Source organism: Mirounga leonina, unplaced genomic scaffold, assembly GCF_011800145.1.
Source record: "Mirounga leonina isolate KUSES-001 unplaced genomic scaffold, KU_Mleo_1.0 Mir_204, whole genome shotgun sequence".
NCBI classification, from domain to species: domain Eukaryota; kingdom Metazoa; phylum Chordata; class Mammalia; order Carnivora; family Phocidae; genus Mirounga; species Mirounga leonina.
In genome coordinates, this window is record NW_023270513.1 from 14368732 (window position 1) to 14657089 (window position 288358).

Genomic DNA, 288358 nt, shown 5'->3' on the forward strand with positions numbered 1-288358 from the left:
GGGTTTCCCTTTCTCTACATCCTCACCAACACCTGTTTCCTGAGTTGCTAAGTTTACCCATTCTGACCAGAGTAAGGTGGTATCTCATCGCATTTTGGTTTATATTTCCCTGATAATGAGTGATGTTGAGCATTTTTTCATGTTTTGTAGCCATTTGTATGTCTTTGGAGAAATATCTGTTCATGCCTTCTGCCCATTTCTCAACGGAATTATTTCTGTTTTGGGTGTTGAGTTTGATAAGTTCTTTATAGATTTTGGATAAAAACCCTTTATCTGATATGTCATTGGTAAATAACTTCTACCATTTCATAGGTTGCCTTTTAGTTTTGTTGATTGCTTCCTTCACTGTGCAGATGAATTTTACCTTGAAGTCTCAATAGCTCATTTTTGCTTTTCTTTTCCTAGGCTCAAGAGACTTCTATGGTAAGACGCTGCTGCAGCCAAGGTCAAAGAGGTTACTACCTGTGTTCTCCTCTAGGATTTTGGTGACTTCCTATCTCAAATTTAGGTCTTTCATCCATTTTGAATTTATTTTGGAGTATGGTGTAAGAAAGTGGTCCAGTTTCATTCTTCTGCAAGCTGCTGTCCAGGTTTCCCAACATCATTTGTTGAAGAGATGGTCTTTTTCTATTGGATATTCTTTCCTGTTTTGTCAAAGATAAATTGACCATATAGTTGTGGGTCCATTTCTGGGATTTCTATAATGATCCATGGATCTACGTGTCTGTTTTTGTGCCAGTACCATACTGTCTTGGTGATTACAGCTTTGTAATACAGCTTGAAGTCTTGTGGAAGGATTGTGATGCCTCCCACTTTGCTTTTCTTTTTCAACATTACTTTGGGTATTCAGGTCTTTTCTTGTTCCATACAAATTTTAGGATTGTTTGCTCTAGCTCTGAAAAATGCTCGTGTTATTTTCATCAGGATTGTGTTGAACATGTAGATTGATTTGGGTAGTATAGACATTTTAAAAATATTTGTTCTTCCAATCCATGAGCATGGAATGTTTTTCCATTTCTTTGTGTCCTCTTCAGTTTCATTCACAAGTGTTCTATAGTTTTCAGCATACAGATTTTTGACATCTTTGGTTAAATTTATTCCTAGGTATCTTATGATTTTAGGTGCAATTGTAAATGGGATCAATTCCTTGATTTCTCTTTCTGCTGCTTCATTATTAGTGTATAGAAATGCAACAGATTTCTGTAAGTAGATTTTATATCCTGTTACTTTGCTGAATTAAGGTATCAGGTCTAGCAATTTTTTGGGTGGAGTCTTTTGGATTTTCCTTTTTTTAACTTTAATTCAGTTAGCCAACATCTAAAACATCATTAGTTTCTGATGTAGAGATCAGTAATTCATCAGTTGCATATAATACCCAGGGCTCATCACATCACGTCCCTTCCTTAATGCCTGTCACCCAAGTACCCCATCCACCCACCCACCTCCCCTCCAGCGACCCCCAGTTTCTTTCCCATAGTTAAGAGTCTCTCATGGTTTGTCTCCCTCTCTGATTTCTTCCCATTCTGTTATTCCCTCCCTTTCCCTATGATCCTCTGTACTGTTTCTTATATTCCTCATATGAGTGAAGCATTATGATAATTATCTTTCTCTGATTGACTTATTTTGCTCAGCATAATACCCACCAGTTCCATCCATGTCGATGTAAAAGGTAAGATTTCATTCTTTCTGAGGGCTGAGTTATATTCCATTGTGTGTGTGTATATATATATATATATATATCACATCTTCTTTATCCATTCATCTGTTGATGGACATCACAGCTCTCTTTATAGTTTGGTAATTGTGGACAATGCTGCTATAAACATTGGGATGCAGGTGTCCCTTTGGATCACTACATTTGTATCTTTTTGGTAAATACCTACTAGTGCGATTGCTGGGTCATAGGGTAACTCTATTTTTAGCTTCTTGAGGAACCTCCATACTGTTTTCCAGAATGGCTATACCAGCTTGTATTCCCACCCAAAATGTAAGAGGGTTCTCTTTTCTCTGCATCCTTACTAATATTTGTTGTTTCCTGACTTCTTAATTATAGCCATTTTGACTGGTGTGTGGTGGTATCTGATTGTGGTTTTGATTTGTATTTCCCTGATGCCAGGTGATGTTGAGCATTTCTTCATGTATCTGTTGGCCATTTGTATGTCTTCTTTGGAGAAGTGTCTGTTCATGTCTTCTGCCCATTTCTTGACTGGATTATTTGTTTAGGGGTGTTGAGTTTAAGTTCCTTATAGATATTGGATACTAGCCCTTTATCTGATATGTCATCTGCAAATATCTTTTCCCATTCCATAGTTACCTTTTAGTTCTCTCTTGACTGTTTTCTTTGCTGTGTAAAAGCTTTTGCTTTTGATGAATTGCCAATAGTTCATATTTGCTTTTGTTTCCCTTGCCCTTGGAGATGTGTCTAGCAAGAAGTTGCTGTGGTTGAGGTCGAAGAGGTTGCTGCTTGTGTTCTCCTCTAGGATTTTGATGGATTCCTGTCTCACCTTCAGCTATTTCATTGATTTTGAGTTTATCTTTGTGTATGGTATAAAAACATGGTCCACTTTCATTCTTCTACATGTGGCTGTCCAATTTTCCCAGCACCATTTATTGAAGAGACTGTCCTTTTCCCACTGGATATTCTTTCCTGCTTTGTCGAATATTAATTGATCATGGAGTTGAGGGTCCACTTCCGGTTTCTCTATTCTGTTCCATTAATCTATATGTCTGTTTTTGTGCCGGTACCATATTGTCTTGATGATCACAGCTTTGTAATATAGATTGAAGTCAGGCATTGTGGTGCCCCCAACTTTGCTTTGCTTTTTCCAACATTCCTCTGGCTACTTGGGGTCTTTTCTGGTTCCATACAAATTTTAGGATTATTTGTTCTAGCTCTCTGAAAAATGTTGATGGTATTTTGATAGGGATTGCTTTGAATGTGTAGATTGCTCTGGGTAGCATAAACATTTTCAAAATATTTATTCTTCTAAATCATGAGCATGGAATGTTTTTCCCTTTTTGGTGTCTTCCTAAATTTCTTCCATAAGAGTTCTGTAGTTTTTAGAGTACAGATCCTTTGCTTCTTTGGTTACATTTATTACTAGGTATCTTATGCTTTTTGGTGCAATTGCAAATGGGATTGATTCCTTAATTTCTCTTTCTTCTGTCTCATTGTTAGTGTATAGAAATGCAACTGATTTCTGTGCATTGATTTTGTATCTTGCCACATTGCTTAATTCCTGTATGAGTTCTAGCAATTTTGGGGTGGAGTCTTTTGGATTTTCCACATAAAGTATCATGTCATCTGTGAAAAGAGGGAGTTTGACTTCTTTGCCCATTTGAATGGATTTTATTTCTTTTTGTTGTCTGATTGCTGAGGCTAGGACTTCTAGTACTACCTTGAACAACAGTAGTGAGAGTGGACATCCCTATTGTGTTCCTGACCTTAGGGGAAAAGCTCTCAGGTTTTTCCCATTGAGAATGACATTTGTTGTGAGCTTTTCGTAGATGGCTTTTATAATGTTGAGGTATGTTCTCTCTATCCCTACACTGTGGAGAGTTTTAATCCAGAAAGGATGCTGCATTTTGTCAAATGTTTTTTCTGCATCAATTGAGAGGATCATATGGTTCTTGTCCTTTCTTTTGTTAATGTGATGTATCATGTTGATTGATTTGTGAATGTTGAACCACCCTTGTAACCCAGGAATAAATCCCACTTGGTTGTGGTGAATAATCCTTTTAATGTGCTGTTCAATCCTATTGGCTAGGATCTTGTTGAGAAATTTGACATCCATGTTCATCAGGATATTAGTCTGTGATTCTTCTTTTTGGTGGGGTCTTTGTCTTGTTTGGGGATCAAGGCAATGCTGGCCTCATAGAATGAGTTTAGAGGTTTTTCTTCCATTTCTATTTTTTGAAAGAGTTTCAGAAGAATAGGTATTAGTTCTTCCTTAAATGTTTGGTAGAATTCTCCTGGGAAGTCATCTGGCCCTGGGTTCCTGTGTGTTGGGAGATTTTTGATTACTGCTTCAATTTCCTTTCTGGTTATGGATCTGTTCAGGTTTTCTCTTTCTTCCTCTTTCAGTTTTGGTAGTTTATATGTTTCTAGGAATGCATCCATTTCTTTCAGATTGCCTAATTTTTTGACATAGAGTTGCTCATAATATATTTTTATAATCGTATTTCTTCAGTGTTGGCTGTGATCTCTCCTCTTTCATTTATGATTTTATTAATTTGGGTCCTTTCTCTTTTCTCTTTGATAAGTCTGGCTAGAGGTTTATGGATCTTATTAATTCTTTCAAAGAATGAGCTCCTAGTTTTGTTAACCTCTTCTACTGTTCTTTTCATTTCTATTTCATTGATTTCTGCTCTAATCTTTATTATTTCTCTTCTCCTGCTTGGTTTAGGCTTTGTTTGCTGTTCTCTCTCCATCTCCTTTAGGTGTATGGTTAGGTTGTGTATTTGAGACTTTTCTGGTTTCGTGAGAAAGGCTTGTTATATGTACTTGCCTCTGAGGACCACCTTTGCTGTATCCCAAATGTTATGAACAGTTGAGTTTTCATTTTCATTTGTTTCCATGAATTTTTTAAATCTTCTTTAATTTCTTGTTTGACCCATTCATTCTTTGGTAGGATGCACTTTAACCTCCAAGTATTTGAGTTCCTTCCAAATTTTCTCTTGTGATTGAATTCACGTTTCAGAGCACTGTGGTCTGGAAATATGCAAGGAATAATCCCAATCTTTTGGTACCCTTTGAGACCAGATTTGTGACCCAGTATGTGATCTATCCTGGAGAATGTTCCAGGTGCACTTGAGAAGAATGTGTATTCTGTTGCTTTAGGATAGAAAGTTCTGTATATATCTGGGAAGTCCATCTGGTCCAGTGTGTCTCTCAAATCTACTCTTTCCTTGTTGATTTTTTGCTTAGATGACCTGTCCATTGTTGTGAGTGGGGTGTTAAATACTATTATTGTATTATTATCAGTGTGTTTCTTTAATTTTATTATTAATTGGCTTATATAATTGGCTGCTCCCAAGGTAGGAGCATAAATATTTATAATTGTTAGATCTTCTTTAAGTATGATATAGTGTCATTCTACATCCCTTAGTACAGTCTTTGGTTTAAAATCTAATTTGTCTGATATGAGAATTGTTACCCCAGCTTCCTTTTGTTGACTTTCAGTATGATAAATGGTTCTCCACCCCCTAGAGCCGGAGTTTTACAGTTCTGTGTGATCTGTAAACTTGGTATTAGTTTGATGTTCCTGCTTGTCTTCTTGGGGAGGGTCCTGTTGCACTGATTCTCAGGTGTTTTTGCCTGGGTGGAGTTTCACTGCCCCTTGCCAGGGGGCCAGGTTCAGTGTAACCTGCTTGGGGTTGCTCTATGTGGCTTTTGTTCCCTGAAGGCTTTGCATGCCACTTTAGAGGATGGAAAATAAATAAATCAAAATGGCTGCACCCTGATCTCCAGCCCTGGAGCTGAACAATCGTAGTCCCCACTCTTCAGTGCACCCTCAGGGAAAAGCAACCAATCACTTTTGTGTGCGCCAAGCTCTGCAGACTTCTGCAGTGTGCACCTGTGCCAATCCCCCCGGCATAAAGGGGGGCAGTCTCACCGTGGTTCTGCCCCTTGTTGGGCCCCTGCTCTTGGAGTAATGGCTGGATCTGTGCACACCTGCAACACTCCTCCTGGGGGATGGAGGAGGGTCTCACAGTGTTTCCTCCACTTGCTAGGTTGCTGCTTGGAGAACAGTCACCTGATCATGCCTTGGTTTATGTTTATGGCAACCCCTAGTTTAGAGCCCATTCCTGGGCTTGTTGATTATAGCCGGCTTTCCTGCTCCCATGCTTGGGAGCTCTGCTGCACTAGGAACCCCTGCTCTTCTGTGACCCTGGGGATCCTGAGGCCACACTGTACCACCTAGGATTGTGCCCACTTCAACACCTGAGCACCTTTCAGGCAAAGACATCCCTCACCAGAGCAGACTTCTAAAAGTTCTGATTGTGTGCTCTGCTGCTATATCACTTTCCAATAGCTGGCTTACAGAGGCTCCCTCCTCCTGTGTTTTATCTTCCTATATCTTCTCTGCACTTCCTACCTTGCAATAAGTGCTCGCTTTTCTATTTGTAGAATTGTGACAATCCTTTTCTTAGACCTCATGTTGAATTCACAGGTGTTCAGGATGATTTGATAGACATCTAGCTGAATTCAAGTTGTTGTTGTTTGATTGCTGAGGCTAGGACTTCCAGTACTGTGTTAAATCAAAGTGGTGAGAGTGTACCTCCCTGTCTTGTTCCTGACCATAGAGGGAAATTTCTCAATGTTTCCCACCTGAGGATGATATTAGCTGTGATGACATTAGGTTTTTCATATATGGCCTTTATGATGTTGAGGTATGTTCACTCTATCCTTACATGCTTGAGGGTTTTAATCATGAAAGGATGTTGTACTTTGTCAAATGTTTTTTCTGCATCTACTGAGAGGATCATATGGTCTTTATGCTTTCTTTTATTAATGTATCTGGGTCAAACATGCATCAGTGCCAGCACAGTGAGACCCTCACCCAGAAGACCAGCACAGGTCCATGCCACATGAGGTCCTTTTGGAGTTTTAAAAGTCAGCAGGCAGTGGCCCTCTTCCCAAGAAGACCAGCACAAACCCCCATACACACCACGTCTACCAACTATAGAGTTCTGCAAGGCTTCAGTTCTAGTGAAAATAGCATGAGTTCTCACTTAACAAGCAGACCAGGGGACACCTAGTTAAAACTCATCACACTGTGACCAAGGTCCAAACACTGCCTAGTGTGGACAAGGAGACCCTCTTCAGACAAACGACCTGAGGGACAGGGAAGCCAAAACACAGCAGCAGCAGATTGCACACAGCACACACCATGACTCTCCTCAGGTGTTTCAGAGCACCAGCTCTGGAATGTCATATGACCTCTTCCTGATAAAGCCATTACTCTCAGGAGCAGAAAACATAACAGGTTTTTGTAACACAGAGAAGAAGATGGAGGCCTAGACAAAATGCCAAGACAGAGGAATTCATCCCAAAAGAAAGAAAAAGAAAAGGTTACAGCCAAAGATCTAATCAAAACAGTTATAAGTAATATGTCTGATGGACAACTTAAAACAATAATCATAAGGATACTAGCTGAGCTAGAGAAAAGCATGGGGGATATCAAGGAGACCCTCACTGAAGAGATAAGAGTTAAAAACCAATCAGTCAGAAATTAAATATGAAATAACTGAGATTTGAAACTAACTGGATGTAATGAACACAAGGATGGAAGAAGCAGAGGAACAAATAAGTGATGTAGAAGATAAATAATGCCAAAAAATGAATCTGAACAAAAGAAAGAATGAAGAATGATGGATTACAAGATTAGACTTAGGGAACTCAGTGACTCCAACAAACATAATAACATTCATATCATAGGAGTCCCAGAAGAAGAAGAGAGAGAAAGAGGAGAGAAGGTTTTTTGATGAAGTTATACCTGAAAATTCCCCTTATCTGGAGAGAGAAAGAGACATCCAGATCCAGAAGGTACAGAGAATTCTCATCAAAATCAACAAAAGCAGGTCAACAACAATTCACACTGTAGTTAAATTTGCAAAACACAGTTCTAACACTGGCCAGAGCACAGGGGCATGGGATTTGGAGCAAAGCAGGCTAAACAATGTCTGGGTTAGCTCTGCTCAGCAAATGTCTTTGCACCTATGCTGAGGGGTGCAAGAGGAAAATGGTGCATGTTGGTTCTTCTGTCTCTAGAGAGGCAGTGCTCTATCTCCTAGATGTACTCCAATAAGAGGGAACAGTCTCTTCCCATATGCCTTAGGTGATCCTCAGATTGTGCTGTCTGCTCCAAGGCTGCTCATGTGCTTTCTTTCCAGGAGTAGGGCAGTGCCCTCAGGACTCTATTCCAGCCAAGGCCATCGACCTCTAAAACTCCTATCTTTGAGCCCCACTGGTTGCAAAAACTTATGAAAATCAGCCCATCTTGATTTCCCAGCCAATGGCTTTGGGGAATTGTTCTTTTCGTGCATATCCCTGTGCATTCCAGTCTTTCTTGTCCCTCTCTGTGACAAGGGCTTCCTCCCCTCTGTAATACCCATGATCCATGATCCGTTTCTCCCCCAGACCATGTCTCTGTACTTCTTACCTTCTTTGATGTGGCCTCTCCTCTCCCTCTAGTTGTGCAGTTTGTTCTATCACTCCTTGGGTTGTTTTCTTGGGTATTCAGAATGTTTGGTAGCTACCTAGCTGTGTTCCAGGGATGCGTCAAGCCTAGGGTCCTCCTACTAGGCCACTAACTTAGCCTCCCAAAAGATGAACAATTCTGTGCATTTTCTATTCACCTTTGCTTTGCATCTTCTGGTTCTTGCTCACAGTGGGATCTCAGTAAATATTTGTTGAATACTGTTTAATTGTCTATATTTACTACTAGGTATAGCCAATCAATCATCCATCCATTCAACAACATTTACTAGAGATACAGCACTGAACATGATAGACAATATATCTATCTTTTTAAAGCTTTTGTTCTAGTGGAAAAGACAAAAAATATTCAATATATAATTTACGGAGTGATAAAGTGCCATGAGGAAGGCTGGAAACTCCTTGAGAGCAGGGGCAGTGTCAGATTCATCTTATTTCACCATAATGTCAATAAATTCATGTTGTTGATGGTTTTGAAAGGTTTCCAATTTAATAAAAAATGAATTAGTAACAATACCTTACTTTTTATTGCATTTAGCAATTTTAAAGGATTTTTAAGACTTTTCTGATTTGGTACTCGCAACATACCTGTGGACTAGATAGAATGGTTAGTGTTCCCATTTTATAGATGAGGCAGATAAGGCCCAGGAAGCTTCTTTATTCAATGTTTAAAAGTGGTTCCCTCTTGGTCGTTCATTCATTTAAGAAATATTTATTGATAGCCTACTCCATGAGAAAGATATAAAGCTAAATAAGGCATGTTTCTAAGGAGTTTCTGATTAAGAGGGAGAAAGATATATTAGCAATAACCCAAGGCAATATGAACTCAGTGCACTAGGAAAGGTATCAACATGGCACTCTGGTAGTTCAGAGGAGGAGAATCAGATAAAGTTTTAAGAAGTAGTTGAACATTTAATCCAGGTCTGAATTTTCCCTCATTTATAATAGCAGTGTGGAGATTATCTCAGATAAATTCCCACTGAGAGAAATGGCCCTGCTATTTTTGTCTCACACATTATATAAGGCATAACTATAAAGCCATAGGACTGATTTCTTCATGTGGCCCATTATAATAAAATGTGTAGCTTTTCAAAATTATTACTTTGAAGGGAGCTCCACTCATTTGTACAATCCCAATACTTTTTAGTAAATTAACACCTCTTTTTTGGGTAAAGGTGAACTATGCTTAACAAGAGTGTTATCCCTGATATGGTTGAACCATATACTATGAGCTAAAAGGGCATACAATGGTAGCATTGTAGCGCTGTAATATAATCTTCTATATCTTATCAACTTAAAGAAAAAGGTAGAGGGGGTTGGGGGCTGAACTGCTATGACACAGTCACTTTCAGACTCCTGAGAACTTTGTGAGTATGATAAAGTTCTTGTGTTCCCAGACACAAGAGATCAATATAATAACATTTGGAATCAGATTTCATTAAAAAATGAAATTTCATAACTACAATGTGAGACTACAAGATAAAGAATCTAAATGAGCTACACCACCATTTTAGACTATGGCTTAGATCACAAAGGAAGTCACTTGATTATAATAGTCTTGGTGCATAATGTAAAAAAATATAAATATAAATATTGTTGTTTCACAGCAAAATCCAGATTGGCAAAATTTCCTAAACTTCTCAAACTGTCTGAAACAAAACACTATGATTTTTTAAAACCAGTCTTTATTTTTGGTGCAAGTGTAAATGGGATTGTTTTTTTAATTTCTCTTTCTGCTACTTCATTATTAGTGTATATAAGTGCAACAGATTTCTGTATATTAATTTTACAACCTGTGACTTTTACTGAATTCACTTATCAAGTCTAGTAGTGGTTTTTGTGTGTGTGTGTGTGTTTTTTTTTTTTTTTTTTTTTTGGTGTAGTCTTTAGGGCTTTCTATACATAGTATCATGTCATCTACAAACAGTGAAAGTTTTACTACTTTTTTATTGATCTGGATACCTTTTCTTTCTTTATGTTGTCTGACTGCTATGGCTAGGATTTCCAGTACTATGCTGAATAAAAGTGATGAGTGGACATCCTTGTCTTGTTCTTGATCTTAGAGGAAAAGCTCTTATTTTTTCACCAGTGAATCTGATGTTAGGCATGGATTTTTCATATATGGCCTTCTTTATGTTAAGGTATGTTCCCTCTAAACCTACATTTTGTTTTTGTTTTTTTTTATGAATGGATGTTGTACTTTGTCAATGCTCTTTATGCGTTTATTGAAATGATCATACGGTTTTTATTCTTTCTTTTGTTGATGTGATGTATCATTTTGATTGATTTGCAAATTTTTTGCATCCCAGGAATAAATCCCACTTGGTCATGGTGAATGATTTTTTTTAATGTATTGTTGGATGCAGTTTGCTAGTATTTTATTGAGGACTTTTGCATCTATGTTCATCAGAGTCATTAGCCTATATTCTCTTTTTTTGTAGTGTCTTTACCTGGTTTTGGTATTAAGGTAAGGCTGGCTTCATACAATGAATTAGATTCTTCCCTTCCTTCTTAGTTTTTAGAATAGTTTGGGAAGAATAGGTATTAATTCTTCTTTAAATGTTTGGTAGAATTCACCTGTGAATCCATCTGGTCCTATACCTATTTGTTGGGAGTATTTTGACTGATTCCATTTCATTGGTAGTAATTGGTCTGTTCAAATTTTCTATTTCTTCCTGATTCAGTTCTGGGAGTTCATACATTCCTAGGAATTTATCCATTTCTTCTAGGTTGTTCAATTTGTTGGCATATAATTTTTCATAATATTCTCTTGTAATCTTTTGCATTTCTGTGGTGTTGGTTTTTATCTCTCCTCTTTTATTCCTGATTTTATTCATTTAACTCCTCTCTCTCTCTCCAATCTCTCTCTCTCTCTCACCCCCCTCCCCCGTAATGAGTCTGGCTGAAGCTTTATAAGTTTTATTGATCTTCTCAAAGAGCCAGCTCCTGGTTTAATTGATATGTTCTATGGATTTTTTTAGTCTCTATTTCATTTCTTTCTGCTCTATTGTTTATTTCCTTAATTCTACTGGATTTGGGTTTTCTTCTTTTTCTAGTTCCTTTAGGTGTAAGGTTAGGTTGTTTATTTGAGGGTTTTTTTTTCCTTGAGGTAGGTCTGTATTGTTAAGATCTTTCTTCTTAAAACAGCCTTTGCTGCCTCCCAAAGATTTGGGGCCAGTGTGTTTTCATTTTTATTTGTCTTCATATATATTTTTTTTAAATTTCTTCTTTGATTTCTTGGTTGACTCATTCATTGTTTATATTTATTGCAACATTAGTTACAGTAGCTAAGATATGGAAACAACACAATTGTCTATCCACAAATGAATGGATAAAGAATAGGTGGCATGTGTATATATATAGTGGAATATTAGCCATAAAAAAGAATGAGAACTTGTCATTTGCAACAACATGGATGGATCTAGAGGGTATAATGCTAAGTGAAATAAGTCAGTCAATGAAAGAAAAATACCATTTGATTTCACGCATATGTGGAATTTAAGAAACAAAACAAATTAACAAATAAAGAAGAGACAAACAAAAATCAGGCTCTTAGATATAGAGAACAGACTGGTGGTTGCCAGAGGGAAGGTCAGTGGGGAGATGGATGAAATAGGTGAAGGAGATTAATAGTATACTTTTTTGTGATGAGCAGTGAGTAATCCCTAGAATTGCTGAATATGTTGTATACCTGAAACTAATATAACACTATATGATAATTATACTTACATTAAAACATAAATAAATAATAATAGAAATCAGCCATATTATTTAAAGAAAATTGGAATTGCATTCCAACTTGATTCAAAAAATTATTACTCAAGTACCTATTGGTTTATGCAATATGAGATCTTTCACACCTAAAAATGATATTCATTTTATTTTTAAAGTTTTGGATAGCTTACTAGTATAGGTGAAAAAAACATTACTGGTGTAGAAGTATTAAGTAACTTGCAGCCAAAGTATAGCAACTTTATCATTGTGAGGGTAAATAAATAACATCATTTGTTTTAAACCATATGAGACTCTTGACTCGGAAACAAACTGAGGGTTGTGGAAAGGAAAGTGGATGGGGGGATGGGGTAACTGGGTGATGGGAATTAAAGAGGGCACGTGATATGATGAGCACTGGGTGTTATATTCAACTAATGAATCATTGAACATTATATCAAAAACTAATGTACTTACCTTAGCTAATTGAATTTAAATTTTAAAAAATCTAGGGTAAGAAGTATAGTTTTTATGTAAATCATATACTTATTAATTCTCTACAACAGATGTATTTTAATCAGTGGAATTTTTGCTTTTTTTCTCATATAAATTTTAAAAATTCTCCCTTTAAGCCTAAATGTAACTGAGAGTAAAATACCTTGGTGACAAATGATTACAGAGGAATGCTCTCAATATATTATTAAGAAAAAAAGCAGGGCATATAAAAGCATATTCAGTATAATCCCAATTTTGCTGAATATATGTAATATGCAGAAGAAATGACTGGAGTGAAATATACTAAGATGTTAACAACGATTATTATTGGGATTTGGGGATTGCAAGTGGTTCTGTTTTTCTTTATAATGTGTTTTCTAGAATGTTTAAAATGAACATATATTACTTTTGTAATATAATACACATAAGAAATGTAAAAAAAACTAGTCTAAAAGGTTGTGAAAAACATTATTCAATCTTATAGGCATACTCATCCATTGACTGTTCCTTAAATAGATTTATAATAATTCTCATTTATTTTTATAAAATCAAAGGATTTCTCCACCTTAACTCAATGTTTTTGCAGACTGAGAAAGACTTGGGTCATTTGAAGTGCATGTTTGTATGTGATTTCTCTCCTTGAAACATTCTTGAAAATTTATGAACTGGGAAGAAAAATTGCTGATGTGCTATTTGAAACTCACCCCCTGCACTCTCCCGTTAGTTAAGTAACATGAAGAGTTTTAATTGGTTTAAGATTTTGACAAAAAAGGCTTGGGCATATTTTACCCAAAACAGAACCACTTGTTCTACTGGTGTCAAAGAGAGCCAGAGTTAGATGTAACACTGTCACTTAAAAAAATTGCTATGAAATAACAATTCTTTGTTTATACTGTGACAATTTACTTTCTGGTTTTACCATTTAAATATCCTATCCTGGACAAAACCTTTATGTATTACAGAATATTCACTCTATTACATTGACATTGGAGTAATTCTTTCTTAAGTAAAGTTAAAGATGACATACTTGGCAGCTTGGAAGTTAACCAAATTTTCACTTGAGCATTCCCTGTTCTCCCTTCTCTCACCCTTAATACCTTATTATTCTCCACATTTTGGGGGTCTTTTTATCAGAACCTTATTTGGGGGAGGAAAAAAATTACCTTTAAAAAAGGAACAATGCTTTAAACACAAAGACTTATGGGGCACCTGGGTGGCTCAGTCGGTTAAGCATCTGACTTTTAATTTCAGCTCATGTTAGGATCTCAGAGTCGTAAGCTAGAGCCCTGCACTGGGGTCCCCATTGAGTGTGTAGCCTGCTTAAGATTCTCTCTCCTTCTCCCTCTGCCCTTTTCCCCCAATTCTTGTGCTCTCTCTCTCTCAAAAAATAAAAACACAAAGACTTAGAAATATAAACATTAAAAGAAAGAAATAGATGTCTATTAGTTGGAAATCATTTATTGCCTCTATAAAAATTTAAATAAAAACCCTATAAAAGATCACATTACAGTGATGTGGTTTTAAGGTGGTAATATATTTCAGAGGTAGTATCAGTAAAATGGGATGCAGGATCACTTAAAGGAATTACTTAACAAGTTAACACAAAATAAAATTTCAATGCAGAGCAATATACTCAGTATAAACTTTAACAGAACAATCATAATTATATTTTCATGAAAATATTATTTTATTCTCTTTCCCTCTTAACAAATCTGATTTTAATAATGGTTTGTTTGGGGCAATAGTATGCTGATTAGTAGTCTCACAATTAGTAGTCTCACAATTAGTAAGATCCTCCCTTATATCATCACAAAGTATAGCTTGATATGATGAATATGATAGTGTTGTCTGCCAAGAATAACACCAACTTCAAAGATAAACATTTACTCATCTTTTAGATACTATAGCACTCATAGCTCCCTTAAAAGGCTAATATATCAGAATTTGTCATTTTTAGGACCTGAATGAAAATCTAATATATTTTTAAAAATAGACAATATTCCTGCTATACCATCACTACAATGTGGAGGAAGGACAGGAGTTAAATTTTTCAGAATTTCTCCTAAAAATGATCATAAACTATCAGACTAAAATGAAGAAACTATTCCTTGGAAATGGGCTGAATCTCCTCTCCTCCCCCAAAACATAAAGCAATAAAGTTTAATTTAAAGCCTAGAATTCTTTTAAATACACCACTTATGCTTTATTGGATAAACTTAAAGATGGCTGACTGTGAAAGTGCCTTAAAATAGATGCTTCTGCCTTTGGGGAAATGGCCTCTTTGACATTTCTTGAAGTCTTGGTAGTATACAGAGCACAGGATGTGATTGGTTTGTAGCTTTTTCATCTCCAACAATAACATTTTTATCATGATCACAATGGTAGCATAGAAGTCCTAAAGTTGATACCTGACCTTACAACAAAACATCCCCAGTTTCCATGAAAAAAACAATTTTCTTTTTTTAAAAAAGATTTTATTTATTTGAGAGAGAGAGACAGAGAGAGAGAGAAAGAGCATGAGCAGGGGGAAGGGGCAGAAGGAGAAGCAGACTCCCTGCTGAGCAGGGATCCTGATGCTGAGCTCCGTCCCAGGACCCTAAAAACATGACCTGAGCCAAAGGCAGCTGCTTAACAGACTGAGCCACCCAGGTGCCCTCCCAAAAGACCAATTTTCTTTTAACATTTTCCTTCAAAATGTACCTTCATGTTGTTTTTTAATACACATTTTAAGGTGAGTGCCCTTAGATAAACATTTGTTACTTAGAAACTGGTTGGATATCCTAAGCTGAAAGCAGATATCAAAGTGTAGTTAAAAGGAAAAAAAAAAAAGAAAAGCTTTGTCACCTTGATATCTGTTTTTGTGAGAGATGTTTCAGATAGTATGATCTGTTTTAGTGTGTCAAAGCCATAAAGAAAGAAACATTAGTTGTTTTTCTCTCCCCAGTCATGAAGATGTCACAAAAGCAGCCAAACTGGTATCTTTTCTGCTTTAAGATGTCTCAAAAAAATTCCAACATATATTTGTAAAAATATATATTTTCTTCATAATAAACTTTTAATACTTGCCTTTGGCATCTTTTAAAAAATCTGCAGTGCTTAATTTAATTCTGTCAATTATTATTTTTGGATACAGCTATTTCTTTTGGTCCCTGGTACAGAACAACTACATTTCATTTTAAAAATGTTTTAATTTTAATGATAATAAAAGAAATAACTGGTGTTGAAACACAAATGCCAAAACAAAAGGATTCCTACGTGTTCTGTTTCTATTTTAACAGAACTTTAAATAGGAACAAAGAAATCATCTATGCATCTTCTCAAAATTGTAGATGAGGATTTTTTCTAGGAATCACACCTAACAGAATCTTTAAATCTATTAAAATTTCTACTTAAATAATTTTTATTAGTATCTCTGAGAAAGTGAAAAGACATAATTCGTTTTGAAGTTTATGGCTTGCTGAGGAGTAGAAATCCAATGACCCTATAGCAGAAGCTCAATGAATATTTTTTGATTTGGTGACTAATTGCTGAAGTGTGACAAATACTATCCATAAAGTTGAAAGATGTAGGAGAGAATTATCTATCCTTACTTGGTGACAAGAACCAAAATAAGAAAGAGCTTAAATTGAAGCAGAAGAAATTGCAGTTTAAAGATAAACTCAATGAATAGAAAGGAGCTCCTAGGAGAGACTTGAAAGCCTGGAATTTGTTCATTCTACCTTATGAAATGGTTTCTACATTTGCTGTGTATAGTAGGGACTCTTTATTTCATGGAGGGATTGGTGTGACTGATAAATTTAATCCCAATGCCTGTCTTTTACTCAGAACTTTTTCTGAATGGAATTTTACTTGTCAGCAAGGAGTACTAAACAGTATTTGAAAAGAGCCATATGGGTTTCAGCTAAAAGGGATCATACCTAACCATTGAAATATTTCTGTTAACAAAAGAACCATAGCAGTGGCATGGCAACAATCATAAACAATAGTTGATAAAATGAAGGATTATCAATGAACCTTACCTATTTATGTATGTGGGGAGGGGACATTTCAAGGTCAAAGATATACATGACTGCCTATTTGCATTCATAAATTGGTATCTTTGAATTCCAAGATCAAAATTGGTTTTACTTGCAAATTACAAAAATATGTGACATACAAACTTGATGGCCAAAAGAGCCATCTAGTTGGGGCACCTGGCTCAGTCAGTTAAGCATCTTACTCTTGATTTCAGCTCAGGTCATGATCTCAAGGTTGTAAGATTGAGTCCCACATAGAGCTCCATGTTGGGCATGGAGCCTGCTTAAGATTCTCTCTCTCCCTCTGCCCCTCCCCCACCTCTCCCTCTCCCTCTCTAAAAAAAAAAAAAAAAAAAGAGCCATCTAGCTACTTGATTAATCTTTTAAGAATAGATAGTAATTTAACCATGCAACACACAAATACATGATGCTGTGTGCTCAGGGAGAAACTAAGAAACTGGCATTTTCCCTTCTATGGGCTTTGGTAATACCATCTGGTACCCCAGAAGGAATGGTCTGCAAAAAATTGTCTACAGTGTGTAGCCATCTGGTACCTACTAATAGAACAACTCGGTAGCATGCCCATTTTAGGAGTGTACTCACAGAAAAGTGTCCAGGAAATTCAGAGGACTGTGATTTACAACCATAGTAGTATATAATTCTTTTTGGGTATTATCCTTGGCTGATGGCTCTGTACAAGCCTCACATGAGAATGAGGGAAAACTTGTGGCAAAACTGAGTGACTAGATTAGAAAAGAAGACTCTGCCTTACCTTGACTTCCTGTTTCATAAAATGTAAGAATTGAAAAAATATTATGAAGATAGTGATAAATGTGTAATATTTGTGCAACAATTCATCTAACTCAGTTACACAAATTTATTAGTAGAATGTGTATCTACTATTAAGAATCCCTATTAAGACTAATCTTTTACAACTTTTTGTTTCTGTACACTTAATGATTTATTTGATTTCATGTTGGTGAATTACTTTTCCATAGTGCTTTCCCCCTCCCCCCAAATATTTGGATTAGAAAATGGAAGAATACCAACAATTTACAACTATATACCAGTGATCACTTCAATTTTCAATCATTAGCTTAAATCAAATTCTCATAGGAATTGGAAAATAAATCCCAGGATTCATTCAGGTAAAATCACTTTTAAAGTTTTGTTTTCAAATTTCAGTCCACTTTCCTGAGTAAAAGTGTATATGAATGATAGGAAAAGGAGAGAGAATAAAGACGTAATGGCTACAAAACAAAACTAACCAAGCTTTAGTAACTTGATAAGTAATGTTGAAATACCTTTATTTTTGTGTCTCTGGTCAAAACTATTACTAAAACTAAGATTCTTCTAAAAACCAAACAAAAATCTTTCAGAAATTAGGCATTATGCATTTCATAGATAAACTGCTAAAAATTAAATACAAATTTCCCCCAGAGTTTTATCAGTTTGGAAATATTTCTCAAATGCTGTTTTTAAATTTCATGTACATTTTTGCACTGTAGCCATTATATCTTATCCATTCTTCACAGAATATGTCAGTTTCAATAATATGTTTTCCAACTGAGGAATTTTGAGGCAACAGAATGCAGTTATCTTGAAATGCACACCTGTTAGGCAGCCAAAAGGCTGTATGTATTATATAACCCCCTCAAATCACAAACTGTCTGAGGCATTTTTCTCTGATAAAGAAGACACACTGAATGAGGTATCATCAGGCTCCGGTGAGGCATGATTGAAATCCATCTCTTCTAATTCAGGAGGTAAATCTGACAGCAGCGCCTGAGTCAGAAAAATCAATTTTTTAGAATTAGTATGTGGACAGGTTTTTTTTTTCCAATTTTATGGTAATAGTTGTTCTCTCTTGTCAATTTATTTTCATGGACTTAAAGAATGAAACATTTCTCTCCAGTACCTTATATAATAGCTTACATAAAAGAAAAATTCTTCATACACTATTAAGGAAGTAACAAAATACTAGATCTTGAGAGTGTGGATTATGTAGAGTCAAACCCTAGGCAAATGGGAAATCAGGAAGGAAAGGAACAGCTATTCTGAACCAAGTGCTTTGAAGTATTTGAGAAAAGTGATGATCATACTAGTTTTTAAGTGTTCACTGATCACTGCTAAAGGGCTTTACAACTATATTCCTTATTAAAATGCTCCTGCCCACTTATGGTGTCCTTTAGAGAAAAACACATTTCACAAGACTATTTTGAACTTCAGTGAGAGAAAGAACTTACCAATTAGGGAAAAAGCTCAGTTATTCTACTTTAGACTAAACATTAGCAACTTGAAAATTCCAAGTAACTTTATTTCTTGTCTTAGACTATGCCCGTTTCTATAGATGGCCGAGCATCCACCAGGGCACAGTTGAACAGTGAATCTAGCTGTGAAATTATGTATGTAGGGGGCTGATCATTTCTCTGTTGGAGTAAATAGGATAAGCTAAGAGTTATGAACTAAGCTTTGTCATGGAAAAATTGTTTCATCTGGAATTGTAGAACATGCATCCATACAAGAGAAATAAATGATTAATAAAGTTTTATGTGGGTGACAATCCTGATGCCCACTTGACCATAAAAAATACTGTGAACTAAATGATTGATTTGATGCTTCCAATATTAAAAATAATGTATCATATCTGGGCATTTTTAGACAGAATTACTTGTAGTGTGGGCTTTTGGTGCAGTGGTAAATAAGGGCCAAAGGAACAGGGACAAATGCAAGCTTGTCACTACTGAATTAAGGAACAGAAAGACAGGGCATGTTAGAACTTATGAAATGTGTTGTTGAAATAAGACAGTATTTTATTCTCTTTATTAAAATAAATGACATCTGTACATTTGTCTTATGGCAGAGAGACAAGATTAGAAACTTCCTTTTTGTCAATCTGCATAAGGAAAGACTAACTCCTGTCTGATGCAAAAGTTATTTATTTTATACTATTAAATAGCTCATGACCTTCTTGCTGAAATTTGGAGAATTTACAAAGCAGTCATCTACTGGTTCTATATGCTTTCTAAGGTATTAGGTTGCAGTGATAGGACACAGAGCCATTTTCTTCTAGAATAGTTGTTTATCACTAATCCAGTCAAGGTGAAACAAAGCCTTTGCTGATATTGGCTGATCTTAGTTTATGAGAAATACATCCCTGGATTTAGTTCACTTTGCAACTGTGAAGAAGCCATACTAAAAAAGGCAAAGTCCTCCAACTCACATTCATTGAACATGTGCTTAGAGTATTAGAAAGTCAAGTAAATGAACAGAATTAATGACATTATAAATTCTAGTGGGGATACCTTCAAGTCAAAAGAGCATTATTTATTTTTTTGTAATTGCATTTCATGTAGCTGACTGACTATATATAAGGCAACAAATAAGGCACTACTAATGCATGAGGTTCACTTCAAAATTTTTTTTTTAATATCTTACTGGATTGCCACATTGGCACACTGAACAAATCTATGGATTATGACAATTGCTAGAGTTGCCTTTTACATAGATACTGAAGTAAACACATAACTTTCTTTTTTACTATAGGTTCTTCATCAGTCTATCTTCAGAGACTGATCGAGTGCCACTATTATCAAAAGATGAAAGCAATTCCCAAATATACCATCTGTCTTTATAACCCTTATTCTAAGCCCTGGGGTATGAATGCCAAGTTCCATAATGTTAATCATTCTTATCCTCCTTGCAAAGTGAAGAAATTTAAGTTCAAGAAAAGCAATTGACCTGGATGGGATCACACAGTGAATTATCAGGGGAAGAAAGACACTAACTAATTATAGTACAGTGCTGGCAACACTATTTTTATTTAAAAATGGCTATTAATTAAAAAAAACTTTGGGTAATCTAATATTTCAATCAGAGAGTGTCATATATTTTTTAAAGCCTGGACTGCTCCATTGGGGAAAAATATGCTGTGAACCACTTACGTCACTCAGCTTACCCAAACCAAAATTAATGGGAAAAAATTAAGATTTTTTAAAATAAGAAATCAATGATATAATGATTTTCTTTTATTAGGTAGAATAAAAATTGCTTTATTCTATAAATAAACCTCTAAGTATCTCATAATGTAAAGATTAGTAACTTAAGAGATCACCTTAATAATTTTTGTAAACTACTATCAGTGTCTTCTATATTTAGACATCTATTATACCTGATCTCAACTATAAAAATCAGTAGTTTCTATTTGGGTGCTGATTATATGGGCTATGAATTTCAGTACAATTTTTGTATGATTTTCTCCTTTTTTATGGACAATGTTTTGTCATATCTTAGTTCATCAGTCTTCTATCAGAGGAAATGTATAAACAGGAGAAAAGTAAAATATACAATAGTTACTTTTCTTATTTGTAGTGGTCTTAGGGAAAGACCCAAGCCAAGGGATGAGGTCAGAATTAGAAAACAAAATGCAGTCTGTGTGCTGTTCCTAGATATCAAGACACATAGACAGTTGTTGCTAGTTACCTGGCCATGTAACTCTGAACTCAAAACCATGCTATAACTTTTGGGACCAGGACCACACTCCAAGTTATTTCTATGGTCGAACCTAATTTTTTTACAGTTATTTAAAATTTACAGTACCCTCGGAACCATGTTTAAGACTGCCACTTTATTCATTTAAAATTAATAGTTTACATTCCTAAAAAGCAAACACACTTTCAATATGCCATGGAATATGAATAACTAACATAATACAGCAACATGCTTAAATAAAGCTGGCAAAGCTAACTGAAGACTACTGTCTTGGAATGTCTGTATGTGTGAGGCATGGGAAGAGCAAACTTTAGAAAACCAGACACATACTGTACATGCTGGTTTGAATCTCATGAGTAAATTCTTTTCTTTTAAAAGAGAATTGTGGGATGCTAAGACTCTTCTTTTTCCCTGGAGATATCTGGGACTAGCTACATATGAGTAGTCTTGCTTGGACATGAGGGATGAATTTTTGTACAGTATGCTTGAGATTCCTTGCTGAATAAAAACCTACAAGAATGCTTCCAAATTAACTGTTACCTGTGTGACATGTTATTCACTGAATGTCTCAAGAAATCGACACAATAGTATACAACTCAGAAGCGAATTTGGTATCATTTAGTATTGAATGTAACATTAATAAAAATGAGACAGAACATGTAATTTGGGAGGAATTTGTAAATAAAAAATCCATAGTGACAAACAAAAGACAGCTTTGGGGTAAAGGAACCAAACATTCTAGTTAAATTGGGAAAAGTAAATGATGCACTGTGGTCACAAAGAATTTCACAAAGTAACTTCATATTTCTTTGTGATAAGCAACATATTTTGAAATAGAAGGTATTCAAATATTTGTGAAATCTAGTGGGGTCTGGAGGGTAACTGAAATCCAGAAGAGAGGCAAATGCCTCACCTCTTTATTTTTTTTTGAGTTCCAATAAAACTTTATTTACAAAAACACACATCAAGTTGGATTTGGCCCATAAGCCATAGTTCCCTGAACTCTGCACCAGAATATTTTATTCACAAAGGATTCCAAAATGTGTGCCTCTCCAGTTAGGGTAGCCCAGGCTCTACAAAAACTGAGAATTTCTTTAAAATTTTTAAAATAATTTTCCCTACTTAAGTCTAGCCTGAAATTAACAAAGTATGTTAATCAGTTTTTTTGATTTTCCACTAATGCAGCACACAAATATCTGAATATCTGTTCTTAAAAATACTGTGCAAAAAAGGTTATAAAGTAACAAATCCTTCCTTGAGGCCAGGCAGGAATGAAGTATAAAAATAAAAAAAATATTAAGAACTCAAGTGTGACATGTCATTCACCATGATACATTACAGCTTACTATTCTCTTCTGGCACCTACCTGCTGTTGTTCCTTATCATCAGCTTTCATAGCTAGTATCAAGCTTCTGACAAATGTCTTAAGTTTAAAGTATTTTTGTTTTTGAATCTCTAGCTCATTTTCAATGAATCTGACTTCTTCATTCTGAAGGAGAAAAGATCAAACAGTACAGTTACCCTATGCAAACCTAGGACTATACATGTTTGATGCACAATAAAATTCTAAAAAGCAATCAAATTAGGATAATAAAGAAGATGTGGTACATATACACAATGGAATATTATTACTCAGCCATCAGAAAGGATGAATACCCACCATTTGCATCGGCATGGATAGAACTGGAGGGGATTATGCTAAGTAAAATAAGTCAAGCAGAGAAAGAGAATTATCATATGGTTTCACTCATATGTGGAACATAAGGAGTAGAGTGGAGGACCACAGGGGAAGGGAGGGAAAACTGAATGGGAAGAAATCAGAGAGGGAAACAAACCATAAGAGACTCTGGACTCCAGGAAAAAAACTGAGGGTTACAGAAGGGAGGGGGTGGGGGGATGGGGTAGCCGAGTGATGGGTATTAAGGAAGGCACGTGTTTTGATGAGCACTGGGTGTTATAAGCAACTAATGAATCGTTGAACACTACAAAAAAAAAAAAAGATAACATTTTGGCATAAGGAATATAAAACACAGAAGAAAATTACCCTGTTACTCAAAGGCTACCTTTTAAGCAAATCACCAACTGAAAATAATTTGCAAGGCCAAAAATATAATCACATAAATTCCAGTAAGAGAAACTCAAGAAACAGTTTCCTTTTGGAAAGAATCTTCTAAATGCTAATTAAAACTAATTAGCATTTAGATTAGGGTTAAGAATAGACAAAGCCCAATTAACCCCAATTTAGAGCAACAGCAGATGCAGTAATGCTGAATGTACCATTCACAAAGCCAAATACTGAGAACTAAAAAGGTTATTTTGTACCAAGGAGGGACTAAAATTATTACTGTCTTAAGTAGTTTTTTGAGCTCCCTGCCTTTATGTAGGAGTCTGTTATTCAGAAAATATCTCCTAATGTGCCACTGTGTACCACTGATTTGAGACACAGTCTCTTTTCACTATTTTTGATAGTTTGGTAGGAAAAGAACAATATCCTAAGATTTGGAGGGATTTTAATGCCAGGTCTACTGATAGCTGTGTAAATTTGGGCAGGCCAATCAAGCTCTCTGTGATTCTATTTACTCATCAGTGAAATGGATATAATACTAGTAATCTTTAGCAATTCTAGGTTTGAGGGTTATAAGGCTCAAATAAGATAATGGTCACAAAAGTGTTCTGAATAGATTTACTATTAAAGTTACAGTAATCAAGAAGTTATAGTATTGACAAAGGGTGGACATATAGATCAATGGAACAGAAAAGAGTCCAGAATAAGATAGATGATAGATAGATAGATAGATAGATAGATGATAGATGATAGATAGATAGATAGATAGATAGATAGATAGATAGATAGATGATAGATAGATAATAGATGATAGTTGATTTTCTTAAAATTTGCTGAGGTAATTCAACAGACAAAGAAAAAGTAATCTTCCAAAAAATAGTGGTTGAACAAATGTAAATCCATATTACAAAAGATTATCAACTCTTACATCATATACAAAATTTAGCAAGAAATTTATAAAACCTAAAACCATAAAACTAGAGGAAAACAGGAGAAATTTTTTGTGTCCTTGGGTTAGGCTATTTCTCAACAGGCACAAAAAGCATGAAACTTAAAACACTTCATTAAAATTAAAACAAAAAAACTCTTTGCTCTTCAAAAGACACTTCTAAGAAAATAAAAACATGAGCTACATATTGGGAGAAAATAATTACAAATCACATATCTGATAAAATACTTGTATTCACAATACATAAAGAATGCTTACAACACAGTTTTAGGACCACCAACAGAACAAAAACAGGAAAAATATTTGAATACACCCTTCATCAAAGAAGACATGTGAATGACCAATAAATATGTGAAAAAATGCTTAATATCATTTGTCATTAAGGAAATGCAAATTAAACCCCCAGTGAGATATTACCACTAACATACTACAATATCCAAAGTTAAAAAGACTGACAATAGCTAGTGCTGGTGAGAATGTGGAGCAATTAGAAGCATTGCTGGTGGGATTATAAAACAGTACAGACACTTTGGAAAATGTTTTGGCAGTTTCTTATAAAATCAAACATAACAATCTTTCTTACCATCTGACTCAGCAATCTTACTCTTAAGTATTTACCCAAGAGAAATGAAAACATGTGTCTACAAAAAGACATACATGAATATTCATAGCAACTTTATTCATAATAGCCCAAAACTAAAAACCACACAAATGTTCATCAGCAGATAAACAAATCTTGGTCTTGTTTACACAACTATGTCCACTTGTCAAAACTCATCTAACTATATAAAGAGTTGAACTTTATTGTATGGAAATTATATATAAAAAATTTGATTTAAATTGTTAGCTAGCCCTCTTGCAAAAAAAAAAAAAAACATAAAAATGTTAAAAATAAGCTATGAGTATTCTCTGTAGCTGGAGAACTGGTCTCAAAAAGCATAGCAGGACCTTAACAGTATATGTTCAAAGAGCTGATTAAGAGACATTAAAATTAGTTAATTCTATGGTAGTTCTTATTGTTTCAATTGAGAGGATACAGTTATATTAATCACAGTCAATCTGTGAACTGCATCAATTATTTTATCAGCTCAGTTTAGAACTTATTTTACCTAATAAAACTGCTTCCTTTTCAGACCATTTAATATCAAATGCATCATCTGCAAATGATTATTTAAGCTAAATTCCTTATCCACAGGCACCCTGCAGCAATTTAAATTACAAGTAAGCATTATAATAAAATTTAACATGCTTCTGCCATATTATGTTTGACTAACTCTAAATTTGTTTTTTTAGTGTTCATTGTCAGAGCAGTAGTATTAGTAAAGTGCTGACCCAGAAGTCTTTTCAAATACAAGAATTGTAGTGTCTCCTTTGAATGCATAGTCTTAATGAGCTGCACTCACAGTCCAGTAGAAAACATTTTTAAAATATTAACTTACATTTCCAGAAATCACAAATCACCTTTTGGTATACAGATCTCTGTTTTCTCATGCAAATATTTCTTCTACTCAGTATTTATGCAATGTTTGAAAAACATAAACAGCTTTAAGATAATTTAATAGTCTAAGTATTTTCTTCTTGGAGCTTCTTTTTGCAAACCTGTGAAACACTTCCTAGATTACAGTCAGAAGTTTATGTATATGTTAGAGATTTTCCTAAGTAAGTGTTGTGTTTGTGAGAGGAACTAGTAAGATAACATCAGTCACTGAATTGCACAAAACAAGATCTAGCTCAATTTTCTTGTTACAATCTCCCCTACGTTCCTAGTAAGCTTTGTCAATTCTTCTCCAAGATGATTGTAGGGAGCATTCAAGGCTTCATGTGGACTGGAGCTCTGATATCTGAGCAGGTAATCAATGGCTGCCCAAACTGAGGTGTTATTTTATGCTATAGCTACTCATAACTCAGGGATTGAGCTCACCAACTTGTCTCATAAGTATTTTGGGTTAGTCAAAACTCCTAGCAATGTGGATTTCTAGCAATATATATCAATCAGAAAACCCACTATGCACAAACTGAGTATTGCATACTTATAATTATCGAATGCACATAAGAAACCATTCTTTCATTTTGTTACAATGAATCCTAAGAATGAGAGACTGTTTAATTCAATATGGGAGAAAAATTATAGTGATTCAGCTTCTAATCTTAATTGATTTTATATAAATGAGCATTTGCATACTACTATTCAAAGTTTTTCCAAGGATAAGTAAACTAACTTCACTCATGCTGGAACTAGATACTGGAAACCTATATGTTGGAAACTAGACCAGGTAACACATAGATGAATAAGATAAATCTCTGCTTTCAAGAAGCTTATGATGAATATACTTAAGAAACCAACAAAGTGATTTTGATCCCAAAACAAGGAACACTAGCATGTGTATGCAAGAAAGAGAACAAAACTGTTCTCTGAAAAAAGATTGAATTTCAAAACTGAGAAGCTGTTTTAAGTCAACATCCTGAAATCAGCAATGAGAACTGGTATATGAGGTTTGATTTACCCTTAATTTCTTTTTTTTTTTTTTCTGGGAGAAAATAGTTTTCAATCTAACTAATCTCCAACAAATCAATAAGGAAAAGATATTAACACATTAGAAAATTATGCAAAATACTTGAAAAGTTACTTCACAAAGATTATACAAAAAGCCAGTATCATAATTAAAAATTTAGGTGTATTAAATACCAGGAAAATGAAAATTAAAACCACAATACAATAATATTTCACATGAACCAGAAAGGCTAACATGCAAAAATCAGACAGTACTACTCAAGGAGAGTAATAAAATTCCCATTCACTGATGTTGGAAGTATAAAATTGGGAATTCCATTAAAGTTGAACATTTTTACATATTTCCCTTATGATCCAGCAATTTCATATGCATATGTGTGGAAATGTATATATATTTACACATATATATGTTGTATATGATATTACTGTTTTCTACACAATTCTTATTATTAAAGTAAAATTGACATACAATGTTATATTGGTTTCAGGTATACAAAATATTGATTTGAAAAGTTTTTCAATGCTCATGACAATAAGTGTAGTCACCATACAATGTTACTACAATATTATTGAAAAATCCCTATGTTGTACTTCTGTACTCTGCAACTTATTTATTGTATAATTGGAAGCTTGTACCTCTTAATTCCCTTCATCTATTTTGCTCATTCCCCCACCCACCTCCCCTCTGGCAACCACCACTTTGTTCTCTGTATTTAAGTGTCTGTTTATTTTATTTGTTCATTTTTTTCCCCTAAATTCCGTGTATAAGTGAAACCATATGGTATTCAACTTTCTCTGCTGGATTCATTTCAATTAGTGTGATAGCCTCTAGGTCCATTCATGTGGTTGCAAGTGGCAAAATCTTACTCTTTTTTTATGGCAAAGTAATACACATACACCACAAACACATAAACACAAACACACACAAAAATTATTTCTTCTTTACCCATTCACCTATCCATGGACAGTTTGGAAGACTGTATGTTTCTAGGAACTTATTCATTTCTCTAGGTTGTCAGATTTGTTGGCATATAATTTTTCATAATATTCTCTCTTAATTCTTCATATTTCTGTGGTGTCACTTGCTATTTCTCCCACCTCATTTTATTTATTTGAGTCATCTCTCTTTTTTCTTGATGAGTCTGGATAGAGGTTTATCAATTTTAACTTTTCAAAGAACCAGCTCTTGGTATCATTGATCTTCTCTATTATATTTTTTAGTCTCTATTTTATTTATTCTTGCTCTAATATTTATTATTTCCTTCCTTCTACCAGCTTCAGACTTTGTTCTTCTTTTTCTGGTTACTTTAGGTATAAGGCTTGGTTGTTTATTTGAGATTTTTCTTGTTTCTTGAGGTAGGCCTGTATTGCTATATAAACTTCACTCTTAAAACTGTTTTTGCTGCATCTTAAAGATTTTGGACTGTTGTGTTTTTATTTTCATTTGTCGCTGTTTATTTTTTAATTACCTTTGATTTCTTCATTGACCCATTGGTTGTTCAGTAGCATGTTGTTTAGCCTCCATGTGCTTGTGTTTTTTCCAGTTTTTTTCCCCTGTGATTGATTTCTAGTTTCATACCATTGTTGTTAATATCATGCTTGATATTATTTTAATCCTTTAAAATTTATTAAGACTTCTTTTATGGCCTAATATATGACCTATCCTGGAGAATGTGCCATGCACACTTGAAAAGATTGTGTGTTCCTCTGCTTTTGTATAGAATGTTCTGGAAATGACCATCAGGTTTATCTGGAGTACATGCCATTCAAAGCCAGTTTCCTTGTTGATTTTCTGTCTGGATGATCTATCTATTGATGCAAGTGGGGTGTTAAAGTCCTCTGCTATTGTTGTATCACTGTCAATTTCTCCTTTTATGTCTGTTAATATTTGCTTTATGTATTTTGGTGCTATGTTGGTTGCATAAATATTTACAATAGTTATACCCTCTTGTTGGATTGTCCCCTTTATCATTATGTACTGTCCTTTGTCTTTTGTTACAGTCTTTGTTTTAAAGCCTATTTTGTCTGATATAAGTAGTGCTACCCCAGCTTTCTCTTTTGCTTCCATTGGCATGGTAAATGTTCTTCTATTCCTTCACTTTCAATCTGCATGTGCCTTTAGGTCTGAAGTAAGTGTCTTGTAGTCATCATATAGATGGATCTTGCTTTTTTATCCATTCGGTCACCCTATGCTTTTTGATTGGAGCATTTGGTCCATTTACCGTTAGAGTATGTATTAATGGGTATGTACTTATTGCCATTTTAAAAAATTGTTTTCTGGTTTTTTGGTAGTTCTCTGTTCCATTCTTCTCTTGTTTACTTCCTTTATGTTTTGATGGCTTTCTTTAGTGTTATTTTATTTTCCCTTCCCTTTACTTTTTGTTTGTTGTAATTTTTTGACTTGAGGTTACCATTGCATTCATATATTAAATTTTATATGTATAGCAGTCTATAATAAGTTGATGGTCGCTGAAGTTTGAACACATTCTAAAAGCACTAAATTGTTACTCCCTCCTCCATGTTTTACGTATATGATGTCATATTTTACATCTTATTTTGTGTATCCATTAACTAATTATTTTAGGCACAACTGATTTTACTACTTTTGTGTTTTAACCTCCATACTGGCTTTATAAGTGACTAATCTTCTGCCTTTCACTAAATGTTTGTTTTTCCTGTGAAATTCTTTCCTTTCTTAATTTTCTTACTTCTAGTCATGGCCTTCTCTTTCCACTCAAAAAATTTCCCTTATCATTACTTGTAAAATTGGTTTAGTGGTGATGAATTCCTTTAACTTCTTTTGTCTGGGAAACTCTTTCTCTCCCCTTCAATTCTGAATAATAATTTTGCTGGGTAGGTTATCCTAAATCGTATGTTTTTTTTTTTTTTTTCCTTTTATCACTTTGAATATATCATGCCAATCCCTTCTGGCCTGCAGTGTTTCTGTTGAAAAATTAGCTGCTAGCCTTATGGGGTTTCCCTTGTCTGTAACTGTTTTCTTTTGTTGCTTTTAAATTCTCTCTTCATCATTACATTTAGCCATTTTAATTATTATGTGTCTTGCTGTGGACCTCCTTGGGTTCATCTTGTTGGGACTCTTTTTACTTCTTGCACTGGATTTCTGTTTCCTTCCCAAGGTTAGGGAATTTTCCAGCTATTATTTTTTTCAAATAAATTTTTTTGCCCCTTTCTCTATCTCTTCTCCTTCTGGGATTTCTATAATGTGAATATTATTATGCTTGATAGTGTTGCATTGTTTTATTAATCTATTCTCTTTCATTATTCCTTTTGCTTTTTGCTGTTCAGATTGGTTACTCCCCATTATCCTGTCTTCCAGATTGCTAATCCATTTTTCTGCATTCTCTAATCTGCTGTTGATTCCCTCTAATGTATTTTTCATGTCAGCTATTGAATTCTTCAGTTCTGACTCATTCTTTTATATTCTCTCTTTTTGGAGGTTCTCACAGGGTTTATCCACTCTTTTCTCAAGTCTAGTGAGTATCTTTATGACCATTACTTTGGACTCTTTATCAGCCATATTGCTTATCTTTGTTTCATTTTGCTCTTTTACTGTGATTTTGTCTTTCATTTGGGGTGTATTCCTCTGTCTCCTCTTTTTGTCTAACTCTCTGTGTTTGTTTCTATGTATTAGGTAAGTCAGTACATCTTCTGATCTTGAAAATGGTGGCATTGTGTAGAAGAGGTCCTGTGGTACCCTATAGTGCAGTGTCCCCATGTCACCAGAACCAGGTGCCCCACAGGTGTCCCCTGTGTGAGCTGTCTGTACCCTTCTCTTGTGGCTGAGCCATAGTTACCTTCAGCCCAGATATCTGCAATGGCCCACTTCACCCTCTGTGAACACACTTTTGAGAGTCCTGGCTGAGGCCTGGTAAGACTGGTTGGTGGGTGAGGTCATTATACATCCTAGCAGTGTGCTATTAGCCTCTCTGCCAAAACTGCACAGAAGTGCAGGGCTCAGTCCTATACATGCAGTTAAAAGGTCTAACTAAAGGAACTGTGGGTGCCTGGTGTGTGAGTTTGTTACCCCTTCCCCAGGACTGGAGTTACTTTGGAGTGGCACTGGTCTGGGCCTAAGCTGCATAACAGGTGTGGAAAGGCAGGAGAAGCTTTGGAAGTTGTGCCTACCATCGCAGGTAGGTTGGGTGTAGTTGGTCCACAGGGGAATTCCAGGGTAAAGCACTTGGTGCTGGCAAGGAAGATGGAGAGTATTAGAAATGGTTCTTTTAAGCCTCTGGCAATTTACACTGGGGGAGGGAAAGAAATATGTGACAGCTTGCACTTCCGTTCTTGTAGAAATTTGCAGATACTTGTCCTCCGAGCACATGTTCTAAGATTACTCAATAAATCTCTTTCATGTATAACCCATTCACTTTTCAAACTGCTGTTTCTGTGGGCTCATTTATATTAGTAATATGCTGGCTGTTTAAGGGTAGGTACTCGGTTTCCCATCAACCTCCAGCTTTCCTGGCATTAAACTTACTGATTTGTAAAGTTCCCAGAATTAAAGACTGCTGGTTTTCAAAGTCAGACATTATGAGGACTTGTCTTCCCATTGTGTGTCTCCAGTGCCAACAGGGCCCTGTGTGGGGTCTGAGTCTCTCACTTTTCTATTGTTGTGATGTCCCACTTGTTTGTGTTTAGTCACACAGGAAGTTTGGTTCCCAACTGCATCTCTGCCCCTCTTACCCTTTTCAATGTGGCTTTCCCTCTAAGACTGGCTGTGGAATGTCTCTTCTGCTAATGTTCATGTTGTTTTCAGAGTTAGTTGCCTAGATGTAGTGTTGCCTAGGTGTGTCTGTGGGAAGAAGTGAGCTCAGGAGTCTCCTAGTCTGCGACTGTCTCTCTTTTACTAATTTGTCCTGACTTTAGAACTAAGGCAATACAACTCACATTTGAGGTGAAGTATTTTTAATGATTATGAAAAAATATATTTCTATATAGGTGCTAATTTTTTAGAGTTAAAGGAAATAAATCTATGTAGGATGGTGATGTGTTGTCAAAGACATTCCTGATAGGATAGTTAAGGACTCCTTGTTACCACAGCATTTACCACAGTGGAAAACACAGGATCATTAAATATCCTATAGAGTTCAATTAAAATGTTAATCAGCATTTTTGGGATTGGATACTTTACCCTACCCTGGTCTTTAGCTCCAAACCTTCTCAAGTGGCACTCCAGAAGGGTAAGGTTCTGGAAAGTATCCTTTATTCTGAGCCCAACCCCCATTGATCTTTTTGAGAGTGCTAAGTGGAGAATACTTAACAGCTGTGCGATCCAGTCCTTGCCTCTGTAGTTTCCATAACGTGTGCCAAGTGGCACAGAGCCCTTTTAAACCTGAACTGGGCATTTAGAAATATTTTATGACCATATAGGAGAGATTAGAATGATCTCTTGTAGTTCAGAAATAACAACCTTATCATTTTATTAGTTGGAAATACAGTTTAAATACAGGATTATACTGTGCTCTTTGAGCATTTATCAAATAAATTTCAAAAGATAATTGTCTTATGTTTACAATATTCAATATTATAAAGTCTGACATGTTATAAACACTTAAGAAACAATCTGTTGAATGACATAACTTTCAATTATAGTGAAATTGAAAAGATTTTTGAGAAAATGACAGCTATTGTCTTTTCTGATTGTTATTTTCTGTTAACATTTTAAGATTATTAGTCTCTGCTTTGAACACTTAACGATATTCCAAGAAAAGGGCTTTTGTGTATGGATAGAATGATTGTTTGGCCAAAATTTCAGAAGGCCCAAAGTTATCTAGTATGATAGGATATTGATTAACAAAGGATAACAATTACATATCTATGCAGAAAACAAATAGTGATATAGAGTGATAGCTCATGTCAAAATTTAATAAAATAAAGTTATGTATGCACACTCTCAAAGTAAGCCTTTCAGTTTAGGTACCAGTGACTTTAAGAAAAGATCATCTCTCTTTATATTCATTTGGTATTTGCTTTGGGAATTGTTTTTAAACTTCTAAGACAGGTTTCCTAAAAAATGGTCTTCAGAAGTTGCAATTGAAGATAAAATTAACAAGGGCCACTGAGAAAAAAAAATCTCCCCTTTACCACCATTTAAAAATAAACATTAGCTTTAAAGCCACTGTCATAAATTTCACATTAACCACCACTATGTCCTGCCTCACCTTGATGTACACTATCAATACTTACTCCCATTCAGCAAGCTCGTTGCTTGAAACAATAACCACTAAAGCAGCCAGAATTAAAGTGTCCATATCCTGACTGATATCCAAGTGCCTGAGAAAGTCAATAGGGAGCCCCACTTTAACTTATCAAATAAAACTGAAAGTGAAATAAGCTAGTACATAGGCACTGTAAAAGTCTGCCTCATTTAGTACCTTCTCTTAATGAATTCAGTATTTGAAATTACTTTCACCTTATAATCCAAGAGAGAATTCACTTGTTCAACTTCAGAATTACTTATCATGTCACTTTCTTCATCATCAATAATTTCTATTTTCTGTAACACAAGTAGAGAAATTTTCATAAATATATATCTGATCATCATCACTACACCCAGCAGTGTATAGAACATAAACATTCAATGTTTAGTTTTAATGATGGGGTTATCTAGTCTAGGTTATCCAGAATAAACTCTGATACCTGACTGGTTCTTCATTGTTATATCCAGTTTGTGTCTGAGCCACATTTAACTACCTTTAATTGATGACAGCTTATTAAATAGAAAATTATTATAATATTATTTAAAATAGAAAAAAATCTCTTTCACAATATTTCTGAAAAAATAGGCATTTGAATTCTGTTTAAATAGTGCCCTCCAGTGACAGGAAACTCACTTCCTGTGAGAGTAGTCTTTTTAATGCTAACCATAACTGCTTTGTTGCAAGGGTTTTTGTTTGTTTGTTTGTTTGTTTCGTTTTTTAATTACCATGTACTTCCTTACAACTTTTAATGTAAAATATCAACATGTGACATGCATTCCAAAGTCAACTACAGTTTTTTAAGTCACTTATTTAATGCACTCCATTAGCTAGACATTGAAAGCAGACATTTATGGTGTAATAATAAAAATAAACTAGTGATTTTCTTCCTTCACTGGACAGTAAGAAGGGAGAGAGAGATAGAGAGAGATGTTAAACTGTCATTAGATTTAGAATTAAGGTGCAACATAGTTTGTACAGTATTTTGCACACAGTAGGTACTAATTAAATATCTGTCAAAAGAGTGAACAAAACAGCTTACTGCTGATGTGAAGAATGACCAGTAAACTCCAACCATGGGAGTAAGGAAAGTTCTCTAATCATGAAACATAATTTTTTTAAAAAGCAAAACCAAAACCAAAATCAGTTCTAAATATTTGAGCACTGGTGTTGTATGGAAGTGTTGTATCACTATATTGTACTCCCAAAACTAATATTATACTGTATGTTAATTCATTGGAATTTGAATAACAATTTTTAAAAAGTCCCAAACATACCTGGAATGATATGTTGTACGGAACTGTTGAATCACTATATTGTACACCCAAAACTAATATTATACTGTATGTTAATTCATTGGAATTTTTTTATTATGTTATGATAATCACCATACATTACATCATTAGTTTTTGATGTAGTGTTCCATGATTCATTGTTTGCGTATAACACCCAGTGCTCCATTCAGTACGTGCCCTCTTTAATACCCATCACCAGGCTAACCCATCCCCCCACCCCCCTCCCCTCTAGAACCTTCAGTTTGTTTCTCAGAGTCCATGGTCTCTCATGGTTCATCTCCCCCTCGATTCCCCCTCTTCATTTTTCCGTTCCTGCTATCTTTTTTTTTAAAACATATAATGTATTATTGGAATTTGAATAACAATTTTTAAAAAGTCCCAAACATACCTGGAATGATCATACTTAGTACATTGCCTATGAGGATATGTAACCATAACAGGGTGTGTGACCTGTAGGTTTCTGAGTCAAGATGATAGTTGCAATGAAATTGTTTTCTACTCCTTACTGGAGATGAATCTAATTTTTTTTATTATTAAAATTACTATAAACTTGGGGTTTAATCATGTCAGTTTTCACCAGACCCGATTTGATACTTTTTAAAACATTTTTTAGATTCTCTGTTTGGATCAGTTCTGGGGAAAAGGAGATAAGTAATCCAGGGAAAAAAGCACCAAAGGCCACTCTATATAAATCAGCCTTAAATGTTTTGTGATTTGCCATTTATGAATAATTGGGGGTACTCAAAAGTTATAGGGAGAGGAGATGGGCCTTTGGAGGTTTGAAGTCCTGTCTCTAAAAATGAATTGTTTTTTTCAAAAATTAGGTGCCTAAGTGACTTAGGTCATCCCATGCCATTATTTCATTTATTTCCAAATGTCTGCTGAGGGGAGATCCAATGCAGAGAAATTCAGACTAAAAATGAGCATGTGTTTACAGAAAAAAAAAAAAAGATTTTAATTTGTAAATAATTGTCTATAACTTGTTTAGTATAATTCAAATCTAGAGCAGAGGAGATTATTATTTCATGGAATTTAAGAATATTAACACAACTAATTGTGGAAATAATTATTACTAGCTATCTAATGAAAACATTACATCAAAATCAAAGTTTGTTTTCCTATATGCCTATTGAGTTGTGTTAGTAGGGTCAAACATCTGTTGAAATCAGGACTGAAATCAATAAGATATAATCCTAAACTATATTCTGCATGTGGAAAATACTGTTATAAATTGTTGATGCTTAACAAATAAGAGCAAAACTGTATTTTATGTGTTCAACTTTTATTAAGGAGATGTGGCAGAATTATAGTGTCATATAAATAATGTTTATAATGGAAGCCAGAGTAAATGAAGTTACACTCATTTTGTAACAGAAAAATCCATTATAGGGATTTTCTTTAAAGATTGTAATCAAGCAAAAATCACTGATTTGAAAGAAATAACAAAATGGCATTTGCCTTTATGTTTGACTTTAATACTATCTTGATTTCTGTATTACTTGATGGAGTCAGGATACAAACAGATGCTGCTAAAACAGCTGCTTGGAGAATATTTCTATATACCAATAATGTTAACATTTTCACAAAGCCCAGTTTAATCCACATATAGTCTGTCTCTGCCTGTTATTCAGTCTTTTAATATTGTCTTTCCTCCATCAGTGCAATTTTTAAGAAGACTAAGAGAGTTTAATTCAACTAGAAAGAAGGAAATGTTCCAAACATAGAGATAGGTATGGTCTGAACAGAGAACTCTGAATCAGGACTCCTTAGATACAGTCCTAGAACTAACAAAGGCTTCTTTCATTATGGCATTCTAACCTCAGTCTTAATTCTTCCATATGTTAAATGAAAAGAAATCTGCCCTTTGCTAAATATGTTAAAGAAAAATAGCATATGTATAAAATGTCTATATGTAGTAAGCATTAGATTTTTATATTTGCAAATCTCTTCAGTCAAAAAAATTTGAGGCACAAATGACAGTGCTTTAAATTTCATTTCTTAAACCCTCAAAGATATATAATTTCATGGATGACAGCTTTGTTTTGGCTTGTGAAGTGGCGCAGGATTTAATTATGGTAACACCGATATTATTACCAACTGGAAACATATCCTTTAAATCCATCATGTAGGAAAGAATCTATCATGAAGAAAGAATTTCAAAATGTACGTACCACATTATCTGCAGATACTGCATGATGGTCCTCCTCCTTATGAGCCCTTGCCTCATTTGGAACTTCACTGGACTCCTCTATGGAAAAAATAAAAGGCTATGATTTCATTTTTAATTCCTCAAAACTTCATTGAGAATGCTTTTCTCAAGATCACTTAAATAATTATTTTAAAAAGACTGTGCTGCTCAGTCAGTTAAGCATCTGCCTTCAGCTCAGGTCATGATCCCAGGGTCCTGGGATTCAGCCTCGCATTGGTCTCCCTGCTTAGCGGGGAGCCTGCTTCTCCCTCTTCCTCTGCTTGTTTCCCTGCTTGTGCTCTCTAGCTCTCTGTCAAATAAATAAGTAAATTTTTTTAAATTTTTTTCTCCCTTCTTTAGGCACAGTCATGTCATTGACATTATTTAGATAAACATTAGTTGAAGTTCTCAGCCTCTTGGTAGCTCTGATGTTTTATTTCACCATAGAAAGCAGAACAAAGGGGTGCCTGGATGGCTCAGTCAGTTAAGTGTCTGCCTTCGGTTCAGGTCATGATCTCAGTGAGTCGGCTTCTCCCTCTCCCTCTGTGAGCTCTCTCACCACTCTCTCAAATAAATAAATAAAAATCTTAAGAAAAAAGAAACAGAACAAAAATATTTATCAGTCCTCCTAAGATTTTTCCAGATCTATTCCTTCCCATGGAAAGATATATAGAGGTGCCCAATATGAGCATGGAGCATTAACAGGAAAAGAAAAAGTGGCTGATTGAGGAACTCACATGAGGACATAGAGAATTAGGTTTAAGATATACAGCAAACTTTACCAGAATTTTAATGTGAAGTCTACCATAAATTTAATTAATTTATTTATCGAGTTAGTGATTTTCAAGTTTTTATTTAAATTCCAGTTAGTTAAGATACAACGTAATATTAAGTTCAGGTGTATAATAGTGATTCAACATTTCCATACAACACCTACTGCTTACCACAAGTGTACTCCTTAAACCCCATCATCTATTCCACCCATCTTCCCAACCTCCCTACTTGTAACCATCAGTTTGTTCTCTATAGTTAAGAATCTGTTTCTTAGCTTGCCTCTTTCCAGTTTTTTATTCCCTTTGCTTATTTGTTTTGTTCCTTAAATTCCACATATGACTGATCATATGGTATTTGTCTTTCTCTGACTGACTTATTTTGCTTAGCATAATACTTTCTAGCTCCATCCATGTCATTGCAAATGGTAAAATTTCACTTTATTTTATGACTGAATAATAATCCATTGTATATGTATATACCACATCTTTATCCATTTATCTATCAATAGATACCTGGGCTGCTTCCATAGTTTGGCTATTATAAATAATGTTGCAATAAATGTAGGGGTGCATGTATCTTTTCAAATTAGTGTTTTTGTATTTTTTGGGTGAATACCTACTAGTGCCATTACTGGATTGTAGGGTAGTACAATTTTAATTTTTTTGAGAAACTCCCATACTGTTTTCCACAGTGGCTGATCAGTTTGCATTCCTACCAACAGTGCACAAGGTTCATTTTTCTTCATATCATTCCCAGGACTCGTTTCTTGTGTTTTTTTTTATTTCAGCCATTCTGACAGGTGTGAGGTGATATCTCATTGTAGTTTTGACTTGCATTTCCCTGATGATGAGTGATGTTGAGCATCTTTTCATGTGTTTGTTAGCCATCTGTATGTCTTCACTGGAAAAATGTCAATTCACCTCTTCTGCCCATTTTTAATTGGGTTATTCATTTTTGGGGTATTTATCTTCTGCCATTCCATAGGGTGCCTTTTAGTTTTGTTGATTGTTTCCTTCACTGTGCAGAAACTTTTTATTTTGATGAAGGACCAATAATTTATTTTTGCTTTTGTTTCCCTTGCCTCAGGAGACATATCTAGAAAGAGGTTACTACAGCCAATGTCAAAGAAATTACTGCCTGTGTTACCTTCTAGGATTTTTATGGTTTCAGGTCTCACATTTAGGTCTTTCATCCATTTTGAATTTATTTTGTGTATGTTGTGTTTTGCATGTAGTTGTCCAGTTTTCCCACCATTTGTAGAAGAGACTTTTTCCCATTGGATATTCTTTCCTGCTTTGTCAAATATTAATTGGCATATAGTTGTGGATTCATTTCTGGGTTTTCTATTCTATTCTATTGGTCTATGTGTCTATTTCTGTGCCAATACAACACCATCTTAATCATTACAGCTTTGTAATATAGTCCAGAATTTGATGCCTCCAGCTTTGCTTTTCTTTTTCAGGATTTCTTTGGCTATAGTAATCTTTTGTAGTTCTATACAAATTTTAGGATTGTTTATTCTAGCTCTGTGAAAAATGTTGTTGGTATTTTGGTAAGGACTGCATTAAATATGTAGAGTGTTTGGGTTGTATAGACATTTTAACAATATTTTTTCTTCAGTCTATGAGCATGGAATATTTTTCCATTTCTTTGTGTCGTTTTCAATTTCTTACATAAGTGTTCTATAGTTTTCAGAGAACAGATCTTTTACCTCTTTGGTTAGGTTTATTCCTAGGTATCTCATGGTTTTTGGAGCAATTGTACATAGGATTAATTCCTTGATTTCTTTTTCTGCTGTTTCTTTAATGGTGTATAGAAATGCAACAGAAACATGTCTTTCTCTGATTGACTTATTTCGCTCAGCATAATACCCTCCAGTTCCATCCACGTTGTTGCAAATGGCAAGATTTCATTCCTTTTGATGGCTGCATAATATTCCATTGTATATAAATACCACATCTTTTTTATCCATTCATCTGTCGATGGACATCTTGGCTCCTTCCATAGTTTAGCTATTGTGGACATTGCTGCTATAAACATCAGGGTGTACGTACCCTTCAGATCCTTAAATTTGTATCTTTGGGGTAAATACCCAGTAGTGCAATTGCTGAAACAAACTGAGGGTTGCTGGAGTGGTGGGGGGTGGGAGGGATGGGGTGGCTGGGTGATAGACATTGGGAAGGGTATTGCTATGGTGAGTGCTATGAATTGTGTAAGACTCTTGAATCACAGACCTATACCTCTGAAACAAATCATACATTATATGTTAAAAAAAGAAGAGAGTAGGAAGGAAAAATGAAGGGGGAGGAAATCGGAGGGGGAGACGAACCATGAGAGACTATGGACTCTGAGAAACAAACTGAGGGTTCTAGAGGGGTAGGGTAGGGGATGGTTAGCCTGGTGATGGGTATTAAAGAGGGCACATATTGAATGGAGCACTGGGTGTTATACGCAAACAATGAATCATGGAACACTACATCAAAAACTAGTAATGTAATGTATGGTGATTAACATAACATAAGAAAATTAAATTTAAAAAAAAAGAAATGCAACAGATTTCTGTATGTTGATTTTGTGTCCTGCAACTTTACTGAATTCCTTTACCAGTTTTAGCAGTTTTTTTTGGAGTCTTTTGGGTTTTCTACATAGAATATCATGTCATCTGCAAAGAGTCAAAGTGTGACTTCTTCCTTGCCAATTTGGATTCCTTTTATTTCTTTTGTTTTCTGATTGCTATGGCTAGGACTTCCAGCACTATGTTAAATAACAGTAGTGAAAGTGGACATCTCTATCTTGTTCCTAACTGTAGAGAAAAAGCTCTCAGTTTTTCCCACTGAGGATGGCATTAACTGTGGATTTCTCATATATGGTTTTTATTATGTTGAGGTATGTTCCCTCTCCACCTACTTTGTTGAGGGTTTTTATCATGAATGGATGTTGTATTTTGTCAAATGCTTTTGTTACCTCTATTGAACACCATAAATTCAATTAATTTTTAAATAAAAAAAATGATTCCTAGATGGATGAGACTTTATTCATTATTTAGACATTTCAATTCACAGGAATTTCAAGTCCTATGTAATCAGCAACTAAATTAAATGAAGGGGAGGTTAACAGGTTTAGCTGCAGAGCTGATATTGGTACTAATGCTGTCAGAATAGAGGTTACAGTGCTCATCAATAAGATCATTACTGGTATCATTCCTTTTAGGTTTGCCTTATATTTCTGTTCTTACTTTCTCATAACTATACACATTTCTGCTTTACTGGCAAAATATACATGCAGGGTTTGATTATTTTATTAGATGTAAATAAAAACTGTTTTGAAGATTTCTAAAATAAAAAGGTATGAAGTGATAGCTTCCACATTACTGCAAATTGGAAAGCTAAACACAGTCATTGTGTCTGCTTATTCCTCAGGAAAAGCAGCTCTGCAAATTGGAAAATAAATAAGTAAAATTATTATCAGCAAACTCTAGAGGGCACTCTATATGGTAACCATACACTTAAACTGAGTAACCATGCAGAACTCTATTTTATATGCACACCCACGTAACAGATACAGTTGAAAAGAATCTTTGCTATAAAATTTAAAATTACAGATGTTAATTGTTCTCATACTTTAAACAGTTTGATTCTCGGGATAGTAAAAAGTCCTTAAAATTGCTCATCCATGCATATATTTTAGTAGACACAGAACTTTACATTAAAGAGCTGAGTCATCTATTACTTTTGCTAGAGTTTGCAGTTGTATGAGGGGTGAAGCCAGGTAGCTTTATTACATCTCCTTTCTCTTCACTTCCCCACAGAGAAAGGAAAAAGAAATGGGAAAAGTGAAAGTGAGAGATAGAAGGTGGAAGTTAGAGGTTAAGTTGGAAGCTTTGTATCAGGGAAGTACCTGTTCTCTCAGAAAGGAAGAAATGAAACTAAAACTGCTAAAAGATCAACAACACTTTTTGGTGATTTTTGGCTAAACTTGCCTTTTACTGTATTTTAAAAATATAACGCTTCTTTTAGCTTGTAGAGCTTTTTCTAGAAAAATTTAACACAATTTTTAATTGATTTTTACATGTAAAATATAAGTCCTTCTTTAAAGATATTTTTCTTAGACATTTAGAAGACTAATTTTCTTGAATCAACAGCTATATTATAAAGGACTGAATTTCAAGTTGTTAGATTTTTGAAATAGTATGGGCAGCTACTCTGATTATTTGGTCTCTATATCTCTCAGATGTAATTAATGGAAATCTCAAAGTAAACACACATTCAACTACATTTTCATAACTGAAAGAGAATATGGTTAGCATACCTTAAAGTTATGATATTAGTCTAGGCCACATGATACAATTCACTTAATCATCACAAAAGGATCACACAGTTAAATCAATCAGATTAGCATTCTCCATCAGCAAAATGAGGAAGAAAATAGTACAGAACTCATTGGAAATAGTACCAAAAAAGGCTCTTTTTGTACCTTTTATGCTTTTCTGTTCCAACTTCTGATAAGAATGAAAAGGTTATTATGCAGCTGTCAAAAATAAGCCTGAGAGGAATAAGACTGAGAGGAATTCTAGGCAATCTCACTTCCCATCAAGTGTTTTTTGATTCATATATTAAATTCTCTCTCTCCTTTTCTCATAGGTCTTGATTACTATGCCAGCTGTCTAGAGAACATACTATTAAATGCCAGTGTAGGAGCAGTGGTCCATTAACAACCTTAAAATTAACTCACTTTTTTCCCATTAACTACTTATTTTTTTTAAATCCCCTTTTAGATGGGGAAGTGGAAGTCATAGATTGAAACTTCCCTTTAGGGGTTTATGTAATTTACTTTAATCAGAGTATTTAATAGCTCTCCCACCTACCCAACCCATAGAAACACACAAATCCCCATTATCTTCCAATTAGCTGCCAGCCATCATTCTCTAAAGGTCCATTCATAAATCACTGAAAATATTCAAGTATTCCCAGGCACATACAATTTAGTAAATACTAATAGAAGACAAAAATGGTTTAATGGACCAATTAGATTATAAACAAGGGATTTGGAAATGATGCAATAGCCTTTCTTTTTTTCCTGCTTCACAGTTTTCCTGTACACTAAATTCTGTGTTATCATCCTCATCAATACCAACAGCAAATGTTGGTAAAGGCAGAGAGAGAGAGACAAAGGGAGGGAGGGAAGAGAGAGAGAAGGAAAGAGAGAGAGGAAACACTTGAATATTCACACAACTTTTTTAACACTGGTATTAAAATATATGGCCCTGGCAATGCTGAGAGCTTTTATATCCTTTCCATTACTCAACCTAGTGCAATCTGCTTGCCTCCACCTTGCAACACACATTGTTTTTTGAAAGAATCCCTTAAGCACCCAGTTCAGTGGGTTCTCATTCTTTTTTTAAAAATTTTATTTTCATTTTCCTGCTTTATTAAGGTATAATTGGTGTAAACAAAGTGCACATAATTAATGTATATTTGGTGAGTTTGAACATATGAATACACTCATGTTACCATCACCACAATACAGATAATAAACATATCCATGACCTCCAAAAGTTTTCTTTTGTCCCTTTTTTTGTGTTAAGAACACAATATGATTTATCCTCTTAACAAGTTTTTAAAGTCTATAACCCCTTATTGCCAACTATAGGAACTAACAGTTATATTATAGTTGTGTAATTGTAACTTTATACTCATTGAACAACTCCTCATATCCCTGTCCCTCATCCTCTTTTACCATTATATTGTCTACTTACATACCTTTGACCATTTTAGATGCCTCATATGAGAGAAATTTCTATTCAACATCCAAAAGATGACCAAGATAATGACATTTCTTTCTTCTGAAATTTCTCTTTCCTTGCTTTTAGTAATAACATAACATTCTCATTCTCCTATATCTGAATATTCTTTTGATGGCTCCCTTTTCACTTCTAGCTCCCAAATCTGGATATTTCTCAACACACAGCTCTTATACATCTTTCTTTCTTGTTTTCCATTTTCTCACTTAACTAAATATTCTATTTCTATGGCTAGACATTATTTTTTTTGGCGTCGATGTGGGTGGCTCCTATATTTCTTGTCATGTCTTAACTCCTCTTCTGAGTTTCAGACCCATATTATCCATGAGTCTCCTGAACAGCTCTACATGGATGTCCTGATGTCATCTAAAACTTAACACATGCAAAACTGAATTTATCTTTCCACACTTTATTATCCTTTTAATGCAGTGTCAATAAAAAAATCTTAAAATGATTTTGGGGGAGAGAGATTGGCGAAAGGTATGACTAAGCAATTCTAAAGTTAATCTAGAAGAATCTGTGCTACAAGAGCTAAGAAGAGTAATCAGAGCACTACCAGATATTTAGATATTTTATGAAGCCACAGTTATAAACAATCAGATCAATGTAACATAATATGAAATCCAAAATATATATGTATACATATATGTGTGTATGTATATAATACTCGATAAAAAGCTACAATTAAACTCACTGGAAAAAAAATGCTGGATTATTTAACAAATATTGTAAAGGCAACTGGTCAACCATTTGGAAAAATAAAATTAGGTATTTTCCTCACACATCTTAAAGTAAAATAAATTCTAGGCAGAATAAATGCCAAGTTGTAAAAATGAAACCATAACAATATAAGAAGCAAATATAGGGGTATGTTAACACAATTGTGATACAATAAAGGACTTTGTAATCATGACACCAAAGTCAGAAATCATAAAGAAAAGGATTGATATATTTGGCAACAGAAATACTACAAGCAAGAGTTCTGACATCCATAATCAAATTTAAAAGGCAAAAATTAAACTGGAAAATATATTGTTAATATTCTGGTCAGTAAAATAAACAAAACGGGTCAGTGCAAGAACCTTTCTCTTTCTCTCAGATACAAAAAGACTATATATTGTATAATTCCTTTTATATGAAATATTCAGAAAATACAAGTTTATATTGTCAGAAAGTAGATATGTGGTTGCCTGGGTTTGGATGTGGGAATGAGGGTTGATTACAAGCTCAAATAAATATTTTGAAGTGATGAAAATATTCTAAAGCTGTACTTTAGTGATGGTGATAATCCACAACTCTATAAAATTTACTAAAAATTATTGAATTCTACATTGACAGATGAATTTTATGATATGTAAATTAAACTCAATACAAGTGTTCATTGAAAAAGTACATGTCATTATTTTAATTCTCATTGCTCTCATGAGCAATGTTATAAAGATGATCCAGTCTATTTCCCTTAGTTTACAGATGTGGAACTAAAGCCCCATGAATTAAATGTTTTGCCTGAAGTCAAATAATCATCTAGTGGAAGATCTAGGACTTTCACCCAGGTTGCCTATTACCCTGGTGTTAATCATATTATACCATACCCTCTTTTATTACAAAACATTTATAATGTTCTAACCTAAATTGATTAGAATTTCAATAAAATAAAAAACAATCATACTTAATTATAATTATGGATTGTTACAATGACCAACATTTCTAAATGTGAGATATCATTATTGTGGTAGATAAGTGTTGTGATGACTCAGTGAGACTCTTTAGGGGTAGGCATTAAAAATAAAAAAGATAAGACAATGGGTGTTGGTGAGGATATAGACGAAATGGAATTTCTTGTCCACCATTGGTCAGAATGCAAATCGGTACAGCCATTTTGGAAAACAGTATGGGGGTTCCTCAAAAACTTAAAGATAGAACTTCTTTGTAATCTGGTAATCCCTCTTCTGGATATATAAACAAAAGAAATAAAATTAGTACCTCAAAGAGATATTTGTGCTCCCACATTTCTTGCAGCATTACATAGAATAGCCAAAATATGGAAGCAACCTAAGTATCTGTTGACAGATAAATGGATAAAGAAATTGAGAAATATATATATATATCTCCTATATATAGGAATATATATGTAAAGAAATATATGTAAATATATAAAAACCTATATACATATATATAGAAATTTATTCAGTCTTAAATAAGGAGATCCTGCCATTTGCAATGACATGGATGAACCTGGAAGACATTATGTTAGATGAAATTAGCCAAGCACAGAACTAAAAATACTGCATGATCTCACTTACATGTGGACTCTTAAAAAGTCAAATAGAAGCAGAGAACAGAATGATAGTTACCATGGTGGGGAGGTCAGGAAAATGGGGGAATTTAGTCAAAGGATACAAATTTGCAATTACATAGGATGGATAAGTCTAGAGATCTAATGTCCAGCATGATTATTACAGTTAAGAATTCTATATAGCGTACTAGCAATTTGCTAAGAGAGTAGATTTCAGGTGCTCTCATCATATACATAAATGGTAACTGTGAGGAGATGGATATGTTAGTTAGTTTTACTGTAGTAATCATTTCATTATGTGTGTGTATATATATAAAAATACAATCAAAATAAATCAATTTCTTTTCAAATGTTTAAACAAATGTTTTGAAGACTTTAGATTTGAAATGCAATTAGCTGAAAAGCAAGTTAAAATCCATCAAATTTACAAAAGCTAGTATTAGAAAGTGCAGCATATGAAATACCTTGAGAGCTTCCTTCAGACAAACAGATGGATACTTCATCATTTCTTTCATTATCTTCTCCTACTTCAGGACCAGCTTCTTCTCTTGATGTGAGTGCAGACAAAGAACCAGACTCAGGCTGCTCAGAAAAATCAGCAGGGCCTCCTCTTGGAGGCGGAACTTCAATCCCCATTAAACGATATTTCCTTCTTCGATTCCCAATCCAAGTCTTATAAGAGAAATACAAAAAGAATTTTTGTAAACATAGAACTTTTAGCATTTCTGGCCATTAAAATAATAAATGGATGCTGCATAAAATATGATTAAAAATAAATAAGTACCTAAAATAATAAATTTTAATTATTAGTTAATATGCAAAAATTAAGATAATTATGCTTTTACTTTTAAATATATTATTAGCCGAAAGATGACATTTGTCTAAATATTCAGACTTTAAAGCAACATGTAGTCCATCACAGAACACTTTTTTTAGACTCCTTTTTCTTTTTTGAAATTGCTCATTTTATTAATTTGATATAGTATAATGTGTCAAAATATCCAATACAATGTTGAATAAAGGACTAATAAAAATTTATAAGCAGACGTTTATGCTTATGAAGCAAACATAATTCAAACAGGACAACCTTGAGAGGAAATGAAACAAAATATATTTAAATTTTTGGTAAATAATAATTAAATAACAATGTTAATTTTTTAAAAAGCATTTCTCTTAAATGATTATGTCTTTTTTAATTAGTTAAAAATACATAAATTTTTGTTTTTGGTTTTGTTTTTGTTTTTCTGTAGAAATAACCCACCAAATCTTTCAAACAAAACACAAATTGATTCTTTTCCTAAAGGGACCAGACATGTAACTAGAGATCTTATCCCATATCCAATCTTGCTTCCATGGTGAAAATGTAGCTTCTATTAACTTTCACTCTTTAATGGTTACTTGGGTATTTCAAGTATTCTAAAATTTCATTTCATTTGATTCAGAACCAATTTTTAAAATGTTTTATATTAAAATAGTTTTAGAGGCATAGAAGTTTCAAAGGTAGATCTCCTTCACTCAGTTTTCTCCGATTTATGTTTTGCATAATTATATCGCAATAATTAAAACAAGAAATTGATATTGCACAGTATGTATGTACACTTCTATGTTCCTTTATCACATGATTCTTCTTCCTCTTTTATCTACCATTCCCAACCCCTGGCAACCATTAATCTGTTTTCCACTTCTATAATTGTGTCATTTCAAAAATGTTATATAAATGAAGTCATAAAGCATGTGACTTTTTTGAAGTTGGCTTTTTTTACTCAGTATAATTTTCTGAAGATTTTTCAAGTGGCATGTATCAATTGTCCATTCCTTTTTATTGTTAAGTTGTATTCCATGATATTTATGTACTTTTTTCCCATTTATTTGCAGTGTTTGTCTAATCATTCATTCATCAAAGGGCACTTAGGTTGTTTTAATGTTGGAGGCCTTAAAGCTTCTATGAACAGTCAGTCATGAACAGGTCTTTGTGCAGATATAAGTTTTCATTTCTCTAGAATAAAGGTTCAAGAATCCAAATGCTTGGATGTATGGTAATTATACATTTAGTTTTATAAAAAACTGTCAAATTGTTTCCAGAAAAATTGTCCATTTTACATTTTTACCAGCAATGTATGAAAAATCCAGTTTCCTGGCATTCTTGCCAGCATCTGGTATTCTCAATAATGAAAAAATTGGCTGTTCTCATTCATGCATGCAGTGATAGATCATTGAGTTCTTAATTTGATTTCCCAAAGGCTAGTTGTTGAAAATCTTTTCATGTGCTTATTTGCCATCCATATACTCTCTTCAGTGAAATGTTTCTTCATGCATTTTGCTCATTTTCTAATTGACTTTTTAAAAATGTTGAGTTTTAAGAATTCTTTATATATTCTAGATATGAGTTATTGTCAGATATGTGGTTTTTAAATATTTTCTCCCAGTCTGTAGCTTTTATTTTCCTCATCTGCATCTTTTGCAAAAAAAAAAAAAAAAAAGGTTTTAATTTTTATGAAGTCTAAGCTATTGTTTCTTTTTTTTTTTATGGATTGTGCTTTTAGTGTCATTTCTAAAAATACTTCACCAAGCCCTAGGTCCTGAAGATTATCGCCTATCTTTTCTTCTAAACTTTTTTATAGTTTTTATTTTTTACATTTAAATCTATGATCCATTTTGAATTCATTTTTTTATAAGGTGTGAGATTTAGATCAAAGTTCATTTCTGTTCTCTATGGATATCAAAGAGTTCCAGAACCATTTTTTGAAAAGACTTTCTCCATTGAATTGCTTTTGCATCTTTGTCAAAAATCAACTAAGCTGTCCATGCTTGTGCAGGGTTATTTCTGGGTTCTTTAATATTTCACTGATCTCTAGATGTATCTTCCTGTAAATTCCACATAGTCTTGATTACAGTAGCTACATAATAAGTCTTGAAATTAGATAGGTGGATTTCTTCCACTTCATTCTTTTTTTTTTCCTAGAATTATTTTAACTATACTAGCATATTTCCTTTCCATATAAATCTTAGCATTTTCTGGTCTACATCAACTAAAAATTTTATTGAGACTTTTATAAGAATTATGTTAAACCTTCATATTAATCTTGGAGGAATTTACATTTTTACTATGTTGAGTCTGCCAATCCATGAACACAAATGTCTTCCCATTTATTTAAAACTTCTTTGATTTATTTCATCAATGTTTTATAATTTTCAGCATAAAAGCCCTATACATGTTTTGTTAGTTTTGTTAGATTTACAGCAATTGATTTTTTCAGTGATTGAAAATAATATTATATATTTAATTTCAGTTTCAATATGTTAATTTTTACTGTATAAACACACAAGTGGTTTTTGTATGTTGATCTTGTATCGAGAGACCTTGTTAGATTCACTTATTGGTTATGAGACTATTTTTGTAGTTTCCTTAGGATTGCCAACACAGGCAATTGTATGTTACTTTTATTTCCTTTTCTTGTTTCATTGCATTAGCTAGAACTTCCAGTACAAATTGAATAAAGGTGGTCAAAGTGGACATCTTGTTTTGTTCTTGACCTCAGGGGGAAAGCATTCTATATTTCACCATTAGTTGATGCTAACTGTAGGTTTGGGCACTTGTAGATTTCTTTTTTGGGGTCAATTTTTAAGGATGATTTCAATTTCTTTAATAGTTATTCAAATCATCTATTTCATATCTGGTGATTTGTGATATTTTGCACTTTTTCAGGAATTGATCCATCTCATCTAAATTGTCAAATTTGTCCACACAGAGTTGTTTGAAATAGTCTCTTTTATCCTTTTTCTGTCTGTAAATTCTGTAGAAATATCCCCTCACTCATTCCTAATATTACTAATTTCTGTGTCTTCTTTCTTTTTTCTTTGTCATTCTTGCTAGATGTTTGTCAATTTCACTGATCTTTTCAATGTACTCACTTATTATTTTATTGATTTTCCAATTTGTATTTATTTTTACCTCCTGACCACCTTTACTCATTTCTCCCATCTTCCAATTCCCCCTCGCCACTGCATCTGGCAAACACCAATCTGTTCTCTTTATCTATTAATTTTAAAAAGCCACACACAGGGGCATCTGGGTGGCTCAGATGGTTAAGCATCTGCCTTTGGCTCAGGTCATGATCCCAGGGTCCTGGGATGGAGTCCCGCATTGGGCTCCTTGCTCAGCAGGGAGTCTGCTTCTCCCTCTCCCTCTGCCTCTCCCCCTGCTTGTTCTCTCTCTGTCTCTCTTGCAAATGAATAAATAAAATCTTTAAAACACACACACACACACACACACATACACACACAACAGAAAAGGTTTTGATCAGAGTTCCAAGATGGCAGTGTAGTAGGGGGACCCTGAATTTGCCTCAACCTTGGAATACAACTAGATCAACCTCCAACTATTTTGAACAATCAGGAAGAAGACCGGAGGAGTATGGAAACATTATGCACAGTTGGAGTGAGAGAATTTGGCAGAAGCGGGGTTCAGAGCTCTGAATTGGGGGATTAGGAAACTGCATGGCTGGGAAGGGGAGGAAGCTGGGTTCACAGAGCAAAGTCAGGAAGAGGGAGAAAGTTGGAAAGAGTACAGTGGTTTATGAACACACAATAAGCCATGGCAAGTGGATCCCTGAGGTATTCAGGGAGAGATTGATCCCCTTCCTAGAGGGCATTTGGAGGAGCATATTTGTCCTTTCCAAAGACAAAGGGACAGCAGGGGAGCCTTGAGAGGAGCTCAACAGCAGGGTCAGAGAGGAGCACAGAGGGGAGAAAACCTCTTAACTTTTCAGTGTGAACCCCAATAGGCTTAAACCTCTGTGCGTGTGCCAAAGAACTGCTGTTCTGGGACTGACTGAGCAGAGCACAGAGACTGGAGCAGAACATGGATAACCTGCCTGCCATTTTTGCTGTATGCCACAACAGATTCAAGCTTCTGCAGTGACTTTTCTGGGACAAAGGGGAGTAGGGGATGGAGTCAAGTGCAAATGGCTGATAAACTGGCTCCAGCTTTCTGCTGAGTGTTACAATAAACTCTAGCCTCTGCACACACACTGGGTGATAGCTTTTCAGGGACAGGATGGTTCTGGGCATGCCCTGAGCCTCCCCTCCCAGGGACAAGAGTAGGCACACACATCAACAGGCCCTTTAAAACTTTAAGATTTGAATCCCAGCCACTGGCCATAGATAAAATACAGGAGATGTGTGGCTTTGGGTGTACCAATGACTCAGACACAGACAGGTTAGGGCAGGGAACTGAGGAGGTCCTGGGTCACAGGAGATTGCTTGCTTTTCTAAGAGGGCCTCCTGAGCAGCAGCTGCCAGGAACTCTGTTCCCCAGGGACAAGAGGATGAGGTGAGGCCACAGTCTACCTCCTATACAACCCTTCCCTCCTCCTGCCCACCAGCACAAACTCCAGAGAGAAACACAGTACCCCTAGTGAAGGCCACAGTCTCCTACACTAAACCCTGGTCCCCTGACCTGGCAGGAGCATTTTTAGGAGGGCAAGTCAGATTGTGAGCCAGAACAGCAGGCCTCTCCCTCAGAAGACCAACAAAAACCCCCGAATCTACCAAGTCTACTGATTAAAGGAAGCTCCAAAACCTCAGCTTCCAGCTTAACTTCACAAACAAATCAAAACATAACTACTTAAAGGACCAAACACTCCCCACTACAAGCAAGTAGGAACTCTGTAGAGGGAGGACCAGTAGGAAAGAACAGCCAAAACACAACAGAAGAGTGTATACAGCATATACTGGAATCACTTCCTGAAGATATCGTTGTTGTTCTTGATATTATTATTGTGCTTCTGCTGGTTTTTTTTTTCTTTTTGTTTTCTTTCTTTCTTTCCCTCTTTTTCTGACAAAATGACTAGAAGGAGAAATTCAAAAGAAAGGAAACAACCAGATTTAGTTCTCCCTGCCACAGATTTAATCAATATGGATAAGTAAGATGCTAGAACTAGAATTCAGAACAACCGTTATAAAGATACAAGCTGGGCTTGAAAAAAGCATAAAAGATGCTAAAGAATCTCTTACTGCAGATATAAAAGAACTAAAATCTTATCAGGCTGAAAGTAAAAATGCTTTCACTGAGATGCAGTAAAAATGGAGGCTTTAACTGCTAGGGTAAATGAGGCAGAAGAAAGAGTCAGTAAAATAGAAGAGAAAATGATGGACAGTAAGGAAACTGAGGAAAAGAGAGAAAAATAACTACTGGATCCAAGAGGGGAGGCTTTGAGACATTAGTGACACCATAAAGGGCAATAACATTACAATAATTGGGGTCCCAGAAGATGAGGAAAGAGTGAGAGGGGGCAAAAGGTTTATCTGAACAAATTATAGCTGACGACTTCCCTAACCTCGGGAAGGAAACAAGCATTCAATTCCAGGAGGCACAGAGAACCCCCCTCAAAATCAATAAAAATAGGTCAATACCCCACATATAATAGTGAAGCTTGCAAATTTCAGAGATAAAGAGAAAATCTTGAAAGCAGCTCCAGACAAGAGGTCCTTAATCTACAAAGGTAGAAACATAAGGCTGGAAGCAGACGTGTCCCCAGAGACCTAGCAGGGCAAAAAGGACTGGCATGATATATTCAACATGCTAAATGAGAAAAATATGCGTCCAAAAATACTTTACCAGCAAAGGTGTCATTCAGAATGGAAAGACAGATAAAGAGCTTCCAGAGAAAACAGAAAATAAAAGAATTTGTGATCACTAAACCAACTCTGGGAGAAATATTAAAACAATCCTTTGAGTGAAGAGAGAGCCCAAAAGTAACAAAGACCAAAAAGGAGCAGAGACAATCTACAGAAACAGGTATCTTACAGTTACTACAATGGCACCAAATTCATATCTTTCAATAATTACTCTGAATGTAAACAGACTAAAGGATCTAATCAAAAGATACAGGATATCAGATTGGATAAGATAAGAAAACCCATTGATATGCTGTCTACAAGAGACTCATTTTAGATACAAGGACACCTCCAGATTGTTTGTGAGGGGGTGGGAAACAATTTATCATGCTAAAGGACATAAAAAGGTAGGACAAAAGATGGTGGAGGAGTAGGGGACCATATTTCAACTGGTCCCCTGAATTTATCTGGATATCTACCAAACTATTCTGAACACCCACGAAATCAGCCTGAGATATAAGAATATATACCTGGATATCTACAAACAGAATATATCCGATGGCCTAAAGGTATGAAGCAAGGAGCGGTGGTTCTGCATGCAGATATTGGAAGATAAACAGAAGGGGGAGGGAAATGCCAAAAGCTGGTGCTGGGAAGGTGATATAACACCAGAGCACAAAAGAGTTCTGTACTGGGCACCAGGCACAGACTCACAGACTGGTAGTGGCAGGGAAAAGACTTTAGTGCAGCCCCCAAACAGGATCTAGGGGTGGCTCGTGGTTTTAGAAGCACAAAGGGCAGAGACATGCCTGGCCCTGGGTTCCACCACTGGGAGTATTGCTATGGGTACACAACTGGGGAGGCTGTGGTTTTTAGCAGTGCAGACAGAAATGGAGACAGTATGGCCTGGAGAGCTCAGTGAAGAGCAGACTGCAATTTCTCCATTCTGAGACAGAGGTTTGGATGCAGTCATTTCTGCTCTGACTCTTGGAAGAGATGCGGAAAGCCACCATGGAAAGCCACCAGAAAACAAAAGCCCCCCCCCCCAAAAAAAATGGTTTTCACTGAGCCCACCCCCCTACAGGGGGCAGAGTTGCCTGAGTAAAGCATGGCAGGCCCCTGCCCCAGAAGACAGGCTGGAAGAACAAGAGGCCAACAACACTAAGGTCCCTATAAAACAGGTGCATTTTGCTTGGGTCATGATTAATACTTTGGACTCTGTACATTCCCTAAACCACACCCCAACAGAATGACTAATAGGAGGAACACCCAACAAAGAATCAGAGACTGTGGCCTCTGCCATAGACCTAATGGATATGGATATAAGCAAGATGTCAGAAATAGACTTCAGAGTAACAATATGAAGTCGATATCTAGGCTTGAGAAAAATACTACCAACAATATAGAATCTCTAAAGGCAGAAATGAGATCTAATCAGGCCAAACTTAAAAATGCTATGAATGAAATGCAGTCTCAACTGGATACTCTGACTGCCAGGGTAAATGAGGCAGAAAAACGAATTAGGGAGCTAGAAGATAAGATGATAGAAAAGAAAGAAACTAAGGAGGCCTAGGAAAAACAGATTAAAGACCAAGAGATCAGACTGAGAAATTAATGATGCCATGAAATGTTCCAATGTCAGAATTATTGGGATCCCTGAGGGGGTGGAGAGAGAGAGAAGTCTAGAAGGTATATTTGAGCAAATCATAGCTGAGAACTTCCCTAATGTGGGGAAGGAAACAAACATTCATGTCCAAGAGGCAGAGAGGACCCCTCTCAAGATCAATGAGAACAGACCAAATGCCACAACATATAATAGTAAAATTCACAAATCTTAGATCCAAGGAAACAATCCTGAAAGTGGCTGAGGGAAGAGATTTCTTATGTACAGAGGGAGGAACATCAGAATAACTTCAGACCTGTTGACAGAGACCTGGCAGGCCAGAAGGGGATGGCAAAACATATTCAGGGCACTAAATGAGAAGAACATGAAGCCAAGGATACTATATCCAGCAAGGCTGTCATTCAGAATGGATGGAAAGACAGGGAGCTTCCAAGAGCAGCAGAAACTGAAGAATATGTGACCATCAAGCTGGTCCTGCAAGAAATATTAAGGGGGAGGGGGTCTATAAAAGAAGAAAGACCCCAAGAGTGATATAGAACAGAAATTTACAGAGACAATCTATAGAAACAAGGACTTCACAGGCAACATGATGCAATCAGAAATAAAAAAATAAAAGGCATTCAAAGTGACAAAGAAGAAGTTAAACTCTCACTTTTCACAAATAACATGATAGTTTATGTGGAAAACCCAAAGGCTCCACCCCAAAATTCCTAGAACTCATACCGGAATTTAGCAATGTGCAGGATATAAAATCAATGCACAGAAATCAGTTGCATTTCTATACACTAACAATGAGACAGAAGAAAGAGAAATTAAGGAATCCATCCCATTTACAACTGCACCAAAAACCATAAAATACCTAGGAATAAACCTAACCAAAGAGGTAAAGGATTTCTACTCTAGAAACTACAGAACACTTATGAAAGAAATTGAGGAAGTCACCCAGAAATGGAAAAACATTCCATACTCATGGATTGGAAGAATAAATATTGTTAAAATGTCTATGCTACCCAGAGCAACCTACACATTCAAATCAATCCTTATCATAATACCATCAACATCTTTCACAGAGCTGGAACAAACAATCCTAAAATTTCTATGGAACCAAAAAATACCCCCAAATAGTCAGAGGAATGTTGAAAAAGAAAATCAAAGCTGGTGGCATCACAATGCCAGACTTAAAGCTATATTACAGAGTTATAATGATCAAGACAGTATGGTTCTGGCAAAAAAAAAAAAAAAAGACACATAGATCAATGATACAGAATAAAGAACCTAGAAATGGACCCTCACCTCTAGGGTGAACTAATTTTTGACACAGCAGGACAGAATATCTAATGGAAAAAGGACAGTAGCTTCAACAAATGGTGTTGGGAAAATTGTACATCCACATGTAGAAGAATGAAACTTGACCATTCACTTACACCATAAATAAAAATAAACTCAAAATAGATGAAAGACCTAATTGTGAGACAGGTATCCACCAAAATCCTAGAGAAGAACACAGGCAGCAACCTCTTTGATCTCAACTGCAGCAACTTCTTGCAAAACACATCTCTAAAGGCTGGAAATAAAAGCAAAAATGAACTATGGGCACTTCATCTAGATTAAAACTTTTCCACAGCAAAGGAAATAGTAAAAAAAAAAAACCAAACAAACAAAAAACTAAAAGGCAACCTACGAAATGGGAGAAAATACTTGCAAATGACATATCAGATAAAGGGCTAGTATCTAAGATCTATAAGGATCTTATCAAACTCAACACCTAAAAAGCAAAGAACCCAGTCAAGAAATGGGAAGAAGACAAGAAAAGAAATTTCTCCAAAGAAGACATGCAAATGGGCAGCAGACACATGAAACAATGCTCCACATCACTCAGCATCAGGGAAATACAATCAAGACCACAATGAGATACCACCTCACACCAGTCAGAATGGCTAAAATTAACAAGTCAGGAAACAACAGATGTTGGCAAGGATATGGGGAAAGGGGAATACTCTTACACTGCTGGTGGGAATGCAAGCTGGCACAATTACTCTGGAAAACAGTCTGGAGGGTCCTCAAGATGTAAAAAATAGAGCTACCCTATGACCCAGCAATTGCACTGCTAGATATTTACCCCAAAGATACAAATGTGCTTATCCCAAGGGGCACCTGCACTTCAATGTTCATACCAGCAATGCCCACAATAGCCAAACTGTGGAAAGAGCCAAGATGTCCATCGACAGAAGAATGGATAATGAAGATGTGGTATATAAATACAATGGTATATTACTCAGCCATCAGAAAGATGAATAGTTACCATTTACATCACCATGGATGGAACTGGAGGGTATTATGCTGAGTGAAATAAATCAATCAGAGAAAGACAATTATCATATGGTTTCACTCATATGTGGAATATAAGAAACAGTGCAGAGGATTATCGGGGAAGGGAGGGAAAATGGAATGAGAAGAAATCAGAGAGGGAGAAAAACCATGAGAGACTCTTAACTATAGGAAATAAACTGAGGGTTGCTGGAGGAGAGGGTGGGGGGGATGTGGTAATTGGCTGATGGGCACTAAGGAGGGCATGTGATATGATGAGAACTGGGTGTTATATGCAACTGATGAATTACTGAACTGTACATCTGAAACTAATGATGTATTATATATTGGCTAATTGAATTTAAATAAAAAATGTCAAAGTGCTAAAAGGAAAAAATCTGCAGTCAAGATTATTTTATCCAGTGAGGCTGTCGTTCAGAATAGGAGAGATAGTTTTCCAGACAAACAAAAGTTAAAAAATTTCATGGCCATTAAAAAAAAAAATGTTATAGGAGACTGTTTGAGTGGAAAGGAAAGACATTACTCAAGAGTACAACCATTAGAAAGTACAAAAACAGTAAAAATAAGTTTATCAGTAAAAATCAGTAAAGGGACTAAAAAATAAAAGGATGTAAAGTATGTCACCATAAACCTAATATAGGGGAGAGTAGAAAATAATGGGTTCAAAATAAGTGACCATCAACTAAATATGAACTGCTATATAGAAAAGTTTACATTCAAACCAAATGGTAACCACACATAAAAAACAAGTAAAAGATATGCAAAAAATAAAGGGAAAGGAATCCAAGTGTATCAATAAAGAAAGGCAACTTTTTGTGAGAAAAGAAAGCAAGGGAAGAAAGGAAAAGATAAAGCAATAAAGTAATGACAAAACAAGTATGGATTCAAAGTTAAGCAGCCATCAATTTACTATAGACTGCTATATGCAGAAGATGTTATATACAAATTGAATGGTAACCACAAATCAAAACCCCGTAATGGATCATAACAAATTCAGAGAGAGGAAACCAAGTATATCATTAAAGTAAGCCAACTAGGGGAACCTGGGTGGCTTAGTTGATTAAGCACCTGACTCTTTTTTTTTTTTTTAAGATTTTACTTATTTATTTGACAGAGAGAGACACAGCGAGAGAGGGAACACCAGCAAGGGGAGTGGGAGAGGGAGAAGCAGGCTTCCCGCTGAGCAGGAAGCCCAATGTGGGGCTTGATCGCAGGACCCTGGGATCATGACCTGAGCCGAAGGCAGACGCTCAACGACTGAGCCACCCAGGCACCCCAGCACCTGACTCTTGATTTCAGCTCAGGTCATGAACTCAGGGTCGTGGGATTGAGTCCCATGTTGGGCTCCATGCTCAGCAGGGAGTCTGTGTGAGATTCTTCCTCTCCACCTCCCTTTGCCCCCCCCCATTTTGCTCTCTCTTTCTCTCTCAAATAAATAAATCTCTATTTTTTTGTCTTTTTTTAAATTTTTTATTTAAATTCAAATTAACTAACGTATAGTGTATTATTACTTTTAAGGGTAGAATTTAGTGATGCATCAGTTGCATATAACACCCAGTGCTCATTACATCAAGTACTTTCCTTAAGGCCCATCACCCAATTACCACATCCCCCACCCACCTCCCCTCCAGCATCACTCAGCTTGTTTTCTATAGTTAAGAGTCTCTCATGGTTTGCCTCCCTCTGTTTTTATCTTATTTTCCTTCACTTCCCCTATGTTCATCTGTTTTATTTCTTAAATTCCACATATGAGTGAAATTATATACTATTTGTCTTTCTCTGACTGACTTATTTCACTTAGCATAATACCCTCTAGTTCCATCCACATCAATGTAAATGGTAAGTATTCAACCTTTCTGATGGCTGAGTAATATCCCATTCTGTGTGTGTGTATGTGTGTGTGTATATATAATATATATATATTATATATTATATATTATATATATATATATTACATCTTCTTTATCCATTCATCTGTTTGAGGAAATCTGGGCTCTTTCAATACTTTGGCTATAGTGGACATTGCTCCTATAATCATTGGGGTGCGTGTGCTCCTTTGAATCACTATTTTTGTATCCTTTGAATAAATGCCTAGTAGTGTAATTCCTGGGTCATAGGTACTTCTATTTTTCCTTTTTGTGGGCCCTCCATACTATTTTCCAAAGCGGCGGCACCAGTTTCCCCTTTCTCTGCATCCTCCCCAACATCTGTTGTTTCCTGTGTTGTTAATTTTAGCCATTCTGACTGGTGTGAGGTGGTATCTCATTGTGGTTTTGATTTGTATTTCCTTGGTGGCAAGTGATGTGGAGCAATTTTTCACGTGTCTGTTGGTCATTTGTATGTCTTCTTTGGAGAAATGTCTGTTCATATCTTCTGCCCACTTCTTGATGGGATTTTTTGATTTTGGGGTATTGAGTTTGATAAATTTTTTAATAGATTTTGGATAGTAGCCCTTTATCTGATATGCGAATATCTTCTCCCATTCCATAGATTGCCTTTCAGTTTTGTTGACTGTCTCTTTTGCTGTGCAAAAGCTTTTTATCCTGATGAAGTCCCAATAGTTCATTTTTCCTTTTTTCCCCTTGCCTTTGGAGACCTATCTTGCAAGATGTTGCTGTGGCCGAGGTCGAAGAGGTTGCTGCCTGGTTTTCCGCTAGGATTTTGGTGGTTTCCTATCTCACATTCAAGTCTTTCATCCATTTTGAATTTATTTTTGTGTATGGTGTAAGAAAGTAGTCCAGTTTCATTCTTCTGCATGTGACTGTCCCATTTTCCAAATACCACCTTTGAAGCAACTTTTTTTCCATTGGATATTCTTTCCCACTTTTTAAAAAAAATAGTTGACTATTATAGAGTTGAGGGTCCATTTCTGGGGTCTCTATTCTGTTCCATTGATCGATGTGTCTGTTTTTGTGCCAGTACTATGATATCTTGGTGATTATAACTTTGTGATACAGCTTGGTATCTGGAATTGTGATGCCTCCAGCTTTGGTTTTCTTTTTCAACATTACCTTGGTTGTTTGGGGTCTTTTCTGGTTCCATACAAATTTTAAGATCATTTCTTCCACCTCTGTGAAAAATGCTGATGATATTTTGATAGGGATTGCATTGAATGCATAGATTATTTTGGGTACCATATAATTTTTAACAATATTTGTTCTTCCACTCCATGAGTATGCAATGTTTTTCCATTTCTTTGTGTCTTCCTTAATTTCTTTTGTAAGTGTTCTATAGTTTTCAGAGCACAGATATTTTACCCCTCTGGTTAGGTTTAATCTTAGGTATCTTATGGTTTTTGGTGCAATTGTAAATGGGATAGATTCCTTGATTTCTCTTTCTGCTGCTTCATTGTTAGTGTATAGAAATGCAACAGACTTCAGTGCATTAATTTTGTATCCTGTGTCTTTGCTGAATTCTCGTATCAGTTCTAGCAATTTTGGGGTGGAGTGTTTTGGGTTTTGTATATAGAGTGTCATATCATCTGAGAAGATTGAAATTTTGACTTCTTCTTTGCTGATTTGGATGACTTTTATTTATTTTTGTTGTCTGATTGCTGAGGCTAGGAGTTCCAGTACTATGTTGAACAATAGTGGTGAGAGTGGATATCTGTGTCTTGTTCCTTACCTTAGGGGTGAAGTTGTCATTTTTCCCCACTGTGGATGATATTCACTGTGGGTCTTTTATATATGGCTTTTATGGTTTTGAGGAATGTTCCCTTTGTCCCTACATGGTAGAGGGTTTTATCAGGAAAGGATGCTGTATTTTGTCAAATGCTTTTACTGTATCTATTGAGATAAATAAATCTTTAATAAAAGAAAATGAAGTAAGCCAAGTAATCATGAAAGAAGAGAGCAAGAGAAGAAAAAAAAACAGAGAAAAAGTACAAAACAACCTTATAACAAGTGAAAAATGGCAAAATATACATATCTATCAATAATTACTTTGAATTTAATTAGCTAAATGATCCACTCGAATGATATACGGTGGTGGACTGGGAAAAAAAAAAAAACATCTATCTACTGCCTATGAGACAATTATTTCAGACCTAAAGACACATGAAGTTTAAAGATTTAAGGGTTGGAGAATCATTTATGATGCAAATTCCTGTGAAAAGAAAGATCTGGTAGCAATACTTATATATGACAAAAATAGACTTTGAAACACAGAATATAAAAAGAGACAAAGAAGGACACTACAAAATCACTGCTGGCACAATCCAAAAGGAAGATAATAAAACTGAAAATATTTATGCACCCAACGTGAGAGCACCCAAATTCTTAAAGCAGTTAATAACAATAATAAGGAACAAATCATTCATAATACAATAAAAGTTTGAGACATTAACACCCCCATAATGTCACTGGATAGATCATCCAAACCAAAAATCAACAAGGAAATGGTGGCTTTGAATGACACATTGCACTAGATAGACTTAATAGCTATATTCAGATAATTTCACCCTAAAACAGCAGAATACACATGCTATTTAAGTGCACATGGAATATTCTTTATAATAGATCACATACTGGGCCACAAAATAAGTCTCAACAAATTCCAAAAGATCAAAATCATTCCGTGGAACTTTTCTGACCACGGCACTTTGAAACTAAAAATGAACCATGAGAAAAGATCTTGAAATAGCACAAATACATGGAAATTAAACACCATGTTATTAAACAATGAATGGGTCAATCACAAAATCAAAGAGAAAATCAAAAACACCATGAAGACAAGGAAATGTTGAAGAAGTAAAACAAAGCTGGGAGCATCACGTTGCCTGATTCCAGGCTATATTACAAAGCAATGATCACCAATACAGCATGGTACTGGCACAAAAACAGACATATAGATCAATGGAACAGAATAGAGAACCCAGATATGGACCCTCAACACAATGGTCAAATAATCTTCGACAAAGCAGGAAAAAATATGCAATGGAAAAAAGACAGTCTCTTCCATAAATGGTGCTGGGAAAATTGGACAGCCACATGCAGAAGAATGAAACGACCATTCTCTAACACCATACACAAAGATAAACTCAAAATGGATGAAAGACCTCAATGTGAGACAAGAATCCATCAAAATCCTTGAAGAGAACATAAGCGGTAACCTCTTTGACATCGGCCATAGCAACTTCTTTCAAGATACCTCTCCAAAAGCAAATGAAACAAAAGGGAAAATGAACTTTTGGGACTTCATCAAGATTAAAAGCTTCTGCACAGCAAAGGAAACAATCAACAAAACAAAGAGGCAACCCACAGAATGGGAGAAGATATTTGCAAATGACACTGCAGACAAAGTGCTGATTTCCAAGATCTATAAAGAACTTCTCAAACTCAACACCCAAAAAACAAATAATCAAGTCAAAAAATGGGCAGAAGACATGAACAGACACTTCTCCAAAGAAGACATACAAATGGCTAATAGACACATGAAAAAATGTTCATCATCATTATCCATCAGGGAAATTCGAATCAAAACCACACTGAGATACCACCTTATATCTGTTAGAATGACAAAAATTGACAAGGCAAGAAACAACAAAAGTTGGAGAGGTTGTGGAGAAAAGGGAACCCTCTTACACTGTTGGTGGGAATGCGAGTTGGTACAGCCACTTTGGAAAACAGTGTGGAGGTGCCTCAGAAAATTAAAAATAGGGGAGCCTGGATGGCTCAGTTGGTTAAGCGACTGCTTTCGGCTCAGGTCGTGATCCTGGAGTCCCTGGATCGAGTCCCGCATCGGGCTCCCTGCTCGACGGGGAGCCTGCTTCTCCCTCTGACCCTCCCCCCTCTCATGTGCTCTCTCTCATTCTCTCTGTCTCAAATAAATAAATAAAATCTTAAAAAAAAAAGAAAAAAAAGAAAATTAAAAATAGAGCTACCCTATGACCCAGCAATTGCACTACTGCGTATTTACCCCAAAGACACAGATGTAGTGAAAAGAAGGGCCATATGCACCCCAATGTTCATAGCAGCAATGTCCACAATAGCCAAACTGTGGAAAGAGCCAAGATGCCCTTCAACAGATGAATGGGTAAAGAAGATGTGGTCCATATATACAATGGAATATTCCTCAGCCGTCAGATAAGATGAATACCCACCTTTTACATCAACATGGATGGGACTGGAGGAGATTATGCTAAGTGAAATAAGTCAAGCAGAGAAAGTCAATTATCATATGGTTTCACTTATTTGTGGAACACAAGGAATAGCATGGAGGACATTGGGAGAAGGAAGGGAAAAATGAAGGGGGAGAAATCGGAGGGAGAGACAAACCATGAGAGACTATGGACTCTGAGGATTTCACAGGGGAAGGGGGACAAACTGAGGATTTCACAGGGGAAGGGGGTAAGGGGATGTGTTAGCCTGGTGATGGGTATTAAGGAGGGCACATATTGCATGGAGCACTGGGTGTTATAAAAAAAACAATGAATCATGGATCACTACATCAAAAACTAATGGTGTACTGTATGGTGACTAACATAACATAATAAAATTAAATTAAATTAAAAAAAACAACATGGAGACAAATGAAAATGAAACACAAAGGTATAAAATCTCTGGGATTCAGCAAATGCTGTTCTAACAGGGAAGTTTATAGCAAATCAGGCCTACCCCAAGAAGCAAGAAAAATTTCAAATAAACAAGAAAACCTCACATCTAAAATAGCCAGAAAAATTTAACAAACAAAACCCAAAACCAATGGAAGGAAGGAAATAATAAAGATTAGATCAGAAATAAATAAAATATAAGCTAAAGAAAGAGAACAGATCAACCAAACCAGGAACTGGATATTTGAAAAGATTAACAAATTGATAAACCTTTAGCAAAACTCATAAAAAAAAAAAAAACAGAGTGAGTGGACTTAATCAAACACAATCAGAAATGAAACAGGAGAACTATCAACCAATACCACAGAAATGCAAAGGATTATAAGAGAATATTATGAAAAATTATATACCGACAAATTGGACAAGGTAGAAGAGATGGGTAGGTTCCTCAAATCATATTATCTCCCAAAATTGAATCAGGAAGAAATAGAAAATTTGAATAGACTGATTACCAGCAATGAAATTGATTCAGTAATCAAAGAATTCCCAAAAAAGGAAAGTTCTTGACCAGAAGGTTTCACAGGTGAATTCTATGAAACATTTAAAAAACAGTTAATATTTATTATTCTCAAACTATTCCAAAGAATAGAAGAGGAAGGAAAATTTCCAAATTCATTCTATGAGGCCTGCATTACCCTGATATCAAAACCAGATAAAGACTCTACAATAAAGGGAACTACAGGCCAATGGCTCTGAGCATAGATGCAAAAAGCCTCAACAAAGTTCTGGCAAATTGAATCCAACAATACCTTAAAAAATCTTTTACCACAATTAAGTGGGATTTATTCTCAGGATGCAAGGGTACTTCGGTAATCACAAATCAAATAATGTTATGCATCACATCAATAAGAGAAAGGATAAAAAACCATATGATAATTTTAATAGATGCAGGAAAAGCATTTGAAAATGTAAAAGAGCCATGCATTATAAAACAAAACAAGACAAAACAAAACAACAGGTAGGTTTAGAGGGAACATACCTCCACATAATAAAGACCATATATGAAAAATCCACAGCTAAATCATACAAAATAGGGAAAAACTGAGAGATTCTTCACAAGGATCAGGAGGAAGACACGGCTATCCACTCTCACCCCCTTTTTTTTCAACATACTACAGTTGAAGTCCTAGACACAGCAATCAGGCCAAAAAAAAAAAAAAGAATAAAAACAACCAAATTGGTAAGGAAGAAGTAAAAATTTCACTATCTGTGGATGACATGATACTATATATACAAAACCCTAAAGAATTCACCAAAAACTACTAGAACTGATAATTGCATTCAGTAAGTTTGCAGGATACAAAATCAAAGTACAGAAATGTATTACACTTCTATACACCAATAATGAAACAACAGAAAAAGAAATTAAGAAAACAATCCCTGTGGAATCCCATTTACACCAAAAGATAATAAAATACCTATGAATAAATTTAATCAAGGGGGTGAAAGACCTGTACTGTGTAAACTATAAAACACTGATGAAAGAAACTGAAAATGACACAAACAAATGGAAAGATATTCCATGCTCATTTATTGGAAGAACAAATATTGTTAAAATGTCCATACTACCGGGAGAGGAGAAGCAAGATGGTGGAGGAGTAGGAAACCTAAATTTCATCTGGTCCCAGGAATTCAGCTAGATAGTTATCAAACCATTCAGAACACCTACAAACTCAACAGGAGATGGAAGAATAGCAGCAGTTCTATGAACAGAAAAGCAACCACTTTCTGGAAGGTAGGACATGCAGAGAAGTAAATCCGAAGTGATATTTGGGAAGATCCACCACAGGGGTAGGGAGCCTCCCTCAGCCGACTACCAGCAAGTGATAGAGCAGCAGAGCACAAAATCCGAACTTTTAGAAGTCAGCTCCTCTGAGAGACGTTGCTCCAGTGGCTAAGCGGGGGGTGGAACCCCTGCTGGGACAGTGTGGTCTCAGGAGCCTCGGGGTCACAGAAAGACTGGGGGTGCCTCAGTGTGGCAGAGATCCCAAGTATTGGAGCCAGGGAAGCTGGCTGCAAAGACAGAGCCTAGGAGTGGGCTCTCAGCTTGGGGTTGACATAAACTGATCCACGGCACAGTTGGGCCACTGCTTTTCAAGCAGGGACCCAACAAGCGGCAGATCTGGGGAGATTTCCCTTCCTTCCCTGGGAGGAGAGGCACGGGAGTGCACCACAGGAATCTGCTGGGTTTGGAGACTCTAAATGGGGTCATGTGCCAGAGACAGAAATGCTTGGTCACAGGCTGGATGAACACGGAGTGCAGCTAGAGACCAGGCAGACAGGAGTGACTGACTGCTTTTCTTTGAAGGCTCACTGAGGAGTGGGGCTCCAAGCTCTTGGCTCCTCCAGGACCAGAGATTGGGAGGTCGCCATTTTCACTCTTGTCCTCCAAAGCTGTACGGAAACCTTTCAGGGAACAAGAGCTACCGAGAGCAACCCGAGCAGATTACTTAGCCTGGCCCCTGGCAAGGGTGGTAAAATTCCACCTGAGGCAAAGACATTTGAGAATCACTGCAACAGATCAATCCCCCAGAAGATCAACAAGAACATCCAGCTAAGACCAAGTTTACTGATCAATGAGAACTGCAGAACTCCAGCAGGGAAATACAGCACATAGAATTCATGGCTTTTTTCCCACGATTCTTTACTCTTTCAAAGTAAATTTTTTTAATTTTCTTTATTTTTTTCTTTTTCTATTTTTTTTTAATTTTTCATCTTTCCTTTTTCAAACATCTCATCTCACCAATTCCTTCTTTAAAATCTTTTTTATTTTCATTTTTACAGTCATATTCTATCCCTTCATTGCATTTAAACTTATTTTTTGTATATATATATGTTTTTCTTTCTTTAAAATTTTGAGATACAGTTTCTTCTAACAGACCAAAGTATACCCTAATTCTAGTGTATGGCTTTGTTCTAGTGTCCCACCTGATCACATTCTCTCCCTTTTTTTTTATTTTCTTTCTTTTTTCAACCAACTTCTTATCAATTCCTTTTTAAAAATCTTTTTTAATTTTCATCTTTACAGTCATATAACTTCCCTTCATCATATTTACCCTAATTTTTTTGTATATATATATATATATATATGTTGTTCTTTCTTTAAAATTTTGGGAGGCAGTTTCTTCTAACAGACACAATACACCCAAAATCTAGTGTGTGGCTCTATTCACCAGCCTCATCATATTCTTTTTTTTTTTTCTCCTTTATTTTCCCCCCAGTTTTGGGTCTCTTCTGATTTGTTTAGTGTATATTTTTCTGGGGTCTTTGTTACCCTTTTAGCATTTTGTTCTCTCTTTCATCTATTCTCCTCTGGACAAAATGACAAGACAGAAAAACTCACCTCAAAAAAAAGAACAAGAGGCAGTACCAACTGCCAGAGACGTAATCAATACAGACATTAGTAAGATGTCAGAACTAGAGTTTAGAATGATGATTATAAAGACCCTAGCAGGGCTTGAAAAAAGCATAGAAGATACTAGAGAATCCCCTTCTGGAGAAATAAAATAACTAAAATCTAACCAAGTTAAAATCAAAAAGGCTATTAATGAGGTGCAATAAAATTGGAAGCTCTGACTGCTAGGATAAATGAGGCAGAAGAGAGAATTAGTGATATAGAAGACTAAATGATGGAGAATAAAGAAGCTGAGAAAAAGAGAGAGAAACAACTACTGGATCATGAGGGGAGAATTCAAGAGATAAGTGATACCATAAAGCGAAACAACATTAGAATAATTGGGATCCCAGAAGAAGAAGAAAGAGAGACAGGGGCAGAGGTATATTGGAGCAAATTATAGCTGAGAACTTCCCTAATTTGGGGAAGGAAACAGGCATCAGAATCCAGGAGGCACAGAGAACACACCTCAAAATCAATAAAAATAGGTCAACACACCAATGTCTAATAGTAAAACTCTTTCATGAGTATTCTATACTAGAATTACTAAAAATAGTAATTAGTAATTAGTAATATCATCTGAAAAGAGTGAGAGTTTCACTTCTTCTTGCCGATTCGGATGCCGTTTATTTCTTTTTGTTGTCTGATTGCTGACGTTAGGATTCCTAGTACTATTTTGAATAGCAGTGGTGATAGTGGACATCTCTGCTGTGTTCCTGATCTTATGGGAAAACGTAGGATACTACTAAAAATAGTAAAAAACAGTAAAATAGTAATAGTAAAACCCTGACATCTAAACAGTCTCAGAGACAAAGAGAAAATCCTGAACGAGGTCAAGACAAGAGGTCTGTAACCTACAATGCTAGAAACATTAGATTGGCAGCAGACCTATGCACAGAGACCTGGCAGGCCAAAAAGGACTGGCATGATATATTCAGAGCACTAAACGAGAAAACTATGCAGCCAAGAATACCATATCCAGCTAAGCTGTCATTGAAAATAGAAGGAGAGATAAAAAACTTCCAGGACAAACAAAAACTAAAAGAATTTGGGAACACCAAACCAGCCCTACAAGAAATATTGAAAGGGGTACTCTAAGCAAAGAGAGCCTAAAAGTAACATAGACCAGAAAGGAACAGAGACAATATACAGTAACACTCATCTTACAGGCAATACAATGGCACTAAATTCGTATCTTTCAATAGTTATGATGAATGTAAATGGGCTAAATGCCCCAATCAAAAGACACAGGGTATCAGATTGGATGAAAAAAAAAAAACAAGATCCTTCGATATGCTGTTTGCAAGAGACTCATTTGAGACCCAAAGACAACTCCAGATTTAAAGTGAGGAGTAGAAAACAATTTACCATGTTAATGGACATCAAAAGAAAGCTAGGGTGGCAAGTCTTATATCAGACAAACTAGATTTTAAACCAAAGACTAGAATAAGAGATGAGGAAGGACACTACATCATAGTTAAAGGGTCTATCCAACAAGAAGATCTAACAATTGTAAATATCTATGCCCCTAACATGGGAGCAGCCAATTACATAAGCCAATTAATAATAAAATCAAAGAAACACATCCACAATAATACTATAATAGAAGGGGACTTTAACATCACCCTCACTGAAATGGACAGATCATCTAAGCAAAAGATCAAGAAGGAAATAAAGGCTTTAAATGACACACTGGACCAGATGGACTTCATAGATCTATTCAGAACATTCCATCCCAAGGCAACAGAATACACATTCTTCTCTAGTGCGCATGGAACATTGTCCAGAATAGATCACATCCTGGGTCACAAATCAGGTCTCAATTGGTACCAAAAGATTGGGATCATTCTCTGCATTTTTTCTGTCCACAATGCTTTGAAAGTAGAACTCAATCACAAGAGGAAAGTTGAAAGAACTCAAATACATGGAGGCTAAAGAGCACCCTACTAAAGAATGAATGGGTCAACCAGGAGATTAAAGAAGAATTAAAAAAAATTCATGGAGGGGTGCCTGGGTGGCTCAGTTGTTAAGCGTCTGCCTTCGGCTCACGTCATGATCCCAGGGTCCTGGGATCGAGCCCCGCATCGGGCTCCTCACTCCGTGGGCCTGCTTCTCCCTCTCACACTCCCCTTGCTTGTGTTCCCTCTCTCGCTGTCTCTCTCCCTGTCAAATAAATAAATAAAAATCTTAAAAAAAAAATTCATGGAAACAAATGAAAATGAAATCACAAGTGTTCAAAATCTTTGGGATGCAGCAAACGTGGTCCTAAGAGGAAAGTGTATAGCAATACAAGCTTTTCTCAAGAAATTAGAAAGGTCTCAAGTATACAATCTAACCCTACACATAAAGGACCAAGAGAAAGAACAGCAAATAAAGCTGAAACCCAGCAGGAGAAGAGAAATAATAAAGATCAGAGCAGAAATCAATGAAATAGAAACCAAAAGAACAGTTGAACAGAGTAATAAAACTAGGAGCTATTTCTTTGAAAGAATTCATAGGATTGAGAACCCCTGACCAGACTTCTCAAAAAAGAAAGAGAAAGAACTCAAATAAATAAAATCATGAAGGAAAGAGGAGAGATCACAACTAACACCAAAGAAATACAAACAATTATAAGAACATATTATGAGCAACTACATGCCAGCAAATTAGATAATCTGGAAGAAATGGATGCATTACTACAGATGTATAAACTACCAAAACTGAACCAGGAAGAAAGAGAACACCTGAACAAACCCATAACCACTAAGGAAATTGAGCATTAATCAAAATTCTCCCAACAAACAAGAGCCCAGGGCCAGATGGCTTCCTAGGGGAATTCTACCAAACATTTAAAGAATAATTAATACCTATTCTTCTGAAACTGCACCAAAAAAATAGAAATGGAAGAAAAACTTCCAAACTCATTTTATGAGGCCAGCATTACCTTGATCCCAAAACCAGACAAAGACCCCATCCAAAAGGAGAACTACAGACCAATATCCCTGATGAACATGGATTTAAAAATTCTCACCAAAATACTAGCCAATAGGATGCAACAGTACACTAAAAGAATTATTCACCATGAACAACTGGGATTTATTCCTGGGCTGCAAGTTTGGCTCAACATCCACAAATCGATCAATGTGATACAATACAATAATAAAAGAAAGAACAAGAACCATATGATCCTCTTAATAGATGCAGAAAAAATACAGCACCCTTTCTTCATTAAAACTCTTCAGAGTGTAGGGATAGAGGGTACATATATCAGTATCATAAAAACCATCTATGAAAAACCCACAGCAAGTATCATACTCAATGAGGAAAAACTGAGAGCTTTCCCCCTAAGATCAGGAACACAGCAGGGATGTCCACTATCACCACTGCTATTCAAAATAGTACTAGAAGTCCTAGCCTCAGCAATCAGACAACAGAAAGAAATAAACGGCATCCGAATTGGCAAGAAGAAGTGAAACTCTCACTCTTTGCAGATGATATGATACATTATGTGGAAATCCCAAAAGACTCCAACCCAAAACTGCTAGAATTCATACAGGAATTCAGTAAAGTGGCAGGATATAAAATCAATGCACAGAAATCAGTTGCATTTCTATACACCAACAATAAGACAGAAGAAAGTGAAATTGAGGAGTCAATCCCATTTACAACTGCACCCAAAACCATAAGATATACAGGAATAAATCTAACCAAAGAGGCAAAGAATGTGTATGCAGAAAACTATAGAATACTCATGAAAAAAATTGAGGAAGACACAAAGAAATGGAAAAGTGTTCCATGCTCATGGATTAGAAGAACAAATATTGTGAAATTGTCTATACTACCCAGAGCAATCTAGACCTTCAATGCCATCCCGATCAAAATTCCAATGACATTTTTCAAAGTGCTGGAACAAACAATCCTAAAATTTGTATGGAATCAGAAAAGACCCCGAATAGCCAGAGGAATGCTGAAAAAGAAAAGAAAGCTGGTGGCATCACAATTCCAGACTTCCAGCTCTATTACAAAGCTGTAATCAACACAACAATATGGTACGAGCACAAAAACAGACACATAGATCAATGGAACAGAATAGAGAGCCCAGAAATGGACCTTCAACTCTATGGTCAACTAATCTTTGACAAAGCAGGAAAGAATGTCCAATGGAAAAAAGTCTGTTCAACAAATGGTGTTGGGAAAATTGGACAACCCCATGTGGAAGAGTGAAACTGGACAATTTCCTTACACCACACACAAAAATAGACTCAAAATGGATGAAAGACCTAAATATGAGAAAAGAATCCATCAAAATCCTTGAGGAGAACACAGGCAGTAACCTCTTCGACCTCAGCCACAGCAACTTCTTCCTAGAAACATCACCAAAGGCAAGGGAAGCAAGGGCAAAAATGAACTATTGGGACTTCATGAAGATGAAAAGCTTTTGCAGAGTAAAGGAAACAGTCAACAAAACCAAAAGACAACCGACAGAATGGGAGAAGATATTTGTAAATGACATATCAGATAAAGGGCTAGTATCCAAAATCTATAAAGAACTTATCAAACTCAACACCCAAAGAACAAAGAATCCAATCAAGAAATGGGCAAAAGACATGAACAGACATTTCTGCAAAGAAGACATCCAAATGGCCAACAGACACATGCAAAAGTGCTCAACATCACTCAGCATCAGGGAAATACAAATCAAAACCTCAATGAGATAGCATCTCACACCAGTCAGAGTGGCTAAAATGAACAAGTCAGAAAATGACAGATATTGGGGAGGATGCAGAGAAAGAGGAACGCTCCTACACTCTTGGTGGGAATGCAAGCTGGTGCAGCCACTCTGGGAAACAGTATGGAGGTTCCTCAAAAAGTTGAAAATAGAGGTACCCTATGGCCCAGCAATTGCACTACTGGGTATTTACCCCAAAGATACAAAAGTAGTGATCCAAAGAGTCACGTGCACCCCAATGTTTATAGCAGCAATGCCCACAATAGCCAAGCTATGGAAAGAGCCTAGATGTCCATCAAGAGATGAATGGATAAAAAAGAGGTTTTATATATATACAATGGAATATTATGCAGCTATCAAAAAAATGAAATATTGTCATTTGCAATGACATGAATGGAACTAGAGGGTATTATGCTAAGCAAAATAAGTCATTCAGTGAAATACAAGTATCATATGATCTCACTGATATGAGGAATTTGAGAAACAAGACAGAGGATCATAGGAGAAGGAGGGGAAAATGAAATAAGACGAAACCGGAGGGGGAGACAAACCATAAGAGACTCTTAATCTCAGGAAACAAACTGAGGGTTGCTGGAGTGGAGGGGGGTGGTAGGGATGGGGTGTCTGGGTGATGGACATTGGGGAAGGTATGTACTATGGTGAACACTGTGAATTGTGTAAGACTGATGAATCACAGACCTGTAACCCTGAACAAATAATACATAATATGTTAATAAAAAAAAAAGTGTCCATACTACCCAGGGTGCCTGGGTGGCTCAGTTGGTTAAGCATCAGTCTCTTGATTTTGGCTCAGGTCATGTTCTCAGGGTCATGTGATCAAGCCCTGTTTCAGGCTCCACAATCAGTGGGGAGTCTTTTAAGATTCCCTTTCTCCCTCTCCCTGTGCCCCTCCCCCTGTGCTCTCTCTCTCCTAAATAAATAAATAAATAAATAAATAAATAAATAAATAAATAGTAAATCTTTTTAAAAACTATCCATACTAGGGGCACCTGGGTGGCTCAGTTGGTTAAGCGGCTGCCTTTGGCTCAGATCATGATCCCAGGGTCCTGGGATTGAGCCCTGCATCGGGCTCCCTGTTCAGCGGGAAGCCTGCTTCTCCCTCTCCCTCTGCCTGCCTGTCGCCCCCCCCCGCTTATGCTCTCTCTCTATCTCTGTGTCAAATAAAAATAAATAAAAAATCTTAAAAAAAAAACTGTCCATACTACCCAATACACTCTATAGATTTAATGATTCCCTATCAAAATACCAACAGCATGCTTCATAGAACTAGGAAAAACAATCCTAAAATTTGTATGGAAACACAAATGACACTGAATGGACAAAACAATCTCAAAAAAGAAAGACAAAGTTGCAGGGATCACAATTCCATATTTCAAGTTATATCATAAAGATGTAGTAATCAATACAGTATGGTATTGGCACAAAAATAGACCCATAGATCAATAGAACAGGATAGAAATAACAGAAACAAACCCACGATTTTATGATCAATTAATGTTTGAAAAAGGAGACAAAAAATTCAATGGGTAAAAGACATACTCTCCACCAAATGGTGTTGGGAAAACTGGAGAGCTATATACAAAACAATGAAATCGGACCACTTTCTTACACCATACACAAAAATAAACCCAAAATGGATTAAAGACCTGAATGTCTGACCTGAAACCATAAAAATTCTAGATGAGAACATGGGCAGTAATTACTTTGATATTGGTTATAGCAACATTTTTCTAGATATATCTCCTGAGGCAAGGGAAACAAAACCAGAAATAAAGTACTGGGAAAATGTCAAAATACAAATCTTCTGCACAGTGAAGGAAACAATCAAAAAAACCCTAAATGTCAACCTAATAAATCAGAGAAGACATCAAATGAAATATCCAATAATGGTTCTTATCCAAAATATATAAAAGACTTACACAACTCACACAAAAAAACCCAAATAATCCAATTAAAAATGGACATTTATCCAAAGAAGACATCTAGATGGCCAACAGACACATGAACAGATGCTCAACATCACTCATCCTCAGGGAAATTCAAATCAAAAATACAATGAGATATCACCTCATATGCATTAGAATGGCTGAAATAAAAACACAAGAAAGAAATGTCAGAGAGGATGTGAGGAAAGAGGAACACTTGTGCACTGTTGGTGGGAAAGCAAACTGATCAGTCACTGTGGAAAACAGTACAGTGGTACCTCAAAAAATTAAAAATAGAACTGCCCTATAATCCAGTAATTGAACTACTGGGTATTTACCCAAAGAATACAAAAATAATAATTAGGATATATGCACTCCAACGTTTATTGTAGCATTATTTACAATAGCCAAACTATGGAAGCAGCCCAAGTGTTCATTAATGGATGAATGGATCAAGAAAATGTGGTATATACTTATAGAATGGAATGTTATTCAGCCATGAAAAAGAGTGAAATCTTGCCATTTGTCATAACATGGATGGAGGTGAAGAGTACGATGCTAAGTGAAATACATAAGTCAGGGAAAGACAAATAACATATGATCAGTCATATGTGGAATTTAAGAAACAAACAAACAAAAATGAACAACAGGTAAAAAAAAGAGAGAGACAAACCAAGAAACGGACTCTTAAATATAGAGAACAAACTGATGGTTACCAGAAGCAAGGTGGTTGTGCAGATGGGTTAAGTAGGTGATGGGGATTATAGAGTACACTTATCCTGAGCAATGAGCAATGTATAGAATCAATGAATCACTATATTGCACAGCTGAAACTAATCTAACACTGTATTTTAACTACACTTGAATTAAAATTTTAAAAAACTTTAAAAAAGAAAAGATAATCAACATCAGTAAGCAACAGGGAAATAAAAATCAAAACCACAGTGAGATTATCACCACACACCAGTGAGAATGGCTCCTATCAAAAAGTCAAGCAGTTATAAGTGTTAGTGAGGATAGGGGAATAAAGGGAACCCTGGTGCTCTGTTGGTGAGAATGTGAATTGGTGCAACCACTATGGAATAATATGGAGGTTCTTCAAAAACTTAAAAAAAAATAGAAATACCATATGTTTGAGTAATTCTACTACTGGATATCCACACAAAGAAAATGAAAACACTAAGTTGAAAAGATATATACATTCCTTTGTGTATTGCAGCATTATTTATAAATGCCAACATGGAATGGATAAAGTAGTGTGTACTGTGTATATGTATATATATAGAGAGAATATCTTGCCAGTTGAGACAACATGGATGGACCTAGATGGTATTATTCTAAGTGAAATAAATCCCACAGGGAAAGACAAGTAACATATGGTTTCACTTATTTGTGAAATTTAAGAAACACACAAACAAAAACAAAACTAACAAAGAGAATAAACAGACTCCTTAATACAGGGAACAAAATGATGGCTGCCAGAGGGGAGGTCCATGAGGAAATGGGCAAAATAGATGAAGGGGAATAAGAATTAAAAAATTCCAGTTATAAAATAAATAAGTTGCAGAGTATAAAAGTACATCATAGAGAATATAGTCAATAATATTGTAATAACATTGTATGGTGATGTATTGGGACTGCAATTATTGTCATGAGCACTGAGAAATGTAAAGGATTGTCAAATCAATATGCTGTATACCTGCAACTAATATAACATTGTATGTCAGGGGAGCAGTTAAGATGGCAGTGCAGTAGAGAGACCCTATGCTTGCCTAGTCCCTCAAACAAGTTAGATAATTATCAAATCATTCTGAATGTTCAAGAAATTGATCTGAGGACTGAGAGAACAAACTGCACATCTAGAGGGAGAAAGATGGCCACATCATAGAAGGTAGGAACTGCAGAGAGTTGATTTGGGGGAGAAAAGAATTGTGGGTGTTGCAGAGGGGAGGGACCCCTGATCATGGACAGAGGAGAGATGAGAGAGAGAGAGAAATTGAGAAAATGGCACACAAGGGATTGCACAAGAAAAACACTTCACCAAAACCATTGACTGGGAAAACAAGAGGGGCTCATTATCACAAGTTATTACAAGGAGTTGAGCTCAAAGTCTGAAGTTTTAGAAGTCCACACCACCTCCAGGGTAGTGCCTGGCAGGCTTATTGGTGCCACTGTGGGGAAGGAGGGCTGGGAGTGGACAGTGTGGTCTGAGGATCCCCTGGGTCACACCAGAAGAGACAATTCCCCTTCTTGGAGTGTACTTTGGAGAGGTGGCACTGCTTCTCAGAGGACAAAAGTGACAACAGGTGCCATTGAGCTGCCTTGTTAATTAGCATAGCAGCAGAGGCATCTGTGGAAGGCAGATAACCTGGAAGCCAGCATTTGGCTGCACTTCACCATAAACTGTGAGCACTGTGCAGTGGTGAGACTGCTTTTCTGGAACAAACTGACACCAGCCACAGCAAGGCAAGACCGTACTCTGGAGAATTAGCACAGGTCCACCCTACTCTGGGTCCCTAAAATTTGGAGTTTCCAATCCCTGCTGACATGCCTGAGATAAAACACAGGAGCAGAAACGGATTACACACAGACAGGGTAAAAGAAGGGTTCTGACAGAGGCCTAGGACACAAGAGGGGAGAATGTTCACTTTTCTGTGAGGGCTTCCTGAACAGTGTCAGGCATGAACTTGCCTCTCCAGAGACAAGAGAGCCAGATGACAGGATTTGCCCCTGTTCATCAGCACAGACAGACTTCACTGAGCAAGACAGCAACCCCAGTGGAGGCTGGAGCCAGTTACCCCAAGCCGGGCCCCACTGTGCCCTGCAGGTGCATTTTTACTAGGGCAAATCTGCCTCAGAACCAGAGCAGCAGGCCCCTCCCCCAGAAGACCAGCACAAACCCCCCACAGGCACCAAGTCTACTGATCATAGAGTGTTGTAAAGCTTCAAGTGTGGAGGAAATAGGATCCAGCCTTTTCCAACAAGCTGAACAAAACACAACTAGTTAAAAATTGCCACACACTGGACAAGGTCCAAACACTCTACTTCAGGCAAGGAGAAACTCTGCAGAGGATGGATCTGAGGGAAAGAGTAGAAACACAACAGCAAATGCACACAGCATACACCAAAAAAACTTTCTGTAGTGCCAGGCCCTGCACAGTGTATGATTTTTTCTTAATATAGCCATTACTCACAAGAGCAGGAAACATAATAGGCTTTCCTAACACACAGAAGACAGAAATCTAGGTAAAATACCAAGATGGAGAGATTCATCCCAAAAGAGAGAACAAGAAGAGGTCATGGCCAGGGATCTAATCAAAACAGATACAGGTCATATGCCTGGACAAGAATTTAAAACAACAATCATAAGGATACTAACTGGGCTTGAGAAAAGCATAAAAGAAACTAGGAAGTCCCTTACTGCAGAGATAAAAGAACTAAAACTAGTCAGGCCCAATAAAACTGCTATAAGCAAGATGTAAAAGCAACTGTATGTAATGACAACAAGGATAGAAGAAGCAGAGGAATAAATTAGTGACATAGAAGATATAACTTTGGAAAATAATGAAGCTAAAGAGGGAATGAAAAATATTGGATCACAAATGTAGACTTAGGGAACTCAGTGAATCCCTAAAGCATAATAATATAAGTAAAATAGGAATCCCAGAAAAAGAAGAGAGGGAGAAAGGGGCAGAAAATTTATTTCAGGGAATTATAGCTGAAAACTTCCCTACTCTGGGGAAGGAAACAGATATTGAAATCCAGGGGGCACAGAGAACTCCCATGAAAATCAATAAAAGTCCGCCAATACCAAGACAAATCAGTAAAATTTGCAAAATACAATTATAAGAAAAGAAACCTGGAAGCAACAAGGGGAAAAAGTCCTTAAACTATAAGGGAAGACAAATAAGTTTCACAGTAGATCTCCCAACGTAGAAACTTGGCAGGCTGGAAGAGAGTGGTATGATATATTCAATGAGCTAAATGGGAAAAATACGCAGCCAAGAATACTTTGTTCAGCAAGGCCATCATTCAGAATAAAAGGAGAAATAAAGAGTTTCCAAAAGAAAAAAAAAAATTAAAGAAGTTCATGAACACTAAACCAGACCTGCAAGAAATATTAAAGGGGACACCTTGAATGGGAAAATAAGATGAAAAGCAACAAAGACTAGAATGGAACAGAGAAAATCTCAGAAAACACCAACTTTACATGTAATAAATGGCACTAAATACATATCTATCAATAATCACTCTGAAAGTAAACAAACTAAATGCTCCAATCAAAAGACATAGAGTATCACAATGGATAAAAAAAACCAAACAAACCAAAAAAAAAAAAAAAAGACACATCTATATTCTGCCTACAAGAGACTCATTTTAGACCTAAAGACACCTACAGATTAAAAGTGAGAGGGTGGAAAACCATGTATCATGAAAATGAATGTCAAAAGAAACACAGAGTAGCCAGAGTATATCAGACAAACTAGACTTTAAAACAAAGAGTATAGGGGTGCCTGGGTGGCTCAGTCGTTGAGCGTCTGCCTTCGGCTCAGGTCATGATCCCAGGGTCCTGGGACTGAGCCCCACATCGGGCTCCCTGCTCAGCAGGAAGCCTGCTTCTCCCTCTCCCACCTGCTTGTGTTCCTCTCTTGCTGTCTCTCTCTCTGTCAAATAAATAAATAAAATCTTAAAAAAAAAAAGTGTAACAAGAGATGAAGAAGAGCATTATATCTTTTTTTTTAAAGATTTTATTTATTTATTTGAGACAGAACGAGAGAGAGAGAGAGCACATGAGAGGGGGGAGGGTCAGAGGGAGAAGCAGGTTCCCTGCTGAGCAGGGAGCCCGATGCGGGACTCGATCCAGGGACTCCAGGATCATGACCTGAGCCGAAGGCAGTCGCTTAACCAACTGAGCCACCCAGGCGCCCAAAAAGCATTATATCTTAATAAAGGGGTCTATCCAACAAGATCTAACAATTGTAAATATTTATGCCCCCAACTTGGGGACCCCAAATATATAAATCAACTAATCATCAAACATAAAAATATTGATAATAATACAATAATAGGGGACTGTAACACCCCACTTACAGCAATAGACAGATCATCTAAGCAGAAGATCAATAAGGAAACAATGAATTTGAATGACACACTGGACCAGATAGACTTAACAGATACATACAGAACATTTCATCCTAAAACAGCAGAATACACATTCTTTTTGAGTGCACATAAAACATTCTCCAGAGTAGATCACATTCTGGGTAACAAATCAGGACTCAACAAGTACAAAAAGATTGAGATCATACCATGTATATTTTCAGAATACAACACTATGAAATTTGAAGTTTACCACAAGAAAAAATTTGGAAAGACCACAAATATATGGAAGTTAAAGAACATCCTATTAAAGAATAAATTGGTCAAACAGGAAATTAAGAAAGGAATAAAAAATTACATGGAAGCAAATGAAATAAAAACTTAGCACTCCAAAACCTTTGGGATGTAGCAAAGACTGTCATAAAAGGGAAGTATATAGCAATACAGGCCTACCTCAAGAAGCAAGAAGAGTCTCAAATACACAACCTAAGCTTACACCTAAAGGAACTAGAAAAGGAACAGTGTAAAGCCTAAAGCCAGCAAAAGAAGGGAAACAATAAAGATTACAGCAGAAATAAATGATATAAAAACACACAAACAAAAAGTAGTAGAACAGATCAACAGACTAGGAGCTGCTTCTTTGAACAAATTAATAAAACTGATAAAATCCTAGTCAGACTTATTAAAAAGAGAAGAGAAAGACCCAAATAAATAAAATCACAAATAAAAGAGGCAAGATCACCAATAATACAACAGAAATACAAACAATCAGAAGAGAATATTATGAAAAATTATATGCCAGCACACCGGATAATCTGGAAGAAATAGATCAATTCTTAGAAACATAGAAACTACCAAAACTGAGACAGGAAGAAATAGAAATTTTGAACAGGCCAGCAAAGAAATTGAATCAATAGTCAAAAATCTCCCAAAAAACCCAGAGAAGTCGGCCTTTATTTAAAACAATTAGGCTTACACAGTACGGTGGGCTTAATTAGCTAGCACCCACTCGACTCTCTCTGATAGGGAAATAGACTACAAGAGACTGAAATGCATCTGCTTCTATATTCAACTGTTGCAGGTTCAACTTTTGCTCCCCCCAAACAAACAAACAAGAAAAATCTGGGAAAATGAAATTAATCTCTTTTTAAAGTGAATATAATTTTTTTCACAAAGAAAAAGAATATTCAGTAACATGGATAGAACAATCTGCAATGGTAGTGGCAACATCAGGAGAAAATATTTAGTTTAGTCGATTTTCTGTGGTTGGTAATTGTTTGCCAGTCTCACAGTGATTGAAAGTGTATCGCCATTTTTCAAAGGGACTGGGAAGCCACTGGAGATTTGGTTCTCCAGGTGGCATCTTGGAGCCAACCAAGCATTTGGGGATCTTTACACCATGCCAAGATCTGAGCAAGACATATTTTCAAAGGATGAGCAATATTCAGCCATAAATGTGACAAAAAACCTGCCAAATACTCAGTGAGGGTAGTGAGATTGTCTACAAGAGATGTTCCATTTTGAATACATGTGGTACCCCCCTCTCCACTGAAAGCAGTAGTTTCCCTGTTGAAGCATGCTAGGGATTATAGTGAATTTGACTGAATTCAAAGTTTCTTTTGTTCTCTTAAGAACTGAATGAAGGCTTCTCACCAAGGGTACCTATACCAGAAATTCCAAAAAGAAAGTGTTTCTTCACTATATTGTACACCTTAAACTAATATTACACTGTATGTTAACTAATCGCATTTAAATAAAAAATAAACAAATAAAAAAATCTCCCAACAAACAAAAGTCCAGGCTTGGATTGATGTCCAGGAGAATTCTACCAGATATTTAAAGAAGACTTAATACCCATTCTTCTCGAACTGTTCCGAAAAACAGAAATAGAGGGAAAACTTCCAAAGTCATTCTATGAAGCCAGCACTACCTTGATTCCAAAAGATCCCACTAAAAAGGAGAATTACAGGCCAACATCCCTGATGAACATGGATGCAAAAATTCTCAACAAGATACTAGGAAATTGAATCCAACAGAACATTTAAAGAATTATTCACCATAATCAAGTGGGATTTATTCCTGGGCTACAAGGATCATTCAATATTCACAAATCAATCAATGTGATACACTATATTAATAAAAGAAAGGATAAGAACCATATGATCTTCTCAATAGATGCAGGAAAAGCACTTGACAAAATATAGCATTCATTCTTATAAAATCCCTCAACACAGTAGGGATAGAGGGAACATATCTCAATATCATAAAGGTTATGTATGAAAGACCCACAGCTAATGTCAACCTCATTGGGCAAAAACTGAGAGATTTTCCTCTCTGGTCAGGAATAAGACAGGGATGTCCACTCTCACCATTGTTACTTAACATAGAACTGGAAGTTCTAGCCTCAGCAATCAGACAACAAAAGGAAAAAAAAGACATCAAAATCAACAAGGAAGAAGTCAAATGTTCAATATTCGCAGATGACATGATACTCTATGTAGAAAACCCAAAAGATGCCACCAAAAAATTGCAAGAACTGAAACACAAATTCAGGAAAGTGGCAGGATATAAAATCAATGTACAGAAATCAGTTGCATTACCATACATCAATAATGAAGCAACTGGAAGAGAAATCAAGGAATCGATCCAATTTATAATTGCACCAAAAACCATAAGACACCTACGAATAAACCTAACTAAAGAGATAAAAGATCTGTCTTCTGAAAACTGTAGAACACTGGTGAAAGTAACTGAAGAGGACACAAAGAAATGGAATGATATTCTATGCTTATGGAATGGAAGAAAAATATTTTTGAAATGTCTATACTACCCAAAGCAATCTACATATTTAATGCAATCCCTATCACCCCAGTATTTTCACAGAGCTAGAACAAACAATCCTAAAATTTGTATGGAGCCACAAAAGACCCTGAATAGCCAAAGCAATGTTGAAAAAGAAAAGCAAATCTGGAGGCATCACAATTCTGGACTTCAAGCTAAATTACAAAGCTGTAGTCATCAAGACAGTATGCTACTGGCAGAAAAGCAGATATGTAAGATCAATAGAAGAGAATAGACAACCCAGAAATGGACCCACAACTATATGGTTAACAAATCTTCATCAATGCAGGAAAGGCCGTCCAATGGAAAAAAGTCTCTTCAACAAATGGTGTTGAGAAGACTGGACAGCAACATGGAAAAGAATGAAACTGGACCTCATTCTTATACCATACACAAAAATAAATTCAAAATGGATGAAAAACCTAATTGTGAAATAGGAAATAATCAAAATCCTAGAGGAAAACAGTGGCAGCAACCTCTTTGACCTCAGCCGTAACAACTTCTTACTAAACACATCTCTGGAGGCAAGGGAAACAAAAACAAAAATGAACTATTGGGATTTCATCCAGATAAAAAAACCTTCTGCAGAGTGAAGGAAACAATCAACAAAACTAAAAGACAATCTAAGGAATGGGAGAAGATATTAGCAAATGACATATCTGATAAAGTTTCAGTATCCAAAATCTATAAAGAACTTATCAAACTCAACACCCCCCAAAATAAATAATCCAATTAAGAAATGGGCAGAAGACATGAATAGACATTTTTCCAAAGAAGACATCCAGATGGCTAGCAGACAGATGAAAAGATGTTCAACATCAGTCATCATCAGAGAAATACAAATCATAACTATGATGGGATGCCACCACACAACCTGTCAGAATGGCTAAAATTAAGAACATAAGAAACAACAGCTGTTAGTGAGGATGTGGACAACGGGGAACATTTTCACACTTTTGACAGGAATACAAACTTCTGCAGTCTCTCTGGAAAGCAGTATGGAGGTTCCTCAAAAAGTTAAAAGTCGAACTACCTTTTGATCCAGCAATTGCACTACTAGGAATTTACCCAACTGATACAAAAATGTTGATTCAAAGGGTCACATGGATTCCAATGTTTGCAGCATTACCAATAATAGCCATAGTATGGATAAAGCCCAATTCTCCATCGGGTGATGAATGAATTAAAGAAGATGTTGTAAATAAGACAAAATCAGAGAGGGAGACAAACCATAAGAGACTCTTAACTATAGGAAACAAAGGGAGGGTAGCTGGAGGGGTGGTGGGTGGGAGGATGTGGTAACTGGGTGATGGGCATTAAGGAGGGTACTTGATATAATGAGCACTGGGTGTTATATGCAACTGATGAATCACAAAACTCTACCTCTGAAACAAAACAAAACAAAAAGAAGATGCGGGATATATATATATATATAATGGAATATTACCATAAGGGACTCTTAACAATAGAGAACAAACTGAGGGTTGATGGTGGGAGGTGGGTAGGGGATTGGCTAAATGGATGATGGGTATTAAGGGGGGCACTTGTTGAGATGAGCACTGGGTGTTATATGTAAGTGAGGAATCACTAAATCCTACACATGAAATGAATTTTACCATATATGTTAAGTAGAATTTAAATTAAAACTTGAAATAAAAATATGTAAAAAGTCAATTTTACTTCAATAATAAAAAGTTTGTAGAAAAAAGTAATAAAATATATACAAAATAAAATTTGGTGTGTATTATATATAATATATAGGTATGTGTATATATGTATATATATGTATGTGTATGTGTGTGTGTGTGTATATATATATATAATCAATTACTACACTTATCTTGGTGGTCACTGAGGAATGTATAGAATTTTAAGTCAATATGCTGTACACCTGAAGCTAATATAACATTGTAAGCCAATTTTACTTCAAGAATAAATTATTTTTCCATTGAATTGCCACATATTTTTGTCAAAGATAGGTTGACTAATTTATGTGCATCTACTTATAGACTCTATTCTTCTCTATCACTTATTTTTTTTTATACTTTTGCCAATATCACATTGTGTTAATTGGTGTAGCTTATGTTAAGTTTTGAAGTTTGGTAGTAAGTCTTCTGACTTTTCCCTTGATATTTCATTGGCTATTCTGTATTTTTGCCATTCTATATAAACTTTGAATCAATTTGTCAATATCCACAAAATAACTTGGGGGATTATTATTGGGTTTGCATTAAATCTATAGATCAACTTGTGAAGAAGTGACATATTGAAAATACTGAGTCTATGTACATAGAGAACCTCTCAATTTACTTAAATCTTTCATTTCTTTTTTCAGAGTTTTGTAGATTTCCTCATAGTTCTTGTACCTATTTTGTTAAAGTTATGTTTAATTATTTCATTTTGGTTTTTTTTTTTTTTTAACTTTTTATTCAAATCCCAGTTTACAGAGTGTCATGTCAGTTTCAGGTGAGCAATATAATGATTCAACACTTCCATACAACACCCAGTGCTCATTATAAGTACATTCCTTAATCCCTAACACCTATTTAGCCCATTCCCCAACCCACCTCCCTTCTGGTAACCATGGGTTTATTCTCTATAGTTAAGAGTCTGTTTCATGGTTTCTCTCTCTGCTCATTTGTTTTGTTTCTTAAATTCCACATATCTGTGAAATCATATGGTATTTGTCTTTCCTGAATGACTTATCTCACTTAACATAATACTCTCTAGCTCCATCTATGCTGTTGGAAATGGCAAGATTTCACTCTTTCTTTTATGGCTAATAATCTTTTGTGTTTTTTTTTTTAATTTAATTATTTATTTTAAATTCTAATTAGTTAACCTATATGGTTAATTTGGTTTCAGGTGTAGAATTTAGTGATTCATCACTTATATATAAATCCCAGTTCTCATCATAAGTACCCTCCTTAATAGCTATCACCCATTTAGCCCATCCTCCACCCACCTCCCTCCATCAACCTGTTTGTTCTCTATCATTAAGAGTCTCTTATGGGGCGCCTGGGTGGCTCAGTTGGTTAAGCGACTGCCTTCGGCTCAGGTCATGATCCTGGAGTCCCGGGATCGAGTCCCGCATCGGGCTCCCTGCTCTGCAGGGAGTCTGCTCCTCCCTCTGACCCTCCCCCCTCTCATGTGCATTCTCTCTCAAATAAATAAATAAAAATCTTTAAAAAAAAAAAAGAGTCTCTTATGGTTTGCTTCCCTCTCTCTCTTTTTTCCCTTCCCCTATGTTCATTTGCTGTTGTTGGTTTTTTTTCCTTAAATTCCACATATGAGTGAAATCATATGGTATTGTCTTTCTCTGGCTGATTGAATGATTTTAAGTGTATGGGTCGTTTATCGTAATTATGTGTTTGACTGGTAGTTGTGGCTCACTGCTTCTGCCCAGCATCATGAGAGAGTATTGTACTGTATATTGCTAGCCTTTGAAAAGACTAAAATTCATAATTTGAAGTATGGTTTCTAATGAATGTGTATTGCTTTTACACCATCGTAAAGTTGAGAATCTTAAGTTGAACCATCGTAAGTTGGGGATTATCTGTAGTTACATTTTCCTGCCCTTGCCTGCCATACATGAGAGATTTATCCCCCATATTCACAGTGAGAACTTGATAGACCTCCTGGAGGTAGAAGTAAAAGTATAGGGACCCCTCTATGAATGACTACCGTTCCTGGAGTTTTTAAGTCAATGGATTGTCCACACTGAGCCTTCAGCAATTTGTCAATTATACTTTAGACTTTGTTTTGTTTTGTTTTTTACCTAAGTACTGATTCCCACAGAAGTTTCTGCTCCAGTAAGTTGTGATTCTCTATATTCACCTGCTTATCTCTCCAATTCTGGGGTCAGTGGTTTGCCCTATGACCTCATTTATCTGGCATGTCTAGTAAAATTTGTTAATTTATTAGTTTGTTCAGCTTCTTCTTGGTGTTAAGACAAAGTGAAACTCCAAGCTTCTTACATGCGAGAGCAGAAACTGAACCTCAAATGTATTTTTTTTAATTTCCCTTTAGATTTCCTCTTTGACCTGTGGATTATTTAGAGATGTGTTGTGTAACTCCAAAGCATTTGGAGATTTTCTTGTTATCTTTCTATTATTAACTTGTACTTTGGTTCAACTATGGTCAGAAACATATACTGTATTATTTCATTTTCTCAATTTATTGATGTTTGTTTAATGGTCCAGGATGTGGCTTAACTTGATATGTGTTCCATGGACACTTAAAAGAAATATGTATGCTACTGTTGTTTGGTTGTGTGTTCTATAAATGTTCATTAGATCCTGTTGATTGAAGGTAGTTTTATCTTTGAATGCACAAAAAGCTGTACCTAATTAATGTATACAACCTGATGGGTTTGAAGATAAGTATACACCTATGAAACCATCCCCACAATCTATGTCATAAACCTATACATCATTACCAAGTTTCCTCTTATTCTTTTATTATTATTATTATTATTATTATTATTATTATGTGATAAGAACACTTTATAATATCTACCCTCTTCTCAAATTTTTTAAGTATACAATACAGTATTTTTTACTATAGGCACCATGCTGTGTAGTAGATCTCTAGGACTTATTCATCTTGTGTAACTGAAACTTTGTATGCTTTGACTAATTCCTCCCCATCTCCCTCAGCCCTCATCCTTTGGCAACCACTATTCCACTCTCTATTTCTATGAATTTAACTATTTATACTTATCACATCAGTGATATTATGTAGCATTTGTCATTCTGTGTCTGGTTTATTTCTCTTAGCATAATATCCTCCAGTTTCATCCATTTTGTTGCAAGGCTTTTAAGGCTGAATGATATTGTATTGTATGTATATTCTCCATTTTCTTTATCCATTCATCTGTTGATGGGCATTGAGTTGCTTCCATATATTGGGTATTGTGAATAATGCCTAAGTGAATATGGGAGTACAGGTATCTCTTTGAGATAGTGGTTTAAACTTCTTTGGATATATATCCAGAGGTGGGATTAATGGATCATATGGCAGTTTTATTTTTAGTTTTTTTGTGGAACCTCAATAAGGTTTTCCATACTGACTGCACCAATTTACATTCCCATCAACAGTGTACAAGGGTTCCCTTTTTACCACATCCTCTCCAACATTTGTTATCTTGTATTTAGTTGCAAATAGCCATCCTAGTAAGTGTGAGGTAATATCTCATTATGCTTTTGATTTGCATTTCCCTGATGATTTATGATGTTGCATACCTTTTCATATATTTGTTGGCCATTTGTATGTCTTCTTTGGAAAAATTTCTATTCAGTTCTTTTGCCCATTTTAAAATCAAGTCATCTATCTATCATCTATCAATCATCTATCATCTATCTATCTATCTATCTATCTATCTATCTATCTATCAATCATCTATCCATCATCTATCTATCATCTATCATCTATCTATCATCAACTATCTATCATCTATCTCTATATATCATCTATATTATGACAGAATTACACAAGGGGATGAAAGTCTAGGTTTTCTACTTGGTTTTCACTGACACCCAATGGAGGAAAGGATTTTTTTGTTGTTGTTGTTGTTTTTACTCTTGGTTGGATTTGGACTTCCAGTCTCTCTACTAGGTCTCCTCTAACACTACCTCAGTGATGAGTGGGAAGAGGTCCTCATTAACTTTAGATGGGGTGGAGGAGAAGTCCTCCACTGACATGGCAGGGAAAGGGGGAAGGAGGAATTTTTAATGCCCAACTCTGCACTCTTTCTTCTCTGACACCACTCTGTGAATGGTTGGGCCATCTAATAGCCTGGTGAGAGCACAAGATTAAGCCATTCACTTGGCCTTTTCTGGTAGGGGTGGGGGTGTGGCTGCAGATTTTTCTGTGGTATTTGGATGAAGTAGAGAGGTTATTGTCTAAACGTTTACTGTCTTAGTAAGCTGCCCCTTTCCTGGTTCTCTGGCTAGAAATACCAAATTTTGGGGGCAGGAGTATTGTTATTTGCACCCATTGGTGTTTCTGGGTTGCCAGCTTCTCTAATATCCAATCTGGGGTATATGAAGCAAAAAGAAACCCAAGGAACTCATCACTGTGTAATTTCTTAGTCCCTTTGGTTTCTAGCTGATGTGACTTCTTCTTTCCACTGTTCACATTCTCCTTAGGTTTGTTTTATATATAATGTTCAGAGATTTTTTTTTTTTTTGTATATAGTGGGGAGAATAGGGAAAATTTTATCTACTCCATCTTTTTGGAAGCAGCAGTTTAAAACAAATTTTATTTTCAAGTTTCTCATGCATTTTTTCAAAAGCCCATTTTATATGATTAGAATTTGTAACCTTTATAGTTTTGCCATACGAATCTACAAAGTAGAATGGGCATAACAATATACAAAGTGCAAGGAGAATTCTTAAAACCCATGTATTTTTCAGTGTGGAAACCATTCAACAATATTTCATAATTTAAGCTCTAAATTTGATTATGGTATCCTTTCTTTGTATTCCAAGTAGAATTTCTTCTATACAAGGCCCACATAAATACAAAGCCACCTTATATATATTCTCTAATATAATTTATTTATCTTAAAGATTTTATTTATTTATTTATTTATTTATTTATTTATTTATTTATTTATTTATTATTTATTTAAGAGAGAGAGAACTCACATGTGTGCACACATGCACTAGTGGAAGAAGGGGCAGAGGGGGAGGAAGAGAGACAAACAGACTCCATGCTGAGCACAGAGCCCAGTGCAGGGCTTGATCTCATGACCCTGAGATCATGATGGGAGCCAAAACCAAGAGATGGATGCTTAACCAACAGAGCTACCCAGGCACCCCTCTAATATAATTTAAAGAATTAATGAAGTTAAGCTTATACTAGGTATGCTTTTACAAAAAAAGAAATGTAAAGCAAAACAGAAGAACTATTCAGGTATTCAAAGAAGACTAGTTCTTTGTATTTGTTGGGGGCCAGTGTCCCTTCAAATTCATGAAATATAGTAACTTCAATGATAAATGTGAAGCCAGAAATGCATGGATTGCTTTGTAGACTCCAAGTGAAAATTACTCAGTAAAAAAGAAAAAAAATACCTATGGCTATTAATTTTCCTAGCTTAGCTAACATCCCCCATAGGAGAAATACTAGTTTTAAGAGTATGGTTCCATTTCAATCATATGGTCTCATTGAAATGAACTACTAGAATTCAGAACAAGTAAAAATCTGCAACTTCTTAATAAAGTTCTATTAAATTGTTATGTACTTTCACTATTTTCTATCTATGAATACTGATACTTATCAAATTCTAAATGCAAAAATTTCTCATTTACAATAATCCCAGTTACTGATGTTTGTGAAAATGATGGCATGGAAAAAAGAAGGAAGATAAGAATTTCCTTACAATGCTTCTTGTTTCCTTGTGATCATAAAATTTTAGGAAGAGAGAAATAAACTGAAAGCAGAAACCAATTTCTATTTATCTTCAACTTTTTCTACACCCTCCTTGGGTGAAATGAGTGATTATGAAATGTACAATGATGGTATAATAATATGTGATGTGAATATTGAGATTATATGAGATTTTATTGTATATCAGAGCTAAAATAGTTCCTCTTTGGATATTCCTTAAAACTGGAAGGCACTGCAAAACTGATTCAATATACAAATACAATGCTAATGGGTTGATTACATGTCCAAAGAATCATAGAAGACAGAAGTAATCTTAGAAGCCAACTAGTCTAACCTTCCATTCAAGGTAAAAGTTCCTTCTTCAACATTCTAGGTGGATGGCTATTCAGTCTTTGCCAAAAAACTTCAGGAATATGGAACACATTACTTTGCAAGGTTCCCTAGTCCCGTTTTTGGATAGTTTTTTTTTTTTTTCCTCAAAATGTTCTTCCTTAAAATGAATCAATATCCATTATCTTATTAATTCTAGGCATTGGTTCCAATTCTTCACTCTGGATCCACCTCATCCAAAACACCCTCTTCTGTTTCCAGCTATCAATTATGTAGAGTTTTCCTTCCTCTGTTTCAAATTAAACATCCCTGTTTTTGAAATATACAGTTTTTCAATCATTTTATATGATCCATGGGCAAAATATTTTATTACTCTGGGCCTCAGATTCCTTATCTGAGGAAACTGCACAATGAGGGAACTGTTTTCCAAATTTTAGTCTCCTGGGTAATTTTGGTCCCTCCTGAATGCTCATAAATCTGTAAAATAATACTGTAACTTTTCAACCAGAACTCATACATATTGGCAGCACAAATATAATGGCTATTAAAAATAAGGACTCTCAGGCCCTAAAAAAGTCTAAGTACAGCTTGATTAATATAAAATTTATTTAAAACTGCTGTTTGTTTAGATGTATATTATTATATATTTGTATGGTGGGTATGCTATATCTAGAGGGTACACCATTCTGTTAAACATTCATTCCACAAATATTGCTGAACCTCAACTATGTGCCAAGCACTATTCTAGTTCTGGAGTCTCAGTAATAAACAACCAGACAGGATATATGTCCTCATGGAACTCAAACTTACACTCTAGTAGAGACAATAAAAATTTTGACAAGAAAATATAAATAACAAAATTTGATCAAGTATTATAAGGGGAAATAACCAGCTATAATATTTAACCACAATGATATACTGTAGTCTAGTGAAGTGAACTCTTCCAAATTTACCCGATCATAAGAATTATTGAGGGAAAGGAAACATAGATTCCCAGATCCTTCATAGGAAATCCTGATTTAGTGAGCCCTGGATGGAGTAAACTGTATTTTTAAAGAACCATTGAAGGTAATTCTTATGATAAGGCATACATTGGTGAAGTGTAAATGGAAACAATATTCGACTACTAATAAAGAGATCTGGCCTCTAGTCACTGACTAGCTGTGCGAGCTTGAACAGGGCATTCTTCTAACTCCATTTTTTAACATTTATGGAAGTATAATTGACATAAAATATTACATTAATTTTAGGTGTAAAATATATTGATTTAACACTTGTATATATTGTGAAATGGTCACCAAAATAAGTCTAGATATGACCTCTCAACTTACAAAGTTAATACAATAACATTGACTATGTTCCTCATGTTGTACATTCCCATGACTTATTTACTTTATAACTGGAAGTTTGCTCCTAATTCTTTTCAAACATTTTGCTCAACAAAACCTCCAACCCTTCTGGCAGCCAACAATCTGTTCCCTACATCTAAATTATGTATATACAACATACAGACCACCATCTGTTATATTCATTTATCCACCCATGGACACTTAGGTTGTTTTCCATACATGCTAGGCTATTGTAAATAATACTGCAATAAACATAAGGGTGCACGTATCCTTTCAAATTAGTGTTTTTTGTTTTCTTCAGATAAATAACCAGTAGTGGAATTGTTGGATCCCATGGTAGCTTGATTTTTAAATTCTTGAGGAAACTCCATACTGTTTTCCATAGTGGCTATACCAATTTACATTCCCACCAACAGCATACAAGATTTTCCTTTTCTCCACATCCTCATCAACACTTATTTCTTGTCTTTCCGATACTAGCCATTCTGACAGGTGAAAGGTGATATCTCATTGTGATTTGATTTGCATTCCCATGATAACTAGTGATGATGAACATAATTACATGTGTCTCTTGGCCATCTACATATAATCTTTGGAAAAGGTCCATTCGGGTCCTCTGCCCATTCTTTAATTGATTTGTTATTTATTTTTTTAAAGATTTATTTATTTATTTAAGAGGGGGAAACAGCAAGGGAAGGAGAGGAGAAGTAGACTCTGTTCTGAGTGTGAACCTCACCCATAGCTCTATCTCGTGACCCTGAGATCATGACCTGAGCCAATATCAAGCGTCAGATGCTTAAATGACTGAGCCACCCAGGCGCCCCCCTTTTGTTTTTTAAAGATTTTTAAATTTATTTGAATTGTTTATTATTTTTAAAAGTTTTTATTTAAATTCCATTTAGTTAACATACAGTATAATATTAGTTTTAGGTGTGCAATTTAGTGATTCAACACTTACATACAATACCTGCTGCTCATATAAAGTGTACTCCTTAATCTCTGTCACCTATTTAACCCATCCCCCCACCCGGCTCCCCCCTCATAACCATCAGTTTGTTCTATGTAATTAAGAGTTGTTTCTTCAGAGAAAGACATGTATCATATGATCTCACTGATATGAGGAATTCTTAATCGCAGGAAACAAACTGAGTGTTGTTGGAGTGGGGGGTGGGGTGGGAGGGATGGGGTGACTGGGTGATAGACACTGGGGAGGGTATGTGCTCTGGTAAGCGCTGTGAATTGTGCAAGACTGTTGAATCTCAGATCTGTACCTCTGAAACAAATAATGCAATATATTTTAAGAAAAAAAAAGAAGAAGAAGAAGGTAGCGGGAGGGGAAGAATGAAGCGGGGGAAATCGGAGGGGTAGACGAACCATGAGAGACGATGGACTCTGAAAAACAAACAGGGTTCTAGAGGGGAGGGGGGTGGGAGGATGGGTTAGCCTGGTGGTGGGTATTGAGGAGGGCACATTCTGCATGGAGCAGTGGGTGTTATGCACAAACAATGAATCATGGAACACTTCATCTAAAACTAATGATGTAATGTATGGGGATTAACATAAGAATAAAAAAAAAAGAGTTGTTTCTTGATTTGACTCTCTTTTTCCCTATGCTAATTTGTTTTGTTTCTTAAATTCCACATTTGAGTGAAATCATATGGTATTTCTCTTTCTCTGACTGACTTATTTTGCTTAGCATAACACACTCTAGCTCCATCCATGTCACTGCAAATGGCAAGATTTCATTATTTTTATGGCTGAGTAATATTACATTGTATATAGTTACCATTTCTTTTTTATCCATTTATCAGTCGATAGACATTTGGGCTCTTCCCATAATTTGGCTATTGTAGGTATTGCTGCTGTAAGCATTGGGGTGCATGTATCTCTTTGAATTGGTATTTTTGTATTTTTGGGTAAATAGTACTGCAATTGCTGAATTGTAGGGTGGTTTTATTTTTACATTTTTTGAGGAAACCCCATACTGTTTGTCAGAGTGGCTGCACCTGTTCCTATTCCCACCAACAGTGCAGGAGGATTCCACTTTCTCCACATCCTTGCCAACACCTGTTGTTTCTCATGTTGTTGATTTTAGCCATTCTGACAGGTGTGAAGTGATATCTCATTGTAGTTTTTATTTGCATTTCCCCGATGATCAAGTAATGTTGAGCATCTTTTCATATGTCTGTGGGCCATCTGTATGTCTTCCTTGGAAAAATGTCTATTCATGTCTTCTGCCCATTTTTAATTGGATTATCCGTTTTGGGGGGTGTTGAGTTTTTTAAGGTTTTTTTTTTTAATTTTTTTTTTTTAAGATTTTATTTATTTATTTGAGACAGAGAGAATGAGAGACAGAGAGCATGAGAGGGAGGAGGGTCAGAGGGAGAAGAAGACTCCCTGCCGAGCAGGGAGCCCGATGCGGGACTCGATCCTGGGACTCCAGGATCATGACCCGAGCGGAAGGCAGTCGCTCAACCAACTGAGCCACCCAGGCGCCCTTTTTAATTTTTTTTTTTTTGAGTTTTTTAAGGTTTTTATATATTTTGGATACTAGCCCTTTATCAGATATATCATTTACAAATATCTTCTCCCATTCCATAGGTTGCCTTTTAGTTTTGTCGATTTTTTTCCTTTGCTGTTCAAAAGGTTTTTATTTTGATGAAATCCCAATAGTTTACTTTCGCTCTCATTGCCCTTGCCCCCAGAGATATGTCCAGTAAGGAATTGCTACAGCCAATGTCAAAGAGGTTACTGTCTGTGTTCTCTTCTGGGATTTTAATGGTTTCCTGTCTCACATTTAGGTCTTTTATTCATTTTTAATTTATTTTTGTGTTTGTTGTAAGAAAGAGTCCAGTTTCATTCTTTTGCATGTTGCTGTCCTGTTTTCCCAACACCATGTGTTGAAGAGACTGTCTTTTTCCCATTGGATATTCTTTCCTGCTTTGTCAAAGATTACTTGACCATATATTTGTGAGTTCATTTCTGGGTGTTTGTTATTTTGTTATTGACTTGTACACATTCTTTATTTTGTATTTTGCAGATATGTAATCTGCAAATATCCTCTTTTATTCAGTAGGTTGCCTTTTCATTTTGTTGATAATTTCCTTTGCTGTGCAGAAGCTTTTTAGTTTGATATAATCCCATTTGCTTATTTTGCTTTTGTTTCCCTTCACTTTGGAGTCAGATCCAAGAAAACATCAGTAAGACCAATGGCAAGGAGGTTGCCACCTATGTTTTTCTTCTGAGAATTTTGTTTTCAGGACTAACATTGAAGTCTTTAATCCATTATGAATTTTTATATAGTGTAAAATAGTGGTTCAACATCACTCTTTTGTATGTAGCTATCCAGTTTTCCCAACACCATTTATTAAAGAGACTGCCCTTTCCCCATTGTATATTCTTGCATCCATTGTCATAAATTATTTGACCATATATATGGGGGCTTATTTCTGATCTTTCTAATCTTTTCCATTGATCTATGTGTCAGGTTTCATGCCAACACCATACTGTTTTGATTATTATATCTTTTTATTATAGTCTGTTGTCAGGATGTGTGATAACTCCACTTTTCTTCTTTCTCAAGATTGTTTTGGCTATTCAGGTCTTTTGTGGATCCATAAAAAGTTTTATAGTTTTCTAGTTCTGTGATAAATGCCATTGGAATTTTGACAGGGATTTCACTGAATCAGTAAATTGCTTTGAGTAGTACAGGCATTTTAACAATATAAATTCTTCCAGTCCATAAACATGAAATTTCTTTTTATTATGTTGAGGTACATTCTCTCTGTGCCCAGTCTTTTGAGAATTTTTATCATAAATGGATGTTGAATTTTGTAAAATGATTCTTGCATCTATTGAGATGATTATATGATTTTTATGTTTCATTTTATTAATATGGTTGTATATGTCATTGATTGGTGGACATTGAACCATCCTTGTATTCCTGAAATAAATCCTTTTTGATCCCATTGTAAGGTCCTTTTAATGTATTGTTAAATTCCATTTTCTAATATTTAGTTGAGGATTTTTTGCATCTATGTTCATCAAGGATTTTGGTCTGTAATTTTCTTGTTTTGTAGTATCCTTATTTGGTTTGGATCAAGATATTGCTGGCCTCATAAAATGAGTTTGGAAACATTTTCTCCTCTTCAATTTCTGTTATATTTTGAGGATAAGTATTAAATCTTCTTTGAATGTTTGGTAGAATTTACCAGCCATGTCATCATGTCCTGAACTTTTGTTTGTTTAGAGGCTTTTGATTATTGATTCATTCTCCTCATGAATAATCAGTCAACTCAGATTTTCTATTTCTTCATGATTCAGTCTTGGAAAATTGTGTTTCCAGGAATTTATCCATTTGTTCTGGGTTGTCTAATGTATTGCTGTATAACTGTTCATAATAGTCTATTTTGATCCCTTGTATTTCTGTGGTATCAGTTGTAACTTCTCTTTCATTTCTGATTTTATTTGAGCCCTCTTTTTTCTTGGTGAATCTAGCTAAAGATTTCTGATTTTGTTTACCTTTTTAAAGAACCAGCTCTTGGTTTCATTGATCTTTTCTATTGTGCTTTCAGTCTCTATTTCATTATTTCCACTCTGATTTTTATTATTTCCTTCCTTCTACTAACTCTGTACTTTGTTTTTTTTTCTTGTTACTTTAAGTATATAGTATATATATATTAAATTGCTTATTTCAGGTTTCTCTTGTTTCATTGCTTGTAGTACTATGAACTTCCCTCTTAGAACCACTTTTGCTGCATCCCATAGATTTTGGTAAGTCATTTTTCTGTTTCCATTTATCTTTATGAAATCTTTGTTTTTTTCCCTTAATTTCTTCTTTTTTTTCCCCCCTTAATTTCTTCTATGACCCAGTAGTTCTTCGGAAAGATGTTGTTCAGTCTCCATGTATTTGTAGTTTTGTTAGTTTCTTCTTGTAACTGATTTTTAGCTTCATGCAACTGTGGTCAGAAAAAATGCTTAATAAAATTTCAGTCATCTTAAATTTCTTAAGACTTGTGGACTAATGTGATGTATCTTGGAAAATGTGCCATGTGAGCTTGAGAAGAATGTGAATTCTGCTGCTTTTGGACAAGATGTTCTGTATATGTTTTTTTTTTTTTAACTCCATCTGGTCTTCTACGTTGTTTAAGGCCAATGTTCCCTTATTGATTTTCTGTCTGGATAAACTATCCATTGGGGAAAATGGGCTATTAATGTCCCCTGCTATTATTTTATTGCTATGAATTTCTCTCTTTTATCTTTATTTTATTGATGCATAACTAACATTGTTGTTATATTAGTTTCAAGTGTACAATACAATGATTCAGCAATTCTATACATTACTGTGCTCATAAATACAAACATAACTCTTGATCCCATATATCTATTTTATCCCTGCCCCCATCCACCTCCCCTCTGACAACCACCAGTTTGTTCTCTCCATTTGAGAGTCCTTTTTTTTTTTTGACATTTCCCATTGTTTGTTCATTTGTTTTGTTTCTTAAATTCCACATATGAGTGAAGTTATATGATATTTGCCTTTCTCTAACTGACTTATTTCACTTAGCATTATACCATCTTGGTCTGTCCATGTTGTTGTATGCATAAATGTTATATATGTTCCTAAGGGTATCCACAAATTAAAAACCTATAATAGATTAAAAAAAATTAAGAGAAAGGAAACCAAGCATAAAACTAAAGAAAACCGTCAAACCATAAGGGAAATAAGAGAATAAGAAAGGAAGAGAAAACCACAAGAGCAACCATAAAACAAGTCACAAAATGGCAATAAGTACATACCTATCAAGAATTACATTATCTTATTTTTTATTACTTAGTTAATGGGTGAGGAGCTGGCACTTGTAGTTGAGGGAAGCCTCTTCCTTACAGTGGAAAACCAACTAATAAATATAGAAGAGATAATATCATTAGAAAATTACAATTTGGCAATCATACTATTAATAATTAAAGCAAGAATCATCAATGGATGGTAAAAATTGCAGATGGAATTTTGAGGAGTAAAGGATATTTTCAATCACACCACAATTTACTATTTATAAAGAAAAAATATAAATTTTCAATGGACAAATCTGAAAACACCACCTTAACCAAATTTGATATCACCAGTAATGAAATATATCAACATCATACCTCAGGAAATAATGCTATGAAAAGAATGCAATATCCCTTCTTCATATTCCCCCAAAAGTGCAATTGAATTTCTACAAATAGATGGTCACCACATGTACTATTTTAAATAACTGAGAAACTCTTTCTGAATAAGACAAAAGGGACATGAAAACTGAATGCAAGAGATGGTCAGGAATTTTGCTATAAACAACACTCTCAGAACAATTAGTGAAATTTGCATAAGGTCTATAAGATTAGCTAATAGTGCTGAATCCATGGTATTTTCCTATTTGTTATGTATGCAGTGGTTATGTCAGAGAATATCTTCATTTTTAAGAATGCTCAAGTACGTAAGGTCAACAACTGTGCAATAATTTCTATGCTTCCCCAAAATAAGAAAATATACTAATACAAGTGTGTGTGTGTCTCTCTATGTGTGTGTCTGTGCATGCACACAAGAGAGAGAAAGAGAGAGAGAGAGAGAAGTGAAAGTTGAATGTTACCATTTAGAAAATCAGACTGATGAGGGTGTAAAAATTCTTTGTAATTGTCTTGCAACTTTTCTCTAAGCCTGAAATATTGTATACAAGTAAAAATTTAAATGAATACAATGCCAGCTACTCTATGGAGTCTTTTGGAGATTTCAAATGAGCATTATAATATTGAAGGATGTGCAAATATGATTTAAAATTTGTTTAGATATTATTTCTTTTTTAAGGATTTATTTTAATTCCAATTTATTTTAACATACATTGTTCTATTCGTTTCAGGTGTAAAATATAGTAATTTAACACTTCCCATACATCACCCTGTGCTCATCACAAATGCACTCGTTAATCCCCATCATCGATTTCATCCATTCCCAAACTCACCTCCCCTCTGGTAATGATCAGTTTGTTCTCCATCCTTAAGAGTCTCTTTCTTGGTTTGCCTATTTCTCTTTTTTCCCCTTTGCTCATTTCTTTTCATTCTTAAATTCCACAAATGAATAAAATCATATGGCATGTCTCTTTGACTTATTTTGCTTAGCATAATACTTTCTAGCTCGATCCATGTCCTTGCAAATGGCAAGATTTCTTTCTTTTTATGGCTGAGTAATACTCCATTGTATATATTTACCACTTCTTCTTTATCAATTCAACAGTCAATGGACACTTGTTTTACATAATTTGGTTCTTGTAGATAAGGGTGCTATAAACATCAGGGTGCAAGAATCCTTTTGAATTAGTATTTTAAACCTAGGAGTGTAATTGCTGGATCATAGGGTAGTTCTATTTTTAACTTTCTGAAGAACCTCCATACTGTTTTCCAGAGTGGCTGCACCAGTTTCCATTTCCACCAACACTGTAAGAGTGTTCTCCTTTCTCCACATCTTTACCAACACCTGCTGTTTCTTGTGTTGTTGATTTTAGCCATTCTGACTGCTGTAAGGTTATATCTCATTGTAGTTTTGATTTGTATTTCCCTGATGGTGAATGCTGGTGGGACTCATCTTGTTTTGTAGTGATTTTGTGTAGTGATTTTTCTGAAGTGAAGTGTAGTGTAGTGTAGTGATTTTTCCAAAGAAAACATACAGATATCTCTGTAAGCTATCTGTATGTTTTCTTTGGAAAAATGTCTATTCATGTCTTCTGCCCATTTGTTAACCTGGATTATTCATTTTTTAGGTGTTGAGCTTTATAAGGTCTTTATAGATTTTGGATACTAACCCTTTATCAGCTATATCATTTACAAATATCTTCTTCCATTCCAAAGTTTGCCTTTTAGTTTTCTTGACTTTTTACTTCACTGTGCAGCTTTTTGTTTTGATTAAGCCCCAATAGTTTATTTTTGCTTTTGTTTCTCTTGCCTCAGGAGACATATCTAAGAAGATGTTGCTATGGCTAATATCAAAGAGGTTACTGGCTGTATTCTCTTCTGGGATTTTAATGGTTTCTTGTCTCACATTTAGGTCTTTTAACCATTTTGAATTTATTTTTGTGTATGTTGTAAGAAAGTCGACCAGTTTCATTCTTTTGCATGTTGCTGTCCAGTTTTCCTAACACCATTTGTTGAAGATACTTTTTCCCATTGGATATTCTTTCCTGCTTTGACAAGGATTAGTTGATCATATAGTTCTGGGTTCATTTCTGGGTTTTCTACTCTGTTCCATGGATCTATGTTTCTGTTTTTGTGAAAGTACCATACTGTCTTGATCACTACAGTTTTGCAATGTAACTTGAAGCCTGGAATTGTGATACCTCCAGCTTGCTTTTCTTTTTCAAGATTGCTTTGGCTATTAGGGTCTTTTGTGGTTCCATACAATTTTTAAGATTGTTTGTTCTAGCTCTGTGAAAAATGTGGTGGTATTTTGATAAGGATCACATTAAATGTGTAGATTGCTTTGGGTAGTATAAATATTTTAACAATATTTGTTCTTCCAAACCATGGACATGGAATGTTTTTCCATTTTGTTGTGTCCTCTTCCTTCATCAGTGTTTTATACTTTTTAGAGTACAGGTTCTTTACTTCTTTGGTTAGGTTTATTTCTAGGTACTTTATGGGTTTTGGTACAATTGTAAATGGGAATAATTCCTTAATTTCTCTTTCTGCTGTTTCATTATTGTTGTGTAGAAACTCGATAAATTTCTGTTCATTTATTTTTGTATTCTACAACTTTATTTATTTATCAGTTCTAGCAGTTTTTTGGTGGCATGTTTCAGGTTTTCTATGTAGAATATCATGTCATCTGGAAATAGTGAAAGTTTTACTTCTTCCTTGCTGATTATGATGTCTTTTATTTATTTTTGTTGTCTGATTGCTGTGGCTAGGACTACCAGTGCTATGTTAAATAACAGCAGTGAAAGTGGACATCTGTGTCTTGTTCCTGACTATACAGGAAAAGTTCTCAGTTGTTCCCCATTGAAGATGATATGGCTGTGTGTTTTTTCATATATGGCCTCTATTATGTTGAGGTATGTTCCCTCTACACCTACTTTGTTGAAGGTTTTTATCATGAATGGATGTTGTCCTTTGTCAAATGTTTTTTCTGCATCTATTGAGAAGATCGTATGGTTCTTATCTTTCTTTTATTAATGTGGTGTATCACATTGATTGATTGGTGAATATTGAACCACTCCAGCAACCCAGGAGTAAATCCCATTTAATCATGTTGAATGATTATTTTAATGTATTGTGGGATTTGGTTTGCTAGTATTTCACTTAGATATATTGCATCCATGTAAATGGACCAAATTCTCCAATCATAAAATATAGGGTGACAGGGTGGACCCATCTATATGCTGCCAAAGGAGACTCATTTTAGAACTAAACACTCATGCAGAAAAAAGGGAAAGCTTGTAAAAACATTTACTGCAAATGGAAACAAAAAGAAGATGGGGTAGCAATACTTATATCAGACAAAGTAGAATTTAAAACAAAGACTTTAACAAGAGACAAAGAAAGACCCTCCATAATGATAAAGGGAACAGTCCAACAAAAGGAATAAGAATTGTAAATATTTATGCACCCCACATGGGATCACTTAAATAAAGAAAGCTGCTGGTAAGAGACATAGAGGAAGAAATTGATAGTAATACAATAATAGTATTATATTAACATCCCACTTATATCAATGGATAGGTCATGAAAACATAAAATCAAGATGGAAACAGTGGCTTTGGATGACACATTGGACCAGATGGATCTAACAGATAAATTCAGAACATTCCATCTCAAAACAGTGCAATACATATTCTCTTTAAGTACATATGGCACATTCTCTAGGATTAACCATATATTAGGCCACAAAACAAGTCTCAACAAATGAAAAAAGATTGAGATCATATCATACATCTTTTCCAACCACAATGGTTGAAACTGGAAATCAATCAGAAGAAAAATCTGGAACTAACACAGATACATGGAAGCTAAATAACATGCTACTAAACAATGAATGGATCAACCAAGAAATAAAAAAAAAATTTTTTTTTAAATACATTAAGACAAATGAAAATGAAAACAGAATGGTCCAAACTCTTTGGGAAGCAGCAAGCACTGCCTTAAGAGTAAAGACTGTAGCAACACAAGCCTACCTCAAGAAACAAGAAAAATCTCAAATAAACCACCTAAGATTACACTTTAAGGAGCTAGAAAAAAGAACAATTAATTTCTCCCTTTATGTCTGTTGATGTTTGCTGTGTCTATATTCTGGTACTTCTATGTTGGGTGCATATATATTTATAAATGTTATATTTTCTTGATGGATTGATCCCTTTATCATTAGGTAGAACCTCTTTTTTTTTATTAGAGTCTCTGATTTAAAGTCTATTTTGTCTGATGCCATAGCTCATTACCTTTCATTTCATTTCCATTTGCATGGAATATCCTTTTTTATGCTTTCACTCTCTGTGTGTTCTTCTGAAATGAGTCTGTTGTAGGCAACATATGTATGTGAATTTTTTTTTAATCCATTCAGCCACTCTACAGTCTTTGATTCACCAATTTAGTCCATTTACATTTAAAGTAATTATTGATAGTTATGTACTTATTTCCAATTTGTTAATAGTTTTATGGATATTTTCATTGTTCTTTCTCTCTTCCTTCTTGTCTTTTCTCTCTTTTTTTGTGATTTGATGACCTTCCTTAGTGTTTTTTAGTTTCCTTCTCATTTTCTTTTGTGTTTTTGCTTTATGTTTACCATGTGATTCACATATTTTATCTTAGATATGTAACAGTCTATTTTAAGATGATAGCAACTGAAATTTGAACATATTTCAAAACTACAACTTTACTCCCCTCCATTTTATGCTCTGATGTCACTTTTTATATCTTTTTATGTATCCCTTAACTAATTATTATAGTTTTACTTAATTTTCCTATTTTTGTCTTTTTTAAATAGCTTTATAAGTGATTAATTCATTGCTTCTACTGTATTTTTACATTTGCCAATTAGATTTTATTTCTGCATGTTTTCTTGTTAGTAATTAGTGTTTTGGTTTTTTTTTCAGCTTAAAGAAGCCCCTTTAATATTTTTTGTAAGGACAGTTTTTAATAGGGACAAACTCCTTTAGCTTCTGCTTATCTGGAAACTCTTTATCTCACCTTCAAATCTGAATGGTAACCTTTTTGGTACAGTATTCTTGATTGGACTTTTTTTTTTTTCCTTTCAGCACTTTAAATGTCATGCCACTCTTTTCTGGCTTGCAGTTTCTTCTGAGAAATCTGCTGATAGCTTTAGGGTTTTCCTAATATTTAACTATTTTTCTCTTGCTGCTTTTGATATTCCATCTTTAACTTTTGAAATTTAAATTATAATGTATATTGTTGTTTCTTTCTTTGGGTTCATCTTATTTGTAACTCTCTGGGCTACCTTGACTTGGATGTCTGTTAGGGAAATTTTCAATCATTATTTCTTCAAATAAGTTTTCTGCCCCTTTCTCTCTCTTCTCTTTATGGGGCCCTTATAATATAAATGTTATTTCACTTGATGTTGTCCTTGAGGTCCCATAAGTTATCTTTATTTTTTAAAATTATTTCTTTTTGCTACTCTGGATGAGTTCCACTGTTTTATCTTCCAGCTCACTGATTTGTTCTGCTTCATCCAGTCCACTGTTGAATCCCTCTATTGTATTTTTCAGTTTAGTTATTATATTCTTCAGCACTGTGACTTTTGTACTTTCTTAAGTTTTCTATCCCTTTGTTGATGTTCTCACTCTATTCACCCATTCTTTTGAGTTTTGTGAGCATCTTTATGACCATTAATTTGAATTCTTTTTTTTTTTTAAGATTTTATTTATTTATTTGCGAGAGAATGAGAGACAGAGAGCATGAGAGGGAGGAAGGTCAGAGGGAGAAGCAGACTCCCCGCCGAGCAGGGAGCCTGATGCGGGACTTGATCCTGGGAATTTGAATTCTTTATCAGGTAGATTAATTATCTCTGTATCACTGTAATCCTTTAAGTGTTTTTTCCTTGTTCTTTCACTTGGAGCAGTTTTCTCTGTTTTTTTTTTTTTTTTTTTTTTTTTCATTTTGCTTTATCTATGCATTTTGTGTGTGTGTGTAAGGCCAAGAGTGAAAGAGTATCTATGTTTAGGTGATGATTCTTCTTGTTCAATCTTGTACTAACTCTTGTTTGCCTCTTGAACCTTTGGGATTGTCTAAACTGCCTAACTTATTCTTAATATGTCCCCATTGTTGAGGATATGTCAAGACTTGTCAGTAATCCAAGTGGAGGAATCCCATTTAAAGTCTAGTTCCAAGCTGACTGGAAGCCAGACCTTCCAGCAACAGTTATATATATATGCAAATATATGCAGTCCTGTGGGGCTATGATTGTATTTTCTGCTGGCCTCCGGACTAGGAGAGATGTCCCATGGGTGATACTTGCAAATACTGGGGCTTTAGACAAGTGATAAGTTCATTTTGGGGGGAGACTTATTGAGCTGAAATGAGGCCAAGTGGGTGCACAAGGCTGGTGTCTTCCTGCTTATGTTCCCTGGGAGTGTCTCCTTAGCCTCTGGACGGGTGGGTAACCTGAAACCTGTGTCTCATGCTGGAGCTCCAAGCTAATAGAGAGGTTGTGGTTTTGTCTGCTGTTTTACAGTGCCTTAGGTGTGGTGGCCTGTCAAGAATTGTTTCTCTAATTGTTACAGTTCCATGGAGCTCTGGAAGATTAACCGTCATGGCCATCAAGGCCAGGCAATCAAGGGGTATCCCCTGTGCTGATTATACATACCTGCTGGCTTTAACAAGGCAGCTGGAGAGTGTTGGGAGTGGGGTAAGCTAACCTGTTTCAGAAAGGCAGTGGGAAGGTGTCTTGACAGCATGCACCAATGCAGAAGGATAACGTTTTGCCTATGCATGTTTTGGCTTTAGGCTGTGAGCAAGAGAATGTCATGACCATGCATGTGCCAGCCAAACCAGAGGGCAAGGGAGTGTCACAACTCCTTGCACTTGCAATCTTTAGCTAAGGAATGGGAGAAATCCGTAAGTACTTTTGCTCACCCACTCCAGCCAGAAAGTGAGGAAGCACTGCAACTACTCATGGTCAGCAAGTGCCATGACTGCTCACCCCCACTGGTCCCAGCAAGGTGACAGGACTATGCCATGTTCGAATTTACCTACCTGTGCTAGCAGGCTATGTGGAGAGAGCAACAATGTTGTCCACCAGTCTCTCTATCCCCAGGGAGCATCTCAACTGTTTCTCACCCTTCCAGCTGATGCCCCTAGCTCAGCAAATGAATTTCCCTCACATGTAGTCTAGGCACTTTTTAAATTGCTGTTTTATTGCTGACTTTTAGGGTGAACAAGACTGTCCATGTGCCCTCCAAGAGGGGAACCTCAGTTTCCTATAGCACTTTGGGACCTCTAGATGTCAGTTCCATTGGTTTTCCAAGCCAGACATCCTGGGAGTTCCTCTGTCTGGTGCAGATCCCAGGGGCTTGGATGACCAGTGTGGGACGCCAACCCCTTCCCCCTCCAGGACAAGTGCCTGTTTGGTGAGATACCTCCCTATTGTGTGTTGCTGCCCCAGGGGTAGGGTTTTGTGAGACCATGTATCTACATCTCAATGTGGTCCATTTATCCTTCGTTGTGGAGAGCAGTCCATCTGGTTTTCAGATCTTTTTCAGAGGGAAATGATCCATATGTAGATGTAGATTTGGTGTTCTGTGGGAGGAGATGTGTTCAGGAACTTCCCACAACACCATCTTGAAGCTCTTTTATGCTCATTATTCTTATATAAAATAACAGCATAGAATTCAACCTCAAGGCACTCACCAGCTTTGAGTCAGTATCTATGGTAGATAATAAAAATTTTACTATTATTTGTTTTGCACATACATTGGGGGTAGATTCTTATATCTAATGCAAAAGGCAAGGTTAAAAACAGTATAACTGAAAATCACTCTCCTATTTAAAGACATTTTAAATCTAGCCACACTCCTTGGAAAATAAATAGAATCTAAACTGTAAAAGCATACATTTTTCAGGAAATTTATTTGTTTTTCAAAATGTATTTCAAACACCAGACACATGTTTCTTATACAAATATCTGACCACACAAGAGTACGTTTTGACATATGTCAACTATAACCCAAGCATATGGAAAGGGCAGGCATTAAATTGAATTGTAGGGAGACATGGGAAGCAAATTTTATTGAGGAATTATGGTGCTTTGCACTTATTATCTACATGTATTTTTTCAAAACAACCCTCTGTTATATTATTTCAATTTAGTGTTAACTGAAGCACAGAGATATTAAAAAATTGACCATGTTAAATCGCAAGTTCCTTAGGAAAGCTGAATTTTTTCATGGCACATAGAAGAGTTATGGCACGTAACAGGTGTTCACTTTACCTTTGATGAATGAATATTTCAATAAGTAATAAGCACTAACCTGGGAATGACATTTCAAATTAAAGAAATATATGAACATGATAATACTCACTAAGGTTAAAGGGAAAATATGCCTCGTTTGCTTCCTAAACTTTTTAGAAGTATAAAATACAACAAGGAACCATGAATCTAAAATTTCCAAATTATACCAAAAGTAATGGTTAATTAGATATACTGAGGCAAATTTCATTTTTGTGATCAATAACCAGAAGGTCTATTAGACTTAAAAATATCTACATCGTGTTTTTCCTAAATCTCAAGAGTATATTTATATGGCAAACATCTTCCTTTGAGTTAACCTACCAAATATTACAGAATAGGTCTTAAAACACATCACATTTTCAAATTTTCTCTCTGCTGTGGTGATGCTGGCATTTTGGAAAATCACTAGAAACATAATGATAGTAAGAATTTCCCTATTCTTTAGTACAAGGTTTAACTAGTCATAAGCAAGAAGAAAATATAACCCTTCTTCCTTTTCCTGTGTGTTAAGATTTTCTATGGGGATAGAGGGCTTTGCATATAACAATAATTGAGGGAAAGCCCCAACATCAATGGTTTTGGCCATTTTTTTTTTTTTACAGCAATTATACCTAAAACCCTGTGGTATCAAAGAGAATCCAAAAAAAACAAAAAACAAAGAGAATCCTAACTAGGAACTTACGATTTCATGTCTTTCATTTTGGGAGAGTATGTTTAGGAATATTCTCTGTCTCCTCTCTCTTGTAGTATGGGGTCTCCCTTACAGCAATCCATACAGCCTGAAAGCTTGCTGTCATGGCGCATGGTGTTTATTAGTATCAGTGGCAGATTGAATACAAATAAAAATGAAAAACTCAGTAGAAAAGTTGGAAGATAAATTTGATAATATCTTACTGAAAGTACAGCAAAAAGATAACCACATTGAAAATGGAAATCTCAGGGTTAACAGCTGTGCTCCAGGTAAAGAGTAACTAATTCAGATTGGAGCACATTAGAAGATTTCAGGAAAAATTTCTTCAAGATGATAAAACTGTTACACTACCAAATGTGTATGAATGTATTGAGAAGAGATATATGCACCTGCGAAGGGTCTGAGAATAAATTAGTAGCAAGTACTTAAGTAAGTACATTTTTGTATTTTGTAAGCAAAAATACAAGAAATAAAAACTAAGAAAATAATAAAATCAAAAAACAAAAACAAAGTCATGTTATACAAAAACAGTATACAGAAATAATATATTATATGTATATATTATATATAATCATATATTACATAATTCAAATGTGTAAAGCATTTACTTAGTTATAATATTAACATTGAATAACAAACTAACCAGAATTATGAAATAATAATACTGAGAGAATAAAAAGAGAAAAAAGAGAGAATAAAAGAGAAAAGGTAAAAGGATCACTGAAGAGATCTTGAAAAATATTAAAGAAAGACCCTCACATTTCATAGTGGAAAATCAAGCAACAACACCTAGCACTGAAAAATCAAGAAGTAGCCATATACTCAGATATGAGACATAATGCTAGATATCTCCCAATATCTGTCTTCTCCTTTTTTCAGAATAATAAAAAGTTTAGCTGGGCACATGGCTACCCAGAATATAACTACATTTGCAACTTCCCTTGCAGTTAGGTATGACCTTGTAAGTACTCTTTAGCCAATGGGCTGTAAGTGAATGTGTCTTGTGGCAGTTTCTGGGAATCCTCTTTAAAAGATAGCTGGTACACACCCCTTGCCTTTCTTTTCCCCCATCTCTGTCTTTCTTCCTAGACCATACATGTCATAATTTTGGACCTTGAGGACAAGGGCTACATCATAGGGATGGCAGAACGGAAGGTGGAAGGTACCAGAATCTTTGAGGAATTCATGGGGCAGAACTGCCATGCCACCTTTAAATTATATACCCCTGGACTTGTCCATGAAATTAGGATATCTTGTCTAAGTCATTGTTATTTTGAGTCTTTCTGTTTCTCAGAGCCAACCCTAATTCTAATTAATACAGAACATTATTCATAGATGGAAATAAATATCAAAGGAATCATCTAAAACAGTGAAAAGTGGTTGATTCTAGCTATTGGGAAATAGTAGGAAGGAAGCAGTAAGGAATGTTGGTTTTATAGCAAGTTTTATAGAACTTGACTCCTTAAGCTATGTGTATATATAAATTTAATTAAAAAAATAAAAATGATAATAATACAAAAACATGCTCTGATGTTCCTTATTCTTGGCATTTAGGCTTCTCATACCATTATCCTACTCCAATTCCTCTCCAGTCATTTGTATTCTTGTGTTATCCCTCTTGCTAGACTCCAAACTCCTTAAAAACAAGAAAAGTCTCTAATGCTTCACATTTTGTTTATGCATTCACTTGATGGACATTTGTTTTTTTCCCACTTTTGGCTATTATGAAGAATGCTGTTATAAACATTCATATATAAGGTTTTTTAAAGTTTTTTTTTTTAATTTCAGTTAGATAACATACAGTGTAATATTAGTTTCAGGTGTACAATTTAGTGATTCAACACTTATATACAACCTGGTGCTCATCACAAGTGCACTCCTTAATCCCCAGCACCTATTAACCCATCCCCCCAATTACCTCCCTTAATACTATCAGTTTGTTTTCTATAGTTAAGAGTGTTTCGGGCGCCTGGGTGGCTCAGTTGGTTAAGTGACTGCCTTCGGCTCAGGTCATGATCCTGGAGTCCTGGGATTGAGTCCCGCATCAGACTCCCTGCTCAGTGGGGAGTCTGCTTCTCCCTCTGACCCTACCCCTCTCGTGCACTCTCTCTCACTCTCTCTCTCTCAAATAAATAAATAAAATCTTTAAAAAAAAAAGAGTCTGTTTCTTGGTTTCTCTCTCTCTCTCTTCTTTATGCTCATTTGTTTCATCAAAATAGAAAGCTTCTGCACAGTGAAGGAAACAATCAACAAAACTAAAAGGCAACCTAGGGAATAGGAGAAGATATTGGCAAATGAATTATTTGATAAAGGGTTAGTATCCAAAATATACAAAGAATTTATCAAACTCAACACCCCCAAATGAATAATCCAATTAAAAATGGGCAGAAGACATGAATAGACACTTTTCAAAAGAAGACACTCAGATGGCCCACAGACACATGAAAAGATGCTTACCATCACTGATCATCAGGGAAATACTAAAACTACAATGAGCTATATCACCTCACACCTGTCAAAATGGCTAAAATTAACAACACAAAAAACAACAGGTGTTGGCAAGGATGTGCAGAAAGGGGAACTGTCTTGAACTTAGTGGAATGCAAATTGGTACAGCCACTATGGAAAACAGTATGGAGGTTCCTCAAAAAGTTAAAAATAGAACTACCCTATGACCCAGCAGTTGCATTACTATGTATTTACCTGAAGAATACAAAAATACTAGTTCGAAGGGATAGATGCAGGCCAATGTTCATGGTAGCATTATCTACAATAGCCAAATTATGGAAACAGCCCAAGTGTCCATTGACTGATGAATGGAATATCAGTCATAGAAAAGAATGAAATCTTACCATTTGCAGTGATGTCAGTGGAGCTGGGGAGTATTATGCTAAGTGAAATAAGTCAGAGAATGAGAAATAGCCCATATGATTTCACTCAGATATGGAATTTAAGAAACAAATCAAACAAGCATGTACAAGTTTTTGAGTATACATACATTTCATTTCTTTTGGGTATATATATATATATCTTAGAGTGGAATTGCTGGGTCCTATGATAACTCTATGTTAAAAATCTTGAGGACTGTTTTCCAACATGGTTAAAACATTTTACATTTCCATCAGAAGTGTATAATGGTTCCAATTTATCCACATCCTGGTCAACACTTGTTATCATCTGTCTTTTTTATTGTAGACATCATATTGGCTACTAAGTGATATCTCATTGTGGTTTTGATTTCCATAATTACAAATGATTGAACACTTTTGTGTATTTATTGACCATCTGTATATCTCCTTTGGATAAATGTGTATTCAAACTCTTTGCCCATTTTCATTTCATTATTTGCCTTTTTATTATTAATATGTAAGAATTGTTTATATACTCTGAATACAAGTTCCTTATCAGATATGTGATTTGAACATATTTCCTCCCATTCTGTGGATTATCTTTTTCATTTTATTGATGTTCTTGTTTACAGGACCTCATGCAATTTTTTAAAGCTTTAATTTATGACAATCTTTAACAACAGCATGAAAATTATCAAAAATGTCTTACCCGAACTATTTCACAGTCAACATTTAATTCAGTTGCAACTGCTTCAATTTTCTCTCTACAGACAGAACCAAGGCTGGTCATTCCATTGTCCCAGTATCTCTTAAGGGTGGCTAAGTCTCGGTCACTGAACTGAGTGCGATCTTGTAGCTGTTAAAACAGATTTAAAATAATTAGAATAATCAAAGGAAAGTATATTATAGAAAGGACAATCTGGGTGATATTTGCTAAGTTACTTTTAACACATAACAGTAGCTAAATTAATTTCGCAGTTGTTTTTTTAAATTAATTTATTTGAGAGAGAGTGGGGGCGGGTAAAGAGAGAGGGAGAAAGAATCTTCAGCAGGCTCCATGCGCAACATAGAGCCTGATGCTGGACTCAATCTCACAACCCTAAGATTCCAACCTGAGCCAAAACCAAGAACTGGAGGCTTAACTGACTGTGACACCCAGGCACCCCTGATTTCACAGTTCTTAATATGTGATCTCCCATTTTGAAATGGGCCTGTCCATGATATTTATTTCCATAAAATGAAAGCGTGCTAGAATAAAATGAGTAAAAAAATTTTAACTGTTAGAAATTAGGCAGTATTGATTTTAAACAGTTGTAATCACTTAAATAATACATTACCATTGTGGAAAATACAGATAAATTTAAAAAAAGAATTTAAATCACCCACAATTCTGGAAATAGCACTTGTTAACATTATAATGTGTACTTTTTCACGTTTTTTTCTATGATACACATATTCACATTCACACTACATACATTTTTAAAATAACAGGATCACAACACTGTGTTGTTTTTAGATGTTAATCTAGATTTGCCATACATATGTCTTGTACTAATGTTATAATTAAAAGTGTAAATAAAAAATGTAAGAAGATAATATAGCCTTAAAAATCATATTTATGGCTTTAGAAAGTTTCATAATAATCCTATAATTTTTGTTTTTAGATTTTTTTAGTCCAATAAACTATGGTCATTATATATTGTTTTAATTCAATGAATCCTGGAGGCACCCCTAGGAAGTAAATTAGAAGCATGATAGAATAATGACTTCCATTTGGAGTCAGAAAAGCAAGGTCAGGGGACTCATTCAACAGGGCACAAAATGTCCATGGCTGAGCTAGAAACAGAAATCTGATTTTTTCTAGTAGTTTCATCCCTATGATGTCTCCAATTATCTCAAAGGATAGTGAAAAAAATCTGAAAATAAATTTTAATTAAAAATATATATCCTGGGGTGCCTGTGGCTCAGTTGGTTAAGCATCTGCCTTCGGCTCAGGTCATGATCCCAGGGTCCTGGGATCAAGCCCCACCTCGGGCTCCCTGCTTGGCGGGAAGCCTGATTCTCCCTCACCCACTCCCGATCTCCCTGCTTGTGTTCCCTCTCTCGCTGTCTCTCTCTCTGTCAAATAAATAAATAAAACCTTTTAAAAAATTATATATATATATATATATCCTGGGGTTGCCTGGGTGGCTCAGTCATTAAGCATCTGCCTTTGGCTCAGGTCATGATCCCAGGGTCCTGGGATCGAGTGCCACATCGGGCTCCCTGCTCTGTGGGAAGCCTGCTTCTCCCTCTCCCACTCCCCCTGCTTGTGTTCCCTCTCTCACTGCGCTTCTCTCTGTCAAATAAATAAATAAAATCTTTATATATATATATTCTGAAAAGTCCTGTATGTGTATGCATGTTTTTGTGATGGGAGAACAAGAATGAGAGAGCAAGAGAGAAAGCCTGGGAGAGTGAGTTGAGGAGAAATGCTGCAAATCATAGAATGAGGTATGAGTTTCTATTGCTGCCGTCTGCCTAAGAAGATATGGTCTGGTCTCCCATAGAGGCTACACTTCAAATACTTTGTAGACATATATTGATTTCTTTCTTTTTTTTAAAGATTTTATTTATTTATTTGAGAGAGAGAGCAGAAGCAGGGAGAGGCAGAGGGAGAAGCAGACTCCCCGATGAGCAGGGAGCCCAATTTGGGGCTCAATCCCAGGACCCTGAGATCATGACCTGAGCCAAAAGAAGATGCTTAACCAACTGAGCCACCCAGGCACCCAACATAACCTGATTTTAATGTTCCTTTTAATTCAAACTTAAAGTGGAAACCTCTCCTAAATTGGATTTGAATAACAATGGAAAATAACAAATACAACGTATAAAATATGACTTAAATAAAAGAGTTATCATAGCTAAAACTGACATAATACTAAACAAGAGCAAATCTGTTTTAAAGATACAACCTTGGGATGCCTGGGTGGCTCAGTCAGTTAAGCGTCTGCCTTTGGCTCAGATCATGATCCCAGGGTCCTGGGATTGAGTCCCACATTGGGCTCCTTGCTCAGTGGGGAGCCTGCTTCTGCCTTAGACTGCCACTCCTCCTGCTTGTGCTCGCTCTATCTCTCTCTGATGAATAAATAAATAAAATCTTTAAAAAAATTGTTTAAAGTTACAACCTTTTGAAAAAGAGTTTTGAACATCAGGAAGGAAAGCAATATATGAATTCATGGTTTACTACCAAAAGGGTGAATTTAGATTGTATAATTAATGTGTCTAATACAGTTGTTCTGTGTGTAGGTTACTCAGTCAAGTTCTTTATGAGATAAATCTGTTCTTTCTCTACTTAAAAAGCCTGATGAGTAAATGTATTATAAGTACTAGTACTGAGGGGCGCCTGGGTGGCTCAGTTGTTAAGTGTCTGCCTTCGGCTCAGGTCATGATCCCAGGGTCCTTGATGACTCCCATATCGGGCTCCCTGCTGCTCAGCAGGACACCTGCTTCTCCCTCTCCCCTGTCCCCTGCTTGTGTTCCCCCTCTCGCTGTGTCTCTCACTGTCAAATAAATAAGTAAATAAATAAATCTTTAAAAAAATAGGTACTAGTACTGAATTACATGTTCCTAATAAATGAATCAAAATATGCCATCCAAGTTTTTTTTCATCAAGTGGACTAAGGCTCACGTTATTTTATTTATTTAAAGACTTTATTTATTTATTTGAGAGAGAGAGTGAGAGTATGAGAGTGGGGTGAGGGGCAGAGGGAGAAGCAGACTCCCCGCTGAGCAGGGAGCCCAATGTGGAACTTGTTCCAGGAACTCCGGATTCATGATCTGAGCCAAAGGCAGATGCTTAACCAACTGAGCCACCCAGGTGCCCTCAAGTTATTTACATAAAAATCTCATTAGATTCTCATTCTATATTGATTGTACAATAGTTTTGTAACTAAAATTCTCAAAATAAAACAGAAAGCAAAATAAATGGTCATCAGGTTCTATGTTGATTCCAGTAATTCACCATAGCAGCCAGCAAAAGTATTCTCATATATTTCCATTGCAACAAATTCTCCAGTGCAAGCCAGCCTATATTATTGTCAGAATGGAAGGAATAATGAACAGAACATTGAACACACTCAGTCATTTAATTTGTAATTCATTTAGAGGACACCCAAAGTTGATTCATCCCTTAAACTGAATTAAATAAAACCTGACTTGATTTGTTAGAAATGTGCTGGGGTCTCAACATTAACAATGTTGAAAGAACCTTTTATGACAGTGCCTATTAAGTAGAAGCTTATGGGGGAAGAGCAGTTGTTTTTAAAGTTCTTAAGAGCATATTTTAACCAAGAAAATAAATAAGATAACAAAATAATTTAGCATTAAAACTGTAAATATTGATTTAGAGAAGGATAAAAAGGTGGACACAAAGGATAAGGTACATTCTGCCCTAAAGTTAAAATCAGTTTTGGTTTTCAATTGGGCTCTAAGGCCACTTTCACTTTACAAAGAAACCTACAACCTAAACCACTGGCTCAGTGAGATAGACATATTAAGCAATTCTCTTGTTGATTTTGTGAAAAGAGTAACACTCCAGTTATATTCCTTGACAATTTTGGTGAAAGCTCAGGCTTGGCCCTAGTGACCATATAATTGTGTTAATTTTACATGGATTATATTGTAACACAATACACAGAAACCTCTGGCCTCTATACCAGCTGCGATAACATTTCTAGTCTAGTTTAGGAATTTAGTTATTGGCTTTTCTTTCAAAAATAGAATTAGATGACAAAACTGTGATGTTGAGGAGCACAGTTTCCTGTTTTAAGTATGTATTATAGTTAAATGTAGAACTAAATTATGTATTTGTACTCAGAAGCAACCCCTTTGAAATGACAAACATTAAAAATTTCTAATGCAAGTGACACTTCCCTCAGCTTACTCCAGTGTTCCATATGCTGTGCACTATTTGGTCCTATTTCAATCATTAGTCCAGACACTAGCTTGTACTGTTGAGATTCAAACGTCTTTTGTGAAATTCTGTTTATCTTTCCACTTGACAATGGGCTCATTAATAGCAGAGATTATACTTTTTACTTTTATTATCATTGTAAAAGTAAATTAATAATGCACTTGATAAAAAAATAGTCAAACTATCAGAAAGGTATAAAATGAGCTATAGTCTCTCTCCCTTATTTACAAATCCCTAAACACCAAAGGCAACTACTGTCGGTAATTTCCAGAGTAACTTTCCAAAATAAAAATGCATATATACTTACAAAAAAAGGGATGATACTATAAACTTATTTTTTTTTTTTTACTTAAGCTTATCTTGGAGATATTTCTATACCATCACATACAGATATACTACTTCAATCTTTTGAACTGCTAAATTGTGTTCCATGGAATACAACAAAATAAAAAGCTTTTGGACAGCAAAAGAAACAAGCAACAAAACTAAAAGACAATCTACTGAATGGGAAAAGATATTTGCAAATGACATATCCAATAAAGGGTTAGTATCCAGAATATATAAAGAACTTACACAGCTCAACACCAAAAAATCCCAAATAATCCACTTAAAAAAATGGGCAGAGGACATGAAAAAACTTTTCTCCAAAGACATACAGATAGCTAACAGACATATGAAAATGCTCAATATCACTCATCATCAAGGAAATGCAAATCAAAACTACAATGAGACATCACCTCACAGCCTGTCGGAATGGCTAAAATTAACAACACAAGAAACAACAGGTGTTGTCAAGGATGGGGAGAAAGGGGAACCCTCGTATGCTGTTGGTGGGAAGGCAAGCTGGTACAGCCACTCTGGAAAACAGTATGGAGGTTCCCCCAAAAGTTAAAAATAATCACCCCACTCTTGATTTTGGCTCAGGTCATGGTCTCAGGGTTGTGGGATCAAGCCCTGTGTCAGGCTCCCCGCTCAGCAGGGAGTCTGCTTCTCTCCCTCTCCCTCTGCCCCTCACCCTGCTCTCTCTAAAATAAATAAATAAATCTTAAAAAAACCACAATGAGATATCACCTCACACCTGTCAAAATGGCTAAAATCAAAAATATAAAAAACAACAAGTGTTAAGGATGTGGAGAAAAAGGAACACTCATGCACTGTTGGTGGGAATGCAAATTCTTGCAGCCAATATGGAAAACAGTATGGAGGCTTTAAAAAAAATAAAAATAGAATTACTATATGATCCACTAATTCTACTACTGGATATTTACCCAAAGAATGCAGAAACACTAATCCAAAAAGATATATGCATCCCTATTTTTATTGCAGCATTATTTACAATCGTCAAATTATGGAAGCAACCCTAGTGTGCAATGATAGATGAATGGATAAAGAAGATGTGGAATATATATACAATAGACACCCTATGACTTAGAATTATCTAATGATGGAACTTTAGGTGGTTTTCAGGTTATTGCTATTACAAACAATGCTTAAATGGACATCCTTGTACATAGATCTTGCTTTATATTTGCAATTTATATATTATGGGAAAGTCCTAGCCTTGTGTTTTGATCACCTCCACTTTTTCCCATTGGTGAAGAAGGGATTCCTGCCCTAGAGTTATGGAGATAGCCAACCAAAACCTCCCCAACACCAGACAGATAAAATCAACAGTAGTGTATTAGTCAGGTATACTCATAGCCTGGAAGAGGAAGGAGAACACCATATGCCCCACAGAGACACGTGGAGATTCCATTTGGGAACAGAGTGCACAAGCAGAGGCTGTAGTGTAACCCCTGAGAGTGGTGAAACCCCCATTTCCCACAGGAGATGTGATTGGCCTGTTTGAACTGAAGCCCTCTATTGAGGGATAAGCAGGCACTGTGCTTTGTCCCTGAGATAAGTTATTTGAATATGGTACTTTATCTGCAGGAACAGGATGAGAAGGGGAACCTGTGGTTGGCCATCCTTTGAGACTCTCTTGGCTTTCCTCAGATGTCAAAATGCATGTAATATGGGGCTTTAATATCAGGTCTTTTAATTTTTTTTGAGTATATATATATTTGATAGAGAGAGCACAAGTAGGCAGAGGGGCAGACAGAGGGGCAGGAGAAGCAGGCTCCCTGCTGAGCAGGGAGCCCAATGTGGGCCTCGATCCCAGGACTCTGGGATCATGACCTGAGCCAAAGACAGATGCTTAACCAACTGAGCCACCCAGGCACCCCTTATTTGAATATATTTGAGACACAATGCTACATTAGTTTCAGGTGTAAAACATTGTGATTCAACTTCTCCATACCTTATCCTATGCTCACTACAAGTGTAGCTACCATCTGTCACCATGTAATACTATTACAATATTGACTGTATTTCCTATGCTGTGCCTTTTATTCCCATGACTTATTCATTTCATAACTGGAAGCCTGTATCTCCCACTCCCCTTCACCCATTTTGCCCATCCCCTACCCCTCTTCCTCTGACCATCAGTTTGTTCTCTATATTTATAGATCTGATTCTGCTTTTAGTTTATTTATTCATTTGTTTTTTAGATTCCACATAGGAGTGAAATTATATGGTATATGTCTTTCCCAGTCTGATTTATTCCACTTAGCATAATACCCTCTAAATCCATCCATGTAGGTCTTATACCACAAATTGGAATTAGTGGGCCAAAGAATATGTGCATTTAAATTTTTATAAATATAGCCAAATTGCCCTTGGACAAGGGCTGAAATATATGATAGTCCCTATTTTCCTATATCTTTGTAAATGATAGGTATTGTCCAACTTCGTAATTTTTGCTAGTTTAGTGAAAAATGGTATCTTATTGTTTTGATTTGTATGTCTTTAAGAATACTTACTTTTATGTTTACTGGCCTTATGTATTTAGTTTTCTGAGAAATGCTTATTTAAAGGATCATACTTTTTTTTCTTCTTTACTACTTTTTAAATTCATATACCTCTGTGCTAAACATGTTAGATATCATTTTTGCACACAATGATATTTGTAATCACATCAAATACATTATCCATGATTAGCAATGCACTACCCTTTTAAATTATGTATATGACTTTCAGAAAATCTTCTGCTCTACAGATATAATTCCATTCAATTTATTAATTGATACATTCTCTACCCTTAGTGAAAGTGTTGGCTTATCTATAAGAGGGTAAATATGATGTCCTTAAAAGAATCCTCTTTTGTAACTGCTGGGTGAAAATTTAATTTGACATTTTTTCCAAATTGTGGTAAAATACATATAATGTAAAATGTACCATTTTAATTACTTTTAAGTGTACAGTTCAGTAGTAATTATATTCACATTGTTGTGCAACCAATCTCCAGAATTTTTTTATTCCCATTAAATAACAAATTCCCATTTTCCTCTTTCTCTAGCCACTGGCAACCACCATTCTATTTTCTGTTTCTATGAGTTTGACTACTCTAGATAGCTCACATAAGTGGAGTAATACAGTATTTGTCTTCTTAACTATTTCACTTAGCATAATGTCCTCAAGGTTCATCCTTATTATAGCATGTGTCAGATTTTTTCTCTTTCAAGAATGAATAATATTCAATTTTATGTATATAGAATATTTTTTTATTTTTTTAAATTTTTTTTTAAAGATTTTAACTATTTATTTGACAGAGAGAGAAAGCAAGAGAGGGAACACAAGCAGGGGGAGTGAGAGAGGGAGAAGCAGGCTTCCCATGAAGCAGGGAGCCTGATGTGGGGCTCGATCCCAGGACCCTGGGATCATGACCTGAGCTGAAGGCAGATGTTTAATGACTGAGTCACCCAGGCACCCCTATATAGCACATTTTTTAAATCAATACATCTGTTGATGAACACTTGGGTTGCTTTCACATTTTGGTTATTATGTGAGATGGTGTAGGCTTGTAGACCCCTTGCAGGCCAGGGTCATTTGAGGACTGCACTGAGGTTAAGGTCGGCCAGGCAGGCCTAGGCCAGGAGGAGAAAATGTTCTCTTCCCCTTACCTCATGTTGCAAGGCCTAAATGCCTGGATCAGCAGGAAGTGGCTCTTGCCTAGCTCAAAGTGTATCTTTCTAAACAGAAGTGTTCTTTCTAAAGACAAAGAACATGTTGTCTCCAAAGGAAGGATGGCTAAGAGAATTCTTTATTCTGCAAGCATAAACAGGATGTATTTTGTTCTTATTGCATTTCGTGTATATTTCACTTCACAGATGTTGGCTTGATACATTGTTATGTTTATCTGATCTCTGCGAGTATATAGCTACGTGAGAAATAAACGGCAGTATGCAGTTGCAAGTGCTGCCTTTGCTCTGCATCCCCTGTGTCCTGGTGATTTCGTAGACCCTTACCCAGGGACCCCAACGCACTAGACGTTGACAATTATGAATAATGCTGCTATGAACATTGGTATACAGGTATCTGCTTGGGTCCCTCCTTTGAATTCTTTGGGGTATAAACCTAGAAGTGGAATTGCTGGATTATATGGTAATTCTATTTTAACTTTTTGTGGAATCATGATACTTTTTTTTCATAGTGGCTGCATCATTTTATATACCCACCAATAGTGCACAAGTGTTCTAATTTCTCCACATGCTCACCAACACTTGTTAATTTCTGTTTAATAGTAACCATACTAATGAGTTCTGTGGTAATATTTCATTGTGGTTTTGATTTGCATTTTTCTGATGAATAGTGGTATTGGCATCTTTTTATATGCTTGTTAGCCATTTGTATATTTTCTTTGGCAAATTTCTATTCAAGTCCTTTGCTCATTTTTTAATTATGTTATATCTTGCTATTGTTTAGTTGTAAGAGTTCTTTATATATTCCTAATATTAACTCCTTTTTGGTTAAGGGATTTATCTTTTACATTCTGATAATTTCTAGTCCTTGAATTTCTGAGATATATTACTGATGAGGGAATAGAAGGCAAGCTGAGGACAAAGCTGACACCCCACAACCCCCTGCCAAGGGATATATGTGACATTCCTCAGGCACTCCTGGCTGCCCTAAAGCTAAGGAAAGGAAAAACAAATAGTTAACCTATAGAGATCACAATCCTGCAAGAAGAACAAAGCATTTCTATCAACAACCTAGCTTCCAGAAGGAAATGTAGATACAATTAAATGTCCTTATAATCTGCCCCTCATTGACAGATACTTGAAGTGGGCAGAGTGTAATGTTCCTCCAGGAAGCTCCCAACTATCTTCATATTATTGCCTTGCTAGAAGGAAAAACAACCTTAACTTGACAATGGCAAGTCCTCTGGTATCCTGTGAGTCTTCTTTAACATATGAAAATCCTTTTAAAACTTCCCTTTTCCTTACCTCCCCCAACCCCATAGTATATAATCAGCCACCCCTCACAACCCTGGTGCAGCAGCTCTTTCTGCTCTCAGGTCCTGTCCCCATTTGGTGCAAAACCACCATTTTGCACCAAAGACGTCTCAAGAATTCTTTCTTGGTCGTCAGCTCCGGACTTCACCCCACTGAACCTCACCTATATTCCAAAACCACATCATTACTGTGGGGATTAACTTTGGGGGTTAACTTGACTGGGTCATGGGCTAGTCAGACATTCAGTCAAACATTGTTCTGGGTGTGTCTGTGAAGGTGTTTCTGGATAAGATTAACATTTGAACAAGTAGATTGAATTAAGCAAATTGCCCTTTCTAATGTGGATGAGCCTTATCCAATAAATTAAAGACTTGAATAGAACAAAAAGGCTGAGTAAGAGGGTACTCCTTCTGTTTGAATGATGAGCTAGAATGTTGGTCTTTACTGGCCTTTGGACTGGGACTGAAACATTGGCTCTTCTTGGGTCTGGAGTCTGCTGCCTTTTGGAATGGATCTTGCACTACTGACTGCCCTTTTTCTGTCATTTAGACCTGGACCAAAACAACACTTTGGCTCTCCTGGGTCTTTAGCTTGCTGATGGTGGATCTTGGGACTTCTCAGCCTCCATAATTGTGTGGGACAATTCCTTATAATAAATCTCTCTCTGTAAGTATACATATATTCTATTGGTTCTGTTTCTCTGAAGAGTCTGACTAATATAATCTCTTTATAAACCCAATACCACTTATACTTATTTTTGAGATGAACTTCCCTCAGTTTTACACTATAGTTATCTAAGCATGGAGTATCTTGAATTTTTAGTCCCAGGAGTATTGTCCTCTGAATTCCTGATCCAACATCCTTCTAAAACCACCAAATGTGAAAATTTACTTTTTTTTAAGTAAAAAAAATTTTTTTTTAAAGATTAGCGGTCAATTCTAGAGTTTAAACTGACATTGCCCAGCTAATCTTTTACTTGTCACATGCAGTCTCAATCACAATCTTCTGCTACAATAATGTCATGTAAAAATATTGTGCAGAAATAGAAAACTTCTATCTACTGACAAGCAGAAGTGAAGCAAAATCCCATATTACCACAGCTAAGCTTAAAAACATTGGATGTAGATAACAACTTGTTAAGGAATTCACTAAAGACGTTGACTCATCTTTGGAAAGAAATAACTGTTTTTGCTAAACTTGGAAGGCAGCAGGCTCAATACAAAATAAAGGAACTGTTGGTAAGCCTCTAAGCACAAGAGTAAACTTGCTCAAAACAAAACAACAAAAATAAATCGCACACAATGAGGCACATTACTTCAATGTGTATGCAAAAATTCTATTCTCCAGCACCAACAATTAAAATCCAGAGGCAGGGGCACCTGGGTGGCTCAGTTGTTTAAGCGACTGCCTTCAGCTCAGGTCATGATCCTGGAGTCCTGGGATCGAGTCCCGCATTGGGCTCCCTGCTCAGCGGGGAGTCTGCTTCTCCCTCTGACCCTCCACCCTCTCGTGCTCTCTTTCTCTCACTCTCTCTCTCAAATAAATAAATAAGATCTTAAAAAAAAATAAAATAAAAATAAAATCCAGAGGCAAAAGAAGTTCTGGTTATGACTGGTACACGGTAGGTAGAGGCTTAGGATGTGATAAGTAGCAAGCTGCAATTTTCCTCAGTGTAAAATAGTGGGAATAAAAAAAGGTCCTGGATTTTAATCTTAGCTCTGTCTCTTCCTAGCTGTGAGCAAATGACTTAATCTTAACTGAAAATGGGAATAATACCACCTATCTCATAAAATTGTTAAAAGGGGGGAAAAAAAGGGGCGCCTGGATGGCTCAGTCTTTAAGCTCTTGCCTTTGGCTCAGGTCATGATCCCAGGGTCCTGGGGTCCAGCCCCGCATCGGGCTCCCTGCTCCGAGGGAAGCCTGCTTCTCCCTCTCCCATTCCCCGTGCTTGTGTTCCTTCTCTCACTGTGTCTCTCTCTGTCAAATAAATAAAATCTTAAAAAAAAAAAAGGGAAAAAAAAAGATTGTTAAAAGGATTAAAAGAGAAAATCCACATAAAGCAAATCATGCTCATAGGGGGACCCAATAGATGTTAGTCTTCCTCTGACACTTACTCCCACACACCCACCCACCTTTATCCTAAACAGGAAGAAAGTACAAAGTGCTATTAGGGGGAGACTAATTCATAAAACTCACATATACCTGACAGAATAACCTGGTATTTTAGAAAGCTGCAGTAGCTCAGCATGCTTGGAATTTGCTCCAGCTTCTTTATGAAGGGCATCTAATCCTGCCTATTATTTTTTTCTTTTTTTTTAAGATTTTATTTATTTATTTGACAGAGAGAGCCAGAGAGCACAAGTGGAGAGAATGGCAGAGGGAGAGGGAGAAGCAGGCTCCCCACTTGAGCAGGGAGCCCGATACGGGGCTTGATCCCAGGACCCTGGGATCATGACCTGAGCCGAAGGCAGACACTTAACCATCTGAGCCACCCAGGTGCCCCTATTATTTTTTTTCTTATAGAAATTATATACTTGCTTATATTCAAGACAGAGAATGTAGCTTTTTAAACATATATATTTATATTTGAGTCACAAGCACCATGAAACACAGATGTCACTTGGATGAAAGCTGGAATGTGAAAATGTCTGATTTCCTACCTTGCCAGTATCATGTTACTATTCAAAAAGATACATACATAGCTCCATCAGAAGCTCTTCTAAGGATTCCCCAGTGATGGCTGCTCAGATTCACATTTAGTACTGCCAGCTACTCTGTGCTCCCTGAGGAACCTTCTATGTTGCCTAAATTAAATATTGGGGCCCAATACCCTGAAGGAAAGACTGGAGCTGAAAGGCAAACTGCTGTAGGCGTCTTCTGCAATATGGTCAGCTGTCCATTTCCACCATTTCTACTGCTAACTTCCTACAGTTCTTACACACTGGCTGTATTTCTCCATTATTCATTTAATAACTGGTAAAGTTAGGAAGAATTTAGTTTAAAAATAAATCAAAATTGAAAGCCCACATCAAAATGTAATTTGAAAGGTGTCTCTTACTGATAGAACAGAATGAGGGTATAGATGTATTGGAATGTTCAGATCTAATAAAACAGTAGCCATAAAACAGGAGAAGAAGATATCACAGAATTAGAGACAAAGGAAGTAAGCATATTAGCAAATCAGGTAGTTAAGCACTGAGGAAAACATACATGATTTTTCCTTACATATCTCTTATAATCATAATTCAACAGCAGAAAGTGTTACCACATTTTTTCAATGTTAAGTAAAATTTTTGGCATCATATATAGAAATATGCATATCCATATTTAATATACAATTTTAAGACATACTGAATGAAAAAACTTTTTGCATAATCTTATATGAGGAGAGAAATCAGTGGTAAACCTTCCACTAGAAAGCATCTTTTGTCAGCCAATGAACATTATTGGTTATCTAGTGGGTATGCGGTACATAAGTATACAACAGTACTGTTTATAAGTTTACATTTGCTGCCACTAAAACTAATTTGTGGTCAAGGATTCTATAATAAAGTTCAAACCTTAGAAAACATTTGCCTTTTAAATTCTTTTCTTTAATCTCATTTCATTGTACAGGTACTTATTTATCCTTACAGTCTCTTATAAAAATACTTCTATATCTTACTGACGTAAGGTATAAAACAGATCTAAAACTGAGAATTGAGAATTGTATTTGAAAATTTAATTAAACTCCAAAAGGTTTATCAGAAGGTATGACTTTTAAGACAGTGTTCTTACCCTAGGATAGGAAACCTTCTGAAATAAGTATAAAACAAATAATCTTAAAATTTAGACATTTGATTTGCTTCATGTGAGAGACAAGACAATCTAATAAAATATCTACATAGCAGGTATCCTGCCACCCCCACACCTACCCTAAAACCCCCAGGTGAAAGACAAAAAATCAATAATTACTCTGACAACTATATTTAAAGCACTCATACCTTTAAATGATAGCGTTAAGTTAGTTAATGTCATTAAATTACCCAAAATTAGACCTATTTTGGTTTCATTAAAACTATGCCACTTAAAAATAAATTATGGGTTTATTCATAAATGCAGAGGTTTTGAAAATGGTTAAAACAAGACAAACCGCAAGCCCATAAACATTTTACAAAGATAAAGACCTAATTTAGGGAAAAGCCAGCCTTACCAGTCAGGATGTCCCTAACCTACCCATTGTGAAGGAACTAAGAACAGAGCTACTCTCAAGAATAGCACAAAAGATTCAAAATCCAAATCCATTTAACTTACATATTTGATATTGAAAATAGAAAACATTGCCTTTAAAAAATGGGCTTTGATCCATGTTTGGAAACACTGGAACCTGGTAATGAATGTGGATTAGCAAAAAGATTTTGTTCTGAGTCTTGGCACTTTGAATATTATGGCAAAAGAATATGGATACTTAAAAACTCAAATTACAAAGTTCATTTGAATTACATAGAAACGTTATCTTAAAAAATTAAAAAATAATTCCTAAAACAGTTTTCAATAACCAAATTAAGTTGTGATCATTTTGAAAATCTGAACAATATATAAAGTTTAAAAGTGATACACATGACATAAAAGCACAGTGTTCTCATTCTGGCCATTCCTAATCTATCTATAAAGTGATGTCACCAACAACACAAGGAAAAAACACTTTGGGAGAGTAGACTTTACCTTAGCAAATGTTGAGAATTAACATAACTGTTTGTGGATGACTGAAATTAAGTCACCCAAAGAAAAGACTATTCCTAGATGATTTTATAATATCTCACATGAATTTTGAAATCTGATTTCATGAAAACATAAACCATACCTAGAGAAATCTAGATCCAGTGCACATCATAAAACATCTCCAAAAGAATGTATATTTGTTTATTGTATCCCATAGGTAATACTGAATATTTGTTATTTTATACTAATGTGCATTCTTTTGACCTTTTCACTAATAATGTCAGTAATAAGGACTAAAGATTTTAAAAGTCATCAAGACAATATGTTTGGCTACATTTACCTGTTGTTGCTGTATGTTTTGTTAATATTGCATTCTGTCCCTAGAAGCATCAACCATCCCAATTCTATTCACACATGCATCTAGTTCTTTTTTTTTTTTTAAGATTTTATTTATCTGAGAGAGAGAGAGAACGAGAGACAGAAGGCATGAGAGGGAGGAGGGTCAGAGGGAGAAGCAGACTCCCCGCTGAGCAGGGAGCCCGATGCGGGACTCGATCCCGGGACTCCAGGATCATGACCTGAGCCAAAGGCAGTTGCCCAACCAACTGAGCCACCCAGGCGCCCCATGCATCTAGTTCTAAAGAATGTGGTCCGATAGACTTAAAATCATTATTACTGATAAGTATAAAAACTAATTCTATTTTTTCCAGCACATTAACTTGTGATTGATGTTAACTAAACTTACTGTGGTAATAATTTCACAATATATACATATATCAAATCATTATGTTGTACACCTTGGAATAATGCAATGTTATATGTCAATCATATCTCAATAAAATTGGAAAAAATAAAATAATAAATATAATAATAATATATTGGAAAAAATAAAATAAATCTAATACTAGTAATAAAATAAATAAAAATAAAAATAAAAAAATAAAAAATATAATAATAAATATATCATTAAGGCAATAATTCATGTTTGGTTTTATTTTGGACTATGTTAAATATATTTTATACAAAGAAACTTTTAAATAGTTAATTTAAGTTTCCAATATTGTAGCTTAATAACCTTTCTTGTGCACGACTAGTTATAGTATAAATATCATTTTAAGTTCTTATTTAAATTCTAGTTAGTTAGCATACAGTGAAATAATAGTTTCAGTTGTAGAATTTAGTGATTCATCATACATACAATGCCCAGGGCTCATCACAACAAGTGAACTCCATAATGCCCATCACCTATTTAACCCATCCAGCTGCCCACCTGCCCTCCATTAATCCTCAGCTTCTTTTAAGAGTCTGTCTCATGGTTTACATCTCTTTTTTCCCCCTATGATCATCTGTTTTGTTACTTAAATTCCACATATGAGTGAAATCATATTTGACAAAGGCCACAGCAAATTCTTTCAAGATTCAGCTCCAAACGTTAGTGAAACAAAAGCAAAAATGAACTTTTGGGACTTCATCAAGATTAAAAGCTTCTGCACAGCAAAGGAAACAGTCAACAAAACAAAGAGGCAACCCACAGAATGGGAGAAGATATTTGCAAATGACACTACAGACAAAGCGCTGATTTCCAAGATCTATAAAGAACTTCTCAAACTCAACACCCAAAAAACAAATAATCCTGTCAAAAAATGGGCAGAAGACATGAACAGACACTTCTCCAAAGAAGACATACAAATGGCTAATAGACACATGAAAAAATGTTCATCATCATTAGCCATCAGGGACATTCAAATCAAAACCACACTGAGATACCACCTTACACCAGTTAGAAAGGCAAAAATTGACAAGGCAAGAAACAACAAAAGTTGGAGAGGTTGTGGAGAAAGGGAACCCTCTTACAGCGTTGGTGGGAATGCAAGTTGGTACAGCCACTTTGGAAAACAGTGTGGAGGTGTCTCAGAAAATTAAAAATAGAGCTACCCTATGACCCAGCAATTGCACTCCTGGCTATTTACCCCAAAGACACAGATGTAGTGAAAAGAAGAGCCATATGCACCCCAATGTTCCTAGCAGCAATGTCCGCAATAGCCAAACTGTGGAAAGAGCTGAGATGCCCTTCAACAGAAGAGTGGATAAAGAAGATGTGGTCCATATATACAATGGAATATGACTCAGCCATCAGAAAGGATGAATACCCACCTTTTACATCAACATGGATGGGACTGGAGGAGATTATGCTAAGTGAGATAAGTTAAGCAGAGAAAGTCAATTATCATATGGTTTCACTTATTTGTGGAACATAAGGAATAGCACGGAGGACATTAGGAGAAGGAAGGGAAAAATGAAGGGGGGGGAATTGGAGAGAGAGATGAACCATGAGAGACTATGGACTCTGAGAAACAAACTGATGTTAGAGGGGAGGTGGGATGGGGGGATGTGTTAGCCCAGTGATGGGTATTAAGGAGGTCACGTACTGCATGGAGTCCTGGGTGTTATATGAAAACAACAAAGCGTGGATCACTACATCAAAAACTAACGATGTATTGTATGGTGACTAACATAACATAATAAAATAAAATAAAAAAAGAAATCATATGGTATTTGTCTTTCTCTCACTGGCTTACTTCGCTTAGCATAATATGCTCTAGATCCATCCATGTCGTTGCAAATTGCAAGATTTCATTCCTTTATATGATATGTCTAGAAAGAAATTGCAACAGCCAATGTCAAAGAGGTTACTGCCTGTGTTCTCCCATATGATTTTGATGGTTTCTTGTCTCGCATTTGGGTCTTTCATCTATTTTGAATTTATTTTTCTGGATGGTGTAAGAAAGTGGTCCAGTTTAATTTTTTGCTTGTTGCTCTCCAGTTTTCCCAACATCGTGTGTTGAAGAGACTGTCTTTTTTATTCAATATTCTTTCCTGCTTTGTCAAAGATTAGTTGACCATATAGTTGTGGGTCCATTTCTGGGTTTTGTATTCTGTTCTATTGATCTATGTGTCCATTTCTGTGTGATTACTATATACTGTTGATCACTACAGCTTTGTAATATAACTTGAAGTCTGGGAGTGTGATGCCTTCAGCTTTGCTTTTCTTCTTCAAGATTGCTTTGGCTATTCAGGGACTTTTGTGGTTCCATAAATCGTTTAGGGTTGTTTGTTCTAGCTCTGTAAAAAATGCTAGTGGGATTTTGACAGGGAGTGCACTAAATGTGCAGATTGCTTTGGATACTATAGATATTTTAACAATATTTATTCTTCCAATCCATAAACATGGGATGTTTTTCCATTTCTTTGTGTCCTCTTCAATTTATTTCTTAAGTGTTTTATAGTTTTCAGAGTACAGATCTTTCACCGCTTTGGTTAGGTTTATTCCTAGGTATCTTATGGTTTCTGATGCACTTGAAAATGGGATTGACTCCTCGGTTTCCTTTTTGCAGCTTCATTATTGGTGTATAGAAATCCAGTAGATTTCTGTTTGTTAATATTGTATCCTGTGACTTTCCTGAATTCATGTATCAGTTCTAACAAATTTTGAAATTTTAATTACAATATATCTTGATGTTGGCCTGCTTTTGTTGATTTCCATGGGAGTTCTCTCTGCCTCCTAAATCTGGATGTCTGTTTCCTTCCCCAGATTAGGGAAGTTTTCAGCTATTATTTCCTCAAATAAATATTTTGCCCCTTTTTACTTGCTTCTTTTTTCTGGGACTCCCATAATGAGGATGTTATTTTGTTTGATGGAGTCACTGCATTCCCTAAGTCTAGTCTTGTGACCCATAATTCTTCTTTCTCTATTTTGTTCAGGTTCATTATTTTCCATATTCTATCCTCTATATCACTCGTTCATTCCTTTGCTTCTTCCATCCTTGCAATCATTACATCTAGTCAGTTTCCAATCTTGCTTATTGTATTTTCATTTTTGACTGTTTTTGAACTGTTTTATCTCTGTTGTGAGGGTCTTCCAGGTGTCTTAGATACTTTTCACTAGCACAGTCAGTATCCTTATGATTGTTGCTTCAAATTGTCCATCAGGCATGTTACTTATGTCTACTTTGTTTAGAACTCTTGCCATGACCTTTTCTTGTTCTTTCTTTTGGGATGAATTCCTCCATCTTGGTGTTTTGTGTAGGTCACTGTCTTCTCTGTGTTAGAAAAGTCTGTTATGTTTCCTGTTCCTGAGAGTAATGGCTTCATGCAGAAGAGGTCATACAGTGTCCAGGGCCTGGCTCTACAGGGAGTGTTTCTGTTATGTGCTGTGTCCATGCTGCTGCCCTGTTTTTGCTGCTCTATCCTTCATGTCAGTCATCTGCAGAGGCTCTCCTTGCCTGCAGTGGGCAGTGTTTGGACATTGGCCAGAGTGTGGGGAGATTTAACTAGGTATGCTCTGGTCTGCTTGTTAATTGAGACCTGATGCTACTTCCACTAGAACTGAAGCCTTGCAGAAGTCTCTGTTCAGAAGACATGTGTTTGCAAGTGTTTCTGCTGGTCTTCTGGGGAAGGAGCCCGCTGCCCTGGGACTTAGACACACTTGCCAGATAAAGGCAGTACCTGCAGAGCCACAGGTGGTGGGGCTTGGTGAAAGTGTGTTAGGTAGTCAGTTTTGGCACTGTGCTATTTACTGAATCTGGTTTATGCTGAAGTGTGGGGGAGGGAAATGGAGCCAGCCAGCTCTTTTGTCCCTGTCTCTGTGCTTGCTGCTCTCAGGGCAGCACTCTTAGAAGAGCAAATATCTCCTCTTGTGTGTTCCAGGCATTATTCAGATTGCCATTTTTATGCTCTCCATCTCCTGGTTGCTTGCCTGCTTGGAGCAGTGTAGCGCACTTTGGGCTGTATCTCAGTCAAGCCTGCTGACATTAAAACTCCAAGCTTTCAGGATGTCTTGTGGCAGGGGCCTGCACTAGTCTTCTGGATAAGTGACTCATTGTGCTGGGATGGATGCAGGTATAACCAAGAAGGGCAGTTGTGCCAGAGTGGAGGGTCGTGGGACTTGGAGTAAGCAGGCTGAACAGCCTTTGTTGGGGTGCGAAGCACTCAGCAGGTGTCTCTGCACCCATGCTGAGGGGTGGGGAAAGGAAATGGTGCCCACCACCTCTTTTTTCCCCAGAGAGGTATCTATGAATGTCACCCTTCACAGATGAACTCCAAGAACAGAGTACAGTCTCTCCCCCGTTTGCCTTAAGTGATCCTCAGTTCATGATATTGGCTCTGGGGATGTTTGCCTTCTCGCCAGGAGTGGGGTAGTGCCCTCAGGGCTCTTTCCTAGCCAAGCTTCTAGACCTTTAAAATCACCAGTCTCAAGCTGCGCTGGTTGCAAAAACATGAAAATCAGTCCTTCTCGTTTTCCCAGGCAATGACTTTGGGGAAGTGTTCTCATTGTGTGTTTCCCTATATCTCCTCTCTCTCTATTTCTCTCTCCAACCAGGGCCTCCTCCCCTCTGCAGCACCCTCAATCCATTTCTCCCCAAACAACATCTCCACACTGCCTACTTTCCTCAATGTGGCCTCTTCTATCCCTCTAGTTGTGCAGTTTGTTCTGTCAGTCTTCAGGTCTATTTCTTGAGTATTCAGAATGATTTTATAGTTATCTAGCTATGTTCAAGAGACCAGGCAAGCTTAGGGTCCTCCTACTATGCCACCATCTTAGCTCCCCCCTCTTATAGTATAAATAATTTTTAAAATCATATTCCAAAATGTTGTTTAGCTAGCTTTTAACTAGAAGTTACGAGAGGGCAGAGATTGGAAGAATTAACTTCCTTTTGTACAACACTTAGCACAGATTTAAGAGTATAATTCTGAGGCATGTGGCTCATAGAACCACAGAAAAAGTAGATCTCTAGTGATTCTTAAGTCCAGGCTGGACAACTTCAAAATTATCCAGGATAAATGAGTATCAGTATTTGTCTGCGATTATCCAGTGTACAAAAGGAGAATCTATGCAAGTTACCAAAAGATTTTAATTTGTTATAACTTTTGCAATCCCATGTACATAAATTGTAAGTAAAATAAAGTAACTGACTCATTTTCACACATTCTCTTGCACAAGAACATAGCATAAAGAGCTAGTCAGAAAAATTAGTATTTCAACATGGTTAACAATAAGGGATTTAAATGGAGACTTGTCCCATAATAAGACATATCTAAGATGTGGATAACTATTATTGGTTATAGCAGTAACTATATTGGTAAGGCAGATGAATGTAGAAGTTGAGAACTACTATACAATCAATTTAATTTTGAAAGGCTGAAATTTTGTGCAATCCATTGCAGGTTTTACACATATCTGTATAGCCTTTTGTTGTAAAATTCTCTGTGTTTTGACAAATTTATACTGTAATATGTCCACCATTACAGTACCATATAGAATATTTTCACCTCCCTAAAAAGAAATTCCCTGGAACATGGGGATTTTTTCAATAACCATGCCCCAATGAATCCATTGAACTGTTTATCATCTATATAGTTTTACCTTTTGCGAATGTCATATAAATGGAATTATACACTAATAGGCCTTTTAAAACAGGTTGTTTCAGTGATTCAACATATCTACATGTTATGCTATAGTCACCACAAGTGTAGCTACCATATGACACCGTACATGACTATTACAATATCATTGACTTTATTCCCTATGCTGTCTACTTTATTCCTATGACTTATTCATTCCATAACTGGAAGCCTGTATCTCCCATTCCGTTTCACCAGTTTTGCCCATCCACTCACCCCCACTTTCCTCTGGGACCATCAATTTGGTTTAGGTATTTATAGGTCTGACTATGCTTTCTGTTTGTTTATTAATTTGTCTCATATATAGATTCCACATATGAGTGAAATCATATGGAATTTATCTTTCTCAGTTTGCTTTATTTCTTTTTTTTAATAATTTTATTTTATTTTTTTATTATGTTAGTCACCATACAATACATCATCAGTTTTTGATGTAGTGATCCATGATTCATTGTTTTCATATAACACCCAATGCTTCATGCAGTACATGCCCTCCTTAATGGGCTAAAACATCCCCCACCCCTTCCCCTCTAAAACCCTCAGGTTGTTTCTCAGAGTTGAGAGTCTCTCATGGCTTGTCTCCTCCTCCGATTTCCACCCCTTCATTGTTCCCTTCCTTCTCCTAATGTCCTCTGTGCTATTCCTTATGTTCCACAAAGAGTGAAAATATATGATAATTGACTTTCTCTGCTTAACTTATTTCACTTAGCATAATCTCTTCCAGTCCCATCCATGTTGATGTAAAAGTTGGGTATTCATCTTTTCTGATGGCTGAATAATATTCTATTGTCTATATGGACCACATCTTTATCCATTACTCTGTTGAAGAGCATCTCGGCTCTTTCCACAGTTTGGCTTTTGCGGACATTGCTGCTATGAACATTGGGGTGCATATGGCTCTTCTTTTCACTACATCTGTGTCTTTGGGGTAAATACCCAGGAGTGCAATTGCTGGGTCATAGGGTAGCTCTATTTTTAATTTTCTGAGGCACCTCCACACTGTTTTCCAAAGTGGCTCTACCAAATGGCATTCCCACCAACACTGTAAGAGGGTTCCCTTTCTCCACAACCTCTCCAACTTTTGTTGTTTCTTGCCTTGTCAATTTTTGCCTTTCTAACTGGTGTAAGGTGGTATCTCAGTGTGGTTTTGATTTGAATGTCCCTGATGGCTAATGATGATGAACATTTTTTCATGTGTCTATTAGCTATTTGTATGTCTTCTTTGGAGAAGTGTCTGTTCATGTCTTCTGCCCATTTTTTGACAGGATTATTTGTTTTTTGGGTGTTGAGTTTGAGAAGTTCTTTATAGATCTTGGAAATCAGTGCTTTGTCTGTAGTGTCATTTGCAAATATCTTCTCCCATTCTGTGGGTTGCCTCTTTGTTTTGTTGACTGTTTCCTTTGCTGTGCAGAAGCCTTTTATCTTGATGAAGTCCCCAAAATTGGTTTTCCCTTTTATTTCACTAGCCTTTGGAGATGAATCTTGAGAGAAGTTGCTGTGGCTGATGTCAAAGAGGTTACTGCCTATTTTCTCCTCTAGGATTTTGATGGATTCCTGTTTCACATTGAGGCCTTTCATCCATTTTGAGTTTATCTTTGTGTATGGTGTTAGGGAATGGTCGAGTTTCATTCTTCTGTATATAGCTGTCCAATTTTCCCAGCACCATTTATTGAAGAGACTGTCTTTTATCCATTGCATATTTTTTCCTGCTTTGTTGAAGATTATTTGACCATAGAGTCGAGGGTCCATATCTGGGCTCTCTATTTTATTCCCTTGGTCTATATGTCTGTTTTTGTGCCAATACCATGCTGACTTGGTGATCACTGCTTTGTAATATAGCTTGAAATTGGGCTTCGTGATGCCCCCAGCATTGTTTTCCTTTTCAACATTTCCTTGGTGATTCAGGGTCTTTTCTGATTCCATACAAATTTTAGGATTGTTTGTTCCAGCACTTTGAAAAATGTCATTGGAATTTTGATCGGGATGGCATTGAAGGTATAGATTGCTCTGGGTAGCATAGACATTTTAACAATGTTTATTCTTCCGGTCCATGAGCAAGGAATATTTTTCCATCTTTTTGTGTCTTCTTCAATTTCTTTCATGAGTGTTCTGTAGTTCCTAGAGTATAGATCCTTTTCCTCTTTGGTTAGGTTTATTCCGAGGTATCTTATGGATTTTGGTGCTATTGTAAATGGAATCGATTCTCTAATTTCTCTTTCTACAGTTGCATTGTTAGTATATAAAACAACTGATTTCTGTGCATTGATTTTGTATCCTGCCACATTACTGAATTGCTGGATGAGTTCTAGTTATTTGGGGGTGGAGTCTTTTGGGTTTTCCACATAAAGTATCATGTTGTCTGCGAGAAGGGAGAGTTTGACTTCTTCTTTGCCAATTTAAATACATTTATTTCTTTTTGTTGTCTGATTGCTGTTGCTAGGACTTGTAGTACTATGTTGAACAACAGTGGCGAGAGCAGGCATCCTTTTCATGTTCCTGATCTTAAGGGAAAGGATCTTGGTTTTTCCCCATTGAGGATAATATTCGCTATGGGTTTTTCATAGATGGATTTTATGAACTTGAGGAATGTTCCCTCTATCCCTATACTCTGAAGAGTTTTAATCAGGAAAGGATGCTGTATTTTGTCAAATGCTTTTTCTGCATCAGTTGAGAGGACCATATGGTTCTTCTCTCTCCTCTTATTAATGTGCTCTCTCACACTGATTGATTTGCGAATGTTGAACCACCCTTGCATCCCAGGGATAAATCCTACTTGGTCATAGTGGGTGATCCTTTTAATGTATTGTTGGATCCTTTTAGCTAGGATTTTGTTGAGAATTTTGGAATCCATATTCATCAGGGATCAGGCTGCAATTCTCCTTTTTGATGCGGTCTTTGCCGGGTTTGGGGATTAAGGTAATGCTGGCCTCATAGAATGAGTGTGGAAACTTGCCTACTGTTTCTACTTTTTGAAACAGCTTCAGGATAATAGGTATTATTTCTTCTTTGAATGTTTGGTAGAATTCCCCAGGGAATCCATTAGGCCCTGGACTGTTGTTTTTTGGGAGGTTTTGGATCACTGCTTCACTCTTGTTACTGTTATTGGCCTATTTAGGTTGTCAATTTCTTCCTGTTTCAGTCTTGGCAGTTTATAGGTTTCCAGGAAGGCATCCATTTCTTCCAGGTTGCTTAATTTATTGGCATATAGTTGCTGATAATAATTTCTAATAATTGTTTCTATTTCCTTGGTGTTAGTCGTGATCTCTCCCCCTTTCATTCATAATTTTATTAATTTGGGTCCTCTGTCTTTTCTTTTGGATAAGTCTTGCCAGTGGTTTATTGATCTTATTAATACTTTCAAAGAGCCAGCTTCTAGTTTCGTTGATCTGATCTACTGTGTTTCTGGCTTCTAATTCATTGATCTCTGCTCTAATCTTAATTATTTCTCTTTTAATACATGGCTTAGGCATCATTTGTTGCTTTTTCTCCAGTTCTTTAAGGTGTGAAGTTAGTTGGTGGATTTAGGATTTTTCTGTTTTTTTTGAGTGAGGCTTGGATGGCTATGTATTTCCCCCTTAGGACCTCCTTTGCAGTATCCCATAGGTTTTGGATCCATGTGTTTTCATTCTCATTGGTTTCCATGAATTGTTTAAGTTCTTCTTTGATTTCCTGCTTGACCTGAACATTCTTGAGCAGAGTGGTCTTTAGCTTCCAAGTGTTTGAATTTCTGCCAAATTTTTTCTTGGGATTGAGTTCCAGTTTTAAAGCATTATGGTCTGAGAATATGCAGGGAATAAACTCGATCTTTTGGTATTGGTTGAGACCTGATTTGTGACCCAGTATGTGGTCTATTGTGGAGAAAGTTACATGTGTGCTCAAGAAGAATGAGTATTCTGTTGTTTTAGGGTAGAATGTCCTGTATATATCTATGAGGTCCATCTGGTCCAGTGTGTCATTCAAAGTTCTTGTTTCTTTGTTGATTTTCTGCTTAGATGATCTGTCTATTGCTGAGAGTGGAATGTTGAGGTCTCCTACAATTAACTTATTATCATCAATATGACTTTTTATTTCAGTTAACAGTTGGCTTATGTAGATGGCTGCTCCCATGTTGGGGATGTAGATATTTACAATTGTTAGATCTTCTGGTTGGATAGATCCTTTAAGAATGATATAGTGTCCTTCTGTGTCTCTAACTACAGTCTTCAGTTTAAAATCTAATTTGTCTGATATAAGAATTGCTACCCCAGCTTTGTTTTGAGATTCGTTGGCATGGAAGATGGATCTCCATCCCTTCACTTTCAGTCTGGATGTATCTTTAGGTTCAAAATGAGTCTGTTGTAGACAGCATATGGATGGGTCCTGTCTTTTTTTTTTTTTTAAGATTTTATTTATTTATTTGAGAGAGAGAATGAGATAGAGAGACCATGAGAGGGGGAAGGGTCAGAGGGAGAAGCAGACTCCCTGCCGAGCAGGGAGCCTGATGTGGGACTCAATCCCGGGACTCCAGGATCATGACCTGAGCCGAAGGCAGTTGCTTAACCAACTGAGCCACCCAGGCGCCTGGGTCCTGTCTTTTTATCCAATCTGCAACCCTGTGCCATTTTATGGGTGCACTTAGGCCCTTCACATTCAGAGTGATAATTGGAAGATATGAATTGATTGTCATCATGCTGCCTGTGAAGACCTTGTTTTTAAAGATCGTCCCTGTAAATTTCTTTTCTATATCACTCTTTGGGTCTTTCTCCTTTTATAAAGCCCCCCTTAATATTTCTTGCAGGGGTGCCTTAGTGGTCACATATTCTTTCAGTTTCTGCCGGTCTTGGAAACTCTGCATCTCTCCATTCATTCTAAATGACATCTTTGCCGGAGAAAGTATTCTTGTCTGCATGTTCTTCTCGTTTAATACCCTGAATATGTCTTGCTAGGCATTTCTGGTTTGCCAGGTCTCTGTGGATAGGTCTGACGTTATTCTGATGTTCCTCCCTCTGTATGTAAGGAATTTCTTCCCCCTAACTGCCCTTTTGATGGTGTCCTTGGTTCTAAGATTTTTGTGGCTTACTAGTACATGCCAGGGCATTGGCCTGTTTTCCCTGATCTTGGGAGGGGTCCTCTCTGCCTCTAGGACACGAATGTTTGCTTCATTCCCCAGATAGGGGAGTTCTCAACTACGATTTGCTCAAATATATCTTCTAGTCCTCTCTCTCTCTCCACCCCCTCAAGGATCCCAATAATTCTGACATTGGAATGTTTCATGGTGTCACTTATTTCTCTGATTCTGTTTTCATGGATTTTGAGTTGTTTCTCCCTGTTGTCTTTTTCCTTCTTTTCTATCAATTGGTCTTCTAGATCACTAATTTGTTCTGCCTTGCTTACCCTAGCTGTTAGATTATGTAGATTAGATTAGATCTCATTGATAGCATTTTTAATTTCTGCCAATTCAGCTGTCATTTCTGCCCTTAGAGACTCTATGTTGCCATTAATCGATTTCTCTATTCTAGCTATTGTTTTTACAATTGCTACTGTGAATTCCATTTCTGACATCTTTTTTATATCTGTATCCATTTGTAAATCTGTGGCAGAAGTCACAGTCTCTGAGTCATTCCTATTTTGGGGGTTCCTCCTCCGAGTCATTCTGTTGAGGGGTGGTTAACGGAATGTACAGAGTCCAAATTATTGACCATAACTCAAGCAAGATGCTCTTGTTTTATAGGGACCTTAGGGTTGTTGGCCTCTTGTTCTCCCAGCCTGTCTTCTGGGGAAGTGGCCTGCCACGCTGTTACTCAGGCAACCTTGTTTGGGCTGAGTGGTTGCAATCCAGATGTACTAGGGTGCTCAGCACAAGGGATGCTCTGGTCAAGCAACTGAACCTGAGTTTGGTTTAGGTGGTGTTCCAGGGCGCTCCATGCAAGGGTGCCCTGTTGGGTTGGCTGGAACTGAGGCTGATCGGGGCCAAGGGCTCCTGGAGTGCTTTAAATATGGGACACCCCAGCAGGTTGGCTGGATCCAAAGCAGATGCCAATTGGGCATTGCAGGGCACTCTGTGTTGGGGGTGCCTTAGTAGGCTTTCTGAAGTCTACGTGGTGGATGCCTGGAGCATTCTGCAGTGCTTTGTGCCTGTTTCACCATGGTGTGAAAGCTGGAGCTATAATGAGCCCTAATCAGAGATGTCCAGATATGCCCTGCCCTGTGGCTGCCTCAGATGGATGCCTGGAGCTGGTGTGGGCTAGGGTCCTGGGGCTCACTGAGGTGGCAGGCCAGTTAGGACACCTGGATCATGCAATGGCCTGTGCTTTCAAGGTGGATGCGAAGTGTAGATTGACTGTCAGCCCCTCCCACCCAGAGTTCCAGCAGCTTTCTCACCATTTTAGGGATGACTCATATATGCTGGTTGCTCTTTTAAACCACAGTTATTCTGTGCCTCAGCAGGTCTTAGGTTGATGTGGGCTAGAGGACCCAGGGCTCACTGAAGGGGCAAGCTGACTATGGTGTCCAGACCCTGTTCTAATCTGTGCTTTTAAGGTAAAGGGTGAGCATAAACCCTGTCACTCACCAGTTCCTCTGATCCAGAGGGAGTTTTAGTAGCTCTTCAGTTATTTGGCAGAGTCGAAGGGCTGGATCTTTTATAAACTAATTTTTTTTTTTTAAAAGATTTTATTTATTTATTTGACAGAGACAGCGAGAACAGGAACACAAGCAGGGGGAGTGGGAGAGGGAGAAGCAGCCTTCCCGCTGAGCAGGGAGCCCGATGTGGGACTCGATCCCAGGACTCTGGGATCATGATCTGAGCCGAAGGCAGCCGCTTAACAACTGAGCCACCTAGGCGCCCCTAAACTAATTGTTATTTTAAACCACAGGTTTTTTGGTCTGTTTTTGTTGTTGTTGTTGTTTGTTTGTGTGTGTGTGTGTGTGTGTGTGTGTGTGTGTGTGTGTGACCAAGGACAGACGAATCTGCTCCAGGTATTTTCTTTCCCCATTGCAGTTTGCAGTGTTGGGGTGGGAGTTCCCTTCATTACTGTGCCTCTGTCTCTGTTGCTGTTCTCTTTTGCCATTCCATCTTTTGTTGTGCAGAAACTGTTCAGGCAGTCCTCAGTTATTTTTCACGAAGAATTGCTTTATAAATAAGTGTTATTTGGTGTGTTCTGTGGAGGAAATGAGTTTTAGGGTCTTCCTACATTGCCATCTTGGGCCAGAACCTGCCAAGATTCATCGTCTTTGCATGGCTTGATGGCTCATTTTTCATTATCACTGAATAGTATTCCATTGTATTTAGTATACCACAGTTTATCCATTTGCTTATTGAAAGACATCTTGGTTGCTTCCAGTTTTTTTCTGATTATGAATAAAGCTCTTATAAACATTTGCATGCAGGATTTAAGTAGACATACATTTTCAAATCATGTTGGTAAATACCTAGGGGCGTGATTGCTGGAACATATGGTAAGACTATGTTTAGGTTTTTGAGAAACTTTCAGACTTTCTTCCCAAAGCGATTGTATAATTTTACATTCTCACCACCAATAAATGAGAATTTATTTTGCTTCTCATCACCAATTTCTATTCTCTGTCTTTTGGATTTAGCCATGGTAACAGGTGGATAGCATTTTGATGTAAAATACATACAGTCAAAATGACAGAATTTTCACACTAAGGAGGTGCCTGGGTGGCTCAGTCAGTTAAATGTCTGACTCTGGATTTCAGCTCAGGTCATGATCCCAGTGTCCTGGGATGGAACCCCATGTTGGGCTCTGTACTGGGCATGGAAACTGCTTGGGATTCTCTCCCTCCCCCTCTGCACCTCCTCTCTCTCTAAAAAAAGAAAAAGAGGGGCGCCTGGGTGGCTTAGTTGGTTGAGCCTCTGCCTTCAGCTCAGGTCATGATCTCAGGGTCCTGGGGTCAAGTCCTGCGTCAGGCTCTCTGCTTGGTGGGGAACATGCTTCTCCCTCTCCCCCACCCCTTTGCAACTCTGCCTACTTGTGCTCTGTCAAATAAATAAAATCTTTTTTTTTAAAGATTTTATTTATTTATTTGAGAGAGAGAGCGAGAGAGAAAGCACAAGAGGGGGGAGCGGGAGAGGGAGAAGCAGACTCCCTGCTGAGCAGGGAGCCTGATGCGGGACTCAATCCCGGGACTCCAGGATCATGACCTGAGCCGAAGGTAGTCACTCAACCAACTGAGCCACCCAGGCGCCCTAAATAAAATCTTTAAAAAAATAAATAAAAAGAAAAAGAAAAAGAATTTTCACACTAAGGACATGGCACTTTGCAAAATCACTTTTGCATGAAATTTTTAGGATTTGTTTGTTTCAGAATGTTAAAAAGTGTAACTTTACATTTGAGCTCAAACATGTGTTTATGCCTAAATTTACATGCGCTTAGAAAGTATTTTTTAAAAGTCTAAAGCTATTTGCTCCAATATGATTTGGGGAAAAGTCACAGTAATTAACTCATTTTATCAATCACCTTAGAATATAGTGTTAGCCAAACAAAACAAAACAACAATAATAGAATTTGCCATTTGCATACAGAAAATGCTAGACTCTGGTCAAACTTTCCAGTAAATTTAACTTTGAAACATCCAGCAATCCTAATCTAAATAAGCAGATTGAGACACATTAATACATAAAAATAAGGGTTAAGTAAAATGTCTTTTGTACTTTATATAACAATAAAAAGAAGGAGGGATTTGATGAAGGTCAAAAGGTACAAACTTCCAGATATAAGATAAATAATTACTAGGGGTGTAATGTATAGCTGATGACTGTAGTTAATACTGCTGTATAGTATATTTGAAAGTTGTTGACAGAACAGATCTTAAGAGTTCTTCTCACAAGGAAAAAACATTTTTTCTTTTTTTGTGTCTATATGAGATGATGGATGCTAACTAAATTTATTGTAGTGATCAATTTATAGTATATGTAAGTCAAGTCACTATGCTGTATGCCTTGAACTTATACATTATGGTATGCCAATTATATTTTAATAAAACTGGGGGAGGAAAAAGCTAAATTTCCTTTCGATGATATTGAGACTGCCAATTCCAAAACAAAATGGACAAACAAAAAACAAATTAAAAAATCAGAAAGACACATTGTAAAATTATCATTTGGGAGCTATATCACTACCAGAAGATAAAAATCCATACCTATACTGCATATTTTAATAAATGATAAAGAGTAATTAATGCTCAAAAGAGATGTACAATTCTAAATACACTAGAATCAGTATAATGTTTTAATACCGATCTTAGTTTTTACTAACTTGAATATATTGAAATTGACTAGACACCAAATACCTTAATACAGAAATTTGAGTTGTCTAATAGCCAAACCATAAACCACAAAGTATAAGCTTAGTAACCAGCCTAAGTCACATTCTGCTGGACTATAGAATCAGATAGTCAATGTCTTTCAATATCTATATGCAATGTCTGTAAACTAAGCTCTTCAAACTAAATTTAAACTTCATCACAATTAAAAAACAAATTTATATGTAGGTAGGAAATTTAAAATGTATATCATGAAAATATATATCATAAAATGTATATCATGAAAATAATCTATTAAACTCTCACAGAAGTTTTATATGACACTCACTCAACAGGAGATGGATGTGTTTTTTCAGGTACACAATACTAAGTCAGAAAAAAAAGACAGTATATTAATTTGGGACAGAAGAAAGACAGAAAGGAAAAGACATTGTGCTTCTTTAAAGTATCTTTAAATAAGCTACACTGGTAATCATATTTAAAAACATTCATAATTCTTAATTTTTGGTTAACCCTTTAAAAAGAGAACTTATCTTAATTTAGTTGAAAGGTAACTGTTCTAATCATCTAGTTCCTGACAAAAAGTGGATTAATCTAGTTAGTTTCTTAAATAAAAAATGTATCTAGGTGCCTGGGTGGCTCAATAGTTAAGTGTCTGCCTTCTGGCTCAGGTCATGATCCCAGGGTCCTGGGATCGAGCCCCACGTCGGGCTCCCTGCTCAGCGAGAAGCCTGCTTCTCCCTCTCCCACTCCCCCTGCTTGTGTTCCCTCTCTTGCTGTCTCTGTCAAATAAATAAATAAAATCTTTTAAAAAATCTGAATTATAAAAATACTTTCATAAGCACACACCCTCATGTTGCTAAAATATATATACTTCCTGTGATTCTTATTTTATACAGTTCTTACTGTTTTCATAATACCAGAACTGTGTCACATCTGTAGTATATTAATAAGCAATGGTATCACTCAACAGATTTAGAAACAATCAGCACAGTTTTTGAAAAACAATGAAATTGATTTTTGTCCAATAACTGGCTGATCAATGAAGTCAAAACAAACCATCTAAGGTCCTCATATAGAGAATATTGTACTTTAATACAGTACCTATTCATTTCAACATGCTTACAGCAAAAGGCTAAGAACTTTATTATTAAGTATTGTAAGTGATAGGAGAGAGACTTGCTTGGGAGACAGAATAAACAAACAGAAATTGAAAGCTAAATAGAACTAAAGGCTGAAATGTATAGCAAAAATTATAAGCATTATAGAATTTCAGATGGAAGGAGGGCAATGTAGATCACTGAAGTGTACTATGAGTTGAGCCTTGAGATATGAGTAAGATTCAAGTAGAGAGAGATAAAGTGAGGACAGTAAAAGTGAAAGCAAGGAAACCAGACAACACAATGTATATGCTCAAGTGAACAAAGGAGGCAACAACCTCCCCTGAAAGTTAAATTTAAATTCAAGTTGAGACAAGACAATAGTGGGCTCTAATGACAGAATAAGTTTTTATTAGATTCCACAGGCAATAGGGAGCCACAGTAGCTGCATCAAAGAGAAGAGGGATAAAAAAGAAACTATAGAAATGCTGAAGAAGAATACAGAAACCAAACAAGGGCACTTATATTTCAAATATCACAGAGAAAAGAAATATAACTATAAATTCCAACTATCGAGGCAAAGTGAAATATGTAAGTATTAAATAATGGCCAAAAATTCACATATAAGTAATATGCTATATTTTTTTAAAACCCTAGATTTTATAACAGTTAACTCAAAAGGAATTCCACAGTATTGCTGCTGGAATTGCAAAGGCAAAGCCTTTTGAGTAATGAAATGGTCAAGTACCAACATGGCACACTGTGGTAAATCTTACCCTGCAATGAGGTTTATTTAATACTAGAAACTATTTCCCTCACCTCTCAGCCCTAGTGATGCCCTTTACTCTGTTTTTTTTTTTTCTTTTTTTTTCCTCTATGGTACTTAAAAGCTTCTGATATATAATTTATTTCCTTATTTGTTTACTGTATATATCCCCTAACTACAAAGTAAGATCCACAAAGGCATGGATCTTTGTGTGGTTCCTGATATATACCAAATGTCTAGATCAATTCTTGAAACATAGCAGGAGCTTCAAATAAATATTTCTTGAATGAATAACTGAATGAATCAATAAATGAATATAAGGATTTTATTAAAATGTATTACAATCTATTGCATTCCCAGATTATGGAAGCAAGATATGAATATAGTAATTAAAAACTGAATGAAAAGGAGAAAACATGTGTCTGTTGGCCATCCATACATCTTCTTTGGAGAAATGTCTATTCATGCTTTCTCCCCATTTTTAATTGGATTATTTAGTTTTTGGGTGTTGAATTTTATAAGTTCTTTATATATTTTGGATACCAACCCTTTATCAAATACATCCATGTGCAAATATCTTCTCCCATTCCATAGGTTGCCTATTAGCTTTGTTGATTGCTTCCTTCACTGTACAGAAGCTTTTTTTATTTTTATGTAGAGACATTTTTAGAAAGAACTTGCTAAGTCTAATGTCAAAGAAGTTATTTCTTGTGTTCTCTTCCAGGATTTTTATGGTTTCAGATCTCACACTTTATGGTCTTTAATCCATTTTATATTTTTTTGTATGTATGGTGTAAGAATATGGTCAAGCTTCATTCTTTTGCATGTTGCTCTCCAGTTTTCTCAACACCATTTGTTGAAGAGACTGTCTTTTTCCCATTGGATATTCTTTCCTGCTTTCTTTTTTTAAGATTTTATTTATTTGACAGAAAGAGAGAGAGCAGCAGAGGGAGAGGGAGAAGCAGACTCCCAGCTGAGTAGAGAGCCTGATGTGGACTCAACCCCAGGACCCTGAGATCATGACCTGAGCTGAAGGCAGACACTTAACTGACTGAGCCACACAGGCATCCTCTTTCCTGCATTCTTGAAGATTGATTGACAATTATCATCAGGGAAATGCAAATCAAAAATACAATGAGGTATCACCCCTTACCTGTCAGAATGGGTAAAATCAAAAACACAAGAAACAACAGGTATTGGTGGGAATGTGGAGAAAAAGGAACATTTGTGCACTGCTGGGGGGGGATGCAAAATGCTGCAGCCACTGTGGAAAACAGTATGGAGGTTCCTCAGAATGTTAAAAATAGAACTATCCTATGATCCAGCAATTACACTACTAGGTATATATCCAAAGAAGACAGCACTAATTCAAAGGGACACATGCACCCCTATGCTTATAGCAGCAATATTAATAATAGCCAAGATATGGAAGCAGCCCAAGTGTCCATCAACTGATGAATGAATAAAGAAGATGTGGCCTATATATACAATGAATATTATTCAGCATAAAGAAGACTGAAATCTTGCCACTTGCAATCACATGGACGGAACTAGGGAGCATAATGCTAAGCAAAATAAGTCAGTCAGAGAAAGACAAATACCATATGATTTCATTCATGTGGAATTTAAGAAACAATGCAAACAAGCAAAGAGAAAAAAATTAGGAAAATTGAGAGAGAGAGAAACCAAGAGCCAGACTCTTAATTATAGAGAACAAACATCGTTACTGGAGAAGAGGTGGGTGGAGGGATGGGTTGAATAGGTGATAGGGTTTAAGAAGTACACTTGTCCTGATGAGCACAGGGCAATGTATGAAAGTGCTGAATCACTATCAGGGCGACTGTGTGGCTCAGTCGTTAAGCATCTGCCTTCCACTCAGGTCATGATCCCAGGGTCCCGGGATCGAGCTGCACATCAGGCTCCCTGCTCAGTGGGAAGCCTGTTTCTCCCTCTCCCACTCCCCCTGCTTGTGTTCTTGCTCTCACTATCTCACTCTCTGTCAAATAAATAAATAAAATCTAAAAAAAAAAAGAAAGTGCTGAATCACTATATTGTACACCAGTAACTAATATAGTACTGTATGTAAACTAAGTGGAATTAAAACAAAAACTTTAAAAAAGGGAGAATGTATGAGGTATCATGTAAATATTTATGATTTTTACTACATTTATCTTCTAAGTTTCTTGAGTAAGTACTTTGGTTTGAATGAGAAGTTAAAAGATGAGGTGTGTAAGGTAGAAAGAATAAGAAAATTAACTATTAGTTCATAAACAAAAAATAATATGAGATCTTTCCCTTATGCAAAGTGCATAGCATCATTCATTTTCTCAATACAGAAAGGCAATTAAATAGGCAGAGAATGAAGCATACACTTGTTCCACTAGGTTTTGTGTTGTAAAAAAAATGCATATTGCATACACATTATATGAAAATTTTAATGTAATAATACTTAATGAATTGACATTTTACCTGCACTAATTTTTTTGTAAAAATGAACAGAAAAAAGTAAGTTCAGTAGAAAGAAATCAAGGAATCAATCCTGTTTGCAATTGCATGAAAAACCATAAGATACCTAGAAATAAACCTAAACAAAGAGGTAAAAAAAATCTGTGCTCTGAAAACTATAAAACAGTGAAGAAAGAAATTGAAAATGACAAAGAATTGGAAAGACGTTCCATGCTCATGGATCGGAAGAACAAATACTGTTAAAATGCCTATACCACCCAAGGCAACCTAAATATTTAATGCAATCCCTATCAAAATACCAACAGCGTTTTTCACTGAACTAGAATAAACAATCCTAAAATTTGTATGGAACCACAAAAGACCCTGAATAGCCAAAGCAATTTTGAAAAATGAAAGCAAGCTGGAGGTATCACACTTCCAGTGATTTTACAGTTTTATTACAAAGCTGTAATAATCAAAATAGTATGTACTAGCAGAAAAAACAGACACATAGATCAATGAAACAGAATAGAAAACTCAGAAATGAACCCACAACTCTATGGTCAATTAATCTTCAAAAAAGCAGGAAAGAAAATCCAATGTCTCTTCAACAAATGGTGTTACATAAACTGATCAGCTACATGCAAAAGAATGAAACTGGACTGCTTTCTTATGCCATACAAAAAAAACCAAATTGAACATGGATTAAAGAGTGAGATGTGAGACCTGAAACCATTAAAATCCTGGAGGAGAACAGAGGCAGTAACCTCTTTGACTTTGGCTGTAGCAACTTCTTACTAGATATGTCTCCTGAGACAGGGAAACAAAAGCAAAATTAACTGTTGAGATGTCATCAAAATAAAAAGCTTCTACATAGTGAAGGGCACAATGAACAAAACTAAAAGGAAACCTACAGGATGGTAGATGATTTTTGCAAATGATTTATCTGATGAAGGGTTAGTATACAAAATATACAAAGAATTTCTAAAGCTCAACACCCAAAAAATGAATAGTCCAATTAAAATATTGGCAGAAGACATGAATAGACATTTTTTCCAAGGAAGATATCCAGATGGCCAACAGACACATGAAAAGATGCTCAACATCACTCCTCATCAGGGAAATACAAACTACAATGAAATATAATCTCACACCTGTCAAAATGGTTAAAATCAACAGAACAATAAACAGGTGTTGGATTGGGATGTGAAAAAAGTGGAACAAGCCTGCATCATCGGTGGGGATGCAATCTGGTGTAAACACTCTAGAAAACAATATAGAGGTTCCTCAACAAGTTAAAAATAGAACTACCCTATGATGCAGCAATTGCACCACTAGGTATTTACCCAAAGAATAAAAAATACTAATTCAAAGGGATACATGCACCCTGATGTTTATAGCAGCATTATCTACAAAAGCCAAATTATGGAAATGGACAATTGTCCATCCACTGATGAATGTATAAAGCAGAAGTGAGATACACACACACACACACACACAGGCACGCACAATGGAATATTACTCAGCCATAAAAAGGAATGAAATCTTGGTATTTGCAATGACATGGAGGGAGTTAAAAAGTATTACTCTCAGGGAAATAAGTCAGTCATAAAAAGACAAATGCCGTATGATTTCACTCATATGTGGAATATAAGAATTAAAACAAAGGATGATAGGGAAAAGAAAGAGAGGCAAACCAGGAATCAGACTCTTAACTATATAGAACAAACTGATGGTTGCCAGAAGGGAGGTAGTTGGGGGGATGGGTTAAATCTGTGATGGAGATTAAGGAGTGCACTTGTGATGAGCACCGAGTGTTGTATGGAAATGTTGAGTTATTAAATTGTACATCTGAAACTAATATTGCCCTGTATGTAAACTAACAAATTCAAATAAAAACTTAAAAAAATTTTTGAGTGTTTATTATTTAGTTTCATATGGAATAAATTATTAAATCAGTTTTTTAATTTGATATGTAAAAATAAAGCATTCTGATTTAAGATTACAAATCCAAAGACTAAAGTTTTACAATGCTCTTCCATGCACAATAGTTAGAGCACAGTATTAGTTGCCTCTTGTTTAGTGTATCTTGTTATTAATTTTGTCATGTCTAAAAATACCTATCCATATTTAGAGATACATATGAATATTTGTATAGAGATATGTATGTTTGTGTATGTGTCTCATTATTCAGGTCCTAGGTTGAATGTCACCACATTTGGAAGAGATTTTTTTTACTGTCGTATGTAAAAAACTCTTCTCTAGCCCTAGTCACTATATTCTGCTACCCTATTTAATTTTCTTTGTAGCACATAACATTAGCCCAAAGTAGCATATTTGTTACTTGATCTTTATCACCACCAGATTTTAAACTCTATCATTATGAACTTTATGTATCTATTGTTCACAGTGTATCACTTTGTTAAAGTTAGTTGTATTAATTACATTTACTATAATGAGCCATCTATCATATGCTGGACCTACACTGCTCACCGGTAGAACCTGAAATTTTTAAAAAGTTACTCAGGGGCTCCTGGGTGGCTCAGTTGGTTAAGCATCTAACTCTTGATCTCAGGGTTGTGAGTTCAAATCCCATGTTGGGCTCCATACCTGGCATGGAGCCTACTCAAAAAAAGTTAGTCATCTAGACAGGGGTCATATGAATATTAAATTTAAAGAGGTCACTTGAACAAGGGATTCATGGATTCATGTATGCATGTGGTCCATTGTTAATACTGTGGGCTTTTTATATTTAAAACCATATCCCCCTGCTCACTATCTGTGTAAATTTAAGCAACTTACTTATCCTCTTTGAACATCAATTCCCAAATATGTACAAACCCAAATAATAGTATGTACCACCCATGGAAATTTTGAAGTGTAAATTAAATTTGGGGGCACCTGGATGGCTCAGTCAGTTGAGCGACTGTCTTTGGCTTGGGTCGTGATCTCAGGGTCCTGGAATCAAGCCCCGCATTGGGCTCCCTGCTCGGCGGGAAGCCTGCTTCTCCCTCTCCCACTCCCCCTGCTTGTGTTCCCTCTCTCGCTGTCTCTCTGTCAAGTAAATAAATGAAATCTTAAAAATAAATAAATAAATAAATTTGAAAGTGCTCAGTAATGGCATATATTATTGCTGTTGAATATATATTTTTTAGGTTTACTAATCATGGTTTTAGATTAGAGTCCAGTTTATTTATTTACTTTTTTATTAAGTTTTTATTTTAATTCCAGGATAGTTAACATACAGTGTTATATTAATTTGAGGTATACAGTATAGTGATTCAGTAATTCCATTAATCACCTAGTGCTCATCACTACAAGTGCACTCCTTAATCCCCATCACCTATTTCATCCATCCCACCAATCAACACACCTCGGATAAACATCAGTTTGTTGTCTATATTTAGGAATCTGTTTTTTTTTCCTTTTTTATTCCTTTGATTCCTTATTTTGTTCCTTATAGTCCACATATGAGTGAAATCATGTGTTACTTGTCTTTCTCTGACTTATTTCACTAAGCAATATACTCTCTAGCTCCGTCCATGTTGTTGCAAATGGCAGGATTTCATTAATTTTATGGCTGAATAATATTCTGTTTAATATATATACCACCTCTTCTTTATCCATTCATCTATCCATAGACACGTGGGTTGCTTCCATATCTTGTGTATTGTAAATGATGCTGCAATAAATATAGGGATGCACATATCCCTTTGAATTAGTGTTTTTGTATTTTGGGGATAAATACCCAGTAGTACAATTACTTAATTGTAGGGTAATTTTAATTTTAACTTTGAAGAATTCCATACTGTTTTCCACAGTGGCTGCACCAGTTTTCATTCCCACCAACAGTGCACAGATGTTTCTTTTACTCCACGTCCTTGCCAAAACTTGTTACCTGCGTTTTGGATTTTAGCCATTCTAACAAGGGTGAGGTGATATCTCATTGTAGTTTTGATTTGCATTTCTGTGATGATGAGTGATGTTGAGCATCTTTTCATGTATCTGTTGGCCATCAGGAAGTCTTCTTGGGATAAATGTTTTTTTCATTTGTTTTGGTTATATTTTAATTGGATTATTTGTTTTTTTAAGTGTTGAGTTGTATCACTGCTTTATTTGGATACTAATGTTTTATCCGATAAGTCATTTCCAAATATCTTCTCCCATTCAATAAGCTGTCTTTTAGTTTTGTTGATTGTTTTCTTCACTGTGCAGAAATTTTCTATTTTGATGTAGTCTCAGTACGTTATTTTGCCTTTATTTTCCTTACCTTAGGAGATATATTTAGAAAACTGATGCTCTGGCCAATGTCAGAGACATTACTGCCTGTGCTTTCTTCAACAATTTGAATGGTTTGAGGTCTCACATTTAGGACTTTAATCCATGTTCAATTTGTTTTTTCTATTTTTTTTTTTTTTGGAAGGTGTAAGATAGTGGACCAGTTCCATCCCTTTACAAGTTGCTGTCCAGTTTTCCCACCATTTGTTGAAGAGATGGTCTTTTTCCCATTGGATATTCTTCCCTGCTTTGTCAAAGATTGACTGTACAGTTGTGGGTCCATTTCTGGGTGTTCTATTTAGTCCCATCAGTCTATGAATCTATTTTTGTGCCAGTACCATTCCATTTTGATCACTACAGCTTTGTAGTATCACTTGAAGTCCAGAATTGTGATGCCTCCAGCTTTGCTTTGCTTTTTCATGGTTGCTTTCACTATTTGGGGTCTTTTGTGGTTCCATACTAATTTTAGGATTATTTGTTCTAGCTCTGTGGAAAATGCTGGTGGTATTTTAATGGGATTGCATTAAATGTGTAGATTGGTTTGGGCAGTATAGACATTTTAATATTTTTTTCTCCCAATCCATGAGCATGGAATGTTTTTCCATTTCATTGTGTCCTCTTCAATTTCTTTCTTCAGTGTTTTATAGTTTTCAGAGTACAGGTCTTTCAACTCTTTGGTTAGGTTTATTCCTAGGTATCTTATGGTTTTTATGCAATTGTAAATAGGATTTATTCCTTAATTGATCTTCCTGCTGCTTCATTACTGGTATACAAAAATGGAATCAAATCACATATGTTGATTCTTTATCCTACTAATTTACTTAAGTTGTTTATCAGTACAGCAGTTTTTTGTTGGAGTCTTTCAGTTTTTCTATATAGAGTGTCATGTCATCTGTAAATAGTGAAAGTTTTAATTTTTCCTTGCCAATTTGGATTCCTTTTATTTCTTTTCATTGTTTGATTGTTGTGGCTAGAAATTCCAGTACTATGCTAAATAATAGTGGTGAGAATGGACATCCCTGTCTTGTTCCTGACCATAAAGGAAAAGCTCTATTTTTCCTCACCGAGGATGATATTAACTGTCTGTTTGTCATGTATGGCCTTTATTATATTGTGGTATCCTTCCTCTAAACCTACTTTGTTGAGGGTTTTTATCATGAAGTGATGTACTTTATCAAATGCTTTTTCTGAATCTATTGAAATGATCATATGATTCATATCCTTTCTTTTCAGGTGGTGAATCACACTGATTGATTTGCAAATATTGACCCACCCCTGCAACCCAGAAATATATCCCACTTGATTGTGGTGAAAGAAACTTTTAACGTAATTGTGGATTTGGTGTACATAATATTTTATTGAGAATTTTTGCATTCATGTTCATCAGGGATATTGGCCTGTAGTTCTCTTTTTTAGTGGGAGTCTTTATCTGGTTTGGTATTGTGGCAATGCTGGCCTCATAGAATGAATTCAGAGTTGTCCTTCCTTTTCTATTTTTTGGAATAGTTTGGGAAGAATAGGTATTAACTTTTTTTTTTTTTTTTAATATTTCATAGGAAAAAAACCTGTTTGGCAGAATTCACCAGTGAAGCCATCTGGCCCTGGACTTTTTTATGTTGGGAGATTTTTTATTCCTGATCCAATTTTTTGCTGGTTATCAGTTTAAATTTTCTATTTCTTCCTGTTTCAGTTTTGGTAGTTTATGTTTCTAGGAATTTATCCATTACTTCCTGGAGGTCCATTCATTGGCATATAGTTTTTCATAATATTCTCATAATTGTGCATTTTTCTGTGTTGTTGGTTGTTATTTCTCATTGATCATGTGTTATTTTATGTACTTGGGTCCTTTCTCTTTTCTTTTTCATAAATCTGGCTAGAAGTTTTACAATTTTATTAACTTTTTCAAAGAATCAGCTCCTAGTTTCATTGATCTGGTTTTTTTGTTTGTTTGTTTGGTTTTTTTTTTTAGTTTCTGTACCATTTATTTCTGCTCTAATCTTTATTATTTCCTTCCATTTGCTGGCTTTAGGATTCATTTGTTGTCTTTTTCTAACTCCTTTAGGTGTAAAGTTATGTTTTTCACTTGAGATTTTTCTTGCTTCTTGAGGTGGACCTGTATTGCTATATACTTCCCTCTTATGACAGCTTTTGCTGCATCGCAGTGGTTTTGGACCATTGTGTTTTCATTTTCACTTGTTTCTATGTATTTTTTTATTTTGATTTCCTGGTTAACCCATTCATTGTTTAGTAGCATGTTGTTTACCTTCTGTATATTTGTTGTCTTTCTAGATTTTTTTCTTATGATTGACTTTGAGTTACATAGTGTTGTTTTCAGAAAATATGCATGATATGATCTGAATCTTTTTGTATTTGTTGAGGCCTGATTTATGACCTAATATGTGATCAGTTCTGGAGAATGTCTCATGTGCACTTGAAAAGAATGTATATTATGCTGCTTTAGGATGGGATGAACTGAATATATCTGTTAAGTTTATCTGATCCAGTGTGTCATTCAAAGCCATTGATTCCTTGTTGATTTTCTGTGTAGATAATCTGTCCATTGATGTAAGTGAGGTGTTAAAGTTCCCTACTATTATTATATTATAATCAATGTGTTCCTTTAGTTTTGTTATTAATACTTGTATATATTTGGTGCTCCCATTTTGGGTGCATAAATATTTACAATTGTTAGATCTTTTTGTTGGATTGTCCTCTTTATTATGATATAGTGTCCTTCTTCATTTCTTATTGCATTCTTTGTTTTAATGTCTAGTTTGTCCAATATAAGTATTGCTACTCTGGCTTTTTTTTAATGCCCATTTGCATAATAAATATTTCTCCATCCCCTCACTTTCAATCTGCAGGTGTAGTTAGGTCTAAAATTAATCTCCTGTACACAGCATATAGATGGGTCTTGTTTTTTTATGCCTTCTGATAGACTGAAACAGTCAAAATTTTCAAAGATATTTAAGGGTTCATTTCTCAACTATATTTCTATCTTTAGTTTTTATAATTATTATCTTATTTTGGTAAGAACACAACACAGGCTCTAATTGTAGCTTTGTAATATATTTTGAACATGGAAGTGTGAGGCCTTCAGATGTGTCCTTCTTAAGAATTTTTGGTTATTTGTAGTCATTTGTGGTTCCATGTGAATTCTAGAGTGTTTTTTTTTTTCTGTTTTGTTTTGTCTTTTTAAAGATTTTATTTATTTATTTGAGAGAGCGAGACAGCGAGAGAGGAAACACAAGCAGGACCTGAGCTGAAGGCAGATGCTTAACGACTGAGCCACCCAGGCAACCCTAGAGTTTTTTTCTAATATATATAAAAAAATGCCATTGACACTAGGGATTGCATTGAATGTATAGATTGCTTTGGGTATTATGGGTATTTTAACACTAAGTCTTCCAAGCAATGAAAATGGGACTTTTTTCCAGTATTTTTGTCTTCCTTAAATTCTTTCATTAATGTTTTATAGTTTTCAGTTTGTTTTATGTCCTTAGTTCAGCTTATTCCCAAATATCTTATTCTTTTTGATGTGACTGCAAAAGGGTTTTTTTTCATAATTTTTTTCAAATAGTTCATCGTTAGTGTATAGAAACACAGCAAATTTTTATATCCTGCAACTCTACTGAATTCATTCACTCTAGAATTGTGTGTGTGTGTGTGTGTGTGTGTGTGTGTGTGTGTAGTCTTTAGGGTTTTCTATATATAAGAACATGTTACCTACAAACAGGTTATTTGGATATTTTCTATTTCTTTTTCTTGCCTAATTTCTCTGGCTAGGACTTCTAGTACCATATTGAATAGAAATGGTAAGAGTGAGCATCATTGCCTTGTTCCTCCTCATCTTAGTGGAAAAACTTTCAGTTTTTGCCAGTGAGTATGATGTTAGTTGTTGGCTTTTCATACATGGCCTTTATCATGCTCAGGTACTATACTTCTATTCCCAGTTTGCTGAGGGTATTTATCATGCAAGGGTGCTGAATTTTGTCAAATGCTTTCTCTGCATCTACTAAGATAATCATGTGATTTTTTAAAATTTATTTTTTATTTCATCCAGTATAGTTAACATACACTGTTATGTTAGTTTCAGTTACAATCAGTCACAATATAGTTAAAATCACTATATTCAACAATTCTAATACACTCCTCAGTGCTCATCATGATAAGTGTACTCTTAATCCCCATTCACTTATTTTACCCATTCCCCAACCCACCTCCCCTCTTGTAACCATTAGTTTGTTCTCTGTAGTTAAGAGTCTATTATTCTGGTTTGTCCCATTTTTCTTTGTTCATTTATTTTGTTTCTTAAATTCTACATATGAGTGAAATCATATGATATTTTATTTTTATTAAAAAATTTTTTTTTATTCTTATGTTAATCCCCATACATTACATCATTAGTTTTAAATAGTGTTCCATGATTCATTGTTTGTGCATAACACCCACTGCTCCATGCAGAATGTGCCCTCCTCAATACCCATCACCAGGCTAACCCATCCTCCCACACCCCTCCCCTCTAGAACCCTCAGTTTGTTTTTCAGAGTCCATCGTCTCTCATGGTACGTCTACCCCTTCGATTACCCCCTTCATTCTTCCCCTCCTGCTACCTTCTTCTTCTTTTTTTTTTCTTAACATATATTGCATTATTTGTTTCAGAGGTACAGATCTGAGATTCAACAGTCTTGCACAATTCACAGCACTTACCAGAGCACATACCCTCACCAGTGTCTATCACCCAGTCACCCCCTCCCTCCCACCCCACACCCCACTCCAGCAACCCTCAGTTTGTTTCCTGCGATTAAGAATTCCTCATATCAGTGAGGTCATATGATACATGTCTTTCTCTGTTGGACTTATTTCACTCAACATAATACACTCCAGTTCCATCCATGTCATTGCAAATGGCAAGATCTCATTCCTTTTGATGGCTGCCTAATATTCCGTTGTACATATATACCACTTCTTCTTTATCCATTCATCTGTCGATGGACATCTTGGCTCTTTTCACAGTTTGGCTATTGTGGACATTACTGCTATAAACATCGGGGTGCACGTACCCCTTCGGATCCCTCCTTTTGTATCTTTGGGGTAAATACCCAGTAGTGCAATTGCTGGATCATAGGGTAGCTCTATTTTCAACTTTTTGAGGAACCTCCATACTGTTTTCCAGAGTGGCTGAACCAGCTTGCATTCCCACCAACAGTGTAGGAGGGTTCCTCTTTCTCTGCATCCCCGCCAACATCTGTTGTTTCCTGACTTGTTAATTTTAGCCATTCTGACTGGTGTGAGGTGGTATCTCATTGAGGATTTGATTTGGATTTCCCTGATGCCGAGCGATATTGAGCACTTTTTCATGTGTCTGTTGGCCATTTGGATGGCTTCTTTGGAAAAATGTCTGTTCATGTCTTCTGCCCATTTCTTGATTGGATTCTTTGTTCTTTGGGTGTTGAGTTTGATGAGTTCTTTATAGATTTTGGATACTAGCCCTTTATCTGATATGTCATTTGCAAATATCTTCTCCCATTCTGTCGGTTGTCTTTTGGTTTTGTTGACTGTTTCCTTTGCTTTGCAAAAGCTTTTTATCTTGATGAAGTCCCAATAGTTCATTTTGCCCTTGCTTCCCTTGCCTTTGGCGATGTTTCTAGGAAGAAGTTGCTGCGGCTGAGGTCGAAGACGTTGCTGCCTGTGTTCTCCTTTAGGATTTGGATGGACTCCTGTCTCACATTGAGGTCTTTCAACCATTTGGAGTCTATTTTTGTGTGTGGTGTAAGGAAATGGTCCAGTTTCATTCTTCTGCATGTGGCTATCCAATTTTCCCAACACCATTTGTTGAAGAGACTGTCTTTTTTCCACTGGACATTCTTTTCTGCTTTGTCAAAGATTAGTTGACCATAGAGTTGAGGGTCCATTTGTGGGCTCTCTATTCTGTTCCATTGATCTAAGTGCCTGTTTTTGTGCCAGTACCATACTGTCTTGATGATGACAGCTTTGTAATAGAGCTGGAAGTCTGGAATTGTGATGCCGCCAGCTTTTCTTTTCTTTTCTTTTTCAACATTCCTCTGGCTATGCGGAGTCTTTTCTGGTTCCATACGAATTTTAGGATTATTTGTTCCATTTCTTTGAAAAAAGTGGATGGTATATTGATGGGGATTGCATTGAATGTGTAGATTGCTCTAGGTAGCCTTGACATCTTCACAATATTTGTTCTTCCAATCCATGAGCATGGAACGTTTTTCCATTTCTTGGTGTCTTCCTCAATTTCTTTCATGAGTATTTTATAGTTTTCTGAGTACAGATCCTTTGCCTCTTTGGATAGATTTATTCCTAGGTATCTTATGGTTTTGAGTGCAATTGTAAATGGGATCAACTCCCTAATTTCTCTTTCTTCTGTCTTGTTGTTGGTGTATAGGAATGCAACTGACTTCTGTGCATTGATTTTATATCCTGACACTTGACTGAATTCCTGTATGAGTTCTAGCAGTTTTGGGGTGGAGTCTTTGGGGTTATCCACATAAAGTATCATATCATCTGCAAAGAGTGAGAGTTTGACTTCTTCTTTGCCGATTTGGATGCCTTTTATTTCTTTTTGTTGTCTGATTGCTGTGGCTAGGACTTCCAATACTATATTGAATAGCAGTGGTGATAGTGGACATCCCTGCCGTGTTTCTGACCTTAGGGTGAAAGCTCTCAGTTTTTCCCCATTGAGAATGATATTTGCTGTAGGTTTTTTATAGATGGCTTTTATGATATTGAGGTATGTACCCAATATGCCTATACTGTGAAGAGTTTTGATCAAGAAAGGATGCTGTACTTTGTCAAAAGCTTTTTCTGCATCTATTGAGAGGATCATATGATTCTTGTTCTTTCTTTTGTTAATGTGTTGTATCACGTAGATTGATTTCCGGATATTGAACCAACCTTGGAGCCCAGGGATAAATCCCACTTGGTCGTGGTGAATAATCCTTTTAATGTACTGTTGGATCCTATTGGCTAGTATTTTGGTAAGAATTTTTGCATCCATGTTCATCAGGGATATTGGTCTGTAGTCCTCCATTTAGATGGGGTCTTTGGTTTTGGATCAAGGTAATGGTGTCCTCATAAAATGACTTTGGAAGTTTTCCTTCCATTTCTGTTTTTTGGAACAGTTTCAGAAGAATAGGTATTAATTCTTCTTGAAATGTTTGGTAGAATTCCCCTTGGAAACCATCTGGCCCTGGGCTTTTGTTTTTTGGGAGATTTTTGATGACTGCTTCAATTTCCTTAGTGGTTATAGGTCTGTTCAGGTTTTCTATTTCTTCCTGGTTCAGTTTTGGTAGTTGATACATCTCTAGGAATGCCTCCATTTCTTCCAGGTTATCTAATTTGCTGGCATAGAGTTGCTCATAATATGTTCTTATAATTGTTTGTATTTCTTCGGTGTTGGTTGTGATCTCTCCTCTTTCATTCATGATTTTGTTGATTTGGGTCTTTTCTCTTTTCTTTTTGATAAGTCTGGCCAGGGGTTTCTCAATCTCGTTAATTCTTTCAAAGAACCAGCTCCTAGTTTCATTGATCTGTTCTACTGTTCTTTTGGTTTCTATTTCATTGATTTCTGCTCTGATCTTTATTATTTCTCTTCTCCTGCTGGGTTTAGGCTTTATTTGCTGTTCTTTCTGCAGCTCCTTTAGGTGGAGGGTTAGGTTGTGTACTTGAGACCTTTCTTGTTTCTTGAGAAAGGCTTGTATTGCTATATACTTTCCTCTTAGGAGTGCCTTTGCTGCATCCCAAAGATTTTGAATAGTTTTGTTTTCATTTTCATTCGTTTCCATGTATTTTTTTAATTCTTCTTTAATTTCCTGGTTGACCCATTCATTCTTCAGTAGGATGCTCTTTAGCCTCCATGTATTTGAGTTCTTTCTGACTTTCCTCTTGTGATTGAGTTCTAGTTTCAAAGCATTGTGGTCTGAAAATATGCAGGGAATGATCCCAATCTTTTGGTACTGGTTGAGACCTGATTTATGACCTAGGATGTGATCTGTTCTGGAGAATGTTCCATGGGCACTAGAGAAGAATGTGTATTCTGTTGCTTTGGGATGGAATGTTCTGAATATGTCTGAATTTGGTACAGTGTGTCATTTAAAGTCTTTATTTCCTTGTTGATCTTTTGCTTAGATGATCTGTCCATTTCAGTGAGGGGGTTGTTAAAGTCCCCCACTATTATTGTATTGTTATCGATGTGTTTCTTTGCTTTTGTTATTAATTGCCTTATATAATTGGCTGCTCCCATGTTAGGGGCATAGATAATTATAATTGTTAGATCTTCTTGTTGGATAGACCCTTTAAGTAGGACATAGTGTCCTTCCTCATCTCTTATTATAGTCTTTGGTTTAAAATCTAATTTGTCTGATATAAGGATTGCCACCCCAGCTTTCTTTTAGTGTCCATTAGCATGATAAATTGTTTTCCACCCCCTCACTTTCAATCTGGGGGTGTCTTTGGGTCTAAAATGAGTCTCTTGCAGACAGCATATCGATGGGTCTTGTTTTTTAATCCAGTCTGATAGCCTGTGTCTTTTGATTGGGGCATTTAGCCCATTTACATTCATCATAACTACTGAAAGATACGAATTTAGTGCCATTGTATTGCCTGTAAGGTGACTGTTACTGTATATTATCTGTGTTCCTTTCTGGTCTATGTTGCTTTTAGGGTCACTCTTTGCTTAGAGGACCCCTTTCAAGATTTCTTGTAGGGCTGGTTTTGTGTTTGCAAATTCCTTTAGTTTTTGTTTGTCCTGGAAGCTTTTTATTTCTCCTTCAATTTTCAATGACAACCTAGCTGGATACAGTATTCTTGGCTGCATATTTTTCTCATTTAGTGCTCTGAATAGATCCTGCCAGTCCTTTCTGGCCTGCCAGGTCTCTGTGGATAGGTCTGTTGCCAATCTAATGTTTCTACCCTTGTAGGTTACATATCTCTTCTCCCGAGCTGCTTTCAGGATTTTCTCTTTGTCTATGAGACTCGTAAGTTTTACTATTAGATGTCGGGGTGTTGACCTATTTTTGTTGATTTTGAGAGGGGTTCTCTGTGCTTCCTGGATTTTGATGCCTGTTTCCTTCCCCAAATTAGGGGAGTTCTCTGCTATAATTTGCTCCATTATACCTTCTGCCCCTCTCTCTCTTTCTTCTTCTTCTGGGATCCCAATTATTCTAATGTTGTTTTGTCTTATGGTATCGCTTATCTCTCGAATTCTGTCCTCGTGATCCAGTAGTTGTTTATCTCTCTTTTTCTCAGCTTCTTTATTTTCCATCATTTGGTCTTCTATATCACTGATTCTCTCTTCTGCGTCATTTATCCTAGTAGTTAGTGCCCCCATATTTGATTGCACCTCATTAATAGCCTTTTTGATTTCAACCTGGTTAGATTTTAGTTATTTTACTTCTCCAGAAAGGGTTTCTCTAATAACTTCCATGCTTTTCTCAAGCCCAGCTAGTATCTTTAAAGTGATGGTTCTGAACTCTAGATCTGACATCGTACTAATGTCTGTATTGAGTAGGTCCCTGGCAGTCGGTACTACCTCTTGTTCTTTTTGTTGAGGTGATTTTTTCCATCTTGTCATTTTGTGCAGAGGAGAATAGATTAATGAGAGAACTAAATGCTAGCAGAGTAACAACGTCCCCAGAAAATATACTCTAAACAAATCAGAGAAGAGCTGAAGCAGTGGGAAAAGAAAGGGAAAGAGAGAAAAAAGAAAAAGTTAAAGATAAAAAGAAACAAAAACAGAACAAAACAAAACAACAAGAACCAAAAAAACAGAATGTGATCAAATATGATCAGGCTGGTATATAGATCAGTGCCACACACTAGATTTGGGGTGTATTTTGGTCTTTTAGAAGAAAGTGCCTCCCAAAATTTTAAAGAAAGAAAAACTTATATATGTACAAAAATAAGGGTTGATATGATGAAGGGATGGAATATGACTGTAAAGATGGAAATTATAAAAAATTTTATAAAAGGAATTGATAAGAAGTTATTCGAAAAACGAAAGAAGAGGATTTAAAAAAAGAAAAAAGAAAAAAAAAGGGAGAGAATGTGATTCAGGTAGGGGAGTAGAAAAAAAACATATACTAGAGATTTAGGGTATATTTTGATCTGTTAGAAGAACTATCTCAAAATTTTAAAGAGAGAACAACTTATATATATATATGCTAAAAATACAGGTATCTTCTATGAAGGGATAGAATATGACTCTAAAAATGAAAAATAAAAATGTTTTTTAAAAAAGGGATTGATAAGATGTTGGTTGAAAAAAAAAATTAACTTTGAAAGACTAAAGAATCATGGTAAAAAAGCCATGAATTCTATGAGCAGTATTCCCCTAGTGCTGGAGTTCTGCTATTCTCATTGATCGGTAAACTTGGTCTTGGCTGCCTGTTCTCGCTGATCTTCTGGGGGAGGGGCCTTTTGCCGTGGTTTCCAAATGTCTTTGCTGGAGGCAGAATTGCCCCACCCTTGTCCTGTCCAGGCTAATTAATCTGCTCAGGTTGCTCTCCGGAGCTTTTGTTCCCTGTGAGCTTTCCATACAGCTTTGGAGGCAGAGAGTGAAAATGGCGGCCTCCCAACCTCTGCCCCAGAGTAGCCGAGAACTTGGGGCCCCGCTCCTCAGTGAGCCTCCAGAGAAAAGCAGTCAATCACTCCCGGCTCCACGGTCTCCGGCCGCACTCCGTGCTCACCTGGCCTGTGACCGCGCGTTTCTATCTCTGGCACCCGACCCCGGGTGGAGTCTTCAAACCCAGCAGATCCTTGCGGTGCACTCCCGTGCTGCTCCTCCCGGGGGAGGAAGGTGAGTCTCCCCGGATCTGCCGCTTGTTGGGTCCCTGCTGGAGGAGCAGTGGCCCGACTGTGCCGCGGATCACGGTTTATGGCAACACTGAGCTGAGAGCCCGCGCCTGGGCTCCGCCTCTGCAGCTGGCTTCCCTGTTCCGTTACCTGGGATCTCTGCCACTCTCAGGCAACCCCGGTCTTTCTGTGACCCTGAGGGTCCTGAGACCACACTGTCCCGTGAGGGTTCCACCCCCCACTTAGCCACCGCAATGACATCCCTCGGTGGAGTAGACTTTTAAAAGTTCCGATTTTGTGCTCCGCAGCTCTATCACTTGCCAGAAGTGGCTGACAGAGGCCCCTCCTCCGCTGTCTATCCTCCCGAATATCACCTCGGGTTCACTTCTCCGCACGTCCTACCTTCCAGAAAGTGGTCGCTTTTCTGTTCAGAGAGTTGTTGCTATTCTTTTCTTTGATCTCCTGTTGAGTTTGTAGGTGTTCAGAATGGTTTGATCCCTATCCAGCTGAATTCCTGAGAGGAGACAAAATCCAGGTCTCCTACTCCTCCACCATCTTGCTCCGATTCGAAATCATATGATATTTTTATCTTTTATTGTTTTAATGTACTCTATTACACTAATTGATTTTCATAGGGAAAAGAAGAGAGAGGCAAACCAAGAATTAGACTCTTAACTATAGAGAACTGATGGTTACCAGAACGGAGGTGGGTGGGGGAACTGTTTAAATAGGTGGTGGGGATTAAGGAGTGCACTTGTGATGATCACTAGGTGGTGTAAGTAATCACTAAACTGTACACTCTAAACTAATATTACACTGTATGCTAATTGTAATTTAAATAAACCTAAAAGAAATAAAAATAAAATTAAAAAAATAGAGTATTTAGAACCCCCCCCAAAAATAACCTTGCATCCCAGGATAAATCCAACTTGGTTACAATTTATGAATATTTTAGTATGCTGTTTAATTCAGTTTGCTACTGCTTGTTTGAAGATTTTTGCATCTATATTCATCATGGATATTAGTGTGTAGTTTTCTTTTTTTTTTTTTTTTTAAGATTTTATTTATTTCTTTGACAGAGACACAGCGAGAGAGGGAACACAAGCAGGGGGAGTGAGAGAGGGAGAAGCAGGCCTCCCACTGAGCAGGGAGCCTGATGCAGGGCTCGATCCCAGGACCCCGGGATCATGACCTGAGCTGAAGGCAGATGCTTAACGATTGAGCCACCCAGGCGCCCCTAGTGTGTAGTTTTCTTATAGTGCCTTTGTCTGACTTTGTATCAGGGTAATGCTGGCCTCTAAAAATGAGTTTGGGTGTGTTCTTGCCTTTGTTTTTTATAGCTTTCATAGATCTAGTGTATGTAGCATTCCATTAGCACTCTGAGACAGGGGAGGTAGAAACCAGTTTTTTGGCAGCACCTTGAAAAGTTGGGATACTGCATATTTGTTACATCTCTTCCCTTCTTCAGGAAGAAGCTGGGATCCAGGGGTTTCCTCCCAATAGTATGGTGCTATGCCAATGGTGGGGATTATAATGAAAGACTGTCTCCAATTTTCTTACCAGTTTTAATGGCTAGTTTCACATTTGCCCTGGGTGCAGCAACCTCTAACTTGTTTCTTGATTTCTCACAAAAGAACTTATCTATGTATTGCTGTGGAATTGGTATGTCTGTGGGGGGAAGGAGAGTCCAGGGCTTCTTTTTGTTTTTTGTTTGTTTGTTTGTTTTTTGTTTTTTTTTTTTAGAGTCCAGGGCTTCTTATTCTACCATCTTGCTGATGTCACTCCTGTTATTTTTTTTTTAAAGATTAAAACTAGAGTTTCAAAGATTTAGCCTAATGATTAGTTTATAGTTTATATGACTCTCACCTATTACTCTTCTTTTTCCCAAAAGAACATATTGTATTTTGGTGGTTTTAAATTATATTACATATTTAAAACATTGTGGTGCTTTTTGGCTTTCAATATTTTTTTTTTATAAATCCTAAAATCATGTAAATTTGTTATTAGAAAGAACTTAATATATATTGCAATTAACCTAAGTGAGTAGATCACTAAATACTACTTTAAATTTGTAAATTTATTCTTTCTGCTGAAGGTTATGATAAGATATTTTAAGAAAATCTCAGGGTATATGTAGAAGCAACAGAAAATTATAATTCAAATGAAATTACGAATAAATCAAGTAGGTTTCATAGACCTATAGTCCTTTTGGGAATAAAAAAGTCACTTAAAATTTGGTAAGGTTAATTTTCATAATATGGCTTAATTACTCCCAGACAGTGGAGTCTTATCAGTGTACCCCAACCAGCAGAACCAGGACAGTGTTTCACAACCTTGACTCATCATAAAAATCACCTGGCCATTTATTTTTAAGATTTTATTTATTTATTTGAGAGAGCGAGAGCATGGGCAGGGGGGAGGGGCAGAGAGAGAGGGAGAAGCAGACTCCCCATCAGGCAGGGAGCTCAACATGGGGCTCAATCCCAGGACCCTAAGATCATGACCTGAGCTGAAGGCAGATGCATAAAGAATTGAGCCCCCCAGGAGCCCTCACTTGGCCATTTATTAAGAATACTATTTTCAGGTCTTCCCCTAGAGATTCTGATTTACTAGATCTTGGGTAGTATCCAGACATTAATTTTTAACAGGGCACACCCACTCCCAACACACACACTCCAGTGATTCTGATGATCAGGCAAGGTTGGGAAACAGTATACTGACTTGACAGATCCTCAAGTTACTGACTGCTTTCTCCAGGTTTGCCCTAAATTCCGGGACTGAGGAGAATAGAATTGCTATTAGTACCCATTTTCAGTGACTTGCTTAAGAAGTTAAACCTCCATATCTTTCCAAACCTGACTGAAATGGTTACCCATCTGCTTTCTTCCACTCTCCTTATAGTCCAAACGTTGTCCTAGGCATGTCAAGACTCCAAAGAAATAAAAATAAATAGGTGATCCCACTAGAAAGAAAAGCTGAGGACTCCTACAAACAATAGTTTTTTCCTTTTGCTGATTCTACTACAAGACAAAATACCGACGATTGTTAGACCACAAGTCAGAAGAGACTTGAGATCTAATCAAAGTTTAATCATTTGCTAGATCTACAGTATTTTCAAATCATTTAACCTTTCTGCTTTTAATATTTTCATCAATGAAATCTAAATAGAAATGTCTGCCCTTTCTATATTTTAAATTTTTTGCACAGATTAGAATAAGATAACATAAATAAAATATAGTTGGCCCTTGAATAATATGGAGGTTAGGGGCACTGACCCTTGCATAGTCAAAAATCTGTGTATAACTTTGACTCAACAAAACCTTACGTATTAAGGGCTTACAGTTGACCAGAACTCTTACCAATGACATAGTTGATTAACAAATATTTTGTGTTATATATATACACAGTATTCTTACAATAAAGTAAGCTAGCAAAGAAAATGTTATTAATAAAACTATAAAAGAAAATACATTTACAGTACTTTACTGTATTTAAAAAATCTGCATGTAAGTGAATCTATGCAGTTCAAACCCATGTTGTTCAAGGGTCAATTGTACCTTTAAACTATAAAATACTATACATATGATAGTATTATTTTTACTACTGAAGAGCCAAAATCTAATACAAGTAGTATTTCTATACATAGTTTGTAATAATAATAATAATAATAATAATAATAATAATAATAATAATTTTGTAGTTCATAAAATTAAAAAATACAGCATCCAGATTTTTTTATCCCTAATTTATAGAGACCTACTTTCAATCCACAGGTGGCAGCATATATTCATATAGTTTGGTTAATACAAGAAACCAAAGCACATGAAATTCCTCATTTTTTTCTGTATTGGAAATTAACCTCATTTCCTCATTTCCAAACACAGTCTTCAATAATATCTTTCTGATGGTTTGTGCAAACCACATTTCTGCTTTACCAACTGTCTTTTTTAAAAGACTTTATTTATTCATTCATGAGAGACAGAGAGAAAGAAGTAGGCAGAGGGAGAGGCAGAGAGAGAAGCAGGCAGGGAGCCTGATGCAGGACTCCATTTCAGGACCCTGGGATCACGACCTGAGCCAAAGGCAGACACTTAACCAACTGAGCCACCCAGGCACCCTCCAACTGTCTTTGAACAAGATTTTCCAATAGAGAGCAGTAGAGGGAGACTGGATGGCTGAAGAAGAAAAGATGCTCCTTCCTTCCGTTTTGTTTTCTATTTCTATCAGCATCACCCCAGGAATAGCCGTTCATCCTGGCACTGATTGCTGGTAATAGTAGCAGTCAATTTCTGTTTTCCCACACTACCAAAATCAGCCTCCTTGTGCCCCCAGAGGTACCATCATTAGCTGGCAGGGTACCAATACTCAGAAATCTGAGTCCTAGCTTAGCAGATCCCCTCCTCTAATTTTGTAGTTTCTGAAAATCCAAACTTCACTTTGCCTTCTTAGCCCTAGGGGTGATAGCTACCACCTGCATTTATACTCTTGTTGCTTCAAAGTTTCCTCTTTGATTTTAAAAATTCTCTAAAACTTGTCTGAACAATGTATCATATTAAATTCCTCTGGTGTTTTTTTTCTGTTTTCCTGCTTGGACACTTATTGATACAAACTGTTCATTTAACAGTTTCACAAAAATGACCTTTCAAGATGGTGTGTGTGGACAGTAACTATTATATGAATAGAATGTTAAACACAATGTGCATAATGATGTCTAGATGTACACTGATGAGAAAGAAAATAAAAGCAGCCACTGTCATCCAAAACTGATCGATGTTCAGAGCTAGACCTCAATATTATTTACAAGCTGGCCTGAAAATCATAGGCAGGCCATTTTGTTGTCTTGTTGAATATCATTTCACAGACTATAATCTAAAACAAGATTACTCTGACACCATGATAAAGTGAAACAAAGCAAGGCTACTTCATAATTTTGTCTAAACACAGAAAAAACCAAGGCTGCTATGTCACACAAAAAATACAATGATAGAATTGCCCCCACTTTCTCACAGTACCCAATCTAGAGCAAACCCTCACTTCCTTATACCCTCTCCTAAAATAACCCAAAGCCAAATTCCTCTAATAATTTATTTCTAACATTCTCTCACTGAGACATGCATGGTTTTTCATGGTATATGTCCTCCTTTGCTGCAGTAAATAATAAACACAACTTATTTAACTACTGGTATGTTCTTAGTTGGTTTTGGCTGAGGGGCATTGACCTGGTAAGATTTTAGAAGTGGCTTAACCAACTGAGCCACCTAGCGGTTCAGGTCATGATCTCAGTGTCCTGGGATTGAGCCCCGCATTGGGCTCCCTGCTCAGCATGAAGCCTGCTTCTCCCTCTCCCACTCCCCCTGCTTGTGTTCCCTCTCTCACTGTCTCTCTTTCTGTCAAATAAATAAATAAAATCTTAAGAAAAAAAGATTTTAGAAGTGGGTGGAAGGATTTTCAGAGACTGTCGTTGTATTTCATTGTGTGGGTAAAATTCACTTCCAGAAGAAGCTAGAAAGTGACCAACATGGTCATTTATCACAATGACTTTTTTAAAATATATTATTATGTGATTATTTCATTAATACCTCTCTTCATATTAAATCTAGATTGTTAGTTCTATGACAGAAGGGAAAATCTCTTTTTTTTCTCACTATTGCCTCTGTAAGATCAAGCACAATGCTTTGTATATTATGGACCAGTATAAAACAATAGAAATACAATATGAGCCACACATGTAGGCTTATATTCTCTAGTAGCAACATTAAAAAATAATTTTTAATAATATACTTTAACTCAATATATTCAAAATATTATTTGAATGTGTAGTTTGTATAAAAATTACTAAGATGTCCTACATATTACTTTTTAGCATAGAAAATCTTTGAAATCAGTTTTACACTTACAGCACATGTCAATTTGAATGCTAAATATCCATCACCAAACTTGATTTATATGTAAATTTCATAAGGTTAACAGTTGAAAAAGTAGATTCAAATACCCAGGTTCCCTAGTAACAGAATTTAGTTTTTTTTTAAGCTTTATTGAGGTATAATTAACATAAAATAAATTTCACATATTTAAACTGTACAATTAGATGTTTTGATAAGTGTATACACTCAAGAAACATACCCATCATCTCCAAAAGTTTCCTAATGTCCACTTTCAATCAATTTTCCCTACCTTTCCTCTCCTACCTCACCACACAACCACTGATCCTGTCACTAGTTTTCATTTTCAGTAGTTTTATATTGACTGTACAGTATGTGTTCTTTTTTAAGTCTGTTTTTTTCACTCAGCTTGATTATTTTGAGATTTACCCATGTTCATGTGTGTGATAGTTCATTTTTTATTGTTTAGTAGTATTTCTCTATATGAATAAAAACAATTTGTTTATCCATTCACCTGTTAACGAACATTTGGTTTGTTCCCAGTTTTGGGCTATTGCAAATTAATCTGCTATCAGCATTCGTGTGCAAGTCTTTGTATGAATATGTGCTATCATTCTTCTTGGGTAAATACCTATAGGATAGCTATATCATGGGGCAGTTGTACACTTAACTTTTTAATAAACTGCTAAACTGTTTTCCAGAGTGGTTGTACCATTTCACATTCCTGATGGCATTGTATTTCAGTGCCAATTCCTTCACATCCTCACCAAGATTTGCTATGATCAGTCTTTTTAATTTTAGATATATTATAAAATAATGGACATGTAGTGGTCACACTGTGGTTTAAATTTACCTTTATCTTATGACTAATGGTGTTGAGCACCATTTCATGTGCATATTAGCTATCTTCATATTTTCCCTTGGTGAAGTGACTTTCAATTATTTTTTTCAATTTTGCCCATTTGTTTTTGGGTTGTGTTCCCTTATTATTGAACTTTAGGAATTCTTCATATATTCTTTTCCAGGGCTTTTATCAGATGCACCACTCGTAATTATTTTCTCCCTATCTGTGGCTTGTTTTTTTCATTCTCTTAATGGTTTTGTTTTGTTTTGTTTTGTTTTTAGAAAAACAACTTTACTACAGTATATGCTTACATATAACAAAATGCCCCATTTCAAGTACACAATTCAATCATTTTTATTAAGTTCATTTAGTGGTACAAACATCATCACATACCAGTTTGGGCCAATTTTAATATCTATTTCTAGTTATCCCATGTTTCTGTACCCAGACCCAGGCAACAACTGATCTACTTTCTGTCTCTGTCAATTTGTATTTGTATTTTCTGAACACTTCATATAAACAAAATTGTACAATATTTGGTCTCCTGTGTCTCACTTCTGTCACACTGAAGATATTTTGAGGTTCATCTATGATGCAGCATATGTCAGGATTTAATTCCTTTCTATTGCTGAATTTTATTACATAGTATGGATATACTGTAATTTTTATATCCATGCACAAGTTCATAAGCATTTATGTTGCTTCCAATTTTTGGCTATTATTAATGCTGGTATGAACATGTGCATGCACTCTTATGTGTGTACATGTTTTTGTTTCTCATTGGCAGATACTCAAGAGTGGAATTGCTGGGTTGTATGGTAATTTTATATTTAACATTTTGAGAAAACACAAAACTGTTTTTCAAAGTGGCTACACCATTTATCAATGTATGATTTTTCTTTTATCTCCCTGTTTTTGCCAATATTTGTTACTGTTCGTCTTAAAGCCTTTCTAGAGAGTGTGAAATATTAACTCATTTTGTTTTTAAAATTCATTTCCCAAGTGATTTTGAGCATCTTTTCATGTACTTATTAAACATTCATGTAACTGTTTTGGTGAGATATCTGTTCATATATTTTGTCCATTTATTCATCAGGTTGTCTTTTTATTGAGTATAAGAGTTTTTTGCATATTCTGGATACAACTCCTTTATTGGATAAGTGATTTTCAAACATTTATTTACAGTCTGTTGTTTTAGTTTTTTTGATCGTGTTCTAAAGTCTTGAATTTTGGTGAAATCCAACTTATCTTTTTTTTTTTTTTAATCTTATTGACTGCTTCTGGTTTCATAGCTAGGAAATCTTTGCTTAACTCAAGGTCTGAAAGATATTCTCCTAAAAAAAATATTATTGGTCTAGTTCTTACATTTAGGTTCATGGTCTATTTTGAATTAATTTTTGTGTGCAAATCCAGTTGTCTCATCATCGTTTGTTGAACAGACTATCTTCCAAGCCCCCCCATAAATTGCCTTGACATCTTTGTATAAAAATCAATTGACTATAAATATAAAAAATTGTTCTGGACTCTTAATTCTGTTCCATTGTTCTATTAGTCTATCTTTATGCCAGAACCACATTACCTTGATTACTGTAGCTTTTATAGTAAGTTTTGGGATAAGAACAGGGAAATTTTCTAAATTTGCTCTTCTTTTTCAAACATTTTTAGCTATTCTAGTGTTTTCACTTCTATACAAATTTTAGGATCTGCTTGACAATTTCTGGAAAAACTCCACAGTTTTAGGATTTGCAATGCATCTATAGATCAATGTGAGGACTATTAACATCTTAATAATGTTGAGTCTTCCAACTCATTAACCTGGAATATCTATCAATTTATTTAGATTTTTAATTTCTCATAGCAAAATTGTGTAATTTTTAGTGTACCACGCTTACACTTCTTTTGTTAGATTTATTCTTTAATATTTTCTTTTTTGAATGAAATCGTTTTCTCAAATTCAGTTTTGGGTTGCTCATGTTAGCATATAGGAATAAGTATGTATATGGGTGTGATATCCTGAGATCGTGGTGTACTTCTTTATCAATTCTAGTAAATTTTTTATAGCTTCCTTAGGTTTTATATATATCATATCATGTCATCTGCTCCATTACTATATTGAGTAAAAGAGGAGAGGACAGACATCCTTGCCTTTTTCATAATCTTAAGGAGCATGTGTTCATTCTCTCAACAGAAGTATGACATTCATGATAGGCTTTTCATACATTCCTTCATGTGGTGAGTAAGTTCTATTCTACTCCAAGGAAACAGTGTCCATAGACAGCACATGTTTTCAAATTTTGATCAATACTAATTTGTTCTTTTATCGATCATGCTTTTGATATCATATCTAAATAATCATTAACTACTAAAAGTGACAAAGTTTTCTACTGTTTTATTTTGGGTATAAAAATTATTTTAGTTCTAATGCTCATGTTTATGATTCATTTTGAGTTAAATTTTGTATATGTATGAGGTATGAATCAAAATTCATTTTTTGCATGTAGATATCCATTTGTAGAAAAGACTATTATTTTTGCATGGAATTTCCTAAGCATCTTTTTTAAATCAGTTATCCATTCATATTTATATTTATGTCCAAACACTACAGTCAGATCCATTGATCTATTTGTCTAACCTCAATATCACACTCTTTTGGTTACTGTGGCTTTGTAATGAGTCTTAAAATCATGCTGTGTTATACATGCATCTGTTTCTTTTTTAGTTAACATACAGTGTAATATTAGTTTCAGATTCGATACTTCCATACAACACCTGGTGCTCATTACAGTTAGTGCACTCCTTAATCCCATCATCTATTTGACCCATGCCCCGACCCACCTCCCCTCTGGTAGCCATCAGATTGTTGTCTACAGTTAAGAGTCTGGTTCATGGTTTGCCCCTCTCTCTCCCTCTGCTCATATGTGTTCTTTAATAAAATCCACACATGAGTTAAACCATATGGTATTTTTCTCTCTCTGACTTATTAGCATAATAATTAATAGATCCATCCAAGTCATTGCAAATGGTAAGATCTCATTACTTTTCATGGTTGAGTAATATTCCATTGTGTATATATACCAATTCTTTATCCATTCTTCTATCCATGGACACCTGGGCTGTTTCCATATCTTGGTTATTGTAGGTAATACTGCTATAAATATTGGAGTGAATGTATCCCTTTGAATTAGTATTTTTGTATTCTTTGGGTAAATCCCTAGTAGTGCAGTTGCTTGCTGGTAGGGTAGTTCTACTTTTAACATTTTGAGGAAACTCCCTACTGTTTTCCAGAGTGGTTACACCAGTTTGCATTCCCACCAACAGTGTAAGAGTGTTCCCCTTTCTCCACACCTTTACCAACACCTGTTGTTTCTTGAGTTGTTGATTTTAGCCATTCTGACAGGTATGAGGTGTTATTTCATGTTAGTTTTGATTTGCATTTCCCTGATGTTCAGTGATGTGGAGCATCTTTTCATGTGTATGTGCTTTTTGGAAAAATGTCTATGCATGAGTTCTGCCTATTTTTAAATTGGATTATTTGGTTTTTTAGGTGTCAAATTTTTTAAGTTTTTATATATTTTGTATACAAATTCTTTATCAGATACGTCATTTGCAAATATTTTCTCTCATTCCATAGGTTGCCTTTAATTTCATTAATTGTTTCCTTCACTGTGCAGAAGCTTTTTATTTTGATGAAATCCCAACAATTTTTACATTTGCTTCCCTTGTATCAGGTGACATACCTAGTAAGAATTTGCTATGGCTGATGTCAAAGAAGTTACTGCCTGTGTCCTCTTGTAGGATTTCTATGGTTTCAGGTCTCATTTAGGTCTTTAATCCATTTTGAAATTATATTTGTGTATGGTGTAAGGAAGTGGTCCAGTTTCATTCTTTTGCCTGTTGCTCTCCAGTTTTCCCAACACCACTTGTTGAAGAGACATTATTTTTTCCATTAGTTATTCTTCCCTGCATTGTCAAAGATTAATTGACCAGAGGCTTATGGGTTCATTTCTTGGATTTCTATTCTGTTCCATTGATCTATGTGTCTACTGTTTTGACAGTATCATACTGCTTTGATGACTACAGCTTTGTAATATAAATTGAAGCCTGGGGTTGTAATGACTCCAGCTTTGCTTTTCTTTTTCAAGGTTGCTTTGGCTATTTGGGGACTTTTCTGATTCCATACAAATTTTAGGATTGTTTGTACTAGTTTTGTGAAAAAATGTTGTTGGTATTTTGATAGGGATTGCATTAAATGTGTAGGTTGCTTTGGGTAGTATAGACTTTTTTTTTAAAGATTTTATTTATTTATTTGACAGAGAGAGACACAGCGAGAGAGAGAGAGCACAAGCAGGGGGAGTGGGAGAGGGAGAAGCAGGCTTCCCGCTGAGCAGGGAGCCCGATGCGGGGCTTGATCCCAGGACTCCGGGATCATGACCTGAGCCGAAGGCACACGCTTAATGACTGAGCCACCCAGGTGCCCCAGGTAGTATAGACTTTAACAATATTTGTTCTTCCAATCCATGAGCGTGGAATGTCTTTCCATTTCTTTGTGTCCTCTTCAATTTCTCTCATCAGTGTTTTATAATGTTTAGAGTATAGGTCTTTCACCTCTATGGTTAGGTTTATTCCTAAGTATCTCAATGTTTTTCATGCAGTTGTAAATGGGACTGTTTTTTTAATTTCTCTTTGTGCTACTTCATTATTGGTGTATACAAATGGAACAGATTTCTGTACAAATGGAACGGGTTTCTGTACATAGATTTTGTATCCTCTGACTTTACTGAATCAAATAACACTTCTAGCAACTCTTTGGTGGACTCTTGGGTTTTCTCTATATACTATCATATAATCTGCAAATAGTGAAAGTTTGACTTCTTCTTGGCCAATCTGGTTGCCTTTTATTTGTTTTGTTGTCTGACTGCTGAGGCTATGAATTCCAGTACTATGTTAAAAAACAGTGGTGAGAGTGGACACCCCAGTCTTGTTCTGACCATTGAGGAAAAGTTCTCAGTTTTCCCCATTTAGGATGATATTAGCAGTGGCTTTTTTTTTAATAAATGGTCTTTATTATGTTGTGGCATATTCCCTCTAAACCTACTTTGTGGAGGGTTTTTATCATGAATGGATGTTATATTTTGTCAAATGCTTTTTCTGCATGTATAGAAAGGATCATATGATTCTTAACCTTTCTTCTATTAATGTGATATATCACTTTGATTTATTTCCAAATATTGAACCACATTTGCAATGCAGCATGTTTTGTAACCTCCTTCTATTTGTGGTATTTTTGGATTTTTTCTTATGGTTGACTTCTACTTTCATAGCATTGTGGTCAGAAAACATTCATGGTAGGAATTAAAAAGTTTTGTATTTCTTTAGGCCTCTGTTGTTACTTAGTATGTGATATATTCTAGAGAACTTCCCATGTGCAATTGAAAAGAGTGTGTATTCTGTTTTAGGATGGAATGTTCTGAATATATCTCTTAAGTCCATCTAGTCTATTATGCCATTCAAAGCTACTGTTTCCTTATTGATTTTCTGCTTAGATGATCTATCTATTGATGTAAGTGAGCTGTTAAAGTTCCTTACTATTATTTTATTATCAATCAGTTCTTTTGTGTTTATTGTTAATAGTGCTATATATTTGGGTGCTCCCATGTTGGGGGCATAAATATTTATAATTGTTAGATCTTCTTGTTGGATAGTTCCCTTTATTTATAGTGCCCTTCATCTCTTGTTACAGTTTGGTTTAAAATCTAGCTTGTGTGACATAAATATTGCTACTCCAGCTTTCTTTTGACTTCCATTTGCATGATAACTCTTTCTCCAACCCCTCACTTTCAATCTAGAGGTGTCTTTAGGTCTAAAATGAGTCTACTATAGGCATTATATAGATGGGTCTTGTTTTCGTAACAATTTTGACACCCTATGTCTTTTGACTGGAGTTAGTCCATTTACATTTAGAGTAATTGTTGATAGATATGTGTATAGTGCCATTTTGTTACTTGTTTTGTCACTTTCTGGAGATTTTCTCTGATCCTTTCTTGGCTTTATCACTTCTGGTCTCTCTTTCCCCCCCAAAGAGTCCCCTTTAATATTTCTTATAAGACTGGTTTGGTGGTCACAAGCTCTTTTAGTTTTTGTTTCTCTGGAAAACTATTCATCTCTGTTTCTACAATAAATGATAACCTTGCTGTATAGAGTATTCTTGGTTGCAGATTTTCCCATTCAGACTTTGAGTATTTCATGCCATTCTCTTCTAGCTTGCCAAGTTTCTGTTGTGAAATCTCCAGCTAGCCTTATGGCTTTTCGCTTGTTAGACTTTTTGGCTTGCTGCATTTAATATGTTTTTCCTTATCATTATATTTCACAAATTTAATGACATATGTCTTAGTGTGGGCATGCTTTTGTTGATTTTGATGGGAGTTCTCTGTACCTCCTGGATCTAGATGCCTGTGTTCTTGCCCAGATTACAGATGTTTTTAGCAATTGTTTCCTGAAATAAATTTTCTGCCCCCTTTTCCTTTTCTTCTTTTTCTGGGACTCCTATACTATGAATGTTATTATGTTTGATGGAAACACTGTGTTCCAGAATTCTATTCTTGTGTTACATAATTCTTTCTCTCTTTTATTCAGCTTATTTTCCTTTATATGGTCTTCTAGGTCAATAATTTGTTCCTCTGCCTCTTTTACCCTGCTGTTGATTGCATCAAGTGTGTTTCTAATGTCATTTATTGCATGATTCAACTCTAATTGATTTTTTTTGGATGTAAAGGGTTTTTTTACTTTTTATTTAAATTCCTTTTAGTTAAGATACAGTGTGATATTACTTTCAAGTGTGAAATTTAGTGATTCAACACTTACATATAACACCCAGTGATCAGTCAATGGATATTTGGGCTCATTCCATAATACAGCTATTGTAGAAAATGCTGTTGTAAGCATTGGGATGTTACTATTTTGTAATTACTATTTTTGTATTTTGGGGTAAATACCTAGTAGTGCAATAGCTGGATCATAGGGTAGTTCTGTTTCTCTTTTCTTAAAGATTTATTTATTTTAGAGAGCATGGGGGGGGCAAAGGGGAGAGGCAGAAAGAACCTCAAGCAGACTCCACGCTAAGTGTGGACTCCCATAAGGTGCTCGATCTCATGATCTTGAGATCACGATCTGAGCTGAAAAATGAGGGTTGGACGCTTAACCAAATGTGCAACCCAGGCGCCCCAGGGTAGTTCTTTTTTTAACTTTTAGAGGATTCTACATAATGTTTTCCAGAGTGGCTGCACCAGTTTACATTCCCACCAACAGTGTAAGTAGGTTCCCCTTTCTACACATAATCTCCAAGATCTGCCATTTCTTGTGTTGTTAATTTTAGCCATTCTGACTGGTGTGAGGTGATATCTCATTGTAGTTTTGACTTATACTTCCCTGATGATCTGTGATGTTGAGTATCTTTTCATGTGTTAGCCATCTGTATGTCTTCTTTGGATAAATGTCTATTCATAACTTCTGCCCATTTTTAACTGGATATTCCTTTTTGGATGTTGATTTGTATAAGTTCTTTAAAAAAAATATTTTATTTATATTTATTTGACAGAGAGAGAGAGACAGTGAGAGAGGGAACACAAGCAGGGGGAGTAGGAGAGGGAGAAGCAGGCTTCCCGCTGAGCAGGGAGCCCAATGTGGGCTCAATCCCAGGACCCTGGGATCATGACCTGAACCGAAGGCAGATGCTTAAAGACAGAGCCACCCAGGCACCTGTATAAACTCTATACATTTTGGATATTAACCCTTTATCAGATATACCATTTGCTAATATCTTCTCCCATTCCATTTTGAAGTTATTTTTGTGTATGGTGTAAGAAAGTGGTCCAATTTCATTTTTTTGCATGTTTCTGTGCAGTTTTCCCAATACCAATTGTTGAAGAGACTGTCTTTCTTCCATTGGATATTCCTTCCTGCTTTGTTGAAGATTATTTGACTATATACTTGTGGGCTCATTTCTAGGTTTTCTATTCTATTTTTTTGGTCTTTGTGGCTATTTCTTGCCAGTAGGTAGCACACTGCCTTGATAACTACAGCTTTGTAATATAACTTGAAGTCTGGAATTGTGATGCCTCCACCTTTGCTTTTCTTTTTCAAAGTGGCTTTGGCAATTAGGAGTCTTTTGTGGTTCTATAAAATTTTAGGATTGTTTGTTCTAGTTCTGTGAAAAATGCTGGTGGTATTTTGATGGGGATTGAGTTAAATGTGTAGGCAGCTTTGGATAATATAGATATTTTAACAATATTTGTTCTTCTAATCCTTGAGCATAGAATGTCTTTCCATTTCTTGTGTCTTCTTCAATTTCTTTCATCAGTGTTTTGTACTTTTCAGAGTTCAGTTCTTTTACCTGTTTAGTTAGGTTTATTCCTAGGTATCTTATGGGTTTTCATGCAGTCGTAAATGGGATTGACTCCTTGATTTCTTTCTGCTGCTTCTTTCTTGGTGCATACAAATGTAACAGATTTCTGTATATTGATTTTGTATCCTGGGACTTTACTGAAGTTGTTTATCAGTTCTAGCAGTTCTTTTGGTGGACTCTTTCTAGTTTTCTACAGAGTATCATGCCATCTGCAAATAGTGGAAGTTTGACTTCTTCTTTGCTGATTTGGATTTCTTTTATTTCTTTGTATCATCTGATTGCTGTGGCTAGCAGTTCCAGCACTATGTTAAATAATTTTGGTGAATGTGAATATCCTTGTCTTGTTCCTGATCATAGAAGAAAAGCTCTCACTTTTTCCTCAATGAGGATGATACTAGCTGTGGCTTTTTCATATATGGCCTTTATTATGTTGAGGTATGTTCCCTCTACACCTACTTTGTTAAAGGTTTTTATCATGGATGGATGTTGTACTTTGTGAAATGCTTTCTCTGAATGTACTGAAATGATCATATGGTTCTTATCATTCCTTTTATTTATGTGGTATATCACATGATTGATTTGCACATATTGAACCAACCACCCTTGCAACATAGGACTAAGTCCCACTTGGTCATTGTGAATTATTTTTTTTTTTAAATGCACTGTTGGATTCCTTTTCCTACTATTTTAGTGAGAATTTTTGTATCTGTGTTCAACAAGGTTATTGGCCTGTAATTCTTTCTGGTGGTGTCTTTTTCTGGTTTTGGTATCAGGGTAATCCTGGACTCATGGAATGAATTTGGAAGTTTCCCTTCCTTTTCTAATTTATGGAATAGCTTGAGAAGGATAGATATTAACTCTTCTTTAAATGTTTGTTCAAATTTCAGTTTTGGTAGTTTATATATGTCTAGGAACTTGTTCATTTCTTCCAGGGTGTCTAATGCGTTGGCATATGTTTTTCCATAATATTCTCTTATAATTGTTTGTTTCTGTGGTGTTGGTTGTTATTGCTCCCCTCTCATTTGTGATTTTATGTATTTGGGTCATTTCTCTTTTCCTTTTGATTAAATCTGTCTAGGTTTTTAAAATCAATTTTATTAATTTTTTCAAAGATCTGTTTTATTGTTTTCTATTCTTTGTTTTTACCTTATATGTTATTTATTTGTGCTCTAATGTTTATTATTTGCCTTCTGCTGGATTTAAGCTTTATTGTTCTTTCTCTAGCTCCTTTAGGTGTAAGGTTAAGTAGTTTATGTGAGGTATTTCTTGCTTCTTGAAGTAGGGTTGTATTGCTATATACTTCCCTCTTCAGACAGCTTTTGCTGCATCCCAATGGTTTTAGACCATGTGTTTTCATTTTCATTTGTTTTCATGTACTTTTTCTATTTGTTCTTTGATTTTGTGGTTGATCATTCATTGTTTAGTAGCATGTTGTTTTACCTCCATGTATATGTTGCCTTTGTAAATTTTCTCTTGTAGTTGACCTCAAGTTTCATAGCATTGTGGTCAGAAAATATGCATGGTATGATCTGAATCTTTTTGTACTTCTTGAGGCCTGATTTGTGACCTCATGTGTAATCTATTCTGGAGGAGGTCCCATGTGCACTTGAAAAGAATGTGTAATCTTCTGTTTTAGGGTGGAATGTTCTGAATATATCTTTTAAGTCCATCTGTCCAGTGTGTCATGGAATGCCATTGTTTCCTTTAAATTTTCAGTTTAGTTGACCAGTCCATTGATAATTGAGGTGTTAAAGTCCCCCACAATTATTGTATTATAATCAATGTGTTCTCTTATGTTTATTTTTAATTTTTTATATATTTGTGTACTCCCATGTTGGGTACATAGAAATTTCAATCGTTAGATCTTCTTGTTGGATTGTCCCTTTTATTATGATATATGCCCTTCTTCATCTCTTTCTACAGTTTTCGGTTTACAATCTAGTTTGTCTGATACAAGTACGGTTACTCTGGCTTTCTGTTGATGTCCATTTGTGTTATAAATGTTCTCCATCTCCTCACTTTCAATATGCAGGTGTCTTTAGGTATAAGTGTGTCTCTTGTAGGCAGCATTAACATGTCTTTATTATTATTTTGTTTATTATTATTTTCTTTATTTATTTTCTTTATTATTATTCTTTATTATTATTATGTTATGTTAATTTTTCATCCATTCTGACATACTATGACTTTTGATTGGAGTGTTTAGTCCCTTTACATTCAGAGTAATTATTGATAGCTATGTATTTAGTGCCATTTTCTTACTTGTTTTGTCATTGTTTCTGCAGATTTTCTCTGATCCTTTGTTTTTGTCACTGTTTGTCTCTTTTTCCACTCAAAGAGTCCCCTTTAATATTTCTTGCAGGGCTGGTTTGGTAGTCAAGAACTCTTAGTATTTGTTTTTAAGTGAAACTTTATTTCTCCATCTATTGTGAATGATAGCCTTGCTGGATAGAGTACTCTTGGCTGCAGATTTTTCCCATTCAGCATGTTGAATATATCATTCAACTCCCTTCTGGCTTGCTAAGTTTCTGTTGAGAGACCTGCAGGTAGCTTTATGGGTCTTCCCTTGTAAGTTAGGAACTTCTTTTGTCTTGCTGCATTTAGTATATTTTCCTTATCATTACATTTTGCAAATTAATGACATATGTTTTAGTGTGGGCATGTTTTTGTGATTTTGGTGGGAGTTCTCTGTACCTCCTGAATCTGGATGTCTGTGTTCTTGCCCAGATTACAGAATTTTTCAGGTATTGTTTTCTAAAATAAATTTTCTGCCCCCTTTTCCCTCACTTCTTCTTCTGGGACTATAAAATACAAATGTTATTACATTTGATGGAGTCACTGAGTACCATAAATCTATTCTTGTGTTCCCATAATTCTTTTTCTCTTTTGTTCAGCTTCATTATTTTGTCTTCTAAGTCCTTAATTTGTTCCTTTGCTTCATCCAGCTTGCTGTTCATTGCATCAAGCCTGTTTCCGATCTCATTTATTGCATCCATCCTCTCTGATTAATTTTTTTTAACTCTTTCATCTCTGTGGTAAGGGTCTCATTGATGTCTTCCATTATTTCTTCAAGTCCAGTGAGTATCCTTATCATTGTTGCTTTAAGTTCTCCATCAGTTGTGTTACTTATGCCTGTTTTGCTTAGATCTCTGGCCATGGCCTTATGTTGTTTTTGCATCTTGGATGAATTTTCCTTTGAGTTGGCATTTTTCTAAGTTTCTGCCTTCTTCTGTGTGTCAGAAAAGCCAGTTATTTTTCCTTCTTCTGAGAGTAATGTCTTTATAAAGTAGAGGCCATGTATTTTCCAGGGTCTGGCACTTCAGAGCACCTCTGTTGTGTGCTCTTTTTGCTTTGCTTTTGTGTTTTGACTGCTCTATCCTTCAGGCCAGTCATCTGCTGAGGCCCTTCTTACCTATTTTGGGCAGTGTTTGGTCCCTGGTCTGTATGTGACAAGCTTTAACTAGGTGTGCTCTGGTCTGCTTATAAAATGAAACCTGTCACTACTTTCACCATACCTGAGGACTCGAAGAACTCTGTGGTCAGGAGATGTGGTGTGTGTGTATGTGCTGCTATCCTGCAGGGTATGGGGGGCGGGGAGGGACCTGCTGCACTGGGATTGAGGGAAGCATGACTGATAAGTACAGTCCCACCAGATCATAGGGATGTGATGCTTGGGGTATGCAAGTTAGGCAGCCAGTGTCAGCACTGCACTGATTCACACAGCTGGCTCTGTGTTTATGCTGAAGGTTGGGAGAAGAAAATTGCATTGGTGAGCTCCTTTGTTTTTCAGAAGTGTCTCTGAATACTGTCTGTCGGGGATCTTGGAGAAAAGCAAATAATCTCCCCATTGTCACACCAAACACTCTTCTGATTAGTGTTTCTATGCTCTCAGTACCTGGGTTGTTTGCCTGCCTTTTCTCCAGGAACAGGGAAGTGCCCTTTGGGATCTATCCCAGCCAAGACCACTGACCTTTAAAACTCCAGGCTTTAAGCCCTGCTGTTTATAAGAACTCTTGAAATTCAGCCCCCTCATTTTCCAAGCCAATGGCTTTGGGGAAATGTTCTCCTTGTAGGTTCCCATGTGCTCCTCTCTGTCTCACCCTTCTCTGTGACCTCAGCTCCCTGCCCTCCACAGCACCTCTGATCCATTTCTCCCCTAAACTACATCTCTGCACTTCCTACCTTCTTCAGTGTGGCCCTTTCTCTCCCTTTAGTTGTGGAGATTTTTCTATCAGTCTTCAGGTCTATTTCTGTGGTATTTAGGATGATTTGATAGATAAATAGTTGTGTTCATGAGATGAGGCTTGCCTAGGCTTCTCCTATTCCAATCATCTTCCCCTCCCTAAAATCCCGCTATGTTTTTTCTTTTTCAAAGTTGTTTTGGCTCTTTTATATCCTTTGAAGTATGATATAAATTTTAGAGTCATTTTGTCATTTTCTACAAAAAAAAAAACCTACTGTGGTTTTGTTTGGAGTTGTTTTGAATATATAGACAAATATGGAGAGAATAGCATTTTAGCAATATTAAATATCTTGAACCTGAAATATAGCTCTTAATTTAAGCCTTTTAAATTTTACCCAGAAATAGTTATTTTCATTGTGGAGCTTTTCAGATCTATCTCTCATTATTTCATATTTCTATGATATGTTCAATTTTTTTATTTCAATTTCTGATTATTTGTTAGATTATAAAAACACATCTTGTATTCTGTAATCTTTCTAAACCCACTTATTTCTAGTTGATTTCTTCATGAATTCTATTGAATTATCTACATAAATTATCATATCATCTAGGGATAAAGATATCTTCACTTCTTCCTTCCAATTTGAATAATATTTTTTTCTTGTCTTATAGCACTACCTAGAATTTCCAACACAATATGGAATATAAGTGGTGAAAGTGGACATCTATATTTTTTGTATTTGACCTTACCAAGGAGTCATTCAGCTGTTCACCATTAAGTATGGTGTTAAGTATAGGGTTTTTGTACATGCACTTTATAAAGTTGAGAAGTTCCTTTCTGCTTCTACTTTTCTGTGTTTATCAATAATGGACATTAGATTTTGTCAAATACTCTTTCTGCATCAATTGACATAACCACGTGATTTTTCTGTTTATTTCACAGTGTCATGAGTACATGGATTTTTTAATGTTAAACTAACCCTATATTGCTGGGATAACCTCCACTGGATCCAAATTGCTTGATGAATTCTTTCAGTTTGTGTATATCTGAAAAAGTCTATTTCATGGTCAATTTTGAATGATATTCTAGTTGGGTATAACAATCTGGTTTTTTTCTTCCAGTGCTTTAATAAAAGTATTGTGCCACTGTCTTATCACCTGTATTGTTTCTCATAAGAAATCCAATACCCTCTTATCTTTGTTTCTCTGTTGATAACATATTTTTTTCTAGCTGCTTTCATTTTTCTCTTCATCATTAATATTAAACATTTTTTATCATGCACCTTTGTAGTTCTTATATTGGGTTTCATTGAGCTTCTTGGGTCTGTGTGTTTATAGTTTCATCAAATTTAGAACATTTTAATATATTATTTATTCAAATATTTTTCTGTCTCCTCTCCAATCCTTTGAGAAACTCCAATTACAAGATACATTGAGCTACTTAAAATTCTCTCACAAGTGATTGATGCTCCTCTTTTAATATTTTCTTTCTGTTTCACTTTGGATATTTTGAATTTGTTGTGCCTTCAAATTCACTACTCTTTTCTTTTGCAACATCTAATATTCCATTAATTCCATCCAATATTTCCACCCCCCCACCTCAGACATTGTAGGTTTTATCTCTAGAAGTTTTATTTGGTCTTTTTATATCTGCCACATTTCCATTTAACTTTTAAAACATATAAAATACAGTTAAAATAACTGCATTCATATCCTCTTCTGCTAATTCTAGCATGTGTCAGTTCTGGGTCATTTTCATTTCACTAATTTTTCTCCTAATCATGGGTCATTTTTTCCGGCTTCTCCATATTTTCCTTTACTTCTTTTTCTGGTAGTTTTCGATGAATGACAGACACTGTAAATTTTGCCTTGTTGGATGCCATATATTTTTACACTTCCATAATATTTAACTTTGATCTGGGATGCCAATAGGTTACTTGGAAACTGATCCTTTCTGAACTTACTTTTAGGATTTGTTAGGGAGAATATGAGCAGTATTTAGTCTACAATGAGCTTTTTGTGTGCATTACACAATGACTCATGAATTATGTTTTCTGGTACAGTTGATAGATAAGTCACTCTTCCTGGCCTATATGAACACTGAGTACAGTAATTTCAAATCTTTTCAGATGGGTCTTTTTCCAGACTTAGTTTTTCCATACATATGTGTAGCCAGTACCCAGTTGACTATTCAAGGATAAACTTCTGCAGAATTCCTGAGTTCTCTCTCTGTGTAGCTCTTTCCACTCCAATACTCTGTCTGGCAAATTCTAGCCATCTTATTCTCCCTGGCCTCTTAGATGGAACTAAGAGTCATTTTAGACTCCACTTGGGCTTCTCCTCCCTACATCAGAGTCTAGTAGCTTTCTGAATGCAGTAATATATGCCAGGAAGCTTTATCATCACTATTGTTCATTGCTGTGGTAGTCTCTAAGGTGACAACCTCATTATCTCACCACCTGGTTTTCATGTCTTCGTATAATCCCTTCCTCTGAATATGGGTAAGATCGGCAACTTGCTTCTAACCAATAGAATATAGTAAAAATGATGGGATGTCATTCTTATAATAATGTTACATTATAAAAGACTTTGACTCACTCTAGATTCTAGAGACTCTCCTTGTTGGCTTGAAAACGTAAGTGTCCATATTTTTAAACCCTCTATGACAAGAAATTACACACAACCTGTGTGAAGTTAAAAATGTATTCATCCTCATTCAAGCCTCCATATGTGAATACAGTCTAGCCACCCTCTTGACTGCATCTTTGTGAGACCCTAAGCATAAGACCCAGCTAAGGCATGCCTAGACTCCTGACTCACAGAAATGGTGAGATAATAGATGCATGTTATTTTAAGTAGCTAAGATTGTGGTAATTTGTTATGCAGCAATTGATAACTAATACAGTTGCCAGGTGTTCGGTGTTTTGAAAACTATTGTTTCATATATTTAGTTCAGTTTTCTGGTCATTTCAGGTAGGAACATAAATCCACTATTACTCAATCTGGATCAGAGGTGGAAGTCCATGTATCAGATTTTAAATTTTAACTTAAAATAATGAAATTAAATAAAGTGTGAAAATTCAGTTCCTCAGTTGCATTAGCTGCATTCAAAGTAAGCAATAGTCTAGCTACATGTGCTAGTGGTAACTGTATTGTGGTAAACACTCTAACCAAAATATGAATCGAATGAACAAATGGCAGTTGTCATTATTCAGCATTCTCATTCTCAGGTTTCAACTCAGTAGACTATGATTTCAGAGAAAGTAAGTTGAGAAAGACGAGATGAAGTGAAATAAAGACATGGGTGCCAGATTATCTCTAGAGCAGTGACATTAGATTATTTGGTCATATAAACTGACAGAGAAGTCATGAATGATGGAGGATTGGGGACAGAAGCTAAAGAGAAGTGGAACTTGAAAGGTGTGTGTGCATGTATGTGTGTGTAAGTGGTATTGAACATGTAAATATTATAGTTCATTCTAACAACCCCTCTAAACTTCAAGTACTCTAGTCACAACTTTATTAGTCTTTCCAAATGCATTCATCCTTCTTCATTCTTTATGTTGGAGTATTTTCATTTACCCAGTCACCAATGTTTTTGTTTTGTTTGTTGTTGTTTTAAAGATTTTATTTATTTACTTGACAGAGTGTGCACAAGCAGGGGGAGCAGCAAGCAGAGGGAGAGGGAGAAGTAGGTTCCCTGCTGAGCAGAAAGCCCAAATTGGGGCTTGATCCCAGGACCCTGGGATCATGACCTGAGCTGAAGGCAAATACCCAACCAACTGAGCCACCCAGGTGCCCCCTTCCTAGTCACCATTGTAAAAAAAAAAAAAAAAATTAGTAGTCACTTATGGTTTCATGCACTCATTCATTCTTTCCACATTGAATCAGGAATTACCAGGTCCAATAATTTTTCTCAACATCTATTTTGTTCACTGCCCCATTCTATCCTCACTGTTACTACCTTCATTCAAATCTTCAACATTTCCTGCTTGGAGTATTGAAATTGTATTAGCATTGTGTTCCTAGCTTCAGTTTAATATTTTTCCAACTCTCCTAGAGGTTTATCAATTTTACTGATTTTTACCCAGAATCAGATTTTTTTTCATTGATTTTATCTATCCCTTTCATATTTTAATTTTAATGATTTCTGCTCTTATAATTTCCTGCTTTCTGTTTGCTCTGGTTTGTTTTGTTCTCATTTTTTCCAGTTTCATGAAATACAAACTTAGATGTTCAATTTGAGTCCTTTCCTCATTTCCATTGTGAGCATATAGTGCTGCAATACAAATTTTAGTACTGTTTTAGCTATATCCCACATGTTTTGATATGCTATATTTTAATTTTTATGCAGTTATATGTATTTCTATTTCTTTTTTTTTATTTCCCATACTTCCATGTCTTTTTTTTTTTATTTTATTATGTTATGTTAGTCACCATACAATACATCATTAGTTTTTGATGTAGTGATCCACGATCCATTGTTTTCGTATAACACCCAGTGCTCCATGCAGTACGTGCCCTCCTTAATACCCATCACCGGGCTAACCGATCCCCCCTCCCCCCTCCCCTCTAAAACCCAGTTTGTTTCTCAGGTCCATAGTCTTTCATGTTTCATCTCTCCCTCCAATTCCCCCCGCCCATTTTTCCCTTCCTTCTCTTAATGTCCTCCATGTTATTCCTTATGTTCCACAAATAAGTAAAACCATATGATAATTGACTTTCTCTGCTTGACTTATTTCAATTAGCATAATCTCCTCCAGTCCCATCCATGTTGATGTAAAAGTTGGGTATTCATCTTTTCTGATGGCTGAGTAATATTCCATTGTATATATGGACCACATATTCCTTATCCATTCATCTGCTGAAGGGCATCTCGGCTCTTTCCACAGTTTGGCTATTGCGGACATTGCTGCTATGAACATTGGGGTGCATATGGCCCTTCTTTTCACTATATCTGTGTCTTTGGGGTAAATACCCAGCAGTGCAATTGCTGGGTCATAGGGTAGCTCTATTTTTAATTTTTTGAGGCACCTCCACACTGTTTTCCAAAGTGGCTGTACCAACTTGCATTCCCACCAACAGTGTAAGAGGGTTCCCCTTTCTCCACAACCTCTCCAACATTTGTTGTTTCTTTCCCTGTCCATTTTTGCCATTCTAACTGGTGAAAGGTGGTATCTCAGTGTGGTTTTGATTTGAATTTCCCTCATGGCTAATGATGATGAACATTTTTTCATGTGTCTGTTAGCCATTTGTATGTCTTCTTCAGAGAAGTGTCTGTTCATCTCTTCTGCCCACTTTTTGACTTGATTATTTGTTTTTTGGGTGTTGAGTTTCAGAAGTTCTTTATAGATTTTGGATACCAGCCCTTTATCTGTAGTGTCATTTGCAAATATCTTCTTCCGTTCTGTGGGTTGCCTCTTTGTTTTGTTGACTGTTTCCTTTGCTGTGCAGAAGCTTTGTATCTTGATGAAGTCCCAAAAGTTCATTTTTGCTTTTGTTTCACTAGCTTTTGGAGGTGTATCTTGAAAGAAGTTGCTGTGGCTGATGTCAAAGAGGTTACTGCCCATGTTCTCCTCTAGGATTTTGATGGATTCCTGTCTCACATTGAGGTCTTTCATCCATTTTGAGTTTATCTTTGTGTATGGTGTTAGAGAATGGTCGAGTTTCATTCTTCTGCATGTGGCTGTCCAATTTTCCCAGCACCATTTATTGAAGAGACTGTCTTTTTTCCATTGCATGTTTTCTCCTGCTTTGTCAAAGATTATTTGACCATAGAGTTGAGGGTCCATATCTGGGTTCTCTATTCTGTTCCATTGGTCTGTATGTCTGTTTTTGTGCCAGTACCATGCTGTCTTGGTGATCACTGCTTTGTAATATAGCTTGAGATCGGGCAACGTGATGCCCCCAGCTTTGTTTTTCTTTTTCAACATCTCCTTGGTGATTCGGGGTCTTTTCTGATTCCATACAAATTTTAGGATTGTTTGTTCCAGCACTTTGAAAAATGTCATTGGAATTTTGATCGGGATGGCATTGAAGGTATAGATTGCTCTGGGTAGCATAGACATTTTAACAATGTTTATTCTTCTGATCCATGAGCATGGAATATTTTTCCATCTTTTTGTGTCTTCTTCAATTTCTTTCATGAGTGTTCTGTAGTTCCTAGAGTATAGATCCTTTACCTCTTTGATTAGGTTTATTCCGAGGTATGTTATGGTTTTCGGTGCTATTGGAAATGGAATGGTTTCTTTAATTTCTCTTTGTATTTCTATTCTGTGATTTTCTCTTTGACTCATGGATTATGTAGAAGCATGTTGTTTAATTTCTATGTAGTTAGTTAATGTTCATGTTGTTTTTCTGTTACTGATTTCTAGTTTGATTCCAGTGTGGTCAGAGTATACAATATGTATGGTTTCAATCTTTTAAAGCTATTGAAATTTGTTTTACAGTTTTGGATAAGGTCTATCTTGATGACCGTTCCAGGGATCTTTTAAAACTATGTGTTCTTTTCTTGTTGGGTGGAGTGTTTTATACATGTTCTATATATTTTGATTAGATTTTATTAGTTGATTGTGTTGTTCAAATCTTCTTTGTCCTTATTTTCTGTCTAGTAGCTCTATCTGTTTCTGAGAAGAGGGTGTTGAAGTATCCATCTATAATTATAGATTTGCCTATTATCCTTTCTGCTCTATTAGTTTTTGCTTCATGCATTTTGAAGATGTGTTGCTTTTGTACACTTTTAGGATTGTTAGGTCTTCCCGGTGGATATATCACTTTACATTATGTAATGAATTCTTTTTCTCCAGTAATTTTATTTATTTTAAAGTCATTTTGTTTTGTTGATTGCTTCCTTCACTGTGCAGAAGCTTTTTCTCTTGACGACGTCTCAATAGTTTATTTTTGCTTTTGTTTCCCTTCCCTCCAGTGATGTGTCTAGTAAAAAGTTGCTGTGGCCAAGATCAAAGAAGTTGCTGCCTGTGTTCTCCTCTGTGATTTTGATGGTTTCCTGTGTCACACTTAGATCTTTCAACCATTTTGAATTTATTTTTCTGTATGGTGTAAGAAAGTGGTCCAGTTTCATTCTTCTGCATGTTTCTGTCTAGTTTTCCCACCAGCATTTGTTGAGGAGACTCTCTTTTTTAAATTGGGTATTCTTTCAGCTTTGTTGAAGTTTAGTTGATCATATAGTTGTGGGTCCACTTCTGACTTTTCTATTCTGTTCCATTGACCTATGTGTCTGTTTTTGTACCAGTATAATACTGTCTTGATGACTACAGCTTTGTAATGTAACTTGATGCCTGGAATTGTGATGCCTCTAGGTTTGGTTTTCTTTTTCAGAATGGCTTTGGCTCTTCAGGGTCTTTTGTGGTTCCATACAAATTTTAGGATTGTTTGTTCTAGCTCTGTGAAAAATGCTGGTGGTATTTTTAATTTTTTTTAATTTAAATTCAATTAGCCAACATATAGTAGTATATCATTAGTTCCAAAAGTAGAGGGAAGCAATCCACAAAACTAAAAGGCAGCCCATGGAATGGGAGAAGATATATGCAAATGGCATACCTGATAAAGGTCAGTATACAAAATCTATACAGAATTTACCAAACACAACACCCAAAAAACAAATAATCTAGTTAAGAAATTGTCAGATGACATGAATAGACCCTTTTCCAAAGAAGACATCCAGAAGACTAACAGACACATGAAAAGATGTTTAATATCACTCATCAGCGGGGAAATACAAATCAAAACTAAGATGAGATACCACCTCACACCTGTCAGAATGGCTAAATTTAACAATTCAGGAAACAACAGGTGTTGTCAAAGATGCATATAAAGAGGAACCCTCTTGCACTGTTGGTGGGAATGCAAACTGGTGCAGGCACTAAGGAAAACAGTATGGAGGTTCTTCAAAAAGTTAAAAGTAGAACTACCCTATGACCCAGAAATTGCACTACTAGGCATTTAACCAAATGATACAAAAATACAGATTCACACGTGGACATTCACGCTGGTGTTTATAGCAGCACTATCAACAATAGCCAAACTATGAAAAGAGCCCATGCCCATTGACTGATGGATAAAGAAGATGTGGGATGTGTGTAGATATATATTCTCAGCCATCAAAAATTACTATGAAAATTTGGTTTTACTCAACCATCAAAAAAAAAAAAATCTTGCCATAGGCAAAGAGGTGGATAGAACTAGAGTGTGTTATACTAAACAAAATAAATCAGTCAGAGAAAGAAAAATACCATCTTAATTTACTCATGTGGAATTTAGGAAACAAAACATGACCAAATTGGTAGGGAAAAAAAGAGAGAGGGAAACAAGCCAAAAGAGACTCTTAAAGATAGAGAACAAACTGAGGGTTGATGGAGGGATGTGGGTAGGGTATGGGATAGAGGGGTGATGGGTATTGAGAAGGTTACTTTTTATGATGAGCACTGAGTGTTGTAAGGGATGAATCACTAAATTCTACTCTGCAATCAATATTACACTATATGTTAAATAACTAGAATGTAAATAAACATTTGGACAGAAAAAAAATAAAGTCTATTTTATCTGATTTTTTTAAAGATTTTATTTATTTATTTGACAGAAAGAGAGAGACAGCAAGAGAGGGAACACAAGCAGGGGGAGTGGGAGAGGGAGAAGCAGGCTTCCAGCTGAGCAGGGAGCCTGATGCGGGGCTTGATCCCAGGACCCTGGATCATGACCTGAGCCAAAGGCAGACGCTTAACAACTGAGCCACCCAGGCGCCCCGTATTTTATCTGATGTTAACACAGCTGTTCACGCCTGGATTTTATGATTAACGTTTGCATGGTATATTTTTCCCTATCTTTTGCATTTCAGTCTACATATGCTACTGAATTTGAAGTGAGATATTATAAACAGCATAAAATTGGGTTGTGTTTCTTTTACCCATCCTGCCAATATATCTAAATTTTACTCGGTATACTTATACCTAAGATAATTATTGCTATATTAGGGCTTATGTCTGTCATTTTATTATTTTCAATTTCTTCTGTTTTGCATTCCTGTGTTTCTTTTTTTTTTTTTCCTTTTTTTCCTGTGTGACCTGAACATTTCTAGGTTTCTATTTTGATTTATTTTAGGTGTTTTTTAGTGTATTATTTTATATAGTTTTTGAAGTGATCATTCTGGCTATCAAATACACATAATGTGACTTGTCATAGTGTACTGGTATCAGTAACTTACCCCTTTAATGAAGTGTGGAAACCTTACTTCTGCTTATGTGCCTTTACCTTCCCCAGTTTTAAGTACCATTGTCTTGAGTATCAGACAGATGATACTATTACTTTTGTTTCAATCATCAAATATAATATAGAAAGATCATGAGGAGCAAGACAGGCATATTTCTGCACTTTCTGTTGTTATTTCTTCCTCCCTACTGCCCCCAAATTCCTCTTCTATCATTTTCCTTTTGTGTGAAGAACTTACTTTAGTCATTGTTTTAGAGTAGGCAAGCTACCAACAAATTATTTTAATTCTTTTTCATCTGAAAATGTCTGTTTGTTCCTTCATTCCCTGGAGGATAGTTTTGCCAAACATTGAATTATTGGTTGAAAGTTATCTTCTTCAACATGTGAAAAATATTGGCCTTCTGGTCTCCAAGGTTTTGGATAAGAAATCCACTGTCATTTGAATTGGTATTCTCCCATAAGTAATGCATCATTTCTCTCTGGCAGCATTCAAGACTTTTTGCATTGCCTTTAGTTTTCAGAAGTTTAATTTTGATGTGTCTAGGTGTGGATTTCTTTGCATCAATCTTGCTTGGAATTCACTCAGTTTCTTGAGTCTGTAGGTTTATGTTAGATTTTTTCCCAAATTTGGGATGCTTTTGCCATTATTTCTTTGAATATTCTTTAAGTCCTATTCTCTGTCTCCTCTTATTATAGGACTTCAATGATACAATATTGAATCTTTTGTTATTGCTCCACAGGATTTTAAGACTCTATTATCTTTCAGACTATACTCTCTCTAGTTCCAATTGGGTAAATTTTATCAATCTGTCCTCATGAGGTTCATTGATTCTGTTCTCTTTTATCACCACTCAAATCTTGAGGAACACTGCAGGTTTATTTATTGTATTCTTCAGTCCCATAATTCTCATTTGGTTCATTTATAACATTGATTGCTTTCTTCAGATTTTCTATTTTTTTTTTCATTTGTTTCAAGGTAATGTGTAATTGCATGTTAGAACAGTTTTATAATGGATGCTCTAAAATCCTTGTCAGAGAATTCCATTATCTAATTTATCTCAGTATTTGTGTCAGTTGATTGATTGTCTTATCATTCAAGTGGTGATTTTCCTGGTTCTTGGTATGTTGGGTGTTTTTTTTTTATTGTATCTTGAGTACTTTGACCATTATGTTAGGAGATTTTTGGTTTTATTTGAACCTTTTTATTTTACCAGGCAGGCACACAGGTCTTGGCCTACATTTATGGGTTGTGTTCCAATGGTACTTTCTGGTGGTATTTTAATTTTCAAATCATTTGTAGTGTATTTTAATTTGCTTGATTTATTTGGGCTAGTGTCTCTATGTGGGAAAACAGATTTTCCATCTTTCAGGGATGAATAGCACACTTACTAAGCTGTGCACATATAGTGTCTTGATCACTTTTGCTGGTGTTAATCAAGCTCTCTGATTCTCTAAGTGGGGGAAAGAATTCTCTGACCTACAGAGACAAAGAGGCTTTCCAGAGGATGCCCGGGTGGCTCAGCTGGTTGAACAGCTGCCTTCTGCTCGGGTCATGATCCCAAGGTCCTAGGATCGAGTCTCCCATCTGGCTCCTTGTTCAGCAGGGAGCCTGCTTCTACCTTTGCCTGCCATTCCCCCTGCTTGTGCTCTCTCTCTCTCTGATGAATAAATAAATAAAATCTTAAAAAAAAAGAGGCTTTCCAGGTCAAACTACTTTTTGTGGCATCTCCCTTGGTATTACTGCTTGGTATCTCCACCAAGGGAGGAAAGGTTCAGGCACAACAGAGTAGGAGAACACTTCTCTGGTTGCCTTATTGTCACTGAGGCTTCCAACTGATCTTTTTTTTTTTTTTTAAAGATTTTATTTGACAGAGAGAGACATAGCGAGAGCAGGAACATGAGCAGGGGGAGTGGGAGAGGGAGAAGCAGGCTTCCCGCGGAGCAGGGAGCCCAAATGCAGGGCTTGATCCCAGGACCCTGGGATCATGACCTGAGCTGAAGGCAGACACTTAATGACTGAGCCACCCAGGCGCCCCTCCAACTGATCTTCTTTGCCAATGTTGCCAGGATCACTTCATGTTGTTTGGGGACCCCCATCCCATCAGTGGAAGGAATGAGCCTACCCAAGCTGTTTTCTCTTGTTACAGTAGGGGTCATAAGATGTCTGGCCTGAGTTAATTGGGAGACAAAGTACCCTGTAGTCCTTCCAAGTCCTGGAGTTACTAACCAGTTGCTTCCTTTCCAACTTTTAGAGATTTCCGTTGGTGGCATCCTATATTATTTCCATGGTTTATACTTCTACTTTTGGGGGAAGAGAAAGGAAAAAAGAGTCTACATAATCCTGTCCAGTACAAAATTTCCCTAGCTTCAGTTTTATTATCCCTAAACCTACATACCATAAAGTAATGTATCTTTCTAAAACTCTACTCATGTCTCCTTTATAATTAAAAGCCTTTAATAGCTTCCCATCTATTGACCAGTTACATCAAAATCTCCAGAGATACTTCTTAAAATTCAGATTTATAGGTCCTACTCAGACAACTGAATAAGATTCTTTGAGAAAACACAATTTTAATGAAGTTGTTTAATATATTAACATTATACAAATGACAATAATTATAGGAGGAAGTCAGAAAAACAAAATAAGACTGTTAAACTACTAGTTACTCGTTACTTCTAAATACTGAAATGCTAGATCTTCTTGTTGGATAGACCCTTTAAGTATGATATAGTGTCCCTCTACATTTCTTACTACAGTCTTTGGTTTAAAATCTAATTTGTCTGATATGAGGAAGGCTACCCCAGCTATTTTTGAGGTCCATTAGCGTGGTAAATTGTTCTCCATCCCCTCACTTTCAACTTGGAAGTGTCTTTAGGTTCAGAATGAGTCTCTTGTAGACTCTTGTGGACCCTGCTTTTTTATCCAATCTGATACCCTGTGTCTTTTGATTGGAACATTCAGCCCATTTACATTCAGAGTAACTACTGAAAGATATGAATTTAGTGCCATTGTATTGTCCGCAAAGTCCCTGTTTCTGTAGATTGACTCTTACTTTCTGGTTTATGTTACTCTGGGTGTCTCTCTTCGCTTACAGTATCCCCCTTAATATTTCTTGCAGGATTGTCATGGTGGTCACATATTCTTTCAGTTTCTGTCTGTCCTGGAAACTCTTTATATTTCCTTCCATTCTGAATGACAGCCTTGCTGGATAAAGTATTCTTGGTTGCATGTTCTTCTCATTTAGTACTTGAATATATTTTGCCAGCCCTTTCTGGCCTACTTGGTTTCTAAACTCTTCAAAGTATAGGGATAGAGGGAACATACCTCAATATCAGAAAAGCCATCTATGAAAAGCCCACGACGAATATCATTCTCAATGGGGAAAAACTGAGAGCTTTCCCCTTAAGGTCAAGAACACAAAAGCGATGCCCACTCTCACCACTATTGTTCAACATAATACTAGAAGTCCTAGCCTCAGCAAACAGACAACAAAAAGAAATAAAACACATTCAAATGGTGAAGAAGAAATCAAACTCTCACTCTGCAGATAACATGATACTTTATGTGGAAAACCCAAAAGACTCCACCCCAAAATTGCTAGAACTCATACAGCAATTCAGCAAAGTGGCAGGATACAAAATCAATGCACAGAAATCAGTTGCATTTCTGTACACTAACAATGAGACAGAAGAAAGAGAAATTAAGGAATCAATCCCATTTACAATTGAACCAAAAAACATAAGATACTTATGAATAAACATAACCAAAGAGGCAAAGGATCTGTACTCTAAAAACTACAGAACATTTATGGAAGAAATTGAGGAAGACACAAAAAGAGATGGAAAAACTTTCCATGTTCATGGATTGGAAGAATAAACATTGCTAAAATGTCTATGCTACCCAGAGCAATCACACATTCAATACAATCCCTATCAAAATATCATTGACATTTTTCACAGAGTTGGAACAAACAATCCTAAAATTTGTATGGAACCAGAAAAGACCCCAAATCATCAGGGGAATGTTGAAAAAGAAAACCAAAGCTGGGGGCATCACAATGCCTGACTTCAAGCTCTATTACAAAGCTGTAATCATCAAGACAGCATGGTACTGGCACAAAAACAGACACATAGATCAATGGAACAGACTAAAGATCCCAGAAATGGACCCTCAATTGTATGGCCAACTAATCTTTGACAAAGCAGGAAAGAATATCCTATGGAAAAAAGACAGTCTCTTCCATACATGGTGCTGGGGAAATTGGACAGCCACACGCAGAAGAATGAAACTGGACCATTCTCTCACACTATACACAAAAATAAACTCAAAATGGATGAAAGACTTAAATGTGAGACAGGAATCCATCAAAATCCTAGAGGAGAACACAGGCAGCAACTTCTTCGACCTTGGACACAGCAACTTCTTGCAAGACAAGTCTCTAAAGGCAAGGGAAACAAAAGCAAAAATGAACTATTGGGATTTCATCAAGGTAAAAAGCTTCTTCACAACAAAGGAAACAATCAACAAACCTAAAGGCAACCTATGGAATGGGAGAAAATATTTGCAAATGACATATCAGATAAAAGGCTGGTATCCAAGATCCATAAAGAACTTATGAAACTCAACCCCCAAAAAACAAAGAATCCAGTCAAGAAATGGGCAGAAGACATGAACAGACACTTCTCCAAAGAAGACATACAAATGGCTAACAGACCCATTAAAAAATGCTCCACATCACTTATCATCAAGGAAATACAAATCAAAGCCACAATGAGATACTCCATTACACCAGTTAGAATGGCTAAAATTAACAAGACAGGGAATAACAAATATTGGCTAGGATGTGGAGGAAGGGGAACCCTATTACACTGTTGGTGGGAATGCAAACTGGTACAGCCCCTCTGGAAAACAGTACGGAGGTTCCTCAAGACATTAAAAATACAGCTACCTTATGACCCAGCAATTGCACTACTGGGTAGATACAGATGTAGTGAAAAGAAGGGGCAAATGCACCCCAATGTTCATAGCAGCAATGTCCACAATAGCCATACTGTGGAAGGAGCTAAGATATCCTTGAACAGATGAATGGATAAAGAAGATGTGGTTCATATATACAATGGAATATTACTCTTAGCCATCAGAAAAGATGAATATCTACCATTTACATCGACATGGATTAAACTGGAGGGAATTATGTTAAGTGAAATAAGTCAATCAGAGAAAGACCATTATTGTATGGTTTCACTCATGTGGAACATAAGGAATAATGCAGAAGACAATAGGGGAAGGGAGGGAAAACTGAATGGGAAGAAATCAGAGAGGGAGACAAACCATATGAGACTCGACTCCAAGAAACAAATAGGGTTTCAGAAAGGGAGGGATTGGGGGGATGGGTAACTGGGTGATGGGCATTAAGGAGGGTAGGTGATGTGATGAATACTGGGTGTTATATGCAACTAATGCATCGTTAAACATTATATCAAAAACTAATGATGTACTATACGTTGGATAATTGAATTTAAAGAAAAAAACATATTGAGTGTAAAGCCTTTTACAACCATAAAAAATAAAATACTGAAATGCACTAGTAATAAATAGTAATGTAAATTTCTTAATTTTGATTGAGATATTTATATCAATCACGACCCAATTATATATTGAAATTAAGTGGATAATTAGATATAAAACATTATGGTATTTTATTATCTTTTTACTGAAGTATAATTAATATATAGTGTTATATTAGTTTCAGGTGTATAATATAATTATTCAAGAATTCTATACATTACTCAATGCTCATTATGATGAGTGTACTTCTTAATCCCCTCTATTTCACCTATCGCATTAATTACCTTTGAGTGCTTTTTAAAACTGCAAAAACCTGCTCAAAGATTAGATGGTGTACTGATTACATTTTATTTAAGGTTATATTGGTAATAGATATAAATATTATGACCTCAGAATATGTCCTTTGAGATAATGCAGTCTTATTGAGGTTCAATTTTGCCAACTTTACAAATATCATGACAATTTTCTCAATGGCATTCTTATTAACACAGGGGAAAACCCACTTGTTGCTTTAAATGAAAGATTACTTACTGCTCTTTTTCTAGAACACCCTGTAATCCAAGGCACAGTAAGGTTTCCTGAAATCTGTGGAAACAACAAATGGAATTTCAGTAAGGTATGCATTGACACATGATCAACAGCAAAAAATTCATACAAGATGTCAAGATAGATCTGCATTCAGAGCATATTCCCCACGTAGACAATGCTATTTCCTTATTGAACACAACAGATATAAAGGGCCTTCCTTTAAAAGTGGTGCAGTTCCCCTGGAAATTCAAGAAAATTTCTGGGCATTGCTGGGGTCTGGAAATATGGTTTATAATTCTGTGGACAAGAAAATTTTTATAGGGTAGCCTGGGTGACTCAGTTGGTTAAGCATCTCCTTTCAGCTCAGGACATGACCTTGGGGTCCTGGGATCAAACCCTGCTTCAGGCTCCCTGCTTCTCCCTCTCCCTCTGCCCCTCCCCCCCACTTGTGCTCTCTCTGAAATAAATAAATAAAATCTTTAAAAAAAATTTTATAGTAAAAATTCAGTAATCTGTAGAATACATAAGCTACAATAATTAACTGATTAACTACAGTCATCACACTATATATTAGTTCTCTAGACAGCCTACGTAACTGCAAGTTCCCTTTTAAGCAGAAACTACTAAGATGAATAGCCAGCAACACCTTATTTCATCAGTATTGGCACACAAGGAGATAAGTGCTACTCCAGTTGGATTCTGGGGACTGTTTACAGAGACCAAGGTGGTCCTGTGAGCTACAGTACAGGGTAGCCTAGATGTAACCATACTTTTTCCTGGGATTCACAAGTTTTAGGGAATACTCCAAATTCTCCTCTTGCCCTCTCCTTCCCTCCCAAACACATACTTCCTGAGAGACTGACAAGTCAAATCAGCCTTGCTAAACGGTGATGCTCAGAATATGATATTCAACTGAACATTTTTTGGTTTTGATAAAATTACATTTAGTAATGACTTATGAATTAGTATTATGTTACTGATAAGGAGTGATAATCACTCAATGCAAATAATAAAGTAATATCCTTCATTATTCAAAATTCAGGTAAATTATTACTGTCCTTGGCCACTAGATCTGAAATTTTATTTTGAGTTCAAAATATACCACCATGCTAGGGATAGGCTAAGAAAAATCAATGATATAAACTCCAAATAATACTTTTAAGGAAAAAAAAATAAAAATAATTTTAGTTGAGTTAAAAATCCCATTACAGTAACATGGCAATAAATTGTAATGCTTGAGGATCATGAAAAGTTTTGAGTAATTGATTCTTAAAAAATGGTAACTAAAAAAAAATAAATATAAAATGGTAAACTAAGTAATAATGAAATTTCTATGGAAAAAAATTCTTCAAAACCTATACTTTCTTGTCCTCCCATCAGTACTTGGTATATAATATAATGTTTGTAAAGTAAATTGGTTGCTAGCTGAATGAAAGAGCTAAGACTACTACAATAATCACATAATATATGAAAAAATAGAGATATCCAACTTGAAAAAAATAGAGATATCCAACTATTTTGGATTATCTGTGCACATGCTTCCACCTTTTAGTTAGGATAATTTAAAACTGGCTATATAAAGTTGCTAAAGAAAACATGTTAAACCAAACTGCACCCCCCCATAAACCAGTATGTACTAAAAAGTTGCATATAAAATAAAAAATGATACATATAATATACATGGTAATTGAATGTTTTTAAAATTGGGCATTATACATTTTAAGAATATAAAATGTGGTTTTCTGGAGTGCGTGGGTGGTTTAGTCAGTTAAGTGACTCTTAATTTCGGCTCAGTTCACAATCTCTGGGTCGTGGAATTAAGCCCCACATCAGGTTCCACACTCAGGGCAGGCTGCTTGAGATTCTCTCCCTCTGACCCTCCCCCCACTCAAGCTTGCTCTCTAAATAAGTAAATTAATTTTTAAAATGTGGTTTTCTGCTTAAATAAATTGTATGTAACCAAGAAAACAGAAAACTCCTGTAAGCACATTCACATACAAATGTTATCAATTCCATGTGCATTGGGAAGAGATGAATTTTCACATTTTTGTTTTATAATTCTGTGACACCAGTTACACAATACTCAAATGCTATATTCAACAACCTTCTCCTGTTTACTTCAAATCTTTTTTCAGTTCCTTATGTTTCTGGTAAAATTCAGGAAAGCCAACCACAGCAGCTGAACTTGTATACTTTTTTGAATAATAATACTGTATAAACGTATTTTCTTCAAATTTGGGAAGTTTTGTTTGGTCAATAGTGATGACTTGGTTTCTCCCTCACCAGAAGCTATAAAAATAGTATTTCAAATAAGCAGCATAATATGCTTATCATTTAAATGATATTTAAATTCCAAACACATTTTTCAACACCCTGGTTTGGAAAACTGCAAAATTAATTGACAAAGAGACAAGACTGATTTAACAAATATATTCGAATTTACACATCCAAATGAGTACTGTATGTTTCAAAGTAGAAAACTTAGGAAGCTATAAAGTCATTACAATGATGTTGCCATTGTTGAAAACATTTTGGGAACTTTTCTTTTGGAGTTGGCAGTTCATAACACCCAGAGACTGTCTCATTATTTTGTATTCCCTTTAACTGAAAATATAAAAGCCCAAATTGAACATCAATATTATTCACTAAGTATAGCTCAGCATAAATTATATTTTCCAAAATCAAATTCTCCCTCAAATGATGAAGATTTGCTACCAATAAAAGCATTTTAAAAAATCTCACAGGCCCTTAAACAAATTGTAAAAGAACTTCAATAACTTTTTGAAAAATTAAACATTATTGAGATAAGATTAGATAATTTTCCAAAGTAACTAATTGAATTCTGTTCAAATATTTATCAGGCATCTCTTCTTAAGTAGGTGCTGTTTTAGGTGCTATAGGAAATAAAAAAGATGTGTAAAACATAATTTCCTGGAGGTCATGAATTATGATATAAGAGGGAAAGATAAGAAAGGAACATGAACGACTTTAATATAAGAATATTATGATAAGTGTCATAAGAAAGGAACAACAAATGAAAGGAGTTCAAGATATGGCAAAATTACATCAAACTTGAAGATTTATATCTCAGCTGAACCTTAAAAAATGAGCAGAATTTTGATAGAAATAACAAAGAGCATTACAGGGGAAAAGAATGGCATGAGCACAGTGGAATAAAAGGATAAGATGTGTCTGGGCATGTCAGTTCAACTAGAACTCAAAATGGAATTGGGGTTACTTTGTGGAGGCCATGAATACCAAAGTACATTTACGTCTAATTCAGTGGAAAATAGGGAACCACTGAAAGTTTTTAAGAAAATGAGTTGTATGGTCAGAATATATTTTTATACATTAAGATGACTGATTTGACTCAATGTGTACAGTAAAATGAATAAGTATGGTAACTTATTTTTTTTTTTTTTAGTATGGAAACTTACAATAGTTTAGGCAAGAGGCAATCCAGGCTTGGAACAAAGTTAGGGGAGGTAGTAATTCAGAAGAGGAATATAAAATACATTTCAAAAGACAGGTCTTGTGCATGAGATTGAAGAGAACTAGACAGTCTGGAAATTACTGGAATAGTTTTTTTTTTTTTTTTTTTTTTTTTTTTTTTATGGCCCTCATAAGACTGCCTCTCCAAATGGCTGGCCTGCTCAAACAAATAGAGAGTTGGAGAGTCACAATTTTGGATGTGAATGCAAGGAAGTGCCTAATGTTGGAAATCTGCTTCTCATGGTTAAAAGTGGATACACCAAAGGAAGTAATACACTTATTTGGATGTAAACCGGAGTCACATCATATGGAGAATTAAGGTGTGTGAACCAAACTATAACATACATACCTTTCTCATGGAAAATTATATTTAACATAGGTACTATATATCAGAATATTAATTATACATTATATGTATACATATTACTGTACATGAGTATACATTCACAGGAGAGCATGTATATAGTTACTTTTATAGATGATTTAAGGGATTTTAAAAGCAATTTTTACTACATTTCATTTTACAATATTTAGACCCTACATATGACCATACATATGACTCTGCTATAACTTTCTGTTAGACTATGAGATTCTTAAGGGCAAGGTATCATGTTTAAAACAATTTAGTATAATTATTTGTATATAGTCACACACGAATATATACAAAAAAAGCATTTATTTGATTTTAAAAGTCTTTCTGTTATAAAGACAATTCTAAGGGCGCCTGGGTGGCTCAGTCAGTTAAGCATCCAACTCTTGATTTAGGCTCAGGTCATGATCTCAGGGTTGTGAGATCAAGCCCTGCATCAGGCTCCATGAGTCTCCTTCAGATTCTCTCCTTATCCCTCTATCCCATCTCCCTCTCTAAAAAAAAAAAAAAAAAAAAGACAATTCTACACATATGCTGGATAGTCTATTTAAAAATGGGTTAACTGAAATAATCAGACAATAACCATATCTATCAGCAAAATTTAGCAATAACAGATTCATAAACCAATATTTTAGCTTTCCATCAGTTGTTTTGATATCAGTTGAACAATAACACCTATCAATCATTCTGCTTTAATCAGCAGAGCTTCCCAGCTGTTTTAAAATTATAAGGTATAGAATGTAGAAGACGCTGCTAGGCATGTGGTAGGCGATCAGTAAATATATGTTGATTGCTTGATTGAATTAGCATGCACCATCACTATACACTAGCTTCACTTGCTAAAATTCAACAAAAGGCCAAGAGTGGAAATGTACTAAAGACCATTACATGGGGGTAGGCATTTGGGAGGAGGGAAAAACTAACTTCTGGTAGAGAACAATGTGTTCTGGAGCAAAGAAGAAAAGATGTACTGGCTTATTTAAAAAAAAAAACTTCCCTCTCATCTCTTTACCAAGTATGGAAAAGCTTTCAGAAATAAAATAAGCAGTATCTACTGCAAAGGGAGTCCAGCAGGCAGAAGGCCATTACCCTTTGGGGTGTGAACCTGCGCTAATGAATGAGCCTATCTGTTCTCTGCCAGCCTGATGTGGGCAAACCCACAGGCTGTCCTGTTCACGGGAGAAGATTTCCTTTAAATTGGATTAGCGGGGTATGCACTGAATGCTGGGGAGAAAGAAGACAGAACTTAATCCAGCTTTGTTGTGGTGTCAATCATTTAAAAAGAAGGTGCAAAATTACCCCGGTCCAAGCTTTCGGGGGAGAGTGATAAATTTCTTTCCCTTGATAACATTTCCAGCATTCAATAAAACAGAAAGGAGTGCATTATCCTCCTAAGGATCTATTTAATGCCGGGTGAAATTTCTCCCTGGAAATGAATTTCTGCTACTGTTAAGTGGGGCGAGGGGACATGTAGTAAAAGCTGTACCTGTACGCAATAATCCGGGGTGATTCTTAAAAATCAAGGATAACCAAGGAGGATCACAGGTGCATGAACTTTTTGTTGGGAGGGTGGGATCAGCGTGTGTGGCTTTTAAGGGTATGCAGTCATCCTAAGCTATGCTTTCAGAGACACTGAAATCTGAATTTCATATAATTTTTATGTGCCACAAATGTACTTGTCTTTTTTCATTTTTTCCCTCAGTTATTTAAAAATGTAAAAAAACGACTGCTAGTTGGAGACAGACCAAAACAGGTGGTGGCTAGATTGGGCTGGCATCACTCCCTGCTGTACATAGTTAAACATCAGGAAGATACTAAGTAGACTGAGTAAGATTAAGAAATAAATGTTTCCTCAGTAAAAAAAAAGAAATAAGTTTTACAAATTGAAATTCCAATACTACAACTTTTGCCCAAGCAACTAACATCTTATTTAAGCGTATGAATTTTTCTTCTATTAGTGATAAAAATTTTGTGTTTAGAAAATATTACCAGCCTGAAAATTTCTTGCAATCAAAAACCAAGAGGCTATTTGGGACTTGTTCTTTTTCCTACATAATTTTGGTAAATTTCATAAAGCACAAGAGACTAAAATCAGGGAAACTCAAATTCCAAGATGTTTCGATGAAATTATAAAAAGTACTCAGACATAACATAACCAATGATTTCACCATACTGATTCTAGAGATACTGTTTGTGAAAAATAATGGAAAGATATTAGGAAAATAATATAAATTAATATGTGGAATGATTACTTCTGGTCCAATGGCCCTGGGAAGTATACAATTACAAATCTGGATACCCTGAAATTATACTTTAACATATTTTAAAATATTATCTTAATTTACTCATATAAAAAAGAAATTTTATAAATTATAAAAAATATAAATTCTTTACTAAATTCAGAAAACAGTCAAATGGTAGCTTAAAGTTATAAATATACAACTGAAATGAAATGTTTTATTACAGGTATATTCAGAGACCAGTTCCTTAAACAACAGGAAAAGATTTATAGCTCTTATCAAACTACAATCCTTGCTAGGCTGGACCAGGGTTCTTAATATGAATCATGATTCCAAGTTTTTGCTTTGCACAAGGTTCCTTGTTAAACCAAAAGATAGGCATTTTTTTTTTAAAGATTTTATTTATTTATTTGAGACAGAGAGAATGAGAGACAGAGAGCACATGAGAGAGGGGAGGGTCAGAGGGAGAAGCAGGCTCCCCGCCGAGCAGGGAGCCCGATGCGGGACTCGATCCTGGGATTCCAGGATCATGACCTGAGCCGAAGGCAGTCGCTTAACCAACTGAGCCACCCAGGCGCCCAAAAGATAGGCATTTAAAAGAAATCAAACATGCTGGATGTTTTTTGCAATAACACTATATGGACTGCTACATCCACTTGTAATTTAAAAACAAACAACAGAGAGAAGTTAGCAAGATAAAGAACTAAGCAGCTCCAGAGTCTCATCCCCTATGGAAATATTAAAAACTAGAGATTGATAAGAATAACATTACTGTAGCTTTAGAAATCAGTCAAAGATCTACAGCAATCAGACAAAAGCCCAATCAAAAAATATTCCATATGCAAATGGTAGGAAGTTTCACGGCATTTTTACTTGATCTTCTCATACTCCCTTTCTGTTGCAGCATAACATAGCTCAGGGGAAGTGCTGGCCTGGTCTCCAGTTCTCTTATGTGAACCAGAGAACAGAACAGACTGTATTTATAGCATTCTAACCTGAATTTGGGCTGCCTGCGTGATTAATCTCTTTAGCACCTAACTTGGAGCTCAGATAGCTAAAAGTGGCATGGATCACATCTCAGTCTAGGGGAAATAGCAGGAAGCAGCAAGCAAGACTCAAGAAAACTGCAAGGCCACCACAGACCTGCATATATCTGGAGAAAAAGATTACCGATTGAGGATTATAATAGACCAACCAAGGGCTCTAGGAGAAGCAGAAGTGATACTCTTTGGGAAATTAAGACCTTTAATAGGATAATCAGTAAAAAGGATGTACAGGACCAGGGGAGACACATACCCAGGAAAAGGCCTGCAAAGACCTTAAGTCTTTATACCAGGCGAATTACTGAAGGTCTTGAACTGCACAGACCCAGACTGCAAGAACTGTATGACAGTTGTTTTTCAAATGCTCAATTAAAAAAAAAAAAAAAAAAAAAAACAGTATATACAATGAAACAGGAAAACATTGTCCCTTCAAAGGAAAAACTCTCAAGAATATATCCCTGAAAAAAATGACATCAGAATTACTAGACTAATATGTTAAAACAACTATCTTAAATATGCTCAAAGAGCTAAAGGAAAACATGGACAAAGAACTAAGGGAAAACAGGAAGAAGGTATATGAACAAAATGAGAATATCATCAAAAAGATAGAAATTATAAAAAGAATCAAACAGGAATTTTGGAAATGACAAGTGCAACAACTGAATTGAAAAATTAACTGAAAGAGTTTAACAGACGATGGGAAGAGGTAGAAGAAAGAATCAGTGGACTTGAAGGAAAGTTATTTGATATTATCAAGTTTGAGGATCAAAAACTAAAAAGAACAAAAAAAAAATAAACAGGGCCTAAGAAACTTATGGGAGATTAACAAGCAGACCAATATGTGTATTATAGAAGTCCTGAAAGGATAAGAAAAAGAGAAAGAGGCAGAGAAATGATTGAATAAATAATAGCTGAAAACTTCCCAAATCTGAGGAAAGTCATTGACATACAAATCCACGAAGCTCAACAAACTCTAACTAGGATAAATTCAAAGAGATTCACATGGAGATATATTATAATCAAACTGTCAAAAGACACATACAAAGAGAGAATCTTGAAAGCAGCAGAAGTGACTCATTACACACAGGGGTTCACAACAACCAGCACTCAGATTTGGGCAGACCAAACTCCTAACTGCAATGCCCAAGTAGTTGTCCCACCCAGTGGTATGGCTTATCTGCAGAGCCAACAGGGTTGTGCAGTCTGACCAGGGAACTCGGCAAGGTGCAGGTCTGCCTTGTTTGGGTCCTCAAATGAAGAGCTTTCCAGCCCTGCATCCTTATCTGCCCCAAGGTTGCTAAGTCATAGCCCAACCCACTGTTGAGTATAGCTCCTAGCCATTCCTAACCAGAAAGGCTAGCCAGAACACCTGGAAGCTGCATAACTCAGCAGCACTAGATCAGAGTGTGGCAGGTAAAGTTGATCATCCACAGAACACAGCCAGTGGCACTGTTCAACTAGGGAACTAGGAAAGTGGGTCAACTTGAATCAAGACTATAGATAAAGAGCTTACCCCAGCTTGGAGTCAGTTTACCTGCTCTGCCTAGTTAGGGGAGTTAATTCATAATCTCCCTCATTGATGAGCATAGCTCCAAAACCCCTCTGGACCAGACACCCTGACTGGGAATACACGGGAGGCTGCTTGGGGCTGACTATCCTGTTTGCTCAGCAGGGGAGCTACTTCCTACCATATCTACTGCTAAGTGTAGCTCCCAGTACCACCTGGCAATAAAGTCTGGTTGAAACACCTGGAGAGCTTCAGAGCCCAGCAATGTTTGAGTGGAGAATCTGGCAGGAAAAGCTGATTATCCACAGAGCAAAGTCAGTGGCCCCATTTAGCCAGTTAACTTGGTGGCATGGTTTGACTTGAGTCAAGACCAAAAACAAAAAGCCTTTCCAGCCTTGAAAATGGTTCTCCTGCTCCACCCAGGAAGACAAATGAATTTGTAGCCCTTCCCATTGTTGAATACAGCCTTCTGTCTAACCAACCAGGGAACCTAACAAGAGCACATGGAAAGTTGCACAGCTCATCCAACAGCCCTGCATACAGTGAATCTTAAACAGAAAGCAGAACCCATGGCTTTCCCCTATCTGCAAAGGAAAACTGGTGGCTATCTGGCTAGGGAATTCAGTACATAGTCTTGCCTGATTTAAATCCCCAAACAAGGAGATATGCAGAACCTGGGGCCTGTCCTCTTACACTGAACAATTTCAAAGCACCAACTATTACTGAGTATAGTACCCAGACTTAACCATTTAGGTAGCCTGTCCAGGGAAACCAGGCAATTGTGGAACACAACCTAAGAGGTAACTTGCCTTGCTTGTGCAGAGAAGCAAATGAGCAGTCCTATTCAACTGTTCTCAGCCAGAGGAAACCCAATAAAACTCAGAGCTCAGGCAGTGACCTTGACCCAAAACAACTCTGAATAGCAAGTTCCGCTTCCTAAGGACATTACCAGCACACATATTCAGAAACCCAGAGTGAGCTGACTGGTGAAGAACTGTTTTTGCCAAAGAGAATGTGTAAAGTCTGGAAGAAGAGAGTGTTTATTCAAAGGCACAGACCAAAGTAAACAATCAAGGATCATGAAAAATCAGGTCAACATGACACCACCAAAGGAAAGCAATAAAATTTCAATAACTGCCCCTAAAGCAATGGAGATCTATGAACAGTTAAAAAAAGAATTAAAACAATCCCTTTTAAATAAGTGAACTAGTAGACTGACCTATTATAACACACAGAAACACAATTAAATGAAGTTAGTGAAACTGCATGAAAAAAGAGGTTCAACAAAGAAATAGAAACCATTGAAAACAAAAACAACAACCAGAAAGCCTAGATTTGAAAAATACGATGACTGACCTAAAAAATTCAATGGAGAGCTTCAAAACCAGGCTCAGTCATGCAGAAGAAAGAATCAGAGACCTAAAAGATAGACCATTTGAAATTACAGTCAGAAGAACAAAAAGAAAAAAAAAAAGAGTGAAAAAGAGGGAAGAAAGCCAATGGAATTTGTGGGACACAATAAAAAAAAAACAATTATCCACATTATGAGAATGACAGAAGAAGAAGAGAAAGAGAATAGTACAGAAAGTATATCTGAAGGAATAATGGCTGAAAACTTCCCAAATGTGGGGAGAAAAACGAACATCCATATCCATGAGGCCCAAAGAACCCCAAATAGTTTGAACCTGAGCAGAGCGATACTGAGATACGTTATAACTAAATTGTCAAAAGTCAAAGACAAAGGAAGATTTGAAAGTAGCAAGAGAGAAGAAAGAAGTTACATACAAGGTGATTCTTTTAAGATTATAAGCAGATTTCTCAACAGAAACTTTTCAGGCCAGATGATAATGGAATGATATAATCAAAATACTGAAAGAAAAAAAAAAAACTGGGGCACCTGGGTGGCTCAGTCACTTAAGCATCCAACTCTTGGTTTTGGCTCAGGTCATGTGGCTCAGGTCATTTGGCTCAGGTCAGAGCCTTGTGTTGTACACTGTGTTCAGTAGGGAGTATGCTTTAAGATTTTCTCCCTCTGCCCCTCCTTTCATTCATGCACTCTCTCTGTTTTTTTCTCTCTCTCAAATAAGTAAATCTTTAGAAAAAGAAAAGAAAAAAAAAAACTGTCAACCAAGAATCTATACCCAGCAAAGTTGTCCTTCAGAAATACTTTCTTGAATAAACAAAAGCTGAGGGAGTTCACCACACTAAACCTGCCTTACAAGAAATGCTAAAGGGAGATCTACTAATGAAATTAAAAAGATGTTAACTAACACCATAAAAACACTTAAAAGGTAGAATAAAACTCACTGGTAATTGTAAATATACAGTCAAAGTTAGATTCTATAATATGGAAGTGGTGGTGTATAATTTGCTTACACCTGTACTTTAAAAGTTAAAACACATAGTGAAAAATAACTATAAGTAACAAAATGTGTTATTGGTTGTACAATATAAAAATATGTAAACTGCAACACCTATAACCTAAAATATGGGGGAGAGGAACAAAAGTAAAAGAAACAATGGTTCAATGGACAGAAAAACATGATCCAATAATACGCTGCCAACAAAAGACTCAGTTTAGCCTTAAAGACATACATAGACTGACGGTGAAGAGACAGAAAAATATTTCAAAAACACTGTAAAAGAAAGCAAGAATATCTGTAATTACATCACACAAATTAGACTACATTAAAAAGGGTAAAAAGAGACAAAGAAAGTCATTATACAATGGTAAGGGGGCCCAATCCATCAACAGAATATACAAATTGTAAATGTTTATGTGTCCAACATCAGAGGACCTAAATATATAAAGTAAGAACTAAAAGAGATAAAAGACAAAATAAACAGTATTACAGTCATAGCTGCTGACTTTATACTTTTTTTTTAAAGGGATTATTGAAGTTGTTATTTAAAGAATATTCTTACGTCATAAGATATGTTCCATAAAAACTACATATTCCATCCAAGAAATACATCATCAAAATGGGAAATATACTCCATTATACAAATCTATGGGTTTTAAGAACATTTTGTACATCAGTTTAAAGCATTTTTGTCTAAAAAACAAACACATAAAAGAGTATTCAAAGAGTATTCAATGTGGAGAATTTTTCTGCAACTGACTAATTGAGAGATCGAAATGTGTCACTTATGTTTCAAAACCAAAAACATGACCCAGAGACTGAACATATTACCAATGAACTGCCCCTAAACTATCTTTTTTTTTTTTCTTTCTACTGAATGGGAAGAAATCAGAGAGGGAGACAAACCATGAGAGACTCTGGACTCCAGGAAACAAACTAACTTTTTTTTTAAAGATTTATTTATTTATTTGAGAGAGAGAGAGCACAGAAGGAGAGGCAGAGGGAGACAGCAAGAGAGAACCTCAAGCAGACTCTACATGGAGCCCCACTCAGGGCTCAATCCCAAGACCCCGAGACAATAACCTGAGCCAAAATCGAGCCGGATGCCCAACTGACTGAGCCACCCAGGTACCACATGTCTCTAAACTAATTTTTGACTAATCAAAAGAATTAGAACCTATTATATAGATCACAAATTACAATATATTGACTTTGTCATTAAAAATAAAACAGATGAGCAACTGTTGTTTGTTTGGGTGGTGTTTTGTTTATTTGTTTTAAATAAAAGGAAACTGGTAGGAGGTAGGTCTCTTTCCTTGAAGGTTAATTTTATAATATTTCATATGATCTTTAGTCCTAACCATCTTCATGAACTATAAATAAGTCTTTGCCACCACCAACTTCATTCTAGAGAAACTTGGTTTTTATACATAATAAATAAGTTTCAGGGCACCTGGGTGGCTCAGTCAGTCAAGCCTCCAACTCTTGATTTCAGCTCAGATCTTGATCTCAAGGTCATGAGATTGAGCCCTACATTGGCTCCACACTGAGTGTGGAGCCTGCTTAAGACTCTACCCCCCTTTCCTCCTACCCCCAAAGGGAAAAAAAAAGATTTTCTCTCTCCCTCTGCCTCTCCACCCTCACACGTGCTCTCTCTCTCAAAAAAAAAACCAAAAAGATAAATAAATAGGTAAGTTTCAAAACTCTATTTGAATAAATTATTTGAATATTTGCAAGCTATTCATATATGAATATATTGTTATTGCTGGGAACACTAACTGAGCCCAGAGAGGTTAAAACACTTTTCTAAGGTCACACAGCTGGTAAGTAACCACACTAGGGTTCAAACTTCAGCAGGAGTTGGAGGTGGCTGCAGAGTTTGTGTCCTAATCTACTGTATTATATGCAAAGTTCTTTATATTATGCATATTCATACTTTGATATGTATATCTCAAATATTATTTTCTCCCAGTATATTTGTCTTTGAACATAATTCATGTTTATTTAATCATATACATCAACCTACTAAAACTATTGCCAAGATTCATACCACATGCTTCCACTGATCCCATGGACCCAATATCTAATCTTCCTATTTCATGTAGACTTGCTAGTCTTTTTTTTAAATTTAATTTAATTTTATTATGTTATGTTAGTCACCATACATCATTAGTTTTTGATGTAGTGATCCACGATTCATTGTTTTCATATAACACCCAATGTCCCATGCAGTATGTGCTGACTTTATACTTTTTAAGTTTTTATTTAAACTCCAGTAAGATAACATAGAGTGTAATATTAGTTTCAGATGCACAGCTTAGTGATTCAATATTTAAGTACAACACCCAGAGCTCACCACAAGTGTACTTCTTAATAGCCATCACTTATTTAACCCAACCCCCAACCACATCCCCTCTAGTAATCATCAGTTTGCTCTCTATAGTTAGTCTGTTTCTTGAAGGGGAACACTTTTGCACTGTTGGTGGAAGTGCAAACTGCTGCAGCCACTCTGGAAAACAGTATGGAGTTTCTCAAAAAGTTAAAAATAGAACTACCATATGATCCAACAATTGCATTACTAGGAATTTAGTCAAAGGATATAAAAATATTGATTCAAAGGGGCCCATGTACCTCAATGTTTACAGCAACACTATCAACAATAACCAAATTATGGAAAGAGCCCAAATGTCCATCAAATGATAAATGGATAAAGGAGATGTGGTGTATATATGTGTGTGTATATATATAGGAATATTAGCCATCAAAAAGAATGAAATCTTGTCATTTGAAGCAATGTAGATGGAACTAGAATATATTATGCTAAGCGAAATAAGTCAGTCAGAGAAAGACAAATATCATTAGATTTCACTCATATGTGGAATTTAAGCAACAAAACAGATGAACATAGGGAAAGGGAGGAATTTTTTTTTTTTTTTTTAAATAAGATAGGGGCGCCTGGGTGGCTCAGATGGTTAAGCGTCTGCCTTCGGCTCAGGTCATGATCTCAGGGTCCTGGGATCAAGTCCCGTATCGGGCTCCCTGCTCCTTGGGAGCCTGCTTCTCCCTCTGCCTTTCTCTCTCACTCTGTCTCTCATGAATAAAAAAAAATAATAAAAATAAAAAAATAAAAATAAATAAAAAAATAAAAAAATAAGATAAAAACAGAGAGGGAGGCAAACCATAAAACAGACTCTCAACTATAGAGAACAAACTGAGGGTTGCTGGAGGGGACGTGGGTGGGTTGGGCTGAATGGGTGATGGGCATTAAGGAGGGCACTTGTTGGGATGAGCACTGGGTGTTATATGTAAGTGAAGAATCACTAAATTCTACTCCTAAAACCAATACTACACTATATGTTAACTAATTTGAATTAAAAAAAAAAGACTCTGTTTCTTGGTTTGCCTCTCCCCTTTTTTCCCCCATGATCATTTGTTTTGTTTCTTAAATTCCACATATGAGTAAAATCATAAGGTACTTGCCTTTTTTTGACTTATCTCACTTACTATTATACTCTCTAGCTCCATCCATGTTGTTGTAAATGGCAGGATTTCATTCTTTTTCGGCTGAGTAATATTCCATTCAGGATTCATGTATCACTTTGAATTAGTATTTTTGGATTCTTTGGATAAATACCTAGTAGTTTAATAACTGAACCGTGAGGTAGCTCTATTTTTAACTTTTTGAGGAACCTCCATACTGTTTTCCAGAGTGGCTGCACTAATTTGCATTCCCACCAACAGTGTAAAAACAAGAAAATGAAAACACAACAGTCCAAAACCTTTGGGATACAGCAAAAGTGGTCTTCAGAGGTAAGTATATATAGCAACATAGGCCCACCTCAAGAAGCAAGAAAAATCTCAAATAACCAAACCTTATAACTAAAGGAGCTAGAAGAAAAACAACAAATGAAGCCTAAAGTGGGAAAAAGAGGGAAATAAGAGATTAGAGCAGAAATAAATGATATAGAAACTTAAAAAAAATAGACTAGCTCAATGAAACAAGGAGCTGGTTCTTTGAAAAAATTGATAAAATTGGTAACCCCATAGCCAGAGTTGACAGAAAAAAGAAAGGACCCAAATAAATAAAATCACTAATGAGAGAGGAGAAATAACAACCAACACCACAGAAATACAAACAATTATAAGAGAATATTATGAAAAACTAATGGCAATAAATTGGAAAACCTGGAAAAACTTGATAAATTCCTAGAAACATATAAACCACCAACACTGAAACAGGAAGAAATAGAAAACTTGAAGACCAATAACCAGCAAAGAAATTCAATCACTAATCGAAAATTTACCAATTAAAAAAAAGTCCAGGACCAGATAGCTTCACAGATGAATTCTACCAAACATTTAAACAAGAGTTAACACTTATTCTTCTCTAGAAAACTTCCAAATTCATTCTATGAGGCCAGCATTACCCTGATACCAAAACCGTATACATAAAGATTCCACTTAAAAAGAGAACAATAGGCCAATATCCCTGAAGAACATGGATGCAAAATTCTCAATAAAATACTGTCATACAGCAATGTCCACAATAGCCAAACTGTGGAAAGAGCCGAGATGCCCTTCAACAGATGAATGGATAAAGAAGATGTGGTCCATATATACAATGGAATATTACTCAGCCATCAGAAAGGATGAATACCCAACTTTTACATCAACATGGATGGGACTGGAGGAGATTATGCTAAGTGAAATAAGTCAAGCAGAGAAAGTCAATTATCATATGGTTTCCCTTATTTGTGGAACATAAGGAATAGCATGGAGGACATTAGGAGAAGGAAGGGAAAAATGAAAGGGGGGAAATCAGAGGGAGAGATGAACCATGAGAGATTATGGACTCTGAGAAACAAACTGAGGGTTTTAGAGGAGAGGGGGGTGGGGGGATGGGTTAGCCCGGTGATGGGTATTAAAGAGGGCACATACTGCATGGAGCACTTGGGTGTTATATGAAAACAATGAATCGTAGATCACTACATCAAAAACTAATGCTGTATTGTATGGTGACAAACATAACATAATAAAATAAAATTTAAATAAATAAACAAAAAAATAAAATAAAATACTGTCATACAAAATCCAACAGTACATTAAAATAATCATTCACCATGATCAAGTGGGATTTATTCCTGGGCTGCAAGGTGGTTCACTATTCACAAATCAGTCAACATGATACACCACATTAATAAAAGAAATGATAGGAACCACAGGATCCTCTCAATAGATGTAGGAAAAGCATTTGGCAAAGTATAACATCTATTCATGGTAAAAACACTCAAAAAAGTAGGATTAGAGAGAACATACTCAACAAAATAAATTCCATATACAACAAACACAGCTAATCTCATCTTCAATGCAGAAAAATTGAGAGCTTTTCCTCTCTTGTCAAGAACAAGACAGGGTTGTACACTCTCACCATGGTTATTTAACATAATATTGAAGTCCTAGCCACAGCAATCAGAAAACAAAAAGAAATAAAAGGCAACTAAATAGACTAGGTGGAAATCAAACTTTTACTATTTGCAGGTGACATGATACTCTCTACAGAAAACCCAAAACGCTGCACCAAAAAATTGCTAGAACTGATACATGAATTCAGTAAAGTCTCAGGATACAAAATCAGTGTACATAATTCTATTGCATTTTTATACACCAATAATGAAACAGCAGAAAGAGAAATCAAGGAATCAATCCCATTTATAATTGCACCAAAACCATAAGATACCTAGGAATAAACTTAACCAAACAGGTAAAAGAACATTCCATGCTCATGGATTGGAAAAACAAATATTGTTAAAAATGTCTATGCTACCCAAAGAAATCTACACATTTAATGCAATCCTTATCAAAATACCAACAGCATTTTTCATAGAGCTAGAATAAACAATCCTCAAATTTGTATGGAATCAAAAAAGACTGAATAGCCAAAGCAATGTTGAAAAAGAAAAGCAAAGGTAGAGGCATCACAATTACAAATTTCAAGCTATATTACAAAGCTGTAGTGATCAAGACACTAAGGTACTGGCTCAAAAACAGACATATATATCAGTGGAACAGAATAGAAAACCCAGAAATGCACCCACAACTATATGGTCAATTAATCTTTGACAAAGCAGGTCAGAATATCCAATGGAAAAAAGACAGTCTTTTCAACAAATGGGGTTGGGAAAATTGGACAGGAACATGCAGAAGAATGAAACTGGACCACTTCCTTACACCATACACAAAAGTAAATTCAAAATGGATGTAAGACCTAAATATGAGACAGGAAACCTTTAAAATTCTAGAGAAGGACTTGGCAATAACCTCTCTGACATCAGCAGTAAAAACTTCTTACTAGTTATATCTCCTGAAGGAAAGGAATCAAAAGCAAAAATGAATTATTGGAACTTCAAGATAAAAAGCTTCTAAACAGCAAAGGAAACAATCAACAAAACAAAAAGGCAACCTACAGAATGAGGGAAGATATTTGCAAATGACATATCTGATAAACTGTTAGTATCCAAATTATATGAAGAATATATCAAACTCAATTCCCAAAAATCAAATAATCCAGTTAAAAAATGGACAGAAGATATGAATAAACATTTTTCCAAAGAAGACATCCAAATGGCTAACAGACACATGAAAAGATATTCAACATCTCTCATCATCAGAGAAATACAAATCAAAACTATAATGAGATACCACCTCACACTTGTCAATATTGCTAAATTAGCAAAATAAGAAAGAACATGTGTTTACAAGGATGTGGAAAAAGGGGAACACCCCTACACTGTAGATGGGAATGCAATGTGGTGCAGCTACTCTGGAAAACAGTATGGAAGTTCCTCAAAAAGTTAAAAATAGAACTACCCTATGATTCTTCATATAATACTACCAGGTATTTACCAAAAAAAAAGCAAAAATGCTAATTCAAAGGGATACATGCACCCCGATGTTTATAGCAGCATTATCTACAATAGCCAAATTACGGAAACTGCTGAAATGACCATCAACCAAGGAATGCCTAAAGAAAAAGTGGTATATGTATATAATGGAATATTACTCAGCCATTAAAAAGAATGAAATCTTGCCATTTGCAATGACATGAATGGAGTGAGAGAGTATTATGCTAGTAAAATAAGTCAGTCAGAGAAAGACAAATACCATATGGTTTCACTTATGTGTGGAATTTAAGAAACAAAACAAATGAACATGGGAAAAAGAAAAAGTGAGGCAAACCAAGAAACCAACTCTTAAGTATAGAGAACAAACTGATGGTTACTAGAGGGGAGGTGGGTATGGGGATGTGTTAAATAGGTGAGGGGAATTAAGGGGGGCAGTTGCGATTAGTCACCTAATTGTATACCTAAAACTAATATTACACTATAGGTTAACTTAGTAAAATTTAACTAAAAACTTAAAAAATAAAAAGAGCCATATAATCATTTCAATAGATGCAGCAAAAAGCATTTGACAAAGTACAACATCCATTCATGACAAAAGCCCTCAACAAAGTAGGATTAGAGGGATCACATCACAACATAATAAAGGCCATATAGGAAAAACTCACAGCTAATATCATTCTCATTTGGGAAATTTCATACCATACTCTCAAGAAGGGATAGATCATCTCAACTGGAAATCAATAAAAAACAGAATATTTGTACTACAATATAGACCAAATGGACCTAACAGACCTATACAGAGCACTGTATTTGACAACAGCCCAATACAAATTCTTCCTAAGTGCACATGGAACATTTTCCAGGTCAGGCCATACGTTAGGCCACAAAACATGTCTTAGTAAATACAAGGAGACTGAAATCATACCAAGTATCTTCTCACCACAATGGTATGAAACTGGAAATAAATAGTAAGAGGAAAAGTGTAAACACAAATACATGGAAATTAAACAGTACTCTCTTGAATAACCAATGGATCAATGAAAAATTTAAAGGGAAAAAAATCCTGAAACCAACAAAAATGGAACTACAACACTCTAAAATATATAGGATGCAGCAAAAGCCATTTTGAAAACAACATTTATAGCAACAAATGCTTATATTACAAAACAAGAAAGATCTCAAATAATCTATTTCTATGCCTCAAGGAACTAGAAAACGAATAAACTGAACCCAAAGGTAGCAGATGGAATAATGAAAAGAATAGAAATATATAAAATAGAAAACAGGAAAATCAGAAAAGATTAACAAACCTAAGAGTTTTTTTTTTTTTTTTAGTGACAAACAATTTTAACAAAACTTTACTTAGATTAACTACAGAAGTGAGAGTAAGGCCCCAAATTAACAAAATTATAAGTAAAAAATAAACCATTACTACTGACACCACAGAAATGTGAACAGTAATAAGAGACTACTATGAACAATTATACACTAACAAACTGAACAACCTAGAAGAAATAGAAAAATTCTTAGAATCATACAACCTACCTAGACTCAATTAGGAATAAAGAAAAATTGAACAGACCAATTACTCATAAGGAGAATGAACCTACATTCAAAAACCTCCCAACAAAAAAATTCCCAGAACCAAATGACTTCACTGGTAAATGTAGTAAACATTTAAAGAAGAATTAATGGCAATTCTTCTCAAAATCTTCTAAAAAGTCCAAAAGGAGGGAACACTCCAAAACTCATTTCATATAGGCAGCGTTACCTTGATATAGAAAAGGCAGAAAAGGGCACTACCAGAAAAGAACACTACAAGCCAATACCCTGATAAATATAAATGCACAAATTCTCATTAAAATACTGGCAAACCAACAAGAATATGAAAAGATGCTTAACATTAGTAATAATTACAGAAATGTAAATCAAAACCACAATGAGGTATTGCCTCACACTCACTCACTGTGGGGGCACTTTAAAAAAACAGTTGTTAGGATGTGGAGAAACTGGAACTGTTGTGCATTGTTGGTGGGATATAAAATGGTGTAGCTGCTATGGGAAACATTATTGCAATTCCTTAAAAAAATTAAAAATAGAATTACTATGTGATCCAGCAATCTAATCCCACTGCTTGGTATATATCCAAAAAAATTAAAAGCAGGATCTTGAGATATTTGCCTGCTATGTACATTACAGAATTATTCACAATTAGTTAAGAGGAGAAGTAAACCAAATATTCATCTTTGGTTGAATGGATAAAGAAAATGTTGTATGTACATACAATGTATGTCTGTAAGCTTGTATAGAGTCTCAAAAAAAAGAAGAAAATCCTGCCCCATTCTACCACATGGATGAACCTTGATAACTTTATGCTCTATGAAATAAACCAGCCACAAAAAGACAAATACTGTATGATTCCACTTATATGAAGAAGCTAAAGTACCCAAACTCATAGAAACAGGAATTAGGATGGTGATTTCCAGGGGATAGTGAGAGGAGGAAATGGGGAATTGTAGTTCAGTGGGTACAGAGTTTGTTTTGGAAGATGAAAAAGTTCTAGAGATCTGATGCATAACAGTGTGAATAAAATTAACAATCTAGAACTGTACATGTAATAATAGCTAATATGGTGAATTTTATGTTATGTTTCTTACCACAATTAAACAACAACAACAAAACACTACTAAAGCTCATTCAATAAGAAATAGATAACATGAGTAGTCCTATATTGAAGAAATTATAATCCCACACTGTAAACTCCAGGCACAGATGGCTTCATTAGTGAATTCTATCAAACATCTGAGGAAGAAATAATACCAGCTATATACAAACTTTTACCAAAAATTGAAGAGGAAAGAATACTCTATAACTCATTTCATGAGGTTGGCATTATTCTTATAAACAGACAGGTTTTACAAGAACACTCAGATGAAAAAAAAAAAAAAGATGCAAAATTCTAAACAAAATTTTAGCAAATCAAATCCAACAATATAGTAGAATACTACATCATGACAATGTGGGGTTTGTCCCAGGAATGCAGGGTTGGTCTTAACTATAGAGAACAAACTGAGTGGGGGGATGGGCTAAATGTGTGATGAATATTAAGGAAGGCACCTGTGATAAGCCCTGCATGTTATATATAAGTGATGAATCACTAAATTCTACTCCTGAAACTAATATTAGTTTCTATATGTTAACTAATTGGAATTTAAATAAAAATCTGAAACAAAAAAAAAAAATCAATGTAATTCACCATATTAATAATCTTTTAAAAGTTATCAGAGATGACCGTCACAACCCTTATGAAGTACAACCAGCATATTCTACAAGGTACGCAATAACTGTTTGGTATTTTGATGCAGATGAGAGAGCACGAGCTAAAGTAAAATATCTAACAGGTGAAAAAGGTGTGAGGGTTGAACTCAATAAGCCTTCTGATTCCATCAGTAAAGATGTCTTATAGAGCCTTTGATCCAGCAATACCCCACCTCACCTACAATAATTGTTGACACTCTTTGTTAACTTGTGAATATGAATAAATGGGATAAAGAAAAATAGAAAAAAAAAAGTTATCAGAGATGCAGAAAAATCACTTGACAACATCCAATATCCATTCATGATAAAAACTTTCAGCAAGGGGCGCTTGGGTGGCTCAGTCAGTTGAGCATCTGCCTTTGGCTCCAGTCACGATCCTGGGGTCCTGGGATCCAGTCCTGCATTGGGCTCCCTGCTCAGTGGGAAGCCTGCTTCTCCCTCACCCTCTGCTGTTCCCCCTGCTTCTGTTCTCTTGCTCGCTCTGTCAAATAAATAAATAAAATCTTAGGGAAAAAAATAAACTCTCAGCAAACTACAAATAGGGAACTTCCTTAATCTGATAAAGGTTATCTATAAACAATTTCAACTAGCATCATACTTAATGGTAAAAGACTGAATACTTTACCCTAAGATCAGTGACAATACATGGATGTCCATTTTCACCACTTATCTCCCAACATTCTACTGGAAATTCAAATTAGTACAATTAGGCAAGAAAAAGAAAAGGCATCCAGATTGCAAAGGAAGAAGTAAATCTACGTTCACAAAAAACATGATTATGTAGAAAATCTAGTGGAATCTACAAAAATAGCTATTGGAGGTGAGTGACTTTTGGAAGAATATGGAATAATAATGTACAAAAACCAACTGTGTTTCTATGTAATAGCAACAAACAATAAGAAATTGAAAACAAAAAATCAATGCCACTAACAAGAGTACCAAAAATATGAAATAATTAGGGATTAGCAATAAAAAAATATAAATGGTTTGTATACTAAAAGTTATAGAGAAATTAAAGACCTACATAAATAGATTAATATACATTATTCATGGATCCTTAGGATTATAATTTTTTCTAAATTGTTCTAGAGTTTCAATACAGTTCCCCCAAAAATTGAATGTTTTTTCTAGAAATTGACAAAAAATGACTTTAAAATTTATTTAGAATAGCCAAAACAATTCTGAAAAAGAACAAAGTCAGAGAACTCACATTACCAAATTTCCAGACTTACGTACAGTAATCAAAACAGTGTGGCATTAGCTAAAGAATGGACATATAGATTAGTAGAACAGAATACAGAGCCTAGAAACAGACTCACACAACTGATGTTTCACAAAAGCAATTCATTGGAGGACAGATAGTTTTTTCTGTTAAACTCTGCTAGAACACCTGGACACCTGTTTTTTGTTTTTTGGGTTTTTTTTTTTAAGATTTTATTTATTTTTTAACAGAGAGAGAGACAGCAAGAGAGGGAACACAAGCAGGGGGAGTGGGAGAGGGAGAAGCAGGCTTCCTGTGGAGCAGGGAACCTGACACGGAACCTGATCCCAGGACCCTGGGATCATGACCTGAGCCGAAGGCAGATGCTTAACGACTGAGCCACCCAGGCGCCCCTGGACACCTGTTTTTTAAAAATGAATAATATGTACCTAACACCTTGCATAAAAAAAGAACTCAAAATGACTCAGGCTCAATTACACACACATACACATTATATTTACACAAAGTTATAAAACTTCTAGACAAAAATATAAGAAAATTTGCATGTCCTTGGGTTTAGATATGAGTTTTTAGATACAGTAAAAAAAAAAAAGAATAAGCACAATCCATGAAAGAAAAAAATAAATGGAATTTATAAAAATTAAACCATAAGAGAAAATTCACCAAGTGCAGCATGTGATCTCTCACACCCCACCCCACCTGCAGCCACCCCACCTCAGTGGTGAGCAAAGGCAGCCTGAGAAAAACTAAGACACAGAAGAGGGAGACTGGTGAAGGCCCTAGGTTTAAATCTTTATGTCCAAGGGCGCCTGGGTGGCTCAGTTGGTTAAGCGACTGCCTTCGGCTCAGGTCATGATCCTGGAGTCCCGGGATCGAGTCCCACATTGGGCTCCCTGCTCAGCGGGGATCCTGCTTCTCCTTCTGACCCTCCCCCCTCTCATGGGCTCTCTGTCTCTCATTCTCTCTCTCAAATAAATAAATAAATCTTTAAAAAAAAAAAAAAAAAAAAAAATCTTTATGTCCAAGATATAAAAATTAAAAATAAACTAAAATAGAATACTAGCAGACCAAATTCAACAGCACATTAAAAGTATTTTTCACCATAATCAAGTGTGATTTATCCCTGAGATGCAAAAATGGTTCAACATATGCAAATCAATGTGATACAATGCATCCATTAATAGAATGAAAGAGAAAAATCATATAATCATCTTAGTAGATGCAGAAAAAGCGTTTGACAAAATTCAACATCTGTTAATGCTAAAATGTCTTAACAAATTAGGCATAGAAGAAAGAGATCTCAAAATTTAAAAAAGCCATATATGAAAAGTCCACAAATAACATTATACTCAATAGTCAATGGTTTAAAGCTTTTCCTCTAGGATCAGGAATAAGACAGTGGTGCCCACTCATCACACTTATTTAACCTAGTACTGGAAGTCCTAGCCACAGCAATCAGGTAAGAAAAGGAAAAGGCATCAGAATTGGAAAAGAAGACATAAAATTGGCTCCATCTGGAGATTTCATGATACTGTATATAGAAAACCCTGAAGACTTCACACACACAAAATGCTAAATCCAATTAACAAATTCAGTAAAGTTGTAAGAAAAGAATTAACATACAAAAATCAGTAATATTTCTATATACTAACAACAAATTGAAATTTGAAAAGAAATAAAGAAAATGATCCCATTTTCAACAGAATCAAAAACAATAAAATACTTAGGAACAAACTTAACCAAAAGGGTAAAATATCTCTACTCTAAAAACTACATGGCATTGATAAAAGATATCAGAAAAGACACAAATAAATGAAACAGTATCCTATGTTCATGTTTTGGAAGAATTAATATTGTTAAAATGTCCACACAACCCAAATCCATCTATAGATTCAATGCAATCTCTATCAAGATTCCAATGGCATTTTTTTTTTTTTTTACTAAAGTAGAAAATAATCCTAAAATTTATATGGAACCACCAAAGACCCCAAATAGCCAAAGCACTCCTGAGAAAGAACAAAGCAGGAGGCATCATACTTCCTGACTTCAAGCTATATTAAAAACTACAGTAATCAAAACAGTATGATACTGACATAAAAACACATAGACAAATGGAACATAATTGAGACCATAGAAATGAGTTAATGCATATATGGTCAACTAATATTTGACAAGAAATCCAAGAATTTTCAATGAAGAAAACACAGTCTCCTCAATAAATGGTGCTGGAAGAATTGTATATGCACTTGCAAAATAATGAAACCAGACTTCTATCTTACGCTACTTACAAAAATAAACTCAAAAAGGATTAAAGACTTAAAGGTAAGATTGGAAGCCATAAAACTCCTAGAAGAAAAGATAGGAAAAAAGCTCCTTGACCTGGGTCTTGGCAATGATTTCTTTTGTATATGATACATAAAGCACAAGTAATGCAATAAAAAATAAATAAGTGGGACTAGGGGCACCTGGCTGGCTCAGTCAGTGGAGCATGTGATTCTTTTTTTAAGATTTTATTTATTTATTTGAGTGGGAGAGAGAAAATGAGCCGGGGGGAGGGCAGAGGAAGAAGCAGACTCCCTGCTGAGCTGGGATCCTGACATGGGGCTCGATCCCAGGACCCTGAGATCATGACCTCAGCCAAAGTCAGAAGTTTAACTGACTGAACCACCCAGGAGCCCCAAGCATTAAATTCTTGATCTTAGGGTTGTGAGTTTGAGCCCCATGTTGAGTGTACATATTACTTAAAAATAAAATCTTAAAAAAAAAAAAAAAACAAGTAGGACTATATCTATGCTTGTAGATGGCATGATTGTATATACAGAAAACCCTAAGGAATCCACTAGTGTCTATCATAATACTTTAGTTCAGCACACCTTCAGGATATAAGTTCAGTATACAAAAATCAATAAAAAATGCAACTAATTAAGAAATTCCATTTAAAATAGGATCAAAAAGTTATATACTTAAGAATAAATATAACAAAATAAGTGCAAGCCTTATCTACTGAAAAGTAGAACACATTGTTAAAAAATTTAAAAAGGTGTAATAAGTGGCATACATGTTCATGGATCTGAAGACAGAATATTATAAATATGGCAAAACTACTCAAATTGATCTGCAGACTGAACATTATCTCTATTAAAATTCTAGCTAGGTTTTTTTTGCAGAATTGATAAGCTGAACCTAAAATTCATATACAAATCTGAGGGATCCAGAATAGCCAAAATAATTTAGAAAAAGTAGAACACAGTTGGAGGACTCATATTTCCCAATTTCAAAACGTACCACAAAGCTACAGCAACAAAAATAGCATGGTACTAGCAAATAGTGTGGTACTAGCAAATAGTGTGATATTAGCATAAGGATAAACATATACATCAATCAAGTAAAATTGAGATCCTGAAATAAACTCTTACACATAATGAATTGATTCTAAGAAGGTTGACAATCCCATCCAAAGGGAAATGTATCATCTTTTCAACAAATGGGGATGGGACAGCTGGATATCCATACACTAAAGAATCCAGATAAACTCCTGCCTCACACCATACACAAGGACTATCTCAAAACAGATGAAAATCCTACATGTAAGAGACACAAGTGTAAAATCCTTAGGAAAAAAAAAAAAGTAGGAGTCAGTCTTTGTTATTTTGGCTTATGATACAACACCAAAAATACAAGTGACAATAGAAACAATAGATAAATTGAACTTCATCAAAATTAAAAATGTTTCTGTATAAACAATTCCCTTGAGAAAGGCAAAATAGGAAATGGGAGAAAATATTTGCAAGCCATATCTCTGATAAGGACTGGTGTAGAAAATACGTAAATAATTGAACACTTACAATTCAGTAAGAAAAAAATAATAAACAATTGAAAAAAGGAGAAATTATTTGCAGACATTTCTCCAAATAAGATATTCAAATGGCCAATATGCACATCAAAAGCTTACATCATTAGCTATTAGACAATGCAGATCAAAAATTCTATTAGATATTTTACACCAATGACAGTGGTTATAATCAAAAATGACTGACATAACAATTGTTGATGAAGATGGGGAGAAACTGGATACCTTATATAATGATGGTGGGAGTTTCAAGTGCTACAGCTACGTTTGGAAAAATTTTGGCAGTTCCTCAAAATTTTAAGCATAGATTTACAAAATGAATTAGAAATCCACTCCCAGATATATACCCAAGAGATTTGAAAACACATCCACACAAAAATTTGTGTATGAATGCGCCTAGCAGCATTATTCATAAAAAACAAATGTGGAAACAAACCAAATGTCCATTACCTAATGAATAGATAAACCATACATGCTATATACACACAAGTGAATATCATAGAGAAATATAAAATAATGCAGTGCTAATACATATCACAACATGAACAAACCTTGAAAACATGCTAACTGAAAGAAGCCAGTCACAAAAGGCCACATATTGTATGAGTCCATTTAAAATATCCAGAATAGAGGTGCCTGGGAGGGCACCTGGGTGACTCAGTCAGTTAAGTGTCTGCCTTCAGCTCAGGTCATGATCCCAGAGAAGCCCCGTATCGGGCTCCCTGCTCAGTGGGGAGCCTGCTTCTCCCTCTTCCTCTGTCTGCCACTCCCCCTGCTTGTGCTCTCTCTGTGTCAAATAAATAAAATCTTTTAAAAAAAAGAGAGAGAATAGAGATGCATGAGTGGCTCAGTCAGTTAAGTGTCTGCCTTTGGCTCAGGTCATGATCCTTGGATCCTGGGATCAAGCCCTGCGTTGGGCTCCCTGCTCAGCAGGGAGTCTGCTTCTCCCTCTCCTCTGACTGTCCCCTCTGCTCATGCTCTCGCTCTCTCTCCCTTTCTCTCTCAAATGAATAAATAAAAAAAAAACTTTAAAAAAGAGTTGCAAAAAAATATCCAGAATAGGTGAATTCATAGAGACAGAAAAATAATTAGTGATTGTCTAGTGCTGGGATGGGGGATTTGGCATGCTAATGAGTAGGTAGTTCTTTTTTAGGTGATAAAATATTCTAAAATTAGGTTGTGGTGCTATTTGAACAACTCTGTGAAAAAAAATGACTCAACTGTACAATTTTAATGTGTGAACTCTATACTATATGAATTTTGTTTCAATGAAGTTGTTCAAAAATGATCCCTGGTAACTATACCCATTCAAAACATATTACTATTATTTTTTAAAGTCGAATATTTGCCTGAGTTATTTTAGCAAAGTCATTTGATTACTGACCTTCACTTTTCTCAGATCACAATACCATTTGTATTGGTTGAGAATTCCATGATTTTAAAGTTTCTACAACTATTAAATTTTCATATTTATTTTAAAAAATACACTGAAGTTCACAAATACTTGAAGAATGTTGGAGTGTACTACCAAAGCACTTTCACTGATAGAGATGCATTGTATTTATAAAGTACCTTTTAAAGAGTCATTAAAGGTTCCTAGAAACAAACAAACAAAAAACAAAAACAAAAACAAATAAAGGAAACTCAAAGTACTTTACTACTATTAATTCCTAAGTCCTTATGAAGTCGATGAGAAATGGAAATACAGTTAATTGGTAAGCCACCGTAATAACTGCAACAAAATATCTTGTATTTATAGCACCTGTTTCCCAAAATGCTCCATTATCTTCACTTAATGATGATCAATTATTAATCTTCAATCATCACAGTACTCTTAAAATAAATAGGTGAACTGACATAGAGATATCATAAAAAGTGAATGGCACTTTGGAGACCAATATGGTCACAATGTGGCCCCAAAGGAGTGAAGTTAGTCTAGAAAGGTTTTAGTTTTTTGTTGTTATTGTTGTTGTTTTAAGATAGAACTGGGAAGGAGAGAAGCTAAGATGATAGAGGAGTAGGAGGACCCTAGGCTTGACTCATCCTTTGAACACAGCTAGATAAATATCAACTCATTCTGAATACCCAAGAAATTGATTTGAGGACTGCCAGAACAAACTGCACAACTAGAGGGAGAGAAGAGGCAACATCATGGAAAGTAGGAGATGCAGAGATGTGGTTTGGGGGAGAAAAAGATTGCAGGTGCTGAAGAGGTGAGGGAGCCCAGGTCACCAGCAGGAGAGAGAGGAGCATACAGGGGATCACACAAGGAAAACACTTCCCCAAAGCCATTGACTGGGGGGAAAAAAAGAGGGGCTGATTTTCCTGAGTTTTTGCAACTAACAGGGCTCAAAGACGAGTTTAGAGGTCTTCAGTGTGGCTGGTATAGAGCCCTGAGGGCACCACAGTACTCCTGTAGAGAAGGCAGGCAGATAGTTTGGGGGCAGAAGACACAATCTGAGGATCCCACGGGACACAATGGTTGAGACGGTTCCCCCTTCTTGGAGTGCATCTGAGAGAGGTGGCATTGCCTCTCCTGGGACAAAGGAGCTGCAAGGTGCCTTTCCCCCCGCAGCCCTCAGCATAGGCACAGAGGCACCTGCCAAGGGCAGCTAACCTGGACACTGGCTCTTTACTGTGCTTTACTCCAAATCCCACACTCCTGAACTTTTGTGTGAATGCCCTTCTGAGTCAAACCTGCATCAGTCCCAGCACAGCAAGACCCTCCCCTAGAAGACCAGTGTGGGTCGCCACCACACCAGGTTCCTAAAGTTTGGAGTTTTAAAACTCAGCCAGCCTCGCTAGAATTGAGCCCAACGTGCACTGTGCTGCTCCAGGTGAGCAAGCAACCCAGACACAGACAGCATGAAGGCAGCAGTCTGAAGGATGACTGGGATTCACAAGGGGAAATGGTTATCTCTTTTGGGAGGGCTTCCCAGACAGCAGCAAGTGCAAACTCCCTTCTCCAGGAACTAAGGAGATGGCTGGTGCCATTTCTGGCCCCATCCCCCAGCATAAACTAACTTCAGTAAACAGCGCAGTGCCAACACCGGCTGACTAAACTGCTTACACCAAGCACCCCACCCCCCACCCCCTGCACTCTCCTGGTACTGCTTTTCTTGGGCAAGTGTGCCTGGGAACCAGCAGAGTGGGCTCTGCTGTGAGAAGATCAGCACATACCCCCAAATGCGCCATGTCCACTGACCAGAGTCTGAAAAGCTTCAGCTCTAGTGGAAATAGCACCAGGACTCTTTTAACAAGTGGACAAGAGCATACCTAGTTAAAACTTGCCACACTCTGGCCAAGATCCAAACACTCCCCACTGAGGCAAGGAGAAACTCTGCAGAGGACTGACCTGAGAGATAGAGTAGCCACAACACAGCAGCAGAGTGCACACAGCATACACCAGAGACACCTGCTGAAGCACCAGGCCCTGGATAGAATATGACCTCTTCTTCATAAAACCATTACCCACAGGAGCAGAAAACAACAGGATTTCCTAACACAGAGAAGACAGAGACCTAGACATAATGCCAAGAGAAGGAATTCATCCTAAAAGAAAGAACAATATAAAGTCATGGCTAGCGATCTAATGAAAACAGATATAAGTAATATGCCTAATGGAAAATTTAAAGCAACAATCATAAGGATACAGGGTGGGCTTAAGAAAAGCATAGAAAACATCACATAGTCCCTTACTGCAGAGATAAAGAGCTAAAAGCTGATCAGGATGAAATGAAATGAAAAATGCAGTAACTGAGGTTTGAAACCAGCTGGATATAATGACCACAAGGATGGAAGAAGCAGGGAAAGAATACATGATATAGAAGATAAAATTATGCAAAGTAATGAAGCTGCAAAAAAGAGGGAAAGAAAAATCTTGGATCATGAAAGTACACGAAGGGAAATCAGTAACTCCAGAAAGAATAACATTCATATCATAGGAATCCCAGAAGAAGGGCAGGAAAAGGGAGCAGAAGGTTTATTTGAAGATATTATAGCTAAAAACTTCCTTAATCTGTGGAAGAAAACAGACATCCAAATCCAGGAGGCACAGAGAACTCCCATCAAAATCAACAAAAGCAGGCCAAAACCAAGACATACCATAGTTAAATTTGCAAAATATAGAGATAAAGAAAAAAAATCCTAAAGTGGCAAGGCAAAAAAAGTCCCTAACTTACAAGGGAAGACAAATAAGGTTAGCAGCAGATTTTGTCACAGAAATGTGGCAGGCAAGAAGAAAGTGGCATATTACAGTCAACATGCTGAATGGAAAAAAAATATGCAGCCAAGAAAACTCTATCCAGCAAGACTATCAATCAGAAGAGAAGGAGTGATAAAGAATTTCAGAGACAAACAAAAACGAAAGGAGTTCGTGACCACTAAACCAGCCCTGCAAGGAATATTAAAGGAGAAACAAAGACCAAAAGTGACAAAGACTAGAAAGGAATAGAGAAAATCTCCAGAAACAAGAAAACAAGTAATAAATGTCACTAAATTCATAGCTATCAATACTCACTCTAAATGTAAATGGACTAAATGTCAGAATGGATAAAAGAAACAAGACACCCACCTATATCCTTTTTTTTAGAGTATTATCTGACTTTACTAAACAAGCTTTCTTCTTTACATTTTCTTTCCTTTTTTTATTAACATATAATGTATTGTTTCAGGGGTACAGGTCTGTGATTCATCAGTCTTACACAATACACAGCACTCACCACAACACATACCCTCCCCAATGTCCATCATCCAACCACCCCATCCTTCCCACCCCCCTCCACTCCAGCAACCCTCAGTTTGTTTCCTGAGATTAAGAGTTTCTTATGGTTTGTCTCCCTCTCTGGTTTTGCCTTGTTTCATTTTTTCCTTGCCATTTGCAATGATGTGGATAGAACTAGAGGGTATTATACTAAGCAAAATAAGTCAATCAGAGAAAGACAATTATCATATAATCTCACGGATATGTGGAATTTGAGAAACAAGGTAGAGGATCATAGGGGAAGAGAAGAAAAAAGACCCATCTATATCTATATACTGCCTAGAAGAGACTCATTTTAGACCTAAATACACCTGCAGATTGAAAGTGAGGGGATAGAGAAAGATTTATCATGCAAATGGACGTCAAAAGAAAGCCAGGGTAGCCATACTTCTATCAGACAAATTAGATTTTAAACCAAAAACTGTGACAATAGAAGAAAGGTAGCATCATAATAAAGAGGTCTATCCAAGATCTAACAATTGTAAACAATGATAGACCCAAATTGGGAGCACCTACACATATAAAACAATAACAAATATAAAGGAACTCATTGATAATAATACAATAATAGTAGGGTACTTTAACATTCCTCTTACATCAATGGACAGATCATCTAAAAAGAAAATTAACAAGGAAACAATGGCTTTGAATGACACACTGGACCTGATGGACTTAAGAGATATATTCCGAACATTCCATCCGAAAGCAGCAGAATACAGTCTTTTCAAGTGCACATGGGACTTTCTCCAGAATAGATAACATACTGGGTCACAAATCAAGCCTCAACAAATAAAAAAAATTGAGATCATAGCATTCATATTTTCTGAACACATTGCTATGAAACTTGAAGTCCACCACAAGAAAAAAATTGGAAAGACGAAAAATACATGGAGGATAAGGAACATCCTACTAAAGAATGAATGGGTCAACCAGGAAATCAATGAAGTAATAACATGGAAACAAATGAAAATGAAAACAGGAAGGTCCAAAACCTTTGGGATGCAGCAAAAGCGGACATAAAATGTAAGTATGTAGCAATACAGGCCTACTTCAAGAAGCAAGAAAAAATTCAAATAAACAACCTAATCTTACACATGAAAGAGCTAGAAATAGAACAACAAATGAAGCCTAAAGGCAGCATAACAAGGGAAATAATAAAGATTAGAGCAGAAGTAAATGATATAGAAACAAACAAACCAAAAAAGTAGAACAGATCAATGAAACCAGGAGCTGATTCTTTGAAAACCTTAATAAAATTGATAAACCCCTACCAGACTTACCAAAAAAAAAAAAAAAAAGAGAGAGAGAGAGAGAGAGAGAGAAATGGACCCAAATAAATAAAATCACTAATGAGAGAGGGAAAATCACAACCAACACCACAGAAATACAAACAATTATAAAAGAATGTTATGAACATTATATGCCAACAAACTGGGCAATCTGGAAGAAATGGATAAATTCCTAGAAACTTACAAACTATCAAAACTGAAACAGGAAGAAATAGAAAACTTGAACAGACTGATAACTAGCAGAGCAACTGAATCAGTAATCAAAAATCTCTGAAATCCCATGGCCAGGTAGCTTCAGAGGTGAATTCTACCAAACACTTAAAGAGTTAATACCTATTCTTCTCAAACTGTTCCAAAAGGTAGAAATGGAAAGAAAACTTCCCAACTCATTCTACAAGGCCAGCATTACCCTGATTCCAAAACCAAAGACTCCACAAAAAAAGAGAACTACAGGCTAATATCACCAATGAACATGGATGCAAAAATTCTCAATAAATTACTAGCAAAATGAATCCAACAACACATTAAAAAAACTTTCAACTGGGATTTATCCTGGTTTGCAAGAGTGATTCAATATTACAGCATCCATTCTTGATAAAAACCCTCAGCAAAGTATGCATAGAGGGAACATACCTCAACATAAAGACCATATACAAAAACCACAAAACTAATATCATCCTCAATGGGGAAAAATTGAGAGCTTTTTCTCTACAGTCAAGAACAAGACAGGGGTTGGCCACTCTCACCACTGTGATTTAACACAGCACTGGAAGTCCTAGTCTCAGTAATTAGACAACAAGAAGAAATAAAAGGCATTAAATCAGCAAGGACAAAATCAAACTTCCACTATTTGCAGAGAACATGACATTCTATGTAAAAAACCCAAAATACGTCACCAAAAAAATTGTTAGAACTGATAAACAAATTCACTAAAGTCATAGGATACAAAATCAACATAGAGAAATCTGTTTCAGTTTTATACACCCATAATAAAGCAGCAGAAAGAGAAATCAAGGAATTGATCCCATTAAGAATTGCACCAAAAACCATAAGATGCCTAGGGATAGACCTAATCAAACAGATAAAAGATCTGTACTCTGAAAAGTGTAAAACACTTATGAAAGAAATTGAGGAAGACACAAAGAAATGGAAAAACATTCCAGGCTCATGGATTGGAAGATCAAATATTATTAAAAATGTGGATACTACCGAAAGCAATCTATATACTTAATGCAATCCCTATCAAAATACCACCAGCATTTTTCACAGAGCTGGAACTAACTATCCTAAAATTTGAATAGAACCACAAAAGACCATGAATAGCCAAAGCAATCTTGAAAAACAAAAGGAAAGGTGGAGACATCACAATTTCAGACTTCAAGTTATATTACAAAGCTGTAGTAATGAGGACAGCATGGTACTGGTACCAAAACACACATAGACTGATGGAACAGAATAGAAAACACAGAAATGAACCTACAACTATATCACCTAATCTTCAACAAAGAAGGAAAGAATATCCAATGGAAAAAAATCTTTTCAACAAATGGTGGGAAAACTGGACAGGAACATGCAGAAGAATGAGACTGGACTAATTTTTTACACGATACACAAAAAATAAATTCAAAATGGATGAAAGACCTAAATGTGATAAAGGAAACCACCAAAATCCTATAGGAAAAACAGACCATAACTCTTTGATATTGGTCATAGCAAAGTCTTACTAGAAACATCTCTGGAGGCAAGGGAAAAAAAGCAAAAATGAATTATTGGGACTTCACCAAGATAAAAAGCTTCTAAACAGCAAAGGAAACAAACAGCAAAACTAAAGGCAATCTATGGAATGGGAGAATATATTTGCAAATGATATACCTGATAAAGGGTTAGTATCCACAATATATAAAGAACTTATGAAAATCAAAACCCAAAGAACAAATAATCCAGTTAACAAATAGGTAGAAGACATGAATAGACATTTTTCCAAAGAAGACATACAGGTGGCTAACAGACACATGAAAAGATGCTCAATATCACTCATGATCAGAGAAATGCAAATGAAAACTACAATGAGATATCACCTCACAGCTGTCAGAAACATTAAAATTAACAACACAGGAAACACCAGATGTTGGTGAGGATGCAGAGAAAGGCAAACCCTCTTACACTCTTGGTGGGCATGCAACTGGTACAGCCAGTCTGGAAAAGAGTATGGAGGTTCTTCAAAATGTTAAAAATAGAACTACCCTACCATCTAGCAATTGCACTATTGGTATTTACCCAAAGGATATAAAAATACTGATTTGAAGGGATATATGCACCCTGATGTTTATAGCAGCATTATCAACAATAGCCAAATTATGGAAAGAGCCCAAATGTCTATCAATGAAAGCATAAAGAAGAAGTGGCATATATACACAGTGGAATATTACTCAGCCATAAAAAGTATGAAAACTTGCCATTTGCAATGACATGGATGGAGCTAGAGAGTATTATTTGAAGAGAAATAAGTCAGTCAGAAAAAGACAAGTACTATATTATTTCACTTATATGTGGAATTTAAGAAACAAAACAAATGAACATGGGGGAAAAAAGAGAGAGGCAAACCATAAAACAGACTCTTAACTATAGAGAACAAACTGAGGGCTGCTGGAGGGCAGGTGGGTGGGGGGATGGATTAAATGGGCAATGGGTATTAAGGAGGACACTTGTGATGAGCACTGGGTGTTGTATGTAAATGATAAATCACTAAATTCTACACCTAAAACTATTATTACACTGTATATTAACTGGAATTTAAATAGAAACTTGAAAGTACAAAAAAAAAGTGTATACAAAATGAAATAAATTAGCCTGTAAAGAAAAAAACTAGAAGTGAACTATAGTATCCTGATATAGCCACCCCCTGACAGTTTCCTTACTACCACTTCAACACTTAATATTGTATTCCCAAGAGGTTCCAAAACAGAGCTTCCTTTCAGCATCCTCTAGGATTCCTTCAATTTATACTCACTCACCTAGATCACTTGGAACTAGACTATCTTCCAGGAATAGGACCTCAGCTCAAAGATACCTGGTGTAACAGGAAGAAGAGGCAGATATCTCTGTTATATAGTCCTAAAGTCAGAAACTAATGAGAATTGCTTGTAGTTTCATAGCTAGAAAGTTGCCAATACAGCCATAGGTTCTATTTTTCCAAGTCCTCACCTAACAGTAATATAGCTTGGTAATAGAACTTTAACAAAATCTTATAAAATAACTACCATGGACTGAATGTTTATACCTCAGCTGAATTCATATGTTGAAACCTAATCCCCAGTGTGATGGTGTTTCGAGGTTGGGCTTTTGAGAGGTGATTAGGTCATGAGAATGGAGCCCTCATGAATGGGATTAATTTCCTTATAAGAGCGAACCCAGAGAGCTCCTTTGCCTGTTTTGCCATATGAGGACACAGTGAGGACAGTCATTTGTGAATTAGGAAGCATCCCTTACCAGTTACTGAATCTGTCAGTGCCTTGATCTTGGGCTTCCCAGACTCCAGAACTGTGAGAAATAAATGCTTGTTGTTTAATCCACCCAGTCTACAGTATGTTTGTTATAGCAGTCCAAATGGACTGACATTTTCATGGACTACACTTCCTCAGTCTGCTTTGATTTCTCCAGATCTCAACTAGTTAAAAGAAAGGTGGGGCAAAGTGATGCCCCAAGGGTTCTCTGCAAACACCCTTTACCATACTGTCTAAGGTCAAGTTGGAGAAGGTCCAGTATAATATAAATAAGAGTAAGTACATCGATTATGGTAAAGTTGATGGCTAATCTCCAGTCTTTTTTCAGCCAGCACTACAGCTATTTCTTCTTCAACTACCCTGTGATAATCAACTACCCTGTGACTCTGCAATATTTTACTTGAAATTGAATGTAAAGGAGACTTGGACCAGGAAATCTTCATTAACTTTCCAACTACAACAACAAAAGTAAAGTTTATGTGCCAGGGAATGCACAAGTAGCCTTGCACTGATTGTGACATAATTATGTCACAGCTTTCCTGTGAAATAGATATTATTAACCACATTATCAAATGAGGACACCTTTACACAGAGAAGTTGTGTCACTTGCCTGAGGTCACACAAGTGGGAAGTGGCAGAACCTAAATTTGAATCCAAGTCTATCAGTCTCTAAGTCAATGCTCTTCATTGTTATGTCAGACTGCCTTTCTTTAAAGAGATTACTATTCAAAAATTTGCAGGGGCGCCTGGGTGGCTCAGTCGTTAAGCATCTGCCTTCGGCTCAGGTCATGATCCCAGGGTCCTGGGATTGAGCCCCACATCGGGCTCCCTGCTCTGCGGGAAGCCTGCTTCTCCCTCTCCCACTCCCTCTGCTTGTGTTCCTTCTCTCGCTGTGTCTCTCCCTGTCAAATAAATAAATAAAATCTTTAAAAAAAAAATTTGCTAAGTTTTATTCATTTTCAGAGTTTCTTTTATATAAAACAAATTTAATTCCTTTAAAAGTTCTGTCAGGAAAAAAATAGACTATAAAAAGGCATAGGTTAAGTTATTTTTAAGGGAGTGTTTGGCTTATGAAAAAATAAAAATTAATCTGTACTTTCAGGCTTCCAAATAATTCTAACACAGTTGAAATAACTAGGCTGTATGATAAAGCAGAAAAAATACACGTGATATATTTCTTAGTTGGAATACTGGTTCTGTCATGTACTTACTGGCTATATGATCCTGGACAAGTTACTGAAATATATATAAAATACCTATATGCCCAGAGTGGCCTATATGCCCAGAAGATTAAATGAAATCAGGTACATAAAGTGACTAATGATGCTTGGTGTGTGGAAGTCCTTCAACAGATGGTAAATTTTATTGTCATTAATATTATTAAGAACAACACTAAAGGGGTAAAGAAGTACAAGGGAGGAGGTGAATTAAAGCTGGTTTGATAGAAGATTTTAATGGTATGATTCAATGTTACTTTAAGCATGCTTTAGGGAAGAACAAACAGAAAAAATGAGTAGATTCTCTATAATAAATGAATACTAATGATGATGATAGAGTCCTCTTATGTTAGGGCTAGGCACCAGAGAGATTCTTCCTATACTGTTACTGTTTTTCATTTTGAAGCAGGGAGCTATAAGATGGAGTTAAGAGAAACTGGTTCCTTATATTGATTGAGAATAGCCTGGAAGGACCTTAAGTCCACCTTAAACCTAAATACTGTGGTTGAAAAATTCAAAGGGTCCAGCCAGTAGCAAGGAAAAATAGCAAACTTCCATTTTTTTCAGAAACATTTTTTTCAGAGAAATCTATGGCCTTAGGAGATATTCTGAGGTGGGCTTCCACATCACTGTTGAGATTATTTAAAGCACATCTAAACAACTGATTATGTGAAATAGTGAAGAAATAATATTTATTTTTTGCACAGGACTAAAGTTGCTTTAAATTTTACTCTGAATGTCTCTTCCCTAGAAACACTTTTAAAACTTGATCAACGTTCCACTTGATGTTTTAGGAAAGCATTTACTTTTAGAAAAAGCAGTTGGCTGAATTACTGCATACTCTGACTTCTTAGCCATCATCTCTTGGGGAAATGACTGACTTGCCTTGCCATGTATCCACAGAAAGCACCACTCATCTGGTGACAGCTTCCCAAACTTCAACTAAAAGCCATTATGGGAATAATCTATGTTAAAGGGGCTGAGAAGAATCAATTTAGTCCTATTTTAGTGATGGGAAATGCCATGCTTCCCATAAGACTACTATTTCCTGAACAAAAGAGTTTTAAATGTCAGGAGAAAGCTTCCATTTTTATATTCCATTGGGGGAAAATTCACCATTTTAAACATGACAAAGAAAGCACAAGATTCTTCAAAGGTCCCAAACCACCACTTTGAAGCAAAAATTCTCAAATTACTTCAAAATAGGAGTTAAGTGAGCCAGGTCTCATGTTTAACTGTATATCAAACACAGCTTTTTATACCAAACAAAACTTTTTAAAAACTTTTATAAAATAAATGCATACTTTACCTGGTAATTGTTTTGGTTTTGTGATAACCTCAATTGGTTTGATGATGCAAAATGTGAAGAAAAATTACTCCGTGATGGATTTGTATTACTGTACATTGTGGTAGCTACTGTATGTAATGAGGTCCGTGGTGTCAAATGGTAGTCTCTGTTTTGATACAGTACATTGTCTGACAAATCTCTAATATTCACCATTTGTGAATTTGGCATATTTCTTCCTGGTCCAGGCAATGGTGTACTTTGGTTCTCTGTTCCAAGGGATCTGCCACTTTCATAAAATCTTGAGTAGCTTGGTATCTGTGCTCCCATAGATGCCAACTCTTCCTCTTTGGCATACTCATCATCAGCATCTCCAGTCTCCATTGCAATGGACAAACAAGTTCCTTCTGCTGAACTAGGCTTCCGTGGAGCATTTCCTCCCAGAATTCTCTGGGGGTAATCACTAACAGCCAGTGAAAATACCTCACGGATTTCCAAGTTTTGTGTTCTACAGTAAGGGTCTCTAATAGGTGGCTTTTGCCCACATAAGTTATGCGATGCTAGACCTGTGTGTTCAGGCTTATATGACCTTTGAACTCCAACTGGTTCAATTTTGCAAGGTCGGTGGCACACAGGTGGCTTTTGAGGTACCATCACCTCAGAGGCTTGCATTGAAGAGCTTCCATAGTTTTTCTTTGTGTGACTGTATACTGAATTTCCAGCATTTAGCACACTTGTCTGTCTTGACAAGATAATTGTTTTTTCACCTAAGAGCAGAGAGGCATTTTTACAGTGTGCTACTTGTCTTTGAACAGGAATGTGCAACTGAAATTCAGTATCATTTTTACTGGCTGTTTTCTGAATAGGAATTTTATGTGCTTCTGTAAGTTGTGTATCTGAATGTTTGGTTGTCCCTTGCCTACTTGATGAACTTGATGGACTGTATGTGCCACTTACAATGACATCATTATTGGCAGATGTCCAAGAAGACTGTTGGCTTGACGGCCGAGTGATGTTAACTACATTCCTGACTGTAATGTCTGGAGATGTCAAAGAGGTACCAGGAAGAGTTCCTGTTGTTGCTGCTCCTGATTCAGAATTCTTACTACTCATTTTTCTTCTCTTATTGCCAACCCACGTCTGTAATGATAAAAAATGACAATATGGAAATGTTCTTAACAAAAAAAAATAGGAAAAAACACTTTCAATGTGATAAATTGTATTCTCATTTGTCATAGTAGTAAGGCCTATACGAATTTAAGACACTACATCAAAAACAAATGATGTACTATATGTTGGCTAATTGAATTTAAAAAAATAAAAACAAAAATAAATAATAAAATAAATAAAATAAATAAAGCAAAAAAGATACAATAAAAGAAAAAGTAACTAAAGTATACGGTAAAAAAGTAAAAATAAAGTATAAGGTCAGACATGTTCAAGAACTTGCTCTTAATAAATATCTAGGAACTTTGGTAACAGAATTGTATTATTGCTTCTTTCCTCAAAATCCATTCAATTAATCTATAGCAAGAATCCTAAAAATGTTTATATCCCTTGACCTAATAAATCCATTTCTAGGAATTTATCCTTAAAATATTCATAGATATATACAAAGTTTATATGCAATTATGTTCATCATATATTTAATAGTGAAAACTTGGAAGCATACTAAAGTAGGACATTTAATGACATTGGAAAATGTTCATAGTATTATTAAACAAACTTATAATCTTCAGGTTTAACAACTTCTGTTCTATGAATATATCATGACTTGGTTAATTTAATATTGCAAGATATTATTGGGTTATTTTTAGAATTATTCACTATTATAAACCATACTAAAATACATGTCATTGTATATACATCTTTGTGCTAATTAATCATTGAACATTATATCAAAAACTAATGATGTACTAAAAAAAAAAAGAATGCTATCCTAGAAGGGAAAGTGTTGGGCTTTTTGATACTTTCAAAATACCCTCCAACGTATAAGAGTTCTGGTTTCTCCACACCCTCAACAATATTTTGCATTATCTTTTTGTAGTATTTACTAGCCTAGGAGCTAATATAAGGTATATAATTGTTGCTTTCATTTGAATTTCTATGGTTACTATATTACTTTAATAAAATTGCTTATCTATTAATTTTACTCATTTTTAAATTGGGGTATTTATCTTTTTAAATTGATTTATAAAAGCAATTTTTTTACTAGAGATAGCAACACTTTGTCACAAGTTGCAAATATTTTTCCCAGTTTGTCATTAATTTATGGTAGTTATTTCCTTCTTTATATTTTTCTCTACCAAATTTTATAAAGTAAATGTGTATTACTTTTATAAACAGAAAAATCATTATTAATAAAAATAATACAAGAGGTTGGCATTCAGGTTTGATTACAAAATATGTACTTTAGTAGTATTACACTGAATCATGATTATACAATAAGAAATATGCAATAAGAAATATTACATTCCATAATGTGATCAGTAAACTTTATAACTATTTTAAAATGCATACCATATTATAAACTACCAAAACACATTAATCTATTACAAATTTTTTAAAAAATAAAATAAGGGAAAATATTAAATAAACTAGCCTTTCACAAACATAGTGCAGGGTGTATTTGGTTAACTTTTATGTGATGTGTTTTTGAAGACCACAAAAATTTCTCAGTTTTTGATGTTTATAAAATATACAACATTAATGTTGCTGTAATACTATAAATAAAAGCTAACATGTATTGAATCCCCATATATGTTTTATATATGTTAGCTTCTTTGATTATTTTTTCTAATTGTTCAAATGAAAAAAACTGATTTTCAGAAATATTAACTAGCTTATAGAAGGATATCCTGTCAGCAAGTGATGGAGCAATGATTCAAAATCAATTTTACTTGACCTCAAAGCACATTCTCCTTCTACTATGGCAAGAAACTTCTGAAATGGTCATCTTTGTTGGCCATTTTATTTTTATAATTAGTATTTCTCTAACAAGGAAAATGTTCCAGAGATGTAGATGCTCAATTTTGCTTCACATGAGGCTATGGGAATTTTAAACTCACTCTAATTTAGTTTTATACTAAATGGCAGAGGTGAGAATTACAAGCAGAGGGATAAATAAATATAAATGTCAAAGGAGAAGGAGTCAGAGTAGAAAAAGTGAAAGGTTTTAAAATATATACTCAAAAGAAATATTTAAATAGAAATATTTTTGGATAAATATAATTTCAAGGTATGGTTCAAAAAGGTGAATTTTACAAATATTCAAAATAAGTTACTGTATCATGGCTTTTCAAGTATGTAAAATATGCATAGGAAGCATAATGCATTTGTTCATAGTTTTAAAAAATGTACAATCATTACACTTAACAACTTTCAAGCATAGTGAATTTGTAACATTTGAACTCAAGAAGTACTACATCTGGAGGGCAGCTCTGGGCAATATTTCTAAGAAAACGAATAAATGTTCTCATTACTATAAATACCTTAATGCAGGAAGTTTAAGAGTGATCTTAGTGAATTGCAAATTTATGGCTTATTTTAATAGTTCACATATATATAATGAACTGTAATATATATAATGAACTGTAATCATTCACATATATAATGGACTGTAAAACTATTAAAATAAGCCATAAATTTGTAATATATTTCTACATATAGTTACTTATATAGTTTTTAGATATTTAAATTACATACTCATAAAAAAGTAAAATGCACTAGAATATCATGTGCATATGAAGCTCAGCTATCTAACAATTTCACTTGTCCAGAACACAGCCAACACAGATATCACAGGATACATGTACCTTATTAAAAGCACAACCCTTGACCTTAAAACACACTCTCTCTTAGTTTATATAGGATTTCACCAAATCTGGTATTCTAATCTATAACAAATTAGAAATAACAAAATAAGCAGAGCATTGGTGACAGAGATTGCTATTGGAGGCAAATTGATAGCACTGAAACAGAATGTCCATGAAATTTTGCTCAATAAAAAGGAGAAGAAACAACATAAGAGAATTAATATGAGAAATAATTGAATAGTTTGGAGTTCTTTAGTGAAGGAGAAAATCACCCCATATAGCTTACCATGTTATGAGCATTATTACTTTATAGCACAATGCAATAATTTATTTTCATAATGAAACTCTGAGTCAAAAAGTAAGGGTTCAATGATTTTCAATATTTTCCTTTGAAGTTAAAGTGAGAAAAGGTATACTTAAGAAATATTTTTAAAATTCTGAAAATAAGGAAAATTTATTGCCTGAGCATTCCCAATAACTGAATTAATTTTCTCTTAAAGCCATTCAGTTACAGGATCCAAAAATTACCAGTGCTTGTAGAATATAAATGATTCTCATTCCAAAAGCCTCATTTGTTGAGAGAGAAAATGGGTCAAACAAAATTGATATGATGAGAATTTGGGGTCTATAGCTAACAAAGCAATACTACATAAAAAAGAAAGACATTAGGTCACCAGTTCATAAAATTCTCTTTTAATTCTCTCTTTGAAATTCAGTCTCCATTGCTTCTCAGCCTTCTGGCTAAGATCAAATGAAATTCACTGTCTCCAAACATGTTTTCCTTTTTCTATACCTCCTTCTTTGATTCTCTGTTCATTTACTCTATTTTTTGCATGGATGTTTTAGCCTTTTAAGTTCATTTTACATTGGGATCAGGTTCTCAGTACCATGGGAGGGTTCTGAGGAAAAACACAATAAATACTATATTAAAATAATAAAGAAAAGTCTCTTTCAAGTAGAACATATAGACCTAGCAAAATATTGAAGGCAGGGGAGGTTATAGAATGATGAGTCTATAAACAACTCTCTTCTCAGACTGGAGAAAGCCACCAAAATTGTGTTGGAATTTAGATTAGGGAGACTGAATTTCTATACAACTTACACTCTTTTAGAACAGAGAGAATGAATCTGTTTTAGACAATTCCTTAAAACTTAAATAATATTTTACTTGTAAGTTTACAATCTAGGAATTGATTTCCCTCATTCTAATTGTTTTAGATTTCATACCATTTGGAGCATAAATATAGATCCTTGTATTTCAGCACTGTCAATATTCAAGTACAATCAAGTAAGTTATTGGGGGGAAATTGCAATAACAAACTGGAAATACGAAAGGTCACATAGTCCATAAGCAGCTGTCTGAGAAGGCTTTTCACTTTTAAGTAATGGTAAAATAAAAGAAAAAAAGAAGAAGAAATAAGAGGAAAAAAGAAAAAAATTTACTCCCAAAAAATGAGTTTGTACTTATAAAACCCATCTCATCAATTTGAAATATTACACATTTATTTTTTCTAAGAAATTAAACATTTTTCTATGAGATTTACTAAGGGGAAATAGGGACTTGAATTTACTAAAAGGACAACCTTTGACCTTAAAACATACTTTCTCTTATCTTATGCACAATTTTACCAAATCTGGTACCAAAAAAAAAAAAACAAAACATTAAAAAGTCTAGGGTTCATAGTAAAGAAGAAAATCGAGCTGTAAATTCAAATAGGGAATTTATAAATAGAAGATATTTCTAATTCTTACACGAATCTGAATATAATGGTTGATCACAGCACATGAAAAACCGATATCCTGTGATATTTCACCCCTAGAATTGGTGTCATAATTCCCTGTTCAAAGGTGAATATATCCTTTAGTCTTTAAGAAATAGATTTTCCAAAGAATTCTGCTTATCAAGAGCTTTTTATATTTAGGGTCTTTTGAAAGTTCCTCTAAAAGAAACATAAACCTAAAAACAGATGTCCTTTCTCTTTGACAAATTAGCCTAATGAATGACAAGGATGAGAAAGCTGCCAATCTTTGAATCCATAAGTTTTCAAGCCAGGAGTATTTGTACCATGTTCAGACACACATGAAAGGACCTATGCACTCAATAAAATCTGTAACTAATTCTGTTAGATTTATCTCTTGTCTCCTCTCTATCACCTTCTCATTGCCTTTCACAGAAGTTTAAGGGCTCTGATTTTTACAGCTGAATTACTATGGTTTTGATAAAGGAAAATTTTCTCCCATGGGATTTCTTGTTTCCTACTCATTAACTAATCCACTAAAATATATGCATTTTACTTAGAAAAAGGAGTGGGTGTTCATAAAAAAAGCCAGGTTTTCCTTAAAAAGACAAAAATACTGAAGTCAGAAATGCCTGATAAAAAAGTTCAAATACACCAAGAAAATATGCTGGGTACACGATAGTCCCTTGGTAAATGTCTGTGTTACTGCTATCATTTTGGCGGGTTATCTCCAGATTAACCCTGGGTTTAAAGAAGGCACAGGATAAGCAACTAATCTTAAAAATATTCATTAGTTCAAAGGATTGGGAGTTTTTAAAGCTATGTTTATGATGCAAAAGTTTTAGTGTCTTCAAGGTATTTACAGAAACAAATACATACTAAATGATTAGCTCTACCTATTATTTTTTAAAAAGTAGTATTTTTATACCAGGGAAATGAAACTGTTTATAAAGTTAAGGACTCCATACTCTGATGGTTTTTCTCGTGTTAAGCAATTATCACTTATAAAAAGCTATAAATTCAAGAATTACGACCTCAATACTTACCCTGACTACACTGAAGTCCAGCTTAGTCTCCTGTGCACACTGTAATATGAGCTGAAAGCAATTTTTACTTTGATTTGTCATTCCATTTTCATAATAACGCTGTAAAATCCTTTGTTGTTCTACAGTAAATACAGAACGTAGATTCATCTAAAAATAAAAGAAGATACTCTGAAAATTGGAGTAAGAATTGGGTGTATGCAGAATTTGCATGCTTCCATTTTTTATACAGTTTCAGCGCTTCAAAATTGCAAGATTTATTTAATTGAACTAATTCCCAGTAATGGGTAATAATTTGTGTGCCAAAGGGAAACAGGTTCTAACTGAAAATTATATATAATGCAAACATTTATTAAATTTGTTCAGAAAAAGTAACAACTTTAAGGACAAAAAAAAGAGAGAGAGAGAGAGAGAGGAAAACCCTACCTGGTTAGTGTCAGTACATTGGGAAATAAAGGTTCTTTCGATGAAATAAATATTTATGGCTAGTAAAGCCAGAGATGGTGGTAGCCATATATTCATGGTCAGTTATCAACAGGAACACTCACTGTTCTTTGTCAAACAAGGCATCTGGCATATGTCTTACAGCCAGAAATTGTGGTCTGAAACAAAGGGATGGCTTTTATTTTTCCTTTCTTGAATAAAGGGGTTCTTCATATACATATTAAAACAAAACCTCTCTTAAAAAGCTTAAAAATAAACAGGAAGTGTTGGTGACTCAAAATATCTCTGCTTTAGGCAATACTAACCAAAATAATTATTTTAATAACTATAGTATATAAATCAAAGTTCAAAATCATGTGCATTTTACTAAAAGTAAACCACGTAAAAATATGTACTTTTAATTAAATTGACAGCATCATAATTATACAAAAAAAATTTAAAAATGTACTTTATCCTTTCTGCCAATACACAAAGTGTTTAATATTAAGAGAAAACAACCTGTGAAACTCACAATAAAAAGCAGGTCAAACTCTTTTTTTCTTAAAAAGGATGAATTCTAGTAGTGCATTTTATAAAAAAGAACCCTTGTAATTAGATTAAGGCAACTTCTGGTTCTTATTAGAAGTGTTCATACTGAAATTGTCATTCCTAAAAGCTGACAGAAAGAAAACCCTTCCCAAGGAAATTGTCCCTTCAAAATTAGGAAAACAGCAACAGAAACACTATAAAGCCAAACCAAACAGAAAGCATTCTAGTATACTGGGTATGGAAACAACAAAGTACACTGATGTGGAAATAAAAATAATTGTCCTTTCTCTGAATATGTTGAACAATAAAGAAATTAAAGACAGCCATATAACTGTCTATTGCCATTTGTACACCTGACTTATTTTCTTGCCCACACAAACATCTTCTTATCTAATGTTAAGAAATCCAATTAGAGAAAATCAGATGTGGGAGAGGACACAGGAAAGATGAGTAGAGTTTCTCCCTGAAACTTTCAGGAACAAAGTAACTCCACTACTTTCTGAAGGGGATTGCATTCTGCAGTGTGACCAAATTTTAAAGAATTTTTGGGCCAGAGGGTAGTGATGATATCCATCAAAGCAACATTTACTATCATGGCTGTCACCTTTCACAGCAATTTGGGATTCCTTTTCCTAAATAATTCAGCTACAGTCAAGAGAGGAGCTGGGAGGCAGAGGGCAAATACCTAAAATATGTCATCTGGTGTGGGTTTAGAAGCAAGGTTTTTTGGAATGAGTTCTGAGGAGGGCCATAAACTTCCATTTCATTAATGCATAATGAGGGTAATGGCTCTGATCCTTCTCTGCAGGGCTGTAACTACAAAAATAAAAAATCCTAGAGTACAAGATATGAGTGATCCTCATGTGTGACAATACCTGCTGTAAAATATACGAACGTTTACCTATTGGCTAGCTACAACAATTACATGTACTCAAGTATGATATAAGCACTAAAAAACACAGCAGGTTCTTCTTCACTGATACTAATAGCCAAATATAGATGCTGAGTACTAAACGATTTCTGAAGTCTACATTCTGACAGTAGACAATGCTGTGACCTTTTTAGTTTTTCCCTTAAATTCATAGCAATAGCAGGAAGGCCACCTCGCTCAAGAGATCTAATGTTTTTCTTTCAAATTATAGGACATTTATTCTTCATCACAACACTAGATAAAACCTTATAAGCAAGATAACTTGTCATTATCTCTACCTACCCTAGTTATCTTGGTCTATTAAGTGGCAAGATATTGAATGACTGCATAGACAAAGTTACTAATCATTTACACAAAAATCAGGAAGAGAATTGTAAAAACCTTCATTTTAAAAGTTGGGTTCTTATTTCTGTGGAAATAAAAGGGCAAGCTATTGGTTTCATGGAAATTGAAGTTTGTTGGGTTGAGGTATGGAGGGTAACTGAATTAAGGAATTAAATACTGAAATAACAAGTCATTTAGCCTTACCCCAAGATTTACTAATCTAATACTCTTTGCAATGTGCCACTCACTTAGGACATGACAGCCCATAGGAATAAGATGACCTGTGTGCTACACTTAGCTCCACTGTGGACTAGTGTGTAAGTCATTTAATTTTTATGACCCTCTATTTCCTAATTTGTAAAATGCTAGAATATATGACATGTTCTACCTACCAGTCTGGTTTTTACAAATAATTTAGGATATGTGAGCTCATTTTTTTTTTAAATTGTAAAGCATGCTATAGTTATAAACATATTTGTAAGTATGACTACGCCCTTCACTTTATCTATCATATTCAGATATGGGATTTCTCAGGTTGCTCTCAGCTTTAGGATTCAGTGTTTTAATAAAAATCCTGAACCACTGAAAGGATTATGCTCAGTGTGTTCTATTCAAACAAGCAGAGCAATGAGTAAAATATTATAAATTTATTGCCTCAGGAGTACTTGAAAAATGAAGCTTCTAAGAATGACTTCCCCTTAGCAGTATCACATAGCTTAGGCCATATTTTCACATGGGAACATTTCAGCTGAATTTCTACATAATATTTTTCTTATACATCTGATGTCATACATAAGCCCAGATCTAGTAATGCCCTAATAATGTCTTAAATCATTTGAAAAATATCAAAAAATTTTACTCCTAAGTATCATTCTTGGGAAACTGATTATAAAAATGGGTTGGGTCTATAAAATCATCACCAAGTCAAATATAACACATTCTTTCCAATATTAAAAGTTTCAATTTTAGGAAAACCACTGATTTTTTGTTTGTTTGTTTACAAAGAGTTGCACCTAGGTTAATAAAACATTTTGAATGTCTTTAATTTGACCAATACATCTCTTTTAGTATTGCTCTTTTTATCCGTTATTATTATTCACTTTTAAATTTATATATAGTTAATTTCACTCTTTTTGGTATACAGTTTTATGAGTTAGGACAAACATATATATTAATGAAACTACCACCACAACCAAGATACAAAACAGACCCATCACTCCAAAAAAATTCCCTTATGCTGCTCCTTTATAATTAAATCCTCTAGCCATCCCAGCCCTGGGCAACAACTAACCCAGTTCTATAATTTTGACTTTTGAAGAATGCTATATAAATGGAATAAGAGAGTACATATTCCTCTTAGACTAACATCTTTCACTCAGCATAATGCATTTGAGATTTTTCTGTGTTGTCTGTATGAGTAGTTTTCTCCTTTCTATTGCAGAGTAGTATTCCATTGCATAGAACATACCACAGTTTATCCATTTAGCCATTGGAAGGCATTTGAAATTTCCAAGTTCTTGGCTACTGTAAATAAAGTTGATTAAAAAAAACATTTGTGTGCACGTTTCTGTCTGCAAATGTCTTTTCATTTCTCTGGAGTAAATACGTAAGAGTGGGATTTCATATGGTAAGTGTATATTTAACTTTATAAGAAACTACTAAACAGTTTTCAAAAGTGACTGTAGGGCGTCTGGGTGGCTCAGTTAAGCGACTGCCTTCGGCTCAGGTCATGATCCTGGAGTCCCAGGATCGAGTCCCGCATCAGGCTCCCTACTCAGCAGGGAGTCTGCTTCTCCCTCTGACCCTCCCCCCTCTCATGTGCTCTCTCTCATTCTCTCTCTCTCAAATAAATAAATAAAATCTTTAAAAAAAAAAAAAAGTGACTGGGGGGCGGAGCAAGATGGCGGAGGAGTAGGAGACCTGGATTTCGTCTCCTCTCAGGAATTCAGCTGGATAGGGATCAAACCATTCTGAACACCTACGAACTCAACAGGAGATTGAAGAAAAGAAGAGCAACAACTCTCTCATCAGAAAAGCGACCACTTTCTGGAAGGTAGGACGTGCGGAGAAGTGAATCTGAGGCGATATTCGGGAGGATAGACGGCGGGGGAGGGGCCTCCGTCCGCCGCTTCTGGCAAGTGATAGAACCACGGAGCACAAAATCGGAACTTTTAAAAGGCTGCTCCGCTGAGGGACGTCACTCTGGTGGCTAAGCGGGGGGTGAAACCCTCCGGGACAGTGTGGTCTCAGGACCCTCGGGGTCACAGAAAGACCGGGGGTGCCTGAGTGTGGCAGAGCTCCCAGGTAACGGAGCGGGGAAGCCGGCTGCAGAGGCGGAGCCCAGGCGCGGGCTCTCAGCTCGGGGTGGCCATAAACCGTGATCCGCGGCACAGTCGGGCCCCTGCTCCTCCAGCAGGGACCCAACAAGCGGCAGATCCGGGAAGACTCACCTTCCTCCCCCGGGAGGAGCCGCATGGGAGTGCACCGCAGGAATCTGCTGAGTTTGGAGACTCCACCCGGGGTCGGGTGCCAGAGATAGAAACGCGCGGTCACAGGCCGGGCGAGCACGGAGTGCGGCCGGAGACCGGGGAGACGGGAGTGACTGATGGCTTTTCTCTGGGGGTTCACTGAGGAGCGGGGCCCCGAGTTCTCGGCTCCTACGGGGCGGAGATTGGGAGGCCGCCATTTTCACTCTCCGCCTCCAAAGCTGTACGGAAAGCTCGCAGGGAACAAAAGCCCCGGAGAGCAAACCCTGGCGGATTATTTAGCCGGGAGGGGGCAAGGGCGGGGCAATTCCGCCTCCGGCAGAGACATTTGGAAACCACGGCAACAGGCCCCTCCCCAGAAGATCAGCAAGAACAGCCAGCCAAGGCCAAGTTTACCGATCAATGAGAATGGCAGAACTCCAGCGCTAGGGGAATACTGCACATAGAATTCATGGTTTCTTTTACCATGATTCTTTAGTCTTTCAAAGTTAATTTTTTTAACTTTTTTCTTTTTTTTTCTTTTTGAATTTTTCTTTTTCCCTTTTTCAACCAGCATCTTATCAATCCCTTTTTTAAAAAAAAAAAAAAATTATTTTTCATTTTTAGAGTCATATTCTATCCCTTCATAATAGTTACCCGTATTTTTGGCTTATATATATAAGTTGTTCTCTCTTTAAAATTTTGAGAGTTTCTTCTAACAGATTAAAATATACCCTAAATCTCTAGTATATGGTGCTTTCTATTCCCCTGCCTGATCACATCCTCTCCCTTTTTTTTCCTTTCTTCTTTTTTCTTTTTTTAAATCCTCTTCTTTCTTTTTTCAAACAACTTCTTATCAATTCCTTTTATAAAATTTTTTATAATTTCCATCTTTACAGTCATATTCCATCCCTTCATCATATCAACCCTTATTTTTGTACATATATAAGTTTTTCTTTCTTTAAAATTTTGGGAGGCACTTTCTTCTAAAAGACCAAAATACACCCCAAATCTAGTGTGTGGCACTGATCGATATACCAGCCTGATCATATTTGATCACATTCTGGGGTATTTTGTTGTTGTTGTTGTTTTGTTTTGTTTCTTTTTGTTTTTATCTTTATCTTTTTCTTTTTTTTCTTTTTCTTTTTTCTCTCTTTCCCTTTCTTTTCCCACTGCTTCAGGTCTTTTCTGATTTGTTTAGAGTATATTTTCTGGGGACGTTGTCACTCTGCTAGCATTTTGTTCTCTCATTAGTCTATTCTCCTCTACACAAAATGACAAGACGGAAAAAATCACCTCAACAAAAAGAACAAGAGGTAGTACCGACTGCCAGGGACCTACTCAATACGGACATTAGTACGATGTCAGATCTAGAGTTCAGAATCATCACTTTAAAGATACTAGCTGGGCTTGAAAAAAATATGGAAGTTATTAGAGAAACCCTTTCTGGAGAAGTAAAAGAACTAAAATACAACCAAGTAGAAATCAAAAAGGCTATTAATGAGGTGCAAACAAAAATGGAGGCGCTAACTGCTAGAACAAATGAGGCAGAAGAGAGAATCAGTAATATAGAAGACCAAATGATGGAAAATAAAGAAGCTGAGAAAAAGAGAGATAAACAACTACTGGAACACGAGGGCAGAATTCGAGAGATAAGCAATACCATAAGACGAAACAACATTAGAATAATTGGGATCCCAGAAGAAGAAGAAAGAGAGAGAGGGGCAGAGGTATAATGGAGCAAATTATAGCAGAGAACTTACCTAATTTGGGGAAGGAAACAGGCATCAAAATCCAGGAAGCACAGAGAACCCCTCTCAAAATCAATAAAAATAGATCAACACCCCGACATCTAATAGTAAAACTTACGAGTCTCATAGACAAAGAGAAAATCCTGAAAGCAGCTCGGGAGAAGAGATATGTAACCTACAAGGGTAGAAACATTAGATTGGCAACAGACCTATCCACAGAGACCTGGCAGGCCAGAAAGGACTGGCAGGATATATTCAGAGCACTAAATGAGAAAAATATGCAGCCAAGAATACTATATCCAGCTACGTTGTCATTGAAAATTGAAGGAGAGATAAAAAGCTTCCAGGACAAACAAAAACTAAAGGAATTTGCAAACACAAAACCAGCCCTACAGGAAATCTTGAAAGGGGTCCTCTAAGCAAAGAGAGACCCGAAAAGCAACGTAGACCAGAAAGGAACACAGACAATATACGGTAACAGTCACCTTACAGGCAATACAATGGCACTAAATTCCTATCTTTCAATAGTTACCCTGAATGTAAATGGGCTAAATGCCCCAATCAAAAGACACAGGCTATCAGACTGGATTAAAAAACAAGACCCATCGATATGCTGTCTGCAAGAGACTCATTTTAGACCCAAAGACACCCCCAGATTGAAAGTGAGGGGGTGGAAAACCATTTACCATGCTAATGGACACCAAAAGAAAGCTGCGGTGGCAATCCTTATATCAGACAAATTAGATTTTAAACCAAAGACTGTAATAAGAGATGAGGAAGGACATTATATCCTACTTAAAGGATCTATCCAACAAGAAGATCTAACAATTGTAAATATCTATGCCCCTAACATGGGAGCAGCCAATTATATAAGGCAATTAATAACAAAAGCAAAGAAACACATCGACAACAATACAATAATAGTGGGGGACTTTAACACCCCCCTCACTGAAATGGACAGATCGTCTAAGCAAAAGATCAACAAGGAAATAAAGACTTTAAATGACACACTGGACCAAATGGACTTCACAGACATATTCAGAACATTCCACCCCAAAGCAACGGAATACACATTCTTCTCTAGTGCCCATGGAACATTCTCCAGAATAGATCACATCCTAGGTCATAAATCAGGTCTCAACCGGTACCAAAAGATTGGGATCATTCCCTGCCTATTTTCAGACCACAATACTTTGAAACTAGAACTCAATCACAAGAGGGAAGTTGGAAAGAACTCAAATACATGGAGGTTAAAGAGCATCCTACTGAAGAATGAATGGGTCAACCAGGAAATTAAAGAAGAATTAAAAAAATACATGGAAACCAATGAAAATGAAAACACAACTATTCAAAATCTTTGGGATGCAGCAAAGGCAGTCCTAAGAGGAAAGTATATAGCAATACAAGCCTTTCTCAAGAAACAAGAAAGGTGTCAAGTACACAACCTAACCCTCCACCTAAAGGAGCTGGAGAAAGAACAGCAAATAAAGCCTAAACCCAGCAGGAGAAGAGAAATAATAAAGATCAGAGCAGAAATCAATGAAATAGAAACTAAAAGAACAGTAGAACAGATCAACGAAACTAGGAGCTGGTTCTTTGAAAGAATTAACAAGATTGATAAACCCCGGGCCAGACTTATCAAAAAGAGAAGAGAAATGACCCAAATCAACAAAATCATGAATGAAAGAGGAGAGATCACAACCAACACCAAAGAAATACGAACAATTATAAGAACATATTATGAGCAACTCTATGCCAGCAAATTAGATAACCTGGAAGAAATGGAGGCATTCCTAGAGATGTATCAACTACCAAAACTGAACCAGGAAGAAATAGAAAACCTGAACAGACCTATAACCACTAAGGAAATTGAAGCAGTCATCAAAAATCTCCCAAAAAACAAAAGCCCAGGGCCAGATGGCTTCCAAGAGGAATTCTACCAAACATTTCAAGAAGAATTAATACCTATTCTTCTGAAACTGTTCCAAAAAATAGAAATGGAAGGAAAATGGGCTGCAAAGTTGGTTCAACATCCGCAAATCAATCAATGTGATACAATACATTAACAAAAGAAAGAACAAGAATCATATGATCCTCTCAATAGATGCAGAAAAAGCTTTTGACAAAGTACAGCATCCTTTCTTGATCAAAACTCTTCAGAGTATAGGCATAGAGGGTACATACCTCAATATCATAAAAGCCATCCATGAAAAACCTACAGCGAATATCATTCTCTATGAGGAAAAACTGAGAGCTTTTCCCTAAGGTCAGGAACGTGGCAGGGATGTCCACTATCACCACTGCTATTCAACATAGTATTGGAAGTCCTAGCCACAGCAATAAGACAACAGAAAGAAATCAAAGGCATCCAAATTGGCAAAGAAGAAGTCAAACTCTCACTCTTTGCAGATGATATGATACTTTATATGGAAAACCCAAAAGACTCCACCCCAAAACTGCTAGAACTCATACAGGAATTCAATAAAGTGGCAGGATATAAAATCAATGCACAGAAGTCAGTGGCATTCCTATACACCAACAACAAGACAGAAGAAAGAGAAATTAAGGAGTCGACCCCATTTACAATTGCACCCAAAACCATAAGATACCTAGGAATAAATCTAACCAAAGAGACAAAGGATCTGTACTCAGAAAACTATAAAATACTCATGAAAGAAATTGAGGAAGACACAAAGAAATGGAAAAACGTTCCATGCTCATGGACTGGAAGAACAAATATTGTGAAGATGTCAATGCTACCTAGAGCAATCTACACATTCAATGCAATCCCCATCAAAATACCATCCACTTTTTTCAAAGAAATGGAACAAATAATCCTAAAATTTGTAGGGAACCAGAAAAGACCCCGCATAGCCAGAGGAATGTTGAAAAAGAAAAGCAAAGCCGGCGGCATCACAATTCCGGACTTCCAGCTCTATTACAAAGCTGTCATCATCAAGACAGCATGGTACTGGCACAAAAACAGACACATAGATCAATGGAACAGAATAGAGAGCCCACAAATGGACCCTCAACTCTATGGTCAACTCATCTTTGACAAAGCAGGAAAGAATGTCCAATGGAACAAAGACAGTCTCTTCAACAAATGGTGTTGGGAAAATTGGATAGCCACATGCAGAAGAATGAAACTGGACCATTTCCTTATTACACCACACACAAAAATAGACTCCAAATGGTTGAAAGACCTCAGTGTGAGACAGGAGTCCATCCAAATCCTCAAGGAGAACACAGGCAGCAACCTCTTTGACCTCAGCCGAAGCAACTTCTTCCTAGAAACATCGCCAAAGGCAAGGGAAGCAAGGGCAAAAATGAACTATTGGGACTTCATCAAGATAAAAAGCTTTTGCAAAGCAAAGGAAACAGTCAACAAAACCAAAAGACAACTGACAGAATGGGAGAAGATATTTGCAAATGACATATCAGATAAAGGGCTAGTATCCAAAATCTATAAAGAACTCATCAAACTCAACACCCAAAGAACAAAGAATCCAATCAAGAAATGGGCAGAAGACATGAACAGACATTTTTCCAAAGAAGCCATCCAAATGGCCAACAGACACATGAAAAAGTGCTCAATATCGCTCGGCATCAGGGAAATCCAAATCAAAACCTCAATGAGATACCACCTCACACCAGTCAGAATGGCTAAAATTAACAAGTCAGGAAACGACAGATGTTGGCGGGGATGTGGAGAAAGGGGAACCCTCCTACACTGTTGGTGGGAATGCAAGCTGGTGCAGCCACTCTGGAAAACTGTATGGAGGTTCCTCAAAAAGTTGAAAATAGAGCTGCCATATGATCCAGCAATTGCACTACTGGGTATTTACCCCAAAGATACAAAAGTAGGGATCTGAAGGGGTACGTGCACCCCGATGTTTATAGCAGCAATGTCCACAATAGCCAAACTGTGGAAAGAGCCAAGATGTCCATCGACAGATGAATGGATAAAGAAGAAGTGGTATATATATACAATGGAATATTATGCAGCCATCAAAAGAAATGAGATCTTGCCATTTGCAACAATGTGGATGGAACTGGAGGGTGTTATGTTGAGTGAAATAAGTCAAACAGAGAAAGACATGTATCATATGATCTCACTGATATGAGGAATTCTTAATTGCAGGAAACAAACTGAGGGTTGCTGGAGTGGGGGGTGGGGTGGGAGGGATGGGGTGATTGGGTGATAGACACTGGGGAGGGTATGTGCTCTGGTAAGCGCTGTGAATTGTGCAAGACTGTTGAATCTCAGATCTGTATCTCTGGAACAAATAATGCAATATATGTTAAGAAAAAAAAAGAAGAAGAAGAAGGTAGCGGGAGGGGAAGAATGAAGCGGGGGAAATCGGAGGGGTAGACGAACCATGAGAGACGATGGACTCTGAAAAACAAACTGAGGGTTCTTGAGGGGAGGGGGGTGGGAGGAGGGGTTAGCCTGGTGGTGGGTATTGAGGAGGGCACATTCTGCATGGAGCACTGGGTGTTATGCACAAACAATGAATCATGGAACACTTCATCTAAAACTAATGTTGTAATGTATGGGGATTAACATAAGAATAAAAAATAAATAAATAAATGCATTAAAAAAAAGTGACTGTAAAAATTTGCTTTCTCACCAATATTCTATGTAAGTTTAAGTTTTTTCACTTCCTCACCAGCATTTATTATTATCAGATATTTTAGTTTTTATTTTTTAGAGAGGGAGAGAAGGGGGCGGGGGGAGAAAGAAGGAGAGAATCTTAAGCAGACTCCCCACTCAGCACAGAGCCTGATGCACAGCTCTATCTCAAGACAACCTTGAGATCATGACCTTAGCTAAAATCAAGAGTTGGACCCTTAACCAACTGAGCCACTCAGGCGCCCCAATTATCAGATGTTTTAAAAAATTAAATACAACTACACTATAATCCAGCAGTTTCACTACTATTTACCCAAAGAATACAAAAATACTAATTCAAATGGATACACATACACCCCAATGTCTACAGCAGCATTATCTATAACAGCCAAATTGTGGAAACAGCCCAAGTGTCCATCAACTGTTGAATGCATAAAAAAGAAGTGGTATATATATTCAATGGAATATTACTCAGCCATAAAAAAAAGAATTCTTGCCATTTGCAATGACATGAATGGAGCTAGAGAGTATTATGTTGAGCGAAATAAGTTCGTCAGAGAAACACAAATACCATATGATTTCACTCATATGTGGAATTTAAGAAACTAAACAAATAAGCAAAAAAAAAAAAAAAGAGAGAGAGAGAAAGGTAGGCAAATTAAGAAACAGACTCTTAGCTCTAGAGAACTGATGGTTACCTGAAGGGAGGTGGGTGGGAATGGGCAAAATAGGTAACAGGGGTTAAGGACTGCACTTGTGATGAGCACCAGGTGTTGTATGGAAATGCTGAATCACTAAATTGTACACCCGAAATTAATATTACACTGTATGTTAACTGGAATTAAATAAAAACTTTAAAAAATAAATAAATAAATAAAAATAAGCCATTCTAGTAGGTTTATAATTGTATGTTATTATTGTGGTTTTAATTTGTATTTCCCTAGTGAGTAATGACATTAAGCATTTTCTAATATGCTTTTTAGCCATCTACATATCTACTTTGTAGAAGTGTCCAAATATTTTGCAAGTTTTTTAACTGGATTTTTTTTTTTTTACTTTTTATTGAGTTTTTAGGGTTCATTACATATTCTGGATACAAGTCCTTTATCAGAAATATGATTTGCAAGTATTTTCTCCCTGTTAGTAGCTTGTCCATTTTATTTTATTAAAGTAAAGTGTATTTCAAAAAAATAAAGTGTATTTCACAGAGAAGATTTTAATTTTGATGAAGTCCAACTTATCACTGTTTTCTCTTTTACAGATTGTCCTTTTAGTGCTATATCAAATAAATCTTTGTGTAGAAAGGATCAGGCATCCTAGATGCCCCATAAAATATGAGGTTTTCCGGTCTGGCTGTTGGGAATGTAAACAATTTGGGGTCCTATTTGAGCTATGAGGATTGTTTGCCTGATCCTTTCTAATGGTTCTTTCCTTGTCCTCAGTAGTTTTTTCACACACTGGAGCTGATTAGTATTTAGCTAAAGACTTGAGGAGTCCCTCTATAAATTTCCATAGCTTTCTCAATGTGCAGTTTTCATCTCTATGTGAGCTTTCTCCTCTCCAGTATTGTCCCTCAAATTCTAGCCACCCTATTCTTCCTGAACTCTGTCTCCTCAACTCTGAGAGAATTCCAGTCTGTTTGGCTTCACTTTCCTTTGGTTGTGCTCTGGATACTTTTTTCAGGCAGTGAGTTGAGACACCCATAGGGTTCATTTTGTTTCCCTTCTCTCAATAATCATGGTCTTGTGCTGCCTTTTGCTGAATATCTGAAATCCATTGTTTCATATATATTCTGACTTTTTTGTTTGTCTTTAGATATTTAAGATAAGAGGGTAAATCCTGTTCCTGTTACTTCATCATGACTATAAGCAGAAGTTCAGGTGGCCTTTAGGAGTGGTAGAGTAGGAACCCTATGTTAAGAATCAGGAAACATCTGGGCGCCTGGGTGGCTCAGTTGGTTAAGCAACTGCCTTCCGCTCAGGTCATGATCCTGAAGTCCCAGGATCGAGTCCCGCATCGGGCTCCCTGCTCAGCAGGGAGTCTGCTTCTCCCTCTGACCCTCCACCCTCTCATGCTCTCTCTCTATCATTCTCTCTCTCTCAATAAATAAATAAAAATCTTAAAAAAAAAAAGAATCAGGAAACATCTGTTTATATTCAGCTTCACTACTTACTAGTTTTGTCTCCTTAGCAGAGATAGTTGGCCTCTTGGACTCAGCTTCTTCATCTGGAAAATGGGGCTATAAAACCCTTCCTATTTTTCTTTACATAAGTATTTATCTTCATTAAAATACATGGCAAACTATAAGGTGCTATGTGAAAGTTATTTTTGTTAATAGTTAACATATATATAACCAACTACTTATTCCTGCAAGTAATAATTATTTTAACATATATCAAGCCACTCCCACATCATTTGTATATAAACCTCAAATGAAAAAATATATACATTATTATATTATCATGGCCAAAGGAATACAGATGCTATGATTCTCTTCTATCTGATGTGAGTTTGATCTTTGAAAATTCTGAGGGCATGATGTCCATGTGTATGGATGCCTCTGCATAATTTTTTAATGTAAACTCTATTTAAAATAAAAGGATATATTTGACTAGGTGAATTATTCTACTAAAAACTAAGTGATTAAGCAGTTATTTAGAAGAAGCTTGACTAAATATACAAAAATGAATTGACACTTTGAACTTAATGAAATTTGAACATGTGTAAGAGTGGCTATTGTATATCTGTTCTCAGTTGTCACTTTAATCTGTCATTTGCATTTAATGACCCTCATCTTTACAAAAAGCAGCTCTCTCTATTTACCTTATAGTTTACTTGCCAGAATTTGCAGATATTGCAAAAAATAAATTTCACCATCTTCTAAGTATAAAATTGAGTAATACACATTTGCCTATTCTAATACTATGAAAGGATATTCATTATTTCTTTATTGGGCTATAACTACTGAAATGCATTGCACACACCTTTTATCTGTCATTTTAGATATAATTGGCCTCCATCACTTAGGTGGAAATATGAAACAAGAAACTATAACAACAACCTATCATATGACTTTCTTATGACACAAAGCAATTGAACATTGACCTTATTTTAAAAAACATTTAAAATTCTGTGTAATTAATATTCATATTTATGAATAGTGACCTGGGTACAAATTGCAAGACAATTTTGTGTTTACATTCTTCATAAAAATACATGAAAAAATATACATCTATAGGGACATACACGTCTATAGCTTCATGTCTAATGTCTAAGAAGATTACTGGTTGTTCAGAAGAAAAAAAAACTTTAACAGATTAGGAAGGGAAGGTGGCAGAACAGAAGGATCCTGAAACTCATCTCCTCCCATGAATATACTGAGGCAACAACAACAACATGTATTGCAACTCACTGTGAAAATGACCTGAAGACTGGCAAAACAGAACTTCCACAGATAAAATATTTAAGAAAATGTCATATCCAAAAAGGTGGGAGGGAAATGGTCAGGAACCAAACTCCTGGTGTAGTGACTGACAAGCAGGAGGGACATCACAAACACAAAGGAGTGAGGGGATCAAGTTCCAGCCCTGGGGTCCTGCACTGGAAAAACTAGTCCCCATAATGCTTGGCTTTGAAAATCGGCAGAACTTAACACCAGGAGAACCCAAGGTCTATAGAAAACCAAGTCTCTGCCCTTAAAGAGCCAGGATGGTTTATAACTTAGCCCTAGATCCAGCACAGAAGGAGGAATTTGAAAAGTGCCTGGGTAATATGTGAAAGAGATTTATTGACTAATTTTACAATACATGCCAGACAGACAGGGATCCGCAGAAGCTTTCTCCAAAAACAGAAATGCTGGCAGGCACCATTTTTCTTGCCCTCCCTCAACCTAGATAGTCAGAAACTTGTGGGAGACAATTCTGACACTCTCCATCTAACTTGCTAGAATAGCTTGCCCTGTCTTAAAGTTCCCCTGTGGACCTGCTCCACCCAAACTGCCAACCTGGAAGGCACACCTCCAAAGTGATTCTCACCTTTCCATAACTGGCAGGCAGCTTCAGTCAGAACCAGTGTCCCCCCAACCAAAGTGACTTCCACTCTGCCACACACAGCAGGTAGCCTTGACTAGAACCAGTGCCCATCCAAAGTAAATCCTATCCCAAAGCGGGGGTACTAATGGCACACACTAGCATCCCTGCAGTAGCTTCAGCGAGGCCTCTAAGCTAGCCATGCCAGGAGTAAACCCTGCCCACCACCACACCCATAGCAGTTGCAACCAGGCCTTTGGGCCAACTGTGTTGGGGGCAGACTCTGCCAATCAGTGCACCCACAGAGTGACAGCAGATCGATGCAGACAGCCAAGGTGAGGTTTGGCCCTGCCTAATAGCATGCCCATAAAAGCTGCAGTAGCTTCCCATCCATCTGTACACAAGACAAGCCCTCCCTACCAGTGCATTCACAACAATTGCAGCTATACATTGCAGCCAGCTGGGCTGAGGGCCAACCCCATCTACCACCATGACTATAGTAGTTGCAACCCAGCCAAAAACAAACAAACAAACAAACAAACAAACACACATATAACCCACACAGGGGATACCCCGGGAGCACCTGGTTCTGGTGACTGGGGAGATTGTGCTACAAAGCACCACAGAATGCCTTCTAAATAAGGCCATTACTTTCAAGACCAGGAGATGTAGCTGACCCACCTAATACATAGAAACAAACACAGAGAGTCAGACAAAATGAAGAGACAGAGGAATATATTCCAAAGGAAAGAATAAGACAAAAACACAGAAAAAGACTAAACAAAATGGAGATTAGCAATCTGCCTGATGAACAAAGTAATGGTCATAAAGATGCTCAAATGACTTAAGAGAAAAGTGAGTGAATTCAGTGAGAACTTCAACAAAGAGATAGAAAATATTAAAAAAAAAAAGTCAAAGCTGAAGAATACAACAACTGAAATGGAAAATATACTAGAAGAAATCAATAGAGGATGTGGAAGAACAGATCAGTGATCTGGAACACATGGTAATGGAAAGCAACCAATTTGAACAGCAGGGGGGAAAAAAGAATAAAAGAAATGACGGTAGGTTAAGGTACCTTGCAATAACATCAAACATAATAGCATTCATATTATAGGGATACCAGAAGGAGAAGAGAGAAAGAAGGGGACAGAAAACTTATTTGAAGAAATAATAGCTGAAATTTCCCTAATCTGGGGAAGGAAACAGATATCCAGGTCCAGAAATTACAGAGAGCCACAAGCATAAGGACTTATGGAAGTCCATATCAAGATGTATAATAATTGAAATGTCAAAAACTAAAGACAGAATCTTAAAAGCACCAACAGAAAAGCATATAGTTACATAAAAGAGAAACCCCATAAAACTATCAGCTGATTCTTTAGCAGAAACTCTGCAAGCCATAAGAAAATGACATGATATACACAAAGGGCTGAAAGGAAAAAACCCATAGCCAAGAATACTCTATCCAGCAAGGATAACATTCAGAATTGAAGGAGAGATAGTGTCCCAGACAAACAAAAGTTAAAGTAGTTTATTACCACAAAACTCAACTTACAAGAAATGTTAAAGAGACTTCTTTAGGTGGAAAAGAAAAGGCCATAACTAGAAGTAAGAAAATTATGAAAGGAAAAAATTTGAATGGTAGAAACATATAATAAACAAAGTAGAACAATCCCTTGTAAAGCTAGTATGAAGGTTAAAACACAAAAGTAGTAAAACTGGTTATAGCTACAAAAATTAGTCAAAGGATATACAAAACAAAAAAAGATATTAAATATGACATCACATATATAAAATGTGGAGGAGGAAGTAAAAAATATACTGTTTTAGAATGTGTTCAAACTTAAGCTACCATCAACTTAATATAGACTGCTGTATACCCAAGATGCTATATATAAACCTCATGTAACCACAAACCAAAATCCAATAATAGAGACACACACACAAAAAAAGAGAAATCCAAGCATAACTAACAAAAAGTCATCAAACCACAAGAGAAGAGAACAAGAATACAAGAAAAAAAAAAAAAGAGAGAACTACATAAACAACCAGAAAACAATTAACAAAATGACAGTAAGTACATAACAATCAATAAATATTTAAATGTTTAAATATTGGACCAAATGCTCCAATAAAAAAAGATATGTTGGCTAAATGGATAAGAAAAACACAATCTATCCATATGCTGCCCATGAGAGACTCACTTCAGAAATAAAACACAGACTAAAAGAGATGGGACAGGGGCACCTGGGTGGCTCAGTTGGTTAAGTGTCTGCCTTCAGCTCAGGTCATGATCCCAGGGTCCTGGGATCGAGCCCCACATCGGGCTCCTTGCTCAATGAGGAGCCTGCTTCTCCCTCTCCCTCTGCCTGCTGCTCCCCCTGCTTGTGCTCTCTCTCTCTCTCCCTGTAAAGTAGATAAATAACAGCTCTAAAAGTAAATAAATAAATAAATAAATAAATAAATAAATAAATAAATAAATGAGATAGAAAATGATATGCCATCCAAATTGTGAATAAAAAGCTGGAGTAGCAATACTTATATCAGACAAAATAGACTTTAAAACAAAGACAGTAGCAAGAGTCAACCAAAGGGCACTACATAATGATAAAGGGATCAATCTAAAAAAAAAAAAAAAGAAAGATGTAACAATTGTAAATATCTATGCACCCAACATTGGAGTAACTAAATATATAAAACACATATTAACAGACATCAAGGGAGAAACAATAATAAAATAATAGTAGGGGAATTTATCACTCCACTTACATCAATGGATAGATCATCTAGAAAGAAAAGCAACAAGGAAATAGTGACTTTGAATGACACATTAGACCACATGAACCTAACAGATATATACAAAACACTCCATCCCAAAACAGGAGAACACACATTCTTTCAAGTGCACATGGAGCATTCTACTCTACAGCATAGATCACATGTTAGGCCACAAAACAAGTCTCTGTAAATTTAAGGAGACTGAAATCATATCAAACATCTTTTCCAATCACAGCAGTACGAAACTAGAAATCAGTTACAAGAAAAAAAATATGGAAACAAACACATGGAGGCCAAGCAACATGCTACAAAACAAGGAAAAAATTAAAGAAGAGATCAAAAAATACATGGAGTCATATGAAAATGAAAACACAATAGTCCAAAATCTTTGGGAGCCTCCAAAAGCAGTTCTAAGAAGGAAATTTATAGCAATACAGGCCGACTTCAAGAAACCAGCGAAATATCAAATAACAACCTAAACTTACAACTAAAGGAGCTAGAAAAAGAAGAACAAACAAAGCCCAAAGCTAGCAGAAGGAGGGAAATAATACATATAAGAGCAAAAATACATGAAATAGAGACTAAAAAATAGATCAATGAAGCCAATTGTTCTTTGACAAGATAAACAAATTTGATAAAGGCTTACCCAGACTCATTAAGAAAAAAGAGAAAGAACTCAAATAATAAATAGAAAAATAAAGAACTCAAATAAAAAGAGAAACAAAAGAAGAGAAATTACAACTGATACCACAGAAACACAGAGGATTATGAGTCTACCATGAATAATTACATGCCAAAAGATTGGACAACCTAAAAGAAATGGATAAATTCCTAGAAACATATAATCTTCTCAGACTGATTCAGGAAGAAACAGAAAATTTGAAAAGACTGATTTCTAGTAATACAATTGAATCAATAATAATAATAAAAAAACCCTAACAAAATTCCAGGACCAGTTGGCTTCACAGGTAAATTCTACCAAACACTTAAAGAAGAGTTACTACCAATCCTACTCTATTCCAAAAAAATAGAAAAACAAAAAGAATTATTCCTAATCTATCCTATGAGGTCAGCATTAACCTCTTATCAAAACCAAAGACACTACGGGGCGCCTGGGTGGCTCAGTTGGTTAAGCCACTGCCTTCAGCTCAGGTCATCATTCCAGAGTCCTGGGATCAAGCCCCGCATCAAGCCCCATATCAAGCCCCGCATCAAGCCCCGCATCAAGCCCCGCATCGAGCTCCTTGCTCTGCGGGGAGCCTGCTTCTCCCTCTCCCTCTGCCTGCAGCTCCCCCTGCTTGTGATCTCACTCTCTCTCACTATCTCTCTGTGTCAAATAAATAAATAAAATCTTTAAAAAAAAAGACACTACAAGAAAAGAAAACTATAGACCAATATCCTTGATGAGCACAGATGCAAAAATCCTCAACAAAATATTAGCAAACCAAATTCAAAAATACATTAAAAGGATCTTTCACCACATTCAAATGGGGTTTACTCTAGGGATACAAAGATAGTTCAATATATGCAAATCAATCAATGTGATACAGCACATTAACAAAATGAAGTTTAAAAATCATATGATAATCTCAACAGATGCAGAAAGAGCATTTGACAAAATTCAGCATCCATTTACTATAAAAATTCTTAATAAAGTGGGTATAGAAGAAACATAGGTCAAAATAATAAAGGCTGTATATGGCAATCTCACTGCTAACATCATACACAACAGTAAAAACCTGAAAATTTTCCTCTAAGATGAGGGACAACACGGGGATGTCTACTCTCACCAATTTTATTCAACATAGTACTGGAAGTCCTAGCCACAGCAGTCAAACAAAAAAAGTAAAAAAAATGCATCCAAATTGGTAAGAAATAAGTAAAACTGTCACTATTTGTAGGTGGCATGATAGAAAACCCTAAGGATTCCACCACAAATTATTAGAACTAATAAATGAATTCAGCAAAGTTGCAAGACACAAAATTCATATACAGAAATATATTGCATCTATATACACTAATAACAAAATAGCAGAAAGTAAAATTAAGAAAACAATCCCATTTGCAATTGCATCCAAAAGATTAAAATACGTAAAAATACATTTTACCAAGGAGGTAAATGACCTGTACTCTGAAAAACCATACAATACAGACAAAAGAAATTGAGCATGACACAAATAAATGGAAAAACATAACATATTCATGGATTGAAAGAATTAATGTTGTTAAAATGTTCATATGATCCAAAATTATCTGCAGATTAAATGCAATCCTTATTAATATACCAATAGTATTTTTCTCAGAACTAGTATGAAAAATCCTAAAACTTGTATGGAACCACAAGAGACCTTGAATAGCCAAAGTGATCTTGAGAGAGAACAAACCTGGAGGTATCACAGTCCCAGATTTCAAACTATATTACAAAACAATATATAGTAATCAAAACAGTATGGTACTGGCACAAAAAATAGACACATAGATCAATGGAACAGAACTGAGAGCCCAGGAATAAATCCACATTTATATGGTCAATTAATCTATGATAAAGGAAGCAAGAATGTATTTTGGGAAAAAATAGTCTCTTCAATAAATGGTTCTGAGAAACTGGACAGCTATATTCAACAGAATGAAACTGGGCCACTTTCTTAAACATATACAAAAATAAGCTCAAAGTGTATTAAATACCTAAATATAATACCTGAAACCATAAAACTCCTAAAAAAAAATATAGTTAGTAAACTCATGGACACTGATCTTAGCAATATTTTTCTGCATATGCCTCACCATGCAAGGGAAACAAAAGAAAAAATAAATAAGACTACATCAAACTAAAAAGCTTTTGCACACTGAAGAAAACCATCAAGAAAATGAAAAGACAACAAAAGATAAATACCATATGATTTCACTTACATGTAGAATTTACCAGAAAAAAAAAAAAAGAACCAAAACAAATGAACTAACAAACAAAAACAAAAAAATATAAGAAAATAGTTGATTGCCAGAGGGGATAGCATGTGGGGAAGCAAGCAAAATAGGTGAAGGGGATTGAGAGTTATAAACTTTTACTTTTAAAATAAATGGGAAAAGATATTTGCAGATGATATATCTGATAAGGAGTTAATATCCAAAATATATAAAGAACTTAAATAACTCAACACCAGGAAAACAAATAATCTGATTAAAAATGGGCAGAGAACCTGAGTATACATATTTTTCAAAGAAGACATATAGACAGTCAACTGACACATGAAAAAAATGCTCAACATCATTAATTATCAGGGAAATGAAAATCAAAACCACAATGAGTATTATTTCACACTAGTCAGAATGGCTAGTATCAAAAAGACAAGAAAAAACAAGTGTAGGCAAGGATGTGGAGAAAAAGGAACTCTCAAAGTCTGTTAGTTGGAATGTGACTTGATGCAGCCACTGTGGAAAACACTATGGAGATTTATCAAAAAACTAAAAATGGAAATATCATAAATCCAGTAATTCCACTTTTGTTTTCTGAAAAACTAATTAAAAAAAACCTAATATCTGCACCCCTATGTTTATTAAAACATTATTTACAATAGCCAAGATATTGAAGCAACCTAAATGTCCATCAATAAATGAATGGGTAAGGAAGATAAGGTATATATATATATACATATATGCAATGAAATAGTACTCAGCCATAAAAAATAATGAAATCTTGAAATAAGACAGAGAAAGATGAACACCATATGATTTCACTTACATGTAGAATCTACAAAAAATGAAACAAATGAATTAACAAAAAAAACAACAAAATACAGGAGAATAGTTGGTTGCCAGAGAGCTTGGAGGGGGGCAGGCAAAATAGGTGAAGGGGATTAAGAGTTACAAACTTTCACTTTTAAAATAAATAAGCTACAGGGTGGAGCAAAGATGAGGGCACAGTAGGAGGACACTAGGCTTGTCTCTTCCATGGAACACAACTGGATAACTATCAAATAATTCTAAATACCCCAGAAATTAACCTGAAGACTGACAGAACAAACTCCACAACTAAAAGGAGAAAAGAAGCCACATCAAAGAAGGTAGGAAATGCAGAGACTTAGTTTGGGGGAGAAACGGATCACAGGTACTGCAGAGAGGACAGAACCACAGTCGTTAAGAAAGGCAAGAGGGAGAGGAGCACACAGAAGAACACATTAGAACACTTCCAAAGCCATTGGCTGGAAAAATAAGAAGGGCTGATTTTCATGAGTTCTTACAACCAGCCGGGCTAAAAGAATGGAATTTTAAAGGTTGGCAGGCTTGGCAGGAATAACCCTGAGTACACTGCCCTACTCCCGGAGAGAAAACAGACAAACAACCCAGAGGCAGATGGCTTGGAAACAGGGATCTGAAGAATGCCTGGGGCCCACAGGGGGGAGATTATTCCTTCTTCTTGGAGCTCATCCTTGAGAAGTAATATACACGGAGATTCCTCTCTTGGGACAAAGGAACAGGCTGGTGCAATTTTCCTCCCCTACCCCTCAGCATAAACACAGAGCCACCTGCAAAAAGCAGCTTAGTCCTAACACTGGTTGCCTAACCTGCTTACATCAAGTTCCAAACTCTGAGCTCTGGCACCGCTGCCCTTGTCATCCTTCTTTGTCAAGTTTGCCTCAGTCCCAGTGTGGCGGGTCTGTTCCCCAGAAAACCAGCACAAAACCCTGTCTACACCATGTCTCCTAACCAGAGAGTTCTGTAGGGTTTCTGTTCTAATGGAAGTAGAATAAGATCTCATTTAACAAGCAGAGCAGAGCACACCTAGTTAAAACTTGCCACATTCTGGCCAAGGAACAAACACATCCCACTGCAGGCAAGGAGAGCCTCTACAGATGACTGGCCTGATGGACAGAGAAGCCAAAGCACCCCAGCAGAGTGCACAAAAGACACACCAGATACTCCCTGCAGAGCCAGGCCCTGGACACTGTATGACCTCTTCTTCATAAAGCCATTACACTCAGGAACAGCAAACAAAACAGGCTTTTCTAACACAGAGAAGACAGAGACTTAGACAAAAATGCAGAGACAGAGGAATTCATGCCAAATGAAAGAACAAGATATGGTCATGGCCAGAGATCTAAGCAAAACAGATATAAATAACATGCCTGAAAGAGAATTTAAAGCAACAATCATAAGGATACTTGGTAGGCTCAAGAAAAGAAAAGAAAATTTCAGGGAGGCCCTTACTGCAGAAATAAAAGAGTTAAAAACAATCAGTCAGAAATAAAAATGCAATAACTAAGACTGAAAATAAACTTGGTAGAATGAACACAAGGATGGAAGAAGCAGAGGAACAAAGTAGTGATACATAAGATAAATCAGTGGAAAATAATGAAGCTGAGCAAAAGAGAGAAAAAAGAACTATGGAACATGAGAATAGACTTAGGGAACTCAGTGACTCCATCAAATGTAATAATGCTCATATTATAGGAGTTCCAGAAGAAGAGAGAGAAAAGGGGGCAGAAAATTGATTTGAGGAAATAATAGCTGAAAACCTCCCTAATCTGGGGAAGGAAACAGACATCCAAATCTAGGAGGCACAAAGAATACTTATCAAAATCAACAAAAGCAGGCCAACACCAAGACATATTGTAATTAAATTTGCAAAATATAACAGTAAAGAAAAAATCTTAACAGCAGCAAGACAAAAGAAATCCCGAATTTACAAAGGAAGAACCAGAAGGCTAGCTACACATCTGTCAACAGAAAAGGAGCAAGCCAGGAAGGGGGTAGCATGATACATTCAAAGTGCTGAATGGGAAAAAATATGCAGCCAAGAATATTCTATCAAGCAAGGCTATCATTCAGAATAGAAGGAGAGGTAACAAATTTCCTAGACAAACAAAAAACAAAGGAGTTCATGACCACTAAACCAGCCCTGCAAGGAATGTTAAAGGGGACTCTCTGAGTGGAAAGGAAAGACCAAAAGCAACAAAGACATGACAGGATCAGAGAAAATCTCCAGAATCAATGAAAAAAGGAGTAATAAAATGGCACTAAATACGTATGTATCAATAATTACTCTTGGGGGGCACCTGGGTGGCTCAGGTGGTTAAGCGACTGCCTTCGGCTCAGGTCATGATCCTGGAATCCCTGGATCGAGTCCCGCATCGGGCTCCCTGCTCGGCAGGGAACCTGCTTCTCCCTCTGACCCTCCCCCCTCTCATGTGCTCTCTCTCTCTCGTTCTGTCTCAAATAAATAAATAAAATCTTTATAAAAAAAATTGGGGCGCCTGGGTGGCTCAGTCGGTTAAGTGACTGCCTTCGGCTCAGGTCTTGATCCTGGAGTTCCGGGATCAAGTCCCACATCCGGCTCCCTGCTCGGCAGGGAGTCTGCTTCTCCCTCTGACCCTCCTCCCTCTCATGCTCTTTGTCTCTCATTCTCTCTCTCTCAAATAAATAAATAAATAAAATCTTTAAAAAAAAAAATTACTCTTGGGATGCCTGGGTGCTCAGTTGGTTAAGCATCTGCCTTCGGCTCAGATCATGATCCCAGGGTCCTGGGATCAACTCCCGCATCAGGCTCCTTGCTTAGTGGGGAGCCTGCTTCTCCCTCTGCCTGCTGCTCCCCCTGCTTGTGTGTGCTTGCTCTCTCTCTGACAAATAAATAAATAAAATCTTTAAATAATAATAATAATAATAATAATAATAGTAATAGTAATAGTAATAGTAATTACTCTGAATGTAAAGGGACTAAATGCTCCAATCAAAAGACACAAGGTGTCAGAATAGATTTTAAAAAAAAAAAGACCCATCTATAAGCTGTCTACAAGAGATTCATTTTAGACCTAAAGACACCTTCAGACTGGAAGTGGGGGATGGAGAAATACTTACCATGCAAATGGAAGTCAAAAGAAAGCCAGAAATGCAATACTTGTATCCAATAAACTGGATTTTAAACCAAAGACAGCAACAAGAGATGAAGAAGGGCACTATATCATAATAAAGGGGACTATCCAACAAGAAGATCTAACAATTGTAAATATTTATTCCCCAGCATGGGAGCAGCCAATATATAAAACAATTAATAACAAACATAAAGGAACTCATTGATAATAATACAATTATAGTAGGGGACTTTAACACTCCACTTACATCAATGCACAGATCATTTAAGCAGACAATCAACAAGGATCTTGGATATCAGCCCTTTATCTGTTAAGTGAAGTAAGTCAGAGAAAGACAATTATCATATTGTTTCAGTCATATGTGGAACATAAGCAATAGCACGGAGGACCATAGGGGAGGGGAGGAAAATCCAAAGGGGGAGAAATCAGAGAGGGAGATGAACCATGAGAGACTATGGACCCTGAGAAACAATCTGGGGGTTTCAGAGGGGAGGAGGGTGGAGGGAGGGGTAACAGGGTAATGGGTATTGAGGAGGGCACATGCTGTGATGAGCACTGGGTGTTATACTTAACTAATTAATCACTGAACACTTCATCAAGACCTAATTATGTACTATACAGTGGCTAACTGAACATAATAAAAATAAATAAATAAAATAAAATTCTTTTAGTGAAGTATAAAAAAAGTCAACAAGGAAACAAGGGCTTTGAATGACACACTGGACCAGATGGACTTAGATATATTCAGAACATTCCACCCTAAAGCAGCATAATACACATTCTTTTAAAGTGCACACGGGACATGTTCCAGAATAGGTCACATACTAGTTCACAAATTAGGTCTCCAGAAGTACAAAAAGGTTGATCATATCACACATATTTTCTGACCACAGTGCTATGAAACTTGAAGGCAACCAAAAGAAAAATAATGGAAAGACCACAAATACATGGAGATTGAACAACATGCTACTAAACAGTGAATGGGTCAACCAGGAAATCAAAGAACAAATAAAAAATACATGGAAACAAGTGAAAATGAAATATAATGATCCAAAACCTTTGGGATGCTGCAAAAGTCGTCATAAGTGGGAAGTATACAACAAGCCAAGACTACCTCAAGAAGCAAGAAATATCTTGAATATACAACCTAACATTACACCTAAAGGAGTTAGAAAAAGAACAACAAATGAATCTGGAAGCCAGCAGAAGGGAAATAATAAAGACTACAGCAGAAATAAATGTTATAGAAACTTAAAAAAAAAAAAAAGAGAGAACAATAAAACCAGGAGCTGGTTCTTGGAAAAAAAAAAAAAAAGATAAAACCTTAGCCAGACTTATGAAAAAGAAAAGAGAAAGGACCCAAATATATAAAATCACAAATGAGAAAGGAGAAATAACAACCAAAACCACAGAAACATTAGCAATTATAAGAGAATATTATGAAAGCCTATATGCCAACAAATTACACAACCTGGAAGAAAAGGATAAATTCTTGGAAACACACAAACTACCAAAACTGAAATAGAAAGAAAAGTTGAACAGACCAATAACCAGCAAAGAAACTGAATCAGTAATCAAAAATCTACCAACAAACAGAAGTCCTGTACCAGATGGCTTCACAGGTAAATTCTACAAAACATTTAAAGAAGAGTTAATACCTATTCTTCTCAAATTATTCCAAAAAATAGAAATGGAAGGAAAACTTCCAAACTCAATCTATGAGGCCAGGATTACCCTGGTTCCAAAACCAGACAAAGACTCCACTAAAAATGAGAACAACAGGCCAATATCCCTGTTGAACATGGATGCAAAAATTTTCGATAAAATACTAGCAAACTGAATCCAACAGTATATTAAATGAATCAATCACCATGATCAAGTGGGATTTATTCCTGGGCTGCAAGGGTGGTTCACTATTCATAAATCAATCAGTGTGATACACCACATTGAGAAAAGAAAGGAAAAGGACCATAGGATCATTTCAATAGATGCAGAAAAAAATATTTGGCAAAGTATAACCTGGGTTCATGATATAAACCCTCCACAAAGTAGGGTTAGAGGGAATATAACTCAACATAATAAAGGCCATATATGAAAAACCTACAGCTAATATCATCCTCAGTGGAGAAAAACTAAAAGCTTTTATCTAAGGTCAGGAAAAAGACACAATCTCCACTCTCACCACTGTTACTCAACATCATACTGAAGTCCTCGCCACAGCAGTCAGACAACAAAAAGAAATAAAAGCCATCATATCGGCAAGGAAGAAATGAAGTTTCACTATTGGCAGATGACATGAGACTCTATATAGAAAACCCAAAAAACTGCACCCCAAAATTGCTAGAAGTGACAAAAAATTCAGTAAAGTCACAGGGTGCAAAATCAATGTACAGAAATCTGTTCCATTTCTATACACCAACAATGAAGCAGCAAAAAGAGAAATCAAGGAATTGATCCCATTTGCAATTGGAACAAAAACCATGATACCTAGGAATAAACCTAACCAAAGAGCTAAAAGATGTACTCTGAAAACTGTAGAACACTTATGAAAGAAATTGAAGAGGTCACAAAGATATGGAAAAATATTCCAAGCTCATTGATTGGATGAACAAATATTGTTAAAATGTCTGTATTACCCAAAGCAATCTAGTCATTTCATGCAAACTCTATCAAAATATCAACAGCATTTTTCAGAGGTAGAACAAACAATCCTAAAATTTGTATGAAACTTCAAAAGACTCTAAAGAGCCAAAGCAACCTTGAAAAAGAAAAGCAGAGGTGGAGGCATTACAATTCCGGACTTCAAGTTATACTACAAAGCTGTAATGATCAAAATAGTTTGATACCAGCACAAAAGTAGACACATAGAACAATAGAACAGAACAGAACCCCAGAAATGAACCCATAACGATATGGTGAATTAATCTGTAACAAAGCAGGAAAGAATATCCAATGGGAAACAGTCTCCTCAAGAAATGGTGTTGGGAAAACTGGACAGCAACATACAAAAGGATGAAACTGGACTACTTTCTTACACTATACACAAAAGCAAATTCAAAATAGATTAAAGACCAAAATGTCAGACAGGAATCCATTCAAGTCCTAGAGAAGAATACAGGCAGTTACCCCTTTGACATTGGCCACAGCAACTTCTTACTAGATATATCTCCTGAGGAAAGGGAAACAAAAGCAAAAATAAGCTATTGAGACATCATCAAAATAAAGTTTCTGCACAGTGAAGGAAACAATCGACAAAACTAAAAGGCAACCTAAATAATGGGAGAAGATAGTTGCAAATGACATATCTGATAAAGGGTTAGTATCCAAAGTATACAAAGAATTTATAAAACTCAACACTCCCAAAAAAATCCAGTAAGAAAATGGACAGAAGACATAAATAGACATTTTTCCAAAGAATACATCCAGATAACCAACAGACACATGAAATGATGCTCAACATAACTCATCATCAAAGAAACACAAATCAAAACCACAATGAGATATCACCTCAAACCAGCCAGAATGTCTAAAATAAAAAACACAATAAACAACAGCTGTAGGAGAGGATTCAGGAGAAAGGTCAACCCTCTTACACTGTTGGTGAGAATGCAAACTAGCGCAGCCACTCCAGAAAACAATGGTATGGAGTTTCCTCAAAAAGTTAAAAATAGAACTACCCTATGATCCAGCAATTGCATTACTAGGTATTTACCCAAAGAATACAAAAATACTAATTTGAAGGGATACATGTACCCAGATGTTTATAGGAGCATTATCAACAATAGCCGAATTATGGAAGAAGCCCAAATGTCCACTCACTGATGAATGGATAAAGAAGGTGTGGCATATATATATCATGGAATATTAGTCAGCCATAAAATAGAATGAAATCTTTCTATTTGCAACAACATGGGTGGAGCTAGACAGTATTATGCTAAGTGAAATAAGTCACTGAGGAAAGACAAATAGCATACAATTTCAATTATATGTAGAATTTAAAAAAACAGAACAAAGGATCATAGGGGAAAAAAGAGAGGTAAACCAAGAGTCTGTTTCTCTTAACTATAGAGAACAAACTGATGGTTACCAAAGGGGAGATGGGTGAAATAGGTGATGGTGTTTAAGGAGGGCACTTGATGAGATGAGCATAGGGTGTTGTATGTAAGTGTTGAATCACTAAATTCTACACCTGAAACTAATACTACACTGTATGTTAACTAACTGGAATTTCAATTAAAACTTAAAAAAAATAAAACAAATAAGACATGGAGATGAAAAGTACAGATTAGGGAATATAGTCAATAATATTGTAAGAACTTTGTATGGTGACAGATAGTAACTCTACTTATTATGGTGAGCATTTCTTATTGTGTGCAATTGTCAAATCACTATGTGGTATACATGAAATTAATATAATATTCTATGTCAAGTATACTTGAGGAAAAGTTTCAGTTTTGATTAAAATATCTTTACAAACAGAGCATTAGTAAGTAGATATGCTAGACCTCACTTTGTTTTATCAATTATAATTATTTATCAGCTTTTAATGACACTTGCTTTATTATAAAGTCCTAATGTTAAATTAATAAAATATCTTTAAACTACAAGTACCTTATCACACACTCAGATATCAAAACATATTACAACAAAATAAAGAAGATCAATTTCAAATAGATGAGTTGGACAACAGAGGCATAAACAGAGCCTCAACTGGATAATTGATTTCCTTTTTTCTTAACTCTGCTTTGATACAATTCCATCCACACACCCTCATCCTGAATATATGACTATTAATGACCAGTGATAGCTAAGTTGGACCACACATAAATATTTGTTCCATACATTTTTGTTAACTAAATTAAGCTTTTTTCCTTACACTTCTAGCCCCAAGCAAATTATGCACATAAATTACTTCTATCATCCACCAGTTAATAAAAATGTTTGCACTGCCTCAAGCATTGACCACTAACATCTTGCAATTCACATTCTACTTTAACAATTGTAGGTTGCATTTTCAGTTACTTTTTAGAGGAGCTCTATAAAATTTCCTATAACCACACTTTGGAAAAGTAATTATTAACAAGTTATTCATTATACCTAAATATATATCCCTTATTTTACTGTACTGTAAACTTATTCTTATTAGTTCTTTCTTAACCTTTTTTTAAAAATCATCCACATAACTCCATTCCACCCTGTTCTACATCTTCTCTAACCCACTCCCAGCAAGAATTTTGATTGGTATTTAAAATTTGTTTTGAAAAGTTTAAAGCCATATTTATTTACATAGACCAGATATTCTTATAGTGTTTTGTGAATCGGATTTAAGTAATATATATTAATATTTAAGGGTAATTTCACCTAGAAGTAAAGAGATAAACTATTAAATTGTCTTGTATCTTCCACTCTCAATTTTACTGCAAAAACTTAGTGGGGGAGAAATCAGAAAGGGAGATGAACCATGAGAGACTATGGACCCCGGGAAACAAACTGAGGGTTTCAAAGGGGAGGGGGGTAGGGGGATGGGGTAACAGGGTGATGAGTATTAATGAGGGCACATGTTGTGATGAGCACTGGGTGTTATACACAACTAATGAATCACTAAACACTACATCAAAAACTAATGTGGCTAACTGAACATAATAAAAAATATATATATGTATGTATGTATGTATATATATATATATATATATATATATATATATATATATCACAAAAAAAACTTAGTGGAAAAATTAAACGTCCTCCTCTTTTGGGATCAGAGAAAGACTCCTCAATACACACCATCTAGAAGTAAGTAAGTAGGTAACAGTATATAAGTATATTCACATATACAGTGTTGAAAAAATATACATACACATATTTAATTCATCAAATAGTGGAAGCATAAATTTATCTCCACAAATACTTTGAATAGACTAAGAAGCTGCTTAATAACTTAGCCTTATGGAGCACAACCCAAATCTGAAAGACTCAGGTATACCCCCTTCTTTCTTCTTCCCTTGAAAGAAGAAAACAAAAACAAAAACAAAAACAAAATCTTTCCTATCCTGCGAAAATCTATCTTTGGATCTCAGTTTGAGGAACTCTGTATTAAGGAACTCAATTTATTCCATCAAATGTCTTTTAACTGTGATTTATGACTATAAAAGAAGTTTTGTGTTTATACCTGGTAGAAAGTCTGTGTGTGAGTGAATGCATGCATATTGTGGATTTTTCTTTCAAGCTCATCATTTTCTTTTTAAGATCATTTATTTCAAGATCAAATAAAACCCTCAAATTTAAAAATAACCATAAAAGTTGCAGACCTCTGAAAACATGTCCTTGCACCCCTAAGGGTCTGCAGACCTCAGTTTGAGAGACACTGCCCTACATTAAGCCTGTGACATTAAGTTAGAAAACATATGTTACTTTCAAATTATAGACATATATATGTTTGAAGTATGGGATTAACATTGATCCCTAATGTTTTTGTTGGCACTGCATTTCTCCTGCCTAGTCATTTTTTTTTTCATGCAGATATGAGACACTAAGGCAGAGCTTGTTACACAACTAATGTGTTTCTAAAAATTTCATTACAATCATATTCCTTGGTGTTAAATCAGAACAGACCTGAACACCTAAAATATACTATCCAGTGTTTGATCATGACCATATTCAGCAATTGTTATTTTACTGCTAGTTAATCCAGGAAACCTGATAATCATTTGCAAAAATAGTCTCAAGTCTACTTATAGACCACCGCTTCATCTGTGAATTATGAGAACATATATTGCTCCCATGTACTTTGCAGTAATGAGAAAAAGGGCAAAACATTTTCTTTTTTTTTTTAAGATTTTTTATTTATTTATTTGACAGAGAGAGAACATAAGCAGGGGGAGTGGCAGGCAGAAGGAAAGGGAGAAGCAGGCTCCCAGCCGAGCAGGGAGCCCAATGCAGGGCTCGATCCCAGGACCCTGGGATCATGACCCGAGCCGAAGGAAGATGCCTAACCGACTGAGCCATCCAGGCGCCCCAGGGCAAAACTTTTTCAAAATAACCATTTCCTCTTCAACTCACTGGTCTCAAAATTTTCCAATATATAAATGTCTTGCTTCAGATATTTTGATAATTTACTCATTTATTTAAATTTATTCCTTAAGCATATATTGTGTGCGTAGCATCATAAATATACTATGTCTTGAGTGTAAGTCTCTTTTTTTCTTGCATTTTTTAAATTTTATTATGTTATGTCAATCACCATACATTACATCATTAGTTTTTGATGTAGTGTTCCATGATTCATTGTTTGCATATAACACCCAGTGCTCCATTCAATATGTGCCCTCTTTAATACCCACCACCAGGCTAGCCCATCCCCCTACCCCCCTCCCCTCTAGAACCCTCAGTTTGTCAGAGTTCGTAGTCTCTCATGGTTCGTCTCCCCCTCCAATTCCCCCCCCCCGCTTCATTTTTCCCTTCCTACTATCTTCTTTTTTTTTTAACATATAATGTACTACTTGTTTCAGAGGTACAGGTCTGTGATTCAACAGTCTTACAAAATTCACAGCGCTCACCATAGCACATACCCTCCCCAATGTCTATCACCCAGCCACCCCATGCCTCCCACCCCCCACCACTCCAGCAACCCTCAGTTTGTCTCCTGAGATTAAGAATTCCTCATATCAGTGAGATCGTATATTTTTTAAGATTTTATTTATTATTTGAGAGAGAGAGCAAGCTCATGACAGGGGGTGGGGAGGGACAGAAGGAGAGGGAGAGAATCCCGAGTAGACTCCATGCCCAATATGGAGCTCGACCTCAGGACCCATGAGATCATGACCCTAGCTGAAATCAAGAGTTGGATGCTTAACCGACTGAGCCACCCAGGCAACCCCTGAACATAAATCTTAAACCAATTTCAAATAGGTTGAGAGAGTCAAAAGAATAAAGGTGTGTCTTAATAATGTCTTTAATACTTCTCTTTAAAATTGAATGGTAGTGGCGCCTGGCTGGCTCAATTGGAGTGTGCGACTCTCAAACTTGGGGTCGTGAGTTCGAGCCCCAAGTGGGGTGTGAGATTACTTAAATAAATAAAACGTTAAAAAACTTTTAAAAAATAAAATTGAAGGCTAGAAGGTGGGCAACGAATAGCAGATATGGTAGTAATTAAGATACTGATCCTGAAGAAAGGTTTAACACAATTTTGATGGCTTTCCCTGCACGTAATACTTTTTATTAATGTATGGATATAATAACTTTCTAAAAAAAAACATGGACTTTAAAGCTAGAAATGTTCTTAGATATTATGAATACTATGCCCTCTTTTCACAGCTGAATAAATGGAGGGCCAAAGGTGTAAAATCATCTATTTCAGAGCTTGCCTTATGAAAATTGTCTAATGTATATCATAAATACTTTAATGTCTAATTCACTTTGTCCAACATCTAGCACATTATAGAATACAAACTTACTAAATAAGTGCTTTTGAGGATGATGATACTTAGTTATCAACTGAAGGACAATCCTGACTTTTCTAGGGCTGCTCTAACAAGGTACCAAAAACTGGATGTCTTAAGCAGAAATGTATTGTCTCACAGTTAAGAAGGCTAGAAGTCTGAAATCAAAGTATTGGGAGGGTTGGTTCTCTCTGAGGGCTGTGAAGGAAGGCCAAGGAAAGCTCTGTTCTAAGCATCTCTCCTTGCTTATAAATGGACATCTTCATGTTCACATGGCATTCTCCTTGTATGTGTGACAGTATCTAAATTTCCCCCTTTTATAAAGATACCAGTTAAATTGGAATAAGGGCCTACTTTACTCAAGTATGACCTCATATTAATTTAACTAATTACATCTACAATGATCTTATTTCATTATAAGGTTACATTCTGAGATACTGGGGGTTAGAGCTTCAACACATGAATGTTTTTGGGAGGAGGCACAGTTCAACCCATGACACTAATTGCGTATTCCCATAACAAGATTAGAGACTGACTTTATCAGCCAAAAAGGCCATCAATTCCTGTGTTCCCACACACACACCTAGCAATATCTACATCTAATTCCTGAAACCTGCGAATATGTTAGGTTCCATGGCAAAAGTGAATTAAGATTGCAGAAGAATTGGGTGCCTGGGTGGCTCAGTCGTTAAGCGTCTGCCTTCGGCTCAGGTCATGATCCCAGAGTCCTGGGATCGAGCCCCACATCAGGCTCCCTGCTCCACGGGAAGCCTGCTTCTCCCTCTCCCCCTCCCCTTGCTTGTGTTCCCTCTCTCACTGTGTCTCTCTCTGTCAAATAAATAAATAAAATCTTTAAAAAAAAAAAAAGATTGCAGAAGAATTAAGGTTCCTAATCAGCTGACATTAAAATAAAGAGATTATTTTACATTATCTGAGTGGGCACAATGTAATCACAAGGATCCTTAAATGTGGAATAGGGAGGCAGAAGAGTGCCAGAGTGATGCAATATGAGAAATATTTGATTGGCCGTTGACAGCTTTAAAGATGGACAGGGCCACAAACCAAGGAATTTGGGTAACCTCTAGAAGCTAAAAAAGGTTAAGGAAATAAATTCTTTCCTAGAGGCTTTACGGAAAAAATGCCTGTTGACACCTTGGTTTTAACCCAATGATACCTATTTTCAGACTTCTAACCACCAGAACAGTAAGATAATACATATGTTTTATTTATTTTTTAAAGATTTATTTCTCTGAGAGAGAGAGCATGAGTGGGAGGGGCAGAGGAACAGAGAGAGAAAATCTCAAGCAGACTCCATGATGAGCATGGAGTCCAATGTGGGGCTCAATCCCAGGACCCTGAGATCACAACCTAAACTAAAACCAAGAGTTGGACGCTTAACCAACTGTGCCACCCGGCACCCCAATACATGTATTGCTTTAAGCCACTATGTTTGTGGTGATTTGATACAGTAAGAAACAGAAAACTAAGTACAGTTCCTCTTGAAGCTATTACTGACAATGACCCCAATATATCCATACTCTTTTGTAACACTCTGTTGACAATTAGGAAAAATATCATTTCAATGGCAAGGCCATTACTATCACCAAAATTTTTGGGATTCACTCAGACTCAACAATTTTACCCATCACATAGGTGTAGCTATTCTTTCAATGATTTAGACTCCAAAATGGAACAAATCTGATGTATATTAGACAGATAATACTTCGATTACATATTTCTTTACACATGTGAAAACTGTCAAAAAGAAATAAAGAGATCTTTCTGATTATCAGCTCTTAAAAGTCTAAGTTGTATAGGAAGTCATATTTCACTTTACATCAGTGCTTCTCAGAGTTTAATGTGCATATGAATCACCTGGAGACCTTATTAAAATACAGAATCTGATTCAGTAGGTCTTGGTTGAGGCCAGAGATTCTGTAATTTCTAAGAAGTTCCCAGGTGATACTCATGCTGGTACTCCATGGAACACGTTTTGAGGAGCAAGAATTAGATACAGATTCATTAAACCTGACCAGAAAAGTAAATTGGCTACACATCACAATCAATACTGAGTTTTAAAAAAAATGTCTCTTTACATTAAGCACTAGCAGTTGGGAAAAGAAGAAAAAACTCAAACTGACCTTCAGCATTTTTTAAGCATTCATTGGTAACAAAAGTGAGCCTAGAGCTTCTAAATAAAATGACTGATTATTTTAATAATTTACATACATATTCCAAAATAACTTCATGTTGTCTCAGGATAGTGGGGATAGGGGTGCCTGGGTGGCTCAGTCGGTTAGGCATCTGCTTTTGGCTCAGGTCATGATCACAGGGTCCTGGAATCGAGCCCCTGTTGGGCTCCCTGCTTGGCAGGGAGTCTGCCTCTGCCTCTCCATCTGCTTCTCCCCCTGCTCGTGCTCTCTCGCGCGTTCTTGCTCTCTCAAATAAGTAAATAAATAAAATCTTTAAAAAGGGGATAGTGGGTATAAGTCAAGGCTGAGCATTGTATACCTAATGTAATAATGCCCACTAATGTAGAATATATTTTTCTTCCATATTTCATAATGCCTCAGGTCTCTATTAAAGAGATTTCAACACAACTGACAGGTCTATGAAAGGGTAAAGTTATTTGGAGGATGGGTCTCAGATAATTACTTTCCTAAATGGCATAGCTACTTCATCCATAAAACACACAATACATAGACCAAGCCAACCAAGTAAAACAGTATGTGTATATAAAGAAATATATTAAAACAATATATTAGTGTAGTAAAACAAAACCCAAAGAAGAAATGCTTTTGCCATTGCTTGGTACGACTACAGGAAAGAATAGTTTATGGGTCTATCTGCCTTCTGCCTCTGAAGCCATTGGAGGTTAACACAACGATCCCTTTCTCCTAAATCTTGGCCTTTCTATTAAAAATTTTTATCTCCACTGATAGCAAAAGGTAAATGTCAAAGGCAGTAAAGACTCAGAAAGAGAGAGTAGAGGGAAATTACATGACACACATGCACACACATACATACAATTTTTAAAAACAATAAATAGGGACACCTGGGTGGCTCAGTCAATTAAGCGTCTGCCTTCAGCTCAGGTCATGATCCCAGGGTCCTGGGATCGAGCCCCGCATCAGGCTCCTTGCTCAGCAGGGAGCCTGCTTCTCCCTATGCCTGCTCTGCCTGCTGCTCCCCCTACTTCTGCTTTCTCTCTCTGACAAATAAATAAATAAGGGCGCCTGGGTGGCTCAGTTGGTTAAGCAACTGCCTTCGGCTCAGGTCATGATTCTGGAGTCCCAGGATCGAGTCTCACATCGGGCTCCCTGCTCAGCGGGGGGTCTGCTTCTCCCTCTGACCCTTCCCCTCTCATGCTCTCTGTCTCCCATTCTCTCAGATAAATAAATAAAATCTTTATAAAAATAAATAAATAAATAAATAAATAAATAAATAAATAAATAAATAAATAAAATCTTTAAAAAAATAAAATTAAAAAATAAAAACAATAAATAAAGATGGGCTTCACTCCAGTTCTACAGTCTATAACCTAATAAAGAGTGCAGCATCTAGAATGACACCTGCTTTAAAGCCCTGGCTCTGCCATTTACTACTTGCATGACCTTGGGCAAGCATCATGCACAGACTCTTGTCTACATGAGAAAAGTGCTTACCTGGGGCATGTTTGCATTTAAGAATCTTAAAATAAATTGCCACCAACTCCAGGGGAAGTGAGGCTAAGAAAATGTTTTCCTAAATTTTTGCCACTCTGACACTTTTTGAGTATAGCTGACACAAAGTGTTCCATTAGTTTCAGGTGTACAACTTAGTGATATGACAAGTTTATGCATTATGCTATGTTCACCACAAGTATAGCTACCAACTGTCCCATTACGTTGCTGTTACAATATCATTAACTGCAGTCCTTAGGCTCTGCATTTTATTCCTGTGACTTACTCATTCCAAAACTGTAGGCCCATATAGCTCTCTCCCCCTTACCCATTTTGTTCAAACTCCCATCTCCCTCCATTTTAAAGATTCTAAGGATCAACCCAATTAGAACACAACTCTAGTTGTAAAACAATAGGAGACCAAGAAGGTAGGACAGCTGCTGTTGTAGATTTCTTTATAGATGACAAATGTAAAGTATAGCATTTAATTGACACAATATAATCTCATTTATTCAGTTATCATGTACCTAGATCTACAGTTAATCCAGGAAATTCTGCTACTAGTTGGTATATGAATGACTCCATTTGCACATACAGGTTTCAGTTTATTGTCTTGAAATTTTACACAGACTAGAAAGGTCTCAGGGTGTTAGTGACAACTTCTGAATATACTAACATCTTCAGCTCCCTTCTTATGCAGAATATATCTCTCTAGAATTTTCACTGCTTACTTTCAAACCAGTATGCCTAGATATAATATACTCTATACAAGTAAATAAGACACCACCAATTTCATGTAGCTGAGTCCACTGTAAAAATCAAAATCAACAATTCAAGTATTTTTACTCTGGGGTTACAATACACAAAAATATATAATTCCTTCTGGAAGTACAATATGATTTTAAAATCAAAACTAATTAAATATCTTTAAAAATACACTTTATATAAAATTTAATGCCATCTTTTTCAACCAAGACTGACAGACTGTGTTTTAGTAAAATACCTAAAACGAAATGTAGGTATACACCACTTGGTCAAGCTTAGAAATCAGTGATTTTGTAGAAGCAGTATGCTATTCGTGGAAAACATTATGATATAAAACACATACATACACACACAAACACGCACATGTGCATGCACACACACACACACACATTGGGCTGGGACTCCACAGATTTAGATTCTTGTTAAAGCTCTGCCTAAGGGGTGCCTGTGTGGCTCAGTGGGTTAGGTGTCTGCCTTCAGCTCAAGTCATGATCGTAGGGTCCTGGGATCGAGCCCCGTGTTGGGCTCCCTGCTCATCAGGGAGCCTGCTTCTCCCTCTTCTCCTGGCTCATTCTCTCTCTTGCTATCTCTGTCACTCTCTCTCTCAAATAAATAAATAAAATCTTTAAAAAAATGGCTCTGCCTAAGATTCACTGCATATTACCCTGGTCAAGTACAGTTTGGTGATTAAGAGTCAAAACAGACTTATGTTTGAATCCTGACTGTGACATTTTGTCGTTGTGTGGCCCCAGGGAAGTCAACTACTTTAAGCTACGGTTTTCTCATTTGTAAAATGAGAAGTAATACTAGAAACCATCTCATAGGGATGTGGTTAGATTTAAATGTGAAAACATATATAAAGTTGTTAGTATAATGCCTGGTATTAAGTGCTTAATAAATATTAGCATTTATTAATTCTGCTAAGCTACTTCACTTCTTTAGACTTCAGCTTCCTCATATGTAAAATGGAAGGATTGGCTTGTCATTACAAAACCGCTTCCAGATCAAACTGAAACTTAAATGAGAAAGTCCAATGCCATCTTCTCATTCAGACAGGAATTGTAAAATAAACCTTAAAACATGAATACCACATGCTTATTTTTTTATATTTTATTTTAAGCTTTCTAAAATGGGCAACATATCCCTAATCATTACATTCTATCTAGAGTATCCGACCTTTGAACAGTTTAGTCTATTGGTCTACATGTAAATGTCTAGTAAGTCTTATTAATTACTATGAAATGGCTACAAGCTAAAACACTTTGAGGGAATTTGCGTAATGTAGGTAATAAGAGAAAAAGTCAAGGATAAAAGATTTTCCCTTATAATAACATTCGTAGTTCACTGACAATGATTTTTGAATTTAAAGGTTATAACCCTTCTAGAATGCTTTTTATCCAAGTTCTTAAACCACAAACTTTGATGTGATATTGGTTGGGTTGGTGCCTCAAAGTGAGGCAGCAGCCAAAGTGAAATCTGTAGAAAGCTTCTATATTAAACTGTAATCACACTTTCCATTAAATAAAACTGAGCTCCATGAAACAATGCAGTCTGAAGCCCTAGGGGTAGGAAAGTGACAACTGATATGTTATACAATAGCAATTATGGTAGCCATCACAATGATTAGCTCTGATTCAATAGACACAAAAATGAAAACTATCAGTGATAATCAACGTGAAGCAGTAACTGCAAGATATATTGCAATAAAAAGAGTAAACAATTAGTAGGTTTTAACAAAACATACGTGATGTAATGTCATCAAAGAGAAATACAGAAAATGGAAAATGTCTTAGTATTTTTAAAACTGAGAAAATTACAGGGGCGCCTGGGTGGCTCAGTTGGTTAAGTGACTGCCTTCGGCTCAGGTCATGATCCTGGAGTCCCTGGATCGAGTCCTGCATCGGGCTCCCTGTTCGGCGGGGAGTCTGCTTCTCCCTCTGACCCTCCCCCCTCTCCTGTGCTCTCTCTCATTCTCTCTATCTCAAATAAATAAATAAAATCTTTAGGAAAAAAAAAAACTGAGAAAATTACAGACAGAACCGCTTCTGGGATAATGTTCCTTTGGTCTCTTTTATGAAGACAATATATATTTGGAGGCCACTCACTATATAGATATGTCCATATTGCCTTTTCTCTGACTCATATTCAAGTTTATTTAGTCACTGGAGGGTCATTTGCCTGACCAATGATGAATAAATTTTCACATATATACAGTTCTCTCTATAACAATCTTACTTTGTTACCCAAGAAATTCGGATGCAAAGACCACATATCGTTATAGATACTTCAAATAATCATCCAGGTGCTGTAGGCAGAAGATAAAGAATTAGATGGCATGGTCCCAACACTTAAGAACGGGTTTAAAATCCAGTTGAGAAATTTAGTCTAACACATAAACACACGCAAATAAGAAGACAATATAAAACAGGCTATAAGAAAGTGTTAAGTACAAGAACTGATGTAGGAGTTCTAGAAAAAATGAGCTTAATAATGGTTGGGTTACACTTGGAAGGCACTCAATGGAGGGGTGTAACTTCAGTCTCCAAATTGGGTAAGATCTGAATAGGCAGAAGAGAGGGCATCCTGTGTGAAGGGTGTGGTTGTGGTGCAAGGAGCAAAGCTCTGGAAGTAGATTGTTCAGGGGACATTAAGGATAATTGTGCACTGAAAAATCAAGTAAAATAAGGGTCCCATGGTACAATGAAGCCAGATTATGAAGTTTTTGCAATCTGACTAGAATTGGGCTTGGAAGAATAAAAAATAAATTCCAAGAATATTTTGGTGAAGAAAATGACTTGCTAAAAGGAGTGTTCACTGACCATTAGTCTGGCAGGATGAATTAAGGAGTTGGGGCACAAGTGAAAGCTGACTGGGAGGTTCCTGGAGTGACTGGATGGTGGTGATGGGAGCTTAGACTGTAGAATAAAGGAAGAATTATAAGAGTGGGCTTTCAAAGGAAAATTCACCAGGACTTGATAACCACTTAACTATAAGAAATGGAGGGGAAAAAATCAGATTTCTCTGTGAAATAGTCAGGAGTTTATAACAATTTTTCCACCAAAGACAAACAGGCAAGTTGTTCCTCACAACTGCTGAGTAATATAGCCCCTCCCAAAGAAGAGTTAGAAAGGGTCTCCCAAACAGGATTTGACTTTGCTGGTTTTAGCAGAGACACAGAGGAAGAAAGGAAGAAAGAAAGACATAGCACCATACCAGAAAGGGAGACCAAGTCTTTGTAAGAAACCATTCCAAAAAAAAAAAAAAGACAAGAAAGTTAAATTTCTTACTCTGAGTCTCCACAGTGGGTTTCACTCTGAGTCTCTCCAAAGAGTTTAAGTTTCAAAATCACTGAGTGGCACCTCAAATCAGAGTTCATTGAAGATTAAAAGTTGGATTCGCTTGAATAATTAGGTTTTTTTTTTTTAATGGTTTTTCATCTCAGGAATTTCTATTCCACAAATTCCTCTCCAAGTTCTTTCAATTATTACAAATCTGACATCTGTAGATTAAGAACTTGCTTTCTTAAATTCATCAGGCCCATTTCGGGTCTGGGTATGACCAGTAAGCCAGATTCAAAATAAGCGGCAGATCCCTCTCCATCAACAGGCGCTTGAAATAGCACACAGCCAACTCCCCAGCCCCTTCCATAGTCGGCCCAGACAGAGCTCAGCCCCACCTCCTCCAGCGAAACGGAAAAGGCGCCTGCGCACACTCCACGTCTATTCTTCTCGCCACGAACTCCCCCCTCCCCCCTCCCCCCCAAGCTCCTAATGCGCAAGCGCGGCACTCAGTGCGTTTGAGTAGGACTGTGAAAAATCTGCTGTCCAGTGAAATCTAGAAGTGGTAGAATTCACCTCCCCGCCCCCCCCCCCCCCCTCCTTTCTTCGCAGGCAGAGGTGCCACTTCCTCCTACCCCGAAGCCAGAAGTGCATCCCAAACGTCGCCCTCTCTCGGAGCAAGGTCCTTTGCTCTCTGGCAATGCCCACTGTATCCCTATCCTCAGCTGTTTTTTAACCTCATGCAGCCGCCAGCCTTGGCTCGGATAGTAGAGGGAGTTGGCTCCCCCAAAGCCGCAGCGGGTTGTTGGCAGCCTCTTTAGGCCTCTGAACCTATAAGCCCCCCCACTGGGCAGAGCATTAGCTCCGTGTGTTGCTCATCCTTCTTCGCCCTTCACACCCACCCAGGCTGGGTCCTTACCTCGGGGCGTGGTGCGGTCACAGGAAGGATCGGAGGATCCCGAATCAGGCCAGTGCTGGAGCAGGCAGATTCAGCAAGATTTTTCCTGGGTCTCACTGTCTCCTCAGACAATGAAATCAGCGTGTCCGATCATCAATTCTCATCATGATTGTGACGTCACAAAAGACAGCGACCAATGGGAGCCCGAGATCAGCTCCGGACAGTCCCTGGCCTCAGCCCAGAACCCAAGAGTGGGGAGGGGGGAGGAAAGATAGCTGCCTGCAGTGGGGCTGCCTCTTCCCTGCACATATCAGCTGTGTCCAAGGCCAGGCCTCTCTGTACCTCTCCCTTCCTGAATAGTTCTGGACACCCAGCATCCCTGTGACTATAGTAGTTATATGGCACCATTTGAGCAGGTGCTGCCTGGTGTACCAACTTGAGATTCGCTTTCAGCAGAATTGTTGCATGCCAAAATCAAAAGATCACATACAGAAATATAGTCTTTTGTGGTCAGTGTTCAATTGACATGTATATACTCAGTGTTACTAAAATCAAGAAGGATTCCATCAAGCCTTTGGCATTTATCGATAAGAGCAAGTGTACAGTTTTATGTGACCAGTTGACTCTGCGACTAAAACAAGAAATTAAAATTATGAGTTCTGTTCATCTAACCTCAATCCCTGTTCTGCCAGAAATTAGTCGAGTGATCACCATTACACCATTACAGAAAAAAAAAAAAAAAAAGTCATATGTTACATCAGTTAACACTCACTTGATACACTCCCCAAATTTGCTGGGTGCCATGAGAGATGTACAATTTCTTGGTCCTATGCTATTATAGAATTTACCACTCAGAAGACAAGATTAGCACACATTAAACATTCACAACAATAAAATTAAGTACAGTATTAGGTGCTCAATCATCTACTACAGACAAGAGATACATCGTTTAATGACTGGTAATACCAGTGAGGTGATAACATGGAAGCATTTTATTTTGCAATTGAAACTTGAGATGGTTCTTGAATGGTGGATAAGAGAGGACTGAAAGCACTGTCATAAAGGGGAAGAATAGGCAAAAGTAGGAAAGCATAGATATATATGATATGAGGAAATCCATGATAAATTCAGCCTAGCAAATAGAGGACATATATGAGGACTAGTGGGGAAATAGGATAGGCTGATAATAAAAGTCTTTGAAAGTAGGCAGAGAACTTTGATTTTATTAAAAGCCACTGAAGACCCTAGGGCAGGGTACCTCAAGCCTCTACAGTCATCTACAAAGCAGCTTGAGTGATTTTTTTTTTTTTTAAAGAAAGTCAAATCATGCCCAGCTCCAGATTCTCCAATGGCTTACATTCACGTATACTATAAAATGCAGATTTCTTACCATAGTCTTAAGGTCCTAAATGATCTGGCCTTTGCCATGTTTATGTTCTCACCTCCTGCCACTCTGCAATTAACTCACTTTCAAATCACATGGGTCTTCTCTCCATTTCTTAAACAAATCTTCTGACCACATCAGGACCCTTACACAGTTGTTCAGTTTGATCTTTGTATGGCCTTACTTCTTCATTTGATTCACATCTCTGCTCAAATGTAACTTCTTTAAAAGTAACCTCTTCAAAATTTCAAAGAAGTTACACTGTAACCCTATTTCAAATTGTGATCTTCTCAACACTTCATCTACCTCCCTATATTCCCTTTCCTGTTTTATTTTTCATAGCACTTATTACTATCTAACATACTTTATATTTTTAGTTGTTGCAAATGTAAGCTCCATAAGGGCAGGACTTTTGTCTGTCTTATTTATTTTTATATCCCTAGCATCTAGAACAGTCCTGGATATAAGGTAGACAAATCAGTATTTGTTGAACGAATGACTGAAAGCAAATTTTTCAAGTGATTAGTTAGTCATCAATTTGCAATTTGAATCAGATTGGGGATAGGCTGGAGAAAGAAAGATCAGTTAGACAGTTATCGTGGCAATATAGATTCTAGATAACTTGGGCCTAGATCAGGGTATTAGGAGCAGTAAGAAAGAGAAATTATTAAATTTCAAAGAAAGAATGATTAAGATGAAAATAGAGGATTCAGAGATGGCCTATCTATGATAGAATAACACATTCATCAAGTACTTACTGCATAGCTTTTCTAAATTATTTTTTTAAGGAAGCTCCACATCCAGCATGGAGCCCAATGCAGGGTCTGAACTCACGACCCTGAGATCAAGATCTGAGCTGAAATCAAGAGTTGGAGGCTTAACCAACAGAACCAACCAGGCATCCTAGTATCTACTGCGTATCCTGAACTGAGGTGATTTGAGAGAAAAAGAAAGGCAGGATCCTGACACTTAAATAATTTATAGTCTGACTGACAAGAGAAGACAAATATGAAACCAGAGTACAAAAAGAGGTTATTAAATTCATCCAGTTGCTCATTCTTTTTTTCCCTTCACACTCTATATCCAAGCCATCCATGAATCCTATAGGTTGTACCTTCAAAATACATCCAAAATCTGAGCACTCCTTACTTCTTCCATTACCACTACAACAGTCAAGGTCACTATCATTTCTAGCTTGAGCCACTGCAAAATCATCTTACATGGTTTGCCATTGTCTACTACTACCTTCTTTAATACTTTTTCTTAACAGCTGTCAAAATACTCTTTATAAAGTTGAATAGGATCATATTACTCCCCAGCTTAAAGCCCTCCAAATGCTTCCCAACACACTAACAATAAAATCCAAAATCCTTGTTATGGTTTATTTCCTACCACTTCTTTCTGCCCTGGTTCACTATGCTACTCTGGCCTTTTTTCTCCCTCTCTCTTTCTTTTTGGAAATCCTGTTCCTTCTTTGGAGACTTTGCACTTGCTATGCCTTCTTAGAAAACTCTTCTCCCAGATCTTTCTATAGCTTACACTTCACTCAGGTGGCCAGCTAAAGTTTACCTCCTCAGATATGTCTTTATGGACCAATGTATTTAAAATAACATCCCCAAATCACACTACATCCTCTATCCTCTTGCTGTGCATTATTCTTCTCAAATCACTATGGGAAATCACATGATTTGCTTATTTATTTTGCCTTTCCCTAGGTTAGGATTTCATCTCTCTTATTAACTGTTATATCCCCAGTACCAAGAACTGTACCTGGCATGAAACTTTGTTGAGTGAATGGATGTAGAAAAGCATAGATTGTGTGGTGTAAGCTAGAGTAATTGGTATTCAGAAGTCAGAGATATTGCTAGTACCATATCATAGGTATCCATCCCTGTTCTGCACACAATGTATCAATTAAAGCCATGTTTATTGAATTTGTGGATGAAAACAATCTGAGAGGAATAATAATTAAAGCATGGATATTAACCAAGATTTCAAAAATCTCAAAAGACTCAAAATTCAAATTCAGCAAGATCCAATTTGAGAGGGCTGAACAGTTAAGTCTTACTTTTAGGTTTACAAAAATCAACTGCACAAGTTAAGGATGGGCAATAAGCACTTAAGGTGGGAAAACTTTATTTATAAAATTTATAACTTCAATATGAGCTAGTATACCATAGCGTTAAGAGAGATAATTGAGGGGTACCTGGGTGGCTCAGTCGTTAAGCGTCTGCCTTCGGCTCAGGTCATGATCCCAGGGTCCTGGGATCGAGCCCCGCATCAGGCTCCCTGCTCGGCGGGAAGCCTGCTTCTCCCTCTCCCACTCCCCTTGCTTGTGTTTCCTCTCTCGCTGTGTCTCTCTCTGTCAAATAAATAAATAAAATCTTAAAAAAAGGAAAGAAAACGTTAGCATCTAAAGCAAGAAAGTTAAGAGTCCTACAATCCCAGACCCCGATCAGACAAAATCTGCTTTGTTCAGTTCATAGTCTCTTATTAAAAAAAAATCATAAATGAACACTACACCAAAAACTAATGATGTACTATATGTTGGCTAACTGAACATAATAAAAAAAATCATAAATGGGGGCATCTGGGTGGTTCAGTCAGTTAAGCGTCTGACTCTTGATTTCAGCTCAGGTCATGACTTGGGGTCCTGAGATTGGGCTCTGAGTGGGGCTCCACAGTCAGCATGAGTCTGCTTGGGATTCTCTCCCTCTGCCCCTCCCCACCACTTGTACTCTAAATAAATAAATAAATAACTGAATAACTAACTAACTAAATAAATAAAACCTTTAAAAATTTCATAAATGGCTGTGTCTAGTGAAGAGAGACCAGGAATGATGAAGCATCTTAAAAATATATTATATGAGGCAAGGCTCCAAGAAGTGAGTATGGTTAGTTTAAATCAGGGAAGATCTGGAGAAAATATAACTACCTTCAAATATTTGAAAGACTACCAGGACAAAGAAAGACAGACTTACTGTATGGTTCTCAAAAAGGCAAAACCAAAACTAAAAACGAGAACTGACAGGGAGATAAGTTTCAACTTAACATTCAAACGTTCAAAAATGACAGGGGCTGCTTTGTAAAGTCAAAAGGCCTCAAATCATTAGGAACGTTCAAGCATAATGACTGTCAATCGGGAACAAAGTCTTAGCCATGTTGAGTGACTGCTAAAATCCATTCCAACATGGACTTTACTAATCTTTGGATTGTTTCAGATAGGAATTAGTCCAGAATATGCTTTGAAAGTAGAAGAGGGTTTGGTCTTTTAGAATTTGTTTTGGTGGAGCCGAATGGCAGGGACGTTCTAGGTTGGGGCGCCAGTAGTAAAAGACAAAGAATTCACTGCTCTCAGGTTCTTCAGTAGGTAGAATCCAAATAAAAAAACATTTTTGCAGTACATTTTGGGTCAGTGTCGGGCTGCATATACCAAAGAAGGTGCTTTCAACTTTTATTTTTCCTATTTAAACTTTCCCCATTAATAAGCGATTCATTTCCAGTTCATCTTAACCAAGACACCACTTATTAAAATACGTGAAGCCTGCCTATATAAGCCAAAAACACAGCTATTAACAATATGGCTTGCTAGGATTAAAAAAGGTTTTTAAAAACTAACTTCTAAGCTACTGAACATTAGGTTGATTTCCCTGGTAGAGCTGATCTTCACTAACTAGAGGCGCAATGTTTTGTTTGTTGATTATTGAGTCTCTTCTCTTTCACTTTTTTGCTGTCTAACTTTTAGACATTTTGCAGCTTACTGATATCCCCAATCAAATTTGTACACCAGAAATTAATGAGAAAATTAATATTAGGTGTTATCCTTTTAAACGCTCTTAATACAAAGTAAAACAATTTTAAAATGAAAATGCAATGTTAAATTTATACATTTTCAATAGATTTCAATTATCCATGACAGTCTTGTTCTTAGTATTCTGGTTATTTAAAAAGATGCCAGTTGAAGAAATTTTCCTCAGTTTACTGTGGGCCAGGCCAGAGTAAAAGCAAGAAGAAAAATATACTATGGCGGGCGCCTGGGTGGCTCAGTTGGTTAAGCGACTGCCTTCGGCTCAGGTCATGATCCTGGAGTCCCTGGATCGAGTCCCGCATTGGGCTCCCTGCTCAGCAGGGAGTCTGCTTCTCCCTCTGACCCTCCTCCCTCTCATGCTCTCTGTCTCTCATTCTCTCTCTCTCAAATAAATAAATAAAATCTTAAAAAAAAAAAAAAGAAAAATATACTATGGCACAAACCTTTGGTGGAAACCTCCTCAGAATCATTAGCATATCCTCCTCTGCTCTAATGATACTTTTTTTAAAGTTTTTATTTAAATTCCAGTTGGTTAACATATACTGTAACGTTAGTTTTCAGGTATAAAACTTAGTGATTAAGCACTTACATGCAATACCCTGTGCTCATCACAAGTGCACTCCTTAATCCCTACCACCTTTTTAACCCATTCTCCATCCACCTCCCTTCTGGTAACCATCAGTTTGTTCTCTACAGTTAAGATTCTGCTTCTTGGTTTGCCTCTCTCTTTTTCTCCCCCATGATCATTTCCTTTATTTTTTAAATTCCACATATGAGTGAAATCATATGGTATTTGTCTTTCTCCAATTGACTTAGTTTGCTTAGCAGAGTACTCTCTAACTCTAGCCACGTCATCCTAAATGGCACGATTTCATTCTTTTTATGGCTGAGTAATATTCCACTGTGCATATATACCACACCTTCTTTATCCATTCATCGATGAATAGATATTTGGGGTCTTTCCATAATTTGGCTATTGTTGATAATGCTGCTATAAACATCAGGGTGCATGTATCCCTTTGAATTAGTATTTTTGTATTCTTTGGATAAATACCTAGTAATAATTCTGTAAATAACCTCTGTAGAATACCATATTTCTACTTTGTATTTTAGTTATTAAGGGACTTCATTTTGTAGAAAATATATTTAATGAAACTTGTTCATCTAGTACATTTCTAAAATGAAACTGATTTTGAAGTTGCTCTGTGGTCTTTGAGATGCAAGGCATTACTAATATTCCTGTTTGTTTCTACTTAAACAAGCATGTTTTCCCTGGACCAATAGCATCATCATCTGGAAATCTGTTAGAAATGCAAATCTGAGGGCCCCACTCAAAGATTCAGAAACTCTGAGAGCAAAATTCAGCAACCATTGTTTTAGCAAGCCCTCCAGAGAACTCTTGTGTATGATAAAGATTGAGATCCAATATATTAAGTTGTAAGTGTAAGAGGGAATGTTAGAGGCAATTTCATTCCACAAACTTTTATTTAGCTCCTATTATGTGCAGTCCCATATAATTTACTAAAACATGACTTTTATCCTCAAAATATTTACAATCTAATACAAGAGTCAAAGACTTAGAGGGAAAATGCAAAATAGTGAGATAGAGATGGAGTGGGGCAGGGATTATGAGTGGATCCAGGAAAACTAAAGATATAAGTGATTGTTTTTTGTGTAATGGAGTTCTATTTCTCTCATGTCAAAAGCTATATTCCTCATATGGCTCCAGATGTTTTTCCCTTTAGTCATGCTGTTGATGCCAGGATAAAGCCAGAGACCAGAGCCTCAGTTATTCTAACTTGGCAGTTGTGCAATGGCAAACTGCTAAAAAAAAAATAAACATTTTGTATACATCCAGGAAAAAGTCCACTTATAAATATCTCTCTTGAGCACATAATAAAATTGATTCTTGTTTTTCTAATTCCATATTGAAATGTATTTGTAGAATTTACCAGATATTTAGGGGACCTACATATTGACATTAATTAACTTCTGGAAGCAGCTTGAACCCTATTTATATATAAAAAAAGAAATAGACCACTTTGTGAAGGTTAAACTGTCTTTTCTCTAAATTTTAAAGTTGTTCTCAGCCACTCAAGGAGTTTAGGGATAACTTTTGCTAATATTACATAGCCATGGATCTTTCCTCCAGAAACATACACACATACATTTCCTATAGATCATCTAAAAACTTGCTGGAATGAGTATACTCTAGGAAATAATTCTTTTGTTATATCTTTAAAATGATCCAAAAAGTTATCTGTTTGGTCATAAGAGTGCTAGTAGTAGTCCAGAGAAATTGTCTGGAGAGGGATTAGTCAGTTATTCAACACTATGAAGTATGGGCCATTCCAGAATGCCTCAAATTATCTTCTTCAAGTTTTCACTACCAATCCACACAAATATATCAACCAGACACCAATAATTTGATCTGAAACCTCATCTATCTTTAGAGGAACTAAAAGATCTGAGGATTTGAAAGGACCAGTAGTCCTCAGGTCAAATCAAGGGAGATACATTGAGAATATCTTTGCCCAAATAAGCAAAATGTATCTGAAGAAGCTCCCAGATACATTCTTTGTATTTGTGTTATCAAAGAAGATAGCAAAAAAACCTAATTATTCTAAACCAGTATTTGGGTTATAGGGAGGATTGGGGGAGGAAAGGCAAAGAAGAGTTGTTAAAATTTCAGAGTCACGGGCGCCTGGGTGGTTCAGTTGGTTAAGCGACTGCCTTCAGCTCAGGTCATGATCCCAGGGTCCTGGGATCAAGTCCCACATCGGGTTCCCAGCTCAGCGGGGAGCCTGCTTCTCCCTCTGACCCTCTCCTCTCTCATGCTGTTTCTCTCTCACTCGCTCTCTAATAAATAAATAAACAAAATCTTAAAAAAAAATAAAAAAAATAAATAAATAAAATTTCAGAGTCACTTGACAAGTTTTTGAAAAACCACTGAAAAGATTGAAATGGCTATTTTCAAGTTAAATTTAATGAGAAAAACTATCTCATTTTTTACATCATTTTGCTATCACTTTTTATGAATGAGGAAAATAAAGTAAAAAGAAGCAAAGTGAATTACCTAACATTGATGTATCAGTAATTTATTAAATGAAATACTTTTGATCAAATAGAGTTCTTGATTATTTGAAAGTTACTATTAACAATCGTGTCATTTTAAGGCCTAGATAATGGATGTAAATGGGAGAGCTAAGGTTTGGCAAGACAAATTAATGGATTCAGGATCTGGACCTAAGTCAAGGTAGAACAATGATCTAAAACCATGTGAATAGAACAAAGTAGGTGTATATAGAATGTCCACAAGTCAGAAACAGACAGTGAAGCCAAAATTATACATAGTCAGGGAAAACATAAAAAGACATGTAGCAGGGTGCCTGGGTGGCTCAGTTAGTTAAGTGTCCAACTCTTGATTTCAGCTCAGATCATGATCTCAGAGTTGTGAGATTGAGCCTCACGTTGCCTCTGCACACTGGGTATGGATCCTGCATAGGATTCTCTCTCTCCCTCTCCCTTCGCCCCTCCCACACACACAAAAAAGACGTTGCAAAAGTCACAGAAGGCAAGATTCTGAACTCAGAGATGATAGACTGGGTTACAAAAATCAAGAATTCAGTTAAAGAGAATAAGCATCAGAAAGAAATCAAAGTACTGGGAAAACAGCATTAGATTCAAATACAAAAGTCAAGATAAAAAGAAAGCAGCCAAAGACCTATCAAGATAAACTCAGGCCAGGCCAGTTTGATTTATTTAACAATCAAAAAAGTGAGTGGTCAGGGGTCAAGGCAAATCAAAAAATGGAAGCCATAGAAGCTTAAAACACAGAGGATGTATAGGTAAAGGATAAATAAATAAATATATATATAATATATAATTTGTATATATATATAATTTGTTATATATAAATATATATAACCATCTTTCTTTTTTTAATTTTTTAAAGTTTTTTATTTAAATTATACTTAGTGAAGGGAGGAGAAATGATGGTGGAAGGTGAAAGAATAGGGGACCCTCATGTCATTTGGTCCCTTGAAATCAGCTAGATATCTATCAAATCATCCTGAACACCTGTGAATTCAACCTCAGACCTAAGAATAGAATTGCTGCAATCATACTAATAGAAAAGCAACCACTTTTTGCAAGGTAAGATGAGCAAAGAAGTGAATCTGAGAGCATATATCAGAAGATAAACCATCGGGGGAGGGAGCATCCATAAGACAGCTACCAGAAAGTGCTAAAATTGGAACTTTTAGAACTCTAATCCAGTGAGGGACTTCTTTACCTGAAAGGTGCTCAGATAGCAAGGCAGGGCAGAATCCTAGGTGGGACAATATGGTC

At 36.1% G+C, this 288358-nt stretch overlaps 1 protein-coding gene across 1 annotated transcript; it reads right to left on the minus strand.

Moving 5' to 3' along the window:
* Positions 1–17765: 17765 nt before the first annotated feature.
* On the minus strand, positions 17766–237461 carry HDX (highly divergent homeobox). Its single transcript, XM_035028806.1, has 10 exons — positions 237448–237461; positions 237025–237171; positions 230449–231564; positions 192065–192118; positions 108015–108161; positions 45499–45706; positions 36148–36224; positions 32897–32980; positions 22301–22423; positions 17766–18228 (listed from the first exon to the last, which is right to left on the minus strand). The coding sequence occupies exons 2-10, from the start codon at positions 237169–237171 to the stop codon at positions 18103–18105; spliced, it is 2082 nt and encodes a 693-aa protein (XP_034884697.1). The 5' UTR covers positions 237448–237461; the 3' UTR covers positions 17766–18102.
* Between the last annotated feature and the right edge of the window lie 50897 nt (positions 237462–288358).

What these genes read in the sequence shown, in the direction of transcription:
- HDX (XM_035028806.1), bottom strand. Translation starts at nt 237,171, where the DNA reads ATGAATCTACGTTCTGTATTTACTGTAGAACAACAAAGGATTTTACAG. An exon ending in TGGACTTCAGTGTAGTCAGG is followed by an intron (nt 231,565 to 237,024) that starts GTAAGTATTGAG and finishes TTATCATTACAG; the next exon opens with ACGTGGGTTGGCAATAAGAG. An exon ending in AAAACCAAAACAATTACCAG is followed by an intron (nt 192,119 to 230,448) that starts GTAAAGTATGCA and finishes TTGTTTCCACAG; the next exon opens with ATTTCAGGAAACCTTACTGT.